Source organism: Pongo pygmaeus, chromosome 5 (genome assembly GCF_028885625.2).
Source record: "Pongo pygmaeus isolate AG05252 chromosome 5, NHGRI_mPonPyg2-v2.0_pri, whole genome shotgun sequence".
NCBI lineage: Eukaryota > Metazoa > Chordata > Mammalia > Primates > Hominidae > Pongo > Pongo pygmaeus.
Genome location: NC_072378.2, coordinates 107423775 through 107634388, shown reverse-complemented (window position 1 = coordinate 107634388; position 210614 = coordinate 107423775). Strand labels below are relative to the sequence as shown.

Below are 210614 nucleotides of genomic sequence, written 5' to 3'. Positions count from 1 at the left end.
AGGTTCTCCCCATGCTCAGCATTGGGCTCGATTTCCTGCAGAGGAAAAGATGGCAGGTGGAGCTTAAGAATGACACTCTCCCCCAGGTCGGCCGAGTGTGCTGTGCCATGAATTGATAGTGGCAGGACGAGAATAGTAGAGACACGGGTGATTAAACAGTGATGCCAGACAGTGTGGGGACAGCAGCATCTTTCCATTTGAAGGGTCTACATGTACCACACAGACCACCTATACCTCAGCTGTCTTCCCACCCTACCCTGCTCTGGGGCTTGACCACGTGGTCTGAGCCTTAGAGTCAGTTCCATGCACTAGGCGCTTGCACTGGCCAACATCAACCTCTTCCGTTGGCTCCAACTTTGGAATACACCCGAAGCCTTGCTTCTCCACACACCTCATTGTGAAATAACAGCACCTCACTAGGTGTTGCTTTACAGCAATGATGTATGACTGAAGTCTACCTCTATCATAAACGTAGCATCCTCAACTACATTCTTTTCAAAGTGTTGTTGGAAACCCATCATCATCCCTTGAGGGTGGATTTCTTTTCTTTTTGGAGAAAGCCAAAGCCACTGGGCTCATGCCTGGTGCATGACATGGGTAATCAGTTTCAGGTTTCAAATCATGTGTTTTCACACACATTCGTTTGTCTTTTCCTTGTGTGTTTCCTTACTTGGTACAAATAGTTTGAACAATAACAGCCACAATTCACTGGTTAACTTAAATATATTAGGCAGGTGTTAGAATAAGGAGCTGCAATGTATGGACTACTTTAAGGACAACAGTATTTGGATGCATAACATTCAACATATTCATTTTAAAGTAATGTTACTGCTATATCCTCAGGCATGGTAAGCTGAGGATATTGTGAGTGTTTGCAAATATACAGAGACCACCTTCACCCTTAGAACCCTAGAATCCTAGAGTTGGGGAAAAGACATCTTGGGGGACACCTGGACGGCTCCCCTCCAGAGTAGAACCTTCTCCCCCGTGGGTTCCACATTGTTCTGTGGGGGGGCAGAGCATGGTACAGTGTGCAAGAAACAAGCTCTCCAAGTCACCTTCCCCCATACCTCCATCTCCTCATCTGGAAAAGGAGGGGAGTCATCCAGATGACCTTTAAAAGCATTTCCAGCTCAGTTACTTTGGCCAAGGCCAGTGGGGCTGTGCTGCCATAATAGTTATGGGCTGTTGGCTCCTCTGTCTTCTGTTTCATGGCTGCTGGCTTCTGCCTCTCCTCCTTTGCAACCTCATCTAGATATTTTTTGATCCTCTTCCCTCATGGGCCTATAACTTCTCAAGGCCATGTAAGCACCACCTGACCATTCTTTCCCACTCGTTTTTTACTTCTCATTCTATTCTTTCTTCCTGCCTCCATGTTTTTTTGTTGGTTTTTTTTTTTTTTTTGTCTTTCTCCATTCCACTAGCTCAAATGCCTTGGGGATGGAGACGGGGTAGAGAAAGAAATAAGAATAAGCTAACTCTGTCCTCCCTGGCCCAGAAGTTCTGACCTCTGCCCAGTTGTCATTCACCCACAGCATTCCTTGACTCTGCCCCGCTTCCTGTCCAATCTCCACTTGTTCTATTTCTCAAGGTCTAGCCCTCTCAGCTGGATGCCTGAGGTTGGGAATGAGAGTCTCCACCCTTCTGGATGTTTCGTTCTGTGACTCACGCTGATGTCCCACTGAGGGGCCTCTTGAATCTTCATCAAGCACAATGCCCTTCTCACTAGCTGTCCGTCTTCATTCAGCCTTGAAGGTTAAGTGACCTGGTGCCAATTCGATGTACCTCTTGAGAATCACAAGCTGCTTCTCCCGCCATCCTGCAACCTGCATGGAATCACTCTGACATCCAGCAGCAATTCAGATAATGCCAAAGTTCTTTATAGAACACAGAACGTTGTCCAGACCCAGTTAGCACTGACTGTACAGCCTCATGACCAAAGCCAGGCCAGAGCCTTGTGTGTAAGTGAGGAGGATCCAGCCAGCATGAAAAATGAAGGACAGTGACCTACATCAGAAGCATTTCTGGGGTGAGGTATTGTTTTTGGACATTCACAAGACTGCTGAGACGTATGCAATATTAAGTGGCTTGTGTCTGAGTAGGGAAAGATGATGACATATTTCCCAAAAGAAAATGTGGTTTAGAGGAAGGAGAAAGGCAGCACAGCTCTGGAAAAAAAATGTTTCCATTCCTGGCCTTTCTCCAGCACAGTTGCACACCTCGAGGTCTTTCTAGAAGTCAAACATGTTTCCTCCTCAGGAACTGAAAGTATTTCTGTCCAAGTGTGAGAGACTTTGAGGGACTTTGATTTCTTTTATTATCCATTGTGTTCTAAGCCATAATATTTAATTTTCTGTCATCTTCTAGCTATATCTTTGATCACTTGGGGATTTTAAAAAAAGAGCTCCTCTCATTTTATCCTCAAGAAAATGTGAAATATCATTTGCTTTATAGAGCAAATATTTCCATGTTATAGATATCTGTTGATTAGATTATTTCTCTACTGTATATACCCAGAAGTAATTTCACTAACATAAAAATTTTATACTTTAAATACATTTGTGGATAAATTTGCTTTTCATTCTATTCACATGCAAGAAAACTAAACTGATTGAATAAAATCATTTTATCATAATTGTCTTGCTGCTATTTTTTTTCACTAACAGTGAAAACTTTGTGTTAATGAAATATGATTGTAACACCATGAAGCTTCTCCCTTCATGGGGCCAAAAGGTGTGTTTTACTAGCTACGCTAGGCTGTCATTATCCAACAAGACTCCTGCTAACCAATGAGGGCCCATGAGTTAGTGAAATCCATGTTCCCTAAGCTTGTGAGGTAGAATGACGATGATTGAAATGTTATGTCTTTTGTTTTGTAAGTTGATGGGCTTATTTTCAGAATCTTTCCTTCAAGTCAGCCTTAGTTGATCTCATGTTTCCACCTGTTTATGCTGCTTCTGTACCCCATATACCCACTCGGGAGGCTTCCAGATCTCGCCCCATCTGGGAGAGCGGCAACTGCACCTTTTCCCTGGTAAAACATTTTACTTTATTTGCACACTGCATGAAACAGCCAGAAATCAAGGGTGCAAATAGGTCATCTCCTTATCCTGGGAAGATAGAAACAGGGTTGACTACCTTCCCTCTTCTCTACTGAGACAGTATTTCCTCCCTTCTAATTAAGGATTTGTAAAGGGGGTGTGTGTGCATGTTCATGTGTGTTTCTATGATTGGGTTTGTAAACTTAAGAGGTCATCAGTGAAAGTTTGCACATCATTTGCTTGTGCTGAGGCACGTGTGCAAGAAGGACTCGGAGTATGTACTGCAGATATTCTAATTTTATGAAAATTCATTGCGCTTTCATTTCTTATGAATGTAATGGAATCTTGGAACATTAGTTCAACTCCATGTTTTACTTGAAAGTGCTCGGGGAGAGAGAAACTTTCAGCTTAGGAAATGGTGTCGTTTTAAGTCCTAGCTTCTTTACAAAACGAAACAAAACCAGTGGATCTAATTTTGCAGACTAGACATTAGTGAATATAGCTCATTGTAATGGTGAGTGGCATTTACATTGGAGAGAGAGAGCAGTAAACCGTTACCTGAGGAAACAGCCTCTCCTTAATCTTTGCTCTTTGCAAGCATGCTGAAATCAGTGTTTCCTAATATTGGGACAATCCTTTCACCTCAAAGTGTTCCTATGTAATTGTGTTACATAATGGGAAATTGTAATAGGCAATTCGGTTCTGTAATTCAGTTTGCAAAGCATGCAAACATAAGATAACTAGGTTAAATGCAAATTGGCATTACACTAAGGTACCGAGATAGGAAAAAAAAAAATATGCTGTGTCTATAACTTAGAAACAACATGAATTTTATTCCCCATGTGCCTCAAAATGTAGAGTTTATTAAAGTTATTTATCCTATAGTTTAATTTCATCACATACTGTGCATACAGATACATTATCTGAGTATGAACACACGTGTATTCTTACTGCACATATTTACAGATCTCTCATTTGTCATAAGCAGGCTGTAAGTGTAGCGTGTTACTTAGGAGTGAGTTGGATGTACTTATTTTTATCATATACAGTGTTTTCATAAATTGACCATTATATATAAGACACTACATCAAAATATGCTTTGAATATTTCAAAGCCTGTTATTGTTCGTAACTTTTGCAGGAGGGCTATTAGTTCATTATTTAGAGGTCAATTTTTCTGTTTTTAATGTATTCTCTTAAACAGTGATTGGTATGTACACCACAGTCAGGTATGTACAATTTAATTAAACAACCACTACTGGCTTTAATGATTTTAATAGTTTGAGGTGGTTTTTGTTTGTTTGTTTTCATTTTTGATACAGTTTTTTTTCCTAGTACAGTGCATCATGGGCCTGTGTATGATTCAGTGAGATTTCTAAATCTTAAGATTCCAACACAATGTAGTACTTTCTGTTCATGCTGTAAAAAGTATTTCTGTATTTTTAAATAAGGAATAAAACTTATGTGAGCCTGTATATATTTTATCTGATCAACTTCTCTATGTTGATTACTATTTCATTAGGACTGGTTCCCATAGGTAGAGAGCAAGGATAAGCCTTTTCAAGGTGGTCCTTAGACTACTGAAGCCACAAGGGCTGATTCACTGCTGCCTGGAAGGCCCCTGTCATCTGGAGACCTGCTGCACTTCAGGGCAGCCAGCCCAGGCCCCACACTGGCTCAGGAGAGACTTTTTTTTTTTTTTTTTTTTTTTTGAGACAGGGTCTCACTCTGTCGCCCAGGCTGGAGTGCAGTGGTGCAAACACAGCTCCCTGCAGCTTCAACCTCCTGGGCTCAAGGAATCCTTGTGCCTCAGCCTCCCAAGTAGCTAGGACTACAGGCACACACCACCACGCCTGGCTAAGCTGTGTATTTTTTGTAGAGACAAGGTTTTGCCATGTTGCCCAAGCTGGTCTTGAACTCCTGGGTTCAAGCAATCTGCCCTCCTCAGCTTCCCAGAGTGCTGGGATTACAAGTGTGAGACACTGCACTTGGCCTGGAGAGACTTATTACAGGAGCCCAGGGTTCTCTAAGAAGCTTACTCTGTCCCCCCGACCTTCCTATGACCACAAAGGGGCAGTCTGGTGCAGGGAAGAAATGTGAGATTTGATCAGAGCCCCCAGAGGAGTGTCCACCCAGGGTCATCTTGGGCCAGTCTCTCCTCTAGTGTCTCTGATATGGTTTGGAACTGTGTCCCCACTAAATCTTATGTTGAAATGTAATCCCCAGTGTTGGAGGTAGTGTCTGGTGGGAAGTGTTTGGGTCATGGGGGTGGATCTTTCATGAATGGATTAGTGCCATCCCCTTAGCTATGAGTGAGTTCACACAAGATCTGATTGCTTAAAAGTGTGTGGCACCTCCCACCCTCTCTTGCTCCTGCTCCTGCCGTGTGATGTGCAAGCTCCCTCTTTATCTCCTGCCAAGAGTAGAAGCTCCCTGAGGCCTCCCCAGAAGCTGAGCAGATGTCAGCACCATGCTTCTTGTACAGCCTGCAGAACAGTGAGCAAATTACACCTGTTTTCTTCATAAATGACCCAGTCTTGGGTATTTCTTTATACCAATGCAAGAATGGCTAACACAGTCTCCTTCTTGGTCAGTAATCAGAGACAAAAGGGCCTCCCTTCTCTGTTAGTGAGAGGATTAAAATAAATTACAGTGCTTGTCAAAGGCCCTCAGACAGTGTCTGCAGAATCTGGAGTCCTACTCCTGTTGGTTGGTTGTGGCTCTAGTTTGAGGGTCATGATTCCTTCTGGATTTTGATCCAACCCCAACCCTGACCTGCCAATTTTCTACCCAGAGGCCTCTACCCTGTCCTAATGCTTAGCAATGATCATTGGCAAAGGCAACGTGGTTCTCAAAGAAAGCAATTCAGGGGGTTAAAGGAGGTAATCCTCCCATATCAGTGTCCTCTATGGCTGGGTGAGGCCAGCAAGGAAGGCCAGTCTTACGAGTGTTGGGGTGCAGGCCTCCAAAGCCTTCTCTCATCATCTGCCCTTGGTTTGCTTACAACTTAATAGACTGAAAATTTTAATCTTGCTACTTGCCCTGCCTTGAACAAAATGATTTCCAAGCTCATATCCGTCCTCTCTCCCCCAGCACGGGTCCACACTGAATGACCTCTCTCATACATCCAAGAAGTCTAAGTCTCTGAGCCAACACAAGAAAATACACCTACAAGTGCCCTCACTCACCCAGATTTAAGGATGCCTTCCCAGAGACTGCTCTCCTCCAATAGTTAGACACAAGCTCTCAAAACCCATCTTCTTTTACTAGTTTTTTTTCTCATTATAGTTGTACAAACAATAGTATCCTACCTATAAATGATCCAGGCGAGGAAGAAATCCTGACATAAATGTTATTTTTTCTGTCAAATCTGAACACTGATTTGGCCACCTGAACACCTGAACAATTTCAGGCCTAGAAAAGAAGGAGAGAAGTGGCCGGGCATGGTGGTTCACGCCTGTGATCCCAGCACTTTGGGAGGCCAAGGCGGGTGGATCATGAGGTCAAGAGATTGAGACCATCCTGGCCAGCATGGTGAAACCCTGTCTTCTACTAAGGATACAAAAATTACCCGGGCGTGGTGGCGGGCACCTGTAGTCCCAGCTACTCAGGAGGCTGAGGCAGGAGAATTGCTTGAACCCAGGAGGCGTAGGTTGCAGTGAGCTGAGATCGTGCCACTGCACTCCAGCCTGTGCGACAGAGTGAGACTCCATCTCAAAAAAAAAAGAAAAAAAAAAGAAAAGAAAAGAAAAAAAGAAGGAGGGAAGCATCTTGCCTTGGGAAAACAGTTGTGCCATGTGGATGATTAGACATCATGGAGAGACGGGATCAGTGTGAGGCTCAAAGCTGATGTACAGGTGTGTGCACATGGGAATGCGCCTATGCACACGCACTGCCCCCCTCACTCCCTGTTTCTCACAAGCCAGAAGACAGACTGGACCGGAAGCCACAAACCCGGATTTAATCCTGGCTTTCCCACTGAAAAGATGAGGGCTTTGGGCAAGTCATTTCACCTTTCCAGACCCCAGGGAGTTGGACTAGACAAGGTCCATGTTCCGCAGCCCCACCCTGGCCTGCTCTAATAGCCCGTGGGTCTATGACTTAGCTGCAGAACAGTCCATTTATGACTAGACTCATGACCTTGAGAGTCCTGAGCTGGTGGGACTCATCAGGGCTCTGTAGGGAACAGAGGAATTACAGGAGATACATAGCTAAGACCAAGATGATCTACCTCAGGGGTCTCTCTCCTGATTATCTAAGTAGTAAAGTATTTCTTAAGAACGGAATGGAGTTGATTTTCTTAAGCAAGTTACTGGAAAAGAGAATTTCCCACATACTATGTGAATCACTGTGAAAGAGATATTGCTCCATTCTAGGAATTTAAAGTTCCATCACATATGTTGAGCATGGGCAGATCCTGCCTTCTGATCTCTGACTAAGAACTTCCATTCATTCTCGTGCTCAATGAACTCGCACAGTTTCCCATTACCCCTTTCATTAAAACATCATTTTTTAAGTAGAATTGCTTTTCTCCTTGAACTCTTCACCAAGGTTGATTCCATATCCATCTAGGAGTGGCTCCTAACTTACTGTTAGCCTATTAGTGGAAGCAATAAAAAATACTGAAAGATGAAGGTTATTTAAATGAGAAATATCTCTGTAAAATCCCCACAGGGTTGGTGGGATGGAGAAGTGGTTCTGACAGTAGCTCTGTTGCCGGTTTCAGACTATCAGGTTTGGCAACAATGTTTTGTTAGCAGCAGTTAATCAGCGAATCCCGTTGCTTAATAAGGTTATCACTCTGAGCAAAAGCTGCAAATTACACGTTCTTTCTCTCCAGGCTGAAAACAACATCCTTAACATTTTACATTTATAAGTAATATCTCGTTAGCAGAAACAGGGTAAACAGAAGCACATGGAAAATGTCTTTTGTGTGTAATTCAGGATGATATTTTTATTCAGAAATTTCAAAGTCATGTAAACCTGCCCCCCTGCCAAACTCGTCCGTTATTTGGTGCTGGTTTGCACTGTGTATCCTAAAGAGGTAGGAAAACACACCTTTTTTCATCAACAGCTGCAGAAGAGTCCCTGTCATGGCCACCAAGAATAAATTCACAGGCTTGTAAAAGCCTAACTCAAGTCATCGCCAACCCCAGGTGGCTCTGCTCATCAGCCTTGTCCAGTGATTTAGTGATGGGGGGAGGGCCCCTCTCTGTTAACAAAACCATCTCCATTAACCCCTGTGACTCTCACTTGCCATTTCATCATGGAATAGTCTATGAATTCTGTCTCCCCACTCTCTCACCCCTCCCTTCTCCACCCCTTGACTCATGCTTGTGTTTAAATTCCATAGCATCAGTGGCCAAATTTCCTCTGCGTGAGTTTATGCATATTCACCCATCCCTTTCCCCGTGGGGCCCAGGAACCTCCGAGAAGTCTCAGGTTGTGCTGAACTCGTTGGCGTCAGTCTTGACGTCCCACCAAGATGGCACCATTGTCCCATGTGGCATAATGGTGAGAGCAGCTGACAGGAAGTGCTGTGGGAGCTCTTTGCCATCGGGGGGCGGGGGGTGGGGAAAGGGGGAGGGGCAAGGGAAGCTGCTCCCTTGGTGAAAAATACAGGACAGGAGGTTCTTGGAGAAAGGCATCTGGGAACCAGGAGGGTATGCAAGAGAGGCTTTCTAGACGGCATCACCTCCAGAGGGGCAGGGCTGTGTATGAGCACATCCCCTGCACTCGCAGCTGTTTGACCCTGCAGACCTGCTCTTCCATCTCCATCGTCTCTCCAGTTCAGCAGTTGTTGCCTTTATTTTTTCTTTTTGGCTCAGAAAGCTGCAGAGGGGAGGAACTTGAGAGTTTTTTTTTTTTTTTTTTTTCTGGCGTGTTTTCTGTGTGCATGTACTGTCTCTACCTCATTCCAGTTGTTGATGACATTTTCCTTCCCGCCCTTTCTCTCCCCTCACCCCACCCCTCCCATGCATTCTCCAGTCCGTAGCATTTTTTAGAGCTGCATATAATTTCCCCAGGGAGAGACTCTGTGTTTTCTGGCTGACTTATTCTTTATATATTCCCAGTCAAACACTTTTCCCCTTTCGGTTGCACCTCTGCATCCTTCCTCCACTTGGCTCTTGAAGCGTTTTTTTCTTGGTGTTTTATTTCCTCCTCTTGCCTCCTCCACTCCCGCCCCCAGTGAGAACATCTCTGTGCATGTCTTACAGCCTTACATTTTCCACCAAAAAACACATTGCCAAGGGGCCTTAGTGACTTGTGAAAATTCCTTCCAAACCTGTCTCCTGGAAACAGGATGGCAGATGAAAGATTTCTTCATTAAAATTAGACACTTTAAAGAGGCATCCAGTAAAAGCTCTGAAAATCCCCAGTGGGCCTTTGTCTGCATCGTGCTGGTGTGGAAGCTAGCAGGGAGGCCAGGGCTTTGGGGAAGGGCCGGGACAAAGGGCTCCGGGGTTCCATTACCCCCATTTGATGACAAAGAATCTCTCCCACGGGTGAGGAGCTTTGAGCCCGATGGGTTGTTCACTGGCTTTCTACCCCGTGGCTCACACTACCATTGCTGTTTGCAACAGCTCATGTTGAGGTGCCTGGAGGTCCTCATGACCCGCCCTTTTTGGAGAACGAATATGATTTACGACTTGAAAAGCTGGTCAAGGCTCTGGACCTCATTCCAAGCTGTGATTTCTCATTTGGGCTTCTAATGTTTGATTATGCAGCTGGGCGGTGTCCTCTCTAAAAAGCAGTTTTCGTGACATGAGCTAGCTCCCCACTAGGGGTTTTAACTGGACCAGCAGAGTGCAATCAGAGCTTGCAGGAAAATCCTGGGCGGGGCCTTAGGAAACTCAGGGCCTGGGAAAGTGGTTTTCCAACTCTGGCTGAAAGCATGAGAGAAGGAAGACCAAGGCCGCATCCTCCTGGGAGCCAGGCCAGGCACTGGGTGCTTCAGGCACAACATCTGACTGATTTCTCGATGACCCTGCACTGTGGACACCTGACGGGGAAGGTGAGTGCATGAGGATGGCTCAGGCACCCCTGAGGGGCTGGCAGGAGCTCCTGTGTGGAGGCCTGGGTGCCTCCATGAGGACAGAGGCTGGGCCTTGAGAGGACCCGATTCTCCTTAGTGTGGTTGATAAGAATGGTGGAAAGACCAACCCCATTTCCACTGGGTTTGGGTCCTCAAAGAAGAGGCCACCATGGCCCCTCCAACCTCAGACTGAGCAATTCCAGGCTCTGCTCCTCCTGACTCGCAGGTGACAGTTCTACCAGACGCTCTCAGGTGTTTCTGCCCTGTCACAGCTGACAGCCACTGAAGGAGAAAGCACACCTGGCCTGATGGCCTTCAAGAATTGCACCCAACAGAGGGAAGGACTGTTCTGAAACCCCCGACACCTCAGCCTCCCACCCTTGCCCATTTTTGGAGGTTTCTGCTGAGTAACTTCACAAACTGGGCCTCTGTTCCCTCATCTGTAAAACAAAGGTGTCGAATGAGGCCTGGCTTTTGAAGCCGTGTTCTGAGGGGGCCCTGAGGGTTGGGGGGACAGACCAGGCCTCAGCCTCCTGCTCCCTCTCATCTAGAACTGCTCCACTTTGATCTACTTCATATGTTGGAGTGTATGATTGTGTTTGAAGAAAGGAATCCACTGTTGTAAAAATTGTCTTGGAAGCCAGTGGTTTCTGGGGACCCTTTCAGATCTGTTGTTCTGTCCTCCCAATAATCTCATATCACCTGCAGGTTATGAATCATTATCATCATGGTCATCGTCATCATCATCGTCATCATCATCATCACTGGCTAAACTTGTTTTATTATCCAGAGAGTACAGACTATGTGAGTGTAGAATTACCTACACAGAGCCAGGTGCAGTGGCTCACTCCTGTAATCCCAGCACTTTGGGAGGCTGAGGTGGGTGGATCATGAGGTCAAGAGTTCGAGACCAGCCTGGCCAACATAGTGAAATCCCGTCTCTACTAAAAAAAAAAAAAAAAAATTAGCTGGGCGTGATAGCAGATGCCTGTAGTCCCAGCTACTTGGGAGGCTGAGGCAGGAGAATTGCTTGAATCTGTGAGGTGCAGGTTGCAGTGAGCTGAGACTGCGCCACTGCACTCCAACCTGGGTGACAAAGTGAGACTCCGTCTCAAAAAAAAAAAAAGAATTATCTGGACACTCCTGCCCTTGTCTCAAACTGGCAGGGCACAGAATAAATATATTATCACTTCCTCTTATTCCCCAGCAAGAGGAAGAACCTTCAAGCTCTGTGCAAAACCCCAAAAAATCTGTTTCTTATTAATCACATCCACAAAAGGTCTTAAGACTCCCTGAGATGGGTGGGCTATTAGTAGCCCAGACTTGGCCAATTTTGCCTTTCACTGTTACCCATAGAAAGTAAATTGATTTTACAGGGCAGCACTCAGAGCCCACAAAGAAGTGACTTGTCCCTGAACAATTAAAAAGTATGGGCCGGGCGCGGTGGCTCACGGCTGTAATCCCAGCACTTTGGGAGGCCAAGGCGGGCGGATCACAAGGTCAGGAGATCAAGACCATCCTGGCTAACATGGTAAAACCCCATCTCTACTAAAAATACAAAAAATTAGCCAGGTGTGGTGGCGGGCACCTGTAGTCCCAGCTACTAGGGAGGCTGAGGCAGAAGAATGGCGTGAACCCAGGAGGCGGAGCTTGCAGTGAGCCGAGATTGCGCCACTACACTCCAGCCTGGGTGATAGAGCGAGCCTCCGTCTCAAAAAAGTATGGAGGGCAGCCAAAATAGAAGGAAAATAATGGTGAATGATGGCATTTGTATTCCAGAAAATTAAATATATTTATGAGTGAGGAGGTTCCAAATGGTCACTAAAAAGCTGATCACTTTCATTAAGAAACAAGCCCTACCAAGAGAATCCTGAGAGAAGGAACTTTGCAGCCAGGGAGACCAGTGTTCAGACTCTATTTTCTCTTCCAAGCCCCATGACTTTGGGCAAGTGACATCCTCTCTAAGCCTTAGCTTGTTCACCTGAAACATGAACATAATAATCAGTAGTAGCTTTTATAAGTGAGAATGGAAGAAGATAACAGACATAAGCCCCCAACCATTTCTTCCTTTCTCCAACTCCCAGTGTCACAGAGGACTCACCAGTTCCAGGAGTCTGGGCCAGTGAGACAAACAGAATGCTCTCTATTCTGTGATTAGAGACTAGATAAGTTCCCAGGAAAGGTGAGAGAAGTCACCAGGAAAGGGCTAGGCAGGGTGATATGGTTTGGCTGTGTCTCTACCCAAATCTCATCTTGAATTGTAGCTCCTACTATTCCCATGTGTTGTGGGAGGGACCCAGTGGTAGGTAATTGAATCATGGGGGTGGGTCTTCCCCATGGTGTTCTCATGATACTGAATAAGTCTCACGAGATCTGATGGCTTTATAAAGAAGAATTCCCCTGCACAAGCTCTCTCTTTTTGCCTGCCACTATCCATGTAAGACATGACTTGCTCCTCCTTGCCTTCCATCATGATTGTGAAGCCTCCCCAGCCATGTGGAACTGTGAGTCCATTAAACCTCTTTCCTTTATAAATTATCCAGTCTCGGATATGTCTTTATCAGCAGTGTGAAAATGAACTCACACACAAGGCTTCCCTTTCTGGATCAAGATTCAGGCCAGCTTTCCCTTCTGAACTGGTCCTCACTTGGTTACTCAGTTAACCTCCTGCCCAGATTCACACATCTAAGAGGAAGTAGAGTAGGCTAGGCCACTCTCCAGCCTACTGCACATGGGACTGGATAGGACAAGGAGAGGAAAGAAAGACAAGATGTCTTTTGTTGAGACTACTTTACTCCTGTAGTGAGGTGTATGGGGTGCACAGCTTAGAGTTGAGCCCAGCCTTAAGAAATTGGAGTCACTGGGACAAAGATAATATTTTAGTAGCTCTTATAATTTTTCTTTTATAATCCTCTTGCTATGATCTGCCTCATCCACAGGATCCTGCAGTAGTCAGTTCCCAGTAATGAACGCAGCAGGAAGGCCAAGCATGGGGATTTGGGAGCCAGACTACAAGAATTTGATTCCTGACCCTGTCATTTCCTAGCTGTGAGTCTTTGGACAAGTTATTCCACGTCTTTGCATCCTCATTTGTGGAACAGGGGTGCTAGTAGTAGGCCTATCTCATAGGATTGTTCTAAGCATTTAATGAGGTCATGCATGTCTAATATCTGTCATAGAATAATCACTTGTATTAGTCATGATAAGTAAAGCAAGCTACCATAACAAACAGCCCAAAATATCAGCGGCTTAACATAATACTTGTGTTTCATTTATACCAAAGCCCAATGTGGGTTCAAGTGTTCTCCTTGAAGAAGAGACCCAAAGAACTAGTCTCTTTCCATCTTGTAACATCACAATCCTCAACATGTGTCCTCTGCAGTTGCCACGGGAGGAAAAAAGAGAAAAGAAGGATTGCTCAGAGGGAATTATACCAAGCCTGCAAACTGCATACATCACTCTACCTGCATTGACCCGAACCCAATCTAATTACAAGGGAAGCTGAAAAATATAATTGTCTTCCTGGGTATGCAGGCAGAAAAAAAAATGGAATTGGTGAGCATCTAGTCATCTCTACCACTGTACATATGAAGTTTAGCTGATAATAGTGCTGTTATGGTTATTATCTGTAGGAATGAGCATGGAGGGTGGGGTAAATTAATGCACAGGCAAACCTGAACTTCAGAGGAAGAAACTCAAGGTTAAGCAAAGGATACATTCTCCATCTTCTTCACTTCCTTCACTTTTTGCCTGACCAGCCCTCCTGGGAGCAGGTGGGCCAACTGCTTTGAACCTTACCTCCACTGGACATTCCTACTTACCTTCTGGCAGAGGAGCTCCTGGCTATCAAGCAATCTAAAAGGCAGTTGGCAGAGTGACCAGGGAGAAACCTGGGGACTAGATTATTTAAATGAGTCGATCACTTCCCAAATCAGTGACCATTAGCTTCACTGATAACCTGCATAATGTTCATCTCTGCACCTGGTGATCACAGATGGGGAAGGGGGTCAAACCTAGGGAGTTACATGGATCCTGATGACAGTCAGATGGTTAGAAGTCCCTTTGCCATTCTTTTTCCAATTTGATGCCAATGCTGGTTTCCCAAAACACCTCCAGCATGTATGCATGCCTTAGGTATTTGCAGAAAACCTATCCAGAAGCCAAAAATGTGATCAGGCCTCTGCTTTAGGCAAGAATGGACTCTCACAGGCCCATTCCTCTGTCTAGGTGGACCTCTTTTACTTCTTTGAGGGACTCAGGATATAAGCCTCTGAAAAGCTACTGAGACCCCAAGAACAAAAATGGACAGAGATTTTATTTTGGCCACCTGAAGAAAGCCATGGATAAAACACCTTCTCAGCAGGCAGATATACCTGTATATGCCATGTACAGTAGCAGTGGACTTGCCCACCTTTTACTGCAGACTATCATTGTATCTAAATTTCAAGCAAACTATTAGGCTCAACATCCTTATTAGAATATCGAATCCTAAGGCACAGGTGTGGGACCCATGTCAATGAAGTCTTTTATAGCCAACCTTATAGTCCACCTTCCTCTGTCCATCCTCCCAAAATCCACTTTCACATGTGCTCCTGTTGTTTCTGCCAACAGACTAACCAGGTCCTGCAATGCCTTGGCATGCAGCACTTCCATCCTGAGGCAGGGACTATAGTTCCTCATTTGGCTATGCTGAGAACTGACCCTAGCTAATGGCCTAGGGGCAACGGGGTTTGGGAGTGGGGGTGAGGCAGATCTTGAAGAGTACATACACGATCTTGTGAGGCTTCAGAGGAAGTCTTTACATCATCTCCAAGCAAAGGGAAGCTGTTTTCCGGTATTAAATAAGAGAGGCCTGCTTCTGCTGGCCTGGAGAATTATGGAGGATTGGTGGCTAGAGATTCTTAGGCACTTCCAACATACTCTCCCTATCCCTAGTCTCAGGGTACCACTCTTTCACCTTTAGAACTGTGAATTTGACTTAGAAGACCCAACCGTGCAAATTCAGTACGCTTTGCAGCTCTGCTACTATTATTATCAGATCCTGGGCCTGATTTTCAGCAGTTTGTTCTATAGATGCAGAAGTTAGGGGCTGCCATAGGGGCCCTCTGGCTTTCCCAGAATGCTGTAAGTTAGCAATAAGCTGTTTTGAATTTTTTTGTCAAGCATTCCAATGTCATCAAAAGCAGCTTGTACCTACTACAATCCTTATAATTAGGATCACCACATTCCACCAGTCAAGAGCCATAGTCAATACATAGTCCAGTGGTTCCCAAATTTGCTGCATATAAGAATCACCTGGAGATTTTTTAAAAAGTACTTACTGTCACCTGGCCTTCACCCATAGACACTTTGATTTAATTAGTTTGGGATGAAACCTAGGTGAGGGGATTTTTTTTAAAGCTCTCCACATGATTTCAATGTACAGCAATTTAGAAACTATTGGCATCTCCAAATGCTTCATCTTCTACTTGTACTTCATCACAATTAACTACAGGCAAAAGCCTGGTGATAGCAATGCCAATGCACATCAGGGGTTGTTACCAGTCCACTTGCCACCAGCAATGGGGGCCCTCCACCTTTAGACTAGTGGGCAATTCAACTCCAAATCCCATCTTGAAGGTCTGCTTTCTAAGGCCACTCTTAAAACTATCTTTTTCCAGGTTCCCTAGAAAATAGAGACTGAGCAAATCCTATAGGCTAAGGCTTTTGGGGGGAATGAAATTCTAGGAAAGCAGGAGTGAAGAAAAGAGATAAACGGAGAAAGAGAGTTAGAAAATATAAAGTGCATTACTGGTTGGGTGTGGTGGCTCACACTTGCAATCCCAGCACTTTGGGAGGCTGAGGCGGGCAGATCACTTGAGGCCAGGAGTTTGAGACCAGCCCAGCCAACATGGAGAAACCCCGTTTCTACTAAAAATACAAAAATTAGCTGGGTATGGTGGCACACGCCTGTAATCCCAGCTACTTGGGAGGCTGAGGCATGAGAATCACTTGAACCCAGGAGGCAGAGGTTGCAGTGAGTCAAGATTGTACCACTGCACTCCAGCCTAGGAGATAGAGCGAGACTCTGTCTCAAAAAAAATAAATAAAGTGCATTACCAAGCTGGCCACAGCTTAATGAGAAACTGATTCAGTCCTGCAGGATGTCTTCAGAGAGACCATATGGGACTACCCACCCTCAAATAGTACCTCTCAGGAGAGGTGGACAGAAGGATTTTCCTCTAATTCCCATCTCCAATTGGTCATAGTTTGCTAGTTGCCATGGATTTGTGTGTGTATGAATACCAGATGGATCCCATAGCATCTTGAATCTCCATAGTAAAAGGAAAGTCCCATGCCAGCAAACGAGAGGCAAGAGATCTATGGCACAGGAATTGAGGAGAGGCGTTGCATCAGTTGTCTATTGCTGTGGAACAAACCACTCCCAAAACTCAACGGCTGAAAACAACAACCATTTTATTTGCTTACAATACTACAGGCGAGCAATATGGACTGGGCTCAGCTTAGTGGTTCTTCTATTGATCTTTCCAGGGGTTACCTACATGGCTGCAGTCATCTAGTGGCTTACTTGGGGCTGAATGGTCCAAGATGGCCACAGTGACATGTTGGGCAGTTGGTGCTTCCTGATGGCACCATCTCATCATAGGGTCATCATCCTTCATGGTCGCTTCTCTTCATATGATGATTCACCCTCTTGGAGGCTTTCTGACATGGCAGCATTGCATTCCAAGATGAGGAGACAAGAGGCTGCAAGGTGTCTTGAAGCTGAGACTCAGAAGTCACACAAGGTCATTTCCACACATTCTGTTGGTCAAAGAAGTTACAAGGCCAGCCCAGATTCAAGGAGAAGGAAATAGACATCTTGATGGGAGTAGAGTAGGCATATTGTAATGGGGCATGCACACAGCAATGAAAGGGGTCATTGCAGCCACCTTTACAAATATTCTACCATAAGCACTGTGACTTTATGCTTACAAGCAGGCTGCTGTTTCATGGCAACAGTGGAGGCAGCAGTGGCCAACTGGCTCCAAAACAATAGCACAAGTGGTGGTGAGAGCTGCTCCAGCCAAAAACCAAGGAGAATCTGTACATCTTGTGGCCATAACCTGAATTCATTGCAGAGTATACAACTGTTTTAGAAAACAATGTGGCAATATTTAATAAAAAGTTGAAGATGCGCCTGTACTCCCACCTCAAAATTCCAGAAATTCTCACAGGTGTTCACAAGGTGAGGACAAATATGTCCACAGTAACATTGTTTGAAATAGCAAAACATAGAACAACCTAAAAGTCTATTCACAAGGAATGGATAAATGAACTCTGATATAGTCATTCAGTGGTAGTATACAGTAACTAAATGATAATAGATGTATCGCATGAATAAATGTCAGAGATATAAAGGTGAGTGCAAAAAGAAAGTTTTAGAAGAAGACACACATATTAATATAATTTGTTTAAATTTTTTTTAAAGGCAAAAAATGATACTTTCTATTGTTTAAGTATGCATACACACATAGAAAAATATAAAAACATGTATGAGAGAGGCTAGGAGCTTGAGACCAGCTGGGGCGACACAGCAAGACTCTGTCTCTACAAAAAACTTTTTAAAAATTAGCTGGATGTGGTGGTCCATACCTGTGGTCCTAGCTCCTTGAGAGGATGAGGCAAGAGGATTGTTTGAGCCTAGGAGTTCAAGGCTGCAGTGAGCCATGATTGCACGACTGCACTCCAACCTGAAAAACGGAATAAGACCCTGTCTCTAAAAACAACAAAACCACATGTGAAAAAGTGTGATGGTTAATTTTATATGTCAACTTGACTGGGCCATGGGGTGCCCAGATTAAACATGATTTCTGGGTATGTCTGTACCAGTGTTTCCAGATGATTCAGTGTTTTCAGCACTTGAATCAGATGGTCCTCCCCATTGTGGGTGGGCACCACCCAATCCATTAAGGTCCTGAATAGAACAAAGAGTAGAGGAAGAGGGGCTTTACTCCTTTTTTTCTGCACCTCTGCAAATATATATATGTCCTATCAGTTCTTTTTCTCTGGAGAACCATAATACAGAAAGATACTCCCAACTTCAGGATTATGGTTAACGCCAGGAAAGAAAAATGAGATTGGGGAAGAGTATGGGGTGGGCGTGAGGGATCAAACAATCTGCAGTATTGTGTTTATTAAAACAAAAACTCATCCAAAGTAAACAGAGTAAATGCTAAGTTTTGTTATATGTGGGCTTTGGGTCCATGGATTTTTATCACATTATTTTCTATAGTTATATTTTAACATGTCATAATAAATAAAAAACAAATATTCTTAAAAGGCATCAGAAGACCCTAATTCTGGTCTGGAGTCAGCGTCTAATCTTGCCGTTTGATAGAAATATATATGGGAGAAATACACCAAAATATAAATAGTGCTTATCTCTGAGTGATAGAATTTTAAATTATCTTTGCTTTCTTAATTTTTATTGCATTTTAAAAGAATTGCTTGTACTTTTTTATCAGAAAAATTAAGATATTTCTTTAAAACTTTGTTCCTTAAGGCTGAGTGCAGTGGCTCACGCCTTTAATCCCAGCACTTTGGGAGGCCGAGGTGGGTAGATCACCTGAGGTCAGGAGTTCAAGACCAGCCTGGCCAACACAGTGAAATCCTGTCTCTACTAAAAATAGGAAAATTAGCTAAGAGTGGTGGTGCACACCTATAATCCCAGCTACTTGGGAGGCTGAGGCAGGAGAGTCGCTTGAACCCAGGAGGCAGAGGTTGCAGTGGGCCGAGATCACGCCATTGCACTCCAGCCTGGGCGATGGAGACAGACTCCCTCTCAACAAAAACAAAAACAAAGAAAACCTTTGTTCTTTGGCCTTAGAGAGATCATGCAACTTTTCTGCTAACCTTGTGCGGAAATGGTCTTTAAATCTATTACGCATCACAAGAAAAAATAAATTGAAATCATCATTTTGTTCACTGGACATGTACCCCAGCCTTTGTTAGGTCACATCATTCTCCTGCACAGAGCATGTACACTTGGATGTTAAATCCAGCTGTCCTCCAGAGTGGCTGCCCTTCTGGTGGGAAGAAGGACAGGGACATCATGTGCAAACAAGGCTCTCCCTTACTGAAAAGTAGACCTCCCTTCCCTATTCCCTTATTAAATAACTCTCAGCTACAATGGCTTATTTTGACGGAGAACCCCCTTTAACATATTATCCTTTTCTAAGCTCACCAGGCAATAAATAAAAGGACACCAATGTCTACACACCCCCTCCCACGTGTGCTGATTTTACAGTGTCACTTTCCATCAATTGAGGTGTTCATCACTATCATAGTACAGAACCTTGAGGTTTCTTTATACTAACTGGGCTAGGGTCTTTTTTAAGGGGTCCCACCTACTTCCTGCCCACCAGTGAATGAGGATAGCTGGTTTGAGCCATCACTACCAACAGTCACAGCTGTGTCACCCTGTAGGTGAGATTAGTAAACTGAGAACACAGAGGCAGCACAAACTCCCTCAGTCCTGACCTGATTCAGCAGATACAAATCTGTCAGGTGGCCCAACTTGAAGTAGCTTAAGCAAAAAAGGGAAGTTATTTATAGCTTATCTAATTGGAATGAATAGGGTGGATCTGGAGACTCAAAGTATACCTGCAGTTTGCATCTCGGCTTCTCTCTTTGTGTTGATCTCATTCTGCCTTTCTTCAAATAACTCCCTCCAGAGGGTAGGACCAAAAAAGGAAAACTGGCAGTAGGCAGTTCCAGACTTACCTTGCTCCAGCTCAGGATCTGCAAGGAAAGAAAGGGAGCGCATTCACTGTCTTGGAAGAACTCTGATTGGACCAACTTGAGCCTCCTGTCCACCATGAGGACCAGTCATTAAAGCCAGGGAATAACTGGCCAAGCCTGGGCCATATGCCCATTTTTGTAGCTGAGGGATGGGGCAGGGTACAGGGATGGAGGCCTCATCAGAATCTAGGACACAGGCATGGAGGAGCAATTCTCTAAAGGAATAAAGTGTGCTGTCATCTAAGGAGAGAAGAAAGGAAGGCTGGGCACACAAAAACAAAAGTCCACCCAGTGCACATAGGACAGGAGCTCTATTCTGCCACAAGTCTGTTAAGAAAACAGCATAGAAGCATCTCCAGTGAAGTTTGTCTTCTCCTCCTGCCCCATTCTAAGGATGTGTGTGGATTGCATGTGAGGTGAGGGGAGGGCCTCTAGAGTAAGATGACAGAGCTACTTGCAGCTGTGTGGTAGGTGGAGCGAGGGTGGGAGTTCATCTGGAACTAGCCAAAACTCCTCCTCCTCCTCTCCAGCTCCGTCACCCCTCCCTCTCCTTGTTTCTCTGTTCTTTTACTCATCTCCTTTCTTTCTAAAGGCAATAACCTTCATGCTTATAACCTTGCCTAGTGATAATTAAAAGATATCCTGGCTTCTTAAGAGCAAGCCCTTGTATTTCAGGGGCAGAAAAACAGTGAGTGACAGGAAAATAATAAGCTAATCTCTTATGAACATACACACAAAAATCCTAAAAAAATCACTAGCAAACAGAATTCAGCAATGTATTTGATTGCCAATTTTTGATGTACAAAAAGACAGCAAATTCATGTACTTAAATCTAATAAAAAAGAGTTCTATGACCAAGTTGGATTTGACCCAGGGATACAAATAATTTAACATTTCATTTGTCATTTTGACATATTATATTACCATCTCAATAGACGATTGGCTAAAATATATGACTTAATAATTCAAGGTTAATTTTTTAAAACAAAATAGCAATAGAAGGAAACCTCCTTAACCTGGTAAGGATAGCTAACAAAAATATTCATCAAACTTAATGACAGAACATTAAAACTACTGTCTTTATAAGTAAGCAGATGGTAGATGGTGGAAGCTAGGTTTCTTCCTGTTAGAGACGAAAATTACAGTTAATAAAGGAGGAAGTCTAGAATTAACCATGTTGTACTGGATTACAATCAGAAACACTGTAATCCAGTTGAGCTCATGTTGAGATTAATAAGGATGCAAATGGATAGATTCAGACATAATTATAGGTATGTGCATACATGAGCTAGTATATATACATATATTCTTAGTTCTGTCTGCTGAGAAGACTAGAAACAGTGATATCCCAGTTGTAAGGAGCACACACATCACCCAGATCTCGGTTTCCAAATTCCATTCTCCAATAAAAGGAACCAGAGCTCCTTGGAGAAATGGCTGATTCTAGGGCTAGGGCAGAGAAAATATAAAATGAGTGCGGATCTTGTTATATAACCAGAAAGTAAGAAGATGCCAAAAAATAAAAGTATAGGGGCATGTCAAAGGGACACCAGAGCCAACCTGAAAGAGCTCCAATGCCCAAACTGGAAGAATTTGAGCAAGAAAATAAATAACATACTATAAGCCAGAGTATAAGAAAATACATGAGTCCATACTGATATAAATAAGTGATTGAATAAGCAAACAGACAGATAAATAGGAAAGACAAGTCTTTCTTACAGAAGGATTCCAGATAATATAGTATATGAACATACTCCATCCTCTAGGAGGTGAAACTTAATCCTCACCGATATGGTTTGGCTGTATCCCCACCCAAATCTCATTTTGAATTGAAGTTTCCATAATCCCCAAGTGTAGTGGGAGGGATGCAGTGGAGGTAACTGAATCATGGGGGTGATTACCCCCATGCTGTTCTCGTGATAGTAATTGAGTTCTCACGAGATCTGATGGTTTTCCCCCTTTGCTCAGCACTCACTCCATCCTACCACCCTGCGAAGAGGTGCCTTCTGCCATGTGATTGTAAGTTTCCTGAGGCCTCCCCAGTCATGCAGAACTGCGAGTCCATTAAACCTGTTTTCTTTATAAATTACCCAGTCTTGGATATTTCTTCATAGCAGCGTGAGAACAGACTAATACAATCCCTCTCCCCTTTCCCCCTTCTCCCACTTGAGGATGGGTTGGAATTGAAAATGGAAAGGGCATAGGGGAGGTAACTTTACTACGGAAAACTCTGGCAAACATTGCCTTAGTCAGGTGACTTAGGTTAACTTCACGAGTGACGCTTCATGTTGACAGCATGTACTCTTGGATACAACATGATAAGAAGGACACTGCTCTGATATTATTCCCAAAAAACCATAAACCCATTCTATTCATGAGAAAAACATCAGGCAAACTCAAAATTGAGAAACATTCTATAAACTACCTAATCAATATGCATCAAAACTGTCAAGATCATGAAAAAGAAAGAAGGAAAAACTGTCATAGACCAGGGGAGACTAAGAAGACATGATGACTAAACAGAATGGGATATCCTAGATGGGATCCTGAGACAGAAAAGGGACATTAGCGGAAGAACTAGTGAAATCTGAATAAACTCTAGAGTTTAGTGAATATTATCAGTTTTGGTTTCTTAGTTTTGACATGGGTACCGTGTTCTGTAATTGTTAACAATGGAGGAGACTGAGTGAGGAGTCTACGGCAACTCTATGTACTATCTTTGCAAGTTCTTAAAATAAATTTAAAATTATTTAAAAATAAAACATTTAAGCCAAAAAATTTCCCTTGAAGTCAGGACAAGTAGAAGGATGACCTCAAGATGCTAACTGACAGTGTAACAAAACAGAAAGAAACAAAATGTATCAGGATTAAAAAGGAAAAGCTGAAATGTGCATTATTCAATATCATTGTTTACACAGAAAATCCAAAACAATAAACAAACCATTAGAACTGATAAGGCTTCAGTCAATTTCTATCAACACACACACACACACACACACACACACATTTACCTACATAACAGCAACAATAAGAAAATGTAAATATTTTTAAAGATTCCATTACAATAGCATGAAAAAGCTTATAATTTATCTAGAAATTATCGAACATAAGATGCCCAAGGCCTTTCTACAAAAACTTAAAAGGTTTCTTTGAAAGATATGGAAAAGAAATAGAATAAACGGAAAGATACACCATGTTCATGGATGGAAAAACGTTATATCACAAAGATGACACTTTTCCACAAATTAATATAAACAGTAAAATTACAATCAAAATCCCATCAGAGTTTTTCATAATATACTTTCCAGGTAGTTTATTTCCACCAAGAAACAGGCCACATGAAAAGCTCCACAGAGCAATGACCAGTAGCAACAGCCTCATCTCTTCTTTGCCATCATCCCAGCATGATGGGGCCCATGCCTTAGTCCTCACTCACTCCAAAGGTAATGAGTGGGATGAATTTCAAAGCCAGGTAAATTCTATTTTTTTTTTTAAACAAAACAATGGAGAAAATTTGTTCCTGCTACTTCTATTGCTCAGGGACCAAAGCCTCTTCCTCTCTGGGATCTGTCCAGCCAGGACATAATAAATAACCCCACCAGTGGAAAAAACACTTTCATTTGATTCCATGAGTTTATAAATCAGTATGTTACTCAGTTATCCCCTGATTTCATCTAATATTTTTCTCCATCACTCCAGGGGGGATAGTGTCCGGCAGGAAAAACTTACATTCTGAAATGTGTGTTTCATCTTCTTCCAGTATGGAAAAGCGGGCTCAGTGAAGAGGGAAGAGCGAGCATCCACTGCCAGCTTTCCAGTTGGAGACGAGCCATGCAAAGGCATCCAGGAAGAATCTAGTTGGAAGATGACTCTATCAGGCTGGATCAGAACTTGATGGCTGGCAGCTCACACGGAGACTCCACATGACCTGCTCGGAAGAGTCAGCCATCCCTTTGTGCTTCAGTGTCTGTTCCTCTAGTCAGAAGGAAGCTCTAGGACACAGCTTGGGCCAAAAGATAAGCCCCAACAATCGCACCCATGTGTGTATAGTACCTCATAGTTTGCAAATTATTTGATCTCATTTGACCCACATAAGAACCCTGTGGATATCGTTGTTTGAAAGATGGGGAACATGCTATTTTACAGATGGGGATGCAAACCCAGACTTCAAATTCAAACCTAGCGTGCAGGCAAGCCAGAACTCACATCCAATTTTTTAAAAAGGAGTGTCCTGAACTACTCCGTCTTCACACACCTCCTACATCATTGCTTTCTGTGGTGTTATCCCCAAATCTCCACCTGCATCCAGCTCTTCAAGCTGCAGTTCAGGCTTGGTTGAGGTGTCCGGCGGCGGCAATTTTACCCATCTGAAAGCAGAGAGAGGCATGTGGCTGGTCCGCAGGCAAGGCAGAGAGGGGTCTTTTGGTATCGTAATCATCAGGCTCCCACTAATAAGAAAAGCAGTCTCTGCAAGCTAGGAACTTCAAAGAGCAACCAGCAACACCCTCTCTGCGTGCTGCGGCTCCTCTGGGCCTGCTCGCAGAGCCATCCCCTGGCCAGCCCGCTGCTGACACCTTGTGGCCGACAAACAGAGTTCTTGCCCATTTCCTCTCAGAATTACGTCAAGCAAGGTGGCTGAGTGCTAGGAACCAGGCCCACCTCCTATTGTTCTTCCCGGGTTCCCCGACAGCCCCCTCCTCGGAAGCCCAGGGCTTCAGGGCGGCTTAGTGTCAGGGCTGCTTAAGAGCCTGTGTGCCCCTCAGTGGATGTCCGCTGAGTTTCCTCAGGACCCAGGCTGCCCAGGCCTTGCCAAGCCACGGTGGCAGTCACAGGGCCCTCTAGGTGGCACCTGCTGCTCAAGGCAGGAACCAGCACACACAATGCTCACCAAAAGACTGGCAGTAAATAAGGATTTGCTCATAAAAGCAGGCATGAGCCAGACGCCTGAACATTGTTCTACTTTGGGGCCCTATATCTGCTACCATAAAGTGTGGGTGTCAGAGGGGTCAGAGGACACCCTGCTGGAAGTAGAGCTTGTGGCAAACAGCCTCCGGGGACAGCCATTGAGGCAAATGACACCTTGGAGGCGTAAATCACCCAGGGGACTTGTTCTGTGGTCAGTGGAAAAACAATTCAAATTCTAAGGAGACACTAATGGCAGCAGAGGGAGAGGGTGCCCCGGTCTGCATACCTACCCTTTGAGAAAAGGGATCTAACTAAATAGTAGAGAGTCTTGTTACTATTTTTTTTAATTAAAAAATTTTTTTGAGACAAGACCCAGCTCTGTCATCCAAGCTGGAGTGCAGTGGCACAATCTCGGCTCACTGCAACCTCCGCCTCCCAGGCTCAAGTGATCCTCCCACCTTAGCCTCCCGACAGTTAGGATTACAGATGTGAGACACCGTGCCCAGCTAATTTTTGTACTTTTTGTAGAGATGGGGTTTCACCATGTTGTCCAGCTTGGTCTTAAACTCTTGACCTCAAGTGATCTGCCCATCTCAGCCTCCCAAAGTGCTGGGATTACAGGTGTGAGCCACCGTGTTAAGCCCTGTTATTATTTTAAAATGTGGTCTTCAGTGATTTCCGTTCAGGGCATTGTTAATATTCCAAACGATGATCATCATTGTGGCCGTGATGAGCTTAATTAGATTAATAAAAATTTAAGATAGTTCTATCTGAAAGCACCAGGATCTCCCATTACATTGAGTAGTCAAGAGTCTGAAAGCAGCCCTCTGTTAATTAATCTCCAGCCCTCTGTTTCCCCACCTATAAAATGTTTGAACAAATCTGTATTTCTCGAAGTGTGGTTTGTGAACATGAATGCCTCAGAATCACACAGTCTTATTAAAAGATGCAGATTATAAGATCACTAATCTGAGGTCTGGGGATCTGCATTTTAACCCATTCTTCAAGTAATTCTTATGCACACGTATTTGAGACTCATTAAAGTGATGCAGGGTCTAAGATCTATTGAGACCTATTATGCACCAGGCACTGACAAGAGGTCTTTTCTCTTGAAGAGCCCACAGTCTTGTTGAGAACATAGACAAGTGAACAAAAAGGTACAGTAACTTACAAATGCTGTGAGGGAAAGGAGGAGAGAGTGGGTGACTACCTGGGGGCATCATCTCTTTTGCTACCATTCCAATGTTTGTCCCCTCAAAACTCATGTCGAAATTCATGCCCCAATGTAACAGCACTGTGAGGTGTGGCCTTTGAGAGCTGATTGGGTGGTGAGCGCTCTGCTCACAGGAATGGACTAATGGTCATCACAGGAGTAGGTCAGTTATCGCAAGAGCCAGTCTGTTACAAAAGGCCAAATTGGCTCTCTCTGATGAGGCCCCTCTCCATGTGATGCCCTGGGTCCCCTCAGGACCCTGCAGAGAGGCCCCATCAGCAAGAAGGCCCTCACCAGATGTGCTCCTAGACCTTGGACTTCCCAGCCTCCAGAACTGTCAGAAATAATTTTTTTTTTTTTAGCTTTATAAATTACCTAGTCTCAGGTATGCAGTTACAGCAACAGAAAAAGACTAGGCAGCTTCACAAAGGAGGTGGTACTGGAGCTGAGTCAGGAAAAATGGGTTCCCCAGGGCACTGAGTTCGGTTTGAGGGGGAAGGAGAGGCCGTCCCAGACCTCAGGGGCAGCATGTGACTTTCGGCCTCCTCCTGGGGCTGGGACTGTGAGGCATCTGATGCCCCGCCCCTAGGGTGAGGCCAGCATCTGTAAGAGGAGAGGGACGCGTTAAGGATTAGCCTGCGGTTTTCATTTGATCCAAAAATGGATCCAAAGCTCTGGTAATCTCATCCTCTCCTTCCAAAGAAGTAAGAGGTCAGGTCCTCAAACAGGGAATACCCAAGGGGCCCCACCCCACGTCCACCACAGTGCGCCTGTGGGAGGCTGCAGGAGCGAGGGGTCAGGGAGCTTCCATAAAAGCAGGCCAAAGTTCTGTGTCAGCAAATTATGTTTTTAGTAAAAGGCATTTACTATTTAATCAGTTTTTTTCCTTCTTATTTCTCTTTCTTCTTCTCCCCTTGTTTCCTTTCCATTTTCTTGACTGTCTGATATTTAAAACTGTCTATTTTCTATAGTATTTGGAAACTGCACCCCGAAATATCTTTAGTTACCTACTACATGGGATCTAATTCTTGTTCTTAAATTTACCCCTATCCCTCAGCATGAGTTCGGCCCATGCCTTCTTACCCAAATAGCCATCGTCCTGACCCCCTCGGTCTAGTGGCCTTGGGTATACCCTGAGAAGAGTAAAGCCAGGCTAAGCACTATCCCATTGATCTTCTGCTAGTGACGCACTGGAGGTTGCTTCTATCAGCTCACAAGAGCTGATTCTAAATTTTCAGAAATTTTCTGAGAAGCTGTTAAGTATAGATATTATTAAAAGTTAAATTATACACACTTAAATAATTATATTAAAAGCAAAGGTAATAAATGCTAAGAACATATCATGGTTCCATTATTTTACTACATTATATTATCATCTATTCTCTTGAGATTATTTACATCTATTATATCTGCATAGTAGAAAATTATATAAGAATGTGTGGCTACACATGTCTTTCTAACTGAGTTCTGTGACATCACAGTGTTAGCTTGAAATTTGTCATGGTGAGAATATTTACACCGTGGATGTAAATTGGCAAGTGCTGGGAATCAGGTCTTGATTTATTGTTTTGTTGCTTGTCTAGACTTAAAGTGATGGGGAATGTTCATAATGAAGATTAAACTCAAAAGAGTGCCATGTCTGTGGCTGTTACATTGTGAATAACATGAAAATTTGAGGAAATGTTCTCCCAGTATTTGATTTAGAAAAGAAGTCACTCATGTCATTGATGAATGAGTGAGGTTTCAGCCTATGTCTTCGTGGTTTCACTTTTGTCTAATACATTAACATACAAGAAAATATCATTCAACATTTATATCAGAACTACACTCATTCAGCAATTGCAACCAGGTAGTTACAAGAATTCAACAAAAATCAACAAGACCATTCTGTGAGAATCTATTGGTTCCATGGAATTTATAACAAAGAGTGTTATATATTTTACCATTATTATAAATTGCATGTTCCACATCTTTCATAACAGCAAAATGTATAATAAACTTACGTACATATGGATAATCACGCTTTTTCCCCTCAGAGAGCCCACAGTTAAACATGTTCCAGCACACCATTAATCCACTGAGCTTTGTGTCCGTGGAACACAACTCACACCCCACATCAAGGCAGCAAACACTTTAATCGGTTCTAATTCCAAAGTGACTGCTGAAAGAAGCATTCAGAGAGTTCATGAAGACCCAGGTTCCCATCTTGATCCTGCTACTCACGAGCTATCTGCCACTAGGCAAGTCACTCCGCCTTTCTCTATACCTCACTTCCCACATGTGCAAAAATGAGGGAATTGAACAATACGAACAATCCTGTCCTTTCCAGCTCTCAAATGTCATGGCTTATGCACATGTGAGAAAGGGACAGCTCCGAAGTTGCAGGAATTCAAACCAACCTAAAGGCTTCCAAATGTCATCTGTGAGGTCATGTTGTTTACTCACTGTACCTTCAGATGACATGAAAATCAGGCAGCCAGAAGGGAGAAGAGAAGCCTTTTTTTGAGCCCTGTCCATTTGAGATGACATAGCCATGGGGATGGGAAGGGAGTGAGAAAGATGGACTAAATTTGCTCCGTAAGCAGGGCCCTGCCGTCCTCGCTTCCTCAGCTCACGCCCCTCTTCCTCTGGACTCAGGCTTTTCTGCTCCGTGGAGCCTCTTGGGCACTGAGTTCTCCCCACACAGCAGAAACGAGCCCAGCACAGAGAGCTCCCTAACCTGAGGGATGGCCTACAGGAGATTAATAGCGAACTTGTAGGAAGGAAGCATGCGAAAGCTCACACAGGTCTTTTGTAGCCTTCACAACATTGGGCAGGAAATGGTTAATCAGGGCCGGCCCTGAGCCTGGAGGGCTGCAGGCAGGGAAGGGGCAGCGATTAATTACACTACACAGGAAGTGCAGGCCTCCATCCCTCTGCCCAATGGGGAAATCCATTTTCAATTCTGACCTCAATGTGGAAGTGACTCTTCCTGCCAAAAGGAGAGGAGTACAAGCGTCCCCGCCCCCACAGCACAGCAGAACCAGAAGAGAGAACACAGGCAGATGCAGCACCAGGGGTAGGCAAAGCCCAGGCAACGTGCACAGCAGGCAGCTTGATGGAGAAAGCTTTCCTTAGTAGCACCTGATGAGACAACTCTTCCCGTACATGCACTGAAACAGGGAATAGGTACCAAAAAAAAAAAAAAAAAAACAAGAAAATGCTACTTAATGTGGAAGAGGAATAACAGAAGACACAGACCAGGTCAGCAGAACCTAGAAGGAGAGTCCAGACACACCAGACATTGCCTGTAGTTCCATAGCAAGGAGTACAGCCTGGGCAACATAGTGAGACCCTTTCCTTAAAAAAAAAAATAGTGTTTTTTGTTTTTTGTTTTTTCAAGACAGAGTTTTGCTCTGTCACTCAGGCTGCAGTGCAGTGGCACAATCTTGGCTCACTGCAACCTCTGCCTCCCAGGCTCAAGCAATTCTTGTGCTTCAGCCTCCTGAATAGCTGGGATTACAGGCATATACCACCACACCCAGCTAATTTTTTGTATTTTTAGTAGAGACGGGGTTTTACCATGTTAGCCAAGCTGGTCTCGAACTCCTGGCCTCAGGTTTATCTACCTGCCTCAGCCTCCCCAAAGTGCTGGGATTACAGACATGAGCCACCGCGCCCAACCAAAAAAGGTTTCTTTTAAATTAGTCAGGTATGGTGGCACAGGCCTGTAGTCCCAGCTACTCAGGAGGCTGAAGCAGGAGAATCGCTTGAGCCCGGGAGTTTGAGGTTGCAGTGAGCTATTATCGTGCCACTGCACTCCAACCTAGGTGACAAAGTGAGAACCTCCATCTCTTTTTTTTTTTAAAGCAAAGAATAAATGGAAGGCATACCAGAAGCCCACTGCATATTTTTTATCCATATTTTTAATGAAACTAATATATGATTTAAAAAAAACATACATAGTTGCTATTCCATTTTTCTGTTTGTCTAAAGGCCCAAGCTGAAGAACCCCTCAGGGAATGGTTTCAGAGAGATCACCCTGACCTATGGTTAAGCCTCAGGTTGTGATGCTCAGGGTGGGAAGCACAAGGTGAGCTGCACTGTCCCTCCTTCTGCTTTATGGACTGGGGTCTTCAGGAGGTCTGTCTCTGTCTTGGTGTGCAACACGTTTACATGTTCACATACTCTATCAGCCAAGGCCCAACCAGGAAAACAGAGAGCACCTCAGGCCCTTGCAGCCAGGGGAGCGCAAGGAAGGGAAGGGGGTCCACAGTGATGGAGAGCTGAGAAGCTGGGCAGGGGACAGTGAGAAAACCCTGAGGCTGAAGGAACAAACATAGAAAGACTTCATGGGAGCTGCAGCTCCTAAGGGCTTTCCAGAGGGAACTGAGGAAGGTGGCTGAGGGAGAGAGAGACAGAGAGAAATCCCTTCTCCCATTAGCTGAATACAGCGAGGGTGAGGGCCCTGCCATGTGGATTAGAGCAGGGAAAGTTGAGAAATGGATCTTGGAGCAAACAGGCCAGAGCCAGCACAATTGCTATCATCTAACCCTGGAAGCAACCCCAAGAGTAGGTCTCATCATCTCCATATCACTGAGAGAGAAATCCAGCCTTGGAGACATTAAAGACCAACGCGGCCAGCAGCGCACGGCAGGAAGTGGCGGGGCTGAGAGGGAAACTTCGGTCTTCCATCTGCACACCCACACCATTCATTCTTCCGTGGCCCTACAGCGGTGTGGGGGCGGGGATGGCTATTGAGCAGCACCGCACTTCCAAGTTGGTTCCACAGTAGGCGTCCTTACCCTCCTGCTCGTTCCTGTGCCAGGAGCCACAGTCAGGGTGCCACATGGTGCTCTGGCATGAGAGGAGGCCATCCTGGCCAGGACTGCCAGCCAAGGAGGTGGACTCACAGAGGGCCTCTCCAACCTCTCTGAGCCCCCATTAAAGGCCTCTGTGAGCTCTTCAGAAGGACAGAGCAATGGGCCAACATGAGGCTGTGCCAGCTAATTATTCAGCCCTTCTTCTGCTCCCTGGAAGCCCCAGCCCTGCTGGACGGGCGGCCTTCTGTGTTCCTCGTGTTAGATGGCCTGGTTCCCCTCTCAGCGGGGCTGGTATTTGGTTGATCCTTCAGGCTCCCATTTGGCTCATAAAACACAAACATCTGCTGGGGTTCTGGTTGGCCTGTGGCAGACTTCAGAGTGGAGAGGGATGGAGGAAATGTAAGGAGAGGGAAAGGAGGACTCGGGCAGCCTTTCTGGGGGAGTTAATGAGTTACTCTGTTATGTGGTGGGGTGGGGGGGTGGGCTTTATCAAGCCAGAGCCCTGATCAGCTCCCCAAAGAAGAGAAAGGAAAAGAGAAGAGGATTTTCCCGAAGTTTCTCTGGAAAGTCTGAGGGAGTCTGCGATGCTTTCCTCCATTGCCACGCTGCCTCCAACTGTTCCATTTCTCACCAGTTGGCTATTATTTTCTAACGCATTTTGATAATTACTTTATCAATCAAGACAGATAAACAAAAGCCTAAAAATACATCTGAGTGAATGAGTTCCCAGAGCCAACCAGTCTTCAGTACTCTGATTTTTGTGACTTTTTTTTCGGAGATGCTTGGGAAACAGTTGAAGGGCTCCATTCCTTATTAACGGGTGGCCCAGTAGAATACACTAACCAACCTCTGCTCTCCTGGCTCGGAAGTATGAGGTCAAAGGAATTCAGTTAAGGAAATGGTATCTAAGCAAAAGAAGGCCCCTTAAAAAACTCGCCTAAAGCCTTTTTCTTATGAGAATGGCTCTTTGCTTTTGATTTGCTTATTAAATCAACAGATGCCTGGGTCAAGAGTTGAGAAAGCCCTTCATGTGGCACCTTTTAAAGAAGTAAAATGGAGAGAGTTGTATTATATCATCGCAACTGTTTAGAAAGAAAAAGTGCCAGTTACTCAATGAATAGAGCTCATATTTCAGAAGCCAAATGCTGTCTAGTTATACCCTGTGAGCGCCTGGACATAAACCCAGCCCATTAACCTCATCTTTATCTCACAGAGTGGCCCAGCCCAGCCAGGCTTATTAAGAGCCTCAAGGGAGAAGCCAATGAGCACGGCATTTGAGAAGAGTCACCAGCCTCAACTCCTGCCTTAGTCCTAATCTAAGATTTTGGAATGAAAAATTCACTGGGGCACATGACCCTCCTGAGCTTCCAGGCTTTTTCACCACGTGCCACCCTACCCCCTTCTCTAGTTTTCATTTCTCAAAGTAACAGTGGTCCCTCCCAGGAGGGGGTCTGGGCCTTCTTTCCCCCAAAGAACGGCACAGGACTAACATATTCAGTGACTTTCCTGACAATCCATGGCAGGTACTGCAGGATATCAGACCTGAAGGAAACCATCCAATTTATAGCTGCTCACGTAAAAGCCGTCATGAAACGATTCTCCATATGGTGCCCTGAAGCTTCCAAAAACTATACGAGAAAGGGGCTTGGAAGGAATTCTTTCCCTTTTGGAGACAAGGAGGGTCGAAGCCAAGCATCTGTGGCAACCTGGAAAAGACACTCCTCCCCGACACCCACCTCCACTGCATCCCCAGGGGCGGCCCCGAGGATCAGTCCGTGACAGCCCAGGCCCACAGGGTCACTGCCATTGGCCACTTAGGCTTGTCCATTAACCAAGCTTATGTTTTCTAGCATAAATGAACTCTACAGTTACATTGTGTGGAGGCTTCGGGACATGGTTTGCCAAATGGAAAAACATTTGGAGGTTGGGAAAATATCTTGCACATAAATTACTGAAGGCACAGAGAATCTAAAAGAGGGATGGAATCAGAAGCCAAGGAAAAGCCAGGAGGGAGCCAAAGCAAAACGGAGAGAGAGACAGAGACAGGGAAAGCGATGTAATGATTTCTCTTAATGACCCGCCTTCAGACCAAAGGCAAGGTTCTCAGCCGTGTTTGCGTCTCATAAAAGCCATGTGCCTGAGTACTAGGAAAGATCCTTTAAATGGCCAGATCGAGCCTCCATTTTTCATCCTTTCTGAGTAGAGTTCTTCATTGATTATGTTAAGTGCCGGCCCCCAGTTAGAAACACAAAAGGCTCATTGTCTTTGACTGTGGCGAAGGCCAGTTACACACTTGTTAATTTCCTGATTTATAACACTGAAGAGACGGAACTGGAGACGGAACTGAGAGGGTTGCTTCCTCTCTCTTTCTCTATGTCTGTCTGTCTCACTCTCTGTCTTGCTCTGGGTGGTGGTGGTGGAACCTATTAAAACAGAGGCAAATCAGGAAGTTTGTGATAAAGAAAAGCCAGGCTCTGGTCTGACATACAATCTCTCTCGGCTTAAGTAAACTTGCTTCTTCAAGGCTTGCCATCAACAGAGTCCGGCTCACGTTTCACCACTAAATCTGAGTCAACAATCTCTAATCTGGACACTGGGTTCGGAATCCAGGCTCAGGTTGCACTTGGAAGCTGACAGCAGGGACAAGAGCAGAGAAAAATACGGCCTTTGTTTCTGGTTTGATCGTCCCCACTGAGCTGAGCTGAGGTCATGTGTCGTTTTCTGTCATCAACAAGATAAAAGTTTGCACCTTTCTGGCCCTGAAATGTCTCTCCTGCCGTTTATATTAAGGCCAAGAAGCTCTCTGGCCCAGAATCGGAGGGCCAAGTTTGTGGAGAGCTTAGATTTGGAGTCCTTTTCATCTTTCTGACATGTGATACCGTGACATAGGCAGCCCTTGCGGGGTTGCTATGCAGATATACAATTTCTGAAAAGTTACACCCGGAAAACGAAAACCCTGGGCTGGATTAGCATTTCACAAAGAACAGGGAGAAAATGTGTAGCAGTTAGGCTAAAAAGCTAAAAAAGAAAAAAAAAAGTGAATTAAAGTTTCATGAAAATGAACTCTTTTTTAAAGGATCAATAAGTATAAAAGTATCTTATTTCATTCCTGGCCTTCGGTCCGAGCCCTAATCCAGCCACTGTGTGCGAAGGAGATACTGTGAGCCCTGTGATGGAGATTGGGAAGGGAGGTCTTGGTGTGGGGTGAGATTCAGTCATGCTGGGGAGTGTGAAATTAAAGGGCTTAGGTACGGTCCTACTGTTTTATAAAACTCTTCTTTTTTCCTCTCTACCATTGTTTTCATTGTTTTTACTTTGTACCAAGCCTTCTCTTTTGTTTAAGTAAACCTAGAAAGAAGAATAAAAACAAACATATAGTCTAAAGGTTCTGGCTAAATACGTTTCAGTTTCTACCTTCCTTTTCTTTACCAATGTCAAAGGCATGCCTTCCAGAGCTCATTCACTCACAACCTAGCCTTTCCTAAAAAGTGTTTTTTTCAAGTATTTCCAACACCAGAAATTATTTTACATGAAACATTAAAATGGAATGTGATTGTTTGCATGAGACGTAGGAGACTGGAAATAATGAGAGGTTTTTCCTGTTATCCCTGAGACCTAGTGACTTCCAGCTGAGACCCTTACATGCCGTCCTGTGAGCCAGCCGTGTCCACACAGCTGGAGAGGTGGTGGCCCCTCGCCTGCTGCTCAGGACTCCAGGACACCCCAACAGTTTTAACTGCAGAAGGTCTGGAGGGAAGCCCAGAGCAGGAAATAGGAAAAGGGGTTTTGAAGGACACAGAGGACATGGAGAAGATTCAAGGAACTCAACTGATACTGCTCCAACGGCGGATGAGAGGCACAGCAGCCAGGGAGCTAGACACCAAACAACTCCGCCTGTCCATGCAGAAGGCAAAGATGCCTTACCCTGACCCTTGCATTCAGGAGCTCCAAGGCTGGTTAGAGGAAAGCAGAGGAGGGGAAATAAGAACAGTAAAGAGCCACAGAGTGGATCTCCTTAGGCGTTCTTACTTACTAGATTCTGAAGCGGCAATGTTTGCACAGAGTTCTCATAGAGGATGGGAATTTATGGGAAGTTTGTTAGGTAAAAAAGAGATGGGCAATTGACTTTTTCTGTAACTCAAGAGATGAGAATCACTGTTATGCTCCTCTGTGTCACCTCCAAGGTTGATGCTCTCCAAGATGAACTGACATGTGTGAAAGTGAAATGAGGTATTCAATAAACTGGCTCTGTTCTCATGTACACAGCACGTAGACATCCAACCATCCACAAGAGAAAGGCCCAAATGGGAGTGTGCAGTGAAGTGTGGGCTCCAAGCTCACACTCCCCAAGTATAGTTCCAGGCTGTGCCACAACTGTGTGCTCAGTTTCCTCATCAGTAAAACGGGAATACTAGTACCGACCTCATAGGGCTGTTGTGAGGTATAAATGAAGTAATGCAACTAAATGACATTTAGCAATCCTTGGAGAAATGTACATTACAATTAACAGTGGTGTCTATTCCTTCTTGTAGGAGTTCACTGTCTGTTGATTTGGCCTGAATCTGCATGTGAGGAACAGATGAGGAAGGAGAGCATCATCTGTTGCCTGAAGTCTGAAGCAAGATGGAATGGCATGCATCACATCAGACATGCATCACATTGGCTGATTGAGATCCAAACTGAGTTATGAGCTGAGTTGATGCTGGTATTTCTGCATCCATCAAGAGCACCAACTACCCTTGGGGGCAGTGGGTTCAAATCTGGGCTCTATTACATCCTAGCTGAGTGGCTGAGCAGATCACTTAACCTTCCTGGACTGTATTTTCCTCATCCAGAAATGAGGATCACACTGCCTGTAGCACGTGGTTTTGTGATAACTGCCTGAGATAGTCCGGGTGAATGTTGTGGTGCCTGGCACGTGGAGGTTCTCAGCATGTATGTCCTTTCATCCAGTCTTTCAGCTGGTCAACTGGGGATCCGAGGCATAGCCCAAAAGTGACCATGGGGCTTGGATTCAGCTCCCTGCACTCTGGGCAAAGAGACCCCAGGTGGGTCACAGTCAGTGCGGCCCCAGCAGCTCTACTGGTGCTCCTGTTCACCGTCCCATCTAAGCAAGTGCTGGGGGGGGAAGCTCGGTGTGCAGTTCAAAAAATCGGAACAATGGGAAGTGGAAAAAGCCCCTGGCTCACGTGCTGTCTGCTCCCTACCGCAGGAAATGTAACACATGTGCCAAAGTGTCCTCACTCCTCTTCCCTTCTCTGAGCTATGACACAGGCCCCCAGCCCCTCTCCTTCAAGTGTTACCTACAGATACCTTGACAGTCCTATTTTAGATCTTGTCTAAAACCAGGTGTCAGGAGAAGTAGCAGTCATTTTTTTTTTCTCCAAACTTAATATGATAATCAAAGATGTCTTGATCTCATTTGGTTGGTTTAGGCACCAACTAAACGATCATAACTCTGCCCTGTGGCCTCAACTGCCAAGCGCCTCAGGCTGTAGTGAGGCAGCTCAGCCCTGGAACCCACTACTGGGTCCTGCCTCTTACTATTTGTAACACCTTGGACAGAAAACCCCTTTGTCTTCATGCCTCAGTTTCTTTGGCTATGAGATGGGGATGATGATACTATCACTCCCTCACTGGGCTGACGTGAGAATTACATGAATGACTGTCAGGAAACCCCTTAGCACAGGGCCCTGCACAAAACAAGCACCTAATGGCTGGGAGCCACCTCTCGGCCAAAGTCCTCCTTCACTAGAAGAATGACATACACAGGTGGCAACTCTTCTTTCCACCCACAGTCGAGAGATAGAAGAAGAGTCATTTTCTGAAGACTATCTTTCCACTATAAATGTGTCCAAGGGTCAAGGAATTATCTCATCTCAAAGGCACTTTTGGCAAAACGCGTAACAATCGCATGACCTGGAATCAGCATTCAGCACAAATGCAAGGGCAGTGGCTGAGTCTTATCCCCTTTGTGTTGCTCCCAGCACTTAGTACTGGCCTTGCATTCAGAAGCCCAAAGTGTGCTGCTGACTGGCTGCCTCAGGAGTAGCACTGGCACCTCCCTTAAGGACTAGAAACACAAAATGAAACTCCAGAGTCTTTCTGTGTTTGCTGCACAACTGCTCTGATATCCAGGGTCTTACTGTCTTCTTCTGTCAGTAGGCTAGTAGAATAAAAGTGGTTCAACTCAGCCAACACTTTCAGTTCCAAGAGCAGTGAGTAGCTCTTCAAGGATGCAAAGTGAAGAGGGCCATGGTGCGTCCCTCCAGTGAGCCTGGCAATGTGGGAAGACTGTTCAGCACAGTGCCAGAAGTGGCCTCTGTCCATTTAAACGTGGGTCATGGAAGCCCAAGGGAGAAGCAATTAATTGCCCCTCAGGGATTCAAGTTTGGCTTCATGGAGGGGTGGCATGTAAACTGATCCTTGAGGGAGATGGCTTATTAGTTTTTAAAATAAATAATGACAGTGAGGGCTTTCCAGGGGCTGTGCATGTGCTCAGGAGATGAGAGGCAAATAAGACACAATCCCCATCCTCAAGGACTTCGCAGACTGGTAAAGCACACTGACAGATGAGCGGCTGGAAAAGCTGAGTATGATCTGCACCAGGGCAGAGGTCAGCACAGAGGGGGCACCTGCCCCAACAGTGGATGGGAGGAGCTGGTCCATGCAGCTTCCTGGGGAAGACCTCATCTGAGCAGCTGGGCTGCAGAAATTGCCCAGGGAAGAGGAAAGAAAGACATCCCATGTGCAAAGGCACAGGAGGGAGAGAGAGCAGGGGCAGAGGAACCAGCTCCTAATTCAAGGCAGGTGGCATGTCGGCGAGGTTGGTGACAGGGAGTGGGAGTGGACTCAGCTGGGAGGCAGCAAAAGCCAGAGCTGGGAGGGCTTTGCATGTTATACCCTGCCCTTGACTTTGACTTGGTAGGCTACAGGGAACCACTGAAAAGCTGCAAGGAGGTATTACATGTCTCAGGGAGGGTCCCTACTGAAGCTGTTAAAGGAGGCTAAGCATCTGGCCCTTGGGGTACACGGGGTGGCTGAGGAGGGAAAGGACTTCGCCAGAGTCTTGAGTGCCTATGTAACTGAGCCTTAGTCTGGTCTTTGGTTGTGCCATCTGGGCGGCATGGCCTGGTACTTATAGGTCTACTTGTGGCTTAAGGTGCCCATCCCTTATCAGGGGAGCATCTACCTGCAGGGGAGGGCAGCTTTGCAAAGTTATGAATCCAGGCTCCAAACATGTGATTACATAAACCCTGGAAAACATTGAGAGAGTGTCCTAGTGAGACCAAGAAGTGGTCCATCTTTTCCACAGCCTTGTCCTCCCATCAAGTATAAACCACTAGGGCAGGGACTGTGAGTTTTCTTCCTCTCTGGCCTCCCCTCAGCATCAGGCATGGGGCTTTGTGTTCTGCGGGGGGTTGATAACCCCCAAGGAAAATCCCGCCTGACTCATTTTTCAGAAAGCAGAGTGTCCTCTGCAAGTTCCCACATCCAGTAAGGCGAGGTGTGCACTCACCATTAACACGCAATCTTCTGGCTTGGTTTAAAATGAGGACCACTTTTGAATAAAAAAACTGAATCACTACCACACATTTACAGGAAGTCAAAGACTCTTCATGAAGATGTCAACAGTTTTTCTCCACACTGGAGGTAGGGGCTGGGTACTGGTGCCAAGCCTCCTGGGCTTGAATCCCATTCGGCAACTCACTAGCCCTGTGACTTTGGGTGATTACTAAACTGCTGAGCTCCAGGTTCTTTGTATGTAATAAAGAGAAAATAAAGGCCCTTCCCATAGGGAAGGTTATTGTGAAGATTAAATGAGACTAATGTGCAAACACTCGACACGTACTCATACTTACATACATTATTGTTTCTATTTCTCTTTATATATGGTTTTGATATCCCAAGAGAATTGTGCATTCAGACAGCAGTAAGATCGTGAGAAGGAAGAGGAGGAAAAGGGGTGCTGATGGCTTATGAGATGCCACAGAATCTTTCTATGCTGGAACAAAGGTACTTTTTGTTTCCAGAAGGGTCAAAATGTTTGCTTGACAATCTTGGACTACAGACAAAAGCAAAATCAATATCCTGGATTACTGTCCCCGTGGCCAAGACCAGATGAATAATGCTATCAGGACAACCACAGCCGGGAGCCTCGGCCGCTGGCAGGTCCTTGGCTGGGCTTGCCTCGGCAGAGTTCAGACGGAGTCACCGCCATAAATATAACTCTGCACCAGGAAGCCTCCAAGATTCTCTCGGGCTCCACGGGAGAAGGAGATCAGGTCTCCGGAATCCACAGGATGATCACTTTGAGGGAGCTGCTCGTGGTGCCTCAGATTTTAATGAACATTCATTTTTTGAGAAGCTAAATCAACTAAGTGCGGGACTCTGAACAGGTCGAGCTGCTTTTCTAGGCTTCTGTTTTTTCATAGGTAGAACAAGAGAACTGAACTAGATTTACAATGACTAGAACTAGGTATTAGCATACTTTCCACCTTAGGAACTTTGTGATATTTAACTCAGGTACCAAAGAGCCAAACGGACCCACCCCATTCACATAAGGCTGAAATAAAAGTCTCTCTAGTCAGTGGGGTGAGATAGTGTGTGGATGTGAGTGGAACACGTGGAGCATGTTTGCCTCCATTTGATGGTGCTTCTTGAACCTTAGGCCTGAACCCTTGGAGCCAAAAAAGATCAGGACTTGAAGAGCACTTGGAAGGGCTACAGGCCTAAGCACTCACTTCCCACGCACTGTGTGCTGTCAGTGATGGGCATGGTTGGGAAGCAGGCCACGGACGGAGTGGGCTCTTGTCTGCAGACAAGCGTGGTCTAGCAGGTCAGGAAGAGACAGTGCCATCCCAGTAGCTTACCATCTTTCAAAACTCCTTAGTTCTATTTTTTAAAATGTTTCCCAGGGGGAGAAAAATGAACACCTCTGTAACAAAAAAAAAAACAACACCAAAAACCAAAAAACAAAAAAACAGTAGTCATAATAATGAGAAAAGCCAAATAAGCACATGTAAGTGCATTTTTTTTCTTCGAGATTTATTTTTTGTTTGATGAATCTGACACCAGTCAGGGAGAGGAGAATGTTGTGACCCAGCAGAAAAATATGGCCCCAGAGGAGGGGCGGCTTCTTCCTGCCTGGGTGGGTTTGGTGCTGGGGTTGGTTTGTTATTATTTTTTAATTTGTTGCTGGAAGTTTTTCTTTTGTTTACTTTTATAAATCTCTCCCCGGGCTTGCGAGCTTTCCCTCCCTCCCGCCTCCCCTTCCCCTGCCCCCAAATTTCGTTTTTAAAAAGCGAGCTTGCTCGCCAGGTGTGTCCCCCAAGCTCTCACAGCTCTAATAAATAAGGAGCACCTGTAAAACAGTAGCTTGACTTGTGAAGTGACTCTGTACAAAGGAGAATCTAGAAATACAGTATGTACACCGCATCCTCGGGCCGTGATGCTTCAAGGCTGGCGCCACACCGTCCTGGCCCTGCCCACCCGCGACTCGCCACCCCTCCTGCTGAGGCTCCGCGGCCTTGTGGGGCGGGGGCACCTGGACCCCTCCAGAGGGAACAATTGCTTTATTTGAGTTAGTAAACAGATACACTGAATCACAAGGTGATTTGAATTTTTTTTTTTTTTTAGTTTTCTTCCTTTTTTGATTTTTTTCTTAATTTTTTCTCTTCTTTTCTTTCTTTTTTTTTTTTTTTTTTCTGTACTCATCAGAATGGGATACTCCACAACTGTCTCACCAACTCAGTGCCAGTACACATGCTCTAGAGGACTTCTGGACTCGCAGCTACAACTGTACAAGTGCACACAAGTGAATCTACCCTGTTATCCTCCACCCACTGATTGAGGATCGAATTGCACATTTCTCTTAACCATGACAGGAGAAAGCAAACAGTGAAACAGAATCATGGGTGATCTTTCTCACTTTCCCTCTTGTTTTCATTGGTTTGTCCATACCATTCTAATTATCATGAAAGGGCTCTGCGTATAGAGAGATTGTCTCACTGACTTCCTGGATCACCGAAAACCATCAGGGTTGAAATTTCATCCGAGTCTTTCCTGACGCCCAGCAAATATTCCCCCTCGGATTATTTTACACCTTGAGGGCATTTTGGTCTTCAGTTCAACACTCTTGCTCTGTTCCCAAATGGGGCGCTATTTAGGGGAATTTAAAGAGAAAGCTGAGAAGAATAAACATTTACCGAGTTCTCTTGGCATTCAGTCTCTGAAAAACCACAGTATAAACTATTCATGCTGCTTCTTACATCTGTCAAATCGAAAATTAAAAGCCATAAAAGTGTAACACTGAAAATATGGCATCAAAAAGGATAAAGGTGGCCTTTGTAAAAATAACAAGAAAAGTATATTAGCCAATAAAATATTCTAACTCTTCATTTAAAAGTGCATCCCGGGCAGGACAGAGATGACTCTGAAGCGTTGGGCCTCCAGGACCACCCCTCTCCGCCATCAAAACGTGAACAATATAGGTCCAAAACCGTACAATGCAAATCACAATTCTTAGTGTAGCAGCAAAACCACAGCAGTTTTTAAAAAGATTAAAAAAAGATTTTTTGTGTTCCAATCCATATCATCTTCCAGCCTCAGCTGCTGAGCCTTGAAGATGGGGCGGGGAGAATACCTACATTGGTCCTTGTGGCTTGTCAGTATTTTGTTTTTTTTAAAAGCCAGGGGTGAAATCCCTAAGTTCCTCTGGGGAGAAGCAGAGATGGTGGCAGCAGGAAGGCTGGGCCTGCTTGGTGGGTCCAAGACGCGCGGGCTTCTCTGGGCTAGAGGCCATCGAGGGAGGGCTGCTTCCTCTGAGATGCTTAATGACAGGAAGCGGCTTTATTTGCTTGAGTTTTAGCCAGAGGGGGTGGTGAGCTGACCAGCTGGTGTCATTGGATGGCGTGACATGATTTGCTCTGCGCCCTCTCTCCATGAGCGTACCCTGTGAGTGAACGTTCCTGGAAAAAGAGCAGAAGGGGCTGTCAGAATCCACTGTACCGATCCCCCTCCCTCCGCCCAGCTGGGGAGAACCCAGGCATGAGTCAGACAGCAGTGCACTCTCCAGCCGCCAGGGCAGACCTAGGATGAGCCCCAGAACCGCTGCAGCACAGCGTGATTTCAACAGGAGTTTCATTCACAGTCTGCTCAGGTCAGCCCTGCCAGCTTTGTGTGAGGAAATGAAACTCAAGTCGCTTTTTGGAATACCATAATGAGTAGGGTGCACCACGCCCTCGCCCGAAGACCACAGCATCCTTTGCAACCCAGCAACCCTCTCCCTCCACATGACTGCATGCTTAACCAGCAGGAAGCTTTTTTTTTCTTTTCTTTTTTTTTGAGACAGGGTCTCGCTCTGTTGCCCAAGCTGGAGTGCAGTGGTGCAATTGGCTCACTGCAATCTCTGCCTCCCAGTTTCAAGTGATTCTCCTGCCTCAGCCTCCCAAGTAGCTGGGATCACAGGCGTGCACCACGATGCTCAGCTAATTTTTGTATTTTTAGTAGAGACAGGATTTTACCATGTTGGCCAGGCCTGGTCTTGAACTCCCAGCCTTAAGTGATCCAGCCTCAAGTGATCCACCCACCTTGGGCTCCCAAAGTGCTGGGATTACAGGCATGAACCACTGCACCTAGCCCCAGCAGGAGGTCTTTTGAGTCACCCAAGTTCACTCCAAAGCCAGGCAAGGTCACGGAGGACCCTGGAGCTCCTGACCTCACTCCTGTAACCCCATGTCTCAGCTCTGGTATTTGCTGAAAAGAGGGCCAATAGATTCACTTTTTGACAAGTGGAAAATTACCGTGGACACATATACCTATCTTCAGAAGTTTCCCACAAAGGCAACTAAGCTGGAAGAAATGCTTGCTTTTCTCCGTGTGTGGGTCTTGCCTGTAAAAGGTGAGCCATTCACATCTCTTCACATCCAAAACAAACAGTAGCACTGGACTGGAAGAAAATAAACCAACCAAGAGCCTTGGGGTCCCAGGGCAGAGGCTCTGAACAGGATTTTCCACCAGGAAAGGCAGTTTCTGGGGAATGCTCATCCCAACATTCACCGGGACATGAGGCTCTGCCTCTTGATACCTGCAGGTTTCTTTCATTTGCTGCCAGTCACTTGGTTTGAAATAGAGCTTCCTGAGGCCACTCAGTCACTCCCAGGAGCAGCCACTTAGAAGTCTGCCAACTGCATGGTAAAGCCCCAGAGGTCAGGGGCTTGTCTGTTTTGCTCGTGTCTCTACACCCAACTCCTAGCTCAGGGTCTGGCCCGCTGTGGGCGCTGGACACACTTTGATCACATGAGTGGGTCAGGCGCCTCTCTTCTGCCATGCCCCAAAACAGCACCTTTTCTTCCTGCCAATAAATGAGGCTGTCAGAAATGTGAATGGGTAAAATTTGGCTAAGGTGAGGTGGTGACAGAGGACTTGTAAACATCTTTACAACTGTTGAGATTATTCTTAGAAGAATGAACAAACAACTTCAGAGAGGTGATAGAATGTAGGACTTGAAGGGACCCCAGAGATAATACAGTACCATTTCCTCATTTTATAGCGAAGAAATGGAGCCACAAAGAGACCTGGAAGCTTGCTTGGAGTGTTTGTAACATGAATTTAGCAAGAGCAAGAGGAGGTCAAATGCCCATTGGGAGGACTAAGTGGAAGCTTGTGCTTTGAACCCTGCTATCTAAATCCTGGTGTTAATGGCAACAATAATCAGCAGCAGCCAAAAACAAGGTTTGAAAGTTTCACTGTGCACGACAGGAAATGCCTGAGTTCCCCCAATCACATTAAATCACCAGATCTGTGTGTACTTAATATGTATATTAAATAACCAAAGTGAAAATGCAAAACACCACAAATATGTAATGGGGGTGGAATTACAAGGCCATGGAAACCTTTTCATTTGGCATGGTCAGATTTGGAAATGAGGATATTTATTTCTGAATAAAGAGCTCACATTTGACTTTCTTTCTTTCTTTCTTTCTTTCTTTCTTTCTTTCTGTCTCTCTCTCTCTCTCTCTTTCTTTCTTTCTGTCTCTCTCTCTCTTTCTTTCTTTCTGTCTCTCTCTCTCTCTCTTTCTTTCTGTCTCTCTCTCTCTCTCTCTCTTTCTTTCTTTCTGTCTCTCTCTCTCTCTCTCTTTCTTTCTTTTTCTCTCTTTCTCAAGAATAAGTGACAATGGAGAGAAGGGATACAAAATCAAAAGCACCAAGAGCCACCATCAAATGTGAGGCCACAAAAATTGAGGAACTGCAGAGATGACAAGTGGATCCAAAGACACCGGGGTCACTTCTTCTGGGGACAATTCTTTTGCATTTAGCAAGCACAGCCTAGAAATTGCTGTGGAGGGAGGGAAGCCATCCCCACCTCTGGGCCTGGAACCAAGAGTGACTGAATCTTGTAGTTAGAGGGGGCCTCCTTCTTTCTTTAAAAGGGAGGAGGGAGAATGTTTAACATTTTCCTCCAGTAACTGGGAAACACCGCCATTTTGAATTGCTTACTTAAGAATGCTGCAACTGCTTTTTTAATAATGTAGCTTTTTTCTTCAATGTAATCACTATTTAAAAAAATGAATATTTCTCTAGTAAGTTTCTTTATATTCAAACCACCTTTGGACAAAGACCAAACATGGACAGCATCAGCCTACTTAAAGAAAATTTCCAGGCTTTCACAAGAGACTCGGGAAAACGGGATTATAATAAGAGCCATTCTGGAACCTTAACTACAGCATTTGCCATCCCAAACACTATAATAATCATTATTATTCTCTGGTATCTATTATTGTCTGGTAAATAATATGTGTTTTCCCCCAAAGTTCTAAAGGGTGCAGCTGCACCACACTCTATTTTTCGCAGCCCTAGTCCTGCTGCTCTGAAAAGCTTGCTCATACGAAGCTTATTTTAAGAGAATGGTAAAGTAGACAATTTGTGCTGTTTCCTTCCCTCTCACCACATACTTGCCGTGTCTGGGACACCCACAAAGGCCAGATGGTGGCAGTACAAGTCCCTCTCTGCTGATAACGTTTGAGGAGGGGGCGGTATCGAAGGCACCCTCATTTGTCCTTCTGGCTCTAGCTGGTTCAGGACAGCCCCCTTGTTGGTGACACAGGAAAAGACTCTGGAATCGATGAAAATGAAGAACCAAGCTTGGGCTTCACTTTTCTGATATTTATTGGTATGCAAGGTATGAACTCCAACAGAGTGGGGAGGAAACAAGTTTGGATTTTTAGAAAGTGATCATGGCAGGAAGTTCCAGAGTCTGGAGCTGGTTCTATTTTGCCCTTGCCAAGCAGAAGAATCTTACGAAAAAACTGTCCTCCATGTCTAAATGTCTTCATCTGTGCAAAGGGGAAATTACCACAATAAGGGAAACAGAGACCCGAGTTGCAGTCCAAATGCCTGACTGGCTATGTGACCTTGGACCTGTTCCTCGGCCACCCTCCCCCAGAGCCTCGATTCTTCTACTATGTTCCTCAGCCACCCTCCCTCAGAGCCTCGATTCTTCTACTATGTTCCTCAGCCACCCTCCCTCAGAGCCTCGATTCCTCTTTCATGTTCCTCAGTCACCCTCCCCAAGGGCCTCGATTCTTCTACTGTTCCTCAGCCACCCTCCCCTCAGAGCCCTGATTCCTCCTCCATGTTCCTCAGCTACCCTCCCTCAGAGCCCTGATTCCTCCTCCATGTTCCTCAGCCACCCTCCCCCAGAGCCTCGATTCTTCTACTGTGCTCCTCAGCCACCATCCCTCAGAGCCTCGATTCCTCATCCATGTTCCTCAGCCACCCTCCCTCAGAGCCCTGATTCCTCCTCCATGTTCCTCAGCCACCCTCCCCCAGAGCCTCGATTCTTCCACTGTGTTCCTCAGCCACCATCCCTCAGAGCCTCGATTCTTCTTCCTCTGTGCAGTGGGGGCCTGGGTGAGCTTCAGTATTAAGTCTTCCATTTCTCACATGCTCAGATCGTGGAATCTTTCAACAAAAGCCAGTATCAAATATGTAGAATTATAAACTTGAACAACTGGATATTAATCTGTTACCAGTATATAAGGAAGCCCATGAACTTCTGGACCCTGAACTCCAAAATTTCAGAAAGAGTCTCCTTCTCTCAGCACACACAAACATACACACACATCTATGGCAGAGGTTTGTGGAATACCCCTTAAAGCAGGGGATTCTGGGGAAGTGGCCACAATTGTGCCTCACACTTGGGTTTTCCTCTGATTTGGGCATTTGTCTGAAGGCAGGATAACCCACCCCTGCTGCATGAAGCATCAGACACACACAATTACATACAAATAAGCCCATTTCTTATGCTGCATATGTATCATACATGTACTATGTGTGTACCATACATACACGCTGGCACCACAAGGCATGGTCTCCATCGGGCATGTATAACCAGCTATTTTCAGAATTCCAGGCCTGCCTGCCCCTTTTGGCCAAAGGAATGAAATATTTCTCTTCATGGAATCGTAACTGCACATCAAAGGCACTGAGAAACTCTCTGTTCACCTGGTGAGTCACTTTTCTGTTTCGTCAGGGAAGCATGGCCAAGAATGTGATCTAGATACTCATCCTCCTTTATAACACAAAATTTTCCAGAGAATTATAGATAGCAAAACTGTGCCTAAATACATTCTCTCAATGTTGATACTGTCAAAATATGGCCACTCTCACCTTTACTTCTTTGACCTTTATAGCCTAAGACTTTCACTGGTAGCATTTCATAAAACTTGCAGGCAACCACTCCCAAAAGTAAATGTGTGTTCAGAGAAAAATGTCTGTCTTATTCTACATCCCAACATTTCCAAACTAGCTCTTTTGTGGTGGCAGATTCCACCTCTACCAGGAAGCCTGCCTCTATTAATCTAACCCATTTTCTAAACTTGTATTATTTCCTTCCTCAAATACTTTTGTAATTAGCATAATCAAAATCCAGTAGGTCTGTCCTGTCTTCCTCATTTAGAAGGCAAGCTCCCCATGTCTGTCATATTTATCCCCAGGAGTCTAAAACCCTGTGGCATCAATTCTGTGATGTGCAAGAAATGCCTGCTGCCAGCCAGCTTGCCTTTGTCCAATTACCCAGGCCCTAGCAGAGATCCACTCACTCGGGCACGTCTGCCCATCACTTATCACAGTTAAATACAGCCATTACGTGCTGGCTGCGGCAACGCTGTTTATCTGGGACAATAACGAGTCCCTGAGGACTGGATTGCTCTCAGGTAGCCACAGCTATTCTGGGACACTCACAAGGGTAGAGCCCTGCGGTCAATGAACAGAGCCGCCTGCACTAGCTGATAAACTCTGAGCGTGATGCCAGATAGTGGTCCCCACACCAAACCCATCCCAGGAAGGAAGGTTTTTACCAAAACATGATTCCTTCTCTCCTCCATCAACCATTGCTTCATGAAGAGTTTTTAAATGGCTTTTGCAGGATAGAAATTGTTTTCATTTTGAAGAGGATGGCATCTCTTTTCTTATAGCTCATTAACTGATGAAGATACAGGCATAAGGTGGGAGATACTGCAGGTTTGGTTCTAGATGACTGCAATAAAGTGAGTATTGCAATAAAGCAAGTCACATGCATTTTTTGGGGGTTTCCCAGTGCATATAAAAGTTATGTTTATACTATACTGTAGTCTATTAAATGTGAAGTAGCATTATGTCTAAAAAACAATGTACATTTCTTAATTTAAAATACTTTATTTGTAAAAAAAAAAAAAATGCTAACAATCATCTGAGCCTTCAGCGAACCATAACCTTTTTGCTGATGGAGAGTCTTGCCTTGATACTGATGGCTGCTGACTAATCAGGGTGGTGGTTGCCAAAGGCTGGGGCGGCTGTGGCAATTTCTTAAAATAAGACAACAATAAAGTTTGCCACATTGGTTGATTCTTCTTTTCACAAAGGATTTCTCTGTGTCATGCCATGCTGTTTGATAACATTTTACCCACAATAGAACTCTTTCAAAACTGAGTCAATCCCTGCTGCTGTTTTATCAACTAAGTTTATGGAATATTCTAAATCCTTTGTTGTAATTTCAACATTGTTCACAGCATCTTTACCAGGAGCAGATTCTATCTCTAGAAACCAATTTCTTTGTTCATTCTTAAGAAGCAACTCCTCATCTGTTCAAGTTTGATCGTGAGATTGCAGCAATTCAGCCACATATTTAGGTTCCCCTTGTAATTCTCTTGCTATTTCCATCATATCTGCAGTTACTTCCTCCACTGAAATCTTGAACCCTTCAAAGTCATCCACGAGTGTTGGAATAAACTCCTTCCAAACTCCTGTTAATGTTGATATTTTGACCTCCTCCTATGAATCACAAATGTTCTTAATGGCATCTAGAATAGCGAATCCTTTCCAGAAGATTTTCAATGTACTTTGCCCAAATCTGTTAGAGGCATCACTATCAATGGCAGCTAGAGCCTTATGAAGTGTATCTCTTAAGTGATAAGACTTGGAAGTCAAAATTCCTCCTTGATCCATGGGCTGCAGAATGAATGTTGTGTTAGCAGGCATGAAAACAATTAATTTCTTTGTACCGCTCCATCAGAGCTCTTGGATGACCAAATGCATTGTCAATAAGCAGTAATGTTTTGAAAGGATTATTTTTTCCTGAGCAGTGGGTCTCAACAGTGGGTTTAAAATATTCACTAAACCATGGTATCAACAGATGTGCTGTCACCCAAGCTTCATTGTTCCACTGACAGAGCTCTAGCAGAGTAGATTTAGCATAATTCTTAAAGGCCCTAGGATTTTCAGAACAGTAAGTGAACACCAGCTTCCACTTAAGGTCACCGGCAGCATTAGCCCCTACCAAGAGAGTCAGCCTGTCCTTTGAAGCTTTGAAGTCAGGCATTGACTCCTCTCTATCTATGAAAGTCCTAGTTGGCATCTTCTTTCAATGTAAAGCTGTTTTATCTATATTGAAAATCTGTTGTCTAGTGTAGTCACCCTCATCAATGATCTTAGCTAGATCTTCTGGGTAGTTTGCTGCAGCTTCTACATCAGCACTTGCTGCTCCACCTTGCACTTTGATGTTATGGAGACAGCTTCTTTCTTTAAAGCTCATGAACCAACCTCTGCTGGCTTCACAATCTTTTTCTGCAGCTTCCTCCCCTCTCTCAGCCTTCACTGATAAGAGAGTTAGGGCCTTGCTCTGGATTAAGTTTTGGATTAAGGAGATATTGTGGTCGGTTTGATCTTCCATCCAGACCACTCAAATTTTCTCTATATCAGCAATAAGGCTGTTTTGCTTTCTTATCATTTGTGTGTTCACTGGAGTAGCATTTTTATTTATTTATTATTTAGAGACAATATCTCACTCAGTCACTCAGGCTGGAGTGCAGTGGCATGATCACAGCTCACTGCAGCCTCAACTTCCCAGGCTCAGGTGATCCTCCCACCTCAGCCTCCTGAGTAATTGGGACTACAGGTGTGCACCATCACACCAAGCTAATTTTTCATATTTTTTGTAGAGACAGGGTTTTGCCATGTTTCCCAGGCTAATCTTGAACTCCTGGGCTCAAGCGAACCGCCAGCCTCAGCCTCCCAAAGTGCTGGGATTATTACAGGTTTGAGCCATTGTGCCTAGCCATGGAGTAGCAATTTTAGTTTCCTTCAAGGGCTTTTTCCTTGCATTCACAACTTGATTGGCACAAGAAGCCTAGCTTTTGGCCTGTCTTGGCTTTCAATATGCCTTCCTCACTAAGTTTAATCATTTCTAGCTTTTGATTCAAAATGAGAGACATGGGTCTCCTTTCACTTAAATATTTAGAGGCCCTCCTTTCACTTAAACATTTAGAGGCCATCACAGGGTTATTAACTGGCCTACTTTCAATCTTGTATCTCAGGAAATATGGAGGCCCAAGGAGAAGGAGAAAGATGGGGGAACAGCCAGTTGGTGGAGCAGTCAGAACATACCCAACGTTTATTGACTAAGTTCACCTCTTATATGGGTGCAGTTCATGGTGTCCCAAAACAATGACGATAGTAACATCAAAGATCACTAATCACAAGTCACCGTAACAGATATGATAATGAAAATGTTTGAAACATTGTGAGAATTACCAAAATGTGACAGAGACATAAAGTGAGCACATGCTGTTGGAAAAATGGCATTGGTAGACTTGACAGGGTTGCCACAAACCTTCCATTTGTACAAAGGCAATATTCGTGAAGCACAATAAAGCGAAGCATGATAAAGTGAGATATGCCTGCAACTGAAAAACATTCCTTCTCCTTTCGAGTCTATAGCTCATGGTAAGGAGAGGGTATGGGAGCCAAGGGTGAGTTTCATCTTAGCTCAGTGTTAGGCTCTGGTCTGAATCGCAGCTTCATCACTGTGATGCTGCTTACCCTATGGCTCTGAGAAGCTAAGGTTCCTGAGTACTAAAAATAAAATAAAAATAAAAATTAACCAATTATAAGGCCTTGTTTTCTTTAATTTTTAAATAACTTTTTCCTTTAGCTATATCCCTTATTTCACTCATTAATCAGTAAAAATTACAACCATATAAGACTCCCTACTGGGATAACTCTATCTTTAATTCTTCATTTTACAAATGAAAATGTTGTTTTCCTTTGCTGGTTCTATGGGTTAAGGGAGAGCAGTCTGTTTTTCCTTATAAGCAGTCATTGCTATTTCTTGCCGGCCTCTAAAAGTTTCTGAGGGGCAAAGAACCCAGAACTACGGAGCCCCCTCTTGTGCACTCACTTAAGTAAGTCCTTATCTTCACCCTGGACAACGGATCCTCTTTACTAAGTTCTTTCCAGAACCTGGAAGTTTAAGCAAACCAAATGACCAGGTCTCTGCCAGGCCCTCTTCCAAAACCATGGAGGGATTCATGACTAACAGTGTACTTTTCTTTTTTCTTTCTTTTTTTTTTTTTTTTTTTACAAACACACTATAGCAGATGGCTCTGTTCACTCCCAAAAAAGAAAAATAGAATAAAGAAGAATTACATGATAGAGCTGTTCTGCAGGAAATTTTGAACAAGAGCCTAGGTCCTATGCCCTGGCTTTCAGAACTAAGTACTTCCCATTGTGGTTTACGTCTTCAATGAAAGGAGTTTTCTTTTTTTTTGAGACAGGGTCTTGCTCTGTCACCCAGGTTGGAGTGCAGTGGCACCATCATGGCTCACTGCAGCCTCAACCTCTTGGGCTCAAGTGATCTCAGCCTCCCAAGTAGCTGGGACCACAGGCATGCACCACCAAGCCTGACTAATTTTTTTCTAATTTTTTGTAGAAATGGGGTCTCCCTGTGTTGCCCAGACTGGTTTCAAATTCTCAGGCTCAAGTGATCCTCCCATCTTGGCCTCTAGGCCTTGCAAAGTGCTGGGATTACAGGCATGAGCATGGCTCCTGATGGTTTTTTTTGGTAGTGGGGGCGGGGAAGGTCTTGCTCTGTCACCCAGGCTGGAGGACAGCTGCATGATCATAGCTCACTGCAGCCTCAAACTCCTGGGCCTCAGCCTCCTGAGTAGCTGGGTCTACAGGCATGCCCGGATAATTTTTAAATTTTTTGTAGAGATGGGGTCTCGAACTCCTGGGCTCATGATCCTCCCACCTCAGTCTTCCAAAGTCCTGAGATTACAGGCATGAGCCACTGTGCCCAGACTAGGAGTCAAATTTTATTGCACACCTAATTTACATCAAATATAGCACTAGGCATTTTTATATACTTATTTCACTTGGAAGCAAACAGCAAAAACTGAAATATTTATTACTATCTCCATTTTACAGATTAATAACTTTGCCAGGAAGGGTTGCTAGAAATAGGAAAAGGTGGATGGAAGTCCAGCTTCTAGAACCCCAAAGTCCAGTTTCCCCCTCCTGCTGGGAGTGCTGACCCCTAGTCTATGTTCCATCTCCCCCCTTCTTTGCCCTGACAGTAGGGTGGCAGGGTCACAATGTCAGAGCTGTATAGTGCCTTAGAGACATAAATGGCCTAACACCCTGCCTTTGCAAACAAGAACTCTGAAAAGTTATTTCATAAGAAAAAACACACACACACATTTTCATCAAGTCTCATCCAACACACGAACTAGCTGATGTCAGTTCATGGAACTCAGCAGGCCTCTGGCCCACAGCTCTGCTCCCCTCTCCCCACGGTGACTACAGGAGCAGGTGTCACTGTGTCCCTGTTAAAGTGGGAGATGCTAAGTCCTAGATGAATTCAGAGACTCATTCAAGGGGTCAGTGGAAAGGACAGGGTCCTTGTCCTCTTCTGATTTCTACCACCCTGCCTCTCAAGACTGCGGCCTTCCAAAAATTCTGCCTGTGACAAAAAACCCAGATGTTTACTGTGTTAAGATTAAGTGTGTTACTTCTCTACGTTATATGAACAGAGGCATTCTAGGTGAAAGAGAAGGAATACAGAGAAAAAAGCAGCTTCATGTGCCAAGTAGCTTTGACCTGTGGGTCAACAGCAGATTTTAGGATTTAGATGAGGTCTGGGAAAGCAATCTTCTCCACACTTGATTCATTCTTTACGACCAGCCCATTAGCAGAGAGAGGGAGGGAGAAAGCTTCATATTAGTAGAAATGCATTGCAAAACGTAAGAGCTATAATACTGATTTCTCCCCCAACAGCAAAAACGATGGAGAGTGTGGTTAATAACTGCTTTTCTGCCACCCTTTAACCCCTCAACCCTAGATGTTCAGGCACAACCTATTTTCTCTCTGGAATTGGCTTCCTGATGTGAGGAAGCCATGCCGTGGGTGGCAAAAATATGACTCTGGTGCTTGGCACAGGGCATGTAACTGAAGCAGCTGCGGTCGGATCCCATGTCCCACCGAGAGGAAAGGCAGATGAGGACTCAGGTTCTAATCCTGGCTGCGCCATCCTGTGACCTTGGCCACTCGCTCTCTTTGTTGCAGTCTCGACTTGTAAAAGTGGAACCAGAGATTTTATGAGAATTTCTGGAATGGTTTCCCTAACCTCTGAGGTTGACAACGTGGAAGTGTTTCATTATTTTCCATTACACATCCAAGGGAAGAAGTTCTGGGCTGCAGGGTCTACCATGACAATTTTTGTAATAAGCATCTACTATGAGCCAGGTAGCTCCCAGACATTTTAACTTGTTATTTACATTGGAGCTGATAACTGCAGGAAGTAGGGGTTATTATCTTCACTTTTTATACATAAGCCATGGATAGTGGTTTTGCATGGAGACTCTGGAGCCAGGCTGCCAGTCATATCTCAGCACTGCCATTTACTGGCCACATGACTCTGGGTGGCATACTTAACCTCTCCATGCCTCAGTCTCTTCATCTGCAAAATGGGCTTAATAATGCTAAGTCTCATGCATTGTTGGTATGTAGCATTTAAAACACCGCCTACATGTAGAAAGTGCTCAATAAATATTAACTATTATTTAATGAGAAAATGCAGGCCCAGAGAGGTTATAAAACTTGTCCAAATCCTCACAGCTGGTAAGTGACCCAGCCAGTTTTCAAACCCAGGCAGGTCTCACTCCAGCCCCGAGCTCTGTCCTTAGGCAATGCATCCTTTCTAACAGGATGGCAACTGCCATTTTAAGGCATCTGTGATGAGCCACACTTTATACATTTCCTTACCTGTCTTTTACAGCAATCTTATTACTCATGACATAGAGACTGAGGTTCAGGGAGCTGAAGTCCCTTTCTCCCTCACCTGGTAAGTGTCTCTGCTGGGATGCGAACCCAAGCTGGCCCAACTCCAGAGCAGATATTCTTTTCCACTAAACCACACTGACACCTTCCTTCATTACCAGGAGCCCACTGGCACCACATGTGGAAGCTTCTGAAGGTTTACAGCCTGGAAAGTCAAAAAAGAGAAGAGGACATCTCCAAAAGGTTGCCAAACTTTCTTAAAAGTAGCCGCAGGCCATGGGAGGATCTGATTGTGATTCTGAGAAAATCTCCGGAGATGTCTAAGGAATATAGAGCAAGCTTCCTGAGCCCTTCTGCTGCCCTTCGGTCTGAGGACAGTCTAGACATCGCTGTGCAACCTCCACATTCCGCATCCGTGAAGTCCGCTGTTGCAAGAGCCAGGGTCTGCCTCTGTGCACGCATGAAACAGCAGCCCACATCTGCCCTTCCCTGCTGGCTTAAGGCTCAGAGCTCCTGGTTGGTCAGAAGGGTGGGGCCTCTGTTTCTGTGGCCATCTGGAGCCAAGCCAGCATCTTCCTTCTTTAGATCCTGGAATGGTCTGTTGATTGTGAGATTTCCTTCCACCGTGCACTGTGACATTTCCTTAGGCCCACTCAGCACAAAGAAAGTTCTTCTCACTGTCCAGAGACAATGGCTTTCCATACTTAACTCATAGATCTGGCAGCGCATGTCCCTTGCACTCCAGTGATGACGTTCTGCAATGTTTAGAATCAACTGCCGGCAATTAGCCTGCCATCAGAATGCAACCATCAGCTTTAGCGATGCCAGTCTTTCAGTCTACGAACAGCTGCTCAAGTAATTTTCCTCAAACACAGATTTCATCTTGTCACTCTTGTGCTTGAGGCCACAGTAACGTTGCCCAATGTATTGAGTACACATTCCCCAAACTCGCATTCCACCACCTACCTTCCCACTCTCCTCCAGCCCCATGCTTCTCACCCTCTGTGGTCAAGCCCTTTGTTCCAGCCAAGTGAGCCAGAAGGTCATCCCTAACACAGCTTGCTTTTTCCCATGTCTGTGCCCTTTAACATGCTACTTCACCCCTCATTTCTCCACCCCTGATCGCCAGCCCACATCCCTCCTCAGGTTCAGAATTCAGAATTCATCGACCAGAAGGCACTACATCAAGGCAGCTTCATTAGCTGTTCCTCTACGGAGACGCTTTCATTCATGTGATCACTGAATACTTGTGTGCTCATTCTTCCAGCCCCTGTGCTAGGCACTTGGTTACAACAATGAGTGAACTGGACCTGGTCCCTGCTCTTGCTGAAGCCTACTGTCTGCAGTGTCACATTTGTTTGCAGGTTCTGCGTGTTGCTTGTAAAAGTGACCTTGGCTTTTTTTTTTTTTTTTTTTTTTTTTTTGTCTCTCAGTAGGTTATTAGTTCTTCAAATCAAGTCAAGGACTCCTGCCACACACCCTCCCTCACTTTTTTTCTTTTCTCTCTTTCCCTCTCTCTCTCTCGTCTTTTAATAACACAGACCTGAGCAAAGTCAGCATTAGATATTGTTAGTGCAAAATGGATATGTTTTACCCTCTAGGGAAATAAATGAAGACTATCTCTGAACTATGAATGAGCAAAAGGGGACTGCTTCCCTCTGTTTGGATATGATGAGGAGTTATTAAGTTTTGCAGATTGTAATGTATGAATTAAGTATAAATTTAGGATTTATAAAATCCAAAAATAGGATTTTAAAAGTTATTATTGCTATGCATAGGCCACACACACACATGCACACACACATCCAGAGCTAAGACAAAGGACAAGTTGATCACCTGATCGGACAGTGAGAAGTGCTGTCAAAATCAGGATTAGAACCCTGAACCAGTAGCCCTCATCTTCATTTGCAAGGTTATAATGTTTTTCCACCAAAAATTTTTCATAGTCTTTCAATCAATATTTAAGGTTCATGTTGCTTAAACCTTGGGGATTATGAAAATAGCCACTAAGTCCCATGTTTATGATGCCATCTTATTTAATGGGAGGATTGAAGAGATCTGCATGTATTTTTGGTTTGGCAAATCTTAGAACTATTTTTTCAACATTTGGGTTTGGATAAAACCAAAACTTATTTTGCCAAGCACTTTGGCCTTAATTTTTAAACCCATGTGTATTTGAAAAGAAATTTGATCTATATGTTTCTGACTCATTTACACTTAACTCATGAGAATGCTGTTTGGTAAGAGCTATTAGATGTCCAAGCAAGTTTATGAGCCTTTTAAAGCCTTCTTTTCCCCGTTCTTACCAGAAAGTTGTATTTTGCCAGCCATAAAAGAGTGTGAGCCCCAGGGGCCTGTGATCACTTTGAAATTTATAACCTCCAAAGCTTAAATGGATTCTGCGTTTGGAAAAAGGGTTTCCCCCTCCTCTTATTCATATTAAGTGCACAAACAGGCTACCTATGATAAAGACAGGATCCTATGTCTTAGCTTCCAAGATGGCTGAAGGCAAATAGTAAAGAATTCAATCCAACCACCAATAAATTGTCCCTAAGACATTTCAGAGGAACAATATGACACTTTAAGTTCATGTGGACACAGACTGAGATCCAACACTCTAATGGGAAGTTTTTTGTTTGTTTTTTGTTTTGAGATGGTGTCTCACTGTGTCGCCCAGGCTGGAGTGCAGTGGCACGAATTCGGCTCACTGCAACCTCTGCCTCCCAGGTTCACGCCGTTCTCATGCCTCAGCCTCCCAAGTAGCTGGGACTACAGCCACGCGCCATCACGTCCAGCTAATTTTTTGTATTTTTAGTAGAGACGGGGTTTCCCCATGTTGGCCAGGCTGGTCTTGAACTCCTGACCTAAGTTTGATCCACCCGCCTTGGCCTCCCAAAGTGCTGGGATTACAGGAGTGAGCCACCACGCTCACGCGTGGGACTCAATACTGTTCAAGTTAGAACACTTTAGTTTTTGAGTGCTGGGAAATGTCTTTGTTTTAAATCACAGACAACCAATCTTGTTTATGATTTTTTAATACATTTTTAAACTAATAAAATAAGCTGATTCTACTAAAAATGACATTTGAATTAAAACCAGAAAAGCAAGAAGAATGTGAACGCATGCTGCAGCAACTTCATCTTGTATCTTCTATAATGATGCTCAGATAGTACTCAATTATAGTATTCTAGTGGGAGAAGACTTTTGGGTAAATTACTTTAAAATGGCTTATAAAGGCCGGGCATGGTGGCATGGGAGGTCAGGAGATGGAGACCATCCTGGCCAACATGGTGAAACCCCATCTCTACTAAAAATACAAAAAAAATTAGCTGGACGTGGTGGCACGTGCCTGTAGTCCCAGCTACTTGGGAGGCTGAGGCAGGAGAATCGCTTGAACCCAGAAGGCAGAGGTTGCAGTGGGCCGAGATTGCGCCACTGCACTCCAGCCTGGCAACAGAGTGAAACTCCGTCTCAGAAAAAAATAAAAATAAAAAAAAAAGCTTATAAATATTTAAAGTATAAGCATCTAACACATTATAATGACAAAGTTTTACATTTAACCACATGTGCTCCAAGTATCTTGAAATTACTCTAAATACGGGTTTAAAATATCAAAAGCCTTGTTGATGGGATGCAGAGCTTTGCAGAGAAACTTAAACCTGATCATTCTTGCTCCCACAACACCCAATCTGCACAATTTTTAAAGTGTGCATGTGTAGATTTCTTTAGAAAAAGATCATGTTACAGTCTGAATTTCTAAAACAAGAGCTGAAGGATGAAATATAGGGTTTCCCCTTCTCTCACCAAATGCCGTTTAGCCACTTTGCTTCTAGATAATTTGTTATTGTAGGTTGGTTCAAATTTAAGACAGTAACATTTTAGAAACACTTGCAGAACTAAGCCAGCTGCAAGGAGGATATCATTACAAATTGAGACACATGTTGTATGGGAATACCATTCATTTTCAATACCAAAAACATGTCTGGGGAAATAAGCCATGCAAATGAGGGAAAGATCTACTTTTTAGTTGTATTTTTTTGGATGTTAGGTCAATGTTCCATATCAAATGAATTCATGAAGCATTTCTCCCTTTTGTTCTTTAAATACTATCAGTCGCATTCTTACTTCCCTTTTTACCCAAAACAAAACACAGCTTACTATATCAAGGACAGACAACAAACCAGAGGTTCAGAGGGGAAAATGATGAGACAACTAGTGCTGGTGCAGCCAAATATCTGGATGGGAATGAGGCTGGGAGCACTGGAAGCTTTGATTTGCCCCAGCCCTGACCCCTTGGCTACCTGGCAAGCCAGGTCTGCTCTGCCCCCATCTCTCTACTCAGGGCTGTACATCTGGGCCACACAGTACAATTGCACAAGCATTTTTTGCTTATGATTATAATTCAGTCCAAGGAGTGGCAGAGTTAGGTAACTTGACTGATTTCCAATTTTAAACTATGCAGTACACTCGAGACTATTTTAAAGCATTAGAGAATAATTCCAAGTTTTTGTTATTGTCATTTGCTTTTGCTCCAGTCATTTTTCACTAGAATCTTTTCGATGACCCTTGAAATAAGTTTTGTGCATGTGTGTGTACTTCTCCTTCTTGTTGATGGTCTCATGTTCCCAAACCCGACCCCACCCTATTTTTTTTCTGTGCTATGGAAATCCACAAATCTGGAGAAGAGCTCTGCAGTTAGTATTCAGAGCTGGTGTCTGAAATGGCATTTACCCCATTTCTTTGAGAATGGGACCCTGTTAAACAATGCCAGTGCTAAATTGTTTATTTTCTAAAGCTAATTTCTTTCTTTCTCTGAATGAATTTCGTTTATGCCCTTTGAGGCACTAAGAAAAAGTTTACACATGCAGAATGCATTGCCTTAACACCCATCCACATAGAAAGTGCTATGCACTTAAAACGGCAACTGAAGGATACAAAATAAGTTGTGCAGGACATGGTAAAAGAAAACAGCATGGCCACCCCCGTCCCTTTGGCACGATCTCTTAGACAGGAAAGTCTGGAAAAGGCGCGGTGTTCGGGTGAGGGTAAGTGTTCCACAACATGAGGTAAGTGTTCCACGGTGCAGTGTATTTTGGTCCTCAGACATCTCTGCCCCTCTGCAGCACTTGTCTGCATGAAGGTAGGTGTAAGTGATTGAACATGGTGCACAGGCAGCAGCTTAGGCCGGCGAGGGAGTGACTCATTGGAAACCAGTCAGGGAACTGATTTCCAGTGCCCTCCTGGGCAACGGCTGGTTAATAGCTGGCCGAACGCGTCTCTCTTTCCAAGTGCAGCCTCTCCAAGTAAAGAGGCATACTGGTGAGCTAGGGAGCATGGGCAGCGCTCCCAGACACTGCCACATCAATGCCCTGGTGTTCACCAACCTGTCCACCTCTCTGACTCTGGCCATTCTGCTTTCTTGCCTCAGTGGCAGGGTAGAAGATCTTTCCACAGAAGAACAGCGTCTCCCTATATCGTACAAATTTTGAAGGTCCAAGTGCTGGGGAAGTATCTAGCTTATTTCTTTTCTTGCTTCTCTTTTCTTCTTTCATCATAGGCCCTTGTGGGAAATGGTAACTTGAAGAAAAGTCTATAACCTTTTGCATTGTGTCACTAAGGCAATCTTATTGAGGCAAGTGCTACATGATGTAGCTCCAACTTTGATTCTGCAATATTAGCTCCACAGCAGAAATTGCCAAACAACATATTCTAAGTTTTAAGAGAAACTTTCCATTAATTCAGCTTCCTCAGAGAAACAAGAAAAATTTCAACTCAGATATTGCTCCATAATAAGATAAGATAATCCTTCAGAGATATAGAGCATACTTTTTCTGGAGCCAAAATCTATGGACCTCTTCTCCCATGAAAATGCCTCTGTGCATAGGCACATAAAACTTTCCATGAAATTTCAGGGGGAGTTGCTGAAGGCCATCCATGGACGAGTCCAGGGGGCCAGGAGACCAGCTTTAGGGAGCTGCCATATGGATCTGGAGACAGAGCCAGGACCAGTGCTGCACTAGCATGACCCTGAGTGGATGCCTCCTCAAAGTCTCTGCCCTAAGCCCTTCTTTTGCTTCACTCTAGTCCCAGTCCTGCTGAAGATGGAAGGTTATGGGTACATCTGAAAGTAATAAATATCCAGCCACAGATGTCATTTCATATTCCGTCATAACCTGATTGACATCATATATAAAAGGTGGATGCTTGTACATTAAAACCTTCCCTCCAAGTCCCTGGTCATAAGGGTTAACATGGTCCCAGCAGCATTGAATGGGACATATCTCAGGCCAATCTTGACACCATTCATTCCAGAAAACTTTCCTCTACAAGTCTGAAATGATCACAGGAAGCACACTCCCAGGTCCTCCCAGTCACATGTGTCCATGACACAGACCTGGTGTCTTCTTTCTGGCTCTTTGAAGTACCTCTACCTAGAACTATATGTGCCAAGTGCATCTTAACAGACAAGCTAACACTTAACTTAGGGATTGTCACCAATTAATATTCCCAAATAGTCAAGTACTGGACCATTAGATAGCACAAGTCTGACACAGGATCCGAGCACATCCCATTCATACTGATTTCCTCTTGTCACTCTCAGTTTTCCTTCTTTTCCTTGTTTTAAAAGTAGGCACCTACAGTATTGTTTCGAATGTATGGACTGACTTCCCAACCTCCTCCCAGACAGCCTCCTCTCTTGAACTTCTCAGTTTGAGAAACTAAATTGGCAAAAAACTTATTTGTGACCTCCACCCTTTTGGCTTCCCCAATGAAGCAAACTCCTTGCCTTGGAACAGTTGTTTCTAGGACTGTGGCTCCGTGACCAGACTAATAATTAAACTCCAAAAAGCCAAACTACAGGTGCCTCCTCCAGCTTTCCCTGAGAAAATAAGAAGTCAAGTCCCCCCTGCTGAGCCTGGAGTAGTATCATGGAATTGGGACCAGGAAAAAGGGTCTCATATTTTCTTTCTGGTTTTTCAAACTTAGAAATTTGGGAGCCACAAAGGTGGAAAGTTGTATGGACCTGTTGCTCCTTGAGAATGGAAAAAGTGATGATGAAAGGGTTACTCCTTGTACACATTTTTTCCATTGATTATTTTACTTAAAGAGTCTATGTCATTTCCCTGGAAAACTGAGGAGGGGGAATATTTTCTTTTGAATATCTTCAAACATTTGCAAATGGTTACTCTGAACTCCCCAATGTACCATAAACAAGTGTAAACTGTAGAAATTCAGAAAATGTACAAATACAAACAGCTATCCCCCAAGCTCCTAGGCAAAGGCAAAGAAGGGAGTATTCCATTTATAAATGGAATTCTTTGTGGATAGAATAGTTTGGAAAATGTTTATACATTGTTTTCCTTATTATTTGGGGGGATATCTTTTCCAGCTTACAGAAGCTGCAGAACTGGTATTTGGAGTCTTAAAAGTTGAAGATCAAAGGAAGTTTACAACCTTTTAAAATCTTCAACTAAACTTAATTAGTTCTGCATCTGGGGAAAATAGCTGTCCACTGAAATCATTTGTAATCATATCAACACACAAGAATGCATAAAGGCAGGTAACCAGGAACAGAATAATTTCCAAATGGGGAAAAAAAACCTGTAATTTACAAAGAACTAGCAAATAAGACTTCCTTGAAGACAACTGTAGCTGCCTCGGTTGCTAATTTCTAGATACTTTGGTCTGCTTTTGATCTATTTTAAATGATTTTTTAAAACAGTACTACAGACCGGGCGCGGTGGCTCACGCCTGTAATCCCAGCACTTCGGGAGACCAAGGTGGGCAGATCACTTCAGGTCAGGAGTTTGAGACCAGCCTAGCTAACATGGTGAAACCCCATCTCTACCAAAAATATAAAAAATTAGCTGGGCATGGTGGCATGTGCCTGTAATCCCAGCTACTCAGGAGGCTGAGGCAGGAGAATTGCTTCAACCTAGGAGGCGGAGGTTGCAGTGAGCCCAGATTGCACCACTGCACTCCAGCCTGGGCAACAGAGCAAGACTCTGTCTCAAAAAAATAATAAGTAAAATAAAATAAAAATAATAAAATAGTACTACAGTATGAAAAAGGCAGACATAGTGAGAAGAATGAAGATGCTGACCGAAGTTATTGACAGATTATCCTATATAATATATAATGAATATATATGAGAAACAATATATAATGAATCACCAATAAGCACAGGGAGAAATCATTCACCTGCACCTCACCCACCACATCTCAGCCTGAGTTTTGCTTTTGGTTTGTAACGCTTTCCACTTTGGCTTTAACTTGTCACCAGTGTTCAGCATCAGGGCACAAAAGCCATATGGTCCTTTATTTAGTGGATACATTTCCAATTTCCCCAACCATATGAACGGTCTGGGTTTCTGAAGGCAAAGAAGAAAAACAGCACCACATGTGCACAAAAAAACAGGAAGGGGCCTGAGCGCGTTGGCTCACACCTGTAATCCCAGCACTTTGGGAAGCCGAGGTAGGTGGATCACCTGAGGTCAGGAGTTCGAGACCAGCCTGGCCAACGTGGCAAAACCCTGTCTCTACTAAAAATACAAAGATTAGCTAGGCATCGTGGCGCGTGGCTATAGTCCCAGCTACTCAGGAGGCTGAGGCAGGAGAATCACTTGAACCCAGGCGGCGGAGGTTGCAGTGAGCCAAGGTCGCACCACTGCACTCCAGCCTGGGTGACAGAGCTGAACTCTGTCTCAAAAAATAATAATACACAACTAAATAAATAAACAAACAAATAAAACAAACCAGGAAGGGCCAGAGAATGTGAGTAAATTGTGGCAGGTTGAGACTGTGCTGTGAGGTGACACGGAACTTCTGAGGGCAATAGGAAATGTGATTTAGTGAAGGAAAGGTGGTTTTTCCCCCATCTTAAATCACTTGCCTTGTCACCCTTTCATAGCTGACAAAGCCTGAGTATTTCTGATTTTAAAGAAAAGCTGTAATTTCTTGGGGGACCCATCATTGAAAGAACTCTTCAATCTCAAGAGGTAGTGGGCAATTTCATCACCACATCTTCTGAAATTGGCTGGAGCCAGGTCAATATTTTTAATGATTCTGGTCCACATACAAGACTGATTCTTTATTCAGAAACATATATCATCCAAATAGCCATCGTATACTTTATGTTTTTATGTTATTTTGGTCCCATGCTACTCATATGTTAGCGTCACTATTCTTGACCTGGTCACTTCTCACTCCAGTGATGGTATAATAGTAAAATCTCTCACCCTCCCATTCTTCTTTCAGCTTCACCTGAATGAGTGATATTAGAATGTGTTTAAAGTGACAATTCTCAATGCTTTCTGACTTTCTGAAGGCCGTCACTTTTTTTGTCACACACCTTCCCATTACTCACAGCTTTGTCAACTAGATTAAATTACTCTCGTGAAGAAATCAGGGGCATTTTCAATTGAGGTGACTGTGAGAAGGCTGAGGCCATCTGTCTTCAGGCAGCAGAACTTGTAGATGTAAAATCAAGAAGGAATGGTGAACTCATTTTTAGTATTCTTCCTCTACTGGCAAAGCCATCAGAGGAAAAGGAAACCTCGAACGATGGTGGCTGAGAAACCTTTCTTCCACAACCGACAAGTCTCCTTGCTCTGGTCTGTGCTTCCCAAGCAATCTCCTGGCTATGCTAGGGGCCCAACTTAGAGACCAGGGACTGGACATACCACAGCAAGTGCTGTGCTCCACGTTTGTATTTCCCACTGTGGAGTAATGAGTTGGTAATGTAGGCTTGTTGGTGCTGCAGAAACAAGAATTCAACTGTCTGAACACTTAGAGAAGTTAGGAGGTAGACTCAATTTTTGTTTTTTAAGAAACTTTCCCCTACGACAACTGAGGGTTGTTTTACCCACTGAGGTGGGTAAAACAATTTTAGTATGTAGGGTAACAAAGAAACTAATTAGCCTATTCTCCTATAGTGGTTTTTAAAAAAATGCAGCTCTGGAGTCAGACAGCCTGGATTTGCATCTCAACTCTGCTAATTTGGTAAAATCTTGGGCAAGTTACTTTAATGTCTCTGTCTTGATTTCCTCATCAATAAAATGAAGACGATAATTGTCCTATGGATCCAGATCCAAATAAATACTACTGAAAAACACTTAGAAGACAGCCTGCATACAAATGTGAGCAATTATTCATCTTACGAGATCCACTCTCCTGGCCCCCGCTTCCTTCCTTCTGGAGTTTGCACTCCCACCAGATGGAGGCACGCCATCATATTTGCCTTTGTATGTCCCTAGTCCCTGGAAAGGGCAGTGTACAAGTTAGGTGCTCAACAAATGCTCATCTCTCCTCTTCCTCTCCATAAGAAGTTGATAAACTCAACTGAATTTTGGCCTGTTTGATGCCCGCTTGGATAGAGGGGAGAGCTTGGGCTGTGTCCGACAGGCCTGAGTTGAATACTGCTTCCCCACGTACCAGCTCTGCTTCGGGCACAGTATCTAAGCTTCATCTGCCTCCTTGGTGAGATACAGATGATGCCTATTCCACCAGGATTGGCAGGAGGAGCAAATGAGGCCACCTCTGCCTATGACAGGCACTCATGTTAGTTCCCCTTCCCAATACTGAAAAATTTAACTCACTCTCGGCGGCTCACTTGGCATTAGGCAGGAGTCTGTCTATGAGCTCAGAGATGTGCAGTGTCACTCACTTTAGCAATGCCACCCTCTTCCCTATCGAAGCCTCCCATTACCTGCAAAGGTGAGCAACTCATTAGCTGAGCCGCTGGGCCCCAAAAGGGGGAGAGAGCAAAGCTGGTCAGTGATGCTTGAGGCCTACCCTGAGGGATGCTGCTTGGTGCCAAACTGCAGGAAGGAGACCCCATGAACAGGAAAGACACCCTGCCAGGCAAATAGGACTCAGTGGCCTGGGTTCAGTTGACATATGCATGTAAGAGTTAGGTTTCATTCTCACTTTACAAATGGAATCCCGTCCTTATCAAGAAAATTTGGTGACATTCTGCCAATGAGGCAACCAGCTCTATTTAGTAGGTGGCCCAGCTCATGGGTTCACTGGACATTTCACCACTGCCCTGCAACCTCATGATCACACATTTAGGTGTCCCAAGTTAATCTCTTCTCCCTCCCCCCCATCCTCCTCTTCTCCAATAGGGTGATGTACGGAGATGAGCATGATAATAAAGTGTAATTGGAGAGACAGTATTTCATGACAGGTTGGACACTGAGCTCTCCCCTCAAGTAAGTGACCCGGGGCTTGGCACTCACACGCTGTGGCTCAGTTTCCTCGGCTGTAAAATGGGAATGATGCTACTGAATAACTCAGCATCAGAGCTGCTGGCTCAGAATGTTGATAGCGTGACCACACCGGGTGCAATATAAAACACACACGGTAAAATCATGACTATAATTACAACTCTCGCCTCTGCCTTGTCAGAAGTAAGGAGAGGTGCACTGGCTGGTGCGGAGGAGCGCCCGGCGGACATACAAACCTTTTACTTATTCTGATTTCTAATTCGGAGGCACCTCCTTTTGAGCGGCGGCTCCAGGTCCTCGGGCCCGGCGCTGAGCATGGGCGAGGAGATGATGCACGGCGCCATGGCAGCCTTCTCCGCGGGTTTTGGCACAGGCTGGATCACGCAGCCGGTCTTGGGCAGCATCCGCAGAGCATAGGCATGGTCCTCGTCCGCGGGGTTATTAAGGTTCGGGTCTGACTTGTCGCCCCCCGCCAGGGCCTCCTCGCCCATCAGCTTTTTGGCCGCCTCCCCGTCCAGGTGGCAGTTGGAAGCACAGTTGTTCTCCTTGACCGACTCTAGCTCGCTCACCGCCGGTTCCTCAGGCGACAGCAGCTTCTTGGGGGGCGCGGGCGGCGGTGGCGGCGGCGGCTGCTCGGGAGGCGGCTCCGCGCTCTTAGCGCCCTCGGCGGCGGCGCCGCGCGTGCCGTTCACGATGACGTTGCAGGCCGCGGCCGCCTCGGGGCCCGCCGGGGCGCCCGGGCCTGGGTCGCCGGCGGCGGGCGGGCTGCAGTGGCCGTCCCTGCAGCCTCCGCAGGTCCTGCGCTCCGCGGCGCCCGGCTCGCGCTCCGCCTTGACGTGCGCGTGCAGCGCGCGGTGGATCACATTGTGCAGCCGGGCCCGGTGGCCCACGGTCAGGTCGATGACGCCGTCCTGCGGGCCCTGCAGCACGCCTGGGAAGCTGAGCTGGCCGCCCGCGCCCGGGGGGCCCGGGGGGCTGCCCGCGCGCCGCGTCAGGTCCACCACCTCGCTCCGGCCGTGCTCGGCGGGCGTGGGCGCCAGGCTCAAGGCCTGGCCAGAGCAGCCGGGGGGCGAGTCCGCGGACTTGGACGAGCCCTGCTTGGAGTCCCGGGGGGACAGGGAGTGTCCGCTTGGCTTGCCGCCCGCCGCCGCGGAGTCGCCAGGGGCGCTCGGAATGAAGTTCTCCCCGTTGCTGGAGAACCCGTTGGGGGGCTTGGAGTCGCTGACGTGAGGGATAGGGATGGGGATGGGGATGGGCACCGGTAGGGGCACGATCACGGGGTACGGCACGAGCAGGGTCGGGGGCGGCACCAGCGGGGCAAGCGACGGCAGCCCGAAATTCATCATCTGGGGCACCGGCATCGGGCCATTTGGCATCATGCTCACTGGCGGGAAGGGAAGACTCGGCAGCGGGGCGCCCGGGGGCGGTGGGGGCAGCAGGCCTGGGGGGTTCCCGGGCATGGTGGGGGTGCTCGGGGGGTGGATGTGGGGCGATAGCATGGGCCGGTGCATGGGGCTGGAAGTGGGGCCCAGGTTTCTGGGGCCACCGGGCGGGGGCCCGATGCCGGGAAGCATGGGGTTGGATAGGGGGCTGTTGGGGTTGGAGGCATGGTGTGGAGGCCCGCGGATGAAGGGCGGGCGGATCTGCTGCATGATCTGCTGCTCCATGAAGATGGGCAGCGGCACCGGGCCGCGGTTCGTCATCACCATGGGAGGGCTGCGAGGCGGGACGCCAAGGGGAGGCCCGATGCTAGCAGGTGGCTGGACGGAGACAGGAGGGATATTTGGAGTCTCGCTGATGGGGATGGACTTGGGCACTGGCGTGGGGATTTTAGTGACAGAGCAGTTGGCAGTTTCAGATGGAGAGACGGTGGTGGACGCCGACGGGCCAGGGCCCTGGCTTTGGCCAGCTGTAGCCACCGGGGAGGGGGCCTTCCTCCGAGCATCTGTTAGCGGGATATTCCAAGAGTCTGGAGTGAGCAGCTGCACCCCGGTGCCTTCTGCTTTATTTTCCATGGGAGGGTGTAATGTGCTGCACAGCCCAGCTGGAAGATTGGCCTGGGTCTCTTTGTAGAAAATGTCCATTTTGTATTGATTGAGACATTTTGCACTGCAGAACTGAAGCCTTCTTTCCCCGTCCCCAAAATCCAGGTATTCTTTTGTGTGTCTTATGTGCTTACACCAGTCACATACCTACAACACAGTAATAAAAAACCACAACAGGTAAGACAAGCAATTTACCTGGGTAGATGACGTTTCGTGTTTCACATAAGGTTCTTTTAAACTTTACCAGCACTTCTCAAACAGGCAGAACTGTTTCCTTCTAAAAGGTAAAATTCTGAAATGTTTGTAAAATGATGGGTTGGCTTTATAAATATGAGCCCTTCAGAATACCAATTATCACAACCTCCTATTCTTTCTTCTTAAAGAAACTGTGTTGTCCCCTTTAAGCATGACTTAAAGATGGTTCTGAGAAAAGGGAATATATATACCTGTCCAATGTACCTGCCCACACATTTTCACTTGTCAGAAAGGCTCATTGTAAATGCAAACCTAAAGAGTTTTGGAGGGAAAGGTTCTCCAGAAAGTTCAATGGGCTTGAAATATTACCCCTTACAATTCTCCTCATGCGAAGTCACTTTACACTGTTGACTATGTTTGATAATGCAGTTGGAAAGAGTGTACTGTGTTAACCAATAACACAAAGCGCTGAACATCATTATGTCTGGCTTCCAAGGAGAAACTTGGAATTAATCATGAAGTCTGTGTGAGGTTTAGCTATTCCCAACCTGTGATGTTGCAGCAAGCTAGAATTATTTTTTGAGCTGTTTGCCCACTCTCTCTCAGTAGTCAGAATTTTTGGTGACATTTCTTGGCAGGCAGTCTTATTTAACAACTTTTCAAACACCAGAGAACATTTTCCAAAAGTTGTTATGGCTTTTTCCCCCCTTCAAATCTACTCCTGGCAAAAGAAAGACATCACCAAATTTATTTTAAAGTCGGGCTGCAGAACTAATTAAAGGCTGAGAGCTTTTCCCAATTGGAAATCACTAGACATCAAAGTTCAAAAAATACTCATTCTCAGCTTCAGAACCCATTACTTTGGAGAAATTATTGTGATTTCATTAACACATTAATTTTGCAACACCATCAGCTCTCACAGATGGTGAAGACATGATCTACAATTCAAATATGACTCTTGTTTGCACAAATGTCTTTCCTTCATATGGCATTTTAAACAAGAATTAATATGAGTAATCTTGCCATAGCTATAAACAGATAAACAGATGTCAAAATTTTCAATAGTTCTTTCAGTGCCTTACTTTTTTTTGACAGAGTTTTACACACACAATCTTTTTTCTTTTTTTCCTTTTTTTTGGGTGGGGGGGGGGCATTTTCTCAGCACTCAAGCCATATGTAGCAGTAAAGAAAGAATTGTGAAACAGTGCAATGGTGAGTCTATTGAATTTGAGTGTCTCCCCCAATAATGCACTGGTTCCAATATTGTTCTAAATGAGACCCTGTTTTTGTTGAAGAGGCTGTCTGTTGTTCTGTTGTTGGTGCGTGTTGGTTTTTTTAAAAAACTATCATAAACTGATATAATTAAGAGATGATAAATTTTAATAATGATTGGTCACATAAACAATGCAAAAACAACATATGCTGGGCATTTGAATACTCATCTCATTTAACTCTCAGCTTTCCTTGATTGTAAACAGTGGTGGCATGCTGGTATGTGATCATGGGCGAACACGCACGTGGCAGATGTGGGTCTGTATGTATAAATCCACTCTTTTCCTTCTCGCTTTTTTTCCACTGATATTTGCAGGTAATAAACTTGATGGTGTGAGATTGAACAACATGTTGGCACACATCCGTGTTTTGTTTAGTCTCATCAAATTGCCCTTTCAAACTACTTCTTGCAAAAAATTTTGGAGAATGAGAAAACTGCTGAGTTACCTTTGATGATTAGAAAGGCATTCTTTCAATTTAGCTATCAAAACTGTTGCAGTTATTAAAGTGGTAAAAAAAAAATTTCAATGCTAATATACTCCTGTGTTTCACTATAGTGTTTCATGTTCCTCCTGAATTAAGGGAAGTTTTTATCATAATTGAGATGCCCAGTTTACAAAAAAGTGCAGAATTGTCTCTGATGAGAAGAGACCCACAGAATCCATCAGACCCTCAAATTTTTCATCTAGATAAAGGTTAAGAAAACAAGTATTAGAAAGATGATGCATATAAGTTACTGTTTTATAAACCTGATCATTTAAATAAAATTAATGTATAATGATGTGGCACTTAAATTCCACTATGAAATAAAACCACCTGCTTCTGTTTCAATATTAGGCATCCATAGAAAGCCTGAAGTGCAAATTTACAAGCTTGAAGTGAAGGATCAAAAATAGCTTCTTTAATCATTGACTAAAAAAAATTATCAATGAATTAAACTAATTAAAATAATATACCCATTTTCTGGCATATTTTTTTGGATCTTATTTTTTAGCCATAAGGGAGAAGAGTTTTCTGAAATCCTTAATTGGTTTTTAAATTGCCAGATTGAATTATTTGCCTCCAAAGGATTCCTGTTTCCTCAAGCCAAATAAATATTTTCAAATGGAGTAAAAAATAATAATAATCTAAATATAATTTATATGTTCTCCCTTCCCTTCCTTCACTTTCAGTAATCCAATGATGAATAAGGAATGCTCATAGATCTATCCCAATTGTCAAATGAGAATTCTCCACCATATCTCATCTATTTTGACATAAAAAGAATTACAGACATCAAAGTTAGAAGCAAAATCCTATTTCATCAAACTTTCCCATCAAAGCAAAGGCCTACGGTTAGCTGCTTGATTTTCAGCAGCATCCCAAAGTGTTCAAGTAGTAGTGTGACAGTTCATGACTATCTTGTTTTGGGTAACGTGAGAGAGAGAGAGACAGAGAAACAGAGAGAGAGAGAGAGAGAGAGAGTGTGTGTGTGTCCTTGCCTTATTAAATTTCAATTCAGAATACTGATCTAAAAATACAGAAAAGCAATCTTTCTGATGAAGCAAAAAATTATTAGAGGAAAAACTGTCACTTAAGAAATAATGAATCAAGTCTGTCTTACAGGACTCATCAGTTAAGATGAGGTCAATGAACTTATGGCACAAATGGCTATATCATGTGAGGCAATAAAACACGGTACTATCATTCATTCTACATCTAACTAATGACACACTTCTAGTAATTAAAGATTTCATCATAAGAGCCTGAACTGATTACTTAAGATGTGGTAGTCAGATGAAAGTATATACCATATCCCTCTCTCTTTAATAAAACAACATTTGCATATCCAGGAAAACACAACATGTGTCTCATAAACTCTGGTTTTCTGAATTGTGGTGTGGCGGGTTATTCTTTCCTTCTTTCACTGACAGCTTTACATTTTATTTCACTTTTTAACTTTTTGAGGAATTATTTTTTCCTCATTATGCCAAGAAGTACCAAAATTCCTTCAGATACTTTAAAAGATAAAGATTAAGAAGTGCAGGGATTTACGCGCTGAGCTCTGGAATGATTTCCCCCTAATTTCACCCCAGCTTTGTTTCTGTTGGAATCTGGCCTCTTTGGTTCCACTTCTCTCACTAACAGGTCCCAGATTGGACAGAGGCTGAAGCTGTTTAACGATGCCAATCTGGGGACCCAACAACCAGCAAATGCAATGCCATTGAGTGAGACAGCTGAAATGCTTCGTATCACAAATACATAATGTATCACCAGGAAGACAAAAAGATCACAAAGGAGATAAACAAATGTGTATTCCATTCAACCCTATAACAGCAGTCCTCAAAAAGATTAAATTTACCTTCCTGGGATGGGTCCAACTCTAAACAACAGAATGAACATTTCCTTTAGTCCATTTAGAGTATTTATATTTGGGTGGCTGACTGCCAGAGTAGTACTTATAAGCTCAGTGGCCTGATGGATTCACTCCTTTCCTGTGAAATAAATGTGTGGCAACCTACACCGCTCAACTGCTCCAAAGACACTGCCTCAGCAGATATATCACTTGCTCCTGATATAAGAAAGCCGAAAGGCACGACTTGTGGTTCTTATAACTCTTTCCATCTTGTATTTCCCCGGAAAGAGAGAAAGCTATTCATGTTGGCAACTGAGCCTTTATTTTTATATAAACGTCAAAGTCAAGGCCAAAGTATGCCATGAGGTTACCCACATGGGCACAATATACAGGTTCTTCTGGGCTTAAGAGAAAACTCAGGCAACTGGGGGAGGGGGACAGGGTTCCTAATTAACACATTAATCAGTTGTTAGCTGTGGGAGTAAAGTTCAGCCTTTAATGGAATCCACCACTGCCTTCTGAGAGGTAATCTGGCATCAGGCAATATTTAATTAAGAAACCCTTTTGCTGAAATCTTTAACTGGGCAAAGATGTTTGTAGCAATGGAACAGTAAAAAAAAAAAAAAAGAAAGAAAAAAAAGATATTAGCACCTCCGTGAATGCCATCAACAATTTGAAAAATAAAACAAAAAATCTTCATGTGCTTTCCACTTCATCTGACTGTCTACTAATATATCTCCTAGGTAACAGCTCAGAAGTTGTAGCTCCTTAAGCAAAACTGTAGCTTATCATAAGAGGGAGGTTCTCTGGGCCTTGGCATGTTGACTGTGGCACTGATCTTGTAGTCTAGGCCAGCTCAAAAATCATGAACTCATTCAAGTGAAGCAAAGGAGGATGGAGGGATGTGGGCAGGGGTGCTCAGTGTTTTGAAGGCTTTGGGGTCTGCTCTGCCTGTAGACAGTCACCTCACAGCATGAGCTGAGGGCCTCAGACTGATCCACCTGAGCACTTGCTCCCAGCCCTACCCTGGAATGCCGTGATCCCAGTATCAACTGTTCCTTTGGGTCTAGACACTGCCACCAGCAGGGCCCTAGTTCAGTGTCCCTGAGTGGCAAAAGAGGCTATGGAAATCACATGGGATTTAGACTCAAAAGATGTTGGCATGAATCTGGGCTTTATTCCTTATTAGCAGTGCAACATTATGAAAATCTCAGCCTCAGTTTCTTTATCTGTAAAATGGAGCTAACAGTCTAATGATTGTGTGCTAGGCATATCACTAAGCTTCTTACAGAGTATATATTTTCAATCCCCAGCCTGTCCCACATGTTTTACATGCGTTTTATGGGGAGGATGCTTCTATGGCTGCATGAAGAGGGAAAGGGAGATTTTCATCCACTGCTTTCCTATGAGCCTGTGTGTCTTTGAGATAAAACAGGGCACGTTTCTCTCTGGGCAAACTCATGCTACACCTCACAGATACCAGCCCCTACCTTGCTCCCTAGGAGGCTCTGTCCCCAGGGCTAACAGAGGAGCTGTCTGCAGGGACAAGGAACCAGCCCACAATTCTATGTGCATCCCAGCTGCCCACCATCCTGAAAAGCCTCTATTCAACTCCTGCTGAGCCCTCTTATTTTTCCAAGGCCAGTCATTTTCTAATTCAGGCAAAAGCTTGATAAAGCGACATGGCTGCTTGGAAATGAGCATTAGAACCATTAAAATGAATCATTCCTCTTCAGCTCAACTGCTGTTTGAATAGTGGAAGCCATAAACTGTGCTATGCATATTTTATTAAAAAACAGAGCTGATGGACGATCTGCTTGACTCATTACATGGCAGAACTATCTTCCAAAGGAAAGGCCAGAAGCCACAGTATCAGGTGCCTTTTAAGACTGGATGACCCCACCCTGCCATGGCAGAATATTCACTTGAGGGAAGAGCCCCCACTAAGTGGGGAAGGGCACACCAACACTAAGCTCACCATTCCAAGTTTTTCTTGCAGAGCTGGATTTGAGTGAAGGAAGGAAAAAGATGACCTAGTCATAGACATGCAAAGCCATACGGAATTGAGAGAGGAATTTAAAGTAGAAACAGCAAGGGCTCTTATACAATAAAGACAAATGCATGAAGAAGTTCATTTTCAAAACAAGAAACTTTCTGCAGGTTTAGATTCCAACATGCTGGTGTTTGCTACATAGTTCTTTTTATTTGGGTTTTTTGGTTTGTTTGTCTGTTTTGCTTTGTATTTTATTCATTCTCATTCTCTAGCTTGCTCTAGCTCTCTCTCTCTTAAATAAGATTTGGAGCTCAAGGAGAGGCTAAAGAACATCTTTGTTAGAAGTGAAAAAATCTCATTAGAAAACTGCCCTGTAGGAACTTTATACCGTGACTCAAGTTCTACTTATCTTATAAATTTTAAGCTAGGTTCTAGAAATCTTGGCCCAGGTCATAGGAGCAGATCGTTCCTTCTCTTTCTCATGTGCCATGAGCTCTGTAAGGCAGAGCAGAGATGGGCTTGGTTTTCAGGATCTCAATGAGCTTTAACAAATGGCTTATGATGGACCCAAGTCTCTGATTCTACAGCCAATGCAAGAGATGGAATCCCGGCCTGTGTTCAGGGACTGCAGGCCCACCCTGACAGCCAAACACATGATTCAGAAGATGATTTTTCTCTTTGGGCTGATGTTTTAGGTTGCTTAAGAGTATTAACATACCATGACAAAACTCTCTGCTTCATTTAAGGTGCATGAATGCAACTTACTCCTTCACAATACAAGTCATCCAAATGGAAACTAAAAAATTCAATCGTACATCAAAAAACCTGGTTTGCCTAGTACCAAATGCCTGCCTCTTTGTTTTCCAGTTATTTGGTCCTGAGAGGGCACAGAAATCACCTAAGAAATCTCAAAGCAGTGAAATTAAGCCCTGAAAGGAACCTCGGTGATCATTTCGTCCTCTCCTCCAACCTCCAGCTCCTGGTGGAGCCAGGCATTTAATCCCTGTGAGCCTCAGTGCTCAGCTGTAAAAGGAGATCATCCACAGTGACGACCCTGCCTGGGAAACATGTGAGAAAGAAAGGAAACTGGGAGGGGACTACAGACATGGAAAATGTGCCTCCTAAGAAGGGAGCAACGTCCTAGCCCATCTCCCATTGCCAGGCCGTCCCATGCCCATTTTATCAGCTCCAGGTATCATAACTACTCTCTGCCCTGAAAAATTTGCCATCACATAATCCAGTTTGCTCATTGAAAAGTGAACATTTATTCAGGGCCCATCATGGGTGAGGTACTGTGCTAGGAACCTGGGCATGAGTAAAATGCAGCTCCTGCCCTCATATGAGGTAGAATCTGCCCCAGGAAACTGGAGGCACAAGTTTTTGTTTTGTTTTCATTCAAGCATCTCTGCTTCAAACTGAAGCTTAAGAGAAAACCGATCTTCTATTTGTAACACTTTTATTCATTCAGAAATAAATTCTGCACCGTGCTCCAGAAGGCAATGGGCTGTGGAACCACCTGCCCTTGCGGAGTTCAAAATCTGTCTATTAGCAATCAGTGGAAAAATTAGCACACACTCTCCTCCATCAACAGATTTGTTCTAAAGGTTAAAATGCAACTAACAGCTTTTAGCAAAAAAAAATCCTTAATATCTACTGTCTCAATGTCAAATTTCCCTTTGTTCTTCTAACCCAGTACTGTGACTCCTCTTTTTTTAAAATGTATTATCTGAATCTTTTTTCAGAGGTGTATTTACCTTATTTATTGTAACTTTTTGTTTTTCAAGTATATATTTGGCTCTCTTTTTGTGTCATTTATTGTTTTGCTTCCTGTTTTCTAATGAATATTTGAAGTTTCATTGTTTGTGACTGTAAGAGTTTAAGAAAAGTTGCAGGGAAGGACTTTGGGTTGTACTTGTATATAAGGGGAACCCATCAAACTAATGTGTTAAAAAGTGAAGTGTGCTAGTTGCCCAGCTTCTGTCTGTGGTCACACACCTCATTTCTTCCATCATGCAAACTTTTTTTAGAAAATGGCAAAAATCATATTCTAAAGTATGTGGTTTTAGTTCCACAACACAACTAATCAGACATCAGTAAGAGGACTTTTTGGAAGGATTGCTGTGATTATCAGTGGTATCTGAAGCAGTCCCCCCGACCCCTACCCAGGGACTTTGAATCTGCCTTCCAGCCTCCTCACTCCCTGGGTTGTATCTCACCCCGGTGACGGGTGGTACCCCTGAAACACCACAGGACCAAGCTTATGTTGTGTGCAGGTGGCCCAGGTCAAGGGCACTGCTGAGCAGAACTAATGGCACCTCTGATAATCCCTCATTGTGTCCACTACCTTAGCCCACTTTCTGGCTGCTTTTCAAAAGTCTGCAGCTGCTCCTAGTGACATCACATCCACTCACCAACTACATACTGATTGCTTGGGCTCTGCCAGGCACCTGGCTATGGGCTTTACTTGCATTGCTTCATTCAATTCTCTTCTGACAGTCTCTTGCACATTTTCTGCACCCTGGGCCATAGCCTGAACCTACCTGTGGGCACCCTAGGTTGCCCAACTCAGTCCCTGGTGTCCATCTCTGCCCAGTCCTCGAATATCTCCAGGACACTCTAATGAAAGTCATGGCTTTTATTATTGTGACTACTGCAAGCCCCAATTTGATGTAATACTAATAAATTATACACTAGTAACAACAGGCAGCATTATTTAAGCTCTAGTACCCATACTGAGCATGCTACATGAATTTCCTCATTGAATCTCCACAAATACCTTATCATATAGATAACTGGGGGTTAGATAGGTTAAATAACTTGCTCAAGATTACCTATGCAGACAATAGATGGCAGATCCAGATTCTAAGTTAAATCTGTCTGGCTTCAAAACTCATACTGCCCCACTATCTCAAGGGTCTTTTGCACTTTCCTACAAATTACAGGATTAAGATAGGTGACTAACATTTGATAACAACTTTCTGTTTTGAATTCCAGAATCACTGACATTTAGAACTCTAAGGAACTTCACAGGTGAAACCCAACCTATCTCCCACAGCAAGCTTGGGTTTCCTTCTACACATAGGTCATCTTCTAGGTGGCATCCATACTTCCTGTGACAGAGACAAACATTCATACCCATCTACACAGCCGAAAGAGTGATTCATACCATAGCGATCTTTCTCCTTTGCACCAATTTTCCTGGTGGCTTGCTAAAGAGGGTTGTTACATAACTGCAGGTCTCTATGCAATATAATTGAGGCAGTCTATTTTGTTGTCAACCAGCACTGATTATTAGAAAGTTTAACCACTCCACCTCCCTGTCACTTCTACCTACTGTTTGCCAGGGTCTCTCAGCACAGATCAACTCCTCTTCCAAATCTCAGTCTTTGAAAAAATTAAAAGGAGTCATCATATTTGCTCCAGATTGTTATTTTTAAACATGCCCAGTTCTGGCACTCAGTTCCCAGGGCACAAGTTCCCAGGGCCCTTCTATGCTGTCTGTCCTCCTAGGGACATGATAGTGAGACCAGCTGCCACTGACCCAGGAATATACTTCACCTTGTTAATGCCCCTCTTAAAGGGTGGAGCTCAGAATGCAATGCAGTAGCCTGACTAGCAGAGAGTCCAGTGGAATTCTCCCTCCCTCATGTAAAACACTATACCTCTGCTAATGCCACCCGAGAATGCATGTGCTTTTTTCAGCAGTCATGTCCCACTGTTAGGCCTTCGCTTTTTATATTTTATTTTTTTATTCTTTCCTCTGTGCATATGCTTACCCAAGGTCTTTGCTTTTTAAAAACAAACATTTATTGACTATTCGTTATATTCCAAGCTTGAGCCTTTCACTTCTCTCTCTTAATTCTGGCAACAAACCTGTAAAGTAGCTACTATTTTTCCCATTTTTACTTAAAAATGAGAAAACAAAGATTCGAAGAATTGATGTGGTTTCCCTAAACCCTCTCAGCCTACAAATAGTGAAGCCAGGATTCAGATCCAGAACTTCGAACCCATCCTCTTTTCACTCTACTATGCTGCCTACTTCACTCTGAGTTTCTGGTCAACCGAAACCTTTTTCTTCTAAGGGCTCATCAACTATTTCTTTAATAATATATTCAAGGTCTTTTGAGGGTAAGCCATCAAACTACTTGTCTAGAGTTTCAGAAATCAGAAACCCTTTCCCAATTTTAAAAATTTGGTCAACATTTGTCCATTTCTGTATTTTTTACAGAGCAAACATTAACCAAAGGTAGATATGAAATCATCTACCAATTTCCTTTTGTAAGCTGGAAGATCTAATTTGCTTAGCATAGCAGGTGTTCTCTGTCTATCTCTCTCTCTCCCCCTGACTTGGGATTGGTACCCTTCTTTAAGGTATTCCCCACTCTTTGCAGTGTAGAGAACATTCTCTTTATGGAGACAATGGAAACCAAATAAAATTTGCCCACCCCTGCCTTCTCATCCTCTTTTGTTTAATATTACACGACTTGCTCTAAATACTGATCTATCCACTTCTACTTCTTCTTCCTTCTATGAACATAGCGTTACTAGCTCCTTTTATTAACTTGGGCATTCCCCCAAGGGTTCAGCTCCTTTTGCAGCCTAGCCTTACTGATCTAATTTCATTTTCAGAACTTTACACAAAGCCCCAAATAACTCCCCAAATGCACTGAGTCTCTGATTGTCGGACCAAATCCACCTTTCCTTGGCACTTCAAAAAAATCTGCTTTTCTAAACTCCAGGGAATGTGGCTGATCATATCCAGCATTCTCCCCCTCTACTATCACATATTCCAAGATAGTGCCACTCCCCCACTCCAGCCACATTCCAAGTAGCTCTATCCTAGATTAATCAGATGGTGGTCAAAGCAGGATTCCCTTCACTGTTCCTCCACCTTCTCAGAACTCTCCACAAGGCATGGGGGGAATTACTAACTGCTCTGTTTTGAAGAGAATAATATTTTTAGTAGATAACAAGATAAATTATCCCATATCTTGTTTCTTTGCTAATTAATGTATTTTTTAAATGTCTGCTCCATATTTTGTACTAAATATCCCCAAATTATTCTTTTGATGCTTCCTTTTATTTTCCTAAAACTCCTGTCTTGCATTTCCCCCTCAAGAGTGTCAACTGCTATACAAGGATATATTTTCAAGCATTTTACCTACCTATTAGATATGTCTGTGGGGTGTGTCATTTTATATTTTAGTTCTCTGTGTTAGCTCTAGTCTAGGCACAAGACACCTAGACTAGGTGCCAAGTCTCAGTGGGATCTCTGAGACTGTTTTCACCTTTTTGTGCCCACGAGCCAGGGCAACTTGGTCCTTCCCATTCTCTGCATTGGCAGAGAGACTTTGGAAGTCAATTGTTTGTTCCTGCTAATCTCTTTGTTTACTCTTGAGAAGAACTGGCTCTTCTCCACAATCACATCTCTTCTTGTATCATCCCAGCTGCCTTTATCATGTCCAGTTTTCAAGTTTATTGGGATAGTTGTTGCCTCTGCTAGCCACCTAATAGTTGAAAGTTTCCTTGATGAGACTCTTAAATCTGTAAATACATTCCTCCCAATTTTCAATCAGTGCCTCAGGCTTTGATTCCATTTGGCTCAGAAGACCCACATGCTGCCCACTCTGCAGCTTTGGGTCCTGCTCCTGTGCCCTCTGGCACCCTGTCTACCTTCAAGAGCTGCTGGGAGGATCAAAACAAATAGTGCAAATGGAAGCATTCTAAAAAATAAAAAGCGCCGCATAAATACAGATGTTTTTATGTATTATTACAAATGTAAGGTAACACATTTTCCTATTTAGAAAAACAGGGCCAACTGTTTTACCTATACTCTACTCTTACTTACCCTTTATTCTGTTAAATCTGTTATTTTAAAAAAAAGAGAGGGAGAAAAATACCCTACTACAAGTTTTCCTCTGATGTGTACTTCAAAGTAAAATGCACACTGCAAAAATAAAACCCAGAAACCCAAACCAACAAAACACTTGACCCCCAAATTCTTTACTATGCTTCTAATGGTTTGTGGAGTGTTTGACAGCAATATAATTGCAATAATGAGGAGGTTTTTGGGCCAGGCTGTGGTCTTAAGCTCACTATGAATGTTTTAGCCCTAGGCTCAGCTTCAGGCCAGCACCAGTCACCTGGGCCAGAGTTACCAATGGAATCCCTTATGCTCTGTCACACACAAATGTGACATTTATGGCAGCTGGTATATAATGCTGCAAAATCAAAAGGCCCCGTGTGTTGGGCTCATGAACCTGGGGAGAAGGAATAATTTGGGTTGCCTATCGTCTTTTTTAGTTAATTAAAATCTGTGTGAGAGTGACTGCTTAGTGGCAATTTCCTAGATACGTGGGAGGGATGTGCTGGACTGCTTCTGATTTCTTTGGAGCTCCACACTGGTTCCTTTGTCTCTGAAAAGCTTATTTCCTGTTTGTGGACTGCTGGTTTGCCTAGTTCTCTTCTGTCTTTGTTCTGTGAATTTAGCCATCCTGCCGTGCTAACTACCTGGTTGAAAACCAATGCTCAACAAATACTGGATTCTCCACTAGGGATCCCTCTTAGAACTCCATCCCCATCAGCGAATCCTGGGTTCGCCCAACTGAATCTCCTCATCCAGGCCAAATGCCTGAACTGTTAAATGGTGTGAACCAAGACAACCCGGGACACAGATAGGTATTCACATATATTTAAACACACCTGTTATTTACATAGCTCCTTTCTTCCAATAAATTCAAGTGGCTCAATAGTACTATCATAATATCACTCACCAGAAATCTGTAAAGAGACAAGCAGCCAGATAACATACCTTATTTTAGAGCTAAGTAAATTAAGACTAGCAACAATTACATATCAGTTGTCAGTATTTGGGTAGAAACCCCCCATTTCCTAACCTCTGTATGACCAATGACATCATTCTTTGGCCTACTCTGAAGGAGGAAATGAGATGCAGAAGAAAACTGTACTGCCATCTGACCCTTCATACAACTGGACTCTTGGCTCCTGGGTAAGAGGAGAAATGAGCATAACAGAGCTGCCTAATTCAAACAGCCTGCATAACATGCCCTGGATCTGGTGAGACACAGAAAAAAGAAATATGGCGGATGCTCTAAATATGTGAGGGTGGGCCTTTCTTTCTTTCAGTGCTTAGTATCTAAGGGTGAAATAAAAGGTGTTACTGGGTATTTCCTGCTATATCAAGGCATGCCTTTGATACAGATTGGCATGTTCCAAAAGTGGGCAGGAACAGGAGAGGGAAGAAAGAGGAGGAGGAAAAGAACTGTGTGCTAACTACTTCTGTATCAGAACAGAGCCCATGAGATGCTGGTGCCTGCTGTGGTCATGGCCCTGCTGTCTCATTGGCTGCAGCTGCCTGGACCTAAAGACACCTGAAGATGTTGGTGTGGGCTCTGCCTAAGAGGGACAGAGCAACTCAATGGACCAATTAGATGTTCTTATTTGGGAAGTTTGGAATCAATATAATGCCAAGAGACTAAATAGTGGTGGAGAGCGCGGTCATGGGAATAAAGCCAGAGGACCACAGAGGAGAGAGGCAATGTGCAGAAACCACAGGGAAACATAGGTCACAAGTTAGAGAGTGGGGAGAAGGGAGCTGGAAGTGGATGGAGTAGAAGCCAAACTGCAGGGAATTGCAAATCTTTAATGGCCACATGCTAAATCAGGAAGCAAGGATGCCTGCTCCTTGGGAGCAGTAAGGCAGTCCAGTGGCTCAGTTATTAGCACTGTGGGACCATTCACTGCCAGAACAATTGCCCAGGCACCACAAGGATGAGTGGCAATGACTATTCCCACCTTTCTGATTTCCCTGGGTTTCTTTATGGCAAGCTTCCATAACTTTAGGAAGACCAAAAGTCTCACCCAGCTTGACAGACTTTCTCAGATTTAATCCTTACCATAACCTTCCAGGTATTACTCTCTGCTAAAAAAAAATGAGGAAAATCTAGGAAGGGGCAGTGACTTCAAGGTCCTTGCCTAATCCCATAATACTCCCTCCTGGTGGTTAATGACCCTGTATCTTGCTATGGGTGTGGGGTACCCAGGACAGCCTCAGTCTGGGTGGACCAATTCAAATCCAAGGGCTGGGAGGCCTTGTCTTCTGCAGGTGCAAAAGCATAAAGTTTACACCAGGACATGCCTCTTATAGAAGCCTGCATACACCTGCACTACTATTTCTGAGGGTCTCCATAGAAAGGAAATATGAATACTCTCTCAGGTTCTTGTCTATTCCTAAACCCATTCCAACTGCCCCCCACCCCACCGACCCTACCACTGACCAGTATGCCCCAACTCTCTATTTCCTAAAGTATATGCTGAGAAACACTAGATCCACCAATAAATACTCTGCCCACCAAAAACGATCCCATGGCCCAATAAGCTTGGGAAATGTTGCATATTCTTTGCTCTTCTTTGGAGGTCCTCAGTGCAGGCTGCCATGCCTACACCTTTGAGGAGATCTGCAGAAAAGAAACATGCTTAACTTCATTCATCCAGAGTTTCCCCAGCTTTTCGAAAACAAAACTTTTATTTTTAAAGTAGGCTTCTATAGGAAAACACTTTGAAAAATGCTACCTTAATCACTTGGATGCATAAGATGGGGCCAGGAAACCTAAGCCTTATCATGTTTCCTTTAATTAAAGCTTTCTTTTGTGGTACTGGGCCTGGATCTCATGGCACCTTTACACCCCAGAACCCCGTCCTGCACATGATAAGGGTTCAGGATGCAACTACCAGTTGTAACTGAACTGCAGGAGAAGATGAAGGTGATTCCTACACATGGGCCCCTCCGCATGTTAACAGGCTCTGTCCAGAAATCAAGGTTACTCGTCCCCTTGTGGCACTTTTCTCGGCCTCAGTGCTCCCCCACCCCTGCTCACCTCTAATCAGCTTCCTGTGCTCACTGAGGCCTAGACCCTATTATATTTCATCTTGTGGTTTCAGCTTCTGCAGTCACTACAAACTCAATTTCTGTCCTCTCAGTTCTAGTTACCCCACGCAGCCCACAAGCCCGACAGGATGTCATGAATACCAGAACCTATGGTGTGACCTTCCAAACCCCGAGGCTCCACCCAAGAGCATTTTAGGTCACACAGCTGCATTTTCCGCATGACAGATGAATTCCTGAGCATTACATGAGAAAGGAGCCACAACTGAGCAGCCTCTTCACGTGCACTTAAACCAAACAACAACAAATGGCATATCTCTGTTTTTTGTATTTATACACAAAGGACTATCCTTAACTGTCATGCTAAATAAAAACATAAAATCAAGAAAACTACTTCAAACAGCCTTGCCGGCACACTGATTTTGTACTAAATCCCATTGGTCTATGGATGAGGGTTTATTCTAGTCATGTTGATCATTTTATCTCTTCCTTTGGCCATTCTCTGCCACAGGCCTCTGCGCAAATTCAGCCTTATCCAGAGTGAGTGACACATATGTCCTAAAGGGCCAAAGAACTACGGTCTCAAGAGGAGAATGGGTGATCAGCTACCCCTAGACTAAGTAAACTCTTCTAACCAGACAAATACTTCATGGCCTGATAAACCCAAACGAACTATGAATGCCCTTAATACTGTGATTTCTGGAAGGTCACCTAACTTTCCTGAATTGTAGCAGTTAGAAGTTACGCAAATTCTTCTCTAGTGTCCTGTTCACACTGTACAGTCATTTACCCATTAATTTGACTAAAAAGGGCTGCAACAATTATGTAATAAGAAGGCATATGGGCCGCGTACGGTGGCTCACACCTGTAATCCCAGCATTTTAGGAGGCCGAGGCGGGCGCATCACCTGAGGTCAGGAGTTCAAGACCAGCCTGGCCAATATGGTGAAACCCCATCTCTACTATAAATACAAAAAATTAGCTTGGCTTGGTGGCGGGCGCCTGTAGTCCCAGCTACTTGGGAGGCTGAGGCAAGAGAACTGCTTGAACCCGGGAAGTAGATGTTGCAGTGAGCTGAGATCGTGCCACTGCACTCCAGCCTGTGCGATAGAGAGAGACTCCGTCTCAGAAAAAAAAAAAAAAAAAAAAGGAGGCATACAACAACCCAAGCTGCCCACATCTGTGTTGCCAGGCACTTTAAGAGAGAGCAAGGGCTTGGCCCTGGGATGATCAAATCAAGCTGTGGGGTAGCAGGCTCCCCAGCTAATTGAGCTTCTTTGCTGAACACCAGTGAGATGTGAGAGATGAGTTTGGATTGGAATTCCATTATGGGTTTTCAATAATTAAACATTTCATGTTTGGAACCTCATTCTTCTGTATTACTTTTTAAATATTAATCTATTTACATCAGCTGGACTTCCTGCAGCTTGATTCGCAGTAAACGGGAGTCACACTGAGATAGACAACTGTGTTCTTAGCTTAAGACATCTTTGATGATCACCAACAGTAAACGCGACACAAACCCTCTGTTCAACCCAACCCTGTGCAATAATTACCTGCCTTTTAGAAGGTGGCTGGTTCCACTTTTTTCAGCACACTCATACATTCCTCATGACTACACTGACTTTTCAAATTAGCAAGAATCCAAATTAATCTTATCTCGAGAGTTTTATAATGCCCCTTAAGATCACTGGGGCACGCTGCCCTCTTCAGAAGCAGGGTTAGAAAATGGATGTGGAAGGTATATGAGGGTTTCCTTGGAGATAACCCCACACTGCGGTGACACTCCAGCATAAAATTCAAAAGCCAGAGCACACATCAAAACCTCATTAAGGGATCACCTGTTTTATACCATGCCCGCATGCCGTTAGGAGTTTAGGTGTGCGGGTGAACCCTGCTGCTCTGGAGCCTTCCCTGCCTCCTCCCATTTCATCATCCCCGGCAGACGCTCAGAGCAGCAGCCCAGCAACTGCCCGGGAGCCCGTCTGCTGCTCCGAGGTTCTGCTGCTTGTTCATCCTCTCTCACCACAAACACACGGCACCCTGAGGACACAGAGGCCCTCTCCACGCCTGGATGCAAATGGCACTGCCCAAGAAGACAGCCTGAGGCCAGACTTCAATGGAATAGGGATTCTAGGCCAGGCAAGACAGCCAAGCGCTGTCTAAATCAAAGTACTGGGCTAACCGTCACTGTAAGTGTCCGCTGCTTCGGAGATTACAGCCCCCACTGTTTCTGCAGTCAAAGTAATCATCAGACCCGAATCCGCGCTCGGCCCCTCGCAGAGAGCGCCATTGAACCCTCTCCGATTTGGTTTCAATTTAAGAATTTTATTCCCTTTTAAGACAAAGCGAGCAGTGCAGACCAGCCATATTACAAGGCTATTTTAAAGAGCAAAACACCATTTAACTTAATACAAAAAGATGTAGGATTCAAAGTGGAAAATTACAAGGGAGCTACCCCAGTAATAGAAAAGAGTCCCCAGCTGCCTACCCTTGTGACCACAGAGGAAGCTAGATGTACTGAAAGTCCCAAGAAAATCTTCCCAGATATTAGTATATTGTTCTATTGTTTTACTTTTCAGCGCTATCAATGGCATATGCAAAATACCTCAATGCAAATGTCTGTTCTTAGTCTCAGAAGGAAGCCTGGGTCCATGCATACCATCCAGGCAACGCATGGTGCCGTCAGGGCTGGTCCAGGAAAGCTAAAGTCCTAAAGCTGTGACTGGTGGTCCCAGGAAGCTGAGTGTCTCCTTCCCCATGGGAGAGGTGGCTGTACCAGACTTTGCAAAGGACAAGTAGATCCCAAGAGTGCACAGGAAAGGCTCCAGAGGGAAAGAAAAGCTCCTGATTTATTAGAGACTCCACAATGGCTGAAGCCGCCCCCCACCCCCCCCCCCACCCTTCCTCAATGAGCAGGCATCCTTTTTTTTCCTTTTCTTTCCTTTTTTTTTTTTTTTTTTTTTTTTTTGCCCAGAGACAGAGTCTTGCCCTGTCACCCCAGGCTGGAGTGCAGTGGTATGATCCTAGCTCGCTGCAGCCTTGATCTCCTGGGCTCAAGTGATGCTCCAACCCCAGCCTCCTGAGTAGCTGGGACTACAGGTGTACACCACCATGCCTGGATAATTTTTAAATTTTTTGTAGAGACAAGGTCTCACTCTGTTGCCCAGGCTGGTCTCTAACTAGTCATCTTCTTTTAACCCAGAGTTTCAAAATCCTTTCCCATCCATAACTGGAATTGATTTAATTTTGCCTCCTCTTCCTGCTCTCCAGAGGCAGAACTAACAAGCAGAAATCAGCCTGCCCAACCTCAGGGCAGGTAGCAACTCTCCCCAGATTCTCACAGTCAGATTTTTCCCCTGGGGAACACACCATCCTTTGAATAATTCCTGGTCTGAACAAAAAACCAAGCACATGCTATAGGTAGACAGAAGTAATTCAGAAGGGGATTGCCCACTGAGCTTTTCACATTTATAAGACAGACTAGGGGCAGGTGAGGGACAAAGTGAAGCCCTCTCATTTTGCCCCATACCCAAAGGCTGTCGTTTCCTCAAGATTATCTCAGCCTTTGTCCCTCTGATTTCCAACTGACTTGGAAAACAGAGTAATAATCCCTAGAAAATACCTAAAAGCTTAATAAATCTATTGCTTGGAAGTACCCCACTAATATTCAGTCTAAATCTTTCTTTCCTTAATTTTATTTCATTACTCCTACTCTAATTATACCCCTTGTTCTGAGCTAAATAAATTCCTTCCTTCCTCTGTGTTTATGTCCTTCAAATGTCTGAAGACCATGATCATGCCGACCACCCAAATCCTCAAACCTCACTAATGTGGCTGCATGAAATATAGAGAATAACACAAACAGTCCCCATGGGTGCCGCAGGCTCCAGCTGGATCTCTCCTGCTTTGCTAGAACCCAAGGTCCTTACTCAGGGAGTGGCTCCATTTTGAGTTCTCTAATTATCAGCATAAAAAGAGAGACGCCAGTAGGTCAGAGCAGTACACAGTTATCAGGAAACATTCAAAATGATGTTCCCACTGAATTTATAACCAGACGGAAACAAATCCCCAAACAGTAATTAACTCTAAATATTTCAGAAATTTACGTCAATGATGCTTAGTGATTTTTTTTACAAGGAGGGGCATATTTTAAAACAGCTAACACAATAGATCAACATCAAATTCCCTTTTGATACCGGTTTTGCATTCAGCAAATAACAATCCAGCAATTTTTGAAACCTCAGGGTCAAAACATCTTGGAGTAGATCACTGGCACCAGGGGTCATTTCATTGCACTTTCCAGTCCATGCAGGCAGCCCTGCTGCCATATGCTTGGCTGCTCATCTTAGTCTACTGTGATGCTTCTGCTAATGGGGAACTCACTACTTTAAAAAAGTGTTAATCCTACTCTTATTAGCAGACTTCTGATACTGAGAAGAGAACTGCCTTCTGGCAAACCCTACCCATGGGCCTGGCCCTCTCTCTCTCAAAGCTACTTAGCACAACATCCTCCTCCACATGGCAGCCCTTCATAAACCTGGCAACAGTGTCACGTGCTCCCTGGCCTTTTTGTCCCAAGGGTAACATCCTCAGTTACTCCTACTGTCCTTTCATACATACATTTTTTAAGAGATGGGGTCTCACTCTACTGTTCAAGCTGCTTCAACGTACTGGGCTCAAGGGATCCTCCTGCTGCAGCCTCCCAAGTAGCTGGGACCACAGGTGTGCACCACACCCAGCTAATTTTTAATTTTTTTGTAGAGATGGGATCTCACTATATTGCCCAGACTGGTCTCTAATTCTTGGCCTCAAGTGATGCTCCCGCCTCAGCCTCCCAAAGTGCTGGGATTTTAGGCGTGAGCCACTGCACCTGCCTTACTCCTACTGTACTTAAGGCATCATAACATCCAGACCATCATGGGCCAGGCTGCTCTGGCTTACATCTCCATTTCATTCTTAACATGTGACACAAGATGAAACACAACATGCTTCTGAACCTGCAGCTCAGAGATTGCTAGAGCTGAGCTTGCAGATTACATGGATCATTTTGTGATTGTTGAAAAGACCTCCCCTTCCTCTGCCTTAGGTATGATATTCTACCTTTGAAGGCGGATTTCTTCAGGTTAAAATATGATATATCCAGGAGTCCCCTGTTAAAAACCCAAATATCTCTGAAAGGCATACTATTTTAAGCTTCTAGAAGCCAGTATAAATTGATTTATTCAGCAATTTTGGACTTAGACCTGGATTCTAATCCTGACTTTGTCATTTCCTGGCTGTAAAACTGCAATAAAATTATTTAACCTTTCTGAACACGAAGGGGTTAGTTAAGAAGGTCTTTGAACCTGGAAATTCTTATACAATCATAATCAAACATAAGCCAAGTATCTGTGAACTTACAACAAACAATTTTTTCTTTCTCCTTTTCCTCTCACTTACTACTTCTATAATTCTCAGAAAACAGACCTGATTTCTCTACATAAAAGTAGAATGAGTCATTCCTATATCTAATATCAAGGTAATCATGGAGTAACATAAAACATCTGAGTCCAGACAGTCTAGTCAAAAACAACTGAATGGCTATGTATTTTTAATAAATGTTTTTCTGTCACGCCTTTGAAATATTTTGAAACATCACCTTGAAACAAGGTCAAAGAGAACCCTTAATCCAGAAAGGCATTTTTCTCCTGGGTCTAGTCTTAGGACCTTCGAGAAACTCTAAATGTTGATCTTGGCAGCAGAAATAAGATGTAAGTGGCTACAGTCTTGACCCCTGGCTGGGATGTAGAAAGCTGCAGTAGGGCACACAGCCTCCACCTAGTGTTCTGAGTTCCTGCTTAAAAACAGCACTTGGTCTCTGGAAACTTCAGGGCTTCTCAAACTTCAGTGTACATCAGAGTCACCTGGAGAGCTTGTTAAAAGACAGGCTGCTGATATTTGTATGCCAGTGTTCATTTCAGCATTATTCCCAATAGCCAAAGGGTAGAAACAACATAGGCATCCATCAACAGATGAATGGATAAACAAAACATGGTATAGCCATACAATGGAATATTATTCAGCCATAAAAAGTAGCGAAGTATTGCTATATAATAAAACATGTAGGAACCTTGAAAACATTCTGCTAGGCAAAATAAACCAGACTAGATAATAAACCAGGCCACATAATAATAAATAACATAATTCCACTTGTACGAAACATCTAGAATAGACAAATTCATAGAGACAGAAGTAGATTAGAGGTTATCTGGGGCTGGGGATTGGAGGGAGTGAGGAATTATTGCTTAATAATTACAAAGGTTCTGTTTGGGGTGATGCAAAAGTTTTGGAAACAGATAGTGGTTTTGGTTGTAAAACACTGTGAATGTCACTGAATTGTACAGTTAAAATAGAAAATGCTATGTTTTATATATATAACTACAATATTTAAAAATATTAGCCCACAGATTCCTGGGCCCCACTCTCCAGTTTCTGGTTCAGTAGGCCTGAATGGGGCACAAGAATCTGCATTTCTAACACGTTCCCAGGTGACCTGATGCTGCTGGAAATGAATTTTGAAACTGCTGCTCTAAGTCTACAAAGAGGAGGCTAAACAAACCCTTCAAATTCTCTTCTCATGTTGCTTTGTTTTGCTGATTATCTAGAAAAGTTCAAACTTCTGTGCATGTATAGCAAGGTCAACAAGCTGGAAATAATAAAAACAGCTGAGTTTGTCATTCTGCACTCAGGCTGACCTGAAGCTATCAGTTCTGCCCTTTGGTTTTCTTCTGCCTTTTCTTCTCACTCAGTGTTGAGCCACTGTTGACCATTTGGAATGCCAATAATTAACGCCTACTCAAGCAGAGTGGGCACAGGTGCGAGTCAGAATGGGCAGTGGAGAAGTCAGCCTCCACGTCTTGTCCTCAGAAATCTTGCCCCAAATTGTCCAATCTCACTATGCTAACAGTAAATTATTTTCTAATAGGCCTTAGAAAAATGCTTGCTGCTTAAAGATTCAAAAGAACTTGTGTGCCAGCCCTCCTGATATTGATCTGGGCAAGATATTCATGAAAGGTATAGAGGATGTAATGCATATGTCTCATTTGGGGTCTGGTAAACTGCTCCACAGCTCATGTTTCTGGGATTCTCTTTTTTTTTACATTCTTGGGTTCACCTCAAGTTCACCAGTTTTCCCGATGGAATTAGTTAACTCCTTCAAAATTAATCTATTTTTATTCCTGCTCATTTGACTGTTGTATTTCTACACGTACATCCTTAATTGAGCAAAGTCTGCTGGACATTTTCTCTACAGAGGTAACACTGCACAGCTCCTTGACCGGAAAGAACAGCAACCATGTCACCACCATTGCGTACCCTGACATCAGTGGCTGACATGTAAATAGTCACGGCAAAAACACGGGTGAGTCCAATGCTGGCCTGGCCAGACAGCACATACAGCCAGTCCTCCTACTGGGCTGAGGAGGAAAGTGATAGCTTCTACTGAGCAAGCAGATAGTGTTGGTTCTTTTCAATTTGCAGGGCTGTCATGTTTAAATATGAAAATGTTGCTTATAGTCAAATGTTAGTGACAGCAGCCTGTGGCGTCTATCATGGTTTGCACTCTTACTCCTGCTAAAAATAGGCTTGCTTTCTCTGGATTCCTTCAAATTCCACATCTGCAGGAAGTTTTTGTTGCTGTTGCTGGCCTTTTCCTTTCTTCCTGAAAGATTACTGTTCTTTGGCTCCACCGGGGCCCCCTCTTTCTTCCCCTCTCTGGGAGAACGCCATTCAGGAGGATAATAAACACCCCAGGCTCAGACAGTCCCACAAAGACCTCATGTCGGTTCTCAGTTATTAGCACAGGCCTCCGCCTCTGAAGCCTTTAGTGAAGAGGGAACTGGGGCAGCCACAAGGGGCAGAACCATTCGACCTTCAGAAGTAAAGGAACGGAGGCTGATGGGGTTGGCTGGGGAGGGTGGAAAGCACAACTGGACAGCAAGTCTTCTGGGTTTGGGTCCCACTGGGCAGCACCTGCCGAGCAAACAGCCTCTCTCCAGCCTGCCAGAATCATTTTGTTTTCCAGGTATTAAATTCATACTCTACAAATGGTAACTATGGTAATGATGCATTTATTTAAAAATTACCAGTGGAACAAATGTTCAACTCTTCTCAAGGCAAGTATTCAACTGCCTTCATTAATTCCATGGTGTGTGTATGTGCGTGTGTATGTGTGTGCACACGTGCACGTGCGCACACACACACATGCACAAAGAAAGAGAAAGATGGGGAGAGAGTGGGCATGTGGTTGGAGCAAATGGTATTATTGCTTTAGGTATGTTCAGAACCAGCCAAATAATCATGTTTGGAACAAGACCTGAATGCTTTGAAATGCTCAAGAGCTTTAAAACACATTAGAATCACTTGAAGAGCTTCTCCTCAGGCTCCCACTCTTGGGGATTCTGATTCAACTATTCTGCATGGGCTGAGCCTCCCAAGGGTTTGCATGGTAGCCATGTGGCACCTGCGAGGACCTTTCGAGCAAAGGCCACACATTAGCATGTGGATCCCTGGGCTGCTCAGACCTACTGTGTCCCTTCTTTCCCAGATCACTGACTCTCACTCCCTGCTGCCTCTATGGGCCAGTCCCCTCTGGTACACACTCCTCTTCAGGAGCTAGCAATGATTCTGGCCATGAAACGTCTTACAGGAGACAGTCCAGAGAGGTACCCAGAAAGGAAGACAGCCAGCTCTGCAGCCCTAGGTGGGCTGTCTTGTTCAGGAAGACCCGAGAGAGCTCTGGACCGAATAAGTACTGTGGAAAGGGAAGAATCCATTTCATTCCCCTTCTACTCGCAGCTCCTCCCAAGTGCCTGACATCTGATGCATGCTTGATAGAAGTTTGTGGAAGTGTCAAGTGTTTTCTGTTTTCCCCAGAGTTTACAACCTATGTGGCAGTACACAGGGGGCCTTCAACTGGATAAGATGTGACTAAGAAGAGGTGGTTGTAAATGAGCTCCTGTGAAGTGGGCCCTATGTGGGTCCCAACTTGTCTTAAGGACACTGGATATGTGTATTTAGAGTGGGAAGAGACGTCCTCGTATAACTGGAAATCCTCAGTCAGGAATGGGTGAAAGAGCACCAGATGACTAGGAGCTGGCAACACTTGGGTAGCACTTTAAGATCATGACCCCACTGCCCAGTCCTGACTTAGTGCTTTGCTCCCACTCTAGTGCTCCCCTAGGGCCAGTGATGGTCTGGTGGGAGTAGGGCTTTGTCAGCAGGCCTTCCTGGAACCTCTGTCCTCTTCCTAATATTTAGGACTCCTTATGCATAATGGAGCTAGGCAACAAGATTACCCCCTCACCAGGGCTGCCAACACCACTTACTACCTCAGCCTGAAAGCCCCTCAAGATCAAGCAGGAAGTCCTGGGAAATGTATCAGTTACTGACTTGTTAAGTACAAATTCTACACTATGAGTTGACTTAAGACAAAGAATCTCTGCATTGTGCTCCAGGGCTGTTCTGTAATTTCTCTCTACTATCCACAGACACCAACTCATTCTTGGGATTTGCTAGGAGCAGGGAGTGTAGCCTAAGAGTATACAACCTGGGGTTTTTCTTGTCTATAAGGGCTATTATTATAAAATCCTATATATGTATGACAGCCTATACATACCTCTCTGAAGTGGTGGTCTTCAAGCTGGGGTGGGGTACCCCAGGAGGTGCAAAGATCATTCACTGAAGTAAGGGAAGAAAATATTAGAATGCCTATTTATAGTTACTGTTAATCATTTCCATTTGTGTGAGAATTTATAATTATATAAAGATACTACAACAATAGTACATCTATACAATTTACAAATAAGTAAACAGTGTGGGCATGTGCTCAAAAATTATTTTAACTGATGAGGTGTGTGATCAAAAGCCTGCTGAGATCATGGATCTAAGTGACACAGTCTGGCCTCATTTTCATTTGCTGAAAGTATCAAATTAGGGTGTGAATAGCTGGGGACATATTTGATGACACTCCCTAGACTTTTCTTTGGTAGTGGTGGTTTGGGGCGGGAGAGTGGTGTTAAAGAATAGATCAAAAGTGGCGGATGTCTCTTGTTTCTGTGTCAGGCTAAGGGGCTTTCTGATGCCAAATCAAACAGACTCACTGGATTCCCTCTCCCCAACAGGATGTGATCTGCTCCTCCTTGGGACCCCTCTTTGATACTTTTTCCCTTGCTCAAAGCACAGGTCACTATAATTTCTGTTGTCTCTTGAGTTCCTGTCGTATCTGCCCTTGAGGGCAGTATCTGTCTCTTAACGCATCTTGTGAGGACCTTGCATGTAGTATAAGATGGAGAATACTTGGAAACATAATTGAACCTTTCATTTTAAAAGAGATGTCGATTTCTACAGCCAGGTCACTGGGCACAATGCAGCATGCAGCATTTACCAGGCTTTAGATTCCATAATCAGCAAAAGCTAAAAAATAGCTTTTAAACTTACCATTCTATGTCAGTCCTCTAAATTATTTCTGCCTTATTTTTGAAATCCCAAAAACAGTAATTCATTTCATTTTTTTTAAGGAAAAGAAAAAAGACATTCTAATACCACGCAACTATAAAAGACATCATCTCAGAAAGAAAAGAGAATCCTTCCCAAGAAAGGACCGGGACCTTGCACCTCCACATAAAGTATATATCCAGCCCCCCCATTTTTTTCATCTCATTCATCATGCCCCAGTCCATACATCACCAACGAGGAAACTCAGAGGTGAGGGGAAACAACACCACACAAATTCCAACCAAATCACTGGCAGCATTTTGCCCTACCAGGTGGTCAAAGGAGAAACAAGCCCAGTTCTGAACAAAACCATGATGTATAAGATGCAAGATGTTTGTCCCACCTTTTCATCTCTCTGTCTCCTCGTTGGTCATCTATCCTTCCTTCAGGACCCTAGCCCTAGGCAAATGAAATTCAAAGTGTCAGTCATCATAAGGCTCTTACCTTAGATGGCATTCACAACCCAAAGAAAGTAACCTCTAATAGTGGAATTTTGTGTGAGTGGGTAGCCCATCCTTTCCACTTGAGTAGCCCCTCAAATCACAGCACATTCACGGCTATAAACCAACTCACCTCTCTCTAGAGCTGGCCCTGTAAAGAGGCCCATAGCTCCAGCAGCCGTTAAGATTCTGGATTGACACAGTGTGTCTCATACCTGGTAAGGGGCAAAGCTCTCTATGGAACCCCATGAAATGCTGATATGGTTAGTTCTATATTTGAACTGAAAACAATGTTATACCCCCAAAATATAATTATGCTGATTATATTGCATATGCATAATCAAGAAAACCCAACCTCAAGCCACATACTCCTCACAGGCACACAAAAGGCTGCTGAACTACACATGATCAGCTCTTTCTGAGTTCAGCAGTGCTCATTTTTTCCTATTGCTTATTCAGTTTGATAAGTGCTAGCATATGCTTGCTACAATAGGTACCAGGTGCCAAATGCGTTAAGAAAAAGTAGGAGAGAAACTCTTAAATGGAAAAAAATTATATTCATTAACTTAATTTTTTTCTGCAACAATGCCAGCATTTGACATCAGCAGCAAAGCACGAGGGGCCAGCTGGAGGCGCACCAGTGTTCCTTGGGAGCTGAATGATAACAGACCAGAATATTTCATGTTGGGCCTGTCCCAGAAATTCCAGGTGGCTACAGACATGATCCTTTAAGTTACTGTCCACTTCCTGTTGTGCAACAAATTGTCACCAATTGCCTGAAAAGAATCAGGACACATTATCTGACCAATGTTTGTTCTGCTGTGGGTGGGGTATGTAAGGCAGACTGGGATGTGTAGCTGGAGCCCCAAGTCCTCTCCATGATTTATAGTGTGACAACAGGCAGAACATTTAAAACCAGGTGTCCTGGAAAATGTACGTGAGCCATATCAATAACATCACCCAGAGCACGTCCCTGGGACTGGACTTAAGGTCAAATGCTCACCAGCCCCAGTGCTTTGCCACACACACCTTCTTCCCAGTACCCTTTCTCAGGGCAGATTCTCTCCCAACAATAGGTGAAACCCAAGGCCAAGAAGTCTACCAGGCACAAAGCTCCCTCACCTGTTCAAGGGATGGGGGTGGTGATAAGCTCCAAGCTGGACATCACTATAGGCAGTTCCTTTGAAGTCATGGGGTGGAGGCTGGGATTGCCCCTGGCTACCTCTCCTCACAACACACATTCATCTGCCTGAGCAGAGTGAGGCCAGTCAAGTCCAGCCTCTCCTGCTCCTGTAGGCAGAAAGCAAGGTAGGAGGAAGAGGGGATCCCAGTGAGGGCGCTGCCGCCCTATTCCCCACCCAGACCTTCAATGTAGGAACCCCCTCTTTTCCTTCCAGGGATTAAACAATAGAGCCCAAATTCCAAGCACACAAAGGCAGTTTGGGATTTAGATAGCTATTAGCTGCCTCACCTTTTCTCCCTCAGCTGGAGCCCTAAAGCTCAGACATCAAATATCTAGAAGCAGTGAAGAAGAGGGCTGAACTTCCTGGGGAGCTGCATTCCCTTGAATGCTGCATCCCTGCTGCACCCCCACTGCCACCCACCCCAACCTGTTACTTTTTGCTATTCCAGCAAGACATTCTCTCAGCTGTGGATAAGAGTTCTATCTAGGGGCCAGGTGCAGTGGCTCACACCTGTAATCCTAGCACTTTGGGAGGCCAAGGCGGGTGGATCACCTGAGGTCAAGAGTTTGAGACCAGCCTGGCCAACATGGTGAAACCCTGTCTCTACTAAAAATACAGAAATTAGGTGGGCATGATGGTGTGTGTCTGTAATCCCAGCTACTTGGAAGGATGAGGCAGGAGAATTGCTTGAACCTGGGAAGTGGAGGCTGCAGTGAGCCGAGATCGCACTACTACACTCCAGCCTGGGAGATAGAATGAGACTCCATTTCAAAAAAAAAAAGGAGCCTATCTGATGTACACAATATGTTTCTCAATGGCTATGAAAGAGTTTGGGGGTGTGTGAATGTGTAGTGGGTATGTGTCCTATATTGATAAGGAGTTCACTGAAGCTGTCCTAAATTTAGAGGCTAAAAATCATCACCCCCTAGCCTATGGCATCTCCAACTTTAGTGTGCACAAGATTGCTACAGCGATCTCATTAAAATGCAGCTCAGATTCAGGAGGTCTGGGTGGGACCTGCGATTCTGCATTCTTAACAGGGGCCCAGGCAATGTCCCCACTGCCGGTGGGTGGGCCACATTTTGAGCAGTGAGAGGCTATAGACAACTTGGACATGAAAGAACGGGCCACAGCCATGAGAGCTGTATTTCGTGAATTTTGAACCAAGCCACAGGGTCTGAGGAAAGGTTTGGGTTTTGTTCCTGGAGCCAGAGGCAGTCTGGGAATCACATCAGAATGCTGAAGATTCATGCCTCCTGGGACATTCTAAGACAGCAGAGACTGTGGGTCCCAAACTCAGCTTCTGAGGACACACTGTTGGTAAACTGGATCAGCTGAAGCTGCTACTGCACTCAAATCTCTTTTCTCCCAGACCATTGGAAAGATTTGTTAATGCACTGATTTAGAAAATTTGTTTTTTGCCTACATATTTTCCTTCCTTTAATTAGAAGCCATAATCTCTTGTTAGGATAAGGGCAGTTAAGAGGCCGAGGCCCCTGAACCCCAGCACCTCTTGGGTTCCCCACTTCAGTTTGCTGGCCCCATGGGGGCATGGAGATGGGGTTGCCTGGTCTTGAATATTCTGGTACAAGTGTCAGCCCTCCTTTGACTTGCTCTATTCCCACTGGGACTTTGAAAAAGAGATATTGTAGTATGTATATAATATACAAGAACAAAAGGGAAATGTATCCAGAGAATACAGGAAGCACAAAGGCTGTCTGGTTGATGGCTAATCTGTTCAGCATCAGAACTTGAGGGAAATTTGAGCATGGGGGATGAACATGCAGAATGGAGGGGGGAAGAGGAAGAGGGCTCTGAGCAGACTGACAGGTGACTGGGACCTGAAGGGAAGTGAGGCCAGGGAAAAATTCCAGGGGCCAGATGGCCAAAGAATTTTTATGAACTGAAATGTCATATTTAATTTTAAATTTTGCACAGTGCTGTGACATAAATGCCCTTCACTAACTTGAATCTTCAGCGAAACTTGCTGCATGTACACGCACGCACCCATGAAGACGCACACATGCCATCGCCTGCTGAGAGATTCGGAGGCTCCAAGGTGCTGACACAATTTGCAGGTCTGGGTCCAGAAACCTCACCCCGCTTCAGGGCCAACTTGAAGGGTGTTATTATGCCACGTCACCAGGGGTGCCCTCATAGGTATATTGCAGTGAAGGTTCAGAGAGCCCGCCTGTCCCCTGACCTCACCTTCTTAGCTTCCAAAGAGAAGGAGGTGGGGAGGGGAGACGGGTAACAAGGAGCAGGGCGGTGGGGATGGGATGTGGGTAGAAGTGGGGTAGGGGTAGAGGTGGGATAGAGGGTGTGGGGGGATTAGGGGGTGGGGGCAGGAGCCACTCTTCATAAAAGGAGTGGCCAGGTCTCTAGAACAGGATGAGCAGTGAAATAAATTATATCACGAGACAATAACCACAGCATGCACAAACAAGAATTACCCAAATTCACTAGGCAAGGATTTATCTCACAGACCGAGGCTGCTGTATCCACTAACAAGCATTCACAGATGACAAAACCAACAAGCAAGTGGCAAAGGAATACTAATAGAACACCAGAAACAGTCCATCCTGCTTAGACAGCTTGATTATATATTTGTGAACCTGTTGGCTCTTGTTTATGACTTTTATTTCATAACTGTATTAAAGATGGCAAAAATTACTCTCAGTTCACACAATGGGAATTAAATATGTCAATAATTCACAGCATTCTCAAAAGACTGGCACATTTCCAAATGCTGGGCCACCTGAACTCATTTGAAGACCAATGATTTATGAAAACAGACAAAATAGGTGAAACAGAAAAGGGTGTGCAAATCTTGGGACATATGGTCATCACATGATAGCCAAGGTGCCCATGTCTGCCTGTGAGTATAATGCCACCAACAAAGGATGCCCCCAGTACAGCCCTGAGTCCGAGCCAGGAAATAAAACTTTCCCATGGAGATCCAATTGCTCAATCCAAAGTTATTTCCTTCCCCTTCATTTTCTGAACATTATTGCAGGGGCTGGGGATTTGGGGAACTCTAGGTCCCCAAAGCATGAGAGCCACAGGCACCCTCTGAGTCTAGCCCTGCTTTCTCAGAAACTTACGATGAGACCTCATGGTATCTCACACCTCAGGGAAACGGGGCCAGCCATGGATATGCTAACTTAGTGCATCTCTCTGAACATAGAGGCTTCCTTCATGCCCCCAAGGTACTTTTTGGGGGGCTTCCATTACATGGTACTTAAGCTGCTTTTGAGACAGTTTTCCACTGTGTTTTAAAAGTCAGTCCTGGCATGTCTGTAAACATCAGTTCATATTCCTGGAATAAATCTTTTTTGTGTTCCATCCTGCTACCCACAGGGGTACAGATGGCATGTTTTATGTGGCGGCCACTATTTACAATTCAACCCCATGGAGGCCCATGAGATGCCACAAACGTAGCCCACACAGGAAGACAGCCCCTTGGGCAGAGACATTTGTCCCGACAGGCCAGGAGTGCCAGGAAAGGACACACCTTGAAAGTACACGGGGTATCGCTGCCACTGACACCCATTCTCCATTCAGGGCATCCCCAGAAGGCACACTGGGAGGCAGGCTTTGCCCAAGTGTCAGTGGAGTGTCCATGGCCAGTGGCCGTAGCAGGGAAAACAGCACACAAAATGCCCAAAATTGGCTGCAGAGTTTAAAACATCAACAAAGCAAATCCTTTCTGACCAGGAAGGCTTACCACATTCATTTGCATGTTCATGAGCATCTGCTAGCTGAGTATCAATGTATCCTTCTTTCTATTCTGATGGACAGCCATTAATCACAGTAGATCTGCCCTTGTCAGTACCTCAGTAAACAGATAATGGAAGCAGGGATTTTTTTTGTGGGGGAAGGGGGAGGGAAGGGGAGAAGAATCACTTTACCCAGAAGAATATTGTGAAGAAGCCCACTGCTGCCTCTGTCTCAGACTAAGTTAGCATTTGCTGAAAATGTCAACAGATTGCTTCTTGAGTTTTGAGTTGTGCAGACATCAAAAGCTTATTTTGCTTAAAATCGCTTGGTTGGTTTAGGCATTTAGAATGTCTCTGACTATGTAATTTGGATTAAGAGGTTCTTGTTGGGTTTTACTGGTTTAGCATAAATCAGGACATAACTGGAATAGACCCCTTCACATAACCTGAGCCTTTAGGCCATTAATGAAGTAAAATTTGCTCTTTGTGTTGCCTTTTTAGTGGATTCTCCTCCTTCTTTCTTTCCTTTCCCTTTCCTTTTTTTTTTTTTTTTTTTTTTTTAACGCGGCTTAGTTGCTATGCAGAGGCTTAGCGCTCCTGCATGGGGATCAGTTCCAGACTTTGGTTTGATTTGAAACAAGCCAAGCAAATTTGCCTGAATGTGATTTCAAAAGGTTTTCCTGTTTTCCTATTTCTCTCATCAGGAGATTGAAGGAAGCTGAGAAGCAAGTCACTATTTGAGTTCAAATAAAGCTGGTCTGATTTTCTCAAGTATTCAGTATGATTCAGGAGACACTGCTCGGATAGACAGCCCCTGCTCCTCTGAAACACTGCAATAGTTCTCCAATCAGGACTGAGTCTCAGGAAGCTAATTTCAAAAGGCAGATTACTTATAATTGCAGATCAAATCTTTTTCTTCCATTTTTACTTCTGTTTCAGTCTTTCTTTTACCCTTTCTCTATATCATGTGGACTAGATGTGACTCAAAAAGTTAATGGAAATTGCTCTCATCTTAATTTCGGAAAAAAAGAGAAAGAGAGAGAGCAATGAGTATAATTTGCAGAGCTGAGCACAGGTCATTACAGGTGTGTTATAGTAGTGTATTCATGAGCCTCCTGGGACAGGCATGCTGAGCTATCCAATAACTTTCTTAATGTGTAATTACACACCATTGGACTATAATTGATTAATTGAAAAGAGAATGTAGGTAGATGTGAGGGCAAGACTTCTGCTGCTCATTAAATGAATATGTCCTTGCTTCTCTTTAATAAATTAAGTGGAACTACTCAAAAGCAATTAAGTCAGTAGTGAAATTCATTAAATTTTAAGTAATTATTGGTATTAAATTCTGTAATAAAATTCAAGACTTTGTATAGTTCCATTTCAAAAAGAAGTATGATTATTCTATGGGGTCAATTTAGTGGAATCGGGGTTCCAGAGAAAACTATATTGGACCCACTGACATTCTGTGTGGAAATCACACACAGAGAGAGGAAGAGACAGAAGGGGAAAGAGGCTCTGGAGGCACTGGCCTGCACTGCTGGACCAGCCAGGACAAATGTGACACTTAAATTTAGGAATGGAGTTGTGTTTCCAAAGTAATTTCGAAAGTGTTTCTTGCATTTAAAATTTAATCTAAATAGTTTCAGAAAGATGACAAACACTTATTTTTAAACCTAATGTCTTTCTACAATATTTGATACCTTCTCTAGTAGCTAAATTCAAACATACACATGAATATGGGGAGTTGAGAGCAAATTGGAGAAAATTCTTTCCAGGCCCTACTCTCATATGGGAAACAAACCTGGGCTATTGGGGTATGGGAAGAGGATGAGATGTGCCGTAGTTTAGGGATGGGGCCACAGAGAGCTGTCAGAGCCCATAGGTGGCTGCCACAGCTTCTGCTTCTATTCATTCTGCCCAAGAAACTCCGCAACTCAGAAATAATGTCAGAGAGGAACTCAACTGAGCCAATGCTGCCGCATTCCAGACATTCCTGACAACTCCCTAGACATAGGAGAGACCTTGGAGTCTGAGCCGATTGGGGAAAATTGCCAATAGAGAGCCACACCGGTATGGTTTGTTCATTCATTCATACAGCCAACATTTCTTGAGTGTCTATTCAAAGGCTTTATTAAGATTATTTTATACACATTATATAATTTAACAATATAACTCTATATAATTTATAATATAAAGTATATAATGATCTTGTAAAAACGAGGGGTAGAAATCTGTAAAAATCTAGTTCATTTCATGCCCATCCAAAATGATTTTGTGCCCTGCATATAGTAGGCACCCAATAAAAGCTTGCTGACTAGATAGACGGCATTGATAATATGGATTCTGTGGTAAGCATGATGGTATATGGCACTTGCATAAAGTTCTCTAATTTATGGAAACTAATATCTTGGCCAGGATAAACCAAAGAGCTGATGATTATGGCAGCTGATACTGAAGGAGAACTGATTCCAAGGCCTTTATCCTCAGGCTTCAGCTCCAACCATCAGTGTCCTTAACAGTCCTGTCATTTCTTTCTTGCGATAGAAAACTTAAAATGTAAACCCATGAATTTTGGTCTTTTTTTTTTTAACAGTAGATTCAACCACATATATATTTTTAAACCCATACTTCAAAATCTAAACATAACTTTGCATGGTTAGTTTCATCATCTAAAAAGTAATCCTTGTATTGTCATTGTTTGCAGGGGCTAACACTCGAATGAAGTGAGAACCAGTCTCCTAGCAGCAAGACTGCAGGGCCACTGCATCCTGGAGGCACATTCACATCATGGGCCCTGTGAGAGGCTCCACACTGCAGCCTTGACCAGGCACAGCATGTAAGGAGGTATGTGGCTCTTCCCATTCCCGTAGGAGGAAAGGCATTTTACATAGACCCTAATTCCTGTTGGAAGAGAAAAATTCCAATCCTCACACACATTGTAATTTTAGAAAGCATAACTAAAGCTAAAACTAAATTAGACAAAATAGGTATATTAGGCTCAGAAAGAAAAAAGCCAGGACAGAGGAAAGACATTAGGTCTCAATTTCTGTTTGCATGTTTTCTTACCATAATAGGCAGCTTATTGTCCCACAGCTCATTTTAATCTTGAACATGACCTTGATAATCTGTGTATGGGCAACCCAGCTATTTCAAAGAGGAGCTCTAATCAAGGGGAGATGCACTTGAGTTCTGACTAAATGACATTTTGCCCACATTCTTGTGGATTTTTGTTTGTTTGTTCATTTTTACAACTGAAACAAGTCCCAAATGTATTCCAGACATCTAAGCCAGAACAAAGGAAAACTAATTTATCAAATCAATAATAAGTGCCTAATTGATATATTCTGAAACTTATCAGCATATGAACAAAAAAGATGACCCCAAAAAGTAGGTGGTTGTGTTCACTTCCAAAAGAAAGTCAAGATTTTAAATGGTCAGGTAATTAGAAAAATTAAGAAATGTAGGATTTTAAGAAATTTAATTTGGGAGTTAGCAACCTCCTTTTTTTTTCTCAAAAATCATCTTATATTAATCCAATGTTCTACCTTTATAAACCCAGCAAATTAAATATTTTTTCTTTGAAGATCTTGAAAATATTTAGGATTATAATCGGATAAATACCAGTTCTCTGTCTAGAGTCCTATACATGTGCAAAGTGTAAAGAATAAGCTGAATGCATATGACCGAAAGCTGTATATCATAAGATGGTTCATTTTTAAAAAATGGATTCGGACTACTCATATGAGTTTTATTTGTTAGTATTTCCTTCTTTCTCTTAAAAAAGTTGAGTACAAAAGGATTTATCTTTATTAGTTATATTTTATTGAGCACTTGCTAAATGACAAGCACACTATATATATTACCTCATTTAGCTTTTACAGCAACCCTAAATGGCACATACAGTTATTCTTTCTGTTTTACAGATGCAGAAACTGACCATCTCAAAGCCACAAAGCCAGTAACCCACATAGGCAGGAAGTGATTCCAGGGTATGTACACTACATGGTCTCTATGCTATTGTCAGGGGGAAGGGGTTGTTCATTCCTTGTACTGGAGACTTTATCCACATTTAAGAATCTTTCGTTCCTACTTCGCATTTTTATAGTTTAAATCGTACTGATCCCTGAATCACTCTGGATCACAAATATTTTTAAACTTCAGTTTCTTGCTTCCACTTTGATCTTGTTTTTCCCACTGCACACAACTAGCTACTTAAGACTGTTATCCAAAATCTAAATTTACAGGAAAATTGGCTTGAGATGAAATCTTTGCCAGTTATTTATATTAAGATGATCATAAAAACTTGATGACCAATATTTTTGGACAGTCATTTGCAGAGTCACTTTCTTGCCTTTCCAGCTGTTAGAAGTCTTTGTCCTCATCACAGGGTGCCTGGACTGTTCTAACTGCCTTCTAGAAGTCTCCCTGCTCCCCTCCTCCAACCCATGAAAGCAGTGCTTTCATAACAGTACTTCCTGGCTCAGGTACCTAACAGAGATCCCTATAGCCAAAACACCAAATGTAAAATTAGCTGTTTGGCTGTCACTGTTTTTATTATCTGACCACAACCTACCGAATTCATTTTATCCTTGCCACTCACAGAATGATGCTAGCACAGGCAGTCTCCCAACTGGCCCCCATATGCATGATGCGCACCCCTCTCATCATCATTCCACATCTTCTCTTTCTCTGGGATGCCCTTCCATCGCCTCGCACCCTCCAAGGGCCAGCCCAACCTTCATCTCTTCCAAGGACCTATTCCTGATGACTCCAGGCCATCATTTCTTTCCTATTAAACGGCCTTTACTTCCTTATTGCACACATACATATTTTAATACGTATTCCTATTGTCTAGTTACCATGCCACCCCATCTGGCACTTTATTATACACTGGAAGTAGATTGTTCATATAAGCATAGTTTGTAAACTTTTTTTTTAAAGTTCTCTTTGTCTGGCCCAAATTTGTAAACTTCTTATGAAAAGGATGCACATTTTACATTATACTTTGTTTGCACTGCAACACATGACTTTTAAGCCCAGCCCTGGGGAGACAGCAGGTATCTAATAAATGCATGTCGATTGAAAGACAAATGTCTTCAAAATCTGGGTAACACACACACACCCCATAACCACCTGCTCTCATGTGAATTCCACTTTTTGAGATGTGTCCATGACATTAAATACCCAGATTTTTTTTAAGGCTTTAAATCTCTATAGACATTGTCTTCATGCAGTGTATACAAAAGAATAAATTAGAGCTACGAGAAACAATTCAGACCAAATAAACCAGGGAGAGAATATCCCTCGAGAAAAGCTCTTTTTGGTTTGAATTATCAAGACCGGCTGTCTCCATTGATGCAGCTCAATTTTCAACTCGGCTGATTTGATGACAGTCAGAACATTGTTTAAAAATCAAAATGCATGAAGGCTAAGGAAAAACGAAAATAAAAATTCCATTACAACTTAATTTTTCCATGTTATTTATTTTTATGTATTCATATATAAACATTAAATTAGTATAGAAAAAATACTGCATAAATGTTTGAGATGAGTTAAATGCCATAAACTCATAAATACTTCAGTAATGCTAGTTTATTTTCCTTTTCCTATATATAAATACCCACATTTCTACATGGGATATATAAATCTGCCCTCATATATTGTATTTTATATGTGTAGCTATATTTTCAAAATTCAAGCTATCTGGTAAGTACATAAATATTTCCCTAAGCCAAAAATGGTGTTTCACTGGAGCGTCTTTACACAATTACCAGACAATTTGGAACTTAAAAGCATCACTGATTGGAATAGCTATCTAATGAAGGGCCCCAAATATTTCACATATCTTAATATCTGAACACTTTTTATATAAAAGCCTTATCCTAGCACATGTTCAATATTGCCTCCCTTCCCATCTCTGGCTTTGCCATTTAAAAATGTTCATGTGTTTCTTTTCCCCTCCCTGTTCACATAGAGAAACAAATAGCACATCCTGCTCCAATATCAAAATCAGGTTCAAATTTTCCATTCAAAGGAAACCAAACTAAAATGAGATCAGAACACCAAAAAACAGCAGAGTACTTCACATGGTTAAGTCTGAGGCATAACTTCTATATAATCTGATATACTGAATGTGGATTATGAAATTCTAAAGTATAGATAATATACCTATATATACTTTGTCTCTTCTGTAGGTTGGGAAGCTCTCTAAGAGATGGTGGCGGTGGTGGTGATGGATAAGGGCATCATAATCTATAGAAACATACTTTATCCTAATGAAATCTATAGCTTGTTTTATTGAGAGAGACAGAGAAAGAGATTATTGCTCATCTACCTATGTATCTCCATGAATTTTCAAGAGAAATATTGATGGATATGCAATCCAAAATAGAAAAAGCAATTTTCTGGAAAATTAAGGCAAAAGTAAAGTTTCTTATTTTAAACTCAGCTTATCTGGGGTATGTCTTAATTGATTTAACATTTCACTTGCAAGAATGAACAAGCCATCTATCAGCTCCACTCAAGGAAAAGTGAACAGCATTAAAATGCTCAGCCAAGATAGCCAGAGGCCAACCTCTACCCTGCCTCACCGGCGGCAGAAATACAATCCAGAACCAACTCATAAGCATTTCATTTTTACCTGAACTAGAACCAGGGAGATATGTTATTGCATACATTCATTCAACAAATAATTCTTAAGCGTCCACCTCCATGGTTCATTGAATCTATATCACCATTGGTTGTTACAATGCCACTATTTTAATACCACCAGGAAAAAAAAAAACACTGGCAATTAAACAATGACAGGTCATCAATTGTAATATATGACTCCCATTTCTGAGATATTAAAATGTTAGGGGGGAAAGTGCATCTCAGAATTCATGAAAAATGGTGTGAGCTAAGCATGGTTCTTAGGGATCCAGCAATGAATGAGAGAGACAAGGCTCTTGACACACAAAGCTCTCGGCCAGGGCAGACTCATCTGGAATTAAAAGAGAATGAGTACTGTTCTCTAGCAAAAGTCTCAGTTCCTGGTAGCATGTAGCTCTCCAGGAAGAGACAAAAAGAGTAAGAAGTGTGCAAAAAATACAATTAGGAAAAATATTTTAAGCCAAAATGCAATGAAATACATTATTTTGAAGAATCTGGTTTTCCTGAACCTGCTTATTTGAAGCTTAACCATGGGCTGCTATCTTCCTTCTTCCCTTTTAAAATTCCCTTACCAGTCCTCCCATCTCTAATTTCTTGCCTCTCTTATTACTCACATATGTCATTCTTCTCCACTTCAAGTATTTTTTATACTCTTTCCCTTTTCCTCTCAAGAGACTTTCATTAGCTTGTTCTTCTAACCATAAACTAAGCACATGACTGAATATGATTAATATTAGTTCTGGCTGGTTACTGGTACATTTTAATATTGATAACTGATATCCTATCTGATTTCCTGGTTTTGCTTGATATATGATCTATAGTTTCCTTGAAGCCACTGGAGGTGAATTCTCCTTGATATTTTAAGCAATTGTTCAGTTCTAGTAATTAAAACAATAAAGGAGAATATGACTGACTCCCATAGGCTAATTTATGGCCAGAAATCTCAAAAGAAATAGATCCATTCACTCTAAGGAATACAACCCTAACAAACCAAAATAGTTCAAGCTTTTTTTAAATAGCCTTAGTGATCCTAACAAAAAAAAAAAAAAAAGGATCAAAATCTATAGCAGTCAGATTTTTAAAAAGACACTCGAATGTTTGTATCATATTGAAAAATATATTTTCTGTAGTCTACAGCTGTTCTTTTAATGTCCCAAGTCTACCAAATTAAAAACTATATACCTTGGCTCTGTTCCCCACAATTTATTATGCACTGGGAATCCGCAAACATTGCCATGACTTTCTGAATAAATTGCCCTTCCTAACATTCCCCATAGATGTTCTTTCTGGCTTCAGAATTCTACCACAGAATTGTTACTATAAAGAAACTAGAAAGAGTCATTCTGAATTAATTTCTTAATCCCTTCATTCCACAATCATAGACTGCACTCCTTCTCTGGCCCTGGAATGTAAAAATGTGTAAGACCTGGCCCCTACCCTGAGAAGGCAGCGGCATGTGTTGGCCTGAGCACAAGCATGGGTGTGTGGTCAGAGATGTGGGTCAAGCTCCAGCTCTGTGCCTGCTCACTGGGCCTCCTGCCCTCCCCCAGAGCACGGAGTATCCCATCTCTGCATTTTAATTTCCTCACTTCTAAAATGGAAACAGCAATATCTACTTAGAAAAGTTACGGTGAGAATAAAGGGCCTTAAAAGGGTCTATACAGACAGATCACAGTGCTCGTTCACTGGAGGTGCCTCACAAAGGAGGATTTCTTTTCTCCTTCCTCCCTTAGCACAGTATCAGAGGCACATCCATTTGCTATGGCAGATATGGCTCGTGTAAATTACATCTTTTTCCTTTGCTTTGCATTTATGTTCTTAGTTGCATATTTTAACTTTAAAAATTTTACTATTAAATGGTTAGGCAGAATGAAGAGGTCTGGGACCATGTAGAGAGTTTTCCTTGAGTCTTTTTTTTTTTTTTTAAAGCTTAGTGCCAAGAATTATCTTTGTGCTGTCCCCTTCATTGTTCGAAAGGAAATTTTGTGGGTTTTTCATGCAAATGTGCATATGTAAAACTTTCAGGTACTCTATTGCTAGTAAATTTGGTCAAGTAGTAGTCTATGATGTACTGGAAAGCAAGCAACCTTGGAATAAATAATCATAATCACTGCAACACTGATTGAGTGCCAGTTGTTTACCAAATACTGTTCTAAACACCTTACAGGCAGTCATCACTTAGACCACAGGCCAACCCTACCCAATAGCTACTATTGTCCTCATTTCACACACCAGGACGCAGACACACAGAGATTCAGTGATTTGGGCAAGGCTACACAGCCAGTGGGTGGAGTGGAGGGGATTTCTGAATCTGAACAAAATAATCTGGCTTAAGAGTCCAAGTTCTTCACTACAACACTATACTATTTTTTGGAAATTTTAGATTATCCTACAAAAAGGTATTCAGATATTGCAGTACTTCATAAGTCAGCAACATTTGCGATGCCACCAACAAGTATCTCTAGTTCCCTAGGCATAAAAAGGCAAGTGGATAGATGTTCAACCGTTTCTCAGAAGTTCTTTTACCCAAATTAAAAATATTACATTTGAGTTTTTATCCAAACAAACTGGGAGGAGACTCAAGTTGAAGAATAAAGACAGGTACTCCCAGTATCTGCCTCAAGATTTTGTTTAAACTAATGCATCCTTCTAGCTCCATTTTGTTAGTAATAAGACTACTGGTTGTTGAGCTTTTATTAGGTGCTAGGTATACTAAATGCTTCATATACATGATCTCATCGACTGCTGAAACAACCCCATGAGGTAGGCAGGTGCTGTATTTATCCTCGTCATATTGATAAAGACGCTGAGGCTCAGGAGAGTGAGAAACTTGCCCAGGGTGCACAGCTAGCACATCTGCGCAGAAAGGATTGGGACTCCCACTCCTATCCACCAGACCACAGTGCCTCCCTTGGAGAACACACAGTCTTCCATACCTCCCTCTGGCTCCAAGAATCACTGTGATGGACTGTGTGAGAAGCCAGCATGAAAACCAAACCATTATACCTCTGACATTTGTAGGCAATGGCTCTGAAATCTGAAGGGCAAAGATCCCCCATGCTCTGGAAAGGAGAGCCTGCCAAATCAAGACTCCGTCCCCCAATAAGGCCCCTATATCAGAGCAGAAGCTGAGCAACTCTAGCCCTCCCTCATGTGGCTTTTCTCTCAAATAATGGAATTACAAAGAGAGGTAAAATAGAGTTTGCATGCATGGGAAAGGAGGGGAGATGGTCAACTGTGGTCAAGAGGGTCTTTATACAGGAAAAGTGAAAGGACCTGAACTACAAGACTATGGCAGAAATGGGAGCCAACAGGCTGAAGAGTGAGAGGAAAGTGGCAGACAAAGCTGGAGAAGAAGGTGAAACACCAGCACAGATGGGAACAGAGGAATGTGCAGATGAAATATGACTCAAGTGGAATCCATCCCTTCTGCCTGTATTAAAGTCTAGATGGTCTTGCTGGAGAGCATAATTATGCCACCTCTATCAGAACTGCCTCTTGCTTAGTCTAAGATTGTGACTTTTATTTCTGGAAAGTTCTATTTTTCCAAGATAGTTTAGGAAACTACAGAAATACAGGAATAACCACAAACTAAAGGGATCTGGAAGATGGCTGGGGAAAAAAAAATGGTGAGACAGGCTAAGTTTCTCTAGACAGCAGCCAGTCCCCCTGGGATTTTCTGGTTATTTTACACCTGTGGGGCTATTGCAGTGACTATTTCAGGAAACTGGTACACAGTATACAATGTATGCATACATCATATGATGTTTTGTTTGATGTGATGTGAGTTCCAGTGTGTCATCATGATTTTAATTTTCAGTGCCTGTGCTGCTCAGCTGTAACATCAAAGCAATAGTATGTAAATTCATGTTGAGCTGGGGCGTAAATCTGGCTTTCATTAGACCAAAAGCATTAAGGGGAGGGTCTTTGGTCGATTGCACCTATTCTGAGACATCTATTAAGTTTCAAATGAAACAGGGCAGTTTCTATTACCTTTCAGGGGTCCTTGTTATATTTTCATGATCTAGCAGAAAAGTTCTAGCAATGGCTAATATGTGGCAGCCATCCAGAATTTCCCCTCACTACTGTGAGAGACTAACATGTACTGGTGAGTTGGGCTGGGTTGCAAAGACATCCAATCTTGTTTTTAAATGAATACACTTAGAACCAGGGGCCTGAGAGTAAATAAAGTTCAAGTCATCACTGGCACTGTGATGTGTCTTTCACTTTAAGGGCTTTTAAAACTGGGTCTGATTGGCCAAGCTTTACCAAGGTTGTGTTTAGCAGGAAAAGAAAAGCACAATATATAACCAAGAGTCATTTGTTTTATGTATGCATTGTCCCAAAGCTCCAATTCCCAGTTTAATTAGTATCAATGGATTCTTTCTAGCCAGAGAAGAAGGTTCCTAAAGATTTTACAAAAAAAAAAAAAAAAACAAAGCAGAACACCAAAAAACCAAATCTGTCCCTCACAAAAGCATACACACTTCAGAACAGTACAGCAAAAAAAGTGGGAGGGGGTGTGGGGAAGGAAAATGAAGCATGATTAGTCCTGAGTTGATAATTGTTGAAGCTAGGTGAAAGGTACATGGTGGTTCATTATATGACTCCCACTACTTTAATTTTGTATGCTTAGAAATTTTCCATAATAATGTTTTTAATCCACAGAAGTGCTAGGAATTCCCATGAAGCAGAATTACTAAAATCCAGACTCGATAGGATAGTGTCAGTTATTGAGACCCCTGCTTATGGGACTTCCTGCCTGTTCACCCCTTAGCCTTCAGGTACTCTACACTTGGCCAACCTAGATACTAACCTGGGTGCAGTGCACCTGGCCCATACTTTCCCACTTCCATGCCTGTGCTATTTTCCTCTGCTGGGAACACCCCCTTCCCTTACACTTCCTGGCAACTATCTAAATCCAATCCATGAAAGGCCTGGATCAAAGGTATCTTCCCTTGTTAAGTTTTTAATGACTGCATAAAGAAACAATCTCTTCCTCCTCTGTACTCCAAGAACTTTGCTAGCGCTCTTTTTGGGCACAGCTCACTGTGTAATAACAATCATGACTATAAGAAGATGATAATAACAGCAGCTAATATATACTGAGTGCTTACTATGTGCCTGGGTCTTTAAATATGTCATCATTTTCCATCTTTATGATATGCTCTGAGGTTATTTCCTTTTATTATCACATTTTACAAAAGATCTGAAGCTCAGAGAGGTCCAAGGGAGTGAAACAGGGATCCAAAAGTGTCATGTGATATCAGACACGTTACAATAAATGTTAAGCCTTTGTGCCTATGATCCTTAGCTATACCACCAGGATGACAGTGTATAAAGTCCAGCTGGGGCAAGACCTGAGAGCCCACATGTTTGACGACTATGATACTGTATGTGCCTTATTTCTCCTACTGAATTGCATGCTCCTTCAGGGAAGGGACTGTGTCTTTTTCTATGTTGTGTCCCTACCTGCACTGTCTAGTACAATGCCTTGTACATAGAAGATGCTCAATAATGCCATGTTTATTGAGCCGTGGATTAGCACGGGGTATTTCTACTGCCTAAGGACTACATGCAACTCTTATAATCCACCTGTCTACATCCACAAGGAAATGAAATGGAAAAATCAGCCCACAGAAAAATAGCCTAAGCATCTCTTCTCCTCATCACTTCTGATCACACAGCCATAAAACTAAAGTAGTTTTCATATTCTCCCTACACTGGCATTGTAAGTGACCAGTAAGAATTCTTCCCTGATGCTATTTTTATTTCACCTTCCAGCTGTGAGCTCCCTCCCTTTCCCTCTGCAAAACCCTCACCCCTAACAGCCTCAGGAAAAGCCAAAGGGATTCAGATGTTGTCTAGGTGATGACTCAGGAATCTGGAACTGAGAGAGACAGGCTGATTTTACCCCCCTGAGTTTCCTTTCTCTTAGTTCCCCTTTCAAACTTCCTAAGCCTGGCTTTTTTTCCAACCAAATAATACTCCATCAGTTGCTGTTATTCTTTGGTTATATTTTGACCTTCTTCCTGAACACAGGGATGTTCTCTGGACTGGTCTTTTGAAAACTTGGGGAGTAGGTTCAGGAGTCTTTAGTTCCTTCTCAAAACCCTCTCAATGTTCCTCTTCTTCTCACTAGAGGTCTTTCCCCTCCAATGACCCAGCTTATGCTATATTTCTGCAAGGTCTTACTCTCAGTGGGCTTTCAAAAATTGAGAAAGTCGTGGCTGAGGAGAAAGAGTGAGCTCATAACATGCTTATGGTCCTCCTCATTCTAGCTCTGACCCCACCTCTCGCCAGAGATAAGAGCATTTGAATAGAGGAAATGAGAAGCCTTCTAGTCCCAGAAGAAAGAGGCAGTAATGATAAAGGGACCAAGAATGGAATTGGAATTTGGGGCAAGGGCTAGTCTCACCCATGGCTGGCTCTAAATGTTCCCTTTTCCAGGCTCTTATAAACCAGGCTGCTACAGTGTTAACGTGATATAAATTTCCTACATTTTCTTTTATTAAAAGTTTTCTTTAGTCATAAACTTAGATATGCCAGCAAAATACCCGTGTGTGTGTGTTCACATGTGTGTGCATGCCTGCAAGTGTGCATGACTATCTATGAAGAGGTAGGTGGGGCCACACTGAATTGTGACATATCAAATAGTACTCGTTTTATCTAATGTCACTCATCTTGACAGCCTTTCATTTTCAAAATTAATAAAAAGCATAAGGAAACTGCTGCACAGTCACCAACTAAAGGATCTTGGCCACAGAGCTAAATATCTAGTCATCTGTGTTGTACATTAAGTGTGAAGGCACATATCACAGTTTGGGATTTAAATGGAAAAATCAGTACCCTACAGGAAATCTACAGTTGCATAGCAGATTTTTCTATCAGCCAATGCTTTCTTTGTCAGTGCCTTCTGATTACACATACTTGTGTATTCCGGGCATCGATTTTGCTTTGCTTTTGTTTAAGTTACTTAATATTCCTTCCTCTTCCAAGAAACAGGCATGTGAGGGTGGGGAGTGGGCAGAGACATTAGAGAGTCAGTAATAAAGTCAATGCAATGTCCCATCTACCTGGCCAGGGCACTTTCTGTCAGTGTCTGTGGCACAGAGGACTAGTCGTCCAGCCACGTGCTCCTGATCATCTGGGGGCCCGGAAGCACCCTGTGCCCTCAGTGCTTTCTCCAGAGCTCCCATGCTTTCTAAACTGGCTACTGCTCTTGCAGCAATCCATGCAAGAAGATGACAGAACCACCCTTCAGCTAAAAACGCACTTTGGAGTGGAGCTTGCAATCTTCTCTGACAGATTCTTTAAAAATATGCTCTAAGTTGCACTAAGAAAACTCCAAGGATTTCCTATTTCTTTCTTATGAATGAACAAGTCTTTTTCATATAGAAACATAACTTCTCAGGGCTTCATAACCAGCCAAACACCATCACTTTCCTTACAGCTGAAAAAAATTAAATTTCTCCTTGGAGAAATAAGCTTACTTATGTTTTCTTTTTATTCCTTTTCTTTTATCACAGGAAAGTATACTGACCAAAATAAAGCATTTCTAACAGTGACTAGAAGGACGAAGATTGTACCAAATTGCTCAAAACTACTGCCAACACAACAATGTGTTTAAGCACAGCAATGACAAAACATCTATTTTCTCTAAAGACAGCTAAAAACGATGTTCACATATATGTTTTGCTTCCTCCAGTATAAACTGACCACAACCAGGACTCAAGCATGTTCATTTTTCCAACAAATAGACAAAAATTAAATACGGCATGTTACTTTTACCAATTTCTCTAAAAAGAAGTAAGCTACCCCAAAGCATTCTGATACCAAAACACAGCATGAGGGCCTCTGTGGTCTTCTGCTGAATAATCATAGTTACAGAGACAAACATTAAAACCTAAATGAACAAAAAGGGTTTCCTCAGAATAGGTAATGCTAGCAGTCCTGGAAGTTTAAGAGTCCTAAGATAAAAACATAACGTAAGTTAAAACTTCAGAAAAAAATTACATTTATAAGCAGCATATTTGCCTGTGGATTTGTTGGTCAAGGGACTACACACACAGAATGAGTAGTGTAATTGTAACTGTGCAGACTGTGGAGGGGGAAAAGGAGGTTCTTGCTGTCAACATGTAGCTACTGCGGCTAGAATGGGTAAGAACCGTATTTTTGTCTCTTCTCCTGCTCTTTGGACACTTTGTTTTTAATGAACAGTTGGTATCAGAGCTAAATCCAAAGACTGTTACATGTGGGATTTCCTAATGCAGAGACCTGGCAGAGCTGTACTATATTCGGCCAAAAAACTAAACAGAAATTAGACTACCTCAAAATGTAACAACTGAGCTTCCTCATTCTCTTTCAGTGTTTTCACTTAGTTGGAGCAAATGTTTTGCTTTAATGCAACTGAAAAGAAAAGAACATTTAGGGACAACATAGCTAGATCCCTCAAAAAGCTTCATTTTCAAAAGGAGTGTTTGAATCTCTAAATAAATGACAATTCATTCTCTGTTTACTTTAGGTAAACAGAAAATGCATTGCAGAGCACTCATTTTCAAAAGCTAATCAAGAACATTAGGTCCCAACAGATTCATTTAATAGAAATATAATAGGCATTCCTGCTTGCTTTTCATCTTGTCTGGCTGTAAATGCTAAAATGAACAGCAAATTAACCCTGCATTGGAACAGAGTCTCAATGTCACAGCTGATATCCTCCCTCTCACGACTTGTAAACATCCCCGCACCCTGTCACTGCTTTGACTCCTTCTGCATAGGAGAGACGATTAAGTTTGGCAAGAGAGTGGAGGAATACTTGAATTCTAAAGGGAGTACTGCGTGTCAATTCTGCTATCTTCTCTAGCAGAACAAAATATTACCATGTTGTCTCCTAAAATAGTGTACAATGAGGACGTAGGAGGAGGGGTGAGGGTGAGGTTGTTTTTTCCCAAGCTACATGTATCAACTGTCTTTCTCTATATTTTTAACTTTACTAGCCATTCTCCAAGTGGCTGCTTATAAACTACTAAACAAAACAAGCTAATAAAGACAGGGCCATTCAAGCTCTATAATCAGATATAAAAGATTTGCAAACAATTTGAGATCTTAAAATTAATATTCAGTGACATCAGAATTAGCATTTAGAACTCTATACAGAAAACTATAATATTTCATCAATTATGTAATCATGAACAAACCCTTTCAAAAACTGTTTTCACTGTGCTAAAGTAACATTCTAGACTTGTTGTAAGTATGTTATTCTTACAAGTAGTTCGCAGTTATTCTTGAAGGCAAGCCTTGGAGTTTCCTTAGCATAGTGCTGCTGGGGAAAATTTTCAGCATGTCCATCTTCATCTCTAGCCTGAAGGGAAATATAATGGCCTATTTAGGGACTTACAAATAATGGAAGAAAAAAAGCTAAAAAGCATAACAGCTCAGATCATTCAACAAACGGGAATCCAGAAATAACAACAATATTAAGAAGTTTGTTTAAATACGCAGTACGCCTTTTAGGTATCAAAATTTGGGATTTATTTTTCTTTACATTGTTTAGTTTGAACATGCAAATTCATTGTGGTGTAATATTTAAAACAATAACAAGCAAACCAAAATCAAATAATTTTGTTGGCAATTACCACCACCTTAGTTTTTCAGTGCGCATTGTTCATTGCACATTTAGGGTTATATGACATACATACGTGTTTAAACTTTTTGGCATGCTTAAGCAATCTCTAGATAATGCACTTTTAAAAAATTCTAATAGCAAGGCCATAAGAAAAGCAATCTGCATAATTATATTTTGCATTGTAATACTATTAGAGATAAACTGATTCCCCTCCATTTTTAAATAAAGATCTAAAAGGAGCGATGATCTGGTAAGAACCATGATTCTTCAATCAAATGCAGTAAAAAAAAAATAGATTTAATTTAAAAGCTGCATTAAAAGTTACTGGTTATTTTGATCTACGCTGTTAATTAAGAAAGCTGAAGTTTAAATGGAGACATTAACAGAACCCAGTAGCAATACCGCTTGCATACAGTCTTCTTTCTAATCTCCACCGGTTTCTGGTTTGGAGTGGGAGAGAAGAGAGAGGTAGGTGAAAGGGGGTGTGTCTGCAGCACACTCATTAAACCATTCATTTGGGTGACACTTGCACTCCGCTCTGCTCTCATCTCATCTTAGCCCTAACTGCTCTCTCTTTCCTGGCCTCCTGAAATTCACAGCTGAGCTGTCTCCCTCACATATGGCTTGCATATAATTATGCATATTCCATTTTACACTGCATTAAAATGATGAGCTCCTGGCTCCCTGCCAGCTGATTTTTAAAAGCCCTAGTGAAGTAGGAAAAAGGAGAGAAACACAGGGAGAGCCGCACAGGAAGCAGCAGGTAGTTCTGTCTGCTGTCTCTTTAGATAAAATGCATGTCTGGCACCAAGGGAACAGCTGAGAACTACCTGTTGTTATATATGGATTGAGGGGGGAGAAAACAATGAGCATACACTGTGGTAGAGATGACAACGCTTATGTATTGTTTCTCTTTTAATGGAGCAAAATCTGCCCTGATGAGTGTCACTCAGAGCTCCCTGGCTATACTGGGGCTTGTCATTTTAGAAAGAGATCCATATTTTGCACATTTTAGAATGTATTGCTTGTGTTTAAGAAAGCTTCTGCTACCTAGTCCAGGGAGGGAACTAGATGGAACTTGGAAGTGCAATGTCATGGTCAGTAATATTTAGGTTACAAGAAGTTTGTGAGGAAAAGAGATTGCTCTCTTTTGGTTCACTTTTGAGATTTATAACATCCCTCATGCTTGGTGCCTTTTTATTGTACCTTTTTTTCCTACTAAATCAGACTAAAATAAAAATGCAGTTATAGGATTGGCTATATGTGACAGAGAAAAAAGTTTAATTGTTTTTCATGTCCAGTGGCTACCAAGGCACTGAGACCAATAATGTTTCTTCTTACTGCATCGGAACAACTTTGCAGCTACGCCAGGGTTTAAATTAATATAGCTCAAATGGGTCACATTTTAAATCCCAACTGGCAAAGGCAGCAGTGGCATACATAAATGAAGGCAGTTGTAAGAAAGTAGGAAGATGTCATTGGGCAGTGACAATATTAGATTCTTTATAACAAAATGTTAAGCCACTCTATGAGGTACAGGTCTCTTAAAGGCAGGGACCACATCAATTTCATCTTTCTTGTTCTGCCATGCCCAGTGCCTTACTTTTAGTTGATATTTAACAAACATTTAAGTGATGGAAAAAACCCATACGTGGATAGTAAGTAGACCCTACCATAAACAACTCTGTAGAAAATGCCACCTCAAAATATGCTAAACTTGGTAGTAGCTTTATTATATTCCTGATGCACTATGATACATATGCTTGGAAACACACTTTGCATATAATTTTCAAGGGCTACTATTTACATATGTATGTCTATATTCAATATATATGTATCTTGTATATAAATATTCATAAGGTGGAATGTGTTTATTATGCATGTACTATGTATACACATTCATACACACCAGATGCCTAAGGATATTTTCAACATTAGTGGCAAAAATACATTCATTCCACTTACATGTAAGGTGCACACAATGTTTTTTGTGTGTTTAAAGGACAGAAAAAAATCCCATTATCTAATATTTGAATGTGCTTCCTCAAAGGGGCTACAGACTTCATATAAAGCCGCATAATTTATGAAGTTAAATAAAGTAGCAGTGGAAGAGAAAGGAGAGGGGGATTGAGGAGATTTGGAAGTGGAGAGAGAAAGCTAGAAACTTGCTTTTTTATTGAACCGTTATGTTTACCTCTGCATCAAACTTCCATGGCTCTGGGAATGGCCTGTCCTCTAACACCCACCCTGACTCCAGAGTCCAAGAAATTCTATCCTTCAGCCATTTGCTGTGTTTCCACTACATGCCACAGAAATGAAAAGCATGCAAAGTACAAGAAGTTCTCGAACCATCATCTTCACGTGTATTTGTGTGAACAAATAACTCACGCATACTTCTCACCACTGTAATCCCTTTGCATTGTGAAATTTTTAATGTGTAATTTTAAATTACTATGACAAGAATAAGTGGAATTCAGTGCATTCATCTAAGGCAGGAATTCACTATCCCAGCTGCATATTAGAATCATCTGGGGGGTGTGTGTGTGTGTGTGTTTTTTTTTTAACATATTGGTGTCTGACCCCCTCCCTTTCTAAGATTCTGCTTTAATTGGGGCCTGGACACAGGTGGTTTTTAGAAAGCTCTCAGGCGACTGTAATGTACCAAGGAAGGGCGAGAACTGCTGATCTAAGGAGAGTGCCTACAGCTATCAAGGGGAGGCCCTTGGCATAGCTGCAGAATGTTCTCTAACCAGGTCCCAGGCCCACTGGAGTGAACCATTGTGCTATGAGAGGGGGATATACAGGTTGAGCAACCCAGATTCAAAAATCTGAAATCCAACATGCCCCAAAATACAAAACTTTCTGAATCCCAACATGACGCTCAAAGTAAATGCTCATTGGAGCATTTCATGTTTTGAATTTTCAGATTTAGCATGCTCGACCAGTAAGTATATACAACGCAAATATTCCAAAATCCCAAACACTTCTGGTCCCAAGCATTTTGGATAAGGAACACTCAACCTCTAGGATGCAGTCCCTATGGTAGACCTTACCCTAAATATTCAAAAAGCCTGGGCAACACACGGAGACCCCATCTCTACCAAAACAAAACAAAACAAAAATTAGCCAGGTGTGGTGGCATGCACCTGTAGTCCTAGCTACTTGGGAGGCTGAGGCAGGAGGATTGCTTGAGCCCAGCAATTCGAGGTTACGGTGAGCTATGATCACGCCACCACACTCCAGCACGGGCAACAGAGCAAGACTCTGTCTCAAAAAAAGAAAAAAGATTTAAGAGATTACAGAACTGGTTGCTTGTGGGCAAAAATTATCATTATTTGTTTGTTTGTTTCTTAGTTTCTGGTATGAACAATAATCTTGGAAGAACTACCATACCACTTCCTTAAAAAGGCCTTCCTAAACCTCTCTATCCAAGGCAAATATCTCCTCTGTGGTCCTTCTTAGACGCAACATGGTTGCAACCTTGGAATCACTGGTGTGATTTTTGTCTCCCCTACTAGCCTACAAGCTTTCTAAGGGCGAGGACAGAGTCTGATCTCCCACCACTGTATCTTCAGCCCAGCCACTGCCTGATGCCCAGTAAGTGATCTGTAAGAATGAGTTGGATCATTCACAGAACTGGTGGCAATGTTAGACAAAATCCATAGGACCTTCCTTACCCTACATAGAGAATCAGTTCATAATGTTTTACAACCTCTTACATATTAAAGTCAGAGGCTTATTCTACATCTGCCCCCACTTGGGGTGCCAGACAATGGCTTAACAAGGAGGGTGGACATAGGACACCGACGACCCCTTCAGGAAGGAATATGTGAACACTAATATTGTTCAGAATCACTGGCTCATGGTAATAACATAAAGCAGACCAACTTTTAGCTGGTTTTATTATTGTTCTTAAATCCTCTGCAGACAATGCATTCTCTAATTGCCTCTTGAGAGTGGACCACCCCACTGTCGGCTCTAGATATCCACTGGGGCCAGAAGAATTGTGTTCACGTCTGACTTTTTTCCAGAGTGACAAGTTCTGAAAGAAGGCACATCAAGGCACTTCATGATGAACTAACTCTCTCCTTGTGTGTTATTTTCAACAGTTTTATTCTGACTAATGTGCTAGATATTTATGCCAACTACAGGGAAAAGCAAATGGGAGACTATTTTTTGCATTTTACTACAAATGTGATTGTCAGAACAAAGGTGCATTTTTGACCTATTATTGTAAGGAAATTTCTTTTTTTTTTTTTGCCATAACAGAAACAAAAATCCTTCAGTCAAACTGCAAGCAGATTTCCCTGTTTTGCTGACAGTTATGTATCCATTTTCATGTTGTGCCTAACATTTAGATAAATATTAGATGACATGAGAAATTTACAGTAATTGCCTCTCTACTTCAAAAACCTCTGGTTTAAACAAACTTTGTATTCACCTCTCTTTCCCTCTGAATCAGCACTAATTCACTTCTCTTATTTTGATTTTTACAATACAGCAAACTTTAGTTCTTCAAAGAATTCACTGCTTCCTCTGAGCCAAAGTCTTGGTGCTATGTGCATGTTGGAGCAAGCTAGGCATTCTTCCTCCTCTGGAGAATGCCTTTAGAAAAGGTGGAACATTCTAGAAATAGCTCCACTTGCCTACCCCAGAGAAGTGTGATGTTTCTGACTCCATGAAAAGGTTAACAATATTGCCATTTAAGTCGAAAGATAATTAGGCTTCAGAGTTAATACCTCCCTGTGATGAACGGGAGTTTACACTTCTGTGTCATTGTGATCTCAGGATTTCTTTTGAAAACAAGCGAAGATTCTGCCTGAAATCAGGGCCGGGGAGAGCAAAACAGAGTTTCCAAGCTCAGCCCTCCTATGCTGCAGCAGAGGCAGCACATGTCAGCTCACACATGTGGCATTGTTACTGGACTTAAGAACACCAAAAACAGCACAACTCAAAGTTGTGAGAATAAGTGCATAGTTGAAGAATTGGAGAGGAGAAAAAAGGGGATATTGATTTTATATTTTATAACTAATTGTTGGAACCAGAAATAATATAATTTATTTTCGAATTCCAGGTAAAAGCATGGGGACACTGCTCTGAAAACACATGGAATTTCATTTTCTGAAATCTCGTTCCTGGTTTAGCCTTCCTTTCTCAAATGCATCCACACGTTCTTTTGAGGAAGCTCAGGAATAAATAGCAGCTATCACACACTGCCTTTCAGTATGCTGTGAATGTCTTTGTGAACTTAAACTAAAGGTCAGCACTGATTCTTTGTCCTGCAGTGGACAGACACCTGGGATCTCTGTTCAGCCACTCCTGCCTCTGGTGGGAACAACATAGAGAGGTCTTCAGAGTAGCTCCCTGCCTCCCCTGGAGTTACTGCACTGTTGAGCTCATCTCAGTGGCCCAACTCCTCGGGTCTGAATTCTTAGTGCCCTTCAACTGGGTCTTCTGTCCTTCACCCCCATTCTTTCTGGTGGAGCCAGATTCCATCTCTCCTTCTGCTGGCAGATCCTTACGTGTCCTTTAAGCCTTCGTTCAGACTGCAGCTCCTTTAGGAAGCCATCGGTGACTCTTCCTCCTGGTCCTCACCTAAGCTCTGCACCCTCTGTCCCTGTATGTATTTCCATTCCACACCAATTTATTGCATTGCATTATGACCATGTGTGTGTCTGCCTCTCCCACTAATCAAAGAGGTCCTTGAGTGTGGAAACTATGTTCTGTCCAGCTTCAAATGTCCAGATCCTGGACTAGTGCCTGGCATATTATAAGGGTTCCATAAATGACCGAGTGAGCGAATGAATAAATGAATGGGTTTCTATCCTTTAACGCTATCGCTGGATATTCAGCCTTACACTCCAGTCCCTACCAGTTGAGTGTTCTGCCTCTGAACCTCAGGAGTCTTCTCCATACCCGAGTCTCAGCATGGCTCTCCTGGAGCTATCTGATCATACCTGCCTCACACCTAGACCTTCACCAACTATTCGGTGCACTTCTGCCCAACACCTGCTCCTCCTACTTGGTTAGATACCATGGTCTTGGCCTCACAGAAGATCTTGCAATCAATTTGGACTTTGGCCAATCATCTTTTTTCCCTGCGTTTCTCTCCTCCACATCCCTGTTGGATTGATCCTCTGGTCTTTGCCCAACAAATTCTCATCCTCAAAAGTCCAGTCCTTGATTAGATTAAGCAACTGGGCACCTTGTTCCCTGTTTCTGATATCTCACCTTCTCCTAGAGTCCCAGGTCTGTCTGAGACTCCTTGGTTACCATCCATGTCTTATTTCCTCTACCAGACTGGAAACTCCTTGATGGCAGAGACCATGCATTATGTATGAAGTCTCTTACATAACAAACAATCCTGTAAATATATGTCGAATGGATTCATTAGCTCTCATTCTTCCTTAAGCCAAGGCCTGGAATGTTCTGTTTTTCTCTACTCTGAACTGCCTACCTCTATGAATGGATAACCCTTAAATACGAGTTATTTCTATGCAAATATTCAAGTCACTGAACAGACTGTAGAGAGTTGCATGGTTCTCAAACAAAATTATGTGTGCATGCAGCTTGGGTGGAGGGCTTTCTTCTGGACAGAGGGCTCCCACCTGGCATCAGACTCTCTGCTCTGGAGATATGCCAGTAACCCAGAAACATCCATCTCTGGACCCAGGCATCTGCTCCATTCACATTACTACTAATGTCTGCATCAGGATCCCTTGCCCTCCCTTTCATCTGCTTGTCGAAGATTGTCTATGGGGATTTCTGCAGTGGTGCTGTTTTACTTCGTTCTTTCAACCAAATGTATTTAAATTCCCATTTAGTATGTAGGCTCTAGGAAAAGCTGTTTGCCCAGAGAAGGCCCTCCTAATTCTCCATCCTCCTTAACTGGTTAACTGACAGGCTTTCTCCATACCTCTTCAAGCTCCTCTGACAGCTCACACACCTCTGATGGATGAGATGGACTTATTTGCTGCAGCTATTTTTTCACTCCATGCAAACCTTTATATATATCATAAATTTTTAATATCCAATTTGGAGTCTTCAAAGAATAATGATAACAAATATGCAACATGAAGATAATGGGAATCAAATCATGTTTATGGCCTCCATGAGAATCTCCTTAAATGATGTCAGGTCAGAGCTCCTCAGAGCCGCACGCATGTGAGGCTATGGGGCTGATCTCATGCCTGATTAATGGCTGCCTTTACTCAGGGGCCCTAATGGACTGCGTGACAGTTATGGCAACAGATTCCACATCAGCCTGAAATACAGCTTCCACATGAACTAAAATATATCATGTTCATCCCAGCACATTAAAATTGTGTCTGGAATAATCAGAGCAGTTGCTTAAGCGGTTCTGAAAATGCCTGTTTTTACTTTTTATTTTTAAATCTATTTTTCCTTTATTGGACAGGTGACCCTTTTGCATTTATCTTGCAGGGCTCTTTCTCAGGTCACCTTAGTGTCTTTGTTTGGTAAGAATTGTTATTTCACAGGTAAGGCCCAGCAGCTAGGAGCATGCAGCCCCCTTCTTTTTCATTCTCTGCTAAGGCCACACCACCTCACACCCCAGGCAGCTTCTGATTATTCCGGAAGCTTAATCGACACTGGATTATCCAGGCTCCTTCCCCTTCCCCCACTTTCTTCCTCCGCCCACTGCCTGCCTTTTGGCTTTTCACTAGTCATTTGCATCTATTACCCAGGGACACAGTGAGGGGAAACAAAAGGAAGGGAAACACAAATGATTCCACTTTGCTGCTGGTTGGCACCCATAAAATCCTTAATTAATAGACCTAATCTAGGCATTTCAGGTAGTCCTTTTATTCCTTTTCTCTGAAATCACTAGGCAGAAGGGGGTTGGGCTCATATGATTATATGCAGATCTCATGATGGACCTGAGAAATCAGAGAAAATGTGAAACAGGCAAGGGCTGGAAGGGGACTCCAGGACCCTGTCTGTAAGGCTAGAAAAGGATCCAGATGTTACAGAGGAGATTCACTACCTATAGGATGCCTCCCCCAGAAATAACCCGGCCTCAAATGGGATTAAAAAAACACAGTACTAACCAGATTAAGATGCTGTTCTGGTTATTATCCGGGATTAATAATAACGGCTAACATTTCTACAGCTTTTCATGCACGCACCAGACACCATCCTAAGTGCTTTATATGTATCAACTCATTTAATGCACACATTCATACATATATCAAGGAAAAAAAATGACTTATGAAGTAGGTACTATCATTATCTCCATTTTATATATGAAGAAGCTGGGGCACAGAGACATTATGGAGTTTACACAAACTCACACAGTTAACAAGTGGTAGAACCAGGATTCAAACCCAGGCAGTCTGGCTCCAGAATCCCCATGCCACACACTGATGATCTCCCGCCTATGTGCTGGTGGCAAAGGTAAACTGTGTACAACAACTTGAAAACACTGGTGTCATTACATTTTAAAAACATGTTATCAAGGGAAATTGTCAAATTTTCTTTGGTTTTAGCATTCCAAGATTGAATATACCAAGAAAATTAGGAAAAGAGAGTGTTTAATGACAAATAGAATGGGGGGAAGGGAGGGAGGGTGCGGGGTGGGGGAAGAGGCAGTCTGCAAAGAGCCCAAGAAAAGGGTTCCCTGCAGCTTCAGAAGCAGCGTCAGTAGGTCTCGATACAGCCTGTGGAAGATGGTACTCCAACATCTTCAACACTTAAACGAACTTCTTTTTTTTTTTTTTGAGACAGAGTCTTGCTCTGTAGCCCAGGCTGCAGTGCAGCGGCGCCATCTCAGCTCACTGCAAGCTTTGTCTCCCCAGTTCACGCCATTCTCCTGCCTCAGCCTCCCGAGTAGGTGGGACTATAGGCACCCGCCACCATGCCTGGCTAATTTTTTTCTGTTTTTAGTAGAGATGGAGTTTCACCGTGTTAGCCAGGATGGTCTTGATCTCCTGACTTCGTGATCCACCCGCCTCGGCCTCCCAAAGTGCTGGGATTACAGGCATGAGCAACCACGCCCGGCAAAACCAACTTCTTTAATCTAATTCTTACTAAATAAACTTCAGATCATCGAGTATGACACCTAGGCCTCTCAATACCAGAAAAGACATGTCCTACCAAACTCACTCAGTTCTGCAGGTCCTCAGCAATCTCCTTTGTGGACTTCTAAAAACATCATCAATATTATGATACAATTTTTTATTAATCCTGTAGGTGATGCTGTACAGACTACAAGGGGCATTCATGCTATCTTGTCTCCTGTATTCCTGGCACTCAGTATATAAATGCAGATTGTGACTTTGGTCAACATGAGTCAGTTCATCAAGGCAGTGGATATCCCTGGACCAATCAGTGAAACTGAGTCCCTGGACGTGCCTTGTTGAGAAACCTACCCACACTGTGGTGATTGTTTTGGGGGATGAGGGGGTGGAGCATCAAAAGCCAGTTGGTCAGCCTCTGCTCTGTCCACAACACCCTCCACTCCTAGAAATAATAGAGACAGAAGTACAATAACGCAGCTCTGAGCAGGTCGATGGCTAATTAGCTCAAGTTGGTGGGAGCACAAAGCAAGAGCTTAGGTCACTGCCCTGAGTGAGTTAGCTTGCTCTGTGTCACTGTCACAGAACACACCCTTCGTCATGACCTGCCATGTCACATGTGTACAGGTCTTGGCAAAGGGGAGACAGACACCAGAAAACATGTGAAAGGATGCAGATGAATCTGTGCACATCTCTGACTGCTTCTGGAAGAAATAACTCACAGGGCATATGCTGGTGAGGGTAGTCATGGATAGCTATGAGTCACGAATTGAAACAAATGGTGTCTGGGAATTAGTTACTAATCCTGAGGTCAAGGACTATAAATTCTCAACTAACAGCAATACTTGTCAAAGACATGACATCACAATTATTTGTAACAAGAGCTCAGCACTCAGATGAACTTAACTTTCTTTTCTCCCATCAGCAACCACAGAAATGCTATAATCAGGGTACGGGTATAACCAGGGTCGCCTACATCTGTTCTGGCCAGTCCATATGCTAAGCCTCAGTTTACCTCATCCCCCAGGTGCCCACCAACCAGCAAAGCAGGCCTGCAGATGCTTCAAAGCCATTCCCAGCCATCACCCTGCACTCTTGCCACTCATTCCCTGCAGCTTCGGCTTGAGCCCACTTCCATACCATTCCCAGCTCACCACCCTCACTCTCTGGCCCTGCCCTGGCCCTTTGATCTGTGTACTCGGCCTGGCTGGAGCTGACTGTCCTTCATGGGTATGGCCTTGGTCCTGCCACTCAGGTCTTTATTCTGGACAGACATAGGAAAGTACCCCTCCCTGGTCACTGCTCTGGCCTGGGACAGTGTTACAGTCAGCATTGCATAATGTTGTCCAAAATATAATTTGTCTTAAAGATAAGATTTCTTTAGGAAGAAATATGAGTATTATATATGTAAAGATCTAAAATCAGCCTGAACATGAAGGAGAAAGCCTAGGACCAGGACAGAATCCTGACTTTTACTGTGCGCTAGCCACATAAATGATATGCAGCAATACTGCAACTTCTGCCAGTGGATGTAGGCAAAGGAGGAAGATGAGGTGACACATCCCTGGGTTTTTCAGACTGTGAAGTTCAAACATGATTCTGGGCAGGACAGTCCTCCTGACAGCTCCAATTATGATCCATGTGCCACTTGACCTGTTAACGGAGGTGCTATCAGACTTAAGGAAGAAAAATATCTGAATTACACTGCCTCCAAACCCAGGACCAATGAGCCTCTCTGAGGAGCCAAATGCGAAGATGGAGGCGAAGAGGCTTCATAAATAATGACCTCTGCTCCAACGACACTCTCTGGAGTCTTTGTTTCAAACCCCAGCCATTCTGCAGATGATGAATTGAGGTAATAAAAAGTAGGACTGTGGCATGCTTAAATAGGGGATCATCATTTCGGCAGAATTTGACTGGGGTTTAGGGACACGCCTGTTGAAGCCAACAGCTGAGTATAAAGTTCATTTCTGGATGACAACTTTAGTTAATTCTTGCTCCTCTGTCACCCTCTCTTCTTCTTTTTCTTCTTCTTCTTCTTATTATTACATTTCCAGGAGGTGTATTTTGGGGTCAAAGCCCAGGTGAAGGAAGACAAAAAGTGACCTGGGTTTCCATATCCTCTCCCTTCTTAGTGTAAACTGAGAAAAATAATATGTGGTTCTGCCTTGCACAGTGAGCAGCCCCACCCCTTCTGTTTGCTCCATTCCCTCCCTCACTGAACCTTTCTAGCTACCAACATTTCCAAGCTGTCCCAGTTCCTCTGTACCTTGGTCTCTCAACCACCCAGTGTTGCTCTAAATGGCATCTCAGAGATGACTGGAAACCCCAGTGTATGAAGGCTGGACCCCCCTGAGGAGGGCATCACCAATTCCAGAACCTTCCAACTCAGTGACTACTTCATGGAGCTGTCATCCGGAACAAAGGAAGAAAATTCAATATAGAAGCCATTTTGACAATAATAATAAGATTTAATGATTGTTCTGTGCCAGACCCTGTGCTAAGCATTTTACAGACTTTGGCTCATTAAAGCTTCCTAAACCTTTAGGAAGTCCCTATTACTCACCACCTCCATTTTGCCAGTGTAGAAACTGAAGTGTAGAGAAGTTAAGCAACTTGTTTAAGACCAAAGAGCCCATAAAAGGCAAAGTTGGGCTCTGAATGCAGGTGTCATGACACCAGGCGCAGATCTCAACCCCCATGCCACACTGCTCGTGTGCCCCAGGAGCACAGTCCGCAGAAGCAGCATGGTGACAATGAATGGCAGAAACCGCAGGGATTACTAGAAGGCAGAGAAGTTATGGCTCAAACCCTCACATCCTTGCAGGTCCTTGTGGGTAAGAGGGAACTCACCCTCTGGTCTCTCCCCTTCGTGGTAAATTATTGGTGTCCAACACAGCTCAAACGGAGGGGTGGTGAGGGAGCTGGCACCTCATGGGGGAAGCTGAGAGCCAATCTCATAGGCTGAGGAACACAGCCAAAGGCTGAGCAGACCCAAACCCTAGGCCCACCAGTATCGGCGGGGCGGCCTCTCCATGTATTCTAGACTTGGGGTATGGGACCAAGATGAGGCAAGGATGGGAGGAGAAGGAGGATGGTGGCTGCAGATGAAATAGGAGTGGTGCCAGGGGAGTCCTGTGAGTCAGAGTGAGAAACCCTGCATAGAGATGGGGAAGGAGACATCCCTGAAGCTGACAGACTTCTCACCAGAGGGCTCACTCATTTTGAAATCTCTTAAATTCCAGTTTCATGGCACATCCCACAAATGAAAGATTATGGGATCTTTAGTGATCCCATAATCAAAGTAAGAGTCAGCTCAAATCTTTTCTCAGGCTCCTAGACAAATTGAGACATGTTCTCAAGGACATGGGATTCTAGATTCATAAACCTCTTCCTATGGTTCTTGCCTAATCACAGAATAGAAAACTGTTACTCTTTGATGTGGAAAATAGTAAAAGGGGAATAAGAATGATCATTTCACAAGATTATTGATATTAGCCTTCCCTTCTTAATAAAAACAGGCAATGTTTACATGCAGTCAAGTATCCTAGTATAATAAAGAAATTTCAGTCACTTCTTTGTCTTAAGGGATGAAAGACTTTTGCCTTTGAGTTAAAAAAATGTTTTGACTGGTTCCATAAACTGTAGGATGCACTATATGTGTCATTGTGGCCCCAAAGAATGCAGACAGTGGGGCAAGGGCACTTGAGTAATGTTTTCCTTAGGTCTCCATTCATTCACTTATTCATCTGTTCTTCACTTACTGAGTATCTACTGTGTGCCAGGCAGTAGTAGACAATTGAATAATGAAGCGCCTAAAATGAATGGTATTCAGCCCACATGCTCCATACATTTTAATTTTTTAAGTTCAATGATAACAATAAAGCAAATGGTCCCCTGAAAGCTCTATTCATATACAATCTGGAGTGTCAAAGATCATATATTTATAGCCTGTTTAAAACTTAGATGTTTAAATAATTATAATTTTATAGCGGTAAATAAAAGTAAACTACAAAAGGCAGGAAGTAGAAAATACTCTTGTTAGCAGGCAAGAATTTTAAGGAAGTAAAAAGCAAGAAAAATTGAGAGCAAATTCTTAAGGGCTGAGCACCCCATGTGCCCACTTAGTTGAGGACATTAGTACAGAAAGGGGTGAGGAGGGCCATGTGGTGCCACTCCAACCCAAGTTTGATTCCTGGTGCCACCACTGATGGAGAAAAGGGGAACCTAAACATCAGCAAAATGGGGTACACAACATCCATTTCAGAAATTTGTTGCAAGGATTAAATGAGACAATCCGTCACACAATGCCTGGCGCAGTGCCCCACACAATGCCTGGCACAGAATAAGTACTCAATATATGACAGTTACTTAAATTTCACAAATCTGCTTTCTTTTCTGGAGAAAAAAAAAAACCTCAGCTGGCAAGAAGGCAATAGGGACTCACTATCTTTTCTTATCATTAAAGTCTTGATTAAAATTAAATTGCATGCAACTATAAGGGTATGCCCAGAATCCCACTGCAAATGCCAATCAGAAAACACTGCCAAAGGCTGGAGGAATTTTAGAAATGCGCAAACACACCCACTAATCAGGATCCTAACCCTCTACACAATCTGGACACAATCAGTACTTAACGACCACTTCTATCTCTCTTCAGCCATCCGACTACCCATTTCGCTCCCTGTAAAAAAAGGCATTGTTTTGTTTCCTTTGTATGTCTTCACTCCTGGTATGTCCTGAGCAGCATCTCGGTCAACAAACTTTCCACACTTGCTCCCGCATGAGCAGCCCAAGATTCGTGGGCACTGCAGTATGTTGAATTCCATGGCCTTCACCATACCTCTGCCAAATAACTCAAACTATGATTTTAGTGTTATTTCTCTTGATTACCATTTATGTCACCTCTTTTAATTCCTTATTTTCTAGCTACTAACTTCACCCTATGTAAACTTTGTTTCTAACTCAATAACAGAGGACACCTTTATCATTTGATTTACGTGCTCAGTGCTCAGCAGAGCTTGGGCACACATACATTGTAATCCACACACTGAGTAACCTCACCAAAGACAGAGAGGAGCAGAAAAGATAAATGAGAGGGAGATTTTCTGAACAATCGGATATTTGGCTCACCATTTCGAGAAAGTGTGCAAATTAAGGCCAGGTGCAGTGGCTCATGCCTGTAATCCCAGCACTTTAGGAAGCTGAGGTGGGTGGATTGCTTGAGCTCAGGAGTTTGAGAACATCCTGGGCAACATGGCAAAATCCTGTCTCTACTAAAAATACAAAAACTAGTTGGGCATTGTGGTGGGCACCTGTAGTCCCAGCTACTCCGGAGGTTGAGACACAAGAATCACTTGAGCCCAGGAGGCAGAGGCTGCAGTGAGCTGAGATCGCACCACTGTACTCCAGCCTGGGCAATACAGTGAAACTCTGCCTTAAAAAAAAAAAAAAGTGTGCAAATTTGCAGCTATTATTTTCTTATTCAAAAGGCTAGGGCTTTTCTTTTTAACTAAGTGTTGCCAGATTTATTAGGTCCTCCTTCATTTTAGAATTCAGTTCAAAATTGCTGTCTTTGGGGTTTGGTTTTGTTTAAATGTGTCCACCCTTATCTTTCTGAAACATCATCTCTTATTTATAATCCTTAGACATGATTCTCCATCACCTGGTAATTTCTTCTGCATAAGTGAGAACTCCCCTCCCTGAGTCAGCTGTGCAACCTGAAAAAGCTTTCTTTTATTTTACTGATTTATTTCACCTTACAGTAAAATGTCCTCCTTGTACAAAACATCTTAATTGCTATTTCTCCTCGTCCCTTGCCTCGTCACAGGAAGCTGCTCCACAGGTACCACATAATGTTTATGCTCATTTGTTTCTTTATATTACATCCTGCCTTCCTGTGCACTAGAATCTGATGCCTACAAAGATATAATCAAAATGAAATTGTATTAGTTTAGATTAGCATCTGTGGCAGCGATTCCTATAAATGATACAGACAAGGCAGTAGCTATAATATCTGTCTTGTTTCGAGGTTAAAATGAAAAATGACATCTTTGATGGAAAAGACTCCATGGAGACCCCGGTAGAAACGAGGCCTCTTCCTCTGCTCACAGACAGCTCTCTTCCCCGTCATATGGCTGACAGGTGTGTAATCATGTTCCTTAGTCACAGTTTGTGTTGAAATAACCAATTACCAAATGAATGAGAATCAAGCTCCAGTGTGACTGTTGCCACCATTGCAAAGTGATGATGTGTCACCCAAAGCTCAGGCGTTAAGGGGAGGCTCTGACTGGGCTTCTCCTCAGCCAAGGATGCTCTCCAAGGCCGCGAGAAGCCTTTGCCGCTCTACACTAAATTTGATAAAATACAGGACATTTCTCCTTTGGCCCCTGCCCTTTAGTAATGGAGATTCCAACAGGGACACAATGGATGGTTAGCCAGGTTTCCCAGACAACTCAACATCATCCCTACCATTTCCTTTCCTTGACTTTTCCAGAACACATCATCCTCACCTGTCACCGAGCCCCACTGGCACAACTCTCTCTCTGGCCACCCAGATTTCCACGTGAACAGGGCATTATCTGCCATATTTCTCCTATATCTTTCCTCTGTGATATACATCATCTTCTACCAGACCCCACGGTAACAAAGAACAATGCCAAAGTCCAACAGCCCTGACACTCCAAGTGTACCCTCACCAGGCAAGGAATTCCCCAGATCTACTGATCAGGAGAGGTGTGGTAGATGCAAGTGGCCTACAGAGTCTTGCATTGTTCTAGGTTCTAGATGAATACCGTCAAGGACAGCGAATCCCTTCTCATTCATGAAAACCGTAAGCACAAAAATTGCATTTTTATTGGCCCAAAGGTTATTTGTTAATATGTTGAGGGAGAAAGCTTACAAGTAATTCAAATAAAGTCAAGGAAGAAAGTTGAGATATGGACCTATTTACAATGGATTATGATAGCACTGCTATTACACTTAATGTGGATCTTCACCAAATGTGGATCAATCTCTCCTCTCTGCCAGGCATACCCTGTTGCAGGGCCCGTGGGTGGAAGAGCCCTACCTCCCAGACTGGTGGCTGAAAGAATGAAAGGACAGGCAGGTGAAAGGAAGTGGCTGCCCCATGGCTTGGTTTCCCATCCATAAAGCAGGGCTCATACTTGTTACCCACACTTGGTAGAATGAGAGCGTGGTTGTAACCACCATGTAACACCAATAGTTAAAACTCAACAAAAGATTCTGAGTTGTGTGTCCTACTGACAACTTTGAGTCAAAAATACTGTATGCTTTCAAATAAACATCAAGTTTTCAGTAAAGCCAAGGAAGGTGGTGATTCAATTTTTAGGCAATGAATATCAAGGTAAAAATTCCCTAGATTGATTGATTTAGGCTAAAAGATACAAGGAGATTAAGAGATTCAAAGAGGTGAGTGAAAAGTACAATTCTTTTATATCCTTCACTCTTTTTAAAAACTTATCATGAAATAAATCTCATCATGAAAGATGTTCCACCGGAAGATTTACCCACAAAGACCAGACCAATATTACTTTCCAACAAAAATGCTTGGTAAGCTACACTTTGTAGGAGACGAAGGACAATAAATGTGTAAGGGGAAGGAAAAAACACCAACTTGCTCTCACCCAGTGGTACTCCTCTGTAACTGATGAGTATTTAACCAGTCTCGTTATTCTCATTAGCATAAGTGCTAACTACCCTTACTTCTCTCTTCCTGGAAGGGCAAAACTGAGACCCTACACCTGCCCTTCACAATGGCTAGCATCATGGGCCCCAGTTGAGGGAGAAGGATGAGGTTCGAGCTGTGTAAAGGTAAGCAGAAAACAATGTGAGAGATGGGCTGAAAAGGGGGGCAAGAATGCAGGCGGCTGCAGAACACATGGGTTTCCTTCCCAGGTGGGGCGAGGCCTGGAGCTGCATTACGCACAGGGCATTTCTCCTCCACTTATTCATGTGCTCCTGGCAATTTTGGCAGGGGCACCTCGAGTGAAAAGCACACTACTTTGCACATATGGTGGAAAGAGTCTTGTGCATCAGTTGAATGCATACTGTACTACATACACATTCTGTTTTATCTCCGGGCCCAGCCGTGCTGCAAACGCTTGCAAATTGGGAAACCTTCTGTGCAGTAAAAATACAGACAGGAGAAGCTAGACTGTGACTTATAAGATGCAACACTAGCCAAAAAAAGCCAAAGTAACGAAAAGTTGAGGCGTGTGCTTCACACTCATTGCAACAAAGGCAGCTCTGGAAGGTGGGGACTCTCAGCCAGCCTTTATTTCATCCCCCTTCATCCTGTGGTTTCAGGTCCAATGAATGGGCTTCCCTTCCACATGCACTATGCCCTCTGGGAAACCTCTGCCTGTATCCACTGGTGCTTTATTTTTTGGAACGTTTGAAATTTATATGGAAAAACAATTTCAGCAAAATTTCTCAGATTTGCCTTGGTAGGGGCCAGTGATGAAATTGTTATTTTTGTCTTCTTATCCTGAAGCCTTCAGCCTACTGTTCTGCAGTGGGATGCCACTGCCCTTAGAGAGTCACTGGCATCATTTTCACTTCCTAAGTGTTTCCAAAAGCAAAATCTGATACTGCTCAAGATTCAGAACTCCCTGTATATTTGGGATATTAAAGGGGCAAAGTGGTGGATTGTTCTGACCTTTCTTCTTTTCCCACTCTTCCTTTACCTGCCCCCCAGATAATGATTTTTAAAATAACTCTTTTAAAACAACCGTTTTCCAGGTAAGGAGAGTGGTATAAAAATTCTTTCTCACTTCCAATCACAGATCTTTCTTTCTTTTTTATTAGCCTTATATACGTTAATAAAAAAGTGTGGGAGTGTAAAGATTGTGTTAATAAAGCCGGTTTTATCAGGGTCAATGCATGAAGGTTTCTCTCAGTCTGTTTCAGCCCGCTGAGAGTGATAACATCTTCTTGTTTCACAAATGAAGAAACCAAGAGGGAGCCAGGTGATCTGACTGAAGGCACAGAATAAGAATTACAACATAGGATTCTTCATAAGATACAGGGTTAGAGTACCTGAGGAAAAGGGCAGAAGGTATCCACCACAATACCCACTAGTGTCTCTTCTGACTGGCAGCTCCTTCTCATTCAACACATCTCTCCCCTCTAACCCTTTCGTCTGGGCAACATCAGAGGTAGCAGAGGAGCAGCAGGCTTAATAATGCTGACGTGTGTATTGCTCCTGACCTAATTTATTCTGTGTGTAGAACCTGTGATCTAGTTTCCATGCTATTCAGAATCATATACTCTCACAAAAGTTTAGAGTGATGGGAGTTAGCCCCAAACTGGTGGGAAGCTTAGAGTTGCCTGAGGCATGCTTTGGCTCATTTGAGTCCGTTGTTCATCTTCAACATGGTTTTAGTTTGTCAAATTTCTAGAAACAATAAAATACATATTTTTAAAATTGTGTTTTGTAAGGACTCCACAGGCAACTTGACTGTGTTTCCCACTGTTGAGCACTAGCATTGTCCAGGTTTATTTTTCTTTGTTTTGTTTTTGTGGTGGCTCTTTTTTCCTTAATGAGTTGAAATATATGAAAATACAATGGAGTCAATAATTGGAAATGACTCTCACTATTTAACCCTATCTAATAACAATAGTGTGTGATCATTGTTACTGGTACAGCTGAAATTCTTAATGGAGATTTCTAAGCAGTATATAAAAACCTAAGGGAAAGACATATTACATACTTGGATGAAGTCCCAGGTTCTTAAAATGTACCTTTTAACAAGGTTACAAGGGAACCAGCCAGTTGAGTTTAAATACTGCCCCTTCTTCCACACACCCACTCTGGAGCCAGAAAAGGTGGAGCTGGGGAGATTGTCTGGGCTACTCTCAGAGTCCCTTTTCTAGCTCTCCTTGGAAACTCCCTTTGTTCTAGGTCTCCCAGGGCAAAGACACACCTTAGCATTACAGCTCACCCAGGTATAAGCAGCTGCTTTCTACACCATGTCCTTATTGGATCAAGAAATGACTGCCTCAAAGTCTGCATTCTGGGGGCATTTCAAGTACTATTATTTTATTTTGTATCATCAAAATTCCTACATGTTTTACACACAAAATTCTGGAATTGGATTTCATTTTAATACAAAGTATATTCAATCAGGAGCCAAGTCTCTTTCTAGAGGAATTTCTTCCAGTATTCTGAATTCATTTTATCTCACAGAATACCAACTATGGAAATTATGGGAAAGACACACATGAGCTCTGGTGCCTTCTCTCAAGGAATTTTCTGCCTGGTTAAGATTAGGTATATACACATTAATGGAAAATAAAGTAAATAAGTGGCAGATGCTGATTTAAATATGTGCCCTGCTAGCCAAGGCAGTGAAATAGAGCCATCCTCGTAGGCTAGAGTGGTCAGAAGGACATGGGATTTTAGCTGAGTCCTACAGTTAAGATTTCAATAAGGATTTTTATTAATTTTTAAAGATATGTCCATCTTTCAATTCCATACTCAAGGAGCAAGACTGAAGAGGAAGAAAATGTGTTCTGGATTTTGGATCAGAACCACAAGTCTGTCCGTCTTCCCAATGTGCTTCCTGCTATTTCTTTTCTACTTCTAGTCATGGTCATTTTTTCCTTCCTTCTTTACTATATAAATAAGAAATGCAGGAAGAAGTGAGTCCTTCTAAAACAGGAAAGACTCAGCACTTTTGATCACCCTTGATGTCCAGCATAGTGCTTGATACATGTGCTCAATAAATGCTGTGTAGTGGACTTCAATGTTACACTAAATGTCTGTAATAAATGTTGTGCAGAGAGATCACTGCAGGTATCTGCCTGACACACCCCCTTCTCAGGAACCGTGTAGCCATGTTTTTGTACCACATGACCTGGTCTGAGTTGACTGGACCAAGGTTGGGCACGTGACCCAAGGGCAGCTACTAGAGAAGGTGTCCAGCAACCCATGACACACCCTGTTGAAAGAAGATGTACGGCTTCAATCCGATTTCCTCCCTCAGGAACGTAAGCTAGAATACACCAAGAGACTGCAGCAGGTGAGAATGGGAGCTGAACTGAGAGGACACAATGTTGAGAGGCACTGCAGAGGCCATGATGGATTTGTACATGTTGAAGTGATGAAGACCAGGAGCTATAGGGATGCAAAGAAATCTAGTCTGGTCGACGGTGAGAAAAACATGGAGCAGACAGCCAGAGAAAATCAGAGACACCGTGAGAGAAGGAGAGGTGGAGAGAAGCCAAGCCCAAAGCTGCCTCGGTTCTCACTGCTTTCTGCTTCCAATTCCAGCCCCCTTTCCTGAAGAGCCTGGCTAAAATACACAGTAACATCTTCTGTCTTCAACTTCACTCTACTCCCTTCCCTTTCTAAAGTCTTGATGCTTATTTTCTTTCTCCCCCTTGGGGAGAGGGGAATGGGCTCCTACAGATGAAAAGAGCCTCAAAGGGTGAACAAACATAAGGATTTTGAAACAATCAAGTATCTCATCCACGACCCACCATCACCTGCTGAGCCAAGTGGACTGGGCACTGCATTAAATCTAAGAAAGGGAAACACATGAGTGAGAAGGGTTTTGGTTTAAACGGAACTAAGTTGCCCATTTTCCTTTATCACCTGAAATCACCACTAAATGTACGGATTAGACAATGCTATCTGTTCAGTTAATAGCGGAGTCAGAGTAGATTCTATTTTTGATGAAAAATCAGCCGATTAGTTCATAGCCTTTCACCCTTCGGTGGTGTCTGTCATTTCTAATTTCTGAGAGTGGCAGATGTCAGCTCCCTTAGCAAGGGACAAATTTTAAAAATTTGTTTGTACACATAAGCTGACACAAACTGAGCTGAAACCCACTGGGGGAAAGTACAACATTATGCTTGAAGCAACTGGAGAACATGGCTTCAACTGCTTTCCCTGCACAGGAGGCGCGGTATGAGCCAGGATGCCTTCCCACTCCAATTTCCTTTTGTATTTCCCATAGTGTTCCCGGTTACAGATTTGGAAGGTGCTGAAATTGGTCAATTAATCTGGATACTCAGATGACTTTTAGGTTCATTTTGATTTTTCAGTCCTTCTGGCTCTGCACTACTGCCTAGAGATTAGGTGCATATTCTACAATTTAATAGGGTCTTGTTACTCCCTAGGACTCTTCCTCCTCTCCGGGGGCTCTACCCATCCATCCTACACCTATCTCATTCCAGAGGTCCAAGTCACTTCCTACTCAGATGACCATATGGGAAGTGGGTCAGCTTTAAGTCTCTCCCCCTACCCCGCCACACACCCACTCCATCCACCTATCATGCAATCTGGGTCCGATCCTTTGCACCTGCCTTGTACTGGATTCCACGAAGAGGTGGAGCAACGTAGAACTCTACCATGAGAGAGTCTCTGAGGTAATCTGACCTTGGTCTGACTGAACCTGCAGGGGCAGCCTTGTGCAGACAGATTCTATGGCAGATGGAGACAGAAGAACTCAATGGGACTTAGCAGAGACTCTGGAATCCATGAACAACTTGGTCTTATTTCTGATTGTCCATGTCACCTCTTTGCTTCATTAAATATCACTGAGTCCTGAGCAGATGATTTCTTGGCCATCTCTTGACCCTTCAAATGACAAGGAGAGTTTACTCCTTCATCACTGCATGAGTTGAAACACTATAGACTGATGTAGCCATACACTCCAAACCAAAGGAAAAACATCAACAATTTCACAATTTGTGTTACAACCATCCCAGCTTCAGCTCTCAATAGCCATCTCTTGTTTCCCTTTTGCCCTCTTTATTTTGATCTGCTGCCCTTTCAGTCAGTGATGCTGTTTTCTTTAGCAAACCAAAGGCAGTTTGTTTCTGAGTTAAATGTCACTTCAATATTTCCCCAAGTGAGATGTTTGAACCAGTTTATGGGTTTCCTAAGCAACAGAGAAACGCTGGAAAAATATTTGGTATCTCAGGTCTGCAAGTTGCCTTAAACTTTGGCTCCCCGAGGCAAATGAAACAGATAGATTGAATACTCCAGTCTCACAGAAGTTTCAAGTTGAAAAATAAAGTATCGGCCTGAAAGCATAGAGCTCTGAGAGCTGGGAAACTCTGAGCCCCGCCACTCAGGTTTGTGCCCCCCAGACAGTTTTATTACTGAAATATTCTAGTGACAGTAAGAGAAACAAGCACAAATCCAAAATCACAGAGCTATGGTCAACAACTAACATATGAGGAGGGAAGTAAGCCTCCCCAGCCAAACACAGAATTCTGGAAGAAAATTCCTGTGGGAACGCAGATTATGCCCTGAAGGCTGAGATTTGATTAACCTTCTTGTAGCATGTGTAACGACAAATGTTATTGGTCATAAAATTATCCAGCCCTTATTAAAACACAGCTGCAGCTCTGGGCTCAGTGACTTCCTGGGGGAGAGATTTCCATAAGATAGTGATAGACTTTATGGAAGGAGAGCACCTTCCTAGCGTTGAAACTACAGGAGAGTGTTTTATACTTTAATGAGGAGTTCTTGAGAGAGACCAGGCTCCTTAGTATTAAAAGCTTTAAGAAATAGAAGGGCCAGATTACATTCAGTCTGCTACTTGGTGGGCAGCCAGCCTACAGCTCACAATATGGATACATTTTCCTTTATAGGGAAACGCGCGCACATTTGGGTGTGCATTGTCACATTCACAGAGACATACCTATTTTGCATCCAAATGTTTCCATTTCTCTTTGTCTTATATAATCATAGAATCTCAGAATCTGAAGGAAACTTAGACTACCCACCCGTCTCCATCACTAAGTAGAGCTGTACAAAAATGGATACTAGTTCCTGCCTTTGGAAGTGTTCCAGAGAGGCTCCACAACCCTACCGGATGCTATCAAGGGCTGCCACGGCCAGCTGGCTCCTCCCAGTAGCTGGTGCTGGTCCACTCTCTGTCTCAAGCTGTGAGGGCCTCCCTGTACTTTCCTGAAGCGCTACATTCATGGGAAATGTGGCTATGAGGCTGCATCCCCTCAAGCCAAAGCCATGTGGAAAGGGTGTCCTCTACTTTTCCAGACGTACTGGAGAATCACTGAGAGAAGCCCTTTTGTCTATTGTTAAGTTTTTGTTTTTTTTTTCAATAGCAATAAAGAAGGAACAATGAAAATGCTTATTCTTTTCTGTGGTCCATTTCTCACTATTTATATCTTTCTTTTACCTCACATGAGCCACTAAACTTATTTTTACTAATGATGCTTCCTTTGTGAAATTTTAGATCCACTCCTAGAAATCCTTCCCTAAAATACAGAGTTTTAAGATTTCTCTTAAATTGATAAATTTATCTGCTGAGAAAATCAGAATTCTCAGAATAATTACAGAGTTGCATCTCATTTTTCTCAAGTATGTAAATTTCCTAATCATAAAAATGTATTAATCAAATGATATAAATTTCCCAATGGTACAAATGTTTTTCTCAAATAACATAAAGTTTTTCTTGTGAAATCATTTTGACCCATCAAACTCCTACAATCTATTATTCTTATTTTTCTTCTTTTTTTGCAATGGGGTCTCACTCTGTTGCCCAGGCTGGAGTGCACTGGTGTGATAATGGCACACCACAGCCTTGACCTCCTGGGCTCAAGCAATCTTCCCACCTAAGTATTCCAAGTAGCTGGGACTACAGGCATTCACCACCATGCCCAGCTAAATTTTAAATTTTTTTGTAGAGACAGGGTCTCAGTTTCTTGCCCAGGCTGGTCTCAAACTCCTGGGCTCAAGCAATCCTCCTGCCATGTTTCTATTATCATTTTATTACTCTCAAAATTTGTATTATGAATATGTAAAATATATGCAAAAATAGAGATAACAGTGAATTTCCAATTTCTCAATACACAGCTTCAACGACTATTGAGATTTTTACCTTACTTCATCCATCCCTTCTTTTTTTCTTGCTGAAAATTCTGAGACATCACGCCATTTCACGTACAGCAGTATATTTCACTTTATCAATTTTTTCATCATTTTGATGTTATTTTAGTTTCCTTTTTGAGATTTTTTAAGATTTGTCCCTCAGGTTACCCATCTCACAATGTTCAGTCCCTTCCTCAAGGGATCTCAGCATCTCAACATGTCTCAGTCATACTTTGTCACCTCTACTTTGCAGAAGACGACAAGAAAATAACTGTTTGCCCCAGAACAAAAACACTTCTGATTTTATTATGAAACATGGAATTCTGGTCATGAATTTAAAGTCACTTTTATTATGCCAATTGGCATATAAAAATTGTCTGAGGAAGACAAGTGATTATGCTAACTATACTACTTGGTCAACATAACATGAAATATGCTGCCGCCCATAGTCTCATCAAGACCTCATGGCACCATGCACCAAATGGCTTGCCAGGGTCTAAAGAAAAACTTTTTTTAACCTCTAAAAGGCTTCCTTTTAATATACCATCATTAAGTAAAATTCACTATTTAAGAACCAGGGAGGCCAGGCACAGTGGCTCACACCTGCAATCCCAGCACTTTGGGAGGCCCAGGAGGGCAGATCACTTGAGATTAGGAGTTTGAGACCAGCCCGGCCAACATGGCAAAACCCCATCTCTACTAAAAATACAAAACTGAGGCGTGCACCTGTAATTCCAGCTACTCAGGATGCTGAGGCACGAGAATCACTAGAACCCGGGAAGCGGAGGTTGCAGTGAGCCAAGATTGCACCACTGCACTCCAGCCTAGGTGACAAAGTGAGACCCTGTCACAAAAAAAAAAAAAAAAAAAGAACCAGGGAGCCACTAAGAAGCAAGTATGTGATGATGTAGTAATATTTTAGTTCAAAGAATATATGATTTTTGTGATCTCTTTTGAACACCACAGAATCTCAGACACAGAAAGAAATAAAAATGTGTGACACACCATTCAAGGGATCTATTTCTTTCTGTCATTCTTACTCCTTTTTAAACTATCAAGCTGTAATAATTATTCCATCTAAGCAGCCCCCAGTAAATGAAACAGCCCTTAGACAGCTGTCAAGGCTCAGTCTTCCGGAAGCTTTGATTTTAATGAAACTCATTAAGAAAAGAAATTAACAGAAAATATCATAATTTGTCTTGTTTCAGAAAACTAAACAGAAACAAAAGGCTTCTTCACCTGACAAGGAATCTGACCAGCCAAGCTCCTTTATTATATCAGAGCTCCCACCAGGCAGCTGTGCACAAGCACAGAACTACAAAAGAGAAAGCACCTCCTCCCAGAGAAATGGCCCAGCCCAGCCCAGCCCGGCCCAGCCAAGCCCAGACCGACTTGTCGCCTCAACTTCATGGAGAAAGCCGCCTCAGTCAGGGCAGGGGTTTTTGGAACCATCTATGCAAGCACAGAATATCTAAGGAAATGAAAGGCTATGGAAAATAATTCCCATTAAAGGGCTATGGTTGGAGAAATTGTCCACACATCAGGCTGTAAAACTCCCCTCTCCTAAGTCTAATTTCTCTCCAGACAATGATGAAATATTTAGCTTGGATTTTTTTTTTTTTTTTATTTAAAGAAACCCCATGAACTACGTATGCCTTGCTTCCCCTTCTGTAATGTTTTCCAGTACAAGTTTAGCTGAAATGTCTCAAGACATTAAGAAACATTCACCTTAACATCCACCTACCACCTTAGATACTCCCAAGACTTTGATGACATCCAGAATCATTACGCTGATAGGTTTGGCACAGTCCTGATTTGAGTATGTTCAGATTCCATGTGGATTTAATTGGCATCTCTCCCTGATGGGTCAGATACCCCCAGAGACAGACCTTTGCAGAAGAAAGGGCATGCATCAGAAGTGTTTATGAAACTGAAAGCGAGTATATTATTGACAATGGTCGCACTGCTACTTCCCAGCTGGAAGCACACATTTCTGAGTCTCTCAAGAAAAAAAGCCTGAAAAGGTGGTTGGGCTTTTCCAGACATTTCAGTTGCGTCAATAGGAGACAAGATGAGAAGCAGAACAGAATAGAGGCCGTGAACATGGCCATGTATACCCACCTTCACAGTCTGGTGGGGAAAAAGACTTGAGTCCATTCCCAGCCCGGTCACTCCTGGGCTGTCTGATTGAGTAGCTTAAATTCTCTGAGTCTCAGCTGCCTACCTGCAAAATGGGGACACTAACATCTTTGTCATCAGGGCATTATGAGGCTTAAACAACATAAAATGCTTAGCCCAGTATCTAATATAGTGAAAACTTTAAAAATGGGAGAAACTGTGAGTATCCATAGGTGTATGAAGAGGATGCTACCTGTTAGGGGTCAGGAAGGCTCCAGGGGTCAGGTTTTGGGGAAAGAGAGGGTGGGCTTGGAGAGCCAGGTACTTGAAGGAGAGAATCCAGAGAGGAAGGAATCCCTCATTGGGTGGACAAAGGTGAGACCCTGGAAAGGGAGCAGGTGGACTTCAAGATTCACACTTGGTTGACTTCTCACCCTGGCTTCACACTGTCCTGTAATAGACTCCTGTGAAAATTTTCAAATCCTTCCAGGGCTACTCCTATCTTTACTACCAGGATCTACACAGGAGACCCAGGAGAGAGCTGCATGAAGCATATCTGAACACCTCTTGGGCTGGGGAAGGATAAGTAAGGCTCCTGAAATCCTGTTTTTTAAAAACAGATTGGTAAGGTGAAGGCAGAAAGCTGCTAAGTAGAAACCACCAGACAAACTAGAGGAGAGAAAAGAATGGTTATTCTAAGGCACATACCATTGTTTTAACTGTGAAAGGGTCATTTTGAATTAGTTATTTTCTATCTTTTTCTGGGCTCCCTCTGATAGACACCAGGACATCAGGCCACCCTCTCCCCCACTGCTGCCCCTGAATAAAGTCATTACTCAGTTCTATGCAGTGCATTCAACACAGTTCCTTTTAAGAGAAGAAACTGACATGTCTATTGCAAGTCACTGAGGGACTGACGACTGAGATTCCTACTTTAGATTATAAGAGTCTATGTTTGCAGCAAGGTACAAACTACATGTGTATTAAAGAAACTAATCAGATCTATATGTCACCCAAATTTCACACAAATCCATATTCTCTCACACAACACAAAATAAGAGGTTTCATATGACAATTACCACTGTGATGAGAACAAGATAATTACTCCAACCATGACAAATTTAGGAAGACTGATTAGTTAATCTGCAAACGTTTTGTGTAACCCATGATTCCCTGATAAAGCCATGTGGATGGATGATCAGGAGATTAAGGATCCTCTGACTGTGAATTCATTTATTCTTGACAGGACTAGGCGAACATGGTAGTTCTCAATATCTCCTCTTTTTCTTATTTCATGCCTGTTTCTATTGTTTTCTTAGTTTAAATAAATTTCATCTTAATTTTTTCATCTCTGATCCATTTACATACTTTGTACTAAAAGATGTGTATATTGAAGGGAGAAAAATATGCTGGTCAACTAGTGTAGCCTTTACTTGTACAGCCTCCACATCTTCTGTATGGGTTCCCAGGTTCAAAAAATGCACCCTTTACGTTGGTGTAGTGTGGGAAGTAAACAAAACAAGAAAAGAAAATGCACCCAACACTTGACAGTACAGATGAGGAAATCTACTAGTTTATAACCTAGCTTTTTTTTTAACATTTAATCTTATTTGGTTAACAAATTAACATTCCTTTCAATGTTCTTCATTTCAAAAATCCAGTCCTAGTTTATTCAGTTCATCATTTGGTTCAGAAATAGTTTATCCATTCATTCAGCAAATACTTATCAAGAAATTTTCATATGGCAGATGAAGTTTCAAACACTGGAGATGTAGTGGTAAACAAGACAGACAAAATCACTGTCTTCATGGGGTTTTTATTATAATGAAAAACGGGCAATAGACTAATATCTACAAAAAATATACAATGTCTAGTAGTATTATATGCTATGAAAAAGGAAAGCAGTTATAAGCATTTAGAGAAGATGGGAACTGCTAATCTAAATAGCTAGTTGTTAAATAAAAAGTTCTCACTTTTTAATATCACTAGAATAACTTAAATTTTTTCTGATCTCTCTAGTATCTTATGAATTAACATACTGGAACTAAAATGCTACCCATGGTATTCTGCAGTTTTAATTATTTTATATTTCATTACATAAAATATATTTATTATATTTTATTAATTTACCTGTACCCTCCCTGCCTCATTCTAGAAAGGATTTATGACAGAGCAGTTACATAAATTGCCCTGCCCCTTTGCTATTCAAGAACTAGATCTTTAGGCCGCGCACGGTGGCTCACACCTGTAATCTCAGCACTTTGGGAGGCCGAGGCGGGCGGATCATGAGGTCAGCAGTTCGGGACCAGCCTGGCCAACATGGTGAAACCCTGTCTCTACTAAAAATAAAAAAATTAGCCGGGTGTGGTGGCAGGCACCTGTAATCCCAGCTACTCAGGAGGCTGAGGCAGGAGAACTGCTTGAACCCAGGAGACGGAAGTTGCAGTGAGCCGAGATCGTGCCACTGCACTCCAGCCTGGGTGACAGAGCAAGACTCTGTCTCGGGGGGGAAAAAAAAAACGAACTAGATCTTTATGAAAATAGTAGAAACACAAACTCATTTCCAAAGTATTTTATGTTCTCTCATCTGAAGTTGATTTCTTGGACAATCAACTTGGACAATCTAAGTGTATCAGTAGGTACTCAGAACCAAGTTTGCAAGGAAGATCAAATGAAAAGACTAAAAATCAATACAGCCTACATCTTATAATCATAAATTTTGTAGAAATTTAACTTTGTAATTTTTTTCACGACATCAGTCTCAGAAGCATGTCAGGATTAATCTTGTGGATCAACATTCTAAGTCTAAAATGTTTAAATTTTGCACTCTAGATACAATGAATGTCAATATAACATGGGAGAATAGAGGCAGAAAAACAGAAGAAATTATCCATAAATTATGCAGAATCATCTTCTGCTAATCCTCCTTGGTAGAATGGGAAAAGCTGAATGACACAGACAAAGGATAAACCTAAAAAATCACAAAAGAACATGCATAACCAGTAACCTACTCCATAACCAATCTCAGCCACTCAGCCTCAAAGTTTTTCTTAGCAGCCAGATTTTAGAATAATGATGGTGACAGGAAATCCCTTGTGTTGGTGTGAGAGCTCAATTCATGAATAATCAAGTATCATCTACACAAAATGGGACCAAATAAAGTGAAATATCTGTTTCAAATCCACTACCTGGCACTCTGTCCATCTGTTGAAACACTCTATAGTAACTTTCGAAACACTTGGTTTATATTGACCAAGTCTGATATACAGCTAAAGGCCATCAGACATACTTTGATTTTTGATTCATTTTGCCATTCTTGAAAGAGTAGCCATTAACAGTTTCCAAATGGCTATATCTTCCATAGGCTATATCTTCCATAATTTTTAATAGTTTTGGAACAATTTGATATAGAGACAGCAAAAACAAATTTCTGCTTGTACAAAGCAAGCCTACAGTTCACGGAAGCACTCATATTTATCCTTACGATATATTTAAAATATATCTTTGCTTTTCAAATCACTTCTATCAATCAGAGGTATTCACTAATTACTTATACAAAGGAAGTTTTATATGTTTTCATTTTTATCTTGATCTCAAAGGAAAAAATCTCTAAAATATGAAATATATTTTCTATACCTCAGTTTTAGTTCTTTTTTGCAGTCATACTATGTTCATTTTATTCACAAAATGGTCACTTCCAACAGCAACAAAATAAGTGTACCAAGTACACCTATATATGTTTACCAAATATAAGAATTGGTAAAGATCAGAAAGGAGAGATTAAGTTGAAGTCTGGAGGTATGTGAATGCCTTATAAATTATAAAATGTGATATAAATGTATATTCTTGTTATTACTGCTATTAATGACATACTATCAATTAATTTCCTTTGAGGCTCATTATATAATATGTTAGATCACAGTTTTAGTTTGCACTCAATTACCGCATGGTTCTCTTTTTATCAGTCACCTGATGCTGGGAACTGCCAGATGGACACATCTGTTCCGAGGTTTGACTAGACTCTGTTTCACCCAGGCAAAAGTAAGGTTCAGATTGGCCCAATGTCTACAGCGGCTGAAAGACCTACCCAAGCTGATGGTTTCCGTTCTACCTCTTATTCATGTATAACCATGATCCTCCTGTCACAGAGTCAAGGCTTATAGACTAGGTTTGCCACTTGCTTTGTTAGGCACACATTAATGCAGTCAAACTATATAATTAATTCATGTCATTTTGTCAAGCCAATTCACAAAGAAAGAGCATTGGAAAACCACACTATTACCTCGTTGGATACCTCCAAATAGTATTCAGTGACTTGGTTTCAGGTGTGATGGATCAGATGGGTCTCTAGAAAGTGTCTGAGGTGATGGAAATCATGCTGCTGTGAGCATTATGAGATTTCAGGTAAGCTGATTTGTGTGTGTGCATAGAAGTATAGCACTGGTATAATAGAAAACCTTTGACTACATGGAGATTTCAGAGAGGCCATTATTAGGTCATTCAGCATATCAAGGACAAAGCACTGATTTACTGGGTTTGCTTCAGAGTGTGCATTTCTGCTTTTCACACATGACAAACCACTGAATGGGATCATTAGACACCACCCTTGACTGGAACCATCTTCTAACACAGGCTGCCTGTGCCCTTTATAACATCCCTATTACATTAACAAGGAGAGCCATGATCTGGTTTCTGCAACTTGCCACAGAATTCTCAGGTCAAGTGTAAATGCATATTACAGAGCACCCTCTGGCATGTATTGTTAATGTCCTGATTTTTAAAAATCTCTATAAGTCTTCAACTGTGCAACTTGAAAATGTTTCCAAATCCTCTTACCCCTAACATATCAAATCCCATTGTCTATTAAGTCTGATGTTCTGTAAATTTGATCCTGCCTAGTTTATAGGGGAGGAATAGCTTCCAAAACAACTCAAGAGAGTTCTTCAGGAGACAAAAGCAAATCAGGAGAATCCACTTTCATGGTAAGAAGACAATTCTAGGATTAGGAGACACAACAGTATTGCTAACCAACTGCGGTTCTGTCTGGGTCATGCGCTATCCGTGGCAGAAACAGGCAAGATGGCAGATGCCCTGGGTTATTTTAATTAATTTAATCATGTGACTAATTGGTCTCTGCTGGGTTTCTGTGGTAACTGCTTCCTAAGTGCTGATGGGCAATTGTGTTAAATGTAGCTTGGAATCTGCACGTAGGGCGCAGTGCCTTGGAGAGCCGTGCAGCTGTGCTTGGAAGGTGCCCTGCTGGGCCTCTGATTGTTGGAGTGCAAGGCGCTTACAGCTGCACCGTCCTCTGGAAACAGGCACTGCCTCCCTTTTCTGAAGGAACATTGCTTACCTACCTATGTGGGCGAGAACTCACTGTGGACATATGAAAATGATCTGTGATCAAAAAATACTCAGGTTTGGCAAGGATTTGAGAATTTGATGGAGAAGAGTATCTGTAATAAAGGGAAAGTGGAATGGGAAAGAGGAGAAAAGGAGAATTAAGGCGACTCTTCTATGAATAATATGCCGCCCCAGAAGCTATCATGTGTTATTCATAGCTGTCCAACTGATACTAATAAGCCATCCTTTTAAATGCCTTGCAGGGTTTATCTTTTTTTTTTTTTTTCATTCTCTTACAATGCCATCTCCTCCTGTCACTGAGAAGGTGCGTGGGAGAACGGGTGGGTGGATGGCCAGTTTTAGAGCACAGTCTACTTCAGACAGATGGAAGGAAAATGACTTCCAAATTTTCTCATGAAGTGGGATGTTTGTATTTGCGCAATGCATTCTAGCACCTGTGCAGAGAAAAAAATGTAATCACAGTATTTCCCTCAGAAGGGGATTTTAAAAAATGTAAAACCACTAACTGCAGCACAAGGATGCTGCTGTACTGGAACAAGGCCTTCCATCTGCAGACCCAGCCAGGCTCACAGAATAATAGTTTCTCCACCACCTCCCACCCCCCATCCCAGCCCTCTGTAGAAAGAAAAGTCAATGCTTACACCATCTCAAAACCTGAAGAGAAATTGCTTCCTATGTCTATTGGGATGGTGGCATGAATGATGATGCGTTTTTTCCAGAACAGAAGTGGGAATCATTTAGAGGGCAATGTTGCTTTTCCTTGACAAATGCCACAATGACCCACCAAAGCCACTCTGTGTCCTTTGTGTTCTAGACTTCTGCAGATTGGTGGCTCCAATGGATTCCAGCTCTACTTCCCCCAGCAGCCCTCCCAGACATGAAGAGATGTCTTGGCAAATTAAGCTAAATTGCCTTCATCTAGAAATTTCACATTAGAAATGAACACTTAATGGGCTGACAGTTTAAATTCCTTTCAGAGGTGGCAGGGAGTAAGGAGTTCTGTTAAGTATTACGCTGCATCTGACAGGACATCCAGGCAGCAAGATTATTTAATCCAACATCTTACCACGACTAGAGCGTCCCCACATCCATCAAGTCTCTGTAATGCAAATGGAAGAAGCTCTCCTTAACATCACCAGTTTTGTGACTTTAAAGCCATCCATTTTGAGAGGTCTGGGACTGCTCTAAGTATTGGACAAACTGCAAAAAACCTCTGTCACTTGTTTCTCAAGGCCTACATCCTGGAAGGAGCATCATCTCTAGCTCTCAGGCCAAATGCCCTTTTCCCTAATACTGTAAAGTTTATTACTAGAGGGTTACTCAAAAAATCTGCTGGGAGGCATACCAGGCAGTACAAGTGAAACCCCAGTCTGGTCACGCTGTCCCTCATGCTGGTGGATTTACAGCTCACCTCCGCCTGTCCCAACCTCCATTCTAGGCTGCACATGTCAGAAAACCTTCCATCTTCTATCTCTGGCTTAAGGGAAGAAACCTTGTTTGTAGAAGAGAAGATGGGAGCTGAATTCTCTCATGTCTAATGCATGTTACATTATATAGAACTCTAAACTGGAATTCAAAAAGCCCACACCCGAGGCAGACAGATGACCTGAGACCAGGAGTTCAAGACCAGTTTGGCCAACACAGCAAAACCTCGTCTCTACTAAAAATACAAAAAAAATTGGCTAGGCACAGTGGCTCACACCTGTAATCCCAGCACTTTGGGAGGCCGAGGCGGGTGGATCATGAGGTCAGGAGTTCAAGACCAGCCTGGCGAAGATGGTGAAACTCTGTCTCTACTAAAAATACAAAAAAATTAGCCAGGCATAGTGGCGGGCGCCTGTAATCCCAGCTACTCGGGAAGCTGAGGCAGAGAATTGCTTGAACTGGGGAGGCGGAGGTTGCAGTAAGCTGAGACCACTGCACTCCAGCCAGGGCGACAGAGGGAGGCTCCATCTCAAACAAACAAACAAACAAACAAACAAAAAAAAAAATTAGCCAGGTGTAGTGGTGTGCACCTGTAGTGCCAGCTACTTGGGACACTGAGGCAGGAGAATCACTTGAGCCCAAGAGGCAGAGGTTGCAGTGAGCCGAGATCGTGCCACTGCACTCAGGCCTGGGCGACACAGTGCGACTCTGTCTCTAAATAAATAAATAAATAAATAAATAAATAAATAAATAAAATAATAAGCCCATGAGTGGATTTCAGAAAGTCCATGAACCCCATGAAATTATGTGTGAAATTTTCTGTGCATGTGTATTCCCTGGAGAGAGACTCCAATCTGAAGCTTTCTTCAGATTATCGAAGAAGGCCATGATTCAAACAGTTAAACTCCCAGCTCAGATAGTTTCCTTTTTCTTATTTATTTATTTATTTCAATAGGTTTTTGGGGAACAGGTGGTGTCTGGTTACATGAATAAGTTCTCAGGTTTATTCTCCACTCCACAGCCACCCCATCTCTAATCTCGCTTTAAGTACCAAACTATTTAAATGGGGAAGCCTTAGCTATCATGTCTTCATCAGTCTACTGTTTATTTATTTATTCATGGAGACAGGGTCTCAGGCTGTCACACAGGCTGGAGTACAGTGGTGTGATCATAGCTCACTGCAGCTTCTAACTCCTGGGTTCAAGTGATCCTCCCCATTCAGCCTCCTAAGTAACTAGAACTACAGATACACACCACCACCCCTGATCAGTGGCTGACTTTAAAATAGAGTCAGCCACTCTTTCTACTTGGTAGCCAAGATGTTCTCCCATCAACTCCCCTGATGTTGGCCAATCCTTGTGAAGGATGTGCCTCGTGCCATGTTTAACAACACAGCTATGTGGAACAGGCCTGGGCTTCATCTCATTTGACTGGAATGGAGAAGACCAGGCCGAACACGGTGAGAGTCTATCCCTCCATTCAACTCCTCCTCCCCTTTGGTCCAGGCTCAGAATGACAGTGAGAAGCTTCTTGGGAGGCTGCCCCTCCTCATTGTCTGGTCTTCCTCCACTCCCCTGGCTTTCCCACCCTTGCTCCTCCCCACCAACTCACCTCTAACTTCCTTTGCTTCATTTTCACCGATACAAGAGCTTCATATAGCACAGCTTAAAATTTGAGCATTCCCTTTTACTATCTGATCAATACACACATCACCTGCAGTTCTCCATCAAGACAAATGCATACTTAAAACAAATTATAAATGGAGCAGCCACTGGCCATTTTGTGATAAATATAACTCTGCTAAGAGAGCCCACAATGAAAGTTTAGAATAACTGATCATAGCTCGGTTTAACTTGGTGAAATTGCAGAGTTAAGGTCAAAGAGAATCCATCCAATGGTGAGAAACTGAAGGCCCCCAACCTACCATGATAATGACATTTCATATAAATATACCTATTTACCTACTATTTTCAAGCTTCTCAGCTCATCAGTAAGTCCCAATCAACAATTTTTTTGTTGTTGTTGTTGAGACGGAGTGTTGCTCTGATGCCCAGGGTGGAGTGTAGTGGTGCGATCTCAGCTCACTGAAACCTCCACCTTCTGGGTTCAAGCGATTCTCCTGCCTCAGCCTCCCAAGTAGCTGGGATTACAGGTGTGTGCCACCATGCCCAGCTAATTTTTGTATATTTAGTAGAGATGAGGTTTCACCATGTTGTTGAGGCTGGTATCGAACTCCTGACCCCAAGTGATCCACCTGCTTCAGCCTCCCAAAGTGCTGGGATTACAGGCATGAGCCACTGTGCCCAGCCCCAGTCAACAGTTTTTTAAATGAAATAAAACAGAAAATATCAGAGTGGATCACATAGGAAAATACGGTATTATTTCATGAAATTTTTATTTCAGTTTTAAATACATATGCCCTGTTTTGTGTATTCTAAAACCAAGATATTTTTCACATTTTAACACTTCTGAAATCATGATTCATTTTACCCTTGTTTTTAGCCAGGTTGTAGCTGTGACATAATTGTATGAAAATCTTCATTGATACCTTCTGGTAAAATCAAGAAAATGCCATCATCAAAGTGACTTAGATTCTGTGAAACTGGTTATGAGTTTGTGTGTGTGTACTAAATTATAAAACAAATTTCTTACTACTGGTTCATAATAAATAAAAGCTTGAAAAATAGCATACTAAGCCATTTTACAAAGTTTTTATGTACACTTACTAAACATTGATATTCTAATCATAAAGGAGACCAGTTTCTATTGCTCTTCAGGCAACTGCAATTACAGCCTCCTCTTGTTACTGAGTTTAGAAACTTCATCAGAGCTGATATATCTGTTGTGGTATCCACCCCACACTAGATGTGTGGCCCTTGCAAGTCACTTAACTTCTCAGGGCCACAGTTTTCTCGGCCGTAGGAGGAGGATGCTGGAGAAGTTTTCCGCCATCACTTTAAGTTTGCATAGTTCAGGAAATGTGCAGACACATATTAAATTCTTCATGTGCCTGTCAGTCTCTGCATTACTTTATCCATGAGCCCTGAGCCCTGTCTGTTAGATTCTCTGCTTCTTTGCCTCCTTTATCTCCTGAACGCTTCTTCATAAAACATCCCAAGGGCAAAATGATGTCAAAAATCCATTTTTTAAGTTATGTAGTATTGTTTCAAGCATTCCTACAAAGTCCGTGATATTTTAAAATGTTAAAGCACAACATGGGAATGACAGTAAGGGTTATGCATTTGTTTTTTAATGTGTGACATGTGGCGCTCTCATTCCTGACTCACATCTTTTTTGAGCCTCACTGTCCTTTTTTCTATCCATCCCATTTCCTGAATCTATATTTTGGTCTCTAAATTAGCATGTGCTCACTCATGCATAGAGCCTGGCCTCTGGGCTGGGTAAGTCACCCTGTGGTGCCCGGGTTCTTCTTAGCCGCATCTGTTCCAGCACGCCTCACGTCATGTCATTTGTTTACTGGTTGCTCTCCCCATTCAACTGTGAGAGCCTCAGAGGCAAGGACCTCTCTTTATTTATCTTTGTATCCCCAGCCACAGAACAATGCCCTTCATACTGCGGATGCTCAATATTGCTTGTTGAATAAACGCGTAAGTGAATAAATGTGTGGCGTGAAGTCAACTTCCACACAAGCACAGGAAAATTCACACGCTCAAACAGACACTCTTCTGAGCAGAAACCACGTCTCAGATGTCTCATTTCCACGGCACCCAGCCCTGAGACAAGTTCCATCCTCTGAGGACCTCACTGAGTTGCAGATTCATGTGCTTGTTTTACAGACACCAGTCTGTACCCAAATATGCATTCTTATGCTTCTCTCTGGCCTTTCACTGCCCACACTATTCCAGTATCCTGGTCCAAGCCGAGTGTGGGTCAACTGTTCCTGTTAGCAGCTGCCCTGCAAGGGGGCCGAGTGACAGAAAGGCTTATTTCAGCTTCAGGACTCAAGACCAAAATGGAAGCTGCCAACTTTCTTCCTGTCCCCACTGGCCTTCCAGGTGTGGAGAGGAAGGACCCCATGGGTGCCAGGCTTCCCAAGAATGAGTAAGGCCCATCTCTCCATGTCTCCTCCCATGCACAGCTGGGTTAGAGTAACATGACCATAGCTTACCAGGCCCCTGGACATCCCTGGAGAGTGCAGGTGATAGGGGTTAACTATCATGGTTGTTTTGACATAGGTTTTCTCCAGTACATCACCCCATCTCCCTACACACATAGGGAGAAAGAAATTGAGGTCTACATCACCTTTACTTGCCCCTGATCCAACATTTAGCCAAATATCTAGGCCATGGAACATCACACATCTCCTTATCCAGAGCTGAATTATATGATCATAAAAAATTAAAAATTAACTGATAACTTACTAAGTACTAAATGACTACATTAGAAATGAAAAAAAAAATGAGCAAAAGGGCTTGAACGAGGAGGGGAGCTGTACTTTTGGGGGAAAGGAAATATAAAGTTCTAACTCCATTTACTCTGGGGCACTTTAACTTTCTTCTTTCATCGCATTTAATGCAAAATGACACCCTACATGAAACCCCATAAGGCATCTAGGGTTTTTTTCTTCCTGAGTTTCTATTTAATTCTGGTTATCTTGATTTAAGCTTCTATAATCGATTTGTGCTTCAATAATACAAATAATTTCTATGAGCTTCACCCCAGTATAGGGCTTGGGAGTATGCCTCTTTATAATTAATTCTCTGGATTTGTCTGTTTTTTTTTTGTTGTTGTTGTTTGTTTGTTTTTGAGATGGAGTCTCGCTCTGTTGCCCAGACTGGAGTGCTGTGGTGCGATCTTGGCTCACTGCAAGCTCCGCCTCCCAGGTTCACGCCATTCTCCTGCCTCAGCTTCTTGAGTAGCTGGGACTACAGGCGCCTGCCACCATGCCCAGCTAATTTTTTTGTATTTTTAGTAGAGACAGGGTTTAACCATGTTAGCCAGATGGTCTCGATCTCCTGAACTCATGATCTGCCCACCTCTGCCCCTCAGAGTGCTGGGATTACAGGCATGAGCCACCACACCGGGCCGGTTTATCTGTTTTTAATTCAACTTTTTTATTTATTTATTTATTTATTTTTTTTTTAGAAATAAGGTCTTGCTCTGTCACCCAGGCTGGAGTGCAGTAGCACAATCACAGCTCACTGCAACCTCAAACTCCTGGCTCAAACAATTCTCCTACCTCAGCCTCCCTAGTAGCTGAGACTACAGGTGTGCACCATCACACCTGGCTCATTTCTTTTATATTTTGCAGAAACAGAGTCTTGCTATGTTGTCCAGGCTGGTCACGAACTTCTGGCCTCAAGTGATTCTCCCACCTCAGCCTCCCAAAGTGCTGGTGTTACAGATGTGAACCTTTGCACCCAGCCCTTAATTCACTATTTAAGTCAACTTTGAATGTGCTGAAATTTGGGAGGTCAATATTCTTTTCTACTTATTAAACAATTCATGATAAAGAATGTTGAAAATTATAGGTTGGCTGGGCGCGGTGGCTCACGCCTGTAATCCCAGCACTTTGGGAGGCCGAGGCGGGCAGATCACAAGGTCAGGAGATCGAGACCATCCTGGCTAACACGATGAAACCCCGTCTCTACTAAAAATACAAAAAATTAGCCGGGAATGGTGGCAGGCGCCTGTAGTCCCAGCTGCTCGGGAGGCTGAGGCAGGAATCCAGGAGGAGGAGCTTGCAGGGAGCCAAGATCATGCCTGGGCAAGAGGGCAAGACTCCGTCTCAAAAAAAAAAAAAAAAACAGAAAAAGAAAATTATATTATTGGTACATGGTTTTCTCTGGTGCCAGTACAGTACGCCATGAGATTGGGGATTCCTTTTGTTGTTGTTGGTAAGCAGTATTGACTTGATGTCAGATTTGAAGTTCTATTAGATTTACAGCAGTGGTGTCTGCTCCTTTACATTTGATTCACAAATCCCTCATACTCAATGAACTCTCAATGGTACCACTTTAACTAGAAGTAAGAAGTCATCAAACTAAATCATGGGACTGGGTTGTAAGTCTACCTTCTCTCCCTTCCATTCACCTGCAGTAGTCTAAATCACTCCTTCCCTGAAGCATGCCTTATCAGCTGTGCAGTGCAATAGAAGGGGGAAAATGTTTTCCCAACCCAGAAACCCATCAACTTGGACCCCGAAGCATGACATCCGAACACCTAACTGCAAGACCAGGAACAGCTCACAACTACTATCTATGATCATTAACAACCTGCTTGCATTTCCAGGGCTGCCTCCATGGATTAATATATGCACTATGTATTAAACCATCTGCCATGGAGTCTGACCTAGTCTTTCCCCATTGTGGCCAACTGCAAAGGTTACCCCTGAGTGTTAAGAGGCTGAGTACACTTTGATTACATTTACATTTACCAATTCTTTAGTTTTATTATTAGTTCTTTTGTCCTCAACAATATACCTTTTCAGGCTTTTGTATCCCGTATTTGTATAGCCTGCAGTATAATAAAAATACATTTAATCCTCTGTGTCAACTCTTTTAAAGTTCAGCGTTAGCCTTTTATAAAAATCAGGTTCAAGAAGAATGAACTACACATTTCCTGTGAGAAGGGACATAGCTTGATTATCAGCATATTGTTTGACGTACTTTTGTCTGCTTTTAAAAATTGTCTTTAATGCAGTCAAACATTTAAACGTTAATTTTTTTTACTCTAGGCAGGCAACACAATGAGCCCCCTACAGATGGGACCAAGTTCTCCTCTCTGGGGATGCTGAGAGTCAGCCCATATCAGGGACGTGAGGATTAAAACGTTTTGTTCCCTTGTGCTCGCTGATGGCTGAGTGAATGGAATTGCATCTGATGTCAGGTTACCTCATTATATGTATATATTTGTAAGGGTTTCTTTTTGGGGGGAGGGTAATTCTCTGTGGTTTTTCAAATGAAAGCAACTAAGAAAAAGTAGCGAATGCTACCTCCTTCCTGTCATCTACTGCCAAATAAGCCATCAGTATTACCAAGTGACACTACTTCTAATATAAACCCCTGGGATGGTACACTATTAATTTCTCTACTCTGAGGAATATCATCCACTCCTTCCCCAGGTTCTTAATTCAAGGCTGGGCTTTATTCCTTGTCTTCAGTTGTTTATGTTCCTCAAGGGTCTCTTCAGGGGGAGTCAGCCAAACTCTAAATGAATTACTTGGATTTTTGAAAATCTAAACAACTTACCTTACTTTTTTGCAAGGCTATATTTGGTCATTTTTATTTAGGTTTGTATCAAATGCTAACTCAAGACATAAATACTGTTTTTTTTTGTTTGTTTTTCGTTTTTCTCAAAGGAGGCTCCTCAAATAGTGACCCTGCAAACTTTGTACTGCTCTGTCATTCCTTAGAGTCTGGCTTTTCTCAAAATTATGATAATGGACACTCACCCATCTCAAATCCAGAGGCTTTCTGTGTGCACATGAGTGCAGGCACCAGCATACTCATGGGAAGATACTTGGAGGACTGCATCCAGGATGCAAAGCGGACCCTTGAGAGAGGCTGGATGGCCTTGCACCCCAGTGACTTCTCCACTCTCAAGTATACATGCTATTTTTAATGCTATCAGCAACATCGTACTTTATTTCCTTCATATGTTTTGGACCCTCTGATTTATGGCACTTAAGCTTCTCAAATTTGCTTCAACTGATTTTCCTTAGAGATTCAAACCACTGTTTAAGTTGCACAAAATCCTTATAAAACCTGCTCTACATCACAGATTGATACAGGACAGGGAAGCTACTCCCAGTTGTCCATATATGGCATCTTTCTCTTACACTGCTTCCTAAGGTCCTTAGAGCACAGCTTCTGATATCCCATGTCCATGCGTACCGTCTTCACTATTTTTGGTTGCTTTCCAAAATGTCATCTGTGTGCCCTCTTCATTTCCCACTGGTCTTTAATACGTCTTCCGAATTTCCTGAGATGGATTTTTTACTTTCTAAAGGATGCCTTTTTAGTACTAATAAAACTTTCATACTTGTCTGCTTAATCACGCCAGCTTTACTGTCCCCTTTTTCCTTTTTGTTTTTGGCTCAGAGGTATATGAACCATCTGTGCCTCTAAAACAGTTTGCTTAAATAGCCTCCAGGCAGATTTTATGGTTTTTAAGTTTTTTACTTTAACCTTCAGCCTGCTGTTAGCCATTTTCAGTACAGTTTTAAAATCAGCCTCTTTTGGAAATGACTGTCATTATGTGTGGTTTTCAGGAGCTACTAGAACTGGAGAGGAGGCTGCTGACTCCAGCTGAACTGGAGTCCCTGGTTCACAGTCACCTGAGGCAGGTAAAGGTGTAGCTAGCCTTATAAGGGTCATCTCTCCCATTTGGCATCTGAAGAGAGATTCAGATACCTCTCATTAGGAATATCCATGTCCACATCACCCAGGTAAGACCCAGGAAGATAAAATCTGAATTACTTACCTGCCTATTTATTTGTCACTACATTTCTACAGAGTTGTCATCATGATTTTAGGTACTAAAATTAGATGCGAGGCTGAAACAAAGAATACAAAGAAAGGGAGGAGAATCCCTTCCTTCCCACCACACCATTGCACCACAAGAATCACCCTCTGTTGCCGTGCCAGCAAACATGCTGTTCTGTTTCCATTTTATCACGATTGTCTTGCCTAGTGACCTGAGTGTCAATCAGCAGTTCTCTGTCCTGGAATTCATCATTACCCAAACTTTCTGTCTGCCCTTGCATTAACGTTAATGTAACTATACAGTTCTCTGTCTATATAACAAAACTATATCTCTTCACCACACCTAGTGGGGATGAGGGTGAGTATCTGCCCTTTCTGTGGCTCTTCCCAGCAAAAAGTGACTTATCTCATTTATCTTTCAACCACATTCATCAGACAGTAATTACACTATTCTCCTCTCTCAAATCAGTGCATTTTTGCCCAATCTTTTCTCTGTTGTCATTGCTGCTTTTCTAGTACATTTGATAGTTAAGAACACTTAAGCTCTTATAGTTATCATTGTGATTATTACAGTATTATGATGTATTTATAAAATGCTTCTACCTTCAAGAGTTACAAGCTGTATACTCTCTGAAATGATTTAGTATTAATGTGCTAACTCTATAGTCCATGAAGCTGATCGAAAAGTCAGAGCAGGCAGAGGCCAGCAAGCAAGCAACAAATCCCCAAGGATTGGTAGAATGGATGAATGAATGAATGAATGAATTTGCAAACAAATGGATAAATGGGGTTATCATTCCAGGGAATATTTGTTTGTTCAATTGTTTTCTTGTTTGTGGGTAAAGCGCCATTCCTTCATAAAGAACATGAAATTAGCAAAGAAAGCGCGTATCAATGCCAAAATTAGAAATCACACTGTGGTGTCCTCAGCCCAATAAGCTCTTTCCTTCTCTCTTTCCTTACTTAACACCTCTTTATCCTTCAGATTTCAGTGCTAGCCCCACTTACTCAGGGAAGCTTCAAGATCTTCTGACAAGTCAACTCACCCTGATAAAGGTTCTCATGGGACCGTGCCCAATACTATCATGGCACATGCCACAGTGACGACTTCACATTTGCGTTATTATTTAAATAAACATCTGTCCCTCAATGGACTATAAGCTTCATGAGGGCAAGGACCAGGTTTTGTTGGCCACTGTAACTCCCATAGTTACTGTTCAACAAATATTTGTTGAATGTATAAATAAATAGATTAATTAATAATGGTGAAAGCTGCAGTCTTCAAGACTTCTACTCCTTTGGCCACCTGAACTTGAAGCATTTAGCCTCAGACTGTATCACAATTCTTCTGAACACTTCTCTTTTCCTTCTGTTTAGCAGACACAGTTTTCAGCCACAAAGAAAGTAGCTTCAATGTGTGGACCAGCTAACTCTTGATGGGTAACAGCAGCCTCATCCCATCAGACTTCTACCCAAAGCATCTAGCTCCCCACATCCAATACAATCCTTGGCCAGCCTCTCCTAGGCCACTTACACTGAGGAAACTATATTCTGAGCTATCTGCTGCTGTAATGGCACCACTGTTCCTATTTATAAATGGGGATAACAGCTAACCACAATCCCTTTGTTTTAGTTCTGTGCAATCTCATGTTCTAAAGTCTGAAAAGAGTGGAAATAGTGATCACATCAGTCCTAATACTAGAGCCAATGTTCTAATAATCAGGTTTCTCAAAACAGCTGGTGCTGGGTAGAAGAGGTGGTTCATCTAAGGACCCTATGATGATGGCTAACCACATTTTTATCTTTCAATCCACTTTAGATTATTTCTCCCACATGTCAAAGGTAGACAGGCATGACACATCCATTGTGTAAAGAATTCAACCTCATGAATTAACCTCAGCAGATCATCTCTCTTTCTCTCTAGTGGGCATTTGTTGGCATCTCCCATCAGCCATCACTCTGGTCCCCTCCCTAACAGTTCCCTGACTTTCATTCTGGTAGCTACCCCTCCCCATGCTGCCCATGGGCTTCAGAGGAAAATGAGCTCAACCTGAATTTCAGAGGGAAGCCCTGATTGGCTCATGCTAGACATTCCATTGCTCTCTCTCATCATAGCCCACCCCTCCCAATTCAGGTATGAGCATGTAATGTAAGCACAGACAATGAGTATGAATTTCAAGACTCTTTTTTTGGAATGCTAGGCCAGAGACTCATTCCAGAGGATGTCAACAAGAAAGTGTGTAGCCCTGATTGCTGCTAGCAGCTGTCCCATGACCACTGGGGAGCTTGCCATGGAATGTGGCCAACACTCTACATGGAAGAATACAAAGATGGAAAGAAATGGGACTGTGATAAGACCACTGTGCTGCTGAATCAACCTGCCCCAAAGTACATACTAGCTTGGGACTTTATAACTCCAAATGATATCTTTTATTGTTGAGGTCGTCTGTTACTTGTACTAAAAATCCTGACACACCCTACAAGTAATCACCAGACTATACCTACTCTCAGAATAAAGCCGACTTCAAAATAATCCCTTTACCCAAAGATGGTCCCTTCAAGATTACCATCTCTTTATCATAATGCTACCTCTAAGGCTAGAGCTTGAGAAGGCCCGTGGATGCTGTAGGTCTCCCAGAGCAAGAGTTAGATTCTGCATGGAGCTTGCCTTCTGAGGCCCTAACCTCTCTACCGGGTTGGGGACAAGCCCCACCTGCCCTATAGAAAGAAAATCGCTGTGTCAGAACACTTACCCAACAGCATCCCTCCCTGGTGCCTTTCCTCCCACACCTTGCCCAAAAAAAAAACAAAACACACAAAAAAACAAAACACACACAAAAAAAACCTAAATTGGTTCAACACACTTTTGCTACTGGGAAATGTTTCATAACTACTAATGAATAATTCAGTGAACAAGATATTTTTAGTTTTCTATTGCCAGACACACCCAACTTTGATGCGAATGCTGTTGCCTTTCTTACTCTCCAAATCCCCCTTGCATACGGGATCCTAAATGTGTTACTTCCTTCACAGAGGCCCAATCAACAACAAAAATCAGATCATATCACCCATCCTGCTCAACAGCTTCCAATAGCTTCCATCACACTTAGAATGAACTCCAAACTACTGCCTCTCCAGCCTACGTCATTTGGCTTCTCACCACCTTGATCATTCCACTCCAGACATCTGTACTTCTTGCTGCTGTTCAAAAATGCTAAGACTGTTCCTGCCTTAGGACTTCTGTTTCTCACTTACTCCCCCTTCTCCACAGGACACTCTGCTGCCAGCTCCTCACACACAACTAGCTCCGTCACTTCCTTCTGTCCCCAGCACACGTCACCTTCTCAAAAATAACTCCTGTGATCCTCAGATATGAAACAGCAGCCCTTCACTAGCCCTCTCCCTCACTCTGCTTTTTTTCACAGCACTTTTTCCTACCTGAAATCATATTACAAAGATATGTTTAAGCCTGTATATATCATCTATCTCCCCCGCTAGAGTGTAAGTCCCTTTAAGACAGGGACTTTTTCTCTTGTTCAAAAGTCTATCCACCAAGACTAAAACATGCTTAGTGCCGTATATGGGCTCAATATATCTTTTTATTTTATTTGTTTAAAGAATGAATGGATGATTAAATAACAAGATTTTTTTTTAAGTGCGGCTAAAAACAAAAAGCTGTAGGGAGGTACTTATCTCCTGTTGGGCAAATTCCCCTTTTTCTTTGATATCAATTTATATTGCTCCACTTATGAAACATACAATCCTACAGATTATCACAGAAAGTGTCACATCCTTCAAAGATTCTCCTTATAGCAAAGATTTAGATGTGCAGTCATAAAAATGCTCACCATATTTTAAATAATATGAAATCATTCTATCAAAACAGATTATAAGATAACATATCATTTATGAGATCCACATAAAAATCACTGCTTTACCATGGAATGTTTGGCAAAAGGCCAGTGAAAATTTGCAGTCATAATATCTCAAAATTCCTATTACCCATTGAACCTCCAAAATATAATTATTGGAGTGGGAGTGGGATTAATTAATGCTAATTAGCTAATCAAGAAAGTTAAACATTAAGAAAGTTTAAGTTTCTGTGACAAAAATCAGATGCAAAATCTTTGAATTATGTCATAACTTCTACTATTTTGATGGAAAAATAATCATTTCAAAGTCAAGGCACTTGTTTTCCTACAATCAAAGGTGGTTAAATACTTTTAAATACATTTCAACATATTTATGAAGGAATTATCCTACATGCCTCCAAAGCTCTCTCATAAATCAGTATAATGTTTCCAAAGCACATTTGGAAGTACAAAATTCATATCTACCAACTATATTTTCCTCTATTCAAAGATGAATTAAGCAGAAAATACATTAATGTCTGAATTTATAATAGGAGTAGTTAACCCTCAACCATAGCAAACTAATGAGGAATATTTTACCATGGAAAAATTAATCAGGGCTCTCCAACACTATGCAATTTGACATTTTGAGGACTTAATCAGGAATGGATTTTATTCCGCTATTTACTTTTCATCATGGGGATGACTTACAAAGACACTACCTGTTAGAACAAATATAATTCTTGAGCTTAATCTTGTCACTTTAAAGAAATTTATTTTAAATAATATTCCGTAGTTTAAAAATAGTCCTCGCAGAAGCAACATTACTAAGATTATGTCATTTCTGGGCCAAATTCAGCTCTCAAACATTGAGCAAATATCAACATAGACACAGTGAGCCTCAGAAACTGCATGTGACTAACCCTCTGTTAGCAATGAGACAACACAAATTCTGGGAGGTTGTGACTGCTGGACATGGACTTCCATCCCCAGCCATCGATTATCACTATCTTTGTTAAAGACTACAGGAGTTTCATTTAACTAGAGTGCTCAGTAAATTGCACAGAGTTCAAGCATCTTTATGGATTCATTAAACCATGGATCTGCCTCACAGAGCTTGTAGCAGAGCCCAGCTCTGGCCCACAGCCTGTGTTTACAGAGAATGCAATAGACTGATGTTTGTAACCTCCAAAGGCAGTCTGTCAGTAGACATTAGATTCCACTGTGTGCACAGCCACCCTAAGAGTGGATTGTAACATAGGGAATTTCCCATTCTCAGTCTCAACTGCTGGGACAGAAATGAAGTGACCATCTGTAGCAAGATTTTCTTTATTCCATTCTAATCTGTGATAATATAAACAAAGAGCAAAGAGCCCAAGGAACAAAGAATTACATATGGCTTGGCCAGTTCACACTTCTGTTTATGTGTACAAAAGCTATCCAGAGGTATTGAAATGGAGGAGAAATTAAGATAATCACAGGCATGCCTATAGCTTGGATCCCCCATGGGGCCTCTCAAGCATACTAGGCATTGTGACCAGACATTGCAAAGGTGTATGAGAAAAATTCAGGACTCAATCTACTACCTTAAAATATCTCAAGGCAAGCCACCTGCCCTTTTATGCCTGCACTTATTCAGATACTTAACATTTTTAACAAAGCACTGAATCAACAGAGTATAACTACTATTCCAGGAAAATGAATAATCATTATCTCTTGGCTTCTCAGGACAGTTCACCAAGCACTCTCAGAACCTTCTCCCTCCTCTGGTTTTTATTAATAAGGTCTCACAACACCTTCCTTTTTGTCAGGCACAAAGAGTAACTTTGTGCTGAATGCAGCTTATGATCAGAGAATCACATCAAAATGACCTGTAAGATAATTCTTTAAACGCTCATTCTTCAGATAAAGCTGAACACTGTTAGTGGCAAGGTGAGAGAGTTGGAAATGTAAGTGACTGGATCGATAAGGAGAATGTTCGACCCAAATAAATAGATCCCTTCCTGATCATTTGTTTCACTGAACTGCCCACTGCCCAAACAGACAGTCGGACTATGAACTCCAAACATGCACATTCATCACTCTGCAGAAGCAGTCACCAGAACACAATGTGGCGATGCAATCTGACACTGTGGTTAATGTTAAAAGGGAGCATGCCTTTTATATGGATTGGATAATTACCGGCAGTTCCGATGAGAAAAAAACTTGATTTAAGTGAACAGCATTAGCCGTCACCAGAAGGATGGCCAGAGATGTACTACGTCTGAAAATTAACATTCCAGCATATACGTCAATAGCACTGTGTATTGATCCCCAGGTGACCAGATTCTGATTTATGAAAGATTCCCTCTCTTCCTTCTGCTCACTGAAAAATGTTGAACACAGACTGGGGCTTGAAGCTATTTAGAGTTTTCATCAACTCTTCACATTTAATCTAAAATATCTAATGTTATTCAGAAACTGATGTCCATTCTGGCTAATGAGTTAGAATTATTGCTGTTTCCTTCAGTCTCCCAACATATGGCTCATTAAAAACTAGAAGTGGTTGCTGTTCCTTTCAGTACAAACCCACTTGCCCCATGCTGTGTTCCAGGTATCCCTTAGACCAGAGTTTCTCAAGTGGTTTTCAAGTGTTTTGGTGAACATGAGGTCACATGCCTCTCCCCAAGCTTCTGATGGCTTTCTAGAGTACTGTGTCCCACCCTGTCTGCAGAACCTCTGCCTTGGAACACTTTCTAGCTCTCCTCAAGAGCCTGTGTGTCAGTTTAAACGGACCTACACTTCACTAGCCAGAACTTTCCTGCTGTAACCCTACTCCCAAATGTGTTTCCAAGGGTTGACGTTTATTCCTCCTCTGTGATTGCTTTTTCCAGCCTCTCATTTGCAGCAGCTCATCAATATTCCATTCTGTATTTCAAAATACAAGATAATAAGAAACACTTGGGTTTGTTGTTCTTTCCCCAGAGCTTTCTGAGAACACCCCTGTTTGCTATGACCAAAAGGGAGCTCAGCCACTGGCCTGCAGACTAAATCCCTGGGAGGAGAAGCCACTATACACATGAGGCAGTGGATAGGCTTATAGCACAGTACTAAGGGACACTGCAAAACCAAGCAATCATCCTGCAGGCCAGGGTGCAGCTGGACAGATCCAGGAGGCTCACTGGTGGCTGTTAAAACCAAGGAGGAATCCATAGGAAGAACCCTGGGGCTCCCCAGGTGCATTTACTTGTGGGCCAAAGATATTTGCAAGCAACTGGCAAAAGCAAGTCTGTGGCCTGAGCTTCAGGTGGTCAGGGGACATTAATTGCAAGTAATTTCTTAATGTCCTTCTCCAAGCCTTCATGAATGATAGCCATTTTGCAAATTAAATCTTGCAGGTATTTAAAGGAAAAAGAGTAGACAGGTTAATCACTAGATTAACAGGGCAATTGTTACACATTTCTTCTGCACTACTTGGTTCTGTAATTAAGTCTGAAACTGAGAAATCTTTCCCAGGATATATTCAACTTTAATAAAAAGACAAATAGACTATGTCTAAATAAAATGTAACTCCAAATAACATGATGATACATGCTAATTAGAGATGGGTTCTTCCAAAAGAAATCTCTTCTAAGAAGAGATCACTGTATAACCAAGAATATAGTTTGAAAGTAAAAGAAATGCTAATAATACAATATTCTCCTCCTTGAATATTTATGTTATTATTATAATGATTGTTAAGAAATCTTAATGGCATCATTTGCAAATGTTGTTTCTGTCTATATAATCTTTTTCTTTTTAATGCATCTTATCCTTATCTCTGAGCCACATTGGTTTCTTCCCACTATGGTCTGCTGGGTAACCACAATATTATGATATTGAAGAAGTATTTCGATCTTTTTTTTTTTTTTTTTTTGAGATAGGGTCTTGCTCTGTTGCCCAGGAGGGAGTACAATGGCATAGTCATGGCTCACTGCAGCCCCAGCCTCCTGGGCTAAGCAATCCTCCCACCTCAGCCTCCTGAGTAACTGGGACTACAGGTGAGCACCATCACAGCCAGCTAATTTTTGTATGTTTTGTAGAGACAGGGTCTCACTCTATTGCTCAGGCTGGTCTTCAACTCCTGGGCTCAAGCAATCCTCCTACCTCCACCTCCCAAAGTGCTGGGATTACAGGCACGAGCCATGGCGTCAGGCCTTTCAAATTATGAAAAAACTAGAACAAGGAAGCAAAACTTTGGTGCTCTTAGGAATTTGTGTTTACTTGTAAATTATCAACATTCCGAATCCATAAACAACATTAAAAACTTGAGATCTGAACAAGTAAACAATCATCCTTTACATTGCCTGCAGTGGCCATTTGTCTTGACTTTTAATTTCCTTCTTGATTTTTGGATATTAGTTTGGACAATAAGATATTTCCCATGTAAAAGGAAAGAGATCAAACACAGGCCATTTGGAAGTGACTAACATTTGTGGTGTTGTTTGTTACTCCTTTTTAGAGGGATAATGGTTACAAGACATTACTCCCTTAGGAAAGAGTATTTTTAAGTGTGTATTACTATGCAAAGTAAAACTGGTGTTAGCAAGTTGGACTAAATGTTTCCACAAGAGTGCAAAATCACTAAGGAGTCTCTGCAACTTTCCAATTCCTAGATGAATTACAAGGACAGAAATGCTCTCAAGTCCAAAAATGGGCTGGGAAAAGAGTGAGCTATTAGTTCCCTGAAAAGTCTCTAATACATGAAATAATTAGATTGACATCCCATTGTCCATACAATGCCCACAGACTACATAAGTATTTTTCTTACCCGTTGTTTCAAAAACTTTTAAGGCAGCAAACAAGCCTTCGGGGATAAGGACCCTACAAAATATATTATGAATTAACACTATCTACTTCCTAGAGCCAACATTCTGAAATGTGTAAACTAGTAGTTAGAGTCCTTAAGTGAATACAGCTGTGATTCATGGTCCTCTCCTGGCAGTGTTGAGTAGAAGTATTTTGAAGAAAGCCTAATATTCGTAGCAATCCAGACAACTCTTCAAATAAAAATTTAAATTCAGTTAAAAATATAACCTATATACTATATAGGTTAACCTGGCTTCAATCCATCCCACCTTATTGCATAGTGACAGTCTGTGAGAGATGTATGTGACACTTTCAACCCACCCCATTAAACAGACAGAGAAACCCAAAGAGAAATGAAGGATTGAGAGGCAAAAGAAATTTAAAGAGCCCATTTTCAGTGAGCCATCATTTTCAGAGTTGGGTTATTTTTGTCCTTGTTTTCAGCAGCAAATCAATTCCTGACTCTACACCCAAGCGTGTGTGAACAGAAACTCACAGAGACCACAAGCACAGCTGTCCAATTTACATTCACAAATGCAGGTGTTGCTCACACACAAAACAGAGGTCAGCTGAATACTGCTCCTAATTAGCTACCTTTTCTACTAGGATTTTTCTTTGTAAAGTTATGCATGCAATTTGGGTTCAACTTAGAGACCATTTTTAGATCCCAGCATGCTATCCAGCAAGAATCGGGCTGTCATTATAAAGCATAATTTACAGCACAGTTAATTTTATGTTTTTTTAAGTCTACACTATACCTAAGGCAAAATTCTGTTCTGCACACACACACATTACATTATTCACTCTGTTTTCTATCCACTTCTCAAAACTTAAAAATGGTAGAATTTAGCCAGAAAAAAAAAATCTGTTACGTAGGAATGGGAAGAATTTTGCCCTTTTTCTAAGATTAAGAAAGTCCACAATTTAATTAACAAGGACTAAGGACTTTGTTAAATGATACAAGAAGAGAAGTAGCTATTTGCTATTGTCTTCAGTACAGAACACCCAGGGGCTTATTACAAGCAGTTCTTAGAAATGGCAGGATGGAGACTGGTATCTAATACAATCCATTAGGAAACCCAAGCCCGAAATGAAATGACCACAAAAGCCTATCAGTTAACAGAAATGCAGCAGCTGTACATGTTTATTGTAATACAATATAATATTGTAACAGAGATAACACTCTTTAAAATTAAAAAAAAAAAAAGAAGCCAGCAAATGATATGACTAGTTTATTTCTCTATTTGGAAAAAAAAAAACCACACACACACAAGAAGGCATAGCACGTCAGAGCTTTGGGATATATAAGGAAGGATGAAGACTGCAGAGAAGGGAGGAATTGTTTGTACACTAACAGACAACTGGGATCAGCTGGCAAAGTCACTGGCTAAACACCAAACCGCTGCAACTTCCAGGTTTAGCAAGATGTTCAAAGACATACCCCAATAACTCCTGGTAGAAAGTGAAATGTGATGGTCCTCCTCCCACTGCTGACTTTACCTGCTGTAGGTATTCCAAATGCTAATTCCTATCCTGGCTCCCAGTTATCCATTTTTCAAAAATGTACCCTATGAAAGCTTAAATTCAGTTTGACCTTAAACTTTATAATGATGTAAACAATATAGATATAGATATGGTATTCTGGAGTGTTTTTCCAAATGGAATCAGGTGCCTTTCTTCAAAGGCTCACTATAAAACACAGTTTGCAAAATATAACATGTATCACCAGGATTGTGACAAATCCATCTTGCTTGATTTTAGTTCCTACAGGCAGCCCATCAAGATTCAGACCCATAACCCTTCAGAATTATAGAAAGACAAAAAGCCCTGTTCTATAGCCATCTTCTGAGATGGAATGCAAAGTATTTTGTTGTGGTAAGTAGGGCTTTGAAGAAGAAAGCACTGGGCCCACTCCTGGGGTTGTTACTCCAGTGCTCAGCATTCAAAACGGGAGCCCCGGGGTCTCAGAGATCATTTTAATCCGCCTATATTAAAACAAAACGTGTCTCCCGTGCATCGTTCTTCCCACCCTCCTCCCCAGATTCACTGGCTCCTCCCAGGGGAAAGTGAACCTGAGGGCTGACAGTCCCAAAAGAATTCCAAACAATTTCCTTACTTGCCTCTCTGTTCCAGTGAAGATTATGAGCCTAACTCTTAGAGACTGCTACTAAAATTCCACCCTGCTGAATTCTGCAGCCTAATTCTTTCGGCATTATGTTTTTTGGCAGAATGAATGTGACCCAAATTTTCAGGAGATAATTTGCTGCAACAGTGCTTCTTGCAATGCAGTGAGCCCATAATTAGCATTTCAGGATTGCAAATATCACACTTTTAGAAAAATAATAATTGTTTGCTTCAAGAAAGAACAGATTTGGATCTTGTATTATAGAAATGGAAACAACAAAATGTGGACAATTTTAGTAAAGATTTTATGAATTAAGGAAGCTTTACATATCAATGGAAAATAATTGAGGACTAGCAAGTTACCTCAGTAGTTGGTGGCAAAGGCTACAGCAGTTCTTTAAGGATTCAGAAAATAGTTGTGTGCATGTGTGTGTGATTGTAAAAACATCATGCATTCCATTTCCCATCCATGGTGGCTAACACTATTCAAAAAGGACATTTTCAGACCTGGGATGTCTTTAAAACAAAACAAAAAAAAATTCTAACGATGGCTGTTCCTGTGTTTACCCACCATGCTTCTCACAAATGCTTGGCTGTGTAAGCAATGTTGTTTCATGTATTCATGATTTCATCTTTTCTCAATATCAATCAGCTTTAACATAAGATGTCAAGAGAGACTTGACATTTTTCTTGACAAGAACTCGTGGGCCAGATTCTGAAAAGAGCAATAGCAATATTTCCACTGGGTACAAGAATTAAACTAAGTGGGCTAAAACTTTCTGGCCATGCTTTTGTGGCTAATTACTTGGCTTTTATAAGAAATATCTACCACTTATCTTTCATGTACTCAGAGTGCAGTCTGCACTCTACTGCTGGAAAGACACTGGCCATGAGGATACCAGCTGTGATCACAGTGTCCTCATCAGATTCATTCACCCTCTCAGAACACAAACACTAAGCCGAGAGAAACACATTAGAAGGGGATTCCTTATTCCAAAAGGTTAAGCATGACACAAAAGGGGAATCAACAAAACAGAAAGAATAAAAATATAAAAGTAAAAGGTGCGCAGTGTTTTCCGCTAGAAGCTATGAGGCACATGCGCGTGTGGGCTGGTGAGGCCTGTGGGGAGCCGCCTCTCTCTCCGGTGCTCTTACCTTATTTCTCTTGAAGTAGGCTCGTCGGCAGGCCGCAAAGCACTTCTCGCTGCAGAAGCTTTTCACCTCACTTCCCATACTCAGGGAATAGCGCTTGATTCCCACTTTCTGGCACCAGGCACACATTATTTGTACATTTGACACATCATCTTCTATAATAAAAGTATAAGAAAAATGTTCATATCAGAAGCAAACATCCCTTCAAATTTAGACACACCCTGAACCTGACGAGCTACCCGGGCATGATTTTAGTTTCTGGACTTTGGAGGAGAAGTGCTTTCGATCTCTCTCTCTCTCTCGTTCTCTTTTTTTTTTGGCTCGTAAGTTTCCAAAAGACATTTACTTAAAAACCAGAGCATGACTGCAGAGCCACAAGGGCTCCTAGGGCTTCTTAGCCTGGTTAAAAAAAAAAAAAAAAAAAAAAAAAAGCTTCATCTGCTTAGTTAAACCAGCCCCAGTACTAACGAAGCCTGTAAAATAACCCATTTCTTCAAAGGTCCTGTGAAAGCCTGCAGGATCTGCACTGGGTGGGACAATTTGTAGGGTGCTAACTTACAAATGGAACACCCTCATGTGAACCTTGACCAGGCGCCAGGCTCAACCATGGCATGTTCCCTATTACTGTTAAATGATATGTGCTATTGTTTACTCTTGCAATGTAATAATTCCCAAGCAATGCGTTTAGTCAAAAAAGGAAAGATGTGCGCAGCCAGATTCTGGCAATGGAAAGGGACAAGCCTGGCTCGCTGAACAGACTCTGACAATGCAGCCTTCCGGCACTGGTGTCCTAAGGGAGATGCAGGCCTGATTGAAATTCTCCTCCATGTGATGTGGTTCATGGGCCCTGGATGGAGGGATGGTAATGGGAATGTCATATCATTCTCAGCCAGATTGGTGGTCCTCCCAGCCCCTCATGTCATGTCATGGGGTTGCTCAGAATGAATTTAGGTGGTTTGCAAATATTTCCACTATTTAAATTGTATTTCTTTTCCTTTGTATGAGAAGAAAACAAATTTAACTACCATAATGAGCCCATGATATCACAAATACTACTGCTTAAAACAAAGAAAGGATTTCAAAGTGAGTCAATTAGTAAAATATATTCCGTAAATCATAGTGCAGGTGGTCAGAAGTTATGACAAACATTATGATGGTGATATTCAGATCTGGGAAAAACTGGCCTCTTTGAGGGGTGGGTGGGGGTGAATAAAAGGAAACTTTAAGTAGACATCTAAGTAACATTTCCTTCTTGCCTCTTAATGGCTTTTGCCACATCTTGAGTTTTCTCTGTCCTCCCAATTGATAGTGACTCTGTGTGTGTGTGTGTGTGTGTGTGAGAGAGAGACTGACTGCCACATCTTTTCTTCCTTTATGGATTTTTTTTTTATTAACCCACACTCATGCTCCAGACATGAATGGTAATCACAAAATCCCCAAAAAGCACTAGTATACTGTTGTCTGATTTCTGGATAAAATCCCCCTAAGACTAATTGCTAAGCAAGGCCTGGTCCATGAGTTGTTGACATATTCAGGGTTCATAGAGTCTGTCATGCAATCATTTCATTTCCAGGGAAAAGATTTGGTTTGAGGCAGTGTGGTCATCACCTGCAAAATTAGAAGCAAACTAATTTGTAGTGCAGATATACGGCTTTTTTCCCCCTGAGTATCACCACTCAGAACTATGTGCAGCATTTTATTTACCTCAATGGAATAAATATTGCCATTTTAATGACCTTTTTGTATTTCACAAATTATATATTGTGATCTATTGTTATCAAATGAGATAATATAAAAAATGACCTTTGATGTCAGTCAAACATTTTTGATAACTTTCTTTAAATGGCATAATATGAATTCAAATCTCAAACAATTACTGTATTTAATAATTTGTTCTATTCAAAGCAAGCTTTTTGATATTTCAGGAATATCCTTAACAAAAAAAATTTAAAAATAAATAAATAAAAGCAAGCTTTTATTTATATTGTACATGATCTCTAATATGGCATCTCTCTACATATGAACATTTTACATGGTATGAAAAATTAGCAAAGCTTTATAGTTTACCTTAGTGTATGGAGGAGTTTTCTTAGATTAGAAAGAGCACATATTTTAAAATAATCACCTGTCTTTACTAAACTAGATAGCAACTAATAGTTTCTATTTTTCCAAATTGATAAGATGCTTTAAAATCTTAAATTCCTGAAAAAGAAGATACAGCAGAATTCTCATAAATGATCCACTGGCAGTAAGCTTGATTCTGGTGAAATCTGTAAGGAAAAAAATGTATGCAGGAAATCACCTGGCCTCAGTTTAATGAGGAAACCCCACTTCCCAAGGAGCCATTTTAGAACATGCATTAGGTCCCCCTCATTATTTCTTCCTTTAAATTAATCTGATTTGGGAAACAAAGCATAAAATTGTTTAAGTCCTAGATCTTCAGCTATAATGGACCAACACTGAGATGAGAAAGAATAGAGTGCAAAGCTATTCACAAGGCCAGGCGCTTAGCATGCAGCTTGGGCCTGGCCTGAAGGAATGATGCTTGAGGCCAAAGGGCAGCTCCGGGGTCTTTCTCAAGCTTCAATCCATCATCACCAGACAGACCCACTTGTCATTTTTTAAAGGGAGGCAAGAATACTTTCTTACAAAGGACCTAACAAACGAACAAAAAGGTAGAATTTTAAAACAGATTATTTCTTATAAATCATTCTTACTACAAAGCAAGAATATGAGATGAGACCAAATACATTGTGCACTTTTATATCTGGCAGCTGGAAAAACTTCTAGAATGATGGTTAGCATCTGCCTTGTTAAATAAGTCGACGTTCCCCGCAGTTTTTCGTACAACTCCATTTCATAAAGGTGTATGCTTTGGAAAAAGCCCATCAGATTTCTCCTTTTCTAGTATTAAACTGTTATCAGCAGCTAATGATCCAAAGAACAGTCTGATAATTGGGTTATTCAAAAAATTTTAAAAACATTTTCCGATATTTCAGGCATTCTAGATTTATAAAAGTCATTTATATTAGTAACAGATTTTAGAAACTAATAAAGAACTGTGATGATCTAAATATTGTCAGCCAAACTATAGTTCAAAATTCTGTCACCAGACATGAGATAGTGTCCCCATCTTATGACTGCACCCCTAGAAAAGTGAACGCTTCTTAAGTGGTTAAAGTCAAAGGGATCAGTCCACTTCAACACCTGCATCTCTTTCTACCTGAAACACGGAAATGAAATGCATGCTTTACAATAAACATGGAAATGAAATGCATGCTTTACAATGGCAAAATAGAAGGTTTCAGCACTTTAACTCTTCTAACTTGATCTGCTTTAAATTTTTTTTCTATTTAAAAAAATATTTCTTCAAGCTAGGGAAAACCTAACTACCTGTCTTACATTTTGGTTAACGGTCTGTGCCATTAGAGGCTTGAGATTACCTCAGAGAAGATTCACATAAAAGATTTTTACATTACATTATCTTACAGCCATCAGCCTGTGCATTTTTATAATAAACAATGCAACAACAAATGTAAAATGTTTACAGCATTACATCACATTCCCAAAGAGAACGGTTTGTATAACATAATAAAATTTTCATATGATAATATCATATAAATATGTATCAGTCAAAATAAGCATATTTCAATTAATCATGAAAAATTTGTACTACCTCTTTAGAATTTAATTAAGCAGAATGTTTAAGGCATTTTCTTTCCAATCTAATGTTCCAAGAGCTACAGAACATTTTTCTACTTTACATCCCAGAAGTTCAGATTACTCCAAGATGAAATCAAAATTGTATTTATTTATTATAGTGCAGAGAAGTATGAGATCAAGCATTTCAGGAATGCCCTGCTGAAGTTGTTTGAGAAATTGCCTTATCTGGTGACTTTTAAAAATGAGGATGGCCATTGGTCAGTGATCTTCTTGGGGCACTTAAATTGGTTATAAACATGTATACTAACTTACCTGACCAGTGCCCAAAGAAAATCAGTAGGGCATTAACGGACTCCAGGCAATTAAACTGTAGATTTACCACCCCTTTGTAACTTTCATGGGAGTCCAAGACTGAGGAGAAATTCCGAAAGTATTTGCTGTGACATCTATCTCCTCCAACAGTTCCTAGAATGCACACATCCAGATAATCAATGAAAGACCTGGATTATATTTGAGACAAGTTACAAGGCAGTCTGAGGAGACTCCTGTGTGTTCCCCATGCCATGAAATGACATGAAATGGCCCATGGCCGGGCTGCACTGTGTCAATCTACTTGTTACAGCAGCTATATTTAAAAACAGAATAAAGTCAAGGCCTGGAAAGCAGGCAAGAAACTGAAGTTTGCTTTCTTTATAGCTTCTGCAAAAAAGAAATTCATTTTTGAAATAATTCAATTCCAAAGACTTTAAAGCCATCTAACTTAAAGTTTCTACAGAGTCCACCAGGAGTTTCTGTACAATTCCCTGTGTTCTAGGAGTGAATATACAAGGAGACCCAGAGAAAACTGGGACCACTAAACCACAAAGAACATAATGATAGTTAGCAGTACTTAGTAGATGCCCGCACAGTGCACGGCTCAGTTCAACGTTATTTAATCTTTTTCACAACCACCACCGACCAGGCAGTTACTAACATTAATCTCCATTGTGCAAATGGGGAAAGTGAGTTTATATGTTAAGTAATTTGCTCCTAATCACACAATAAGTACATATCAGAGCCTTACTGAGGACCAGGCCATCTGATTCCAGAGCCCAAGCTCTTGACCACTACACCTTAGAGACCACAGCTTTTCTAAGCAGTAAGATTATAAACCATCCTCACAGACCTCTCTCCACAAAAAGGACTAAAAGCTGTCACAGATTTTGCAACTTACACAGCACAGTGCTCAGTGACACAACAATAGACAAAGAAAATGAAATCAAAAAAGTCAAAATGTCTTTGAGGAGACAGCTGAAGTGTTAATCAATATTTGTTAATTGATTTTCAAAAACAAGTTAGGCCCACAGTGCAAGTCTTTACTTCTTTATGACTATGAGACATGGATTTGCTGCAAACATTCTGTATAACTTGCACCAGCAAGTGCTATTTAAACATTAAATAAGACAGGCCCAATAATATGTGGATCTCAAGAAGCAGTTATTCTACCCACAGGCAAGCAATACTCTTGCCAGCCTTCTCTTTTCTAAGGAGCAGGGATCACAGCAGAACATGGATAAGACTGGCTTTCCATGTGGTTGAAATGGGAGACCCCCTACCTCTGTAATTTCAAGGGTACCAATAAGAATATCCTAGCTTCAAAAAATTATCCTTCAGCTGCTCACTAAGATTAAATTCTACCACTAGAAGGTCATTTCTTTGGCTAAATGTTTCTTATGAGCCATTAAAACACAAATTCCCTGAAAGCAAGGAGGCTCAATATATACTTGTAAATAACGATTTATGCTTTGAAATGAATGATTCTTTCTGAAGAATATGTTTTTACAAGGAATGGGAAGACGCACTGAGGATAGGGTTCCAATGAGAAAGGTAGAGAGGCAAAGATGGGAGAGTTGGGATATATTACTTAGCTAATCTCCAGCCTTGGAAAGAGCTAGGGCAACCTGAGGGCAGCCAAAGGAAGGCGGTGTGGACACGGTGATGACACTGTAGAACATGTCAAATGTTCAGAGTGCCTTTTAAGTATGAATATGAAACACAGTAGACAATGGCATATAGCTAAGGATTGCCAGAAAAGAAAAGCAACAGGCAGATCCACTTAGGACAATCTCAAGGGGGTGACTTTTTATAAGCAAATGAGGTAGTAGATGTACATTGCTTTGCAAATCTAAGTTGCTACTATTTGAAAGACAGTGTGGTGAAGCACAGAGATGGAGACAGAGGACCTTGGTGAAAGTACTAATATTGCCCCTTCTAGTTGTGTGTGACAAGAGTAAGTCGATCAAGGACTGGTCATGCCCACCCTAACTATAGCTTCGGTGAGGACCAAATACAATTAAATATGCACATTCTATATGTAAATGAGCCTTCCTTAGAACGAGTGGCAATTACAACCACAAGAAAAGGGTAGGTGTCAGCTGTATGCAATCTGGAGAGGCCCAGTGACCAGGCACCAGTCTCTCCAATCACATCCCCTCCTGTGGATGACATCTGTAAAACCACTATCCTTGAATACAAAGAACAACCCAGTAATTGGTTAAATTTCACTAACTTAAATTATTTAAGAGTAAAGCCATTAGAATTAATAAAAGCCTCACTTACAGCTACTCTTTTAAAAAAGTACTTAACTTGAATTAATAGTTGACAAGATGTTGCCAAATATATCACTGCACTGCCAGATATTCTGTAATTAATAGATGGGAATTCTTTGTAATTATTACATTAACTATCCACACATGGGTGGATCTTCCTAAGTGCCTGAGAAGTTTGCTCATTTAAAAAGTATCAGAGCAACAACTAAAAATGTCTGCCACTTTGGTAACTGAACTATCAAGAATTCCCAAAGAGTGGTGTCTGAAAAAATAAAATTTTATTGAACTTAGCTCTCATTAAAAGGATAATGCAATTAAATGACAAAGGTCCATAATACTACATGAGTCTTTGTAGTACCTAAAATTATCCCTAATTTTCTTTTGAAAATAGATTTGAAGTTATTTCAAGAATTTAAATAGTCCACTCCTCTCTAAACAGAGCAGTACTTAACCCCAAAATAAAATCTAAATATTCTATACATAAATTAAAAATTGGTTCCAATAAGTAAAAGGAATGACCCTATATTATACAAAATTACAGAAGAATGACAGACTTTAAAATTAATTTTCAATTTTCTAACGGAACATTCTACCCAATTTTAAATTATTTACATTCATATTATGAAGATAGACATAGACATAGATACAGATATAAAGAATGTGATTCAAGAAAGAATTACATGTTTACGTGTGAGCTGGATAGGACCTGAGGTGTGTGGCTCATTTTATGACAGGCAGAATGCAGTAAGAGAGAGGTTCAGACAGTTGTGAGCACCATTCCAGAGAGCACGGCATTTGAGTTGGGTCTTGAAGGATCTGGAAGGCGGGGAAGTTAAAGGAGAAAGGACAGAGGAACTGCAGGAGCCAGAGAGTGGCAGACAGGCTTGAAGTGGGCAAGAATCCTGCAGTCATCCAGTTGACCAAGCTTGTGTGAAGGGAAAAGTAGATTAGACAGGAGCTGATAAGGCCTGAACAAGGAGTCTCACGGATGTCATTTTGCCATAGGGGGAAGGAATCAGCTCGTCTTTATTCCACAGGTAATAGGAAGCTCCCAAATGTTTCTCAATAGAACATGACAGACTGGGCACTGTGGCTCACACCTTAATCCCAGCACTTTGGGAGGCCGAAATGGGTGGATCACTTGAGGTCAGGAGTTCGAGACCGGCCTGGCCAACATGGTAAAACCCTGTCTCTACTAAAAATACAAAAAAAAATTAGCCAGGCATGGTGGCAGCTGCCTGTAATCCCACCTACTTGGGAGGCTGAGGCAGGAGAATCGCTTGAACCTGGGAAGTGGAGGTTGCAGTGAGCCAAGATGGTGCCATTGCACTCCAGCCCGGGCAACGAGAGCAAAACTCTGTCTTGGGGGAAAAAAAAGAACATGACAGGATCAAAGATGTGTTAAGAAATGTTACTCCAACAGGAGTAACAGGACAGATCAGAATTTGGAGAGACTAGAAATCCAGTTCCACATCTAGAAGCCTCAGTAAGCAAAGTGAGAGCAGGGTCCATGTCTCATTCTCTCTTGTGTGTTCAGTGCCTTGCACAGAGCAGTGCTCATGCTCCATGAAGGAATAAATGGACAGATGAATAAATAGCTGCAGAGGAAAAGGGATGAAGGCCTGAACCTACAAGGTGACAGTGGAAATGAAGAGGACAGATTTAAGAATGAGATGAAATCAATTATCAAAAGGTAGAAATGTTGCAAACCCAGAAATACTGAAATTTTGTAGTATTCATCTTCCCGTGTTTCTAGTCAAAGCAGACAGGGAAAAGTCCACAGCATTCTTGGGGAAGGTGACTCCAGAGTCAAATTCAAACAAAATGAAGTTGCTTTACAGTCAATGTCCCTTCCTCATTTATTCTCCCGTACTCCAATAAAAAAGGACAGCAAAAGGAGAGACTCATAAAGTCACAAAATCGTAATTGTGTCTTGAATGCCATGCTGAACTTGGATTCTTTAACATGACACTACTAAGCACATGTGCCTCCAGCTCCCTGACATTAATTTGAGTATTTCCCCATAATTTCACTGACTTGCCAGTGAAGGAGTTTCTTCTTGTAAGTTTGACAACCTTGCCTCTGCTTCTCAGTGTTCACTGTGGAGTCTGTCTTTCCTATGTAATCACCCTAAGAAACTGGAATAGGAAAGGAAAAAGGTAGAGCTTCAGACTAAGGAAAACCCAGAGTCTTGTATGTAATACTTCCCAAAGCACATTCCACAGAACACTAAGCCCATAGGGTACTTACATGGATGTGATTTTTAAAAAAGACTTCCATCATTAAATATGAATGGAAAACAGCAGGCTAAACAAAGTTAAACAACAGGCTTTTTACAGCAGGACATTTTGTTTCCACCAATGTACAATTAAGAATCTTTGAAAAGGAGAGAGAGTGTGCCATATTTCACAGATTTAACAGTGGACATGTCTTTTCACAGAGAATTCCCAAGACTGTACTTCTGAGGAAGCCTCCTGGAACGTGCTGCTCCACTGCCCTACATCAGCACTGAGGCATGAGCATTTCCATGTGGGTCATTAATTATCAGGAAGGTTTCTTCTCTTTTGCCCACAATTATATCCTCAATTGCCAGGAGCCTCCTTTGCCTGCACTGGGCAGAAAGACAAGGTCTGCAGCCATGTGGCCAGTGCTGGGCACGTTGACCAACATCTACTAGTCCTCAGTATGCATGTTCAGATTGACTAAAGACATCCATGGTCCACAAAGTCCCATGGTGTCTGTTACTCACATCAAATACAGAGAAGGCAATCCTTTTCCTATATAGCCCTACAGAGAAAATGGGAGAAATAACAATAAGGCAAAGAGAGAGTAATACAGACTGAATAGCTCATGTTCACTGGCTGGCTGCCATAGACAAGATGCTCAATTAAAATCGTATCCCCATCCCTGGGCCCTCGATCTGAACCTCTGAGCAATCTAAGATGTCCTGGGACAATGATGCTGCAATCATGGATTTGCTGTCTGCTAGACTTCTCTCTCCTAGATGGCTGAAGTCTACTCAGCATCTAGTTCACAAATGAACGTGATGAGTGACAAGGGAGTCAGATCAAAAAGTGTGCTCTAGCAAAATCCACCACTCATAGAAAACCAATTCTGAGGCCTTGCCCTGCCTAGAGGGCCACCATCTTCAAAGAGATACAAAAGTGGCAGCATATAAAGACTAAAAGGTCAAGCTGCTTTATACAGGACCTCAGAACAAGAAAAGCATTTCCACCATCTGCTCTTTAATGGAAGGGCTCATTTCACCTTCTGAGATCTGACTGTCCCAATATTTACACTTAATGGGTCCCACAGTGGTTGACAAATCTCCCCAGAGGTAGACAGAGGATTCATTTCTTTACTCAACTTCATGCCAAGCACTGTATGATGGGCTGGAAATGCACTGACTAACAAGACACGCACGGACACTAACAAGGCCTCAAGGAGCTTCCCATGGCTGCCCCTAGTGTAAAAGGCCAATGTGCAGGAGAAAATGGCCAAGGACAAACCTGGCCTGCTCCCAGGGCTCCATCACCATGAAGGGTCATAGGAGCCAGATGTTCTTGGTGACTGTAGAAGGAGGGTGTAAGCATCTCCACTGGAGGGGAGCACAAGCAGCCCATCATGACAGAAGAGCAAGCCAAGTCCCTCCTCGCTGCTCCAGCCAGTCCTGCCAAGCAGCAGGCCACGTGGGGCCACCTCCTAGGGGAGACAAATTGACAGGCTAGAGACTGGGTGTCAAAGGGACACCTGGGAGGGACCAACCACTCAAGCGAGAGCACTGCTTGTTCTCCTCCTTAGCCCCTTTTCTTTCCTCAATGCCCTGAACTGCAGTCACACCCAGAAAGTCAAGTTCAGTAGGTTGAAGGGTATGCAGAACTGCATTCAATTAAATGTGTTAAAAGAAGCAAGATGAACCTACTAGAACATTTCAACAAAATAATTTACTTCACTCTTCACTCTTCTCACCTTTAAATATTTATTTAGATTTCTTAGAGCAAAGATTGGTTGAGAGACTCTCTGAAGGGGCCCTACGCCAATCCCTACTCTGGAATGTAATGAGACACAGCATGCCAAAATAGTCCTGCTATGGGAAAAGTAGAGGACAACACTAACAAGAAATCCTTCAGAGCACTCTTCTCTCTAGACATTCCTCTTGAGCTGCACTATGTATTCTTATGACTCCAGTTACCATCCATAATACGACGATTCCCAAATCAACACAATTATCTTTCACGAACCACTATGTCCAACTGCCTCCCAGACATCTTAGTAAGTGAAGTCCAAAGCTGCATACACATCCCTTTCCATTTCCAGTCCCCTTCACTGTGTTTCCCACCTCAGTTCCTGGCCCTATCATCTACCCAGTTACCTGATGGCAGAAACCCAGCATCTTTGCTGCCTCTTCTCTCCCTCTCACCTCCCACCTCCCACATTCTGATTAATCACCAGGTCCTCCTAAATATTTTTACACAGCTGGGTGTGGTGGCTCACGCTTGTAATCCCAGCACTTTCTGGGGCCAAAGCATGTGGACTGCTTGAGCCCAGGAGTTTGAGACCAGCCTGGGCAACATGGTGAAACACCATCTCTACAAAAAAATACAAATATTAGCTGGGCATGATGGTGCCTGCCTGTAGTCCCAGATACTGAGGAGGCAGAGGTGGGAGGATCACCTGAGCTCAGGGAGGTCAAGGCTGCGGTAAGCTGTGATGGCACCACTCGACTCCAGCCTAGGCAACAAAATGAGACCTTGTCGCAAAAAAAAAAAGTTTTTATACTACACCCAATCATTCATTCATTCGATGAATATTTATCAAGTCTACTTATATGTGAGGCACTGTTCTAGGTGCCTTATCTTCATGGAGTTTGTTACTCTCAATCCCAGTGAAGCCACCAATACCTCTTGCCCATACTATAAGTAGCCTCCTAACTCACTGTCATGTAGTTCCTTCTCTCCATTCTGCATCTAGAAAATTCTTCTGAAACACCAGTATGACCACTGCTCTCACCTGCTCAAAACCCTTCAGTGGCATCCACTGCTCTCAAGAAGAAAGTGGCAGTCCTGGCATGGTCTCCATGGCTCCTAAGACCAGGCCAGCCTCTCACCTGTCTGCTTTCTGGATTCTGGCTTCTTTCACTTCCTTGAGGCCCTCCCTCCACTCAGCCTTTAAATGTGCTGCTTCCTCCCTCACAACCCTAAAATCCTTTGCCAGTTTAGTCCTACTGATGAATTCAGTCCTTTGTACCTTATCTTAAACCTCATCCTAGGGAGACCTTCCCTGACCCGAAACCTGGTCAGATCCAACAGCACTCTGGACTTGGTAATTCTCAGACTTGATTGAGTTGTTTTTTGTTTGTGTGTGTGTGTGTTTTAATGTCTGTCTCTTCCACCAGACTGTGAGCCAGGTAAGACAGCAGCATATCTGTTTTGCTCACTAGAATAGATGTCTGACCTGGGGCCTCAGCACAAGGAGAAGAAAAGCATCCTTACTAGGTGCACCTTGGATGTTGGATACCCAGTGGGGGAATGGAGGGAGCCAAGGTAATAATTCTATCTTAGGTATGTGCTCAACACAAATGTGTATATATGTGAGCCAAAGGCACATAAAATAATCTTCATAGCAGCATTTATTCATAATAGCTAAAAACTGGGAACAACCCAAACGTTCACCAGCAATCATTAACATACGCTTGGGATTCCTTAGATGGGCTTAGGTGGGTAAGTGTAGGTCCTGAAGTTGACTGTGAAATTGTGTATACTAAGAATTTCTGCCTGCATACGAGACCTAGATTTCCATAGTTTTTAAGAAAATTTTAAACTCCTCCTAATTTAAGCAACTAAGCCCTAGAATGTAATTTAACCTTTTTAATCCTATATTTAGTCTGTTCATAGCTTTCTCAAATCAAGTAGAATATTTAAAATCTCATCATTCCTTACTATTAAGGAATTATCACCAAGTGAAATGCAAATGTATCATAGTGAAGCCTAAAAATTAAGTTATAGACATAAGGCATAGATATACCCCTCTGTGGTCTACTTGAGAGCTGCATTTGATATGGTGTAAAGTGGAGAGAAATTAGGGGACACTGGGAGACTGACAAAAGTAGAATATACGATATCTCTACCTCCCAGTGGTTCTGATCAGGGTGTGACTTGGCCCCCAGGTGACATTTGGTAATATCGAGAGACATTTTTGATTGTCACAGCTAGGAGAAGGGGTACTAATGGCATCTAGTGGGTAGAGGCCAGGTATGGTGCTAAATGTCCTACAATGCACAGGACAGCCCAAACAAATTATCCAGCTGCAAATATTAACAATGCTGTGCTTTAGAAACCAGGCTCCACAGTGATGACAGGTCTGTGTATGGGACACCTCTTGTGCTCCTCTTCAAATCCTCTTGGCCCCACGTGTTAATCCCATGATTGCTGTAACACTTTGACCAGCTTGTGTGTGTGCATTCTGAAAGTTACTTGCCTCGCACCTGTGGCATATGTCTCTCGCTTCCTGCTCTGGGATTTCTCTGACATAGCAGCATGGGCATCCTATGTGGATCCTTTTGGCATTCACTTACACATTTGCAAACCAGCAGTATAGGGGATTAAAGCATACTATATCAACAGGACATGAGAGTTGAATAGATTTTTCCTTCTTTTGTCCCCTGGGTAGATAGTTATGAAATGTTTTAATAAACTCCAAAGAATTACCTCTGCAATTGAACACCAGTCTCCCTTAGCAGTAGCCAACTAAATAGCACATCCTTCTGTTGGCTCTTTCTGCTCTCTAGGTTCATTTCTCTTGTCCCTCACTCCTACTTTCTGGCATCACATGCCCAGTAAAGCACCTACATGAAAGTCTTTGACTCAGATTCTGTTTTCTGGGAAACTCAGGATGAAGTACTATGTGTATGGAAGTCCACAGTGAAAGACCAGAAATTAATGGAAGAGAATATAAAAAAGTTAGAATTTTATGAACATTTGTCTTTTTTCCCTTTAAGTCCAGCATGAATATATAATGAAAGAGTAAAAAGAGGGCACCAGATTCTCAGTGGCACAATAACGGAGCACTCAGAAAGGGCCATTTCTAAAATTGTCCTGTCGGCCAAAGAATTTTCTAATCCTTCTATGATAGGGGTAAGGAAAAACAGTGGTGGCTACACAGAAAGAGGAGAAACAAAGAAACTAAGTCAGGGGTTCGAGTAAAAGAGGAAAGTAAAAAGAATATCCTTTGTCTCAGCTCCTTTAAATGGATTGTGTTATTGTGAGAGCTTCAGAATGCTAGAATTTTACTTAGAAGAAACCTAGAATATCATCTAATTAAATGTTCTCTTTTACAGAAGAGGAAATGAGGTCTGGAGAGGTTAAATGACCTTCTCAAGGTCACTCAGTTGCCTTAATGGCAGAACCAGGACCAGAACTCACTTCTGAAATGGATGGGGACACAATCTGATCATGGATTCTAAATCACATACTTCTGTGATTCCGGAGGCAGCCCAGAACTTCTCTTCACATTTTCTAAACTCTTTTTGGAGTTATGACCTAGCTAGGATAATACTTTCAGGATACCCTGTCCCAGGTCAACAAGGAGCTAAGACGCTAACAGGAAATAAGAGGAAATGTCAGCTGTGCCTTTCCTTTCTTGTTAGAGGGTGGCCGTGTTTCTGGCATTTCTTGTTATTCTAGGGACAGTCCCAGTGCTGACTTCTTAAAGTTCCTGTTAAATGGAGAAGACTTAGCTGATTAACTTGACCAAGGAGAGTGGTCATAATGATCCCATTATGTTCTGGGGCTTTTCACTGGCGTTTCCCTCTAAGGCAACTTTGTTCTCAAAGTCAGTGCCCTTGGCCAAGAGGATTTGAAGAGGAGCACAAGAGGTGTCCCATACACAGACCTGTCATCACTGTGGAGCCTGGTTTCTAAAGCACAGCATTGTTAATATTTGCAGCTGGATAATTTGTTTGGGCTGTCCTGTGCATTGTAGGACATTTAGCACCATACCTGGCCTCTACCCACTAGATGCCATTAGTACCCCTTCTCCTAGCTGTGACAATCAAAAATGCCTCTCGATATTACCAAATGTCACCTGGGGGCCAAGTCACACCCTGATCAGAACCACTGGGAGGTAGAGATATCGTATATTCTACTTTTATCACTCTCCCAGTGTCCCCTAATTTCTCTCCACTTTACACCATATCAAATGCAGCTCTCAAGTAGACCACAGAGGGGTATATCTATGCCTTATGTCTATAACTTAATTTTTAGGCTTCACTATGATACATTTGCATTTCACTTGGTGATAATTCCTTAATAGTAAGGAATGATGAGATTTTAAATATTCTACTTGATTTGAGAAAGCTATGAACAGACTAAATATAGGATTAAAAAGGTTAAATTACATTCTAGGGCTTAGTTGCTTAAATTAAGAGGAGTTTAAAATTTTCTTAAAAACTATGGAAATCTAGGTCTCGTATGCAGGCAGGAATTCTTAGTATTTTTTGAGACAAGGATCTTTTTGAGAAAAAAAAAAACAACAGCCTTTCCTAAATTGTGCACATACGATACACACTCAGTTTCACAGTCAACTTCAGGACCTACACTTACCCACCTAAGCCCATCTAAGGAATCCCAAGCGTATGTTAATGATTGCTGGTGAACGTTTGGGTTGTTCCCAGTTTTTAGCTATTATGAATAAATGCTGCTATGAAGATTATTTTATGTGCCTTTGGCTCACATATATACACATTTGTGTTGAGTACACACCTAAGATAGAATTATGCCTTATACATTTTCAAGAACACTTAATTGTATAAATTATTGCATATGTGTATGTTCAGCATTAATAGATATTGCCAATCAGCTTTCAATAGTGGTTATATGTTATTTACACTCTCACCAGCTATGCATGAGAGTCCCAGTTGCTCCATATCCTCCTCAAACTTGGTATTGTCAATCTTCTTCATTTTAGCCACTCTCATGTGTGTTTACTGGTCTCTCACTATGATTTTAAATCTGATGTCCCTAATGAGTAATGAGATTGAAAAACTTTTCATGTTTACTGATAACTTGGATATATTCTTTGATGAAGGGCCTGTTTAGCATTTTTGCCCATTTTTCTATTGAGCTGTTTTATTTTTATTTACAGAGCTTCTTTATACATTGTCAATATGAGTCTTTTATAGGGAAATGCATTACAAACATCATCTGGTACTCAGTGATTTGCTTTTTCATTCTTTTGAAAGATTTTTTCTTTTTTTATTTGTATAAATTCATGGGATATGAGTACAATTTAACAACATTGATATATTGCACTATGGTGAATTCAAGGCCTTCAGTGTATCCATCACTGGAACAACACACATTGTATCCACCAAGCAACCTGAAAGATTTTTTAAAATCAGCAAACATTCTTAATTTTATTATATGTAATTAACTTTTTCCATTATGGTTAGTACTTTATGTATGTAGTTTAAGAAACATTGGTGTATTCAAGATCATAAATATATTCCCCTAGGCATTCTCTAGAAGCTCTATTGTTTTACCTATCACATTTAGATCAACAATCCATCCACAATTTTTTATGAATGATGTGAAGTAGAGAATCAACATACATTTTTTCCATAAACATATTTATTGAAAAGACCATCCTTTCTCCACTGCTCTACCGTGTCATCTTTGTTGTTATAGACTGAATGTTTGTGTGTCCCCCAAATTCATATGTTGAAGCTCTAACCCCCAATATTATGGCAATTGGAGATGAGGCCTTTGGAAGATAGTGTTAAATGAGATCATGAGGATGGGGCCCTTGTCCAGTGGGATTAGTGCCCTTATGAGAAGAGACAGCAGAGAACCTGCTCTCTCTCTCTCTCCCTTCACCACATGAGGATATAGTAAAAAGGCAGTGATCTACACTCCAAGGAGAGAGACTTCACCAGACATTGACCCTGCTGGCACTCTGACCTTGATTTCCAGTCTTCAGAACTGTGAGAAAATAAATTTTGGTTGTTTAAGCTACCCAGTCTATGGTATTTTATGTCAGCCTGAGCTGACTAATATATTTATCATGAGTCAAGTATCAATTTAGATTTGTTTCTGGACTCTGTTGTAATTGTTTATACATATATCCTTGCATCCTTGCCTACTATCATAATTATTCTGTCCTTACAATAAATCTTGATATCTAAGAGTATAAGTCTCCCAATTTTATTTTTTTCTTCAAGATTGTCTGAACTATTCTTGCTCCTTGCATCTCCATATACATTTTAAAAAACAACTTTTTAATTTCCACAAAATTTTATGCAGGATTTTTATCAGAATTAGATTTAAATATACAGATCAATTTAGGAGGAATCTTCCTCTTTACAATATTTAGTCTCTAATCTATAAACATGGTATGTCCCTCTATTGATTTAGGTCTTCTTTAATTTCTCTCAGCAATGTTTATGATTCTCTGTGTAACAATCTTACACATATTTTGTGAGATTATTTTTCTGGGTATTTGATGGGTCTGATACTACCTTAAATTGTATTTTTAAGATTCATTTTTGAAATTTTTATGGCTGGAATACAGAGATATCATTGATTTGCAGATATTGACTGTGTTTAGAGACTGATAAATTGAGTCGTGAATTATAATAGTTAACCTGTAGATTGAGTGTAGGGAGGTCTATATAAAATAGCATTTCTATCTTACAAATCTTGAGTTTCTTACTCCTTTTTATTTCCTTATTAAATAATTGTCTGTTAATTTCCAGTACAGAAGTGGGTGATACTGATCTTTCTTTTCTTTTCTTTTTTTTTGAGACAGAGTCTTGCTCTGTTGCTCAGGCTGGAGTACCATGGTGCAATCCCAGCTCACCACAACCTCCACTCACTGCAACCTCTGCCTCCTGGGTTCCAACAATTCTCCCACCTCAACCTCCCAAGTAGTTGGGATTATAGGAGTGCATCACCACACCCTACTAATTTTTGTATTTTTAGTACAGACTAGGTTTTGCCATGAAGGCTGGGCTGGTCTCGAACTCCTGTCGTCAAGTGATCTGCCCACTTCGGCCTCCCAAAGTACTACTATTACAGGCATAAGCCATTGCGCCTGGCCAATAATAGTCATCTTAATCTCATTCTTGATATCAAGAGGGAAGTTTTCAATACTTCACTATTAAGTAATATTGGCTGTGGAGTGTTCTTAATCTTCGGACAGATTAAGGAAGTTCTATTCTATTCCTCCTTTGCCAAAAGTTTTTTAAATCATTTATAGTGCTAAATTTTATCAAAATTGTTGCTGCAGCTATTACTTTACTCTGTTAATGGTTTTACTTTAACAGAGGTTTTACTTTATTTTGTTAATCATATTGACTGATTTTTAAAATTTAAACCAACCTTGCATTCCTAGAAAAAAATCTAAATTAGTCATGATGTATTAACATTTTGTATATATCATTGGCTTTGGTTTGCTATAATTTTGCTCAGTATTTTTGCATCAATGTTCATGATGAACAGAAGTTTTCCTTCTTTTTTTTCTTTTTTTTTTGAGACAGTCTTGCTGTCACACAGGCTGGAGTGCAGTGGTGTAATCTTGGCTCACTACAACCTCCACCTCCCAGGTTCAAGCAATTCTCGTGCCTCAGCCTCCCAAGTAGCTGGGACTACAGGCATGTGCCACCATGCCCAGCTTATTTTAGTATTTTTAGTAGAGACAGGGTTTTGCCATGTTGCCCAGGCTGGTCTCAAACTCCTGAGCTCAAGTGATCCCCCCACCTTGGCCTCCCAAAGTCCTAGGATTACAGGTGTGAGCCACCACGCCCAGACAGAAGATTTCAATTTTAATGTAATAAAATTACACTAAATTATTGTTTTCCTTACTTATAACGCCCTTGGTATGTAATGTGATCAATGTTATGCTGAGATCATAAAATAAGTCTAAGTATTTATTTCTTCTCTATTCTCTGAAAAAGTTTCTCTGACTTCTTTTTTTTTGTTTGTTTTTTGTTTTTCTTAAATGTTTCACAGAATTTACCATTGAAGCCATCTAGGTCTGGAATATTCTTTGTAGAAAAGATTCAATTATTTTACTTCCTTAATAGGACTACTCAAGTTTTCTATTTCTTCTGTCTGTTTTGGTAAGTTAAACTAATGTGACATCTCTGTCAAAGAAACTCTGGGAATTATTCTAGTAATCGCTATGCATAACATCAAAATGATTAGTTCTAATAACATATGAACCTTTTTATTTACTCACATTTCATATTTCCTAGCACTTGTTGTCTTAAAAAATGTCAAATCTATTATTTCATTCACTATTTGTTCAAAGTAAAAATTAACAATCATTAAAACTTGTCCCAAGCAGCATAAATCCTTCATCAGACTTCTGGCTGCTATAACTATACATATATGCAGTTTGCTTTATATCTGTTCAATTAACAAGTACCTATTAAAGCACATTAAAACATACGCTCTCAAATCATAAAACCAGGAGAGCAACTAACCATACAAGTCACAAAACAAGGATTTTATAAATATAGGGAAATAACAGATCACCTAAGCTAACCACATCATTTTGCAGACAAGGAAACTAAGGCTTAGAGAAACTACCTTATTCAAGATTACATGGCCAATAAATGGCAGAGCTGGCATTAGCAACCCAGGTCTCCTGGTTCTTGCTCTGGCAGTCTTCACCACATCATGCTACCATTCAAATTATACATTTCATCTGGCATTAAAAATGATAGAACACACTAAAATGTGCCTTACACATTTTTAAGAACCTTAATTGTAAAGAGAACAATAAAGCAGGACCCATATCACAGTATTTAACATTTTCAGGTTTCATTTTGGATCTTTTTTTATCACTTTGAATTTTAAATTACTATCTTCTAGCCTATATTAAGTTTCAGGTGCCATTTCCCCTCAACTGTATAAATATAACAGTTCTTAATTATCTGCCTATAGACTTTTTGCTACTCCACTTTAATTGCCCTTGTAGTCCTACCATGCACCTTCCATATGCAACTAAAATTATATAATACATTCCAAGGTCAAACTAGAATGATGTTTTGATCATATGCCAACAGTACTATTAAGTTCTTGGTAGTCAAGGATAATGACATACATCTGTATTGTCTAGCACAATGTAAGGAACATTCAGTAAATACTTAACTGACTGAAATACTGGCATAGTGTTTTGGATAATCCAGTGGTTAAGGATATAGGCTAAGGAGACATAATGTATAGGTTCAAATATCAGCTCTGCCACTCAGTATCTGTGTAACCTCAGGCAAGTTGCTCAACTTTTCTGGGCCTCAGTTTTGTCATCTGTAAAACAAGGTTAATAATAGCATCCACGTAGAGTTGTGAAAATTAAATGATATAATCTATTAACATAATACATGCTCAAAAACTATTAGCTATGATGAGATTATATCATTACATTATTAAGTACTCATATTTCTGCCATTCATCATTAATTCCTCCTGTCCTTATCCTAAGTGATTGGGAAAACTGAGGGTTCAGTGAACCTCTTTTTCTTTTTTTTGAGAATTGCATCTGGTACATAAGTAGTAAGTCATCCAAATCCCATTAACTCTAGGTAATTTTATTTAATAATCATATTTTAAAAGTTGGACAAATAAATAAAATCCAAAGCAATTTTGATTAAATCCTGTTTTCTCAATGGCTATTTGGAACACATCATCATATGCAAGCCCCAAGAATACTGAATAACAGATAAAATAAATAATGACCATAATGCAAACCACATTCTCATTCCCATTTCCCTGCAAGTACAATTCCATGTCAGAATTATAAGAGCCAAAAAGTAACATGCTTATTAACTGTGGGTTACCCAGCTATATACATAGAGGTTAGCAGATCACGTGACTGTTTCCATATTCTCCGTCAAGCTAATGGTTCTTTAGAGCCCAGTTCTTATAACTCCTTAGGAATTGCAAGATTTGCCTGAAAAAATATATCATATTTCCCTGACTATAATGGAACTCAAATTTGGAAAACTAACTGAAAAGCAAACCATCCTGGAGGACAGGAAATGGTCATTGTTTTCAAAGAAAGACAAGACATTTCTGCACACAGGAAATCAAGCTGGTTTTAGGGGATTGATCTTATCTTGCTCCACACAAACCTGTCTGTGCCGTGTGGACAGGCTCTTCCTTTTACTTCACATGTGTGAACATGGTAAGAAATAAGAATAAAGGCACTTATCATTTGAGGTAAAAGACACTTTATTCAAGACTGCCACATAAATGCGTAAAGAGAAGTATATTCCCTCTTTTTTTCTCATTTCATTTCATTTTAAAGTATTCAGAGATTTACAGGGATCCTGGACTTGGAATAGGCAAGTTGTAAGCCTCTGGGAAAACCTGTCAAAAGACTCAGATCTAAAATGTGGTTTTCTAGGTACACAGTGTTTTCTGCAGCAGGAAAGCTCTCACTAGAAAAAGTTGCTTCATTTCATTTTTCCTTGTGAACAAAAACAATCACACTAATAGTTTTATTAATTTAAAAAAAAATTTTGGGGAGCAAAATGTCATGGAGTAAATCCAAAACTAGAAGGGAAAAAGTCCTGGTTTGAGTCTCAACTGGGCCAGGGTCTACCCTGGCTACTTTGACCAGAAGTTGACAAGGTGGGGAGACCCAAACCTGCCCTACCTCTGCAGAAAACTGATGGCCAGTCAATGCAGCCAAGGGCTATTACACTTGTAAAGCAGTGAAGACCATTATAAGGCCTTTGTCAAAGATATGTATTCAAAATCCCTTCTGAGTGCTTTACCTCAATCATCAAACTTGGAGGGGACCAAATTTAATGCTCAATTAAAATCAGAGAAGGCCAAATATCTTAAGGAAGACTCACTACAGCACAGTTCTTACAATCCATGCCCAAGCCCTTTAAAGTCATGATCATCTTCGAATGAAGTCTCAAAGGGTGAACCCATGCTACAGTCTCTAACGTGAGATGAATTACAGCAAAGTTACAGTTTAATTAACCTATCTTTCAAAATTCTTGCTGATATATTTTTTGCCACTTCAGATTATGTTCATGATGTGATTTTTTAAATTAGCAAAGAAGGAGGTTTTTACATTTGTTCAAACTGAAAGAATAAAGACATGTTTGCACAAAAAGAAAGTGTTGGTCAATACTTTTATTATTTTCTAATATTCTTATAAGTTTTCTTCATGGCTTGCCTATATGGCAAAGCCTTATTCTGTTCATTTCCTAGAGTCTGCAAAAAAGTCTGTGATTATTATTTAAGGATCATGGTGATTCCCTTCACTGCATGGGGGCGGGGGAGGGGGAAAGCAAAAGCAAAGCTATTATCCTGTGTTTATAACACGTCTGTTACCATAGTAATGCCTGTACTGTCACAAACCATACCAAGGGCCAGAGGCTGTCTCTGTAGGGGGAAAGGCAGCACAGAGTTGGAAGATGAATGCACACATGTGCGGCCAGAGCAGGGTCAATGCTGTGGTAACCACCAAGACATGGGAGCTCCCCTTCTCCAGAGAAAAGGGAGGGCAGGGCCAGAAGAGCAGTTCTCCAGGCCCAGAAGTAAGCTACACCCACAATTCTGTATGCAGCTGTGAGAAAGGAGAGTGGAAATCCAAGTCAATGCAGTATCACCGTGTTCCCAATCACAAGTATTCCACTGGGCTCACTGGCTGCCAAGACATGGATGGGATCCAGTGGCGAGCCTGCCCCAGCACATGAAACACATGCTTGGGAAACAGCGCCTGACTGGATGGAGCCCTCTGGTACTCTCAAAGAGAAGCAACTCGCCTCATGATGGCAAGAACTGTAAAACAAAGCTAGGATTTTACCCCTACTGGGCCATCCACGCTTACAGAACCACAGATTCTCAGGGTGAGGGAAGAACTCACTGAGTGTCCCCAAAAATGTGGACTTGAAAAAGTAACTTTCAGCAGGAAGAGAGTGTATGTCCTGTCATTGGGGTATCTGGAAGTAGTATATTAACAGGCATTATTATTCTGAAACAATCCAGGGAAATTTTGTAGGAATATGCTAAAAGACAATTTACATTAAAAAGAATTTTGGATTAGGAGTCAGAAGACCTTAGTACTAGTCTTGGCTCAAGTACTTAGAAGCCATGTGACCTTGAAAAAGCCATTTAACCTATTTGAACTTCAGCTCTTTAAATTTAATATCTAACATGCTATTTCCCAGAGTTATATGAAGACCAAATTAAATAAAATAATCAATGTGAATAAATTTCATAAACTCTAAAAATTTTAATAAAAGGTATTATTATTACTATTAGCATTTTCACATAGCCAGTTTACAATGGGATAGGAGTAATTTGAATACTAACACAGGAATCCAAAGCATACACATGATCCTCATCTTCCCTATCTTGAGAGGTGAACTTGTATGATACAGTCAACTCTAAATTATTCAAGGGCTGATTATCAAGGGGCCTTTTGCTCCTAGCCACTGTACCCTTTATTTGATTCCCCACAGGAATGCAGCATTAACCTACATACAGCTAGAAAATTGACAGTAGCATTTCTCAACCCAATTACCTTGAATCACAACTCTGGTAAAAGTTTTAGCAATGGAAGAGTTAAAATGATTCACTAGATGGAAGTTTTGGATAATTTGTTGACTTTAGCCACGGATAATTAAGAGTGATGGAATCCTCGTTTCACTATCAAGGAAGCTGCGGTTAAGGTCAAACAGGTTGGGACTAATCCAGACAAAACACTAACATTTTCTCAGTGAAATGCTTATATATGTGCAATAAGATTTGAATATCAGTCATTCATTCATTTATTCAACAAATATTGTGTCAAGCTCAACAAATACCCTGAAAACTCACTATTTTCCTGCCCTTACTGTTCTTCCTTTCTTGAAATAATACATACTGCACCTCGGCAAAGTCCATAGCCTGACTCTTTGAAACTCTAGTCACCTTCCTGTTATATGAGACTTTGGCTAATCTTACCCTAGCACAAGCAGCAAATTATGTCCGTGGGCCACACCCTGCCCACTGTCTTTTTTGTAAATAAAGCTTTATTGGAACACAGCCACACCTATTTGTTTATGTATTATCTATGGCTGTCTTTCTGCTACAACAGAAGAGCTCTGTAGTTGTGACAGAGACAGTATGGTCTAAAAAGTCTAAAATACTATCTGGCCCTTTACAGAAAAGGTTTGCAGACCCCTGCCCTAGATAATATGACTAAATCAAAATTCAACTTTCCTATAAGTTCCTGCTTGGTAACTAAGAGAATAAGCTCCTTAAAAGTAGAGAATCTTTTTGTATCTTTGTCTTGTCATATAGAACCCTTGAGTAGGACAGAGTCAAAGTTGGGAGCAGAGACAGAAAATTAAACATGTCCTTCCCTACATTTTATTTTCAACAGATGAGTGCCTTGGAATTCCATGGAAGACAGCACAAAACCAATAAAACCACTGGTGTTCAGTTACTCTGGCTTCTAATTCCTCAGAGTTCCTACATCTAAGACTTTCAAGGCTCAATTTTTGGCCTCTGTCCCTTCGCATATTTATTTCCTGATCTGATGTGGAATTAGAGTTAAATAGGAGCTGTGTGCTTGAATTCCACGTGGCTGGCTCAGCAGGAAACTCCAGGGCAGGTTTTTTGGCATGCCAAACTTATGTTAGCCTCAGCTATGCTAATTTCTAAAGCTGTTTGCGTTGCTCAAATAAATCTTAGAGACCAATTTGCATTTGGATGCACACCTTTTTATGCACAATTTATGTGCATGATAACTCTAGGGCAGAAAAAAAGAAAAAAGGTCTGGTTTTGTGAGGCAGGCACTATGCTAAGGGCTTTACATACATTTTCTTTTTCTTTTCTTTTTTTTTTTGAGACGGAGTTTCGCTCTCGTTGCCCAGGCTGGAGTGCAATGGCGCAATCGCAGCTCACCGCAACCTCCGCCTCCCAGGTTCAAGCAATTCTCCTGCCTCAGCCTCCCTAGAAGCTGGGATTACAGGCATGTGCCACCACGCCCAGCTAATTTTGTATTTTTAGTAGAGATGGGGTTTCTCCATGTTGGTCAGGCTGGTCTCGAACTCCCGACCTCAGGTGATCCGCCCGCCTCAGCCTCCCAAAGTGCTGGGATTACAGGCATGAGCCACCGTGCCCAGCCTTACATACATTTTCTTATCTCATCTCCACAACAACCACAGGAGGTAGGGCTGGGATCTCCATTTTACAGATGAGAAAACTGAAGCGAAGAGAGCTTACGTAACTTGTCCATGTTCACAGGGTAGTATATGACAAAGCCTAGATTTGAACCCAATCTGTCTGAATCCGAACCCCATGTACTTGTCACTTACTCATACCACCTTATTGATACCGTCATCATCATCTCCCCTCCTCTAAGCCACTGGGCATATATTCAAACGTAAACTCTACATTTACAAAATTAGTTACCCTTTTTTTCCCACTTGGCCTATGTAAAATATGTCTTTGGTCCTTGGGAAATAAATGTGGACCCCCCCGTATCACAAAACAATCAACCAAAGGAGAACAGGGGCATAATAAGGCAAACTTTATATGATACACCAATTACATGAGTAATTAGTAGACAAACACAATTACAAGTGATTTTGACAGGTAAATGGATTTTAATGACATATCTAAGACCTCAATATGAAAGGACTTTTTTTTTCTTTTTTCTTTTTTTTTTTTTGAGATGGAATCTCACTCTGTCACCCAGGCTGGAGTGCAGTGGCATGATCTCAGCTCATTGCAGCCTCTGCCTCCCAGGCTCAAGCAATTCTCCTGCCTCAGCCTCCCGAGTAGCCGGGATTACAGGTGCCTGCCAACATGCCCGGCTAATTTTTGCAGTTTTAGTAGAGACAGGGTTTCTCCATGTTGGCCAGGCTAGTCTTGAACTCCTGACCTCAGGTGATCCACCTGCCTTGGCCTCCCAAAGTGCTGGGATTATAGGTATGCCAGGCTGAAAGGACATTTTTACTGCGAAAATGCAGCAGGCCCAGCAAAAGAATGTAGCGAGAACCATGAAGGAAAACGAGAGTAACACTTAGAATACAGTGTAAGTATATCTATAACATAAGCCCAGGAACTTGCATCTACAAATTTCTTCACTGTTTATGGAAGCATAACCAAATACCTATCTTCCCTAATAAAAACACAAACATTAGCTTTAGTATGTTATAATAAGTACTGCTGTTGAAACTCAGTATTTATCATTGTTCAATTCAACATACAGAAAAATAACCAGCGTTACAATTAAACATTCTAGGATGATTCCAACATTTTACAGCGAGCCAGATACAATATTATTTAACTTCTTTCTCTGTGTGAAATATATAGCCCAGCTTGCAATATCACATAATGCTCAGCCCGTTGCCATCTAGATCTAATACACTGCCATCTAATTTTCTGGAAATATAAAAGAATGAATTACATTTTCATACAAGTGAAAGATCTCCATTAAAAAAAGAAAAGAAAAAAGCTCTCAAAGAGAGCTTTCCAGGAATTAGAAAGAACTCTGTCGGAGAAGATATGTAATCTTCAGGGGTGCCCAACCTTTGGGCTTCCCTGGGCCACATTGGAAGAAGAATTGTCTTGTCTTGGGCCACACATAAAATACATTAACATTAACGATAGCTGACGAGCTAAAAAAAATGTTTTAGGGCCCGGCATGGTGGCTCACACCTGTAATCCCAGCATTTTGAGAGGCCGAGATGGGTGGATCACCTGAGGTCAGGAGTTTGAGACCAGCCTGGGCAACATGGTGAAACCCTGTCTCTACTAAAAATACAAAAATTAGCCAGGCGTGGTGGTGAGCAGCTGTAATCCCAGCTACTCAAGAGGCTGAGGAAGGAGAATCACTTGGACTCGGGAGGCAGAGGTTGCAGTGAGCCAAGATAGCACCACTGCTCTCCAGCCTGGGCGAGAAGAGCGAAACTCTGTCTCAAAAAAAAAAAAAAAAAATTTAAATCTCAAAAAAAATCTCATGATGTTTTAAGAAAGTTTACAAATTTGTGTTGGGCCACGGGTTGGATAAGCTTAATCTAGGTGGTTTCTCTAATGGATTTAGAGGAAGGCATGTTGAAGAACAAGCCTGCCTCATGCCCTTTTACAAAACTATCCCTCTCCTCAGAAGACCCCAGAGGAAACGTGGCCCTCCTTGTGCACCACCCAGTTGAACCATGGTTACTTTTTTTTTTTGAGATGGAGTTTTGTTCTTGTTGCCCAGGTTGGAGTGCAGTGGCGTGATCTCGGCTCACTGCAACCTCTGCCTCCCAGGTTCAAGCGATCTTTCTGCCTCGGCCTCCCGAGTAGCTGGGATTACTAGCTAATTACTAGCCCGCCACCACACCTAACTAATTTTTTGTATTTTTAGTAGAGATGGGGTTTCATCATGTTGGCCAGGCTGGTCTCAAACTCCTGACCTCGGGTGATCCACCCGCCTCGGCCTCCCAAAGTGCAGGGATTACAGGCCAACCATGGTTACTTTTTTTCTTGCTAAACAGTCATTATCTTATTTTTAAAAACCATTTTATCTTTTTTTTCTCATTTAAACAGGTGATTTCAGAGAAGGAAAATAACTTTGTTTTGTAGTCAGTGGTAGAAAAGGTTTACTGTCAGCTGAAAGTTTATAGCCTAAGTAGTAGTAGGTAGGGAAATTTTCTTAATGTAACAGTAATACTCTAAGTAATGCCTGTATTAACATTTCTTACCTATAAGGTCCCTAAAACAGCCTCTACCAAAGTTAACTTGAGCATTTAATAACTCTTCATAAGATAGTTAAAACACTTTCTATGAATTGTTATCACTGAAAACACCAGTAGTGACTTACCTGCTGGTGGCTTTATGAAAGGTGGTGGAATTAAAGGTACAATAATGGGCACATTGCCATGATCCTTTGACCCTGCAGGTGAGTCACTGAGTCCATTTCCAGTGGCAAGCCCTGAATAGCCTGTGCTTATATTGTATGGTGAAATAACACTGTCCTCGGGTAATTTTGGTTTTGGCAAAGAATTTTCTGTAAAAGAAAAAAATCATATTCATTATGACCAAAGAACGTAATGCAGTAGACTTAAATTTTTCCTTATTTTGTCAAGTAAAATGGCCATGAACCCAACATATTTTTTCTTGCAAATCTTTAAACAATGTACTAGAACTCCACAGTTCATCCAGGAACTTTTTAGTGTGGTTACCATAAATTTCCAATGGGCTCCTTTATAATTTGCTCCACTATAATAGCTAATATTCCAGTTGAATCATGGTGATAAATTTTAGCACTGTAAAATTCCATAGAAAATTGAGAGGTGGTGGCTGGGCGAGGTGGCTCACGCCTGTAATTCCAGTACTTTGGGAGGCCAAGGAGGGTGGATCGCCTGAGGTCAGGAGTTCAAAACCAGCCTGGCCAACATGGTGAAAGCCCGTCTCTACTAAAAATACAAAACTTAGCGAGCATGGTGATGTGTGCCTGTAGTCCCAGCTACTCGGGAGGCTGAGACAAGAGAATCACTTGAATCTGGGAGGCAGAGGTTGCAGTGAGCTGAGATCATGCTACTGCACTCCAGCCTGGGTGACAGAGCAAGACTCCATCTCAAAAAACAAAAACAACACAAAACAAAACAAAACTGAGAGGTGGCTAGGCGCAGTGGCTCAGACCTGTAATCCCAGCACTTCAGGTGGCCAAGGCGGGCAAATCACTTGAGGCCAGGAGTTTGAAACCAGCCTGGCCAACATGGTGAGACCCCCGTCTCTACTAAAAATACAAAAATCAGCCAGGCATGGTGGCGCATGCCTGTAATCCCAGCTACTTGGGAGGTTGAGGCACGAGAATCGCTTGAACCCAGGAGGCGGAGATTGCAGTGAACTGAGATCGCGCCACTGCACTCCAGCTTAGGTGACAGAGCAAGACTCTGTCTCAGAAAAAAAAAAAGAAAGAAAAGAAAAGAAAATTGAGAGGCAATTAACCTTTTTTTCCATGTACAACGTGATATACAGCAAGCATAGCTCTCTGGCTACCAGGAGAAAGCCTAAAACGTGCCCTCCAGCATTGTAACTAGGTCCCACTGTATTATAAACTTGTATCGTAATATAATCACATGAACCAATGAGAAAGAAGCAGGGAAGAAAACTGATGCTTCATAAGGTATTGATAATACCCATTAAAAAATAAAAATAAAAATTTTAAAAACTTACAACGATATGAGCTTTGTGCATCGTATCCTTGCATATGAATCACTTAAAAAAACAAATGAACAAAAACCTCAACGATGGAAAACAACTTTTTCCTTCTAGTAGCATATCCTGGCATGCTGTATGTTCCCCAGAAGCAAAGATTATTACCTAGGCTAAGTATTATATGAGCTATTAGTTTACAGAATACAAACTCATGACTTGCATTTTTCATTTACAGTGAAATTGATGATACTATCTCTGTAGCATGATGTGTACAATTTCATAGTAAGCTTAACATAAAATTTGTCATGTACATTCAATTCCACTTGCCTGCAGGGCAGCTCAATTACATTTCCTTGCTTGGCATATAAGAAGGGACAGCTCTATCTTAAAGACTGGAAATAAAATGTTTGAACAGGTAGTTTATGCCAACAGATTTTGAATGCAACGCAAATATTGATCAAATTGCCAGTGATGATGTACAATTTGTTTTACCCACATTTTATTAAAGTTCCCTAAATGGGTTGCTTCTTCACATACTTCTCTTTTCTTTGACAAGCAAGCTCTCATTCCTAATTTAGGTTCATAAATTCAGTATTCATACAGACTTTCCCCATGAGATATCTGGCACTGCTACCCACTGGTAGAATCAGTGTTAATTCAGCTCTGCCAAGGCTCTGTAATTTTCACTCTTTAGCTGGGCTTTGATTAAAAAATTCTTAAAGAGTAATATAGGCTCTAATCATCTACCACTCTCTTACTCCTCTTTTTGCCCTATTCAAGTGTGTGGGGGCAGGGAAAGAATGAAAATGTCAAGCAAAACAAAAATAGTAATTCCGTTTAGATTTCCCACTGAAAAAAAGGAAGGAGGATTACCAAACTAACAGTGAATCTCTCTAGCAGTCTGAAGATCTAAACCTAACATTTCACTTAACAGAAACCCCAGTCCCCAACAGTTGATGATCTATCAAAGGGATCAGGAAACTCTAGTTAGCAAACATTGTCCCTTTCTTTAAATCTGTATGCAGGACCATGGCGCTTAGGTCGCTAGTCCTTGTCTAGTTCTCCCATTGCTGGGAGGAGATTAAGCTGTGTCTATTTTTGTTTTATGTTGTTCTTTTATATTCTGCAGAATTCTGCTTATGGGAAAGCACTATTGGGGATGTATGTTTAAATCAACCATTGGCATAATCAACAAAATGAGTCCCAAAGCAACTCAATTCTGACAGGTTGAGATAGTTAATCCTTCTTTGCATGAACAAAAGGACATTAAATGTCATTACCTTTGAGAACAGAAATGTGCTGCCGGCTCTCCCCATCTGTAGGGTAGCTCCTAAATTCGATATCTTCACCATCTTTTAATTCAACCTTATCATAGCCATACCAGCCAAGGAGTTCATTCATGGTGTTTTCTGCAAAGTTCTGAAAGAGAAGCATAGGCTACTACTTATTTCTATAATCAATAACTACTTGAAAAGAATGCATAAATTGAATTCTGCTTGTCCTACCCCATTTATTTGCTGCCCTGCCTCACTTCCCCTAGTGTGGTGTTCATTTTTCAAATCATGTTCAAAAACGATAATGTTTTTAAATCTTAGGATGATGCATTCAATTATGACAGGGCTTCCGATATTTGTAATTTAAAGATAATAGGACAAAAAAGGTACTATATTTGTTAGTTTTGCCTATGAACAGGAAGTCATATTTTAGCATATTAGTCTATAAAATCTATATCCAATATCAATACAAAAATATGGGGGAGGTGAATCACAAAAACAGCTAAGAAAACATTTTGAAGATGAAAACAACCTTTTGGGGTTCAGATCAATTTAAATTAAAATTGCTTTCTGATTTAGGTGTTGTTTTCTTAAGATTTATCGCGGATAACGCCAAATTTCAACAAAGAAAAATTTCACAATTGTTAACAGTACCATACAGAAAGCTAGGTTACAATAGGTTACAAGGGTCTTTCTTTTTTATTTTTTTCCTTCTGCAAGAGTTTTTTCAAAAATCAGGCCAGGCACGGTGGCTCACGCCTGTAATCCCAGAACTCTGGAAGGCTGAGGTGGACAGATCACTCGAGATCAAGAGTTCAAGACCAGCCTGGGCAACATGGTGAAACCCCTTGTCTACCAAATATACAAAAATCAGCTGGCCCTGGTGGCACACACTTTTAATCCCAACTACTCGGGAGGCTGAGGCAGGAGAATCGCTTGAACCTGGGAGGCAGAGGTTGCAGTAAGCTGAGATCACGATACTGCACTCCAGCCTGGGCAACAGGGCAAGGCTCCATCTCAAAAAAAAATTTTTTTTTAAAAATCAATGCATAAGTTTTCTTTATAAATTTCATTAGTGACAGGTTCTTTTTCCATAAAATCTAAGGTCACTAAGATTGTCTTCTGACAAGTAACATAAAAGTACCAAATAACTTTAAAGTTACTAGCCAGCCCATTTGGGATAATGTATGAAAGTATTTTATGAACTATAAATCAATACATAAATGTAAGATAATATCACTGTTGCTGTTGTTATGGATATCGTACTTTGAAAATAATAAGTATAATTGGACAGACTTAATATCTTATATTAAAGTGACTATATCTTTTTACCTTATCAATTGCTATATCTGGAAACAAGATGTAAGACTCTGCGTGTTAATGATTTTAATGCTTATGTGTGCCTTAAACATTCCTATCTCACAGGGAACCACGAGCTTCCTAAGCTTAGCCAGAAAAACTATATATTCTAACCTTCTTTGTGGCTCAAAGAATCTTTTATTATCCTTCTTACAAGCTGTCATTTCTGAATTACACTACGATATATAATTTATATACCTGAAACAAAGCGCCAAGGCTAAGCCAGAGTGTGCACAGTCTCAACATGTGAGTTCCGTGTTTTCTTGAATTTCACGACTTTAAATTTCAGCAGGGGTAGCACAAAAATAAAAGACATTACACTACTGACTCCACAAAAACAAACCTGGCATTTCAAACTACCCACAGGATGCTAGATTTTTTGCTTTAGTACCCACTTAAGCTCTGAACTCCAACTGGGTCAATCAGTGATGGTACAGTGCATTAACAATTAAGAAAAAACTAGCCAGATTGATTCAGTGTTACCATCTGCAAGGCCAACAGTCAGTCATATCAAGCTTTAGTGAGGCATTTATTCTCTCTGATGGCTGGTCGTGTCCACATTAAATAGATATTCTTTTCATGAATGGACAAAGATATGATCAATATGAATAATAAGCTCAGCAACTTTAGGAATATCACTGAGGAGGATTCGGTTGAACGCTGCCCCACTCAATCAAAAGAGATCCCTTTAATGAGGCATCAGTCTCCCCAACACCTAATTTCTTTCACTGAGATGAGAGCCTGACTTGAGAATGACAATCCCTAGGCACACAAATAGAGGTCCTCTATCAGTGGTCTCGCAGCAGAAATCTCCAAGGATAAGGCTTATACTTTTCATCAAAAAACCAATTCCCAACAGCATTAAAAGCCAAATGCAAGCCATCCTATTGGTCTGTGTGCCATCTGCCCCAATCTCTAAGAAAACTGTGCCAAGACAGAACATCTTTTACATATATCCTAGTGACTATATCCAGTTTCATAGACCGGTCATCTATGGGTGCCACTTTCTCCTGTTTCTGTCTAGCCTCTGAAGTCACACAAAGGCTACGAATGCATAATCATGGAGCAACCCCCTAGCCAAGGATACAGATTTGTTTTAGTCCAGCTGCAAATCCATTCAGCCTTTCAGAACCAGTTCCAGGAATGGGATCCAGAAGTTTTAGACATTTGGGCAAAAACTGAAACCTCAGTTGGAATATTAACACCAAATTCACATTATCTGGGCATCAAAACTGCATCAGTTTAGTTTATGGTTTGTGCTGAAAAGTCAGAGGCTTCATGGAACAATCAATATGAACTTGATCTATTCCATGATTTTCAAGTTACTATAAATGTCAGGGTAAATAAACTCTAAAACATTCCCTTTTTTGTCATGGAAAATAAAAATAAACACCTTAATGTTTTGATATATTGCTACAAAAGCAGAAAACAAAGATTTATAAAACTTCAAGCCATAAATCTCAAAGCTTTCATGAAAGGGGCAAGATGAAAGAGAGAAAACGAACATCAAAGTTTTTTGTAGTACAGCTACAAGAAACGACTATTACTTCTGTTGTATACTCTATTGTATGAAGAAGCCAAAGGACTCCAAGGAATCAAAAATTTAAAAATTTAAGGCCGGGTGTGGTGGCTCACGCCTGTAATCTCAGCACTTTGGGAGGCCAAGGCAGGCGGATCACAAGGTCAGGAGATCGAGACCATCCTGGCTAACATGGTGAAACCCCATCTGTCTCTAACAAAAATACAAAAAATTAGCCGGGAGTGGTGGCGGGCGCCTGTAGTCCCAGCTACTTGGGAGGCTGAGGCAGGAGAATGGCGTGAACCCAGGAGGTGGAGCTTGCAGTGAGCTGAGATCACGCCACTGCACTCCAGCCTGGGTGACAGAGAGAGACTCCGTCTCAAAAAAAAAAAAAAAAAATTTAAAAAATTTAAATTTCAAGGTGAAGTTTGATGCTAGATGTCACAGGAGTTCATTATGGTGCTAAACCAAAGTAAATAAAATAAATTTTTAATGTTATCATCCAAGAAACATACTCTTTTTCCTTTTCCTTTTTTTCTTTTTAGACAGAGTCTCACTCTGTGGGCCAAGCTGGAGTGCAGTGGCACGATCTTGGTTCACTGCAACCTCCACCTCCTGGGCTCAAGTGCCTCAGCCTCCCAAGTAGGTGGGGAGTACAGGCGCAAGCCACCATGCCCGGCTAATTTTTCTATATTGTAGAGACGGGGTTCACCATGTTGGCAAGGCTGGTCTCAAACTCCTGACCTTAAGTGATCCACCTGCTTCGGCCTCCCAAAGTGCTGGAATTACAGGTGTGAGCTACTGTGCCTGAAGAAACATAATATATTCTAAGAGACATGAATTTAATGTTTATGGCCTATAAAGATTTTCAAGTCTTTCTAGCAGAGAATTCCAACAGTTACTTTTCAGCATTTTTTTGTACTATTATCCCTTAAAAAGGAATTTCCTATTAAAAAAGTTATTCATTTCCTGTTTCATATATACATATACATGTGTTTCATATACATATATATGTGAAAAACAATAAAGGTAATAGTAGTTAAAATGCAGAGAGATTTTTGAGATAAGGATGTTCAGTAATAAAACAAGCCACTGAACTAAGGCAGGTTATGAAATCTGCCTCCCTCAAAATCTTTACCCAGCATTTCTCCTGAAGACCTAGGGCAGGAAATGAAGCAGAGTCTCTTAAGAGTCCCTCCCAGTTTTAGGATTCTGTAAAATCAAAGAACTTCTACTTATATAAGAAATAAAATACCTTTTGCAAAGAAACTTCATAATTACAGTGATCATACCTCATGAATTTTACTGAGTCACTATTTCAAATATTTTATCATTGCTCCCATAAATCATCAAAATGTGCCAGAGAGTTCAATATTTTGGCATCTGAACTACATTTTGCAGACTGCTTCTTGCCCTTGGAAGTGACACAAAAATCATCTCTCAAACCATGTGGTCCAATTTGGGTTTGGAAAATAGGTCACTGCAATTATAATAATGTCTAATAGTCTTATAGCACTTTACAGTGTTTCTATATCTTTTAATTCTCCTGATCCTTTCAATAACCCTATGTGTTAGGTATTTGATTTCCACAATAAACTTTTGGTGAACCTATATGACATCCTCTTTTTACGACAGAAAATTAGAGCATCAAGAAGGTAAAAGACAGGCATGAGAGATCTAGTAAAGTCAAAACTAAAATACATATCTTCTAATTCTTAAGCCAGGTCTTTTTCTATTATAAATTCTGTACTTCCCAATGTATCCGCAATTCCAAAGAAGCTACCTCCCGGACCAATCAAAGAGCTGCAAAGATATCATGCAAAAGGATGTCAATATCATATATAAAGAGATTTCTAAACATATCTACTTATGTTGAGACTTTGCTTGCTTTTGGATTTGATCATTGACCTCTAGTTTCCTTAACAGGGGTGCTCAAAATTCACAATTAAAATGGAATCTCCTCATTTCACAATGTTTTGATACTACATCTGACTCTAATTGCTTTGTACTTCTAATATCTAATTTCCCTGCTTCTTTCCTTCCCTCTCCAATTCTCCTCTCTCACCTCCAGTGTTCATAAGGAAAAAAGGCAATCCTAACATTTAACCTGAAAGCATGATCTCTTCTGAGAATTAAAACAAAAACAAAAAAAGGTCACAGAAAGATAGGTGGAAACTAAATTTTACTATGTCTTTACTCCTCCTGAGTTCTTCCTATACCAGCAAAATAATTTTTGTTGGATCTTAACTGCCAGGATATTCACCAAACACCTTCCTTATTCAATTGGAAGTACTGTACAAATGTCAAAGTTCAACCTACATGATTTTTTTTTCTTTCTGAGGAGCTGTGAATGACACTACGTGATTTTTGATTGAACATTTTACCAGGTAAATAATAAACAGTTGACTTCAAAACACTGAAAATAGCAGTAATCACAAATTCGCAAAATACCTCTGAAACACAAGTACTTCAAAATCTTCAAAAAGAACTGGTGATTTTATTTATTTTGAAAACAACAAGTAGATTTTAAAACACAGATACTGATTTTTTCATACCAGGCCTTGCAAAACTGAATGCCAATGTGTTTTCAAATTTGTATTCTACCCAAGACAGCAGGAAGTATTCAAAGAGCCCCCAATCACTCACCCAATGAGGGGCAAGTCATGCCCTTCCCCTCCCCATAAACATAATTCCCATTTTCACAGCCAAGTCCCAGTTCTAGTAAAATATGTCACCTATTCCAAAAACAATGTAAGTTACTTGAGGGTAGGAACCTTTAATTTCATTTTATGCCTCACCTAACACAATGCTTAGCACTTAATCCAGTCACAAATATTTATTTAAATGCAGTTACAGAGAAATGATCAAATAAAATTCAGGAAAACCTAATTTTAAAAATAAATATGTAAAAGCTTAAAAATTATAACACGTAGTATTAGTAAGCACTCTCATGCTATTGGAAATTTAAATTGCTACAACTGTTAGAAAAAGTAATTTGACTCTATGCATTAAAAGCCTTAAAATTGTACATACCTTTGACTTACCAATTTTACTTCTAGGGACTGTTGAAACTATTCTAGGAAAACAGCTATGGAAATATGCATGTTCCAGCATTGTTTTCTTAGAAACAAACTAAATGCCAAACAATAGGAATCTTAGTTAAATAAATTACAGTTTGGTCATATAATGGAATACTATTTTGCCACTAAAATATATACTGTAGATAAATTTTTATTGCCATGAAAAGCTATTAACAGTATATTAGGTTTTAAAAGGAAGGTTAGTATAGTATGAGATCTTTTTTTTATAAAAACTATATATCACATATAGAGAAAGGGCATGAAAAGACATATATCAAAATGTTGACAGTAATTGTGTCTGGGTGGGAAAATTACAGGCTTTGTTTTTCTTTTTGCTTATTTTTATTGCCTACTCTACTATTTTTGTCATGTCCATGTATTATTTTCATAAAAATAAAACACTAGTTTTAATTAAAAATTAACACATAGTCTCAGTCATAGACAATTACATCAGCTATAGTCACAGTCCTAATGACAATAAAAAGGATTTGTTGGTTACATTACTTAACTTCAAAACATTCTGACACTCATTATCCAAGAAAGTGGAGCACATGAGAAACGCTTTCAAAGGAAAAAGAAACTCCCAATTCCAAACAATTTATAAAGTATGCGGGAAAAATGCTACTATCTCTGCTAGTTAAGGTTATGAATAGTAGAATGATGGTTATTTCTGAAAAACATTTTATCTCTCTTTCCATCTCCATATGCTCTGACTTACTTCTGGAGTAGATATCTATTAAGCATCATTGGACTCATTAAGAGAGATAAAGAAAGGGAATCTGCAGAAGACAGGCAGAAGCCTTGTTCAAGTTCCAGAGTGAAGCAGGAATTGAATCTGGTTAGAAGTCAGTTTCTAGCTCTACTCTCAGGCCTGGCCCAGGGCTGAGTCTGAGCTGTCTTTCTTAACACAGACCCAATGGATCAGTTTTATTTTATGGTTCTGCCAAGAAAAAGGTCATGACATAAAATTTAAATAGTGCAAAAGAAATATTTGAAGAGCCCTTTGCAGATTACAAAGTACTTCCTCATTCATGATCCCACTGGATCCAATGGTATAGTTAGGATGAGCCACCCCCACAGATGACCCACTAGAGGGTCATCAATGTGCATGAAATAGTAAGGGTGGCCAGATTCCCACTCAGTGCAGACTTTATATACTGAACCCTGCTGTTTTTACCTGAACTACAGCTTTTGAGCCTGAAATTCTTTGAAGATGGTTCCTATGATCCATTTTGGTTCATTTTGCAGAATTGCTCTTAGCCACAACACAATGATTTTAATGCAGAGGACACATCATTAACACTAATACCCAACTCTGACCTGGAACAGGCTGGAAAAGAAAGTCTTACTCTCTTATTGATATATCCTAAATTGGATGGCTATATAATTGGCATATGAAACCAAAATCATGTGGTTCTGCATATAAAATGTATGGTGTTTTACTGTCTCGTCGTGATACAGAGCAGATAATCATGTCCCCACATTTTAATCTGCTGCCAGGACATCAAATGTCCTAAAAAGGTCAAATAAATGCTGTGAAATTGTGAATACCAGCCCTCAGGCTAACACTGTGGCAGGCATGGCAGGTGTACAGCTGTGTGCAGCTGTGTCCTTTCACAGCTGCAGAACTGCCTTAAAAAATCACCAAGACTTGTTACATTGTTTTCCTGTCTGTGCCAAAGTCACTGGCCTTAATGCAACACAGAGTTCCACAGGCCTTTGGTTATATAAGAGATATTAACACCCATCGGTCTACAGATCCTAAAATATACATTCAGCAAATCTCACTTACCACATGCTTTCGTGTCTGTTACATGTTTCAATTGGCACTATCAAAAACAAAGTCTTCTGTTGTTTTTTTTTTTTTTGTCCTCTTCTAACCTGTAATATCCCCTCTCCTTCAGGAACATATTCAATAATCTTATTAGCTTGAGAGTACAAATGTGGCTGAATTCCCATTCCACAAGAGGAAGTTTTAGACTTTAGGGATTTTGATGATATACCTTCTACTACTTCTAACAATTTTGTTAAGTATAAAGACTCAGTAAATAAAAGGGAATTTTATATAAGATATAAAAAGTTTGGTTACCCTAACAAGAGACTACCTTTTCCTACAACTCTCCCTTTTAGAGAGCCACTGTGCTCACTAATATTTGCCCTTTTTTAAGGCCCTGTTTTTCACTTTCCTTTAAAAATTCTGTTACCTCTTGGTTTCTATAAGTCTGTCTTTCACACAAGGAGAGTAAGGCTTGGCTTCTCAGAGCAGTGCTTGGCAAGCACAGAGGCAGGAAACGCAGAAGGGAATGAGTCTGTCAGACTCATTTTCTTCTAGTTCAAATGTTTATTTCAGATTCGAGAGGAAGTGGAGTGGTTCCTTTCCATTTCCTCGTCTCTGGACTCTGCGAGTTGTATAAGTAAGTCTAGAGAATGACGCTCTACCGTACATCACACCAGTTCATGGATGGAGAAAGAGACTCTTCCCAGAAAACTCCTGGTTTGAACAGACCATAATACATAACCATCCAAGCTCTCACAGGACAGTCTTTTATGGGTTTAGCGTGGAGCCTTTGGCAGGACAAGTGAGAGCAAGGCTGAAGGCTCAGGAACATCTTATACCTGCTCCCAAGAGGCCAGGGCTATGTGCCCACTAACATTAGTCCCCATCCCTGCCACGTGACACACCTGAGGCCACTGCTTAGAGAGGGGGAGTCTAACATAATTTATGAATGCCACAGTGGGATCTGGGGTCCTAAGTCCACTTTCTAAGTTCCTGAGAATTATGCTTCTGACACCAGGATAGAGTTTCAACTGCAAAACTTAAAATATACCTGTTTTAATAATGAGCCAATTTCCCAGGGCTATGTGCCCACTAACATTAGTCCCCATCCCTGCCACGTGACACACCTGAGGCCACTGCTTAGAGAGGGGGAGTCTAACATAATTTGTGAATGCCACAGTGGGATCTGGGGTCCTAAGTCCACTTTCTAAGTTCCTGAGAATTATGCTTCTGACACCAGGATAGAGTTTCAACTGCAAAACTTAAAATATACCTGTTTTAATAATGAGCCAATTTCAAACTTAAACATGCTGACTTTTCCAGTCCATGCTCTGATTTCTCTCTCTCTCTCTCAAAATCAAGCTATTTATCTCACCAGCTCGGCTCTGCAACTTGCTTTATTGTCTGTGCAATTGACACAGGTTATTTTTAATGCCAAATTGAGACCATCAGAAAACAAACTAGAAAATCCTGTGGTAAGTTTACTACTAAACTCTAACAGATGTGCCTGACTCAAATTGTAGGCATCAGGACTGAAGCGTAAATTTAGGTACAAATTACTTACTGAGAATATTTATAGACAGAAAACTTCTTCAGCAAAGTAGTATCTCTGACATTTAACTCAGATTCTCCTGTAGTTTAGCAATTGATAAAGAAGTTAAACATTGTAAGTGCACTAATTATGGTTTGTTTAGGAAAGTTTCCAGCACAGAATGCTTGATCTAATCATGCTGGTTTTGTCAAAGAATTTTAAAAGACAAAAATTGGACTCATAATCTCTACTCACAATTTGGATATTTTGAGTTGTATTGTTGTTTGGTAGCTACTGATCACAAAAGATCTATGTGCACAAAATACACATCCTTAAGAGCAACAATATTTACCTTACACATATATTTACGCTTACACATCCACTAGTAGAAGTTAGTTTTTATATTATATCTACTATGTTCTGGATGAACTCTTGAACCTAATTAACCTTCCCATATGTCAGAATTCCCTCCTGACATTCATTTATTATGATACATGTGAGCTAACAGTATATCTGAGACATATTACATTAGACACAATCACAATATTCACTTTAGAAACATATACGCTGCATTGCTGTCTGATTTTTTAAAATTCTACTAGCCACTAATTAAATAAGGCATACTAATTGTAAGTACATTGGTACAACCAGTCTTTCTAATCAGGAAAAACCAGGATAAGGGAAGAAGAAAAGGAAAGATAAAGAAACATTGTAAAGGTCATAGTGAGACAAACATTTCTACTTGAAGATATTTTCAGGGAGTACACTACAAGCAAGCTATGCCAAGTCATGTACTTTTCATACACAAAATTATATTGTATCAAATTTAAATTTGTTACAACTGCCATGTACATTAAACCAGTGATAACGAAAATGTAACTCAATATCTGATCTAGTGAAACAGCAACTAGTATTAGCTCTCAGCCACATGAAGACACTTTTCAATGCCATTACTGGTGTCAGCTAAACCTCAGCCAGTTTGTCTTCTCCAGCCATTTTAAAATAAATATATGACTATCTCAATTAGGAAATCTTGAAGGAAGTCTCTGTAATGAGGCAAGTTTGTTGCTCATTCTCAGTGCCCTGCATTTGCTGTACTTAAAATAGACACTTGCACCAATGTCCTTTCTATTACCCGAAGGGGGAAAAAAATCACATACACACCAGTCCTTTTTCTTTCAGCTCACAGAGAAGCAACTCAATCCAACCAGTGTTGAAACCTGAGTAGGTCACTGTACACCACGATAAAATTCCCTAATCCCTGAGCCAAATCTCCCTAAGGGGGGCCTCCTCCTGATCCTCCACTTCCCAGGCTGACTTTTCCATTTGCTCTCTCTTCTTTCCCCCTTTCATTTCCCCTACCTTCAAGCCTTGATATGTGATCCGAGGTGGGGGCTCAGGTTTCCGTTTTTACAGCTTAGGCCACGCTAGCTGTATACATTCCTTTCTTTCTGCCGGGCAGTGATTACTTACCAGGGCTTAGTTTACACTGGTCCAGATGAAAGCCGTTCAGATGAAGGCAAACACAGCCAGGCAGCTCCAGCGGCACCGATATGAAGCTGCACAAGGCCACATTGTGTTCTCGGTGACATTTTGTTGCACACATTTATATACAGGGCAACCAACTTGTTATGTTACTCTACACTTAAGATTCAGGGAGCTAGAGGAGTAACAGTATCATGATGTTTGGGGAGGGGTTTTGTTGATGTGATGATTAATATTAAAAACAGAAAGCTATTAAGGAGCTCAAAATAACCCTTCCACCTTTTGACTTTGAGAAACCACTTTTTAAGTGAGGACTTTTAGTGCTATTATATTAGAAGAATGCCTACTAAACAATTCCACTAGACTCTCAGGCATGGTATACTTGAACATGACTAAAATTTTTGGTTAGGGGTATTTTACTTTGGTCCAAAGCAGAGAGAAAATACTGATCCTACAGACAATTGAATTATTTGCTGTATAAAACTTCTTATTTAATGGTACTTTGGATTGAAAGGGTGAGGATTAAAATTTCAAATAGTGGGTGGTGATTTGGAAGGAAAATAACATTTTAAAAAGAGGAAATTCTGTGCACCAAGGTTAATTCCATACTTAGTCCTGCAGCATCGGCTAAAAATTGTGTAATTTTTCCCCTTCACACAATGTTGTTTTTGTTTCTTCCTCACCAGTTCAGACAAACATCTGTTATACTGTAGAAGGACAACTATCTCCCAAACCACGGAGTGCGCCTGCAGCCAAAATCAACAACGCGAGCCCCAAGCATCGAGCACAGTCAGCCTTTATATCCAGCCGGGATAACATTTCACATGTTTTGATTAAAATTAGCTAATTTGTAATTCTAGAACCTATGAAACTTAAAAGCTGCCATCCATATAGATCACATTAGGCAGGGTTTTAAAGGGCCAGAGCTCGTTGTGATTTCCTAGTGGCTTTCACCTCTCTGCCCTTTCCCCACCCCCAACCTAAAATGAAATGCAAAAGTAATCTGGAAATGCAGGACAGGAGGTAAGGGTAAGTGAGGAAGAATGGTTATTATGGACTGTTTGAATTTTCTTCCCATCAAAAAACAACAACTTCTACCGGTCTTAAAAAAAAAATAAAACTGTCCATCATTGGAATCAACGGTGGTTTTCATCATAAGAAACGGCATTGATTTCCAAGGCAAATCTCCCTTAACTCTCCGTTGGACTCATGCTGCACCTCATGCTTCCAGGTACTAAGTTCCTTATCCAGTAATAAAACCCCTAATTCTGATATTTAGGTTGCTTTTAAAAAGTAAAGCTAAGCATATGCACCTAGGTACGCATACATATATGATATATATCCATGCGTCCCCTGCTAAGCGTGAGCTATGATAGAAAATGCTTGTTCTAATGAAGAAAGCGTCAAAGCGCAATAAATTTGACTTACTTGCACACCATTTTCATCCAGTTTGTTTTTTAAATACAAACTGAACCAAAACTGGCCAAGTAGTAGTATTAAGCCACCTGGTAGTATTAAGGATTTCATGCAGAAGATGGGGAACAACAAGAAGACCGCAAAATGCAAACCTGCTACTTTTTGATGGCTCGCAGAAAAATAAATAAATTGTTTTAAATCAATAGAGACTCATGAAATCAACACAGAATAAAACCCTCGCCCAGGCAAAAGCCGCAACTTCATGGAAAATAAGGTGGTGGGGGGCAACGAGGGGGTCCGGAGCTGAGCGGTGCTCTTGTGCAATCGCTCTAACGCGAACAGCTGGAGCGCCAGGCTGCTGCGCTCTCCACCTCTGGTCCACCGCTGGCCTGGCGGGGAGCCCGGCCTCGCCGAGAGGACTCCGGGCCGGCCTTCGCGAACAATGGGCAGGCGCCCTGCAAAGGCCGCCCCTCAGACAGCTGTCCTCCAGCGGGGCTGGCCGGGGTCTGCCTGGCTGGGAAGTGAGGTAGGCAGAGGCGAGCGGGAGGCGGAGGCTGCCAGTGGAGAGGAGCGGGCGGGGCGGGCGAGGAGAGCGGTCAGGACCGTGCCCAGACCCGCGCCTCTCGGGCCGCAGCTCGCCGGGCACTAACGGGCTCTTCACGCCGTCGCAGCTGGTTGGTTGGGGGGAAGCGGGATTGAGGAGCAGGAGGGTGAGCTGGGGGAGAGGGGTGAAATAGAGCTCTCTCCGGGGTGCCCCGGCCAGGAGGCTCCTAACTTTGGAAGGACCCTGAGGATGATTCCCAAAAAGCGGGGAGAAACTGCACCGTCCACTGGGAAAGCCTCTTCCCCTGCCCACCGCCGCTCGGGTCCCCGGTGCCCTCGCCCTGAAACGCGTCCGTGCCAACCTGGGGTTCGTAAGGTTAAATAGTATGTGGTCCCCCCTCATCAAATCTGAGGTTGGCAACAATTTCGGGGATGCAGCCCTCGAGTTGGCCTCTGCTTTACACCTGGAGGAGGAGCGGAGCCGTTGTGGGCATCCTACAGAAACTGACAAGCGCGCCCCGGTACCCCCCAGATCCACACCACGGCCCACGGGGAGCGGGCGCAAGAAAGAGCTCAGTCTCCCTGGCCCCCGAGATCCAAAAATACCTTCATCTCCTCATTGATCTCCCTTTTCACTGGGTGAGCCGGCTTCCTGCTCCGTTTATTTTCGGGAGGTCTCCCTTCTTTCTCCATTTCTGCCATGTTTTTGTGTCTGGTTTCTGTGGAGATGAAATGGCTGCTGCCGCCGCCGGCGGTGGTGGTGGCGGCGGCGGCGGCGGTGGAGGTGGTGCTGATGGTGGCGAGGCTGGCGGAGGTAGCGGTGCTGGCGGGGCCGGGCCGAGCCGCGAGGGGGAGGGCGGGCGCCGAGAAGAGGGGTCTCTTCTAGCGGCGGAGGACGTCAGTGGCTGTCACGGGGAAGGGTAGTTCGAAGAGTCTCGGGGATGCCGCCGCCGCCGCCGCTCCGGCTCCTGCTGCCGCCGCCGCCGCCGCCGCAGCCAACGCCGCCGCTGCTGCCGCTGCCCCTGCCGCCCTCGCTGCCGCTGCCGCTCCCGCCGCCGCCGCCGCCGCCGCCGCCGGGCCGCATCCTCGGGGCCCCGTGGAGTCGTCAGCCATCTTCCGTCGCTCTGTCCGTCCGCATGGGCGCGGGGAGCGAGGGCCGGCGCGGAGAGCGGCCCCGGGCGTGCGTGCGCGGCTGTGTGTGAGCCCGGGAGAGCGCGCCAGCCCCGGCGCCCAGCGCCTCCCGCGAGCCGAGCCGGGGGCGGGCCGGGGGCCGGCGCGGGAGGAGGGGAGGGAGCGCGGCCGGGAGGGGGTCGGAGGGAGGGGAAAGGTGGGGGGGCAAGGACAGCCCCCCGGCTCTCGAGCGGGCGTGGCTTCCACCGTCACTGGATACGCGGATGCTGCGCGGCTCCGGGGGCTGCTCGCGGCCGCCTGTTCATCCGCGGCGGGCACGGGCGGCTCGCGGCGCCCCCCGCGGCCGCCACCTCCCCGCCACGCGCCAGG

At 42.2% G+C, this 210614-nt stretch overlaps 1 protein-coding gene and 1 long non-coding RNA gene across 4 annotated transcripts; one reads left to right on the top strand and one right to left on the bottom strand.

Annotated features, from left to right (window-relative positions):
- The first annotated feature begins 9911 nt into the window (after positions 1-9911).
- LOC134739794 (uncharacterized) lies at positions 9912-25645 on the top strand. Its single transcript, XR_010126841.1, has 2 exons — positions 9912-10055; positions 23620-25645. It is a non-coding gene; the product is annotated as an uncharacterized LOC134739794 (long non-coding RNA).
- A 39197-nt stretch (positions 25646-64842) lies between these two features.
- On the bottom strand, positions 64843-210328 carry SOBP (sine oculis binding protein homolog). 3 transcript variants are annotated; one of them, XM_063666486.1, is made up of 7 exons: positions 209721-210326; positions 196411-196549; positions 193791-193976; positions 170696-170848; positions 166724-166875; positions 113146-113241; positions 64843-66795 (listed from the first exon to the last, which is right to left on the bottom strand). In XM_063666486.1, exons 1-7 carry the CDS (start codon positions 209814-209816, stop codon positions 64843-64845), a joined length of 2775 nt encoding a protein of 924 aa, XP_063522556.1. In that variant the 5' UTR covers positions 209817-210326. The 3 variants fall into 3 exon arrangements, with proteins under 3 accessions (XP_063522556.1, XP_063522557.1, XP_054347526.2); XM_063666487.1 differs by lacking the exon at positions 113146-113241 and having other exon boundaries at positions 209721-210328; XM_054491551.2 differs by lacking the exon at positions 170696-170848 and having other exon boundaries at positions 209721-210323.
- Between the last annotated feature and the right edge of the window lie 286 nt (positions 210329-210614).

Bases quoted from the DNA above. Each gene is read 5' to 3' on its own strand.
- SOBP (XM_063666486.1), bottom strand. From the start codon at position 209,816: ATGGCAGAAATGGAGAAAGAAGGGAGACCTCCCGAAAATAAACGGAGC. The intron at 170,849-193,790 runs GTAAGTCACTAC...TGTGCATTCTAG, and splicing joins TTTCATAAAGCCACCAGCAG to GAACTGTTGGAGGAGATAGA. The intron at 166,876-170,695 runs GTAAGTTAGTAT...CTTTTATTATAG, and splicing joins TTTCTTTGGGCACTGGTCAG to AAGATGATGTGTCAAATGTA.